The sequence below is a fragment of the Motacilla alba genome, chromosome 8 (assembly GCF_015832195.1).
Source record: "Motacilla alba alba isolate MOTALB_02 chromosome 8, Motacilla_alba_V1.0_pri, whole genome shotgun sequence".
Taxonomy (NCBI): domain Eukaryota; kingdom Metazoa; phylum Chordata; class Aves; order Passeriformes; family Motacillidae; genus Motacilla; species Motacilla alba.
In genome coordinates this window covers 25,672,552-25,918,499 of record NC_052023.1, presented here as the reverse complement: position 1 = coordinate 25,918,499, position 245,948 = coordinate 25,672,552, and the positions used below count along the sequence as shown (strand labels likewise).

General features: G+C 40.4%; 2 protein-coding genes across 4 annotated transcripts; one reads left to right on the top strand and one right to left on the bottom strand.

The window, feature by feature from the left end:
- Window positions 1–2,416: 2,416 nt before the first annotated feature.
- On the bottom strand, window positions 2,417–6,531 carry LOC119703820. Its single transcript, XM_038144214.1, has 2 exons — window positions 5,672–6,531; window positions 2,417–4,396 (listed from the first exon to the last, which is right to left on the bottom strand). Exon 1 carries the CDS (start codon window positions 6,493–6,495, stop codon window positions 5,695–5,697), a length of 801 nt encoding a protein of 266 aa, XP_038000142.1. The 5' UTR covers window positions 6,496–6,531; the 3' UTR covers window positions 2,417–4,396; window positions 5,672–5,694.
- Window positions 6,532–6,584: 53 nt separating this feature from the next.
- On the top strand, window positions 6,585–204,959 carry LOC119703819 (BMP/retinoic acid-inducible neural-specific protein 3). 3 transcript variants are annotated; one of them, XM_038144211.1, is made up of 8 exons: window positions 6,594–6,792; window positions 24,535–24,820; window positions 118,252–118,442; window positions 127,352–127,542; window positions 145,343–145,448; window positions 147,839–148,075; window positions 169,005–169,227; window positions 203,492–204,959. In XM_038144211.1, exons 2-8 carry the CDS (start codon window positions 24,585–24,587, stop codon window positions 204,606–204,608), a joined length of 2,301 nt encoding a protein of 766 aa, XP_038000139.1. In that variant the 5' UTR covers window positions 6,594–6,792; window positions 24,535–24,584; the 3' UTR covers window positions 204,609–204,959. The 3 variants fall into 3 exon arrangements, with proteins under 3 accessions (XP_038000141.1, XP_038000139.1, XP_038000140.1); XM_038144212.1 differs by lacking the exon at window positions 6,594–6,792 and adding an exon at window positions 8,954–9,980; XM_038144213.1 differs by lacking the exon at window positions 24,535–24,820 and having other exon boundaries at window positions 6,585–6,792.
- The last annotated feature ends 40,989 nt before the right edge of the window (window positions 204,960–245,948 follow it).

The window sequence follows — 245,948 nt, the reverse complement described above, 5'->3', positions numbered from 1 at the left end:
TTGCTCAGCTCGTTTCTGTGGGAGATAACCAGATTTATTGAGATAATGCAGCAGATGTTATTCAGGGAATGACTATCAAATGGAACCAATATCTGTAAAATAATCTATTTTCTAAAAGCAAGTTGCATTCTCTACAAGTTTTTCTTCACAGCACAGCCACTTTGCAAAACTCTGCCTTTCTGTTGTGCAATTCCTTGACTCTGCAAAGCATCAGCTGAACTTCACTTGACTCCACCACCCTTCCAAACACTCATTTTTTCCTGAATGTGGGTCTTGTTCTTTTACACGTGCCACAGAAAATTCATTGAGGGGTCTTCTATTAATTTCAGCTCTTTTTCTGTCCTACACCATTAATTCAAATGCATTTCAAATCCAAACTGTAGAGGAAGAGGCTTTTTGTGTTAATACCTTGCCTGGTCTGGAAGGGACTCCTTTCTGACTGCAAAGAGGTAACACAGCACCAGCTGGTAGGATTTTTTTCTAGCTCTCTGTAAACACTGAGGTCACATGGGGCTGAAACCCGACAGAAGGTGCACGACTCCTTTATTTAAACACAAGCACACTAAAATTACACCTCAATTCCTCTACAAATCTGCAGAGGTCAGTGCTTCTCACACTGCTTGTAAAAGTCACTGCTTGTGGCAGAGGGGCCTCCATTCTCTGGCCGTATCCACTACAGCAATACAGATTATACTACTTTCATAGGCTTTCTCAGTAACTGGATCAATTTTTCTAAAGAAAAGCAGGCATTTGATGCACAGGAATCTCCACCACAACAATTCAACATGATTTCAAATGCATCTCCTCCTTTACCTTTTTCTCTACAAACACATCTTGAAATTAACAGAGACTTTTGTGTGATTTTGTTAAGTCCAGTTTGGTGGAAGAAATACCTGAATACATCAGAGGATATTTTAAAAATGGCAAACCCATATTTTTCCCTGCATGGATATTGGTCATTGAAACATGGCCAAGATATGCCTGAGCTCAAAAAAATTAGTAAGAGAGTCAGGAATGTATTGCAGCACGTTGCTGTTGTCATTGTCCCATGGATTTGAAGACAATACCATATAATACCTTCTGAAAGCAGTAGAGAAATACCACCTCTTCAAGGAGGTTATTCTCTCTAGAAAAACTGCTTCAATGACAGCAAGAGCCTGAAAAAAATCCCAGCCTTTAAGTTTGTCCCCTGCTGCCAAAGGACAGGGCAAGTGAATAAGGAAACATGTTTTATATCTTTGGTATTTTGGGGGAAAAAAATAAAAAAATATACAGTATTGGTTCATTTTTCTGTAGGTGAAGTGTTGGGAGATCCTAAAAAACATCTCCTGTGCAAGTGAAGAAAAACTCAGTGGGCATAATTTTATTCAAGTGAATCATATCTCTGATAATTCAAGGTGCCCACCAGGCTGCTCTACCCACTCCTCCTTCCAGCTGGACAGTGCAGAGAAAATAAGATGGAAAACAACTCACAGGTTGAGTTATGGCAGTTTACTAAAACCAAAGGGAATTTTGTGTGCTCTCAATCAAAGATAAAGCCTGAAGATTTTATTCCCTGCTTCCCATCAGCTAGCAAGGTCTGGTCTCTTCCTGGGAAGCAGGACTGCAGCACATGGAGCTGTGAGATACAAAGCTGTGTTTCGTGTCAGGTACATACAGGCAGCATGTGTGCTTGTGATTGTGATATGTGTAGAAACTGATCATGGGACAATTAAAAGATGAATTCCAAAAAAATAACTGAGGGAGTAAAGCATGGAAGAAGGCCTTTGAACTTATCCTTTGTTTGCAATTAACTTTTATAGCATCTAAATTAAAGCTTTAAGGATGTTGCTGCTGGACAGGAACTTTTTGCACGTAGCTAAGCATTAAACAGCTTTGCAATAATAACCTTTTGAAGTATAATTTTAGAATATTGCTTGTAGTAAGGAGCTTTGAAAATATAAGTTTAGAATATATGTAAAGGAAACATGCTTATCTTGACACCTTAGCAAAACAGTAAAAAGCAGCTTGAGAAAGGAAGATTAACATCAACTCAAGGATTGATAGTTTTGACCAAGGGAAGCTGGACATCACTGTTATGAGATTTATAGTCTTTGCAATTAAAAGGCGGGCTCACATCTGGAGTCTGGACTGCACCAGCTGGAAGACCTCTTTCTTCTTTTGGAAGTCGGACCCCACCATCTGGGAATACTCCTTTCTGGGGTACATCCTGAGAAAAACTAACTCACAATAGCGTATAGAATTGTGACGTGAAAATTTGGAATAGAAACTGCTGAAAAAAGCTCATGTGCACCCCTATAAATATCTGTACGCCCCAACCATCGGTGTGCAGTTGGAGGGAAAACTTCCCCCACTGTACCCAGCGCTGTTTTGCTCATACTTTACCACATTAATTAATAAATTGATTGCTGCTTGAATATTGGCCTAGTCAAGCTTCTTATTTATAACAGAGCTGCTGCTCTGGAAGGTAAATGTTGTAAATGACACATCCTCCTCCCCAGTCCTCCATCCCCACTTAGCTTTTGTCTCTGAGCTGATGTCATATGCTCTGGAATGTCCATTTGGTCAGTCTGGGGCAGCTGGCCTGGCATTCCCTGGCAGAGAATGTTGAGAGACAGAGTGGAGCTGTGCCAGCCCTGCCCAGCAGCAGCCAAAGCTGGTGTGTTATCTGCTCCTCTCCAGCTCCCAGGGCCAAGCACAGCACTGAGGGCTGCTCTGGGAGCATGAACCCCAGCCCAGCCAGGCCCACTGCACCAGTGGAGCAGAAACATCTCCTCTGTGACCAGGTGTCTCTGATCTGTGCTAAATATGGCACATTTGTTTCTGTAATGAGCAACTACTGGGCTTGTTTAGATACGCAGGGCAATTTATGGGTGCAAACAGTAGCTAGAAATGAACCTCATGAATATGTGAAGCATTGCTTCCCAAGCAAAATATGAATGCTGGACACAGGCAATTAAGCACTCCCTATGTTTTCTGGATAAATATGCAAATTTGACATTCAAATGAGACTTCTAAAAAAAATTTCACCCAAGTTAAAGCACTAAGAACATAAGCAGTCCAAAGCTTAAGTCTTTTTGCTCCAACTTTAATTGCTTGCCATAATTTCTGTTAAGGGCAAGGCACTTTAGTAGGTTATCATTCTGCTCCTCCCAACTGTTTCAAAAGTCAAGTGTGGTTTCCCCTGACACATCACATAGCGGATGGAATTTTGAGATGGAGAATTTACAGCAGAGTAGCATGCAGGGAATTCATTAAAGCTGGGAGAAGGAAGTCACTGCAAGAAGGTGACAGTATTGTTTGCATAATAGGTTTGCCTGTTGTAAACTAAGGCTAGCTACTGAACTGCCTTAATAAATTACATTCTTCAGTAGTTAAAGAGAAGCACTTAGCAGGTCCTGGAAGAAAGAGGACCAAAAAGTTGATCATACTAAGTAGAAAAAAAAAAATGCTACGGGATAAGCTGTTAAAATGTGTTTACACAGGTATACACTGCTGTTCAATGCAGATTTACAGGACAAAGGACTCTAATGACCCCTAATTCAGGGCCACAAGGCTTTTGGGAAGAGAGAATTTGATGTGCCACTCCTCCCTCACATGATTCTGCTGCAGACAGGGTCCCAGTCTGGATTTAGCATTTTTGGGGTGATGTAAGTTTCTGCCTCGTTTAAGTACAGTTTGTTCCATTGTTTGTGACTTCAGTACTCTGCCCTAAAATGAGATTTTATAATATCATATTTTAGGGCCATAGATTATTAACACCACTGAACAAAAGGCACCATAATCCTCTACAACCCTTTAACTCTGCTTCAGAATGATTTTAGGGGCTCAAGTCAAACTATGGTGGCAATTAGGTCTTGGAGTTGACCAGAGGGAAAGACCTGTGTCGTAATTCCAAAGTAACTTTTTTAACCTTTTGGTAATGGACATAATCTTTTGTGAGCAGCCTGTTCTAGTGGAATGGGGAAAGGGACTGGAATTAGATCATCTTTAAGGTCCCTTCCCAAATGAACGATTCCATAATTCTATGATTCTATGAAGTGAATAATATCAGAATATTCTTATTCTAAAGTGGAAAAGAACCAGAAGAGTTGATACAACCTGAGGAAACCAAGTTGTCCTGCTCTGTAGGTGAAAGGAGGTAGCAGGGAGGGAAAGAGAGCAACATAGTGAAATAAAGACCAGACTATGTCCACTGCATCTCTGGATGCCATGGAATAGAAACTCCACCTTATCATGAAGTGTCTGAGCCAGGGACTAATGAAGTCAATCTCTTTCATTGGGAGGCTGAGGTAGGTCAGACTCAAAATCCTCCTTGGCTGATTTAAGCTCCCTTTGGTGTGAAGGAGCTGCAAAGCAAGTTCAGCCTAGGACACCACTAGAGAGAAGAAGAAACCTGAAGGAAAGAGCAGAAAGGCATTAGCATAGCAGCAAATCTCTTTTTACACATTTTGTGGATCTCAGTCGCACACATGCTATGGCAAGGTCCGGTGGACATTGCAGTACCCAACTCTGCCGTGACGGTGCTGCTGCCCACGGGCTCCCTGGCGCTGCCGATCCATCCCAGGCGCACGCTACGTCTGTCCTTTGTTTTCTGCCAGATTTTATCAGTCTTAGAAAACGGACAGTACCCTTACTAAAGGCCTTGAATGCCAGGTCTATTTGACAGTCATTGCAGGCTTGATGTGCAGCGGTCTTTGTTAAGGAGCGCGCAATATTTACATAAACTGGCTGACCTTTTAAACCTCATTCTGTCAGGAGGAGCTGAAGGGGAGGAGATAAGGGGGCAGAGGAGCCTGTGCTACCTGTTGCTGTAAGAGAAATCATATCCTGAGGCAAAGGGGAGAGAAGGGGGCAGAGGAGCCTTTGCTACCTGTTGCTGTATGAGAAATCATATCCTGAGGCAAAGAGACGTTTGTTTTTATAACTGCGTAAAGAATCGTATCTATATCTACATATTTAACAGCGACTACACTTGAAATGTACACTGAATGATTTTCTTTACAAACCCTACCGTCCTTCCTTCACTCCTTTTCTTACGTCCTCGCTAAAGAAAAAAAATCAATGAAGCCCCAAGCAGCGTAAATCATTGCCAAGATCAGCTCACTCCAAGATTCTTATGCTAAAGAATGATTAGATATGCTGACAGGAGCAAACCAACGTGCTGCCAGAGGAATCTTGGGTTCCTGCGGTTTCCGAATTTTTCCCAGCAGATTCTGGAAACATTAAAACTGCCAGGCTGGCGAACAGACACGAACGCTTCACACTGGTGCTTACAGAGGCAATGAAAGACAAAGAGCTTCTTAATAAAACCCCAGAAATTGCCATCTCTTTTAGAGAGGGCACGGCAGACAGGTGCTGGTGAAACGCTCCATATTGCCTGGCACATCCATCACATAATCTCACGGTTACTGCGCTCACTGATCCTGCTGAGCGTGAGGTGCCACACCGCAGGGATGCCAGAGCTCCGTGCCGGTCTGCACGCCGCTCCCGACACGGACTGCCTTTCAGCTTACCCGTGCTGAGCTCCCAGCCCGACCATACCCAGGGAAAAAGCATTTTTATTAGCCGTGAACGCGTGTCTGTTCACAGCACGGCTGTAGAAGAGGGACCAGGAGAGGGAGGGTGGGGGAACATACATCAAGCTCCATAAATGCTGGACCCCACACACCTTCAAATTCCGCACGCATTCCGCTATGCGAGGAAAGGGTGATTTTTGCACCGAGCCAGGTCATTATTTCCATGCCGAGAGCCTGGAAGCATCGAGAAGCGGGGGAAACGGAGGGGCGATGCTCCGCTTACCCGGGGCAGGAGAGGGACTCGGGTGATGAGGAGGGAAATTTCCGCCCATCCCCTCTCCCCGCAACCGCTCCTGGCCTCGGGTTCGCTCCCAAAATCCGCTTCCCCTCTCAGGGATCTCCGCAGCCCTTCCGCGCCGGGGTCCGGGGAGCAGGGCTGCGCAAAATATGAAATAAAAAGATGAGAAACAAAGGGCTGGCCGAGGGTGGGGACCAGGTATGCTCTTACCCGGTCGGTATCGCCGCCGTGGCTCGCTGGATTGCTGGCGCAGGAGGAGGAGGAGGAGGCGGAGGAGGAGGAGGAGAGGCTGGTGCCGCGCCACCCGCAGCCTGCAGGAGCTGCCCCCGAGCCGAGCCCTGGCCCCGCCGTGCCCCGCACCGGGAGCTGCCCCCGGGAGCCCCAGCGCTCCCCCCAGCTCGGTCCCGGCTCCCCGCGCCCCCTCCGCCCCGAGGGGAGCGTCACCCCCCGGCCGCGGCTGCCGGGATGAGCCCCCGGCGCTCTCCGACCCTCCCGGTTGGCTCCGGCCTCCCGCTCCTCGGTGCGGTCTCGTCTGTGCTCCACCTGCGTGGGCAAAGCCCCTCTCCTCCTACCTGCGGCTGAGATCCCACAATTTGTTATTCTTTTCTCGAGAATCGCTTCCATCACCACCAAAAAAAAAAAAAAAAAACAACCCACATCTACCCCAGCGAATCCCATCCCTCTTCGCAACTCCTCTTGCTATTCGGGTTTGCTTCCCTCTCTCCTCCTCCTCCTCCTTCTCCCCTCCCTCTTTCCCCCCTTTCGGGTTTGGAGCCTGTCTCTGCCCTACACACACACACAGACAGGCACGCAGAGTGTAAATGGGCTGTCACACGCACAGAACCGCTGCTGGTTCCCAAAGTCCCCCCAGCCTGCTCAGCCTTCCTCTAGCTTGAAGCCGCAGATCATGGACTATATGCTCGGAGCCGGGATGCGTTTCATTCACAGCCGCTTCGCCTCCTGCAATTTCACCCGGTGAGTAGGTTTGATTTCGCGTTCAGGTGGCGTGCTTCCAACAGGAAGGGAAAAAAAAAACCCAGCAGGGAAAAATAAAATAATTTTTAAAAAGGAAAAGATAAATTTAAAAAAGTTTTGCTTCCCCTTGTTCCCCAGCGGGCTGGCTCCACTTTCTAAACTCGAAGGAATTAGGAAGCACCAGTTTTCTGCTCACGTTCATTCTCAGCCACCGCGCTGGGCGCTGATTGCAGCGCGCACCGCAGCATCGCTCCCAGAGCCACCGTTCCGCTGCTCATTCATCACATTTTATTCATGTTTCCATCAGGCACGGTACCTGCTCCATTCCCCGGTTAACCCTTGCAGACGGAGCGGCTCCCGTGGGCGCTGGAAGGGCTCAGTGATCCTCCCCGTGCCGGGGGAAGGACGGGATTGCTGCTGGCTGAGACAGCCGGGAGCGTGCCTGAGGAATGGCTGGGAACCTGCGGGGGGAGATCAGCCGCAAAAGTTCATTGCTCTTCCCCATCCCCTGAGGAACTTGCACAGGACTGGGGGTGGGGAAGGATTCTCCAGAAGGGATAGGAAAGGATTTCCAGACCTCAAGCCCTGTCGCATGTGCTGGGAGGTGGCAGTGGCCAGGCGGAGGGGGCCGGGGCTTCTGTCCAGCCGCTGCGGCCGCTCGCTCCTCGCTCTTTCCTCACTTCTCCATCCCATCGCACCTGATTTCATTTATCACTATTTTCGGGCATGCCTGTATTTTTCGCTGGCGAAAACTGGCTCTTGAGGAGCGCAGGAAAACGTATGCCCACCTATGTACCTGCACCTGATGTAGAGGTAGAGCTCTTGGATCAGGTAGGGGCTACTTTGGAAAGAAAAAGAGAGAAGAACCAAGGGAAATAAACACATTACATCTTTAAAAAGGACCAGTGCCTTGAGAGTGCTATTTGTGGTTGATACTTCCAGGATTTCAGTGTCTCTAATTAGCGGCAGAGATCCTCCCACGGTCAGTAGCAGAAGGCAGGGAGGAAACATGCTGTGTCTGACTGGGCTCCGTGTAACTCTGTCATTTGGGTGCAGGATAAGTGTGTGTGTGTGTGTCTGTGTGTGCGCGGTCGTGTCTCCGAAGCAGTACCTGCAGAGATCACCAGGAAGGTGCTCAAGGCTTGCAGGCAGGTAGAGATGCCAGGGAGGAATAACAAGATCTGAATTTATTGCCTGGTGGCATGCAGAAGACGGGAAAGACCAATTCAATGCCGGAGTGTGCCCCCCCCTTGTTCTTCCCTTTTCCCTCCACCTTCCCCCTCCCCGCCCTGCTGCCTCCCCCCTCGGCCGCCAGATTGCTGGCTGATGTCTGGAAAGGAGTAATGAAAAAGCCCCTCAAGCATGGGATCCAAAATCCACCCTTCCACCAGCTCGAAGCCCCCATGCCTACTTATCTCCTTCCAGCTCAGCTCCTTCTCCCGGAGCCTCCAGCAGGTTTTTCCCATTCCCGCTGACTCGCCCCTCCACCTCCTCCTGCCCCGGACCTTTCCAGGAGAGGTGATTAGCCAAATCCCAGACATTTCCCCTGAATTATCCGCCCCTGGCGCTGCTGCTGCCGGGATCCTCCCGCACCCGGCTGCTCAGGAAAGTTTCCGTGCAGTCGTACCCCTCTTCCCTCCCCAGGCAGGGAGTGCGTTTCAAAACCTCTACCTGATTTTTAATCTCTCCCCCCCAACCCCGCCCTGCCCCCTTAAATCTTTAAGAAAGGAAAAAAAAACCCAAAATAAACCAGCAAGTCCTGAGGGATTTATGTTATAGTGGGAATAGCTCAGCCAGTGAGCATCGCCTTGCCGTGCTGCTTAAATGTTACCGCTCTGCAGGAGAGATTTATGTGCCCATCAGCAGAATATTTCCCGGGTTTAAGAGCGCTCGATTTTCCCTCTGCTGACGGGGATGGGAGACGGTAAGACACAGGATGAGGGCAGTGGAGTTGTTTAGCTCACAGGCGCTGTGACGGATGGCAGTAAAACGGTGTCTGGGCAGCAAAAGTGACACAGGTTGGAGCGGGTGGCATTTCTACACTCAGCGGAGGGAGAGGGGATGCACATCAACCCCTTTGCATGCAGCACCGAATAAATCAGTGCAAGTAACGTGGGCTTAATGCAACAAGCGACAGTCAGGCGTGGTAAATAGAGAATATTCCCACTACCCTTGATTTCCAGCATTCCGCACCCCCAGCCCAGCGATGCCTCCTTCTCACACGGGGCTGGATGACTCGGAAAAAACACAGGAATAATGGGCAGCAGCCGGGCGGCTTTTGCTTTGCCGTAGTTGGTTCTTTTGCTTTTTGTACAATACACTGGCGGTGTGGAAATACATCCCGGCCCATTCCTGACAGAACATCCTCCCAAACATTTCTCTTCCCTGTATTTAGATGTCCAGGCTCCCTGCTTGCCCGTGTCTGGCTTCACTGCCAAGGATCTGGCTTCACTGCCTCCATCTCCCCTGAAGCTGTGTGGATCTGGGACTCCCTTTTGGCCGGCAGTTGATGTCCCGATTTCCCATGCTGGCGGTGGCAGACGGACATCCAGGGAGGTGGCCCTGGCAGAGGGAACACCTCTAAGGACGCGTGTCAGCGTCCAGCCTCCCTTCTCAGCCTCCCGGGCTTCATCTGCCCCGCTCCTCTGTGTGTCCTCGGGGCAGGTCCCGGGGGAAGGAAGGGCCGGGGGGCTTGGTGACAAGGCGGAGGTCGGGGGGAACACGCCGCCCTCCCCGGCAGCAGGAGGGGCTGCTCCGGCTCCGGGCGGAGCGAGCAGCGGCAGCCGGGCGGCAGCGCCTGTCCCGCTGCGGGACCCTCGGCTGGCCTCTCCCCATCCTCAGCGGCCGAGGGCAGCTCGTTTTGTGGGGGGAAAGAGAAAACACCCCCCTGCAGGGAGCGGTGCGTGCCCCGCAGCCGCCAGCCCGTGCGGGGCCGCCCGCAGAGGGAGCGGAGGCTTCGCCGCAAAGGGTTAACGCGGGGCTGCAGGGTGCTCCGGGCTGGAGTCCTGTGTGCGCCTCCGAGATGCACCAGCCAATCCTAGGGACAGCAGCCTGAACTAGATGTAGCGTGCTGTAAGGAGGGAGGTGAAGAAAATAGGGTGTAAACTGTCACCGCACATCGCCAGGCGGACCTGCTTCTCGGGCTACGATTTCTTAGAGACTTAGAGAGCACCATGCATTTAAAAAAGGTAAGGGCTTTGTTACCCACAGTCTATATTGTGATTCACTGCCGGATTCGAGTGCATTTTCCACGTAGCTTTCATTTAGTGATAAATTGTGTAGCGCAGAGTGAGGAGAGAGTGGAATGTGGCATGATTTACTGTTCGGGAGCCGTTTTGAAAGACTACGTCAGCTTCGAGTTGTAATGATTTCGTGTAGAGATTAAGCAAGTGAATGCATGTGAAGTAAAGTGAATTCATGACTGGCAGAAAAATGTAATGCGTGTGATAAGAGAAGGCTGTTCTGTTGTAGCAGCAAAATCAGTTACGGATCCATATGAAATGAAGGCTAGTGTGAGATAGACTTGATTTTGAGAAAATGTAAAGTAATTCAGATTCATGTAGCTGACAAGCAAGTCAGTAAAAAAAAACCAAAAACCAAAATAGCTTCATTCCTAGAAAAAATCCCCATGTTTATTAAATACAACATCACAAAAGAATGCTATAAAAAGGAGTGAAGTCAGAGCCTAACAGAGTCTGTATGTGCAGAGATGAGTGACTCTGACACATTAAGTGTACAGAGATAAAGCTAGAGTGGCCCTGCTAACATTTACAGGATATAAGAAATAACTTCAGAGGAGCAATCCGTTTAGATATCAGACTTCACAGACTGCTGTCATTGCTCAACTCCATCCCTACAAGGAGTTACTCATTTTAAATAGGTGCTCTATCAGCTTTACCACAAGACCAGCTTTGGGAACAGAAACATTTGACTGGATCTCCTCCTCTCTGTATCTAAGCATAGCAACAGACCCTCGGTCTCAGATGCTGTTGCAGTGCTAATCAGCAGAGTTCCATCCAGAAACTACCTACAAATTCTTGCCTCCGAGCATTTTTCTCTCCAAGACGTGTATAATTTAAGCAGGGGAGGAATTAAAAAAAGATCTGTGATATTTTCTGTAAGCTGATCCACCTCCAGTGAGAGCGAACCTCCCCAACAGATGCTGAGTTCACTGGAGTTGTGTTTGGGGCGCTTGTTCATGAAATGCTGAAACCCTGTGAGTGAAAATGATAACTAAGAAACATGAAAACAAGCAGCTGAATGTTTTTGCAGAGCTCAGTGCAGAAGGCAGCATTTGTACAACAAGCCAACAAAACAACTTGAGAATCTTCAAGTGATGCAATCCTCCCGTCTCATCCTTTCCTATTTTTTCTACTACTCTCTGAATGCCTTTGTGAAGAATTAATTACAGAAGTCAATTCATTGTTCACACCAACGTGTCCAAAAATTTACTTTTTAGTCGCACGGATTGCAGTGACTTGTCACTCCTCTCAGCCCCAGATAATGAAGTATGGGACTAAAATATTTTTACTTCATTTGTATTAATTCAAAATCATATCTGACTGGGATCAGTCTAAGTAATTTCTTGCTTGAGATGCAACACCCGCTGAAAACAAAAGGAAGATATTTTTACCAGCAAGCTTCTTCTTCAGCAGTTTCTGAAAATCTAAATGGAAAATTGGACGATCAAACCATTTACCTAAGTTTTCCTTAGAAGAAAAAGAGTGGTGGAAGGTCTTAGGTGATAATTTCTGGAAACATTGTTTTCTATCTCTCAGGCATACCTACTGCAGCTCTTAATCCTCCCAAAGCTTCACCTCTCCTCAAAACCAGAAATAAACTTTTTTTTTACTCTCCTGAAACACTAGTAACCTCATAGGGGAGCAAAAATCAGCAGAAATACACTTTGACAAACAGAGCCCAAGTGCTCTTTGAAAAAGGTTGCTCTGAAGCCACTGTCCTGTTAGAGCTGCAGGTAGTACTACAGCCAGTCATTTCATGGGGAAGTAATCCAACCTCTTCCTAATCTCATCCTATGTCAGCATAAGAGAGCATTTTTTAAAAATAAATTTGTGACTACATTCTCTTCATATCATTGTTTTCCTTTTGCTCAATATATGTGTGTTCAGTGAGGGCCTAAACTTGGACACTTCATGGAGATCAGAACGTCCCCATTAACTTCAATAAAAGCAAGATCAATTTCCAAGCCAGTATTTTGGAACCCAAATGGACTTCAGATTTAGAAGGGGAAAAAGTGAGCGTCACGAAGTTACATGCTGCATACTGAGCAGTGGGAGGCTTTGCACATTTATTAAATATTATCAAATTATCAAATATTATTAAAATACTAAAGACCTAAGAATTTGTGACCTGATCTTACATTGCGCTAGGCCTCAGTACTTTTTCATCATTGATAAACCAACATTTTCTGTCTGAAGTTGAGGAAGCCCCACTGAGCTGCAGGTAATCAGCACCTTGTGACTGGAGTCATCATCCTGCTGAAAACTGTAGCGTGAATAAATTTGGTCTTCTAGCTTTGAAGTTACTAATTTATATGTACCACGGTTTGTGTGCATTCACAAATATAGTTTATACATAGACATAAATATGCATGATATGCACTACACATCCCTCCACACCCATGGTCTGTATAATCACTTTTTTGCCCTGGCTCATTCCATGGGAATGATTATTTAGCTCAGTCTGTTTCCTATCTCCCACTGAAAGTCTCCACCTGCTCCGTGTGTCACAAAATAACGTGCTGAGGAGAGGGAAGAAGGACACTCTGCCACATCGGAGCTTTTCAACTTTAACTAATGAGCTTCTCACAAAGGCCACAGATTTTGTTCCACCTTCAGAAGAAGATTGACCAGGCAATATATATTGTTAGCTAAATTAACACTATTAAACTGTAGTGGTTTCTCTCGTAATGAGGTGAGATCGTAAGGCTCGTGTGTCAGATACCTTTACTGTAACAGTTACATTAATGGGGAAAAATTCTGCTGATTTGCAGTAACACCTTCATTGCCACATCCACCAGCACTGATTAATGAGAAAAGTGGTTTGTAAGGCACTTATTATACATTGTCAAGTAAAGGATGTAAATCTGGGGAGTCAGAGCACTGCTCTATATCGTTAATCCCATATTGTTCACGACTCCTGAGAATTCTGTAGGGCTAATTTTGCTCTTTCAGTACTTGTAAATCTACTAGAAATAACAAAAACACCTGGTTAACTGAACATGGACGACCACACTGGAGTCAAATGGGATTGTTAAAATCCATTATTAATGTTACTTCTTAGTATTTTCTTTTTTTCCTTTATTTGAATCTGTTTCTGAGGAGGCTTACCATCACTGGTGAAAAACACTGCTAAATGCTGAAAAACAGTATCATGGATGGAGGCGGCAGCCCAAGTGTATATTTTTATTTCACCTGAAACATTATTGATCCCTATTCAGTAACAACGTGTTGGACAGAGAGAGCACATACATGTTACAACAATTTTAATTTTAATATTGAATAATTCTGTATGGTTTGTACTTAATGAGCCACCCTAAAGGTTAAAACTGCTGTAGTTTAGGGCAGAGATGGTACCCACCTCTTTTTCTCCAGAACATGTAGCTGCTCAGCATTTCTTGGATTAATCCCCTGATTCCTTTAGGTCTGAACCAACATTTCTAAGGAAGATGCTTGTTTAGGTAAAGCAGCACTGTTTATGCAGGTCAAGACTCATCCTGCTGCCAGTCTCTGGAGACTGTGGATTTATTTCACAGAGAGCCATTAGTTGGTGATGTTCTCTTTTTAAGTCACCGCTCCTGTGGGATGTGAATCTGACTCATTGGCTTAAAAAGTAAAAGCTTTAGTAACTACCTAAGTACCCTTTAAGCTCTCTGTTAGCTTGAGTTTATTAGATTGATTCACATTAGTTGAAGACATGGTAGTGGCTTTTTTTTTTATTAAACCACTCTTATTTATAAACCAGCTTAACTTCTTCATGCTTGCTTGTCTTGGCCAGGCAAAGTCTAGAGCATTTTCTCTGTCTTTCTGAAAAAAATAGGCTATAATAAAGAAAACTGATGATCCTCATATTCTGAGATGCTGAAGTGATCTGTAATTCCTCATAAACAGATGTGTGTCTCTCATTCAGCCCTGTGCAGGTACTACTAAAAGTTTCAAGCTCCTCAACATTAGCTTAACAAATAAGTAAAATGGTTTTTACCATTCTACTGGTAAACTTCTACTAAATTCTACTAAATGAGAATGTGTGTTTCTATGAGCTACAACAAGAAACAGTGACAATTTCATACTTAGGTGGTTTCAGACTGGGTCATATCTAAATTAAAACTGTAGAGAGATTGCAATTCCTGCTGCAAACTCAGACTTTCACTCCTTGTAGCATGATGTTCATAAGAAACACATCTTTTAGCAGACAGACTTTTTTTTCCCTCTCTCCGATTTCGCAATTTCTTCTAATCTTGTCAAAAATGAAGTCTTGCAAGGCAGCTTTGGCGCTAGATTTATGTGAGATAGCAGGCTGGCCAGTACACATAACATAATTATTACTTGTACAATCAAGCTTTATCCATCCTGAGCTGCAATTAGCCCCAGACTGGTTTGCTGGAGCTTGAATCTTTGCTCAGTCAGCCATAAAGTGCCTACTCTTGCTATAAAAAATTAATAGCTATAACATGAACATTTAAGAGGATCTGGCTACTGCCCATGCAGTGGCTACAGGCTTGGAACGCTGCAGCAAAGGGACTGTGGAAAAATCCTGCAACAGTTTTCAGCAGGATCAGCTCTAGAAAAAATGGTCTCTTGAAGTTTCTACGAGTCCTGCCTTGGGAGCTGGCACAACAAGTGGTGTAGGTTTGTTGTATTTTTCCCATTAGAATAAATAGGTTGAAGATGAGGAACCTGAAAGGAGCTTTAACCATCAATTTATATCAGCTGAACACCATCTGTGAAATCAGCTGTAAAATATGCTGTGAGATCGGGAGCACTTTTGTCTGAAAGACATAATAAAAGGGCAAAATAAAAACATTACCACTCTATTAGATATCATTGTTAAGAAATAAAATATATAAAATAATCCATTCTTCTTGCAAGGCATCCAGAGAAGTGCATTGAAAGAAAAATTTCATGCCATTAGATCTTTATGGATGTTATTCTTAACTACTGATCTAAGTTGTAACTACTAAATTTCACATGGAGAATAAAATCAAGAAGAGTGTAAATTCTTGACCAGATACAGCCTTAGCCAAAATTAGAGTCAGAGCTTCTAAACTGAGAAAATCATTCTTAGAAATAAGAAAACCCCCAACCACAGTATTTGTGGATTAGGTCAGGTAATATCTGAGGGGATGGCAGTACATGAAACTAGGCTGGATTTTGTGAATGTGTCCCCATTGCTATCAGTACAGTACACTGCTATTTTGGCTCTCTTCTTAAGTCCAGGGAACAGCTATACACCGTTATTTTTTCCCCTCATTATTGTACAAACAATATTAGCACTCCAACAACTTCAAAGAAACTCCTATTTTTGCCTGAGACTGACAAATCCTTTCCTCTCCATCCTTTTTCTGAGCATTTCTTGCAAAATCTCCAGGAACAGAAATTTTAAGCAGGAACAAAAATAGTCAGCCTCTCTGTTTGTGGAATAATCAACTTCCTCTTTATTTTATAACATTTTTGCCATCCAATAATTTGAAAGCATTCTATAAGCATTGCTTGTTTAGGCTTGATAATAGAAACTGTCATTAAAGAAGGAACTTGGCAAGGTTTACACAGCACAATCAAAGTTGTACTTTGAGGTAACTCAGCTCCAAGTACTCTCCTTCCTCTCTGTAACCTGAATCTTCTTCAGCTCAACAATCTGTTGGCGAGCAAAGTTTCCTCCCACTCCATCCCGTTTTAGCCCTTCTGTACTACTAATCAGTTATATTTGGATTTGTCCTCGGGCTTGAAAGCCTGTGGAAGCAAAGCTTTAGTGTACGGTGTGTGAATAGCTGCTTCCTCCTGTTCTAGATGGTAGCAGCTGGAAGAGCCCTGGGTATTGTATTTGCTGGGAATGCCCGACGAAGGCAGGAATGATGCATCTGACTCCATGTTCTCAGAAGGCTAATTTATTGCTTTATAATACTTTATTATATTAAAGAATACTATACTAAACCATACTAAAGAATACAGAAAGGATACTTACTAAAATGCTAAAAAGACAATAATGAAAACTCTTGACTCTTTCCAGAGTCCCAACACAGCTTGGCCCCGATTGGCCAATGAGTGAAAACAACTCATGGCAGAATCCAATGAAACAATCACCTGTGGGTAAACAATCTCCAAACACATTCCAAAGGAGCACAACACAGGAGAAGCAAAGGAGATAAGAATTGTTTCCCTTTTCTCTGAGGCTTCTCAGCTTCCCAGGAGAAAAATCCTGGGCGAAGGGATTTTTTCAAAGAATGTGAATGCCACACCTGGGTTTAAAACCAGTTCCAGGATGGATTAAAAGAGGAAAGGGCTGTTTGTTACTCCAGAATGCTTTGCTGGATACACCCAATTTACATGTGTCTCAGTCTCTTTGTATCCTACTGACACTTGTCAAATTGGGTCAGAAAACTTGTCTGGGGATTGAGAGTTATGAGTAAAAAGGAGATATGCTGCTGGAACTAGTATGTCATGACTTTTCAATGGTCATTTGTTACTTAATTTCAGGGGGTAGTTTTTACAAATGCTGAGAACCAGCTCCATTGCCATTAAAACACACCCAACGTGGGGAGTGGAAAATGCTGGATGATCAGAAGTTAAGCATTCAGTTAAAAAAAAAAATCCAAGTGGAATCAAGGCTTCTAAATACATGTCTCCTGTTGGGATTTTCTTCAAACTTGAAAGCAGTATGCAAAATCGTATGTCACAGCAATACATGTCAGTCTGTGCCTGAGGAAATGCTGGACCAGAACCTCTCCCAAAGCTGTTGTTTTTCTGTAGAACCACTCCCGAACTTATTCAAAGAAAGCTTGCTCTGTTTCCCTTCTAACGCTTTTCCTACCATCACATGATTTAGCCAAAAATTTTTGGACAATCTGGGAGAATGTTTAGCATAACTTGTGTAATGGAAGAGTGGCTTAAGACTGAAATGTCATGCAGAGTTTACATGCAGAGGGATTTTGCACATAGGATAGTCCATGTGCACTTGTGGACTTGCAAAGATTAGGGTTTCATCCCTACAGACTTCAACCCCTACAGATTTTTATGATTGCAGAAGTGCAGTCATCCAGCCTGGAGCAGACTTCAAGCTCGAAGCAGCAGGTTTTCTGTATCTTCTTGTCATCCTGGGTATTGGCCAGAAACCCAGGGCTTCCAGAAATCGGCTTCATTTTAGCTCCCTGTGTGACTGGTACCTGTTGTCTATCTAAGAATTTAGGTGCCAGCCCCCATTTAAAGATGAGGAACTGGGACACGATGAGGACTTGAGTGGATTTCACCAGATCACGTAGTGAAAGGAAAATAGGGAATGACTTTAAACTGAAAGAGAGTAGATTTAGGATTTGGATTGGATATTGAGAAGAAATTGTTCCCTGGGAGGGTGGCACAGGGTGCCCAGAGAAGCTGTGGCTGCCCCTGGATGCCTGGAATTGCCCAAGGCCAGGTTGAACAGGGCTTGGAGCAACCTGGGCTAGTGGAAGGTGTCCCTGCCCATGGCAGGGGTGGCACTGGGTGATCTTTAAGGCCCCTTCCAACCCAAATCATTCTGTGCCTCAATGATTTCTCCCTTTCAATTATTCACCTGCACAGTCCCACCAGCATGACACAAGCTGGAACTGGAGGTCCTGGAGCCCCTGGTCAGCCTGAGGTGGGTGGAGGACCCAGATAAGGTTGGTCAAGGTATTGAGGCCTTTTTGTGCTCTCAGTGCCTTGACAGATAATATCTTCCCCTCAACAGGCTCCTTGCAGAAACAGATTCACTCATTAAGGCAGAAAGACTGCAATGGCATTTTGGGGATGCTGCTTGACATCATCAGCTAAAACACATAAGGATCCATTTGCACAGGAGGATGAACTTAGATTAACAGATTTAAACAGCGCCTGAGGGAATTTATACATCATGATTTGGGCAGCAAAGGAAAAAAATCAGGTCTTTTACAAATATCAGACATTGAAGCAATTACCTCGGCACGCCTGACAGCCAGCAGATACTCATGGGCTGAGGGGCTGGCACTTGCTGCACTGGGAAGTGACAAAAAGCACATGGGGACATCAGCTGAAGGCTCACAGGCACTTGCAGGAGTGAAATTCTGCAGGGACACAGCAAATACCAAGGCAGGCTCTGTGAGCAAGGGCTGTAACACTCAGCAACCAGCAACATTCCAGACAGACCCGAGCACAGCTGCAGAGGTTGGGCTGACATAAATTCTCTCTTCCCATGGATGTGTTTGATGTTTTCTCCTTTTCTCTGAAGGCAGAGAGGAGGAAAAAATAGCAAGATTGTTTAAAAAGAATTAAATCAGACATCTTATTTTTTCTTTATTTCAGCTGTTGAGGACATAGTTACAGGGGTCTTGTCTCCCCTTTGAGAGGGGAGAAGAAAGCTAAAATCTGGCAGTGGATGAAGCTCTGTTTGAATAAAGGAAAGGGGCTGATTTAGGGTGCCTGTCAAAACTGCTACCAGGAACTGATATGAAGACTTATTCTTAAGCCTGGAATTAGTAAAATTCTCAGTAAAATTCTCCTAAGCTTGTTAGACATAGAATTAATTTCTCCTTTCAGATTTTTTTCCAGATGATTGTAGCTCAGAATGAACACCAGAGAACAAGCTGATTCAATCTCCCTTTGGAAAACCATGCTGACAAGTATGACTTGTCTACCTAGGTGACTTCTAATTTTTCTGTAGTGTCCCACACTGTCCTCTGCAGCTCATGAGGTCAGATCTGATGGCAGGGAGGCCTCACCTCTATCCTGGTCCTTCTGAGTAACCTAGGCCACTTGGCATTGGCAGGAGCTGAGCTTTAGGATCCCTTCCAACCCAAAACACAGTGACTCTGTGGTGCAGTGATTCCAATGCCCCAAAAGCCTGTTTCAAAAAACAGAACAAAAGTTCTGTTTCTTTGTTCTGGGTCTCTTGCTCCTGCCCCAGACATCTGGGGGGACTTCAAGCAGAGCTCATCTCTGTCCGACACCTGACTGTGACCACAGGACCGAGCAGCTCACCTCAGCTCACAAGTCCTTTTGCTGTCCTTCAGGAAGTTCAGCTTGGGAGATGTTTCTTCTGTGGATTTGAGTACCTTCTTTTGGAGAACAGAACCTGTGTGGTGGCTAAGCCCAGAGCAGAGCACAGCTGAGACACTTTTTGCTCTCCTCTCTAGCTGATACTGATGGCAGTCCTTTCTGCTCTTTTCTCCCACAGCACACCATCAGCTTCATTTTCATCACAGCTGTTTCATGTACGCTGGGCTGTGTGAGAGTTCCATGGGCAGGTGCTTCCTCAGGTCTCCTTCACTTAAAATTGTTACCATGAGAAAAATGGCTTCTTGAAGAAAGAATAAGAGTCACTGGTGATAACACAGTAGGTCCTGTGGTGCTTTGCAAAGGTGGGCAATGTGATCATCACACTTCAGACAGGGAAGTGAAAGCAGAGACACATGAAGTGATAAACCCAAGGACTTACAGCAGATAAGGGCAATCTCTGAGACACAGACTATTGCTTTATTCTTTATGTAAAATGTCTTTCCATTTTTCAGTGTCAAAATACCTTTGAAAAAAATGGTCTGGACTTATCTTGCCTTCTCTGAGCTTCACGGTTTCCCATCCACCTGCAGTAAATAAAATGTTGTTTTTTGCTCTTGATTCAAAGTTGTAGCATTCCTGAGAATTTTGCGCAATACCTAGAAAACAAAAGGTTTGCTCCATTCCTGTTTTCCATGATGTGCAATCTAAAAGAAATATGAGGGGTACTCTGCTACACCATGTATTGCACTTGATCAAAAGCAGTAACTTAGAAATCCCTAAGGCTTGTAAGTAATGGAGGGATGGAGTACCAAAACCCTCATAAATGGTAAAATTATGACCTTTCTGAAATCCAACTGCCTACAAACAGAATTGGATGTATTCCCCACCATCTGTTATCACATTTTTTCTTTCTATGTTTATTTTTGAAGGATATACAAGTAGTATTTAATATTTTGATTAGTTCAAGGAAAGCCAAGCTTTGTGTTTTGCATAAAAAGCACCATCTTAGATGTGTTAATTTTCTAAATGTTATAGACAGTTATTTTTTACTTTCCTTTGAAAGGACGTATCTGAGAAAAACAGTCTTAAATTTTTATTTCATCATTATGGGAAATTACAGCCAGGAGAATCTCACTTTGGCACAGAGGATTCTCAATTTTCCATGGAGAGCTGGGACATATCAGCATTTTCTTGGAATTCAAGTGAACATAAAAACCAAAGGACTTCAGAGAGACCCTGGTCTTCTTTTTTTTCCACTGACAGAAGCGGATCTCAGACCAAGGTCTCAGATACATCTCTCAGATTCCAGGGTAGAGAGAAATACTGAAAATATAAGAATAATGATATAAGAAACTGATCTTATCAAAAATGTCAATACGTTTGTACAGTCATTTTATTTTGATCCTTGAGAACTGGAGGTAGATGTGGCCCAAAAAAGTTACTGGTGATGCCTAACATCAACTTTGTTAACTGTTACATAAAAGGCTGCTCCACTAGTGAACCAGTAATGACCAATTTAGTAGCTGTATCTCTACTGTAAATTAACATATCTGTATCATACTTGACTCTCACCTCTTGGGAAATAAAAGGTTACATGCACTGAGGTCACCATCTTTTTTTTTTTTTTTTTCTCTTCAGAAATTTTTCCACAATTTCCATTTTTGAAAGGATTTTAAATTACTGATTTTTTTTTCTTTTCTTGAGCATTGCTGTGTGCACATCTGGGCTGGCTCTATATTATTCTGTGTATCTTAGTATACATGGCTTATTAATTAATGTTCTGTAAGCAAGAAAGCTCAACCCACAAATCAAGGAGACACTTCAGTCTGCACTACTTTAGCTCAGTGTCTTAGTGAGTTTGTAAAATACCATATGTAAATATATACAACTTTAATATTTCTTTAAAAATTACCTAAAAAAGAAAGACTGAATTTGGTGGGGCTTGCCCTACAATACGATGACAACAAAAAGACCACAGATGTCCTGGCCTCTTGTTCACAGCTGAAGCTTGATGAAATTTGTCCCAATGGCCAAAATGTTTGCCTTGCACTTGCCAGCTCTACATCCACACATTTAAATACATGGATTTTGCCAGTCTCCAGAACCTTTACATGTTCAAGAGAATTAGGACTTAGCTATGGTATTCCCAGAAGATGCTGAGTCAAATTCCTGCTGCACTAATGCTACTGAGGAGACAATAGATTTCTAACAAAGAAGAATTTAGCCTGTTTGGCTTCTTGAACTCACCTTAACCTCAGAATTTAGAAGGACCAAAAGCTTAGCAGCATTTACAAGTGGTAGCTGGGTGAAACCACAGGGATAACAGAAAATAAATGTGCAGAGCATCTATATCTAAGAATTGTCCTTTAAGCCAGCACTTCAAAGAGACTATTGTTGACATGACAGTTTTTATCACAGAATAAATATTGCATTATTTGCTCTCTGTATAAGGTCTTCTCTACTTGAAAATCTACCAGCTCTGTTACTTAGCAGGCATTTTATTTGCCATGCCCCACCCTTTATCTACCACACATTTAATACAGATTGTTCTTCCCTGCAGTTCTATTGTGGCTTTGTAACTGCAAACTTTGTATGCTCCATATGCCTGCAACAGTCTTTAGAAAATGTTTTCAGGGCATTCACATTAATTGGAGAATTTGAATATTCAAAATTTTAAGATATTTCTGATACTGTAAGCTTTGCAAAAATCCTTTAGCTAGAATTTTCTCAATTATCTTTTAATAGGAAACACACATTTAGATCCCTCTGACAGCTTAACCTCTCCCTTAGCAGTCATCTTTTCAGCCTTCTGGTCCTTGTTAAAGTCTCCTTCTCAGGGGTGTTATGAGGATTATTGCAATGCAGAATGATTTTACAATGACTGGACAACAGAAACAAGTGCATAAATGCAAGTTACAAATGCACACGTGATTTTTCTCTCCTTATTTCTCTCCTGTATATTTATGCTCCTTTGGAATAGACCTCCATAGGTCTTTGAAACAAGGAGATCTTTAAACCAAGATTATTTTCTTCTGTACCTGCACAGGTTCTCTGCAGGTGTTTTGCCAGTGGTTAATTTATGACACACCATGAGGTGCAGCATTAAGCCAAAAATAAACTCCTGGCTCTTCCACTACTCCTTTCCAAGTGCTGATTTAGTCTAGTTTTAGGAAGATGCTACATATACACAGTAATTAATTTTCCAATCCTAATATTATCATTTTGAATTCAAAAGGGACTCAATTAGTCATCATTACAGTTTAACAGCCTGAAACACTTTAGTGTTAATAAGTAACTGAGAAAGTAAACTCCTATCTCTTCTCGTTTAATCAAGTATGGGAATTTTTCAATAGAAAAGTTAGAGATTTTAATACAGCAGTAGGTATGAAAATTGAAATTCTCATGACATTCACTTTCTGTAGCTTCGTATAATGTCAAAAAACTATGCCCACCATCTTCTCTGTCTATGCTAAGGGTGATGGAAGGCAATGAATATGCTGTGCAATACATTTTTCCCTGATTAATGATAAGAAGAGACAAAAGCATTTGCGGATTTTCACTCTGTTGTGATGCAAAGGCTGGTCTGGCCTGTCTGAAAGTGACCGGACTGTTTTCTTCATTTATACTGATTTATTTTTAACAGGAAATGGCAACCAAATGATCATAATGGCTTTTATGGGCCAGTAGAGCAATCTACTGCATTTCAGGTTTGCTTCTAATCTGTGCAGACTTTCTCATACAGTGGGAGCAAGGTTATGCAGTGGTGTAACCTCAAATACATGACTTCAACCTGTGAAGGAAAATAAACAAAACACCACCAGTCTAGGAAGATGATTCTCAAACTACAATATGCAGACTCTTTTTGCATGGAAGTGATGGCTTGGGAGTATAAATAAAAATTTGAGAGGTCTCTGTTGTAAACTCCTGGAATTTAATTTCAAAAGGATTTATAAAATTAATGCAATCTGTGTTTTATGGTCAGAAACTGCATGGCTGTAACTGTTTATGGTTACAATTCAGTGTCTTGGTACATGCTCAGCATGAAATATGAGCAGGGTCTTTCTTTATACATTTATTGTTTGCAGGATCATGTCCAAATCATGTCACAAACAATTACACCACATAAAGCTTGAGTATTTATCTGGTTGTATAGACAGATTATTATATTCTTAGGCTGTAAATTCCTGTTGGTTCACAAGAACCTCTGTGCTCTCCTGGAGGCAGTCAGCTTCCTGCAGACTCTTGAGAATATTAATATCTCACATATATGCACAGACCATATTTATTCAGTGACACAATTTTCATTATAATGGGTGGGGGTGCTGAGTGTTCAATTGCAGGACTGTTCTGTTGGAATTATCCATCTTTTAGGGTTCACTTACAGACCAAATTACTGATGGGAAGGAAAAAATTCCCACCAAGTTCCAAAAACCATAGCAAAGGTGAAAATGTCATGATGAGTGTTGATTTGAGTGAATGTGAATCCTGCATTTTATTCCCTGTAAACTCATCAGCTAGAAAAATTAAAGCTCTCACATTCGTGTATTTTAATTCATTCTGTGCTGTTTCAACTTAGACTGAAAACTGGAACTGATTGCTTCTGTATATTTAGGAACCTATATAACCTTTGTAATCTCTGAAAACCTCATGATCTTGCATAGATGTTTCAATGAAATCTCTGCAGGATATTAGAAACATTAGCCCATTCCACAGGTATGGGTCTGAGAGGTGCAGGGGGAAGCTGTGGCTTGTCTTCACTGAGCTCTTACATGATGCAATCAATACTTGATCTGTGATAGGGCACACAAAAAAATTATTTAGGCACTGTTTAAAAAGTATTTCTAGGTTGATCCTCTCAGTTGCAGCAATTTGGACTGAAAGTAAAATGCTGCTGTTAGGGATACCCAAAATTTCAGCATCTGGAGTTGGTGTAAGTCACTGGAACTCGTCACTGTGGGCAGCTCCAGAGCTCTTGGTCAGGGCAGTCACTCTGTCCAGCAATGCTGGCTTGGACAGAGAATCGTGGCTCTGTTAACCACACTTTGCAGTGAAGACAAACCACAATGCAATTTCCCAAGGACATTAAAAGAGAAAGCAGCCTGGGTCTTCTGATTCTCACCTGTGTTTTCTGTGCAATGTGTGAACTGTGAGCTTACGTACAGACATTGCTGAATGATTTTGTACTGCTGCTAACAGACAAGATTCTGATGTTGCATATTTTTCATTAATGACTAGCATGAATGGGAAAAAAACCTCAACAATCCCTCCCCTGATGATTTGTGAAGGTTTCCCTTCAACAGTAAATATTATCACTGATGATGTTAATGAAGACATTAGTTTCACAGCATTTGAAGTACTGAAACACTCCACTTTTAACTAGCCTAGTGGGGTTTATGCTAATGTAAAATATAATAAAGTAGAGGCCACTATCTCTTTAAGCTGAAAGAAAGGAAACTTGTTTCTACTTCCAAGGGATGCCTAGTGTGTGCTTATCTAATTGACTGTGTATTTTGTCTAGGTGTTGAGGGAAAGCTAAGAGAATGAAGGCTCTAAGTCCCCAGTGGAAGCATGATATGGCGATGCAGTGCTGGTGCTGAATTGCTCTCTCTGATGGCTCTATGGGAGTGGATAGCACTGAGTCTTCATTGCTGGGTTTTAGCAGTTGCTGCTGTCTCGGATCAGCATGCCACAAGCCCCTTCGACTGGCTCCTCTCTGATAAGGGACCCTTCCATCGCTCACAGGAATACACAGATTTTGTGGACAGAAGTCGACAGGGATTTAGCACAAGATACAAGATTTACAGGTATGAAGCAAAGGGAAAGCAATTACAGAGATACCATCCTTAGAAGTTGTAAATTATCAATAAAGGGTTTCCTTTAAGGGAAAGGATCAGTTGTGGGAACAAATCCATAGACATCAAATTCATTGCTGAAATATATGCAAGGCCACTGTGTATTATGGAAATGATGCTTGTGTTGTTTCTGTTTTGTTTGAAGAACTTTTGATAATTGATTATGTTGCTCTGAAAAACTTTGTTGTTTGCTACCTACCTCTACTCTGTCCTAGTGATATGGTCGAAAATGTGCTAGGGGTTCAAACACCACCTTTGGTTGCAGAGGAATCACCTTTGATCATGCATCAATTGCTTTCTGCGTGGCTCATCAAGACTTAAGCTGAGGTTTTAAGAATGACATTGTGGCTCTGCATATACTGGTGACAATACAAAGGAGGGCATTTCAAAAGTGACTCCAAAATGTTTAATGCTGGTTTATGCCATTCAATGTTTATCTATGCCATTGCTTTGAAAAGGGGTGTTTTCTTCCCTGAGGAATCGAGTAACAAGAGCCACTGTGAATTTTAACAGAGGTTGCAGGTTGTTTGGTCATCACAAATCTCAGCATTAGGCTGGCCCAAAGAAAAGAGAAAAACAGGGGTAGACTTTAAAAGTATAGGTCTGCTTGAGGCTTTGGGTTTTGCTGTGGAATTGCTTCAATGATAGGTTTGTAACCTGTAAGTCTCTATTTTGAGGCAGCGCTGGTGAAATATCTCCTCAATCATGTGCAATGGGTGTCCCTCAGTAGCATCCAATATTATCAAGGACATGAGCAGGAAAAGGGTGTTCAGTCTAATATGAGTGACCTAATGGCAAATAGACAGAAGGACAAATGACAGACCTGGAGAGATTAAAGACTGAGAAAATAAATCTATAAGCAGAGAGGCTTTTTTACTTCAAATTGTGATGGATTCCTCCCAACAACCAAAAGCAAGTAGGGCAGCAGGGCAATACAGGGCAGATTTTCATCTCCCCTAATAACTGTCCATATTGGTATGGGAACAGACCATATTGGTATGGGAAGACACACACTGATTTCACTGAAAAGCACAGAAGAGCTTGTGCAAAAAACCTATTTTGGGCCATTATTCCCTAGTCCTTTAGAAGAAGGTAAGAGTGATATATGCCTATATGTGTATTATTTTTAGTTCAGTTTCCAGTAGCCTGTGACAAAAATGCTGGCCTCAGCGTGTAAAGATTTTATTTTTAAGGACTTGGCTTCATTTTCCTTTCCCAAATACATGCAGTAGAGGGCACTCTGTCGCAGGTCAATTTTGCAGTGGGCTCCTTTGCGATATACTGAGAAATTAAACCCATTTTGGAAATAAAGTGTGATTTGGAAATATGCTTGATGAAGTGGCTTGTCTTAACAGAACAGCATTGCCCAATATTTACTGCATTTTAAAAGCCAGCTGTCAGGACCAATAATGTAAAGCCAATAATGCAGAGACTGAGGCAGCATATTTTATTCCCATTATTCCGTATTAGTCAAAACTGAACCAAAATTATCTTGCTAAAGCATGAAAGATGGAATTGTATTTCATTTGAGCTCTTACAATCAGGTCCTTGAGAATTTTTGTCCTCTCAGCCATCATTACAGCAACATTGTTAAGTTTCACAGATCTGTAATCACACTGCTAATATTTATTTGGGTTTGTGCATAGGTTTCAATTGACTTTAATTTACACAATCCCACAGAAAATGTTTCTCAGCTTTAGTTCCATTATCTGCCTATTCCAGGAAGTCAAAAGAGCCACAAGTTGTACTTTTTTGATTCAGCCCTCCAAAACCAAGTCTTATTGTAAAGTCTCCTTGTAAAATATGGTCCCATTAGTGAACAGTGCAGAACACCGTGACCTTGTTAGAAGCCACACACTGTAAATTTAATCCCTGTTGCTTTTCTATGAGCTTTCCCAGGCTATAGGACTTGGAGCCTAATTGTCTGTTCATTCCCTCACCTGTCTTTTACCTAATGGAAATGATCCCTCAGGGACAGGTCCTTATTTGAAGGGAGAGGCGAGGAGGAGGAAAGCTCCTGCCTGCAGGGACTCAGCTGAATTAACCAGGGAGAAAGGTGCTAAGAGAGCCCCTCCAGTCCCTGAGCTCTTCACTTCAGCCCTTGAACCACACACCTGAGACCTGAAATTTAAAGATTAAGGATGAAGGAAAGTCTTCTTCCTTCATTTTAAATCCATGCCAGCTCAAAATCTATGTGGTGAAGGATGAGTGAGATGTGTAGGGTGAGGGACTCCAGGGAATTGTGTCCCATTTGAACTCTTCCTGGCAGGATGTTGGTAGCACAGTGGGGTCAGACAGAAAATGACTGAAGACCCCTTTTCTTTTTTTTTTAATGGCATAAATGTGCCAAGAGGCTGCAGGTTACCTAAAGGAATGTCTCTCTTCTAAAAGGGGCTGGCTCCAGAAGAACCAACAGGGCTTTGAGCTGCAGCAGCTCACCTCCTGTGTCTCCAGGCTGACACATAAGATGACCAACCGTATCTCTCTGCCAAAACCCATCAAGTCCTGCTGCCCATGGGAACCAACTTAGGAAGAACAACCTCACACTGGGACTGTTTGTCTACAACTAGCAGAAATGAAACAGCCTTAATAAAAATAACATAAAGCCAGCCGTGAGTTGCACATATTCCATGTCATAGTTCAAAGTGTGTAGCAGGAGATTTCAGCATGAGACTGCTGTCTGATTTTTGCTTTCCAACAGTGGAACAATTATTCAGTGACTAGAATGATATTTTCATTTCCCCTCCATTTGCAGTCTCAGGAGAGGCAGTAATGATGTGGAAAAAAAAATGATGGAATCCATAATATCACAATATTTTATTTCATTCCCTCATTAAAAACATTCTGTATTTTAATCAAAATCATATTAAAAAAGCAGAGAATACACATTATTCTGCTCTTGGTTATATCAAGTAATGCATTTTTCTGTAAATACCAAAGTTACAGGTACAAAGGCCTTTGTCTTGTACCATTGTGTGACACTGGTTTGAATGGGGTCAAGGTCATACACGGCAGGCCCATGAAAGATACAGAATTATTAAAATCAGATGATAAGACAGAGAAATTGCAAAAGCACCCAGTAGAGAGAATAACAAAGAATATTAAAAAGAGATTTACTTGGAGGATACATTGTCATTATTTTTCAGCTATTGAGTAAAACAATGTTGTGCTAATTCTTCTATTTCTGTCACTTGCGTGGCAGGAGACAGACTGATTTTAAAGTTTAATTTCACATACGGCAATTGTTTTTAATAATACTCAGTAGGCTTACTTTTTTCAGCTCTTATTTTACATAACCTGTTTCCATTTAAAATTCATGTAGTCAAACTTTTAGGCTGAAACAAGAAAATTGATCACTCTGTGGACTGTGCGCTAGCATTTCTGTTTTCATGGAATCAGGGAATGGTTTGTGTTGGAAGGGACCTTAAAGATCACCCAGTTCCCATGGGCAGGGACACCTTCCATAGCCCAGGGTGCTCCAAGCTCCATCCAACCTGGCCTTGGACACTTCCAGGGATCCAGGGGCAGCCACAGCTTCTCTGGGCACCCTGTGCCAGGGCCTGCCCACCCTCCCAGGGAACAATATCCAATCTAAATTTACCCTTTTTCAGCTTAAAGCCAAGCTCCCTGGTTGCATGCCAATAAGGCAAAAAGCAACTGCTTTGTATCCACACCCTGTGGTCACTGTAAACAGGTGTTCATCTGACCATGAATCTGTTATAAATTATTGGGATGAAGCCAAAGATTTGCACCAAGAAACACACTGATTAACTGAGCCCAATTTCTAATAGGAGGTCTTAACTTCAGCATATTTTTTTCAACATAAAAGTTCCATTTTTCTTATCTCCATGTCTGGTTTTTGTAGCATCAAACTATCATGTGATTAAACCAACTAGTGCATCAATTGTGGGAATGTACCAGCAGAAAAATCATCTGCTACCCAAATTTTATTCTATACATTAAGGTTCAGTTATGTTCATGGGCAAACAAGCTGGCTCTCTCCAAGGCAGGAGCATTTAGTGTTACAGGACAGAGCTGAAAGAGACAAATAAATATGAAATAAGTTTTAGTCTGGTATTGCAGAACACTAAATAATATACAACTGATGTTATCAACATTGTTATAAGTTGGAAATTGTGGTCTGGTTGTGTTGATTATGTGATTATTATGGCAGTGTTCTATTCCCTCTAATGCTTCAAAGGAAATACCCTCCTAGAGGAAATTTAAAAATTGTCACAGTTTTTGGTGGTATTCTTCATCACTGATCTATGAAGAAAACCACCAAGAAGGCACCCGGATGGCTGCTGCAAACTTCTAGATTCATGGGAATGCTGTGTCACTATTTCATGGAACGTGGCTCCTGCAGTTAGCATCAATAAGTATTTTGGCAAGGAAAACCAAGTTTATAATTTGTTATTTAATACACAAAAGGAGTGCTGTGCCTCTTATGTAAATCAGCTACCCAGACAAAGGAATTTAAATCCAAACAGAATGAGACAGAGAGGTTACCAGCATGGAAAGAGTGATTGTGAAATTATGCAAAGAACCTACATTGTATCAGAAGAGGTAATTTCTACAGAGATAGGGAAGTATTCAACCTATCAAATAAGGTCTTGAGGAAATCTCCTCAGGGATACTATGGAGTTTTGTTGAAGCAAAATGATTTAAAACCTGAAACAGATGTGAAAAATCAGGGGAAGAAAGAGCCTCACTCTTTCTTTTAAGGTGGAAATGCTTGACGATATTTAGTGGGGGGAAAAAAGAGAGTTGAAAGAGGATACAATTCCTGCCAACAGAATACATACTATAAAGTAAGATGAGCTATCTAAACCAAAAGCCATCACCATCTCAAAACCAAATTGGTATAAACTGGCTATGAATAAATTTCGATTGGTTCTTTAGAAAAGGTTCCTAATCATTGAAGAAATTCTGGGACATACAAAGTCACAGAACCTTCCCAATCATACAAATAGGAGGAAAGGGTTTTATGATGTGATGCAGATAAAGGTGGATGAAGTTTTAGTGACCACTGACATCCTTTGGGGTAACTACGCCTAACAAGTCCCCAATACTACTGTGCAAAAGGTAAAAAAAAGGAATCTCTTGAAGCAGTGAGTTGCCCTTGGCAGCCTGGAATTCATGTAGCTTGAGAAGATTCCCTTAGAGGTTGTTTGAAAAGTGATTGTGTTCATGAACAGCTACAAAAATAGAAGCATTTGAAAAGAATGCTATCAAGTTAAAGATAAGAACACACTGAGATCCTCTCCTGCGTTCTGAATCCTCTGTGACTGAACCCATAGGGCAAAGTGAGCAAGACTCAAGACTGTAACAGGACACTCACTAATATGTTTTTACTCCTGTGTGTCAACCTAAGTAGGGCCAACATAGTTGGTTTTGTAATTTTTTTACTCCCTATCAAAATATTTTAACCAGCAGTTCTTACTAGACTTGACACATGTGACAGACAGTGTTAATAAAGTCCTAGGGGCTTCGGTTTGTGCAGGTGCACAATATGCCCTGGATCACAATTCTCACTCCAGTGTACAGCCTGGAATAACATTTCCTTGTGCTCTTCCTGAGGGCGATTTGAACCGATTAATCTGGAACTTCAAAGTGTGGAGAAGAGCTAACAAAGGTCTTCCAACAGTGGTTTTCAATGCAGGTGTTTTAATGGGAATAACAGGAATAACAGAAATCTCTGCCTTTTCCAGCATCAGTAAATAGCTTCTGGCCTGTGTTGTAATTGGTTCCTTTAGGGAATATTCCATTCAACCTGGTGTATAAAATGTACAGAAATCAGATGAATCATCATTCCCAGAATGTTTACAAAAGGCTACATTGGGGAATGCACTAAGTCCTTTTTGTAATTTCAGGGGCTCACAGGCTGGTAACAGGGAAGAGCAGCTCAAAGAGAGTTTTTGGGATTGTGAGTTGATACATTCCCACTAGAAAAATAATATTTGTAGCCCAGCACATTTTTAAGAATGTCTGGATATGAAAAACATCAATGAGTTTAATTTTGGATCGTGATACAACAGCCTCTCTTATTCTAGCTAGCTGGGCAGAGAAAAACACCAGTAAATAACTAGATGTGGTGAAACTGCTTGAATAAGGGCATATCTGAGAAAAATGAAAGCTTTAGATGACCATATTTCCAGGTCTAGAAATACTGGATAATGTCCTCCAAAACCATTGAGTTTCCATCCCTTTGTTCCAAATGCAAATCCCTTTCACAGCAAAGCATTTTTAGTTTAATTTTAGAGCCCAAAACCATATCAAGTCATGATACTTTACAATTAGCAATTCCTGTTATCAGTATTATATAATATCAATATTATATTAGTTTTTGATTCAGGGGGATTCTCTAGAGGGTATGTGGAAATAAAGGATGAGAAAATTTAACCTGAGAAGCCATGCACACATAACAGAAAAGTTAAGAAGATGTTTTCAGATTAATTATAACCAGAGCCTAGTTTAGTTTAGCCACAATATTGAAGGATTGACAAGTCCCTAGAATGGAGGTTCACAAAGGTGAAGGAGGGTTTGGCTATCTCCAATAGCACTGGGACAATCAGGGGACTCCTAAGATGGATATCAGACACATGAAAGGTGCAGAAGATAAAGACTGGACACTTGTTTAGGTCTGTGCTCACAATCCCAGTTGTGTAAGGGGTCTGCCATGCATGGATAAATGATATTTCTGCAGGCAATAATGAAAGAGCCTGAGATCTTGTGGGTACTTGTGGCCCAAGAAAAGGGCAGACAGAAATGAGGGCTCAGAGATGGACAGGAAGGCAGGCAGGCATTTCTGACTCCCAAAATGACCCTGTCTTTCCAGCTCTCTGACATCTATGAGCCAATGTGGCAGAGAAACCATGTGCTCTGGGGAAAGGAAAGCACTTTTTACTCAAGAACAAAGGAGAAATCAAGTTCATTTTTGAGACTGATCCACAATATCAGCCCACATTTGAAGATCTTGGAAAAAAATCCCTGGAAGTGTCCATGGTCAGGTTGGACAGGGTTTGGAGCAGCCTGGGATTGTGGAAGGTGTCCCTGCCCATGGCAGGGGGTGAAATAAGATGAGCTTTAAGGTCCCCTCCAACCCAAACTGCTTTGTGAGTCTCTGAAAAGCATGACAGCCCCTGATGGCACAGTGTATTTTTAATTGATTCTGGCTTCCTACAGGATCTTGCAGAACATTCAGTGTACCACAAGTTATTGATCAGAGAGCCCAATTCTACAGAACTCAAAGGCCTCGAGGGTGTTTTGCCAGGGACCAGACTCAGACCTACCCCATACCCCCTCACTCCACTCAGTATCACCCTCGTGGGTTTCAGAGGAAGGGTGGAGTTCCTCTTGGTGAGCTGGAGCAGCACTGGGCAGGGTGCTGGGGAGCAGTGCTGGCAGTGCCAGCAGGATTAGGAGTGTTCTCAGGAGTCAGCTTGACAAAAACACGAGTGTGTTTCAGCTTGGCAACAAAGGAGACTATTGATGCCAAGATTGCCTTCTGTATATCTTTTTTTCATAATACACTGCAGGAGTCTGTGTTTTGACAATCTCTCTTTGTATTTCTTCCTATTTGTTCTGTGTATTTAATCAAAGATCCTAAAGAAACTCAAATGGCAAGGAGAAGAGCAAATCTTATTTTTTGTAAACATTATTATAATCTATTTCTAGAATATACTCTCTTTCAAAATCTAATATTTAAGGATAATTATTAGATCAAACCTCCTACTGATATGTTTCCCAAGAACAAAGAACATTTATTTAGAGAATATGGTGTGTCATCATTTCAGTTAGTGAGTTCATGAATCATTTAAGTTGCCCTAAAAAAAATTAGTATAATAGAGGCTGTAACTTAATGGTTTCATGCAATCACTGAAGTAGTGTAAAAGCTGTTTAACACTAATAACAGATACATTCTTTAGTCAGCAGGGTAGTCTGACAGGATTTTGCACATGAAATCAGGTCATTTTCATTAATTCTTTGAAGATGTCTCGTTAGTTTGGTCTTTGTTCTTTCATTGCCCTTCCTTTTCATTTTCATTTCAGTATCCCTGCTGGTACTATCAGTGATGTTCAAGATGTAGAGAATATCAAACGCTGATGACTTTCATAAAGGAGAAAACAATTACCAAGATTTCTTTTAGTTACTGAAGAAAAAAAGGATTTTATTTTTTTTAATTACTTGAATCAAATTCTCTGTGTTTTTGTTTGAGCCCCCATGTCGTTGTTTTCTCTTACTGCTAGGGCAGTAGCTGTCTCCAAACACAATGGCTTTCAGGTTTTTCTTTTTGACCTTATGTTAAGTCTATATGGGTGGCACGTTATACCTTATACAGAGAAAAATGACTGGGTAGCACAGAAACCTTCTCTGTACAAAAAGCCAGTGCTATTGATTGGAGTGTGTGATTCTTTGTATAGAAGGGCATTTGTGCCTTTTCCATGCAAGAAAAAGAACAACTGACACTGAATGTGCTCACTCAAGAATTTTTGTCATTTTCTTCTACTATCATTAAGTTAAGGTTCTGGTCAATATCTCTGAATCCAAATCTTACTTGTCTTCTAGCTCAGATTGATTGATTCTACAGGTTTTCACAGTCATTATGCTGGTTGTGAATTTTTTTTTTGTAGCTACAGGTTCATTCCAGCAGAGACCCTTGTGAAGAAAAGCAATACTTCAAAATAATGTCTTGTTGCTCGATTCTGCCTAGAATCCCAATATGATTGTTATGGATAACAGTGTTCTTAAGGTCATTAATGGCTCTGTATCTCAATTCATCTTCTGATACTCTCAATTTCTACTTTATTTATGCAGCTTGAGAAGAGAAGATATTGTTACTGACCAGACAATTTGATCTATACAGAGCTCTGAAAAATGCACACGCAGAGCCCACCAGCAATTTAGAAGTTGTGTATGCAGGTCTCACATGTATCCATTCTATCCAAGAGACAGAATCTGGCTTTGAGGAGTGAATGCTAATTTCTCGAGGGGAAAGCACATATAGAGGTTTTGACTTATATGAGTAACATAATTTAAAATCAAAACAGAAGAGACACTACCAAATATTCAGAAAGAATGCAGAATCTGAGACCTGAGGAAATGTAATTGATTAATCTAAACTAAATGTTTGTGTTTCAGCTAATTCTGAACTATATTCTTACAGTCCTTAAACTATAGCTAATATAGATTAAATTGGATGCTTTACTAGGAACTCAAATGCAGTATCATCTTTGCTTCCTGATATACATGCTCTAATAATAGAAGGTAAACAAAGACACTGGTTTATTATCAAGTCACATCGAACTGTATTTTATTTAAACTATATATTTAGCCATTTACAAAAAATACTGGCTACAGATAATAATAATAATAATAATAATAATAATAATAATAATAATAATAATAATAATAATAATGAAGGCTAAACCTTACACAGCATAAGCAATCTGAGAACCTGCATTAACAAACAGTATGTGGCCTTTTGTCTACATTTCATGTATTTACTCATGCAAAATAAATTTTAAAAATAATGAATAAGTTCAAGGCATTAAAACAGAATACATAGGATTCAAGCAAACAAGCAAGAGACTGATTATTTTCAGAAATGCTTCAGTTTCAAGACTCTCAGGAACCTCAGGCCTCCCTTGTAGTGGGGAAGCAGGTGGGCTCACAGCCCTGCAGGGTAATTAGTCAAAAGCCTGCTAGCCAAGGGTGTGATGAAGATGAAGGCTGGAGGCAAGTACCTGCACATAACAGGAAGAAAGCTCCTCTTCCTCCTCCTCACCTCCTCTGAATTCGACACGTAGGGCTGGCACCTCCTGCACCGGGCATGAGGCCCTGGAAATAGAAGGCCAGACAACTGATGAGGTGGGCAGAAGTCCTTCTGTGTGGCTTCCTAAAACACCGCCACCTGTACCTAAAAACATCTGGATGACAGCTTTTTGGAACTGGTCCTGTGGGAGCCAACTTGGAAAGATGCCCTCCTGTATCTGCTGCTTGTCTGCAGCTGGGATTTTGTGCACAGAGTGGAGTATGGGGCTGTCTTGGCCACAGCAAGCACGGAGTTGTTGAGTTTAAAATCTCTGGTGGCAGGAGGAAAAATGCCAGCAAAACCTCAGCTCTGGCCATGAGGAGAGCAACCTCAGGCTGATCAGGGGACTCTTGAGCAAGGTCCCCTGGGAAAATGATTTAAAGGTGCTGGAGCCCATCAGCACTGGTCAGTTTTGCTGGTCAGGAATTCCCAAATGCTGGAAATCAGACAAGGCAGAAGACTTGCTTGGCTGAACAGGGATGATCTCTTGGAAATAAGACTAAAAAGGAAGGTGTGGAAGCAGTCAGATGATGTGGGGAGAATACAGAGATGCTGCTTCCCATTGTGGGGAGAAAATCTGTGCAGCCAAAGCTCAGCTGAAGTTAAGGCTGCTGGAACTGTGGAGGAAAATTAAAAGAGTATTTCAAATACAGTAATGGCAAATGGCAGAGTAAAAATAACATTGGGACATGCCAGGATGAGCATGGTCACCTCACAAACTGGGACAAGGACAAGGTGGAGATGTTTAATGCCTTCTTTCCCTCTGTCTTCAACATGGGTGATGGACCCAGAGAGTTTCACTGCTGTGAGCTGGAGGACCCTCTCTGTGAGAATGATCAACTCCCAGTCTATCCTAAACTTGTGAGGGATCTCCTGTTCCTGTTGGATCCCTATGAATCTATGGGGCCTGGTGGGCATCATCCAAGAATCCTCAAAGAGCTGCTGATGTCATTGTAAAACCTCTCATGACGATTTTTGAGCAGTCTTGGGAATCCAGAGAGCTCCCAGCTGCCTGAAATCTGGCAAGTGTTCTGCTGATATTCAAGAAGGACAAGAAGGAGGATCCTGGAAACTACAGGTCTGTCAGGAAGGAGGATCCTGGAAACTACAGGTCTGTCAGCCTCTCTTCAGGGCCTGGTAAAATTATGGAGAAAGAAAATTTTATTCTGGGAGGTATTGAAAAATACCTGGTGGATAAAACAGTCATTGGTCACAGCCAGCACAGTTTCATGAGGGGAAATTCCTGCTTATCAAACCTGATTTCTTTTTATGACAAGGTGACCCACCTGGCTAATCAAGGGAAGCCTGTTGATGTAACCTTTCTGGATTTCAGTAAAGCTTTCCAGACTGTCTCTTCAAGGATCCTTCTGGACAAAATATCTATCCCACAGCTGGATAAACCTATCATGAAATGGGTGAGCATCTGGCTCACAGGCTGGGCACAAAAGGTTATAGTGACTGGGATGACATCAGACTCGTAACCTGCCACTAGTGGGGTTCCACAGGGCTCCATCCTCAGCTCTCCAACGTCTCCACTGACCACCTGGACATAGGACTGGAAAGGACACTCAGCAGATGATACAAAACTGGGAGGAGCTGTTTGATTCCCTCAGAAAGGTCTACAGAAAGTCCTCAACAAATTAGAGAGATGGGCAATCACCAAACACATGGACTTTAACAGGGAAGGTGCTGCCCCTGGGACAGGGCTGCCTTGGCTCTATGGGTGGACTGGGGAGCAAGAGGCTGGAGAGCAGCTGTGGGAAGGGCCCTGGGGGTGCTGTCCATGGCCAGCTGGATCTGAGTCAGCAGAGCCCTGGCAGCCAGGAGGGACATCCCTGTCCTGGGGACACCAGGCCCAGCACAGCCAGGCAGGGGATTGTCCCGCTCTGCTCTTGGGGGGCCTCACCTCGAGTGCTGGGGACAGTTTTGGGTGCCACAACATAAAAAAGATACTGAACTACATAGAGAGCATCCAAAGGAGGAGTTCTGTTGAGGGCAAGCCTTATGAGGATCACTGAGGGCAGCTGGTTGGTTCACCTGGAGGAGACTGACGGGAGACCTCACCGCAGTTACAACTTCCTTGTGAGGGGAAGAGGGAGATGGACACTGATCCTTGTCTCTCATTACCAGGGACAAGACTCATGGGAGTGGCCTGAAGTTGTGTCAGGGGAGGTTTAGGTTGTATATTAGGATATAGCTCAGAGGGTGGTGAGCACTGAACAATCTCCTCACGGAATGGGCATGGCCCCAAGGCTGCCAGATCTCCAGGAGCGTTTGGACAATGCTCTCAGGGACAGAGTGGGATTGTTGGGGTGTCCTGTGCAGGGCCCAGAGCTGGACTCAAAGATCCTCGTGGGTCCCTTCCAAACTGGCAGATTCTGTGTTTCTGTAATGATACTTTTGGTTGCAAATCACCAGGCTTGATAAATTAGAATAAGTGGAAAACGTAGAACCCAAATATTGGTGATTACTGTGAGAATGAATCAGTGTGAACATGAATGCATGTGTTTTTATATATTCATGAGTATACATTTCTGTACACGTATATGTATGTGTGTGCATGTGTGTGAATATAGAGATATGTGGAAATATACATGCCTAAATATAAAGAGAGATATAGAGGAGTAAAATAAATTAGTTTAATGATTCACCTTTTTGCAGAGAGAAGGATGCTGTTGATTAGAAAGAAAAGCTTATATCCTCTGCAGTCTGGTGTCTGAATAGGAGCCTTTGGCCAAGGCACTTATGAAGTTTGCTATGGACATTTGCTCATGAATCAGACACCAGAAAATCTTTGTAACCCTGGCAATGCCAAAAGATCTTTCCTGATTAGATCCTTGTATTAAAATGCCTATGGCAGAAACATTCTGTCACATCTTGCTGCATTTTCTCATGCTTTTGGTCAACTCTAGAATATGCCTTAAACTTATCCATTAAATTTTAGCTGTGGCTACAATAGAAGACTTCTGAGAATCTGTAACTTATACACATTACCATGAAACTTCTTTTTCCTTTTCATTACCATGAAACTTATTTTTCATACAGGGGCTACTATGACTTTGCTCTATTTTTTTCTCTGTCTTTGCATATGATTCTAGACACAGTTAGTGAAATTAGCCTTGACAAGGTACAATAAAAATTAGGTACGTACGTGACTACAGAAGCTCTTCATTTAAATCTCAGCTTTCCATAGATTCCTTCTGTGATAATGTCATGGGAAATTCATGTGCTACAGATTTTCCACCTGTACCTTCATTTCTAGGTCCACCATGTGCTCATGTGTAGATGGTGCTAAGAGCTGTCAATATGTGTTTGATAAATATTACAGGTGCTGCACAACTCCAAAATTTCAAAGAATCTGAAGGGAGTTGTTGTTGAGCTCTGTGCCTAGGACTGCTTTGTTCCTTAGATACCTTTGCCTTTACACTTTACACTTTTTTTTTTTAAATTTGGTTTTGTTTTTTGTTGTTTTGTTTTGTTTCAGGTCTTGTGTAGTGTCTGGGAGGTATTTTTACTGTAGTTGCCTTTGAAATTTGATATTCCTTTAAGTGGAACTATTTCTTCTGTGGTTGACTTCAAAGGCACAGCTGTTTATTCAAGATTCTGCCTGATGAAGTAATGGTTATATCTATTTTTACTGCTGACTCCTTGGCCTGGATGAGCACAAATGTGTGCTTGTTTACACGTTCTGAAGTAACAGTTCTGTGTGACTTGGGTATGTGTTTCCTTGGCACCCAAACCATGAAGGAGTCTTAGAAATCAATGTAATACGTCAAACTCCCTGACACTTGTTCTTTCAGAGAGACAAAAACAATCAAAAACACTAAATAAACAACCAAACTGTTCAATTTTTTTTTTAAGCGATGGTCATGTTCCCATTCTATGAGATTGGTAAAATGGGAATCACTTAAAAAGGAATTTTAAACATAGTGATTAATGGAAATTTAGATATAATTAACAAGAACTTTTAAACTTAAAAGGTTGTGAAATAGGACATTAACATAAAAGAAAAAGAATTGTACTTCTCTTTTAAAAATGTCTTCATGTATCAATTCTATGTTTGTGGGAAGACAAAATTAGATATACAATGTATAAGTCGTACTTATTTCACTCTATTTCTCTTGTCTTCATAGTTAAACAATGAGAATTCCAAATCATCAGTGGGTTTGCAAGATGTTATATGGTTGTTGACAGCAATAAAACAGTATTTGTGTAGTATTTAAACTAAAACAAAGTGATTGGCAAGTTTCTTCACCACAAAAGCAGAGGTCATGGGACACCTGTTTCTATCTCAGCTGAAATCTTTTGAAATTCCTACGTAAGGCTGAGTTATCATTCCCCTTTCCCTCAGAAGAATTAGTTCTGTCATGGCGACCAGACAAAAACAGAGGTAAAGGTCAGTTTAGTTAAGTAAATTTGGTAATATTTCCAAATTTAGGGAACAGAATTGTTGAGAGAGGGTAGAGTGGAAGAGAGAAAGGTCCACCTTCACATTACCAAACATATTTATGGCTGACAGCTCTGTCTGAACAGCAGGTACCTGAAATGAAGTGGCTTTATCCTTGTCAAATATGGATTTCCCAGCTGTGAACAAAGCTTGTGCTTTGCTTCTCTGTTGTCATGTGAGATCATCCTGAAACATGCTAACAAATCAGTAATTTCAGAATTTGCTGGCCTGGCAAGAAAACATCCCTTAAAGCCAGTAAGCAAAGGAAGATGATGGTGACAATCCCACGAGTGGAAAGGCCACTGGAGTGATTGCCTGCTCACACTACCTGTTGAGTGCAGGGAGAGCAAAGTCAAAGGGCAAATCCAGGAACCCAGCTGTTCTTGGAGTGCCAGAATGAATACAGATGGCTTTTTCACAACTTCCTGTCCCCTGGCTGATGGCTGATTTTCTGACTGCAGCTTATCTTGCAGTCAAGGCATTTATAAGAGAGTCATGTTTTGGCACTCATGTTAAACTCTGCAGAGATATTTTTGAGTGTGCCTTTGTGGTAAGACCATTTTGCCTACTATGATGTATTTTCATCAAATGTGAAAATAGCTTTAAAGTGATTTGTCTAGAAATGGGTGAAATTTGTTGGAGGATGTACAGTAAGTTAGATATACTCATCTGCCTGTAAAACCCTGTATCTGTAACACCCACTACCACAATGCTGAACCATGACTGCCACTTTTAAGAAAGCAGGTTAAATAAAACCTAGAATCAGACTACATGGGAAAGATGGTATTCTTGACTGGTAAGGACCACTAATGCCACTGACTTGAAAAATAACAGAATGATAAATCACAAAATTGTTTGGGTTGGAAGAATGGTAAATTCTATCCCATTCCACCCCCTGCCACAGTCAGGGACACCTTCCACTAGCCCAGATTGCTCCAAGCCCCATCCAGTCTGGCCTTGGACACTTCCAGGGATCCAGGGGCAGCCACAGCTTCTCTGGGCACCCTGTGGCAGAGGTTTCTCCCTCTAGTTATTTCTCATGGGACCCCACCTGGCACTACCCTCTGGGGTCCTCAGCATCAGAAAGACATGGACCTGCTAAAGCTGCTCCAGAGGAGGCCACAAAGATGCTCCGGAGGCTGGAGCCCTTCTGCTCCGGAGCCAGGCTGGGAGAGCTGGGGGTGTTAATCCTTCAGAAGAGAAGGCTCCAGGGAAAACTTAAAGCACCTTCAAGTGCCTAAAGGGGCTCCAGGATGGCTGGAAAGGGATTTGGGACACAGGTCTGGACTGGCAGGACAATGGGGAATGGCTTCCCACTGCCAGAGGGCAGGGTTAGATGGGATATAGGGAAGAAATTGTTTCCTATAAGGCCTTGGCACAGGTAGACCAGAGAAGCTCTAGCTGCCCCATCCCTGGAAATGTCCAAGGTTAGGTTGAACAGAGCTTGGAGCAGCCTGGGGACAGTGGAAGGTATCCCTGCTCATGGCAGAGGGTTGGAAGTGGGTGAGCTTTAAAGATTTTCCAACCCAACACATCCTGTGATTTTTATGATTCTCAGAAAGAATGCAAGAAGCTAGGCGGCTTTCATTATTCAGGAAATCAGGCAATATCACCAGTTTTCCTCTGCGTATTTACTACTACTCAATATAGTTCTCCACAGTTTATCATTTCATGAGATATATCACTGAATATGTCACCTGTTCGGTCTTAGCAAAATGTTCTGGAAGGTGCCCTACAACACATAACTCAGAACCAAAACAGTCCCTCTGTTTTCTGCTTGCTGAATTAAATTATCCTGCCACAAGGTTTGGTAATCCCTTTTAGTCAGTGCTGAAAAGTAAGAAAGGAGTGAAATGAATGACTTCACATTACAAATGCCCCAGGCAAAGACACTTGTGTTATTTACCCTTTGGCTGTTACCAAAAAATCAGGAATCATTCTATCTCCGTAACAACATTATGCAAAAACAACATGATCTGTGAATTAGTCTTGTGGGGTATTAAACTCTCTGTCTCAGATGAAGTAATCCACTTCTAGTTAAAGCAGGGGGGCTGAACTGACAACCTACAGAAATTTCTGGGTCTAGACTAGCATGAAATGGTATGTTGATCTTCATTGTAAGTTGACAGGCATACAGAGGGAAATATATAAAAGTATAAATGTGTCCACTGTGGACTTGATGCTGAGACTAATCCAGCAAAAGGATTAGGATTTGGGATTTATTTAACTCCTTTCTAATATAAAGAGTGATGATGTTTTTCTCACTGATAGCAAATGGTAGAGTTTGGAACAGTACTATGGAGATTTAATTCCCATGCTGTGAAATGAGGAGCAGTCATGCTCCTCACAGGCAGAAGGCAGAAGCCTTCACAACCAGGGTGTTCAAGGACTGTACATTTACTTTTTATGAGCTCAGCTATTACTAAGTGCAGTAGAGAAATGTTGGGGTGCTGGAGAGTAGGAAGGCCCTGCAGAGGGACCCAAACAGGCTGGATTGAAGGGCCAACACCAGTGGTGTGAGGGTCACTTTGTGCACAATAACCCCTGCAGCTCCAGGCTGGGACAGAGTGACTGAAAGTCCCCGTCGGGAAAGGCCCTGGGGGTCCTGGTGCCAGAGGCTGGACAGGAGCCCAGGTGTGCCCAGGTGGAGCAGAGGCCAGTGGCCCCTGGGCTGTGCCAGCCCTGTGTGGGCACAGGCCCAGGGCAGTGGCTGTGCCCTGGGCTGGCACTGCTGAGGGACCTCGAGTGCTGTGTCCAGTTCTGGCCCTCGTGGCCAGAGAGACCTTGAGGGGCTGGAGCGTGTCCAGGGAAGGGAACGGGGCTGGGGAAGGGTCTGGAGCACCAGGAGGGGCTGAGGGAGCTGGAAAGGGGCTCAGCCTGGAGAGAAGGAGACTCAGGGGGGACCTTGTGGCTCTGCACAACTCCCTGACAGGAGGGGACAGCCAGGGGAGTCGGGCTCTGCTCCCAGGAACAGGGACAGGAGGAGGGGGAACAGCCTCAGGCTGGGCCAGGGGAGGCTCAGGTTGGATATCAGGGAAAATTACTGAAATGGTAGTCAAGCTCTGGCACAGGCTGCTCAGGGCAATAGTGGAGTGCCCACCCCTGGAGGTGCTCACAGGGTGTGTAGATGCGGCACTGGAGGACATGGTGTAGAGGTGAACGTGGTGCTGAGTTGATGATTGGACTTGACGGCCTGAGAAGCCTTTTCCACCGTTAGCAATTTTATGATTATATGGTTTCTCTTGGGTATTTCCAGGTTGGTTAAACACCTTTTTCATACCAAATAAAATTTTAAAGCATTATTTTCACTGCAGTCGTTTAGATAATTGTTTACTGAAAAGAAATACAACTTTGAGAATATGTTTGAATACGTGTGTGCAGATTTTGGAACCAGTCTTGAGCCAGAGAGGATGTCAGACACACACACTGTGCTCCCTCTGAAGCAGTTTATGGTAATTTCTGTTTTCAGCCATTTTCAAAATGCTGATAAGCTTAAATGAACATATTAAATTTCTGGAAGAAAACAATTGTCCATTATAAGCACCTCCTTTTTGTCATTTTTTCCTAATGTGCTCATGTCATGCTGTGTAAGTTTTGTCAGGGTGGTGGTATTTAAGAAAGGATTAGGTTTGTTCTGTGTCTCTTTCCACTCTGGTGCCAGGTGTATTCGATGGTATAAGATGATTTTTTAAATTTCAGATCTGGCAAAGCACAGAGTAACATATTGCTTGCTATCTGTGAAGCAAATGGAGTTCACCTTTGCCATTTTACTGCAGTGCTTGTTCCTACTTTTCTTTTTTAATTATGTTTTATTTTATTTTTCCCCTGTGTTATGGCCATCCCACAGTTGCAGTTTGCAATGGGAAAAGTGATTGAATATTACAGGATGGAAACTGTTCAGTTCTGCTTTTACTGAACTGGAGAAGTTAGTCAGATGTGTCAGATGAATAGCATAAATTCTGATTTTCCAGTTTTGCATTTAACTGGTTTTGTAGGATGGGTACCACTCAAGTGTGAAATATTCTTGTATTTCACTGCTAAAGCACATGGCATTTTACATTTGCACATGCTTTGGTTTCATGGTAAAGTACTAATAAAGGTAGGGGAACAAAGCTGGCTATGGTTTTTGTATTTGTCACTAATAGAAAGTGGCCCATGTCATTTCTCCTATATGCTAAGCCACCTCTTGCTGTCAATATAGACACAATTCACCAATCAGCAGCAATAAAAGCTCTTTAATTGCATATTTTTGTTGCAAATATTTCTAAGTAGGCATGTCCAAAGTACAAAAAGCATAATTAAAATCTATAATTCAACTATCTGGGTCCATTGATAGAAATACAGCCACATTTTAAATGAGCCTTAACAGTTTAATAGCTCTGTGCTTCAAAGAAAAGTGGATTAATACAAATAGCCTGCAAGGAAAGATAAAGGTTCAGATCTCAGCAATCTGTAAAACTTTGCATTTCTATGGAATCCAATTTCAGGCTGCACAAATAAAGTTAAGAGGATGAGTAAACTTACTGCATAGCATATTTTGTTACCCTAACTATTGTTGCTCATTGAATTAAATTTGATCATTCTGCTGAAGTTCCATTTTTGCTTCATATTCCTCATGATACAGATATGTTCTGTCTTTGATGTTCTCTAAATGTCATTGAGGCTAATGCCACATCAATTAAATATGCTGTTTGAGTACATTTTTTTTTTCCACTAGTCAATCACTGACATTTCCTATACAGCTTAGCATTAGCACTCAGAAACGGATTTTCAAAAGAACCTCAGATTTTCAAAAGACTTCAGACCTCGGTGTGACATTTGTTTATTTAGGTACCTAAGGAGGGTAATTGCTGGGCTGAAGAAGATGGCTTACCAGGTTCAGATTAACTAGGATGGTTCTACTGTCATTGGTGGAAAATTGTGTGAACAGTTGACATGTTTAACAAGATTTTACCTCCCAGTTTGGTTTAGGAGGTTCAGATCCTGATTGCAAAAACTTTGGTATAGAGAATGAAAGAGGAACAAAATAAATAATGCTGTGAGGGTGTAACACTAAAAGAAAAAAATCTCAGTCTGACAGGAGGAATGCTTGAGGATTTTGTGAATTAGAGGAGTTGAATACACTGGACTGAATTACTTACAGGAGGTGGTAAAGTACTGTGGATTTGATGATTAAGGAGCAAGAAAGGAGTTTGCAGAGCAACAGCAGTGATACAGGGCAGTGAAATTCCAAGGTTCTTAAAAAGAAATGAGGGAAAATTTACATAATAGATCTAATTGAATTCAAAAGGTTTCTTGCTGTATTTTTTTTTTTTTTTTTGCATAATATGAAGTGCATTGGTTCAACTTAATTTTATATAGTTTATGTCTTCTTGCCTTAAGTAAATTATGCCACCAGTTTGTGGCACTGGATGACACTATATCTCTCACCTAAACCCAAATGATTTTCTTGTGTAATTTACTAAAATGTTACTTTCTGTGTTGCCATTAACCAACTTTTGCTGTAGAATTAGGAGATACCGTTCCCCTCCAGCCTTCTTAGGGCTCTGAACCCTTGGTGTTGGCTTCTGACAGTGGCACTGACAGTGATGCACTTGGCTTACTTGCAAAGAGATTTCTTCACCCATGTCAGATGTGGAAGAAAGCAGAATTCCTATTCATCCTGGCCTCTAATGGCATACCCTACCTTTGAGCAGCTGGAATTGCAAATTACCTGTTCTTCAAAGATATAAACTTATAAGTTTATATCTCTAGGTTTTTTGTTTTTTTATTGTATTACATACTACCTATTATAGGTATTACAATTTGTACTCATTTTATTTAAAAAACCCCAATCCAACAACAAATGCACTTCAGTTGTATGGTGACGAGTTTATTTCCTTTCTTTTGGGAGCTGTTCTTTTTCTCAAACATTCTGCACTGGTCAAGAAATATTTTGGAGAGAAGAAAAACATTTTGGCTGAAATTTTACTGTTATCTACTTACCAAACCTATGTTTCCTTTACTTCCATGTTATAGGTGGATCTCATGAAAAATGTATCTATTGGAAGGGTTGTAAAGCATTGGAACAGGCCACCCAGGGAAGTGGTGGAGTCACCATTCCTGGGAGGGTTCAAAAAACATTAGATGTGGCACTTAGAGACATGGTTTAGTGCTGGGCCTGTCAGTGTTATACTAATGGTTGGAGTTATTGATTTTAGAGGGCTTTTCCAACCTTAATTATTCCATGATTCTACGATTCTATATTTTAGAATCTGTGCTCTGTAATGCATCCCATATCAAAGGGGTAGGGAGCATTCTGCATGAACAGTGCAGCAGAGCAAAGGCAGGAGAAAGTCATGCACCTTTTACTTTACTTTCTATTTTTTAGAAGAAATCACCACGTGGAAAAGAGAGATTAAACCCCCCAAGAAAAATGACAGCTAAAAGACAGTGTAACAATCTTTCCTATATATGTTAGTGAATATGTGCTCAGATAGGGATTGTTTAAGCTTTGAGTTTTGCCAGATGGGCTCTAGAGCTGGATTCAGGTGTGTTAGTTGTAGAGGGGACTGTGGATAGCCTGATTGGAGGTCTCACAGTAAAATTCCCTCATATGGTATATTTCTCTTCTTCTGATTGGATGTAATTGTCACTAAAAAGTCAATCTCTGTTCTTATATTGACTGAAAATGAGCTGAGCTATTTCTTACTTAGATTAGAGATGCATTGCAGCACAGCTAAATAACTAGGTGCAAAAATGGCAAATTTGTGGGCTCCTGACACTGGAGCATGAGCAGATCCAAGGAAACCTGTCCTCCTCTGCACAGGATGTGTCTTGAGAGGCCAATATGGGCCATAAAGAAAGGGCTCTGCCAACAAGCCATGCCTCATTAGCTGAGACCAATCTTAAAAGATCAATCTTGAGCTTTCTTAAAGTGAATTTTGCAGGTCAGATCTTTTGGGAAGAACAGAACCGAGGTGTCCCAGACTTGTGCTAAGAAAGTGTGAGGACAAACAGTAGTTTTGTTTGATTTGTGTGAGATTGGTGCTGTGCTGGGGACTAACCACGTCAAACAGAAATGTTGGTCAATTCAATCAAGCTTTAGAGGTGCAAATTTATTTTTTCAAGATAAAATTGATCTTGAAAAATATGTTTTTTCAGTGTTTTTTCACTGTTTATTGACAGGCTTTCACGGTTTTCTCTGTGAGAAGCATACTGACATCTTCCTAATCACAATATTCTATAATGTACTTGTTCTGAAATTCATTTGCTAGTTTGAATGTATACATGTGTGTGTATCTGCATACACATACATACAATTTTCCATCATCCTCCCTTCACAGGATGCTTTAGGTGGGCTTTGAGAGCATCCTGTCTTCATATTTACTGTTATTGTGTCTTGGGGAGATGTAAGAAAGCTCTGGATTTCTCTGAAATTAGCTGAATACCCAAAATATTCCTGAATACCCTTTGTAGTAAGCATGTATGCAAGTATTAACATCATGGTTGTGTGTGCAGAGGGTTTTGAAGAAAACCAATTTTGAGGGTTGTTTGACATGAACTTCGACTAATGGCTTCATGCAATCACTATGATAACATCAACAGCCAGATGAAATGTTGGAACCCTGGTTGCTGAGAATTTTAGACTTTCTGTGCTGACAGGCACTGACCCCCCAAGAGAACACTGCATTGACCTGAGGCCGTAGGGAAGGCTTCCAAAATGGAATGCTATTTGGGATTATAATTGAATGATAATTGGGATTATAATTGAATGATAATTGGGATTATGGGTGTGTAGTTTGAATAGAAGTGTGTAATATCACATGGTGGAAAACTTGGAGTTTAAGGTTTTAGAATATAGTAATATCTATAAAGCAAAATGGAGGTTTTAGGGCAGAGGCTGGTCCTTCCTCTTGACCTTTTTCTTCACCTTCTTCTCCATGGGTTTGGGTGGTTTTGTGTAATTGGATTAAAAAGTCCACATTGTGGGCCATGGGTGATTGATTATTGGGTTAAAAGTAAAAATAATTTAGGTGCCATTTCTTAATTGGACAGTTTATCCTTAAAAGGCCTTGTAGAGAGAGAGATGGGGCTCCATTTTTAGTTTGTTAGAGTGAAGTGCTGTAGAACTCAGGATTTGTGAGACTGTAAGATAGATAAGAACTAATAAACATCTGAAAAAAACATCTCCAAACAATGAATTGTGAGCTTACTCATCTGCTTCATCTGTTTGCTTCAAAAAAGACATGTAGGTTGGAAATATATGGTGTCATATCAGAGGCAGGAGCTCAGATGTTCCCCTTATCTAAAGAGTGCATGATCAGTCTGTGGATATTTGCATGTTCATCTGTCCTCAGCCTCCAAAACTGATTTGAAAATCGTAGTGAGTCATTAGCCAGAGTAAAGAGCTCTTCAACATTAATTCATAAATACCCTCAGGTACTCTAAAGCATTTCCTCTAAAAAACTGAAGTAACAACTTGTGCCAATGTCACAGCTTTGCTGAACTGCTTTAGGTACTGTCAGGACTGACATTTCCTTTGGAGATCTGGAAAACAGAATCAGCTCCCTGACTGCCATCTCTCCCTTTATGGAACAGGCCAAAATGCTGGGGATGATCTATTTCAGAATGTCAAATATTCAGTGCTGGTAATTCCAACAGTTATAGAGCTTTCCTCCATGTCTTTTTGCCATTTAAAAAGAAAGCAATACTGACAAAATGCTGAAATAAACGTATTAACATCTCTATTTATTTTGTTAGGTTAACTTCAAGTAAGAAGTTGAGATGGATAACACGCAGTGAGAAATAGTTACAGAAAATCCCAGAGAAACCAAGTTTATTAAAATTTTCTTTCTTCCAAACAGTCAAGCTGATGAATGCCAAACACTGCATTATGCAATGGTTTTAGTTCTACCTGAAAGGAAAGGGAATATCACTGTATAGCCACAACTTCAGAAGTGATGCTGCTGTAACCTGTTATCCTCCCCCAAATCCCTAGATATAGATTCTTCCCTGTAACCATCTGGATGCAGCTTCCTGGAGGTTTTTCTAAAACACACTTTCACCTAACAGTTGAATTTAAATATAGCCTCTCTGTTGCAGGCTGGAGGGTTAAGTGTCATTTCAGTGTAACAGTCAGCATATGGTGCCTGGCGCAGGGAGAAAGAAAATTGAAGTCGAAGCCAAGCTGTCAGGAAGCTGCTGCATGTCTCTAAGATAAACTGCAGACTTTCTGCAGTGCTTCGGGGCTCCTTTCTGATATTTATATCTGTGTTTGACACTTTTGGAGTGGTCACAAGGTGTCCTTGGAGGGCAAAGAAAAGAATATTCAAAATTTCTGGTGTGCTGGCATATGTAATCAAAAAGCAGTTGAGACAATGACTGCAATTAGTGAGCAGCTCTTTTAAACTGCAAACTTGGATGAAGAGAGAGTGTTTTGAGCAGAGGGACTCCTCTGAGCAAGGCTCATAGGTGTGCTTGCCCATCTGGCCTCCAGATTTCACAAACCTCTTTGGAACAACAGGTGAAAGGCCAGGTTAGACCCAAGGCAGCCTTTGGGTTTTCCATCTATCTTCCCTTCTAAGGAAATCTTTTTTTCCCTATTTGCTTCTTATCACTTTGGTTTACTTAAGAAAACTGGCTTTTAGTGGAGAGAGTAAATCCAACAGAAGGGGATGCTGCTCTTGTAAGGGAAAGAGCATTGCCAGGATTTAGTAAATCATTACAGCATCCCTACAACTTCTCTCTTGTGTAGACGGGATGGAAGAGGTTGCCCAGAAATTCTGTGGCAGCTGCCTCATCCCTGGAAGTGTCCAAGGCCAGGTTGGATGGGGCATGAAGAAATCTGGTCTAGTGGAAGGGGCAGGGGGTGGAACTGGATGAGCTTTGAGATGCCTTCCAATCTAAACCACTCTCTTCACAGGATTTAATTCTGAAACCACACGAAAATTTTCTCAAAATAATTTCATTTAGGCAATCATTTGAAACATGACTTGTTGAGAGTTAAATATTTCTGTGTGAACTACACGTAACTCTCTCCTATATTTTTTTCCATTGCTTTTCCTGGTAGTTTTGGGAATTATCTAATTCACTATAAAAATATCAAAAAGTGTGAACTTAATATGGCTTAATGACTAGCAAAAGCATATGTGTATATGAAAGATGTTTTGAGATTCTGTAGAGGTTTAGATTGTGAGAAGTAGTCACAATCCTGATCAAAAAGTAATTACAATCCTAATTTCAGCTACCCTCCAGAGAGACTAGTATTCCAAAAGTTTGCGTCAGTTTAGATTTTCATTTTTAAAAACTCCTTTAGTTTGATTTAAGAATTAAAAAGCTCACACCAAGCAAACCAAATTATTTGTGTTGCTGGGATATTAACGCACTTTTTCTGACCATTATTGCATGAGTCAGTAATCAGCATTACTCAGTGCTGTATTCATCCCTGTTGTTCCTGGGAATGAGGTAATTATGGTGATACTTGGGAGTAAAAAAAGGTGATTATGTAGGTCACTTGTGACTGAACTGATCTATTCTAATCTGGTCTCACGAATTTGCTAGACTTCCTTCCTTCCTTCCTTCCTTCCTTCCTTCCTTCCTTCCTTCCTTCCTTCCTTCCTTCCTTCCTTCCTTCCTTCCTTCCTTCCTTCCTTCCTTCCTTCTCTTCTCTTCTCTTCTCTTCTCTTCTCTTCTCTTCTCTTCTCTTCTCTTCTCTTCTCTTCTCTTCTCTTCTCTTCTCTTCTCTTCTCTTCTCTTCTCTTCTCTTCTCTTCTCTTCTCTTCCTTCTCCTCCCAGAGGGGAATAAGAAAAGAGAGTACAGACCTTGTGCTTTAGGAGAAGAGCCTTTGGGTTATTCAGGGAACTGGACAGCTTTTTGGAAGACAAAGGAGCTCTGGGAAGTTGGCAAGGCTGAGAAAAGAGAATCCTGTAAGCATCCTCTAGGCTCTGTCACAAAAAGGAGTGGATGTATCAGGGGACCAGCTTGGGTAAGCAGAGCTTTGGGGCAAACAGGCACTGTACAGGAGGTGGGAACAGGGACAAGCTGCCAGTGAGAAACTGGAAAACTTCCTTGAACATGCAACAATAGTGTTAGGAAAATGAAAGATGAGGTGGAATAGACTTGCAAGGGACAACAAGGGGGACAAAAAGAGTTCATACAGTTATGTAAGCAACAAAATGCTGCACAGAGCAAATTTGGAGTCACTGCTGTATGGGACAAGTGATTTAAAAACAGAGCCATGGTAAGGCAGAGATGGCCAGAAGTATTCCTGGTTTTATTTGTGGGGTGTTTTTTTTCCTTCCTTCCCATCTGTTGTTATCAGCAAGTTTTTCTCTGCCCCTAAACTGAGTGAAGAGGTACAAAGGGGAGAAGACCTACCAAGAGAGAATGAGGGTTGAGTGAGGAATTACATGAGAAAAACTGGATCATGTGACCCCATGGGACCTAGCATGCCTCCAAGGGTGCTGAAAGGGCTGGATGGTGTCCTTGCAAGGCCCCTTTGTGCTGCTCTTGAAAGATCATAGAGACTGAGGAAGTTCCATAATGAATAGAGAAATTAAAGTTGAACTCAGCTTCTAAAATGGCCAAAAAGAATAGCCTAAGAACACACTTGGTTGTGATCAATGGGAAAAGCGTGGATTGAGACCTCTAGGAGCACATTTCTGGGGACATGATGGCCACATAAAGTGGCTGACAACAATGTGGATTGACCAAGGTTAAATCATGTGTGACCCACCTGATCACCTTGAGGGCACTGACTGTCCCATACCCCCACTGTAGTGAGGCTTTGGACAGTCTCACAATGTGCTTGTGTTCAACTTTTGATGTTGCAGCCCAGGTGGGAGGACAATCACATGGGCAACAAACACAGCTGGACTGCTTTCAGATGGTCTGGGGGGGGTGAGGGGCCTCATCCTGTTACACTCTGCTTAATAATGGGCTCTCAGTATTCCTCCTGTAAACTGAAACAACAGAGGTTCAGATCACATGTGGGGAGGAGCTTTTTCTCCATGAGGACAGTTAATAACTGAAGAGGTTACCCAAAGAGATGGTGCAGTCTCCATCTTTGTCTGATTTCGGCAGGAGGTTGGACCAGTGACCTTCTGAGGTCCCTTAAGCCTGTGATTCTGTGACCCTTATAACATTGCTGAGCTAGTGAGATGGCACTGACTGCCATTACAAGTGTTCAGAGAATATTTTTCTCTCAAATATCAGCTTTTCAGTAAGACGGAAAACCTCAGCTGCTCCTTGTGTGGCTTGCCCTCCAGACTCTTCACCATCTCCATGTCCCTCCATGGCAGCCTCTAACAGCTCAAGGTCTTTCCTGCAGTGTTTGATGATTGCAGTGTAGTGCTGTGATGGCAGCTGCACTCAGGGAGCACACTGAGGGTGAGGTGAGCACGCTGAATCCTTCAGAAAGATCCACTACACTGTTTTCAACAGAAAACACTTTCACTTTTGGATAAACATGGAGGAACTTCTTCTCTAACCTCTCCCAAACCACAGTGAACACCACTTCTGTCTTTACAAAACCACAACTTTTCATGAAAGAAGGAAAAATGAAACTCTGTGAGGAAGACACACATTCTGTCTACACTTCTAACTGATGAAAAGCATTTTCCCATTGAAAAGAGTTTAAAAGCAGAAAAATCCTTGTCCAGCTACATTGTTCATTTCTTGCAGAGAAAGGATTCTCCACTGTATTATCTTCAGGATATTCCATTGTGTTTTCTTTATGTATGGCTCAAACATATCTGCTTTATGAGATGAAAAAAATAGTCAGTGGTATATGTATGTATTCTGGGAGATTTAGCTCTGTGGGTTTAAAAGAGTAGGCTCAGGTCTTTCTGCATTAAGTTCTAGAAAAATGCTGATTTATACAGCTCATTAAGGGTCTCAGAACAAACTTCTAACTGAGAAAAATATGGGTGACTAAGCTTTTATACCTTTGTTTGAAACACATTCAGAGTCCAGGGTTTAGAGTGCTTTCTGCAACTGAGAAAACTTCTGCCCAAATCCCTTTTTCCTTATAGATTCATTGTGTGACCATGCACAAATCCTTTAGCCTGCTTTGCCACAGATAAAACCAATTTCCTGCCTCACAGGAATCTGTCAGAAGGAATAAATGTAAATGTGCCCAGGTACTGTGGCAAGGGTAGGGGGTGTGGAAATTAACTGAGCACCACTTTTGCTCAATCTGAACTTGTTTGACCTCTCTCATTTAAAATTTAACTTTATGTATAGGTTTAAGGGGATTGTTTCCTGCATGTGCGTATGTGTGTCTTCTCATCTGAATCATCTAGAAATGAAAAACATAGTAGGAGGCAGTAATAGAGATTATAAATTGAGCTTATGATGAACAAGTTGCACTTTTGTTAGCACAGAGGGATGAATTTCTCTTTTTCAAAACCATAATCTTGCACGATTTAGTCCTTGGTTTTACAGCACTGTTGGGATTTTCAGTGTACTGTAGTGCCTTATGTGTATTGCAGGTGTGATTTCTACTCAAGGTGTTCTTTGCTCTTTGTAGAGGGAAAAGCAAAGTGATGGATGAAAGATTTAAGGACAAATTGTCCAATCCTCTCACCCACCAAGAAGGAGGATCTGGCTTCCATGTGATGGCTTTGTGAGATGTGAGCTGCAGATGTGTTTCTAAAACAGCTCCACACAGATCTCTTGATCATGCTCTTGGAGCAGACCATGGTGAAGTACAGGGTCAGAGGGCAAAAAAAGCCTGATTAAAGTTTTCTCTGGACTAAAAGGGAGAAGAAGGAAGGTTTATCTCAAAAACTGGAAGCTTAAAGGAACAAAGGATTACTATGGACTATCCAATAAATATTAGTTTTCAATGTCACCTGGCTACAGAAGAATTTGTAGACATTTCTTGGACTCCATCACTATATTCAATGCCTTTTAGCTGCAAGTAAGATTTAGATTCAGAGTGCTTAATTTATGATTGGATGAACTTCAAGAGAGAGCCTGCTGTTCAGCCATGGTTCCTGGGATAACACCATTCACTCGCAGGAGAAGGAGGAATCTTTAATACACAAATTGTGGGGCACCACTCATTGCCCTGCACTGAACTAGGTCAGATCAGATGCATTCCACAGTTCCTCTTGACCTTAAAACATATGGATATCAGAATCTCTGAAAAACAGTGGTGCTCCTTACTCACAGATCATCACCCTGTCACTAGAAATGAGGGGACAGTCTGTGCAATGAGAGCAGCTGCTGCACTTTCCACATCCCACAATGGAGCATCTTAATGCTGCACTTACCTTCCCTCCACTATTCCACTGCATTCCTCACTGAAAGCACCACACAGGGATTATCTGATTCTCACTTTTCCCCCCATTAATCGTTTGAGACACCTGGGGGCTGTCATCATGTGTTTTTATTTTGGTGTTAAAACATGGGAGTCAACAAATATGTATAAAGCACTGCAGGCAAGACAAATTTTAACAATTCACATCCAGTTCTTTCACTGTGTTCACCTTTTGAAAAGCTGCTTGTTAGACCCAGACAAGGTGATGACAACTGTCATAAAGTCACTCCAGGAAAGTTTCTCTCATTGATCTACTTGGACAAACATCAAGGATCAAGATTTTGCAACAATCTTAATCTTTTGTTAAGATTTGACCTCTTAACAATCTTGGAGACAGTCAGTGAAAGGGAAAAATTGTGAATAAGAGGTAAGACACAAATGTAGTTCTTCAGGAAGGTGGAGAAGATTGGCAAGTGGCTTTTGTAATCGCCATCAAAATTTGACTGTTTCTTCAGCAAACCTAGTAAATGTGAAGAAATGGATCTGGGGAAGAAATATTCTCCCATGTTAAAAATAGACTTCAAATACTGGAGTGAACAGTTTAAATATAAAAATGTTTGTGACCGAAAAATCTATTGAGGGATTATGCAGTTCAACTGAGGGTCTTCATTGCATTTTAAAGTGTTGAATTTTGACATTTTCACCTCATTACTCGCACCATTTTCCAGATGATTTAGGAATATGCCGAACAAGAGAGATCCATGTGGGACACAATAATCTTCTCCCTTGTGCACAACCCATCATTCCCATCCCCTATATTTGTTTCCTATCTTTTAGCAATCCACTGGAGGATCTTTTCTCTTGTCCCATTGCACCACAGCTTCTTTAGGAGATTTTGGCTGGGAAACTTCTCTAATGCCTTTAGAAAGCTGAATGCTCTAAGATGAAAGTGAAGCTATTTCTGTTTGGATAGAGGGAGGAACACCCTCCCTCTGGTAATCCCCTCCAGAAGAGCTGTAATGGGACCAAGCACAGCCAGCGTCATTACTACAGCAAAATCATCAAAGCCTGCCCATTTTTCCCTCCATACTGCAGTGGTATCCTGGGACAAACCCTGCCACAGGCAGAGCAACTATTTGTGCCTCACCAGAGACATTTTGCCTAACACTCCCTTGTGCTGTTGATCAGACCCTGCTCCTATTTTCCCAGTGCCTTTCATCACAGCTCACATCCTGAGCAGTAATAAACCTTCACCCCCTGAACCCACACAACCCAAATTCCTGGGTTTAAATCCTGAACCAAACCGAAGAGTCAGAGCTAGGTGAGCACGTGTCCTCATGGCCCCCTCTGATCACATCTGTCTCATTTAATCTGTAGCTGTACAAGATTTAACCTGTAAATAAAAAGTGAAAATTGAATTTCTATTGTTACTCAGTAGGCAGGCCAGGTTGCCTGTGGGCTTAGTAACAGATGTGTAGTAAAAGAGGCCTCAGTACCTTTCCAGTGTCATTTATGGTGCACAGAAATCCACACGACCCTTGGAATGCTGACAGTGGTACCAACTGTGAGCAGAGAAAGAAATCAAAAATGCTTACGTGTAAGGTGGGGTGTCTTTCTTCCCCAGGAAATTTCCTGCTAGCAGTCTTGGGTAATACAAAGAAAACTACACTGAACAACTACAAGAAGGTCTAGTGGAAAACACTGAAATATTTTCGTGTGCCCCTTGATCCTTGTTAAAAGCTGGTATGTGGGTTTTCCATAACATTGTGATAAAATTGCATTATGACAGTTTATGCCGGCTGAGTTATTCTCATGTTTTTATGTGATAGATTTAGAAATCTCTTTTCAAAATGAGTCAACTAAGCCCCAATTTTGATGTGAAATTTTTCCTGGAGTGGTCATGCATTTTTTCCAAAGCAAAGCATTTGCTTGTGTTATATCAAAATGTCAGTTAGTTTTTATTTTGCATGTTATTCTCAGTCAGGATATCATTCATATGGTACACAATGATCTCGCTGGATAGAAATGTGTTCCATCTCCTGGATTTGTAAATGAAAGCTGTAGTTTGGCACAAGCTGTGCCAAAATTCATGTTGTTGCTGTCTTGTGCCTTTTTCTGCCTCCAAGGGGATAATTGTGGCATTAAGTTAGTCCTGTATTTAAGATATCATAGAGGCAGGAGAGAAGACAAGGGTAAAGAAGGGTTAAGAAAATGTGACCCAGCAATTTCTTGGGAAATTAATATTTCATCTGAAAAGCAGCAGTGCTCTCCCAAGTTGAAGAATGTGATATGTCCTTTGGGAGCGGCCCTTTGATATTTTCTATTATCTGTTAGCTTTCCAAAACTGATTAAATTATTCTTGAAGTGTTCAAGGGCATATTGGATGGGACCCCAACAAGCTGGCCTCGTGGAACATGTCCCCACCCATGGTAGGGGCTGGAACTGGAAGGTCTTTAAGGTCTCTTCCTCCCCAAACAGTTGCTGCTTAGATTCTGCAATATGATCCTGTACAGTAATATGTTTGCATAGCACTGGGGCACAGAATCAATGACAAAAACCATAAGGAAGACAAGAAAATGAGCATGGAAAATGCTGCATAAACTTCCCACGCGCATCAAGGTGCAGTTCCACCTGTCTATCAGCCTTCTGCCCTTCTTGCTTCAATGGGGAAGCAGTGCCAAATTCATGAGATCATTCCACACACTTCTAGTGTGAGTCATAGAATTCCTCTTGCAGAATCATAGAATCCTCTTGCAGAATCATAGAATCCTCTTGTAGAATCATAGGATGGTTTGGGTTGGAAGGGACCTTAAGCCCATCCTCTTCTAACCCCCTAATACCTTCTACCAGACCAGGGTGCTCTAAGCCCCATCCTCGAACACTTCCAGGATTCCAAATCCTTCACTAAAAGCAGAAGGCATGATGTCTAAAAGTACAAGAGATAATGCACAACTAGATCCACAGAATATGCTGCGACAAGACAGTAAAAGGAGAAATATCTGTGTGAATATTTCTATGAGAAACCATGACAGCTGTTTCTAACATAAACCTGACAAGGCTGTGAATGTTCATATTCTGATTCTTAAGCTGGTAGCCAACGGGGGCAATGAAGAAATTTGCTTCCATGGTAAAGCACTGCACAATTAAACCTTCTCGGTTGAGTGCTGAATGCCTTCAGCTTCCAGGGAAGCTGAATACCTCACAGGCTTGCATTCCCTGCCAGATGCTTTGTAGATGTTAATCCACCCATCTGTGAACCATCCACTCTACCCCAGCTGGAGGTGGGATGCAGAAAACACAGGGAAAATAGCCTGTTAAACCACTGCCATTTCTGATACTTGCACTGAATGTGTGGCAGGACAGATCAAGGAAATGCATTTAAGAGAGAAACATGTAATTAATTTCTATTTTTTTTCCTCCTAATATTAATATTGTAAATTTAATGTCTATTTATTGATTTTATTTAGCTCATTTAGAACTTTTGAAAGTGACAGACTACTTAAAAATCATTCTAAATCATCAAAAGAGCAAGCTTGGCAACACATGCAGACTCTCTCCTCTAGATCCAGTTGCTATGTTTCAAGGGCATTGCTGAGAGAGGTGCTGAGGGGAATGGGAGAAGAGAGTACAAGGGAAGAGTATACAGTCAACCTCAATTCCCAAAAGGCTTTTTGTCCTGGTAAGAAGCCCAGCCAGATGTAATCCAGGGCTCTTACTGAAAAACAGAAAGCAAAGAGTCAAAAACAAAAAAGGATTTTATTTCTTAGCCAGCTTGTGTTGGGTTTCAAGTTGCAGCCTGGGTTTAAAGTTTAGCTCCAGCAGGAGAAAAGCAAATCAAGGCTCTAAACAGCTGCCAATTTTCAGTAGAATATTTCACAGATAAAATATTTTAATTTTGAATCATCATCAACTTCCAACATTTCATAAGTATTGAACTTTACTCAGACTATTTACAACACATCTGCAGGTGTGTTAAAGGAGCCCTTGACCTGGGAGGAATTAATATATCACTAAAGCATGTGATTTCCACTGTTCAACTGGTAATATTTATATTTATATTCTCCCAAAACCAGCTTTTACGATACTTTTCATCTTTCCTTTCACTCTCTCTTTTCCTCATAAGCTTTAGAATTTGATATCTGTCCTCCTCTAGCTAAACCTAATGTTTTATCTGGGTGTTGAGATGAAAACATACAGATTTTAAATAGAAGAAAAGTTGTTTACAGGTGTTAGATTTCCCTTGCTTTCCAATCTGTGCTGCAAAAAGCAATGAAGCTTAGTCAAAGTATAAAACACCATTTGCCTAGGACATCTCACCTCCATTTAAAGTAGTTTTGCACCTGCCAATGAGGTTATGATTGAAAGCATATTCAAATTGCCTTTTGCAGAGTACTGTCACAGCTCACTAATAATTGTCCCCAGTCAAGCAAGGAAATTCGTAGGATGTTTTCCTTTTTTCTTTCCAGTGGAAATTGAGAAATGGTGTAATAGGTTTTATACTTTCATGTCTGTAAGTCTTGCATCTCTCATCACCGCTGTAAATAAATTCATTATTTTTCCATTAGTTTTCCATTTATTGCCCCTTCTGAGAATTACACAACACACATGTGCCTCCAGGAGTTTGTTGAATTCTTATCAGATATCAGGTGAAGTTGCTGCTCTACCCTTTCTCTCTGGGAGCTCTGAGCCAGGCCCTTTGGAAGACAGCAGGAGGAAAACACTCCTGTAATGCTCACACGTGGGACACAGTAAAGAGAAAGAGGAGCCTTAGCCCTGAGCAGAGCCATAACTAAAAAATCTCATTCCTTTGGTTTCCTTCCAAACAATGCTGGGCTAAAGGAAAGATCTGTCATCTTGCAGAGCTGACCCCACAGTGGGAAGGGAAGAAAAGTGGTGTATAACCTTGTCGCATAAAAAATTGGTCTCATAAGTGAAAACAAGTTCTATGTGTTTTTGATAGGCTGGAGAGCCTTTGGGTAATTATCAATATCTTTCCATGAAAAATGGAAATAAACAAACTGATGAATAAGGACATTTGCAGTAGAGGAATTTGAACGGGTTTAAATTTCTTATCTTCATGGCAGATGATTCCTTTTCTTTACCCTAAACATGCATACTTTATTTTTTTTAATCTGACCAGCTCTTTTTTTCCTTTTTCTAGCCCCTGGTAAACACAATTGTGAGCCCATAAAATCCCTCTCTCTTTATCTGTTATGGGGATGCAGCAGTAGTTTGCAGCAGCTCCACACATTTTCAAGTCAGTAAAAGTGACACTTGTTCTAATGTAATAAGCTTAGAAACTGCATTTATTTAAGCAGTTAATGACTCTTGCTACAGTAAGTTTTCATTAGCTTGTTTTTTTATTTTCATTCTGTTTTCAAGTCCCCTCATTGTGCAAGGAATGATGAAGTTTGGTACCATGGCAGAGGCTTTTGATTTGCTTGCAAGCAGCAGCAGCAGTTCTTTGAATGGCCTCAAGCTGCACCAGAAAGGTTTAGATTGGCTGTTAGGGGGGGGAAAAAATATCACAGAAAGGGTTGTAAGGCATTAAAGGTTTCACCAGCTTTAGTGATTCCTTCTGGAGGGGGCTGACAGCTGGTCTGTGAGGCAAAAGTTTGAGCTAGCAGGGGAAGATATTGAAAAGGGAAGGAAGGAAGGAAGTGTCGGAAGGAAGTGTCGGAAGGAAGGAAGGAAGGAAGGAAGGAAGGAAGGAAGGAAGGAAGGAAGGAAGGAAGGAAGGAAGGAAGGAAGGAAGGAAGGAAGGAAGGAAGGAAGGAAGGAAGGAAGGAAGGATTTGCAGTCAGAAAAACAAAACTAATATGTGCCTTCTGGGTTTTTGTAAATGCTTCCCAAATATGTTCATGCAGATTGCTCTGCCCCAATAAATATGATGAGCTTTTTATTGTGACCAATGATTTAATCGAAGGCTTTGTCAAGAAACATGCTTGGTGAAGGAATGTATGAAAGAGGAGAAGTAGCAGCAATTAAAAAAAGCCTTTGATATATTGCCCAGTGTGTCGTTTCTGTCCATCTTGACTATGACAATTCCTTGCCTCTATGATTCCATGACTGTCCAATTCTCTGAATCTTCTGCACCATATTGCCTTTTCCAAAATCCCATGAGTATGTCTGAGGTTAGCCAGGCACATCCAACATTAAGAACCTCCTATATCCATGTAAAGGCACTTGTTTTGCAGTTCCTTGGGAGATGATATCAGCCTGCAATATTCAAGGACTTTGCCCATTGAAGCATAACACTTCTTCTCATCCAAAAGTTGTTACACTGCAAATAAATTGGGGTTTTTTAACTCTTTGTTACTTAAATTGCTTTAGCTGGGGTTATTACACGTGCCTGAGTTGTCTTATGCAGAGGCTTTTTTTGTGACCCTCCTTTTCAGTCATCTTCCTTAGACCTGACATGGCCTAACACCTTCCCTACTAACTGTTCTCATCACCTGGGTACCTCTGGCTTGAGGGCTAGTTCATCACCAGTAATTAAAGCAAAGAAATGAAATCCGGGAAATATATAAATAGAGAGATGTGTAACAACAGTAATAATCTGTATGAGATGTAGAATTCAGTTGACTGTAGCTCAGCTGCCTCTAAATCAGCCTTGGCAGAAGACTTAACCTGCTTTTTCCTATGTACACTGCTGAAAACTCAACAATCATATAAGGATTTTATTTTCTAGGCAGGTAGAGCTTTAGTTGCTGCTTTTCTATATAAAATCTTGTATGCTGGAGGGCATCCTGACAGTTCAAAGCAGGGCATTCTTTATTAAATACTCTCTACTTTGGAAGTGTCCTCCAAGCCACTTGGATTTTGTGTCTTTCAGAAGTATTTATGCATTTTTCTGTGCCTTTGTGGGATTAGATTGCAGGATAGAAATATGTCAGATAAGACTTTTTAAAATGTTTCTTTAGCTGTCAGGTGTCAAAGTAGGTATTTGTTTAGGAAATAGGTAATGAACAGTGGACATAATAAAAAGTCTAAGCCTGTTTTCAGCAAGTATGGCCAGGAACCATAGAAATCCTGTTAGAAAAAGCAATGTGAGCTGCACTGCAAGGTCTCACTTCCAGTTTTAGCCATACTGTGTTTTCTCATTAAAACAAGGAGCAAGAAGTAGGTTGTGAATCAGCGGCAGCGTTTCCTAAATTGACCTCGCCTTTGGTGCCAGTAATAGAACTGGGTCTTTATGAGTGTTCATGCCTCTTAACATGCCCAGCTGGGCCATGTCTTTATAGGCACTTATGCTATTTGCATCACAGTGGCAGGACAGATGAAAAAAGTCCTGGGGCCATGCAGCTGCCATTTCTTTAAACTACCACCACTCCAGCACGTTTAAGGCTTTAAACAAAATGTGTTTTAATGGGTTCCCTCTGTGTTCAGACTAAAAAAAAAAATATAAGCTGACACGCTGGACTTGAGTGCAAAAGACTCCAGTGTGCTTGCTGGGATGGAAGAATCTGGAATATAAGACATGAAGGAAACATTTGAGCACCTGGGCAGTCCCATCTGCTGCTCCTGGGAAGAGTGAGCAGTGTGGATAACTCCCTTCTCCCACATGCCAGCAGGGAGGATTCTCCTGGGAATGCAGAGGAAGGACTTACTGCTTTTCTTGGTGAGAAAGTGCTGTTCTCCAGTGGACTAGAGGCTCTGAGGAGAACTGTTATCTGAGACACCAGGAACTGAAAATAATTCAGCAAGCCACTCAATGTAGGTTTATGAATAAAGCCACCAATAATCCAAATTGCAGAAGATAGGGTAAAAATCAGTAGCACTAATAGTAATGCTGTAATAGTTGTCAACTCTACAGATATTTCTTATAATATAAGAGAGAAAAAAGTGTTTCTATAGTTGGAAAAGATCTATCTATAGAAATAATCACACATGACTGGAAGATATATGACCCATAATCTGTCTGAGTGTCTTGGCCACAGGGTTCCTTTAACACTGCTCGACCCAAAAGGCACAGAAATGTTAAAGGAAAGGGATGGGAGCTCCAAAGCCTGGCTCCCTTTCCATTAATGACATTTATTTTCCCTTCAGCTCTACACTGAGAAGCTGCTCTTTGGTCCTTTTCCCATGCCTGACTGGGCTGCCATGAACTGAAAAAACATTTTCATATTTCATTTCAGCAGTAGTTTCACTCCAGTGGTGGATGAAGTGATTCAGCCACAGGGCCTATATACACCTCAAACTTATTCTAAGACTTTAATGCTATTTTGTATTTTAAAAGCCACTACAGAAATGAAAATTGTTTTTCTGTATTAATCAAAGTCAAAATATTTGCTTATTTTAGTTGCTTTATTCTCAGTTGAGAAAACACAAACAGTGTAAATTTTAAATAGTATCCTTCCTGAACCAAAACCATGGTGTCTTTATCAAGGTGTTCTGTTTTTCTTGTTGGCTCTTTTCCTCACTTTTCAATGTACCATCCCATAATAACATCATCACTGTCTGTGTTAGTTATTAAATTGCCTTGAGCCAAGACCAGGCAATAAGTAAAGGATGGCTTCCTCTGCTTCTAGTAACTAGAGAATCAGAAAAAAAAATGCTGCTTATGTTAAGAAATAATAAAAATTATTTTACTTTCTAGTATAGATTAATTGAAAAAATACTACATAAGAAGGTTATAAGGTTAAATTGTACCCAGTACAGAAAGGGAAAAGAAGTCCCTTGATATTTCATATTAAAAGAACAGAATAAGATTTGGTTTTTATTTTCCTTTTATTATCAACACAGATACCAAAGTCCATAGCTCCCAGAAGTACATTGGTACATGAAGTGTCTTGTCACTGTAGCATTTCCAGTGTGTGCAGCATATCTCACAACTCAGGTTAAAGAGGACCACAGGAAGCAAGAAATGCATGCATGGCAGCCAATAATCTGCCCTGGAATGTGGGCTGTGCTTGTGAGAGTATTTTGGACTCATCACCTTCCTGAGGGGATTCTCAGAATTAATTTTTGGGATTCTAAAATATTTCAGTTAACATGGGATTTATCTTTAGGCAAATGAAGTAACTTTGGCTTATTGGCTAAAATTATTTTGATGAGACTGAATGAATTGAAATATTGAAGAAATGTGCACAGCAATGTCCTTTATTTTATTAAAGTTGTGTATAGGTTTTGTAAGTTCAGTCTTGCAATGTTGTTTTATTTTAAGAAGATAATGCCTATATATCTGTGCACGTGGATTTTATCTTAAAACTGCTTTTTATTTACTTGCATTGAAGAAAAAAAGATAGGAAACACATCTTTTTCCTCTCTACAATTCCAGTAAAATCACCAGATATTATATTGGACAGTGCAAATGACATTGTATTCTGCTGTAGGACAAGTTGTAGCTGTGACAAACCCATACGATTGCAGGGACAGCTCTTTATAATGGAAATTTCTTTAGGTATGAGGAGGTTACAGAAAAGTTCGATATACAGCCACAATATACAATCCAAAATGTGTTCCAGGTAGTATAAAACAAAGAGATTACTGAAGAGTGGACGATGGGGATGTGAAATGCAGCCCTGGAAGGGCTGTTTCATGTTTTTTTCATTTTAGTTGCATTATGTGTTTCTTCATCCTCTGTTAGATCTCTGTTATTTTAATGGTTTAGTTTTCTCTCCCTTCAGTAACTAACGGGTGATATTATAGAACTGGAGTATTTAACAGGAAAAAAGCAAAGGTTTAATATTATTTTAAAAGTGCAGATAAAAGAAAACAATTTGTTTAGTGACAATAGAAATTCAAAGGATTCTTGTTTTGGTGTTTGTTGTTATACAGATTTTCTCACTTGGAAAGAGAATTACCATTTAGAAAAAGAACATGAAAAAAAAAGTCAGCAAAAGTCAGTGTTATTGAAAATTATATTTTAATTGTATTCTCTTTAATGAAGCAATTTTCATTTTCAGAAAAGAAATTTTGTTCTTTGAAAAATAATCTTTGCTATCCAATATTGGCAGTGTTGCAAAACAACTTTTGGATGTGGGATAATTTTTGGGGCTACATCATTGGATACAAATGTCTTTCCACAGTTTGCATGTCCTTAATAATAAACTACAGAAATTTAAAGATATTCTGAAACCATAGCAGATACCCTCCTATACAGCACATAATGTAGCCTGAAATTTATCCAGAATAAAGGACATCTCCTTGTCTCAGTGCTGAAAAGCTTTGAAAATTATATGGGATATACCTTTGGAAGTGAAGAGCCTGTGTTGATATTTTTTGGACTAATTACAGTAATATATTTAGATTTAGATTAGATATCTTAGAAATCTTTGCCTGTGAGGGTGGGCAGGCCCTGGCACAGGGTGCCCAGAGAAGCTGTGGCTGCCCCTGGATCCCTGGCAGTGTCCAAGGCCAGGCTGGATGGGGCTTGGAGCAGCCTGGGCTAGTGGAAGGTGTCCCTGCCCATGGCAGGGGGTGGCACTGGATGGGCTTTGAGGTCCTTCCAGTCCAAACCATTTTGTGGGTCTGTGGTTCTGTATCTCTGTTCTTGGGCCTTCAGGCACAGGAGAATACACCAAAGATGGAAATATGTTTGGAAATGCAGTGTGGTTTCGGGGGAAGAAGGGTGGGAGGTGGTGACATTTCAGTTCCTCTGGTGCCAGAGATCTGAATCCCTCTCTGTCTGTGCTGCCCCACCCCATCACAGAGCCATGCCTGGTTCTGTGGTGAAGAGGTGTGAAAAGCAGGTGTGGTGCTCTGCAGCAGAAACTCTTTTGTCACAAGCTGTTAGCTCCCGTAGCACTCTGCATTCAGGTGATGTTTGATGGACTCTCTAGGGCTGGGTTCAGCTTCTGGAAGCTGCATTGCAGCAGCACCTGAGTGCCTCAGTCTGGGCATTTTCCCTGAGTGAATTGTGTGTGCAGGGTTTTGCAGGGAACAGAATAAAGTCAGAAATGTTTTTATCAGTAAAACCTTTGGTGACAAATATTCTTTTCTTTTAAAATGTTTTTTCTTTTCTTCTAAAATGCTGTGCCTTGGTCAGGGAGAACCATCTGATTAATTTTGGATGGTTTTCTTCCCTCCTGTTTCTGGATTGCTGTCTGAAGCCTCCAGAGTGGTGATCAGTCCTGGCACTGAGATTTCTGCCTGTGCAGCTCATCTCTGTGCACTGAGGTGGAAACACAAACTTTAGAGGGGTGCTCATTAATGCAGAAATCCTTCTTAAATGCACTTAAATTGTCCATGAGACAAACATAGTACTTACCATATTGTGACAAGGCTTTATTTCTGTACTTTGTGGTTGGCTCTATTAAACTCCAACATTTCTTGACTTATTTTTTTATATATTTGAAACTTTCTTATAAACTTCTCTGCATAGTGTTGGTTACAAATTTGTTTGGTCTGCCTTTAGATATGTTTGGCACATTTTGGATATTTTATTTGAAGATTCTAAAGATTCTAAATTCTAAATATTAATTATGAGTTAATGCTAAAGAATTTTTCCTCATTATTTTTGAGATAGAGTTAAATATTTGCTTTCACTAGAGTCTGCCATGTTTTATTTTGAAGATCCAGAGTCCTTACAGCCATATCAGGATTCTAGTCAAGAAAAATTAAAACTGATGTTATTTTTTTTGAAAGACTATTATTAATTAAGTTTCCTAACAAGAGCTAGGACTCGGTGTATTGATGTATAACTGTGGAACTGGTAAAATTAAAGTCAGGAAGCGACAGGTGGAAAACAATGCATAAATTAATTTTTAATTTCTGTCTTACCTTTTCCAGTTGCTTTGAGTTTTGTGTATTTTAAAAGTTGGAGGGCCTGATATTATTTATTAATTTCTTAAATCTTTGGCTGGTCATTAGGAGCAGGAGTTTAGTCCTTTGGGGTCATTCAGAGGAAGATCAACAGAGCTCAGTCTCAGGCAGGCTTGGGCTCAAGCAACTGCTCAGGCTCCTGCTGAAAGACATCATTAATTTTTGGGATGAATTGGAACATTGCAGGGGTTCTGGCTTTTTTGGCAACTGCAACTAACATCCCTTTCTAAATCTGAACAGTATCACGGCGTGTGCTTGCACAGGCTGGACTGACAGGGCATTTCTTAATGGTGAAATAATAAACAATGAAAAGTCAGCCTGTAGCAGACTGTCCAGACAAGAGGAAATGGCCTTAAGTTGTGTCAAAGGAGGTTTAGATCAGATATTAGGAAAAATTTCCTCCCAGAGAGGGTGGCCAGGCATTGCCATGGGGTGCCCAGGGCAGGGGTGCCTTGAAGGGTTCAAAAATTGTGTTTGTGACACTTGAGGACATGGTTTAGTGGTGAACATGGTGGTGGTGCTGGGTTGATTTTCCAACCTTAACAATTCTGCAATTCTGTGAAATGCAAGCATAAGAAAGAGAAAAAGAGTTGAGCTACTTTCAGGGTTTAAAGCAGCGCCCAATCTACTTGTACTATAAAGTGATAAAAAGGGTGATTTTCAGCAAGCTGACATTAGTCTCATGTAATTTATATTCATTTTCTGTTTCTGCACATACTTTGCTTGTGCTCCAGAAAACAAACGAGTTTTTCACAGGCAGCATTGATGGCAGGGTTTTATTTCAAGAACAGGTCCTATGCTAGCTCCTTATCACTTTTTAAGATAATCTCTGTTTTGATAAATGAATAAACACTGAAATCCCCAGTAGGTAACTTCCATCTGTTTGAGGGAGGCATTGCAGGTTCACCATGTCTCTCTTTTCTGTACTATTTCCAGTACTTACCATGAACAATTTTAATTATTTCTAGCAATATATGTTCTCTGGACATTTATTGCTGTTAAACAATTTTTAGAGGACATTCATATCATTTTGCTTTCAGCCTGCATGAACAGTAAATATCCTTAGCAGAGCTGAAGTTCTCTCAATCCCTTTTTTCCCTTAAATATTTTTTCCTAGAGCAGCTGATCTGCTCTTACAGCATCATTATTTTTATAAATTCAGCTCATAGGTGTCTAGTTCCAAACACTGCAAGGGTTTTGTTGACCACCCTCTGTTGCAAATAATTATTCTGTTTTATGGACTCATTTAGAAAGGCTTTCTTGCTTTATATACACTTTTCACTTGATATAATTTAAATTATTGTGATGATGTCTCTGGGTCTTCTTGAGAACCAGATTTGATAACCTGAAACACAGTGAGTTACTTAAGCATGGCCCACTGAATTATTTTACACACTTGTGTGTAAAATATAATATCATATAATGTAGAGTAATGTAATATAATATAATAATTTTATATAATATTTTAATTGTATACATATCATGACTGGAAATCTGTCTGGAAAAATTGCTTTCCTTCACAGCCCGACAATAATTCAAGAATCAAAGCAGATAAATCTGTTTTCCCCACCCTTGGTGGTTTTCACCACCCAGGTGAATAAAGTTCTGAGCAATCTGCTCTGACCTCAGAGCTGCTCCTGCTTTGGGCAGGAGTTGGACTAGAGATGTCCTGAGATTCCTGTGATCCTACTGACACAATCAGCATCTCTTCAGAACAAAATGGTGTGGATTTGGTTTTGGTTTGTTTTTTGCTTTTTTTTCTCAGGAAAAAAAATGAAGCCACAAATGCTCTGCAAGAGTTTAACACTGGAGTTATTTAATTATTTCCACTTTTTTTTTTCTTTTTTTTTTTTTTCTTCAAGAATTTTTTTCCCCCCCAGTTTTCGTAGACTGCATATCAGGGGCTTAATTTTCTTCAGGTTTTTCCTTCAGTCTTTCATTCATGGATTATCCACAGTGCCAGTCATACCTGTAAAGGAAGGTGTGATGGATTTAGCATTAAGTTTTCATTACAAATGTGGTGGCAAATGTGTAATGTCTTGATGGCCTTCCCTTAGGTTTTCATTCTCAAAATTGTTCCCAAGTCATGCAAAATCCTCCCGTTTAAAAAATTTTATATTGCACAGAGAAATGTAAAGGGACCTCATGGCAAAAATAAAAGAAATGATTGTGAAAATCAGTGTAAAGCCAGTGTTGCCATTTGCTGGACCTGTGTTTGCTCAGAGGTTGTGTCCTCAGCAGGTGCCTCAGACAGGGAACTCTCAGGTGGCCTGGGTAAGCTTCAGGATCTCTTCTTCTGTAACTTCTCCACCCACAGGTCATTTGGAAGTAGGATTCAGAATTAATGTATAAAATAGTTTTCTGCTTTACAAGATTCATGAGTTTTGTACTGTGGTAATCAATTTTTTTTCCCCTTTAATAGAATTTATTTTTCAAATTTGTGTCTTCTATTTTATGCTGATTATTTTGGCCATATCCTTTTTCCATCTGATATTTTGAGTGTCTGTTTTTTCAGGTTCTCTCAATTCCCTTCTCAGAAGTGGGTGTGAAGGGTCTGAGCACATGGCAGCAATGTGGTGCCCCACTCTCAGCATCCCTGTTTTGGAATGGTGCCTTTACATCATATTTATCTGCATGAATTTTAAAGGAATCTATCTTCAGTAAAACACATTTGCAGCTGTGACGTTGCCGTTTCAAGGTTTTTATGAAAAGGAAACACCTCTTTGAGGAAAATTGCTGTTTCTCAAGTGTCTCTACCATCTTCAATGCTCAAAGCAAGCCCAGCGTGGAATTTTGGGTCACAAAGCAAGCTCCACCAGGGGATGATTTGCTTCCCAGCACGTAGTTTGATTAGACTGCTTCAGTTTTGTGTTTGATTGATTCTTTTCACAACTGCAATAGGGAGGACAACTACAATTTATTTACACCTGGCTGAAAAAAAAGTGGAACTCGGATTTAAAGTATGAAAGGTCTGAGCTTGGGAAAAGTCACTGTTCCAGTGCCTGGCCACCCTCTGGGGAAAGAACCTTTTCCTGATACCCACCTAAGCCTCCCCTGACACAGCTCCAAGCCCTTGTGCAGAGTTTTAAAGTTTTCCATTTGGGTATTTATTCCAGCATACGTTTCCCATTTCAATGGTTTCAGAGTTGTGATGTTGTAAAAATTAGATTATAACAAAATCCAAACATTCAATGTACCATGAGACATGAATCACAGTATCATTAAGGTTGGAAAAGAGCTCTAAGTTCATCTAGTCCAACCTTTGGCTGATCACCAGAGTCATGCTATGAGATAGATTAAATAAAACTCAATAAGAGACAGATAAAAGATTGTAAAGATCTTGGATAGCAAAGCTGATTAGGTTTTCACATAACAAAAATACACCAAATGAAGTAATGTATTTAATTTAATGAAAGTGAGGCTACAACCATTAGGAGACTGGGCTTGTAGTTTTGAGCTTATCTTTGCTTCTTAATATACTTCTAGTTGTCATGAGAGAGGCTTTACCCACCATCCCCTGCTCAGCTGCAGCAGGTAAATACTGTTTTATTACCCCTTAAATTAAAAAATTGTAAATTTGGATCTGTATTTTACCAAAGCTGATTTCATATTCAGGACTTTTTTTTTTTTTTTTAACAGTCAAATTTATGCACTTTCTACTTTCTGAGGATTTAAATATAATGAGTTTTAGAATCTCTTATTATAAATACAACAAATTATTCACAGGATAATGGATGGAGAGTGATGAATTACCATAACATAAATCTTAAGCATTCACTCATGGTGGGAAATAACAGAGGAATGGCAAGGCTGATTTATTACTTGCTGGTGTATCTATTCCTGCTTGTGAGTGTTAAAATTACAGTACATAGAAAAATTTAATTAAAGTTATTAAAATGAGAAAACTATTTTCTGGTTCCTATTCCATAGCTGTAAAAGTTTTTCATTTGCTCATAAATTTAGGGATAAGTGTAACATTCATCAAAGTGTAAAGAACAATGTTAGACATAGAGCTTATTGTAAATCTCATATTTCATCAACAGAAAGGATAATATGTGTCAGAGAGTGCAAGAACTCTGGGCTTTAGAAAGCCTAGCACAGAAAGAAATCATATTTCATAACTATCTGAGATCCTCATACAGACAAAACACATTAAATCCATTTGAATGTCAAAATAATACATATAATATTGGCACGATGATTTTATTTCCTATTTGAGCCATGACTCTTCAGTACATTGGAGAAGTATCCTTGGGATAAATTTCAGAACTTTCGCTACTGTGTTGTAAATTCTCCCAAAAAGCAAGAAAAATCAGCAGTGTTTACTAGGAGGGGAAAATATATCTTTTATTTGATGCTCCAGCATGATCCACATCTAGAGGAGGAAAGACACTTACAACAAAATCTTTCCAAATCTACCACAATCACTTTTCTATCAAAGAGATCGTGGGGGAAAAAAAGAGTTAAGAAATGGCTTTCTCCTTTCTTGATGGGTTTTTATTCTCTGACACTTTATTTTATTGATTTCTAACCTTCGAGCAATTTGAATGAGCTTTGCAGCGAAGCGATATGGAATCTCTCTGGAAACAGCAATGAGTTTTACTCAGGGAAGGGAAATATAATAGGCAATTAGATCAGTTTTCCAAGTCTGAAGAAAAAGCCAGCCCAGTTAAGGTTTATCTTCTCAGACAGCGCCCAACTCTGATTGGTTATCCAGAGTTAAACTTCAGCCCAGATTTAGGGAATATTTTGCCACCTCAAGAATGTTCAGCTCTACTTAAGAGCTGGAGCTTTGTTCTCAGAGAGGGAATTTTTCTGCTGAGCCAAGGACATAAAGCAGAGTTTAAATTCAGAGCATTCTTAGGGCTGCCTGTACTCCTGGAAAGATTTATTAGCTTGTAGTACCAGCAGATAGTGAGCCAGGCTGCATTGGCAGAGTTCCGTGGGGAAATGCAACCGATGGACAGCCTGCAGAGGGGGAAAGTCATGGAAAGCCTGACAAATCCAGGCAAGACCAGTGAGCTGAACAGATGAAACAAGATCCTAACGAGGGATCAAAAGGCTCTGTGAGCTCATACCTAAAGGAAGGCGCTTGAGCAATTTCCTATATTTCCTGGGAATGTGTGTTCCCGTGGTGTCTGCCCCTTTACAGCTCATGAGAGATCAAGGTGGTTTCCTTAAAGATGTCATTTTATCAGAGTAGAAGAGGAGCATTTGAATCCATCTGGTAATGTCCCTTGAATCAATATACTCTGTTTTTTCCTTCTTATTTCCTTTTAGATGTTTCCTATAGTTCAACCTTCTAAAAAGTCTTTTGCTTTACACCAAAGGCTCTCCTTGTGTTCAGGGAAGAAAAATTCTTCAGAGTGGGGTAAAGAGGTGTAGCTCACATAGGCAGCCAAGAGGAAAAGGGGGAGAAAATCATGTGGGTCTACAAGAGCAGGAAAAATATATGGAAAGCCTTTTGATTGACCCACAGCATTTCTCATCTGTTGAAGTGATGGTTTTGTACAGACAGCACAGCTGTGAGAGCTGCCAAAAAACTTCTAATACGTTGGGAGGGAACATTGACCTGTGTAGAGAAAATATATGTATACTTACTTGTATATATAAAAATACATATATTTAAGTAATAAAACAGGAAGTTAAAAGGAAGTTGGAAAAAGACACATTTATCATCCCTGTTTCTTAGATGGCTGCAATGAAGCACAAAGGTCACATAAAAACTCTCTGGAGATTAAAATACTGAGCTGTCATAGGCCATATATTGAACTTATACTTTACTACCATGATACCTCTTCAATTCAATGAGGATATTTAGAGCCTTTAAAGCAGTGGCAGGAGCACACACTGGACAGGGAATCCCATGAACCTCTCCAAGTAAGATGCATATCCCTGTTTTCAGTGGTGCACTGTGCCTTGCAGGCAACCACCTGATTTAAATATGTTCATTTGAGGAGTATGCAAACAGCCTATTTAAATTCACAAAAGTCTCTGCAGTTTTGCAGGCCATAAAAGCAGTTTTATTTAAGGATAGTTTTGCATCATTGCTTGCTAGGAATAATTCTTACCTGAATATTTGGGCGCTTCTACATCATTATGTGCTTGAGGAAAATGGTTAGTTTAGAGCAGTAAGGTAACAGAAATGGAAATAAACTTGGATATGTAGGAATGCTGACCAAGCTTTAGCTCAGTAAGAATACCTAAATTAAATTCTGATAGTTCAAGTTGCACACAAATGGTTCATTACTAATACAGAGATTAACAATTTTTTTTCTTCTTTCCACAAGAAGAATTCAAAAAATCTGAGCTAAAATAACAACAAGATCAGCAATCCAAGCCCTTAGGTAAGTCAGAGTTGCATGAGTTCACACAAATCTGCAATTAAAGGTGAAAGAGAGAAATCATTCTTTTTGGTGTCATTTCTGTTTCATCAGATTTGCCATTTTCCAAGGATAATGAGGGATGGACATGCTTTCTTAATAGTTCTGAATTAAACACCTGAAAAGGCAAGCAGAAAATGAGTCACACTGCTTTGTCAGATAACTGGAGCTTAAATGGTGAATTCACACAGTCATAAAATAATCGGGGATAAAATATTCATACACAACCCTTTGGGACAAAAGTTACCTTAAAAACAAAATTATTGATGCATCCAAATTTCCAAACCACTAATGATACCTTCAAGAACAACACAGAAAAGCTGTAATTTTCACAGAAATCTTCCCAAAATGAATAATTATTTTCATTTCAGCATCACTTGTATTTTAGTATTGACCTATTAAAGAAATTGCAAAATAAACCAGTTTTAGACAAGCTACTGTTTGGTTTAACTTTCTGTTAGAGGTCGTGATCAGGGCCGCAGTAATTCAGAAGTAAATCATGAACTTCCAGAGGGTATGATGACTTGGAAGTGTTCTGTGCTATAGCATTAATATGCAAATAAAATTATTTGTGAACATGTGGCAGTAGAGAACTCCAAGGGCATTGACAGGATGTGCAGACCAGCAGTTAGAAAAGCAAAAATCTCGGCTCAAACTGACATTGGCCAGAGATGCTAAAAAACTACAAGAAAAGGTCTATCGAGTATTGAAACAGTAAGAAGAAACAGAAGAAAAATAGGAGCCCACAGTTTACCAGGAGAAGTGACACCAACAAAGCTGAAAAGATGGAGGTTCTCAACACATCCTTCACCTGTTGGACCCCAGTTTTTGGGAACACCAATCCAGGTTCATGCAAATGGACCCACCGCCAGTGAAAGAAGAGTTGTATGTGAGCTATTAGAGGAGCTTGACCCTTACAAATCCTGAGGATGCTAAAAAGAGTTGGCTGGTGTAATTGTGAGGCTGCACCCCATAATCTTTGAGGAGTTGTGGAGGTCAGGGGATGTCCCAGAAGACTGGAAGGAAGTTAATGTCCCCCCTGTCTACAAGATGGGCTTAAAGGAGGATTGAGGAAATTACACATCCATCAGTCTTCCTTTATGCCCTGGGGAAGTTAAGGAAAACCTTCACAGGTCAAGACAACTCAGTTTACTCATGAAAAAGCCAAAGGTTGTGCATGCAAGCAATGAAACAACAAGATTTTATTCTCTACTTCCCATCAGCAGCATGCATCCATAATTCTTCTTTTTTTCTGTGTACCATCCCAGAAATTTCTGCTAAGAGCTAGATTCTGATACCCAATTTATATTTATTTCATAGGTGTCTCTCCCACCTACAAATACATATGTTATTGAAATCAAAATTCAACTGAGACAAGTGGTGTGTTATATATTTGATGGCAGTGAAAAAAAAAAAAATCAGGAAGTGTCTACCAGCTTTCTTCAGAGACTTAAGCCTGTGATATCAACACTGTTTTTATCACATATCCTAACACAACCCCATAAAAGCTATAACAAAGAAAATTAACTCCATCCCAGCCAAACTCAGTACAGAGACACGTGTCTCTTACAATGGTGAAAGAGCTATGGAAAACTTGTCCTTTCTCTTTGAAGCATCCAGTTGGATGCCTTATGAAGACTATCTAATTCAAAATATATGTAGTATAGACCAGCATCTGTTTCTCCTTTAAACAGACATATATTGAGTGTGCTCGTGGTTGCATAAGGCTTCAGGAGAAGTGAGGAAGATCAATACATGGATTTGTGTGGGAAAACTGTCCTGGTTTGGATTACAAGCAAGCTGAAGGTATTGACAACATATAAAAAAGTAAATATGGTATAGACTGGACACCATTTGCTTTCCAAGAGTAAGATTCCTAGAATCTATATGGATTCCAGACTTGCTCAAATTACTTTCATTTGGAGCTGTTTTCACTCTAGAAAGGAAATATTTGTTTTTAGGTGCATTCCTCAGCATTTTAGGATTGGTTTTAGAAGACCACTGTCATCTTGCAGGGTTGAACTCAGCTCCCTCATCTGTCCATGGAGGTGGTGGCGTCACCATCCCTGGATGTGTTTAAAAAAAGACTGGATGTGGCACTTGGTGCCATGATCTAGTTGAAGTGTTAGAACATGGGTTGGACTCAATGATCTTAAAGGTCTCTTCCAACCTAGAAATTCTGTGATTCGGTGATACTGTGATTCCTGATGGCATGGCTGTGGTGTAGTAGTGGGTCCTTGGGGCTGCTCAGCTGTAGCTGTGGTCTTACACTGCTAAACTGCTGGGGTCAGCTAATGAAGTATGTTTTGTTTTGATTGCCATTGTCATCCCCTTGAGAGGGAAAGAACCAGTGCTGGAATACTCTGCTGAATTACCTGGAGTCTGCTTGTTCTCAGTAGTGATTCACACTGGGGTTTTTATAATCTCTTCACAAATTTTCCTTGTGGGAGAAAAGTGGCTGAGAGAAGCTCTTCAGTGAGACCATGCTGATTAATGTCCTCCTAGACAGTTTTGTCCTATTGTCCAAATTTTCTTTTAGCAGCACACCTGATTCCAGCAGAGCCAGGCTTCAAACTGAGGCTGGGACCATGAACACTTGATTATGCTGCACTTTTTGGTACAGCCCAGTCTGTTCTCTTGCCTTGGGGGCTGAGGGGTGCTGCTAGTGTGTCTGAAGTACCTAATCATGCTTTGCAAAATCATTGGCAATGAGTTCCTAATTAATGACTGACCCAGCTGCAACTTAGGAAACACGTAAGATTGGACATATCTTAAGAGCTGCTGCTGATGTCACAAGGTTGGGTACATCAATATGTTGGTACCATCAGGATTTATATTGTTTGTGCCAGAAGGACATTTCCAGATTGAAAATAGTCCAAATGGTAATGAATTGGAGGCAGCAGATTTCATTCATTCCAAGAAGAAAAAAAAAAAAAATGTAACTGATGGGATGGACAAGGATTACTTTCATGAAATAATCCTTTCTTGCTTCTTTGCTAGAGAAAACTTGCCTGAAAGCTTGAGAAACAGATAAAGTTAAAGGATCTCCCCAGGTTTTGATTGTACTTATTATTGAATGACTTTTTAGTAGGTTTTGTGACTCTGCTCAGACACAGAGCTGCTGTGTGCTTTACTGGTGACAATCCAGTAAAGATTTACACTACTGCAAGCTCAGAACCCAATTATTGCAATCATTTTTTGCTCGATTACTGGTGAGGATTACTAACTGAGTCAGAGTTAGTTCCAAAGACAGTGATATGATTCCATGCATTTTTACAGGTTATTCAGCCCAGTTTGTGTGCTTCAGGGCTGGCATTCATCAGTTTAAACTGCTGGTTTTGGTTGTGAGAACTATGGGAGGTTTTGTTTAGGAATTTCCACATCTTTACCTCGTGATCCTGTATCAATAACTGAACATACACGATAAAAAGTCTGTGCTTTGTGAGCTCACCAATTTGGAAGTAGATGTACCTTGAAATCCAAAAAAATCATCTTGCTCTGCTTCTAAAAAGTATCCACCATGATTTTCCAACTTACCACCTCATTAATTTTATAGTTTCTTTGGTTTTTTTTCTGATTTCCTTGCAGGTTTGATGATTTTAGAGAGTGATGCTTAACAAATAATTTTGTATTTGTTGTTGTTCAGCATCTCAAGAACAAGTACCTTATTAAGAGGGAGAAATATTAGTTCAGGTCTGTATATAGATGTGTCTATTTTGTATTCTCGTTTGAATTCTGAAGGTGGGACTTTAACAACAAATTCTTCTGAAAAGCAAAGGAAAATCCTGTAAAAGCAACAGGGTTTTCAAGAATAGCATATCTTTCTCCATTAAAGCATGTCAAGTCTTATCTCAAGTGTATTTCTGAGTTTGCCACTTTCCATTCTTGTTCTAGTGTCGCTGAATTAACCTTCTATACACAGTATGATCTCAGAATCAAAAAAGTTGTTAAGACCTTGAAGGTAAAACTCTAAAGATGTCATATGTCTTCAGAGAATTACTTGTCTGAATGAAGCTGTCTTCCTTTCTCTCTTTTAAAGAGAGGGAAAAGTACATTGTAAAAATACTGAGCTTCATAGTTGTGAATCCTGTCATTGTTCCATGCAGAAACCAACTGATCAGCTATCCTGGAAAAGAGGTTGTTCTCACATTAGCAGAAGCCTCCTGTTTCGGGCTGAGCCTATATTCACTGACACTTGGCGTTACCTTAACAACTACTAGTCTTGTTTTTCATATTTTTGCCTTATGAAGGGGTACAAAAATGAAGAATTAGTCCCCAAAATGTGCCCTCTAGCATTTTCTCTGCAGCTACTGCTACTATCCCAACTTAAGTATTCTTAAGGAATGCCTAGCTAGACCTCTGAGTAGTTTAAATCTAAGTGTTCTGTTGATGACAGAAATTAAAAGTGTGCCCGTTCCTGCAGCATCTCTCAGTCTTTGAGGCAGACAGCCTTGTATTACTTTGGCAAATAGGGTACTACTAGGAAGGGGGACTGGCACTATCATACTTGATATATATGAAATTGTTTATTGCTAAAACTAGCTAAAGCCCCCCAAAGTATAAAGACAAAATGACTCCATCTCATAAGGCAACAAGGAATATAAAAGGTCTGGTTCTTGAGATGGTTGAGGAAACACAGATAAGTCCCTTTTTTTCTTTTAAATTAATATTTGAAGTCTGCATTGGCAGGAACTCTTTGACAGAATTGACACCTTTGGAATTTCATCACTTTGATTTCTATCACTTCATTCCAATTCATTCAATTCATTCCAATTTCCCTTCCACTGTGAAACAAGAACTCCAACACTAAGTGCCACTAATGTGATTGTCCTGTTGGGTCACTAAGTCCCAAAATCTGGGCTGAACAAAAGTTATTCTAAAGCTTGGGTTTTTCACAGGGGAGGAGCTCTGGCAGAAGAGATAAGATCCCTGACAGGAACCAACCCTATGGAAGGCTGCACAAAGGCAAATAATTTGAAGATTTTCCCCTTTGTATTAATATTTTCTTAATAGTATTTCCTGGAGATCATAGATTTCAAAATCTGATGCAAGGCTATTGAAATAAAGAAAAAATGTATGTAATACTTTTCTGTAAATTGCCAGCTAGAAAGAAAATGTCTGCCTACATGAAAAAGGGACACACAATTAATTAATTAAGTCCCATAATTCACAAAGACTGAAGGGTAGTGAAAACACAAATTTAGAACAAGTTTCATTTGAATAGACGTCTCAATGCCCAAGTTTGCTGTTGCTGCTACACTGTGATTAAATATCAGCTGTGTAGAATTAAAAGACTATCAAAAGGTGTCAGAAGTGCTATCACGTCTCCTGGGGAATGGATGTCTTACAGTTTTGGGCCTTTCTGAGCAGATGTCTAACAAAGTGATCCCAATATTGACTGCTCCAGCTAAGGCAAATATTTGCAGAACTCTGAATCAGAAAGGAAGGATTACAGGTTTTCGTGCCCTGTGATGTGCTCAGGTGATGACACATGCAGCAACAACCTCTTTTTCTCTGTATTTTGTCATCCTTGAATTCCTACAGTGAGTCAATAGCATTTATCACATCTTTTTTCTTGACCTGGGCACCTCTATTCCAGTATTTGGTCTGTCTCCAAAACACACAACTCACTTCTTGCTGCTGAAGGTTACTTTTGTAAAAAATCAATTTATATGTTGAGATATTGTGTCCATAATAAAGGTTGGTCACAGGAATGGGAAAAATTCAACTGAGGTTTAAAGCTGGCTAAAGCACAATCCATATTCCTGAGAAGTGATATTGTTGAGCATTCCCTTGCAGTCCAAAGAAAAATCTGTGATGCTGGGCATTCCTACACCTGTGGGCACGGCACAGAAATTTGGCACGAAGCTGAAAGGTGCAGCTGAGCCTTAGGGGTGGGTTCAGAGCAAGGTCAGGCCACAGTGTCTTCCAGAGCTCCTTTTCCAATGCACATAAGCCCAGGGCTGCACTCAGCTGAGGGGCTTTGAGCAGTGGCTCCTTGCCAGTTTATTCTGCTTAACTAAATTCTTTTTCAGCTGACTTTCTTCTTCTGCCAGAAATGGTAGAAGGGAATTGAAACAGAACAGAAAAGAAGCTGATCCCGAATATTGCGGTTTATTTTATTATTGTGGTTGATTGAAAGAGACAGAAAGCTTCAGTTTGGTTTCATTCTCCCTACAGCACACACCCGCCCCACACCCCCAGTCCAAAACACTCTTTTATTATTTACAAGTGATGCACATCATAATTATCAGTTTATTTGTTAGAGACTTGACCTAGTTGAGTTGAAAAGCTGTTTTCACTTTCACAGACAAGCAGCACCACCCTGGAATGCTTATGGAAAAATCTGGTGTATAGAAATGTTCTCACTGTAAACATTTTTCTATAAGAAACAACCAGATCAAAACTGTGGGCTTCCAAAAGATAAAACAGGCCTTCAGCTGTTTCAATGTAGGTGTTGTAGATCTGTCTGGCTACTTTTTGATGCAGGACTAAAACCACATTTACAGGAATCCTCATTATATGGTCTAATGTGCATGGTGGGGCTCAGATGAAGGTAGGGCTTCAACACCTTGGAGGTCTTTTCTGGCCTTAATGATTTCCTGAAGTATAGAAATGAAGCAGTTATTTCTTGGAGTCAAAAATTAAAATATGGTGGCAGTATTTTTACTGCTGTTGAATAGAATATTCCCTCCCTCCTGTGAGGTGCAGCATTACTGAGCGTGCATTTTCAAAATGCAAATGCCATGAACACCGACTGAGCTGCTGCTTTTGACAGGATAAAAGCATCTCCCCCCATTTAAAATTGATCACCACACGCCTAAGAGTACATAGATACAAATCCATGGCTTAGGATACAAGCAGACAGCGTTCCTCCAAAGGGAGGATTCCATAAGTTCAAAGCTTTGTCCAGCTGGCTGAACCAAGAACAGCTTTCTTTCCCTCATTGCTGTGTGCCATGTTTTATTCAAGTCACACTGGCACAGAACTTTCACAGCATTCCCTTGTTGTCTGAGATAATTTACTTTCAGCTTGATCTTGAGTAACTGGCCAGAGCTGGTTCTGTTCATCTGTGAAACAGAAGGTGTTACATCAGTGCTAGAAGTGCTTCTGGAATGCAAACACTGTGGAAATACCACCAGAAATATGCATGCATGAGAGTATTAGCGCTCTAATTTTCAGCTGCTGAAGAATCCCACGTGAGCTTTTCAGGTTTTTTGAGCAAGGGGAAGTTCTGCTTGCTTCCTAGCAAGTTCCCAGGTGCGTACAAATGAGACAGGGTTAAATTATATTGGAGAATATATAAGTTGTCACTGTTTTACAGTGAAGGAAAATTAAAATTGTAACTGTTCAGCATAGCCTATGTGGAATTGGCTGGTGACATAGCTTTGTGGTCTCCTTGCTTAAGGCAGTAGGACTCTGCCCAATGTGTTGTTTGTTAAACCATGTGCTTGGTTTTGATTTTCTTTCTGTTACTCTTTAAGCACAAACATGTACTTTATTTACCTCAAGGGGTACAATGAAAATTCCCCAACAGTCCTTTTAATTTAATGTGATAAGAGAGGAATGAAAAGACAGACTTATGATGCCAAATTTCTGCTGTGGATTTTGTCCTTTTTCTTTTCCTCTAGTAACTGAGAGAGAGAGAAGGTTTAGTTTAAATATTAGGAAGAAATCCTTCCCTGTGAGGGTGGGCAGGCCCTGGCACAGGGTGCCCAGAGAAGCTGTGGCTGCCCCTGGATCCCTGGCAGTGCCCAAGGCCAGGTTTGACAGGGCTCGGAGCACCCTGGGCTGTGCAAGGTGTCCCTGCCCATGGCAGAGGTGGCACTGGATGGGGTTTGAGGTCCCTCCCATCCCAAACCCTTCTGTGATTCTATGGCACTGATGTTAATAATTAAATTTCACTTCCTTCCTTCCTCACTGCCCACATCTCAACTTATTATATTTCTCAGCACAAAAATTTGCTACCTCTTCTTCTTCTTTCTCATTTTAATCTGCTTTGGGTCTTATCATCAGAGCCTTCATCTCCAGTGGCTCATCTTAGATTGGGGCTTTCTTTGCATTTTGCTTCTGCCTTTGTTTCTCATAACGGAAGATTTGGGGTTGTATTCATGAAAATGTTCCTGGCAGTGGGGGGCACAAGCTGAATTTCATTAGGGAGAGAAACTGGAACCTATTTTTTTAATTTGTGCAGAGAGGTTTGATACAGTTCTATGTAATCTGTGTTGGAAAAGAGGGAAATGAGCCCCTGCTGATTTTATAAAGTTATATCCAAACTGCAGTTCAAAAGGAGAAAAAACTTCCTGTAACTAAAGCAAGAGAGTTTCAGGTGTAAAACAACTTTCAGTGATGCAACTTGAAATAAATTCTACCACATTAAAAATAAACCAAACAAACAACTCTTATTTGTTTTCTCAGAACTGTCAAATTTTGAACCAGATATTTCATTGTCAAATGCTAGTGGAAGCTCTTGAATGGGAGAAGGAGGGGTAAGAGGTTCAGAGACCCTACGATCAGGTTTCCAATTAATCCTGCTAAAGTTTGTTTTGGAACTAGTTGCATTCCCTGGATGATCCTTGTGGACTGCCAGGTGGTTTCCAGTCTCTTTTTAGAGAACATTTAGAAGAGTGGAGCCTGGTCCTGCTGGTGCAGTTTGCAAATATTGTTCTGGTGATGGCATTTCTGCCTCGAGTAGCGGTGTGCTGATAGCAAACCCTGACCCACACATCAGGGACAGAAACCTCACCTGCATCCCTGCCCAGTCTCTGGATTTTTGGGATACTAACATTTGCAATTAACAAAAAAAGAATGCAACTTTACTCCTCAGACATGACAGAGCTTTAAAAAAAACCCCTTCCACTTCTGCACACAAATGTAAATCTCAGCCATAACCTGGCCTGGCTTGGTGTAAGAATGGGGCTGTTTCACAGCTGGTTTTCTTCTAAACCTTTCCACTGAGTTGATCCCCACAGTTACATCTTAGAAGGAACTGCCAAAGAAAAAGGCCTCAGCAATCATCCCAGATGATTTATGGGATGTTCAAATCCAACACATCTCATTCACATTACGCCTTGATGCAGATCTGTCTAAGCAGAGTGTGTGCAAGCAAATTCATTCACATGCACTGCAATAAGGCTTCATATCCCTCCAGGAGCTTTGAAAATATGAGGGATACTTATCCCATTTTTATTCAGTGATCCATCCATTCTCGAAGCAAAAGATATTATATTTCATGGCTTCAGCCACAAGGACCTCCAGCCTTGCTGAGGAATTTTCTGAACCACTGACTCTAATTTCCATGTTCTGGGGAGAACAGTAGAATGCATTAGATTAATATCTGAACTTAGTAAAGAATTTGATATCATAGTTCACAAGAATTATTCATGAAAATAATCTATCTTGGCTTGACTATGATCCTTTGGAGGAATTAATACTTTAAAATGCTTAAACGTGATTGTCTATGAGGATGTAGCTGACCTAGGGAGCAATCATATCAACCTCAGCCCACCGAATAAAAATAAAAATAATGTCATTTATGTAGTCCCTTATCCTACTCAAGGGAGGAAGTTTAGAGTCAGTAAAGTGTTTGAAAAGTGCTTTGCTACAAGTGACTGGGATATTTTGGCTGACATTCTGCTTTTCAACAGTAACCATTTTAGGCTTCCTTGCATATAAATACACCCTGGTTTATTTTCCCTAAGAGGCCTCTGGGTGCATTTCACCAATTAAAAGAATATTTTATAAACCATTAATGATACTCTGCCAACAACTGGCGGCACTTACTCAAAGCCCAGATAAATTAAAGCTGCTGTGGTGCCACAAGTGAAGAGCAAACCCCATCCAGACCTTTTTATAAGACTTTGTCCCTTCATTACCATTTAGAGAAAGAGAGACCAGCAGATGCCATTCTGATGGGCACTGATAAGTGCTTGGGTGAAATACAAATGCCATGGAAGTGTCAGATGGTTCATTTTTGTAGAACAGAAAGAAGCAAGAATAGACTTAGGTACTCCATTTGCTCTGACCTTGAAGTACAAAGGTTATGACCATTGAGGATGATTTCTTTTAACCTAGTTGCTAGCTTTTAGGTCTTTTAGCTTTTGGCCATAGTGACGGAGAGAAAAGCATTCACAGCCACAAATTTAATCATTTTCAGGACCTTGCGTTTGCCAAGAATTTCCTAGTCCCAGAGTCACCTTTTCCCAAAATTCTCTATAGCCCATGTACAAGCTGGAGAATTCTGATCTTGGAACTTAAAATTTAGGCTGAGCGTGAATTTGCCTTTTCCTGGGGCAGTGGAGTTTGAGGCTTTCTAGGCTGTTTTAGTGATCGAGATAAATTTTGTGCAGCTTGTGCCTTGAAAATGATAGGAACTATCAATTTAATGAGTAGTTGCACTTGCTAAAGTGCTTTGCTCAATTTTTTGGTGCATGTGCCATGATCAAGTACAGCATCAGGGCCACTAAACTGTATCTTTATACTTTAATTGCATGCCCACATGTGTGATTGACTAAAAAATTGATAAATTGGACCTCACAGAAAACAAATAGCTTTTAAAAAATTGCCCTAGATCAGATTTTCTGTTTGTTGCCTTATTTCCCCTGCAGCAAAACTCTGTGCAGCCCTGACAGCGAGGATACAAGGTCAGTGGAGATGCTGACATTTAATGCCTGTAGTAAACATTTCAGCATACAGAAAGCAATTATTTACAGCTTAAGCAGTGAGAAATTACAAAGCTTCTCTTTAGACCTTGTGGCTCCTTGGCTGGTATTTGCAGAGGTGATGTATACACAAAAGGATTTCTTTACTGCTGTATTTTCCTTACTGTATTGTCTCTAGATGTTATTGTGCTGAGCTTTCTGAAGGCTAATAGCTCACAGAACACAATAAAAAGTGGTTATTTAGCAACACTTCCATGGGTATAATACTTTTCTTTTTTACCCTCTAATGCACCTTTTTAATAACTTCCAGCTGAAAATACTGCCCTTATTTCCTAAGAGCTCTTCGCCTTTACTAAATCACCAGCAGGTATTGTTGTTTTTACAAACCTCTTCACAAAAACAGCCTGTAAAATATTATTATTTCAAGTAGCAGTTCACAGGAACAGAGCAGTTCCTTGTACTGAGCAGGAAAAGTCATGTATTAGAATGCAAACTTCTTATTCTTCTAAATAGCAAGGTTTTTTAGAAGCTTACATAGTTTCTGTGGGTTTTTTTCCTGACACTGTAGTAATATATTATAATACCTGCTGTGTCATTTGTCATTCCCAATCAGAAATTATAATGCACTTAAGTAATAGATTCTTTATAAAACCTGAGTTTAAAAATAATTTTCTATACAAAACCAAATTATTATTGTTTATTCTGCCTTGCTGTTGTTGCGTATTTTAATTCGTGATATCAAGGCAGGTAATATAGATGAGTAAAATGTGAATTTAAATCTGCAGCAGACTGTACAAGGAAAAAAACACAAATAAATGACAACAGAAACAAAAAGTTGAGCACAGCAGGGATGTTGTGTGGTTATATTGTCTGAGAACCAGGCAGCTTGATACAGGTCGTTAAAATACAAGAAAACAGGGATTAAGGGAACTAAAACTTTTTCTAGGTAAGAATATGGCATATTAAAAAGCCGGGAAGGATTAGGAAAGCCAGGAAATGTGTGGCTCTCTTAAACACTCCATGTTAAGTTCTCATTCTAAATTTGGGGGTTGTTTAGCGTTGTGGCTGTTGGACCTTTGCTGGCCACTCTCAACAGGATGTGAGAATGAGATGAAAAAGCTCATGGGCTGACATACAGACAGGGAGACCACATACCAGGCAACAGGTTAAGTAAGGGAAATTAATTTAGTTAATTGCCAATGAAAATAGGGTAGAAAAGTGGAAACCAGAGACAAGAACTCTGAAACAGTTTTCTGAGAACATTTTACTTTTTTTTTGAAAAAAATATGTGAACAATTCTTGCGTGTGGTCTGTTCCATTCCTTTTTTCTTTTCTCTCTGTTAAACAATTTCATCATCCAAAAAAAACGCCTCTAACAGTTCCTTTCTTTCCAATTCTTGAAAATTCTTGAGCAACCACAGCTGTTGTCCTTTCCCTTTCGGGAAACAAGAGTTATATCACCCTTCAGCTTGAAGCAACACAATCTGGAAGTCCAGAAAAAAGCTGAACTGCCCTTGGTGGCTGTACTTGGAATCAGCCTTGGCTTCCCTAGGGTGGTTGCTACAAATGGCCAACTTGGGCCTTCAGTTAGCACAAGAGATGCACAGGACAGGCAATTTAGGCGAGGAGATAAAATATGGGAGCTCATGTAAAGATTTTGTGAGCAACTTTTAGTCAAGGTGCCTGGCTCAGTGATGCTCGTGTAGTTTGCACTGCTCCTCCAGGAGTTATGAGCTTCTTCTTCATATTTATTTGTATGTGGAGTTATAAATTTCTGATCTTATTTCTTGCTTGTGGGATATATTTTCTCCCTGTGCATTCTTATTCATGCAGGCTTTCATTTGATCCTGCTAGAAGACTCTTTCCTCCTTTTCATGTGCTCAAAAATTGTAGCCACAGCAGTTTCCGCAGTCGTGGAATTATGCAGCTGCTTAACACTGCTGTCTTCCTTGTTGTGCCCATTCTCCTTCTGTAATCCCAGGGACAGGAATTATGGCACTGGAGCCTCTTGGATCACCAGGGTTAACACAAGCACAGTTTGCACTCCCTGCAGTCAGAGATCCAAAGGCAAAAGGGTGCCCTGGAGCCGGCCGTGCTCCTGTCTCGTGGGGCTGCAGCTCTGCGCCTGATGGACAGAAACCATCCTTCATGCTGCATTTTGAGCTTCATGGAACTGCAGTATTCTCAACTGCCACCTAAAAAATCCAACCAACAAATTGAGCAAATTATTTCCACTGCATTTAATTATTCATAAGCATTCCTAGAAAGTTGTCTGAAAACGCATCCAGCGTGACCTATGGATTGCTTTTCATTTTCTTGCTGTTGCGGACACTTCACTGTGCCATCCTCCCTTCAGCTGGCTGAAAATAATGGAAATAATGCTTTCAGATAAATAAAGATGCAATATCACCCTCCACCCCTTCCCTCCTGCCCTTGCTTTTCTCCTTTTGAGAAGGTGAGCTGATCTGATCAAGGTCAAGGTCACGCACTGGGAAATACAAAATGCAGGTGCTGGGAGTTGTCCAGGAGTCTGGAAACATTTATTTGTAGCTCAGAAAAATTGTTCATTTAGTCCTCAGACTATTGAGCTCTCTGGCTCCTGACATTTTCAAATGACAATAGTAAAAATGAATGTGGTGAGTGGAGTTGTAGCTGCTGGTTTATGTACTGCTTGAGCAGGGGTTAATGAACCTTTTATACATTGTGAGGTTACAAAGCAAAGGAAAGGCTTGTGGGGGTGGAGAAACCCTGAATAACATCAACATCATAAATAAATTCCTGGAGTAGGATTGGTTCTATCTTCTGAGCTGAATGTGATAGCATAGTACACTTCCTCCAATGTTAGGAGAAGGGTGAGGCACACCCAAAACAGGATTAAAGGATGCTAAGAAAAGGCAAAAGTTGAGCAGGACTTGCTTCAACTTTCCTGTAGTAAACCTGAAAGAAAACCTTTGACAAAAATCCATGCCCAGTCCCACCACAAGAAGTACCAGTCTTATTAAAAAATCTACAGCATTAGGAAATAAAAAATTACTAGGATGATAAAAGGAAGAAAAGATCCTGGGAGAAAGATTCTCCACTAGTTGTCATACTGATTTTTTTTTTACCCCATGTAACCAACACCACGAGCTTCAGAGCACCTGGTGCACCGGTGACATAGACACCTCTTGTAAACAAAAAGTTGTTTCATGAGATTTAAATCGACTTGGAATTAAAAAAGTGTGTTAATCCTAAACAGTTCAATGTCAGGATAAATTCAGGGTCAATATTGGTAATGCAAAGGATAAACAATAATAATAAATGAATGAGTAGTAAAAGTACACCCCTAATTTCCTGGTACTCTCCTACAACTGATCCAAGGAGCTTTAATCTGGCACAAACAGACAGAAATATGCTCCTGTCCCTCAGCAAAAAGTGAAATAGCACCTAGAGAAAGGAATGAGTTCTTGGGAGGAAAGTGCAGCCAAAGTCATAAATAGTAACATTGTGATTGCTGGATCTGGAGAATAAAAATAAGCCCCTGCAATAAAAAACATATTCAAGAGAGCAAATCAGAAAATAGATTTTAGGGGTTTATCCTGAATTTTTATATAAAATTTTCAAAAATCTTAAAATAGAAAATACTTAAAACTTCAACGAAAAATTGAGCAAATGAAAGGGGAACTCTGCAGGCTTATACGTATGAAGAGTCAGAGAAATAGCATTATTTAAATCATTCTATAATTCCACACTTACAAGGGTGTGGGGGGTTCTTCTTTAAAAACAAGGGTAAAATAATGCATTTATAGAAAAAAATGGTATTGTGGCTATGGTAAACACAGATCAATCAAAGCTTACATGTTCTATTTGTTAGACATATTGAAAAAATAGTCCATAGTACTCAAACTGCAAAAAAAGCCCAAAATAAAAACCTTTTCTTTAACTTGTATGCATTTAATCCTTGCTTTTAATCTCTCTAGATTTTTTTTCAGTTCATAAAATCTGTTGCACCTTGCACACAGGTGACTGAACAATTATTTGTATGTCTAAGCTCCTATAAAGAAGCTTGTAAAAGAACTGAAAAATAAGTATTTATGCACCAAGGGAAACAGAGTGGTAATCAGAGAAAAGTGACTTTATATTATATGCAGTCTGTATGGGTTGTAAAGGGATTTCAGTGTTTTACTCTAAAAAGCAGAGATAAATGATGATCTTTTCTAAATATCAGAAAACATATGTTTTTAGTTTCTTTGTGAAAAATCCCCTGAAAAAAAAATCAGGAGGTGCCACTTTCCTGCATTGTCACTAACATTGTAAATGATGAAAGTGGTTTCTTAGGGGAAACACTGAGACTTTTTGCCAATGAAATCCCAGTCTGTTGAAATTCTGTAGGAATATTGGGCTTCAGGATGCAGGGGAGGTCCTCTTCCTCCTTGGTGGCCACCCTGCTGGCTCAGCACCTATTCCAGGGGTGCAGAAGCACTTGCACAACTGGGCACAAAACCTCCCACACTTCTTTTTAAGTCCTTTCCCACCATTTCCCCATGTTGGTTTTACCCCCAGTTCATATTCTCTCCTTCTCTGTCCTGGCCTGCCCCCAAATAGATCACTTGTCCCTGGTTTCTTTCTCCCTAGAGAAGTCATTTTTCCTTTATCAGCACACAAATTTAGAATGCTTGACAGCATTTCCAGGGTAAACCTGGCATTGCTGACACAGTTCCCTGGGTGCTGCTGGCCTTTCAGACTGTCACCACGAAAAGTCCCCAGTGCTGCCTTCCAAATATTTCTAAAAAGTGCCTTTCTCTCCCACGAATCCCATTAAACTCCTGAAAATCTGGCCATTCCTGACAGCAGTGTCTGTAATTTTGTTTTCTTATCACTGTGCTCATTGTTACATCCATCAATTTCTCATGTCATTCCCAGTGGTTTCCCAGGGTCTGTTCACTTCTCAGGTCAGGGATTAGTCCTTTACCTCTGTGCCCAATTCTCTAGACTCTTTGAAAACCTCAAGTTAAAAGAGCCATAAAATTGGAAGAAAATTTGAAAATTAAAATTATTATTAAAATCTACTATTCTTTTTTTCTTTATTGCATAGTATTACACTTACCAAAATATTTAATAAGTCTAATTTGGTAATAAAGTTACCTGAAAATGCTTTGATAAGTCCAGTTTGATTTTCATCCTTGTTACATCCCCATGCTACACAAAACCTCGGAACAAAGTGCTACACCAGGAGGCTGGGAAAAACATCTCTCCTAAGGATATAACCAAAAAGTTACCAAAAAATTAATTAATCCAGTAAAATATTGACCATATTTTATGTAATTGCCATCATAGACAATCCATACATGACAAACTGATTTAAAATTGGAAAAAGCCCTCCACGTGTGCTCTACATCCCAGCTGACACAGCAACAATACCAAACTACATTGTTAGACCCTGCAGCTAAGTGTGATATTCCGGTGGTTCTACAAAAGCCACACACTTTGGCACAGCAGAAAAAAACTGGACACATGGCTCCCCACACTTTGTTCCGTCACATCAATGCCAAAGAGCCAACGACCTCAATGTGACCAAACACCCCATCAAAAGGACTCAAATGTACCGGCTGCAACCTCACAGGCACTGCACAATCGATAATTTGAAACCCACATATCTGACCTTCAGGATGAACCCAGAAAGACAACATCTTTGAGCTTCTTGACACTGAATTCCCACAAGGACAGCGCTGGATTAATGAGCACTCTATGCCCCGTGCCTTGTCACCTCTCAGCAGCAGTGGCTGAGCCATTAGCTTGCAAAACGTTCCCTGTCATGCCAGCAATCTATAGATGCTGTCCTTTGACCTCAGAGAAACCTGTGTGCGCTGATCATCCCATCAGGAACAGGTGCTGAGCCAGGAGTTTAATGCTATCACCTCCATCCTGTACAGAGAGGCATCCCCTCACCTTGGTGCACGCTGCCAGGCTGCACATCAGTGTCCCTTGGCGTTAAAATGTCCCTGACACCCCCACAGACCCAGCATGGAGGTTTTGCAGTGAGCTCTGTTGTATTTGCAGGGATGCCCCAACAGGCAGGAATGATGAATCTGACTCCATGTTCTCAGAAGGCTAATTTGTTACTTTATAATATTATATTATATTATATTATATTATATTAAAGAATACTATATTAAACTATACTAAGGAATACAGAAAGGATACTTACTGAATGCTGAAAAGATAATAATGAAAACTCGTGACTCTCTCCAGAGTCCTGGCACAGCTTGACCCTGATTGGCCAAAGAGTCAAAACAGCTCACAGCAGAATCCAATGGAACAATCACCTGTGGGTAAACAATCTCCAAACACATTCCACATGAGCACAACACTTGAGAAGCAAATGAGATAAGAATTGTTTTCCTTTTCTCTGAGGCTTCTCAGCTTCCCAGGAGAAAAATCCTGGGCGAAGGGATTTTTTCAGAGAATGTGAATGCTACAGAGCTCCTAACCAGGACTTCACAAATGCCTGGTATGTGGGTGAACACTGCAAATATTCAACCTCCACAGAAGGTTTTGCCTTGAATTTTCCCCAGCAAGCTAGGGAAACTGGAATATTGGTCTCTTGTTTTCTTAGGCTGTCAGATCAACAGGCATGAGCTGCACTGACAAACCTTGGGATTCGGCTGGTGTCTATCTGGGGCCCTGTACCTTGATGCACAAACAGCAAGAAAAGTCTCACAAGAGCTGCTTTTAACAATATTGTAACAAATAAAAGCTGTTGTACTCAACACCATAGAAAGGAGGTCTGGACTTTCGAAAAGCTCCAGATCTGGGTTCTGCTCAGGTGCCTTCAGCCTGGCAGTAAGCTCAGAAGGAATGAAATGCCAAATCCCTAATGTGAGAAATATGTGGTTACCACATGAATGCTGTCCAGATGGTGACCATCCCTCTGCCTGTGCTTTAGCCAATTTGTATCTGTGTATACAGCCTTGACAGCTATTAGGTTCTCTTAGTTTTAACACAGGTTTTGGAATGTATTTAATTTTCATACTAAGAGACCCAAATTGCTGATGTGGGATGGAATCCAAAATGCACTGAACTGAGCAAGGAGAAAAAAAAAATCACAGCCTGACTACATCTTGGAACTGGTAATTAGTGATTGAAACTTTTCTACAGCTGGCATCACACTCTTTAAAAAATGTAGTGGAGTGTTGAAAGGGAAGACATGGACAGAGCTGCATTGCCATGTGTGTGATTAGTCTCCATTTATTGTCTTTGCTTGTTGGGACTAAACATGATTGAATGTGAGGTGGAAGGGATTCTGCTAGGATAGTCTGGTTCAGACAGCTCATCACAGCAGGCAGTTGAACGTCAATATACTGTGTAAATAAACACCTTTGTAAATGGAAAACAACCACATTTCCAGTCTTTTTGTACTCCAGGGCCTCAGCTGACAGGCTGCACTTTTGCTTCCTTGACATGGAGTAATTATTGCACTGCAGCTATACTCCTCCTAACCAGGATGGTGCTTTTAAAAGGTGCCCAGTACTGCAGAATCTCTGTTTGCACAGCCCCAGGAGCCAATAAAGGCTGCTCACAGTAATTTACAGCATTTTTTTGTATTATCAAGTTGAAATATAGAGTCACAGAATCATATAATCACAAACTGGTTTGGCTGGAGGGGACTTTAAAGCCCATCCAGGGCCACCTCCTGCCATGGGCAGGGTCACCTTCCACTATCCCAGGACCTTCACAGGGAAGAATTTCTTCCTTGGAGCCTTCTCTTGTCCAAGCTGAACATCCCCAACTCAGCCTGTCTCCATAGCAGAAGTGTTCCAGCCTCTCCTGTATGAAATAAAATAACATAAATTATTTTATTTTTTAATGCTTGTGCACAGCATATCCTGGTTCAAAGCATTACACTATATTGCAGGCTAACAGGCAAAGCTCCCCACATTTCTTGGCCAAGTGGTGTAAATCAGTTCTCTGAGTCACTGGGTGAGCTGGCACTTGGAGGATTTGGGTCTCTCAGGCCAGGCCAGGCTTGGTTTAGTTTTCTATATAAAATCCATTTCAATTAAAAGCCTTGCTGACAGTAGCACCATTATTCAATCTGGGAAGAGTCATTCCACGCTGATAAAATTGGATTTCTTTGTTGCAGTCTTTCAGACTCTATCCCCACAATGTGTAGCAATTTTGCACAGAAAAAAAAAAAAAAAAAAAAAAAAAAAAAAAAAAAAAAGAAAAAAAAAAGAGATTTAATCCACAGCAGTTATTGCAATTACAAACAGTGTTCACAAAACTGAACAGAATTCATAATTCTCCCAAGCATCACAGAGCCATTCAGCCACAGCACAGCTGGGGAAGAGAGTGCTGAAGAAGCTGAACAAAATAACTGATTGGGGTGATCACCATGGGAGTGTTTCAATGCTGGCACCCAGCAGAAATCACCCACTTCCACCCCCTCGGGGATGGCTGGGAAGTCACAGCACAAATCACTCAGCTCTGCCTGGGGAGGCCCAGGAGCTGGAAGGGGAGAGTCTGAGAGGAGAGGCTAATGTGTCCTCTGGAGCCTGGAAAGCTGAAAATGGTGCCACAGTCTGTGCCAGAGCTAAAGGAATACAGATGGGAGAGTGGCAGATTTGGGCATTTGACTAAATCTTGTAGCTTTTTGTGGCTATTCCTGGAATACTGACCTCATCACTTTAAGTATGTACTCTGCAATAGCACAGAATCATGGAATGCTTTGGGTTAGAAGGGACTGTACAGCCCACCCAGTGCCACCTCTGCCATGGGCAGGGACACCTTCCACCAGCCCAGGCTGCTCCAAGCCCTGTCCAACCTGGCCTTGGGCACTGCCAGGGATCCAGGGGCAGCCACAGCTTCTCTGGGCACCCTGTGCCAGGACCTGCCCACCTTCCCAGGGAAGGATATTTTCCTACTACCCAGCCTAAAACTGCCTCTTCCAGCTCAAAGCCATTCCCTCTTGTCCTGGCTCCAAGCCCTTGCCCAAAGCTCTCCAGCTCTCCTGTCAGGCACTGTGAGGACTCAAGAGCTTTACCCCAAAATCCTCTCTCCTTCAAGCTGCACAGTCACAACTCTCCCAGCCTTTTCTGGTGGGAGAGGTGCTCCATCCTTTCACAACCATTTCACACCCTTGCTAGCAGGGTTTGTTTTACCCCTGTGCACGAAGAACCTCCTTTGCTTCAAGGAAACCAGAATCAAAACACTCTTCTAAGCACAAAATAGGCATTCATTGGGATTTCTCTTGCCTAACTGGTCCTTAGGAGGGCAAGGTGGGAGCAAACAGGCCCTGCTGATGCAGGGCAACAAACTCTGTGGGATGAGTTACCTTATAAATTCCATTTTTGAAGAATTTTTCACTCCTTCCATACATGAAACAGTAAGCAGGAGCTGTGAGGAAATGTATATAACTTCTGAGAATACCAGTTGCATGCTGCTTTCTAAAGCAAGTCATTGAAACACCATGAGGATTAGTATGCAATGTGCAGAAGATGTTGAAGAGGAAGATATCTGCTTATTAATTATTGGAATTATATTAATAAATATTCTAGGAAGTTATGTGTATAAATATCAATCAGTGTTTTTATTTAATAGGATTATTTCTCTTTCTCTCATAACCTTATCTGGAAATGCAAACTGACAGAATAGAAAAGGAAAAGACCAATTAGATGGGGGAAAAAAAATGCATTGCCATCCAAACAGTGAGTTCCTGTAATTTCTTAGCCTTCATTAAGAATCTCCTCAGCTCACCTCCTCTCCCTGCTACTCCCACAAGTTCAGTTTAAGCTTTTTCAGAGTAGCAGAAGTTATTTGAGCTCTGATTGATCAGCAACAAACAGAAAAACAGGTCAGAACCTTGAGTACCTCTGAACCATACACTTCACATAAGCACAACAGTGCTACCAAAAATAAATTTTTTTGGGATCATAGCAGACATCTAAAAGATTTCTGTTTCTCTGAAGAGTTACAGAGACTTGAGCTCTTATTCCAAACGTTTCAAACATTTGAAGGACTCTGAAAGCAGCCATTCTTCTCTAAAATAAAAACTTGCACAGGAATGATGCTGGGATGATTTTCCCCTTTGTTATAGCTGTGCCACAGCCCTGGCTGAACATGAGCATACATGTGCACACACAGCATCTGTGTCACAGAGCCCCCAGCCTGCTGTGCAAGAGCCTTCATCTCTCAACACAAGTACTTGAAAGTGCTTTTCTGAACACTTTTGCTACTTTGGGTCTTTTTTAGCTTACTGCAAAACTTGTTAGCATTGGTATTGAGTCTAGTGAGGCTAGAAACCACCTCCCAGGGTTCTCTTGGATATATGGGGGATTAGGATCTGATGGATTCAGCTGTCTGCTTTGATCAGGGTTCTCACACTGAAGTTGAGCTGTTTGGGTTCAATGTCACAAAACCAGAGGTTCTGTTTTTCCCCACAGACATTGTGGAAACCTCAGAGCTACAAGAAAAATACCCCCCCGGACAGCTCACCAAACATGCTCTCCAAACACGCAGGGCATATTTGTGTTCTCTAATCTTAGAACACACTTCTGCTGCTTTCATTATTAGTTTTCATATCAACTTTAGCAATGGTGGAATTATCAGATGCTCTTCCCAGCCATAGTGGTGTTGAAAAGAAGGAAAGAAAGAAGAATGAGAGAAAAAAACCCTTTTTGGAAAGAGATATTTAATTGACTCTGTCCTCCATCTATGACTATAATATGCGTATTTACCTTCCACATGCATAACACTAGGAGTGAAAAATGGAAGTCTGTTGATAGTGGCACTTTCACCATCCTAAAGGTGACCTAAAGGAAAAAATAAGCCCCTGCTAGGAGGGATTTTCAGACAGGTACAGGACACCTGGGTCCACATCTGTGTCTGCCAGTGGTCCCCTGAATAGTCATGGTCACTTCCCTTCTGAGTATCTCACCTTTTATAAAAAGTGAGGTGCTGGTGTCACAAATACTAAATTGATTTCCCAAATAAAAATAGAAGCAGTTAAGGATGCAGGAGGAAGGTCAGGATTGATGCTCACATTTGTGCTGAGGAGTTGTCTCATACAATGCTCACTGATTTCTTAGGAACTGGTATCCGGTACAACATTCCCAAAAAATAAACTTTAAACTTGTCAGCACCTCGACACTGCAGAAGGAGAGTGATGTAATTATAAGAACATAATTTTTATGAAAGGATATATCTCACCTGATGTATCCAGCGTAGTTTCAAAAGCACCAGCTTTTCTGCTTCAGTGTGTCAGCATTTCCATTGAAACCCTCATTTTAACGGGAATGCTGCTCATCTGCAAAAAGTGTATTCTAAGCAGAAAAAGGGAATCCAGGATCAAATACGAGCGCACCACCACTTAAAGGAGTAGTAATGATTTTAAAGAGAGTCACTTGCCTCTTTTTGAAAACACAACCATCAACAATTTCAAGTTTAATTTTTGAAGATTTGTTAAATCTTGGCTGGAATTCTAGACAGTCCACAAACCTCTTTTTAGAGAAATATCTGCTACCAGGGGAAGGAATGGGCTTGGGAAAAAGATTTATTAGACCTGTTCAATGTTGTTAACACAAATCAGGAAACAGTGACAGTCTGAAAATGCAGGATTTCCAGAGGGGGGTAAAAAATCCCCAAAATACAACCTAGTAAAAAGAATGAAGATAATTGGCTCTGATCTTAAGATGCCACTGGGAATTTCCAAAGAGGTCCCAGGAGATAAAGGAACACTGATCTTCAAAGGAAGTGCACACAGGGCTGTTACAAATTATGTAAGGTCTGATAAGGAAGTTACATGGTCTGATAAGGCAATTATCTGGAAAAATACCATCCTTAAATCCAAAGCAATCCAGAAAGGCACTCACAGGCAGAATTGGCAGTGTGCTTTGGCCCATCTCCATGTGCTCCTAAGCAGGATGGGAGGAGGAGAGGGAGCTTGGTTCTGATTCAGGCATGTAGGACTGTATAGACAGTACAGATTAATTCATTGCACCATCACCTCGTGATTTCCAGTGTGTGACTGCCCTAGAAAGTGTGAATTTTGCAGTTGTACGTGATGGGCTTAGCTCTGAACTCTCACATATTTGAGTGCTGGAGAGTCATGATGGCATGGAAGGCCAGAGGAGTTCAGAGCTGAGGCAGCATCTCCAGCTGCACCTTGGTGTCACTGGGTCTGTGTGATCCCGACCTCTGCGGGCTCCATCTCTGGCCATGAAGCCAAAAATCACCTCCTGCACAGAATGTAAATGCTTCAGACCCATCCCAGCTTGTTTCTCAGCACGAGCTTGCTCATACCTTAGCTATGCACTTCCAAAATATATTTTCCCTTTGCTACAGCCACCCAAGAACAAGGGCTATGATTGCAAATTTAGTGGTTTCTTTAGCAGGAACTTTTCTCTAAAATGTACCGGTTAAGCATCTTTCCTGTGATTTGTAGCAGCTGTTGTGTCTCCATGCCAACTGATGGGGAAATGGGGGAAGGACAGGCTCAAAGTCATCTCTGAGCTCTGCAATATCTTATGAAGAAAAGCTCATGATTATAATGAGAAAAGTAATTCCTCACCATGAAAGCTGACGGAGAGCAAATGGAGAAAAGTAAGACTTTCAAGTAAAGAAAACCTGAGTAGAATTATCACCCTACATGAAAAAGGTGGAATTGCTTTGGAGATGAGACCTTCCTCTTGCCTCCTGAGATCAGCTCCTGGGAAGGGCTGAGAATTGGCTATTGTGAGTAATCTTTGTGCCAGTGCTTGTGGGGTGACAAAAGGCATGAGGATTTAAAGCAAATTTCCTTGCTTGATAAATCCAAGCCTTTTACCTGAGGAGAACAGTTAATTTTTGTCAGAAGTATGTGTGTAATTGCCTCAGTGCTGAGCCAGGTGGGAACTGAGGCAATAACACTCGGGTCCTAATGGTGAGAGAGAGCAAGAAACTCTTCAATGTCTCCATGAATGCGCAACTATTTCAGAAATGCAATAAATAAAACTCAAGTTCCCTGCCAAACCAGAAGTATGGTGACAAGATAGACAAAGAGAGCAAAACAAACCTGGGGGAGGACGAGCTCACATTGAAGCAATGACACAGTTGCTGCACATGCAGCAATCTCAGCACATTCTCAGCTCTGTCACCGTTGTTATCCCAGACAATGCATTTAAGTATTTGCTGCAATGCTATTTAGCAGATGATAATGAAATAGCAGGCAAATGTACACGAAAGAAGATGGAAATATCCTGTGCCTCCTCACAGGGAAGCTGTCAAGCATAGAAACAGGGAAATGACACTCGGAGCACTTGGAGGAAGGCGAATGCTCTCCGCTGCTTTCTGCTGTAAATTGGGCACTGGGGAGAAAGGACAGAAGTTCCAGTGAAGTGTAACAGAGGGTAACATTTGCCACCATGTGTCACCACTGCACTCAGGGAATGCAGAGGCACGAACTGCAAGAGGCACCAGTTTTAGAAATTTTTCTGCAGCCACTTTCTACTGCAGAGCAAAATAATAATAAATAGGAAAAGGTTGAAGGCAAAGAATGATGGTTCTCTCATTTCAGCTTCAAACAAACCTAGTTGTGTATCTTCCTCTTCACTCCTCTCTGTAGCCTCTGCACAAGGTCTGGAAGACTGAGTAAATGTAAAATATTTTTGTGGACAAATCTACTGACAAAGGACAGGGTTTGAATTTCTAATCTTAGTAACAGGCATGAAGGTAATTGGTCATATCAAATACTTACTGAAAGAATTGCCTACACCAATGGATTTTTGCTACATTAAAGTTGTCCTGAATTTTTTTATTCACTCCCTAAATTGAGTTTACAGAATAATGAAATAGATGTGCACACAGAACATGCAGGCAATGTAATTGTGAAGTGGACACAATCGAGTGAACTTCACCATAGCTTACGAGTTACCTCAGCTTTGCAATTTGAGGTTAATGTGACTGATGGCAGTTTGAAGGGTTTTCTTTTTCTCCTTCTCAATGTCAAAATATGTCCAGTATAATTTTATCCATTTTACATGAAATTGGATGTTCCTTTCCTTTACCATTCAGAAACTGTTGGACATCTTTAACTCAGAAATTGTGAGTCAACAGCTTTGTTAAGTTCTTCCCTCAAAGCAAAACTCTTGTGATGCTCTGTGTATTTAAAAAATTGGTTGCTCCATATAAAATGGAAATAGGCAAAGGCAACTTTTTCTGGCTGGTAGGTTTTCTCATTGTCAGGGAGTTCCAGAGGACGTTTTGACCAAACCCTTCTCACTTTTATCTACTTACCGTACTGTTTAAGAAGAGGTGTGAGTAGTACTGAGAAATCCTTCCAACCACCCACAGTTCAGATGACAATGAAGAAACGTCCAGATTAACTGGCAATGACCTTTCTGAGTCAACATTCCTGCACTTTGAAATCCGAGCATTTCTAGTTCTGCCTTTTTGCCTTTGATTCTGACCTGGTACAGCTGGAACTAAATATAGATGTGAAAGGTAAAACCCATGATCACTGCACTTCAAATGTGCCTTTCAACTTGCTTGCTAGGGGCCTTACAAATTGTGTCATACACCAGTAGTCAGTGGGCAATAATCACCTCTCCTGGGATTAATTTGTGATAAGGACACTTTCATTTGGGAATGTGTTTTATTTAACACCATCACCCTTCTTTTTCAGAGACAATTTCCTATCAATCATTCACATATCTTGTAGATGCATATTTTATCACTTTATGCTAGTGGCACAATGTTTGTAAAATATATTATTATTATTATTATTATTATTATTATTATTATTATTATTATGACAGTAACATCTTTTACTTTCACCTATTAGTACTTATTTTACTTATTAATAGCATAAATTTCAGTTGCAACTCACTGTGGTGTCTAATTCTATACAATAAACCTTGCTAATAAAATAGCTGAAGGTACTGGGACACTGCTAAAATATAAATAACAAAGAAGAGCAAATCATATCTGAAACCAACAAGGCTGACATATTCAGAGGGTAATTAAAAAGTCATTAGTTAAAGTTATCTGAGGTTTTGATTGATAAAGTAAAAATTTAACATTTGTGTACTGAAAATTGATTAACAAACAGATACACAATTTTCATCATAGAAAATCAAGCTGTTGGTTAAAACTGAATTTCTTATGTACTTCAGATTTAAAAAAAAAAAGATCATCTACTATACTCTAACAGGAAAAACTGGAGGCACATCCAGTAATGAATGGGGTATGGCTTTGGCTCTTGTCCAGTTATCCATAAATTCTCATGGATCAACAGGAATAGACAAGTGAGCCAAACCCAATGAAGCTAATTTTAGCTGGCTGAAACCAGCACCATCTGGACTTCTGGCCTTGCTAACTTTCTATTGATCCAATCCTTCCAGAATGATTGGATGCCAGACGTATAAGGAAGCTTTCCAGGTTCGTGGTGTGCAATGGGAAGGTTCTGGTATCATCATCTCCTTTGAGGGTTTCAGATGCTGTAACTTTTATTTTTTTTTTAATTGAACAACCTTATTTTTTTTTTGTGTATAGCAGGTAAACATTAGTATCCATTTCGTTGCACAATTCCAGAAAATAAGTATGTCAATTCAAATTGTTTTCTCTCTGAAGCCACAGAAACAGTTTGAAGTGGACAGATGAGCACGTTTCCCATGTGGTTCAGCTCATCTATACATCTGCTTGCTTATCCCACTTATGTTAATCCAATCAGAGGAGATTCATGCAGCGATCCCAATTAACTGGCACTCTGGGTGTGGTGTCAAGTAGATACAATGAATTATCCCCAGTACGAAATACAAGGGAAATATTCTCACTGCATTCAAACACTGAATAAACGACACAGATAATCTGCTACTGGTCATGCTGTGAACAAAAAGAGTTCGAATTGATCAGACATTGATTGCAATAATTTACTCAAACACATAGTTTTAAATCAGTTTCAAGACAGCGGGCTAAAATAACCAGTTAGAATTTTGGTGGCTCGTGGATTTATTTTCTGTCTCTTCATTTACTTCAGTGGGCTTTGTATTGAGCTCTCACAGAGCAGACTTACATTGGATATCACAAACCTTAGGGCCCACTTTACCATTTTTAATAATGGTAATTATTGTGCTAGCATTTGATATGAAAAATAATTTGCATCTACTAACTTCTTTTCTCTGTTAAAATCTCTAAATATAGTAAACATGATGCTCTAACCCCTTGAGACTTTTAGCTTTTGTGACAGGCCTTGGTTTTAATTTACTTACAGAGCAGTAGGATTGTCAGCAGAGCTCACTAATGGCATTATTTTTCCTAAGTGTAGGTATTTTAGTGTATCATTAAATTACATCTCTTACACATGCTACATAAACCCCAAATATAGATATACACTTATTTAGACCTACCACAAATTAATAAATAGGTCCTTTTGGATTTTTTTTTTATTGTGACTGTGTCCATTCAGGATGAGAACATTTCAGCTGCCGTTTTATCATCAGTATCAGAGGGGCTGGAATCCTAAGGCTCAAAATATTCTTGCACAACATCAGTGTCCTGAGTGTGTTTATTAGATACTTGATAAACCCAGAAAGTTGCTTTTCTTTGATGTTGGTATAAACACCAACTTCTGCCTCATTATTGAGGACACCTCCCAGGGCAAGGCCTCCAGTGGCTCATGGCAAATTTGCATAACTCCAGCAGGTGCAGAACAAACATTCTTCACTCCTCATTCCCCTGCCACTTCTGAACTAATCATTGTTTACCTCATTAGTTGTGCCTCCAAACTTGTATTTAGAAGAATTCTGCTTTATTGGAGCTGTTGAGAGGATTTTGAAGGCTCATCCCTGTAAAGATACCCTGGGGAGAAGTTAGATATTTAAATGTCTGGGTATAGATTAAAACAAAGGTGAGCATTTACAATTTTTTAAACCTATTTTTGATTGTCTTTAATCAATTAAGTCAGAAGCCAGGTGGGAGATGGAAAGGTGAAAGAGAACTGACACTTTGCATATTTACTCCTTACTGAAGCAGATGCTGAATTTAGAAGACCAGATTCTACCTTAAATTAAAACTACTCTATCTTTAATTTTAATTGTTCTCTTTGGCACATTTTAAATGCTTAGGATTTCCAGAGGGGTGAATTTCTATGGAATGCTTCTACTCTTTGATTTATCTTGATTAAGGTAAGATATGGGCAAACTAATCCCCCTCAGGTAATAGCAAGTTTATTGTTTTACGATCCTTTGCACAGGTCTGCCATGCTGCCTATTCTTCCATTACTTCTGTTTGTGTTATATAGAAAGAAAAATGAAAAGCCAACTCATCCATCCATCTCCATCCATCCATCCATCCATCCATCCATCCATCCCCATCTGCACCTTCCCCAAAATGTCCAAGGCATGTGTAAGTGATGTGTCCTACTTGCCTGTGAAACTAAATACACTTGAATCTTGTCAGCTTTGCTTATTGGCACATTTTTGAGTAGTTATTGATACATAGATCATCCTGTGGTGCCATGGTTATGACTTTGCTAAGAAACTGTGCTGGCAGGGCCATATTCCTGTCTCGTTCTCAGAGTGCAGCTCAGAGGCCCAAGTACATCTGCACAGAGATACAAATAATTACACTGGAGCATCCCAGGGAGAACGGAAAAAAATGCCTTTTAGGGGCAGCAGGGATTGCTTGGAGCTTGGGAGGCTCCGTTGCTGCATGGAGGTGAAATAAGGTCCTTTAAAATCACAAGGGAAAAGGAACCTCTACGCTACAGAGATCAAAGGGCATCCCCACTAAAATTATTTTTGCAGAAAGAATGTAATGCTGGAAAATCCATTTAAAATCCCATCCCATTGTGCTTTCCATAATACTTTACAGTATTATGACTCCTACAAATGTCTCAATACTTATCTTTTTCCAGCTGGAAAACTGAGGCTGGAAGGGGCTGTTCTCTGTGTTTAAACAAGTACAATTGTCAATGGCCATATGAGACTCTTAAAACACATTTTGCTCTTAAAATCCCTAAAGCTGCTTCCCAAACAACATAAGGTCAGGTGCATACTGATTACTCGCCTAGTTTGTATCCTGGATCACTTGCTAGAAAAAAAAAAATAAAATTTATTCTGATACAGTGTAAATGTGTAAGGACATAAAGTACCTACAGAGGGTAGGTTTAGGTCCCCATAAAAATGAGATCAGAGCTCAAACAGAGCTGCCAGCTCTTGTCCACTATACAAAACCATTTGCATTCCAGCTGTTGGCTGAGCAAATACAGTAGAAAAAAAATATTTTGATTAAAAAAGCCTGAAGATTATTTAAAGTGAATAGAATCTTAAAATAGCATTTCAGTCCCACTTTCCCAAGATGTTATCATCAAAGGCAGGGTGTCCCTGGAATCTTCAGCACATCTCTGGAGGTTTCACATTTCCTCTTGTACAGCTCACTGGTAGGCCTTGTAAATGTTTACTGGGAGATCAATCCCCTCTGCTTCCGGCGTGGTGGGAATCCTGCTAGGAATCACAGCACTCCCAAAATGGCAGCAGAGCTCTGGGAAGGCTCTACCCCTCACCTGGGCGTTGCTGCTGCTTATCCATTCCCCATTTGTGCTCTCTCCTGGCAGCACATTCCAGCTGAGTCCGTGTCCCCCCTGGAAGAGCTGCTTGTCCCCACGTCCAGCTGCCAGGGCAGTGACCATCCCTGAGCTCAGGCACAGCTGAAAACGCTACAAAATGCAGTTTATAAAAGACCAATGGAAAGCCTGGAAATGCTGTTTCCCGATAAACAGCTCTCCAGTTTGAAAGAGACATTTTTCCTTCTCTTTTCCTCCCCTCTGAGGACATCAGCTTCCAAAGAGTCACCTGTTCTCAGCTCGTTCACCCGAAATAATCCTCTATAAGGATTAATCCTTATGGGTTTTATAATAAGGCTTTATTTTCAGGAGTTGCACAATTGCTATGAGCTGCCAGAGAGCACTTTAGTCTGCAGCAGCGATGTAAACAAAATTAGCACTTTGCATGGTCATGCAGTCACTGAACAATGGAGTAGAAGATGCAACAACATAATGCAAGTGAGAGCTGAAGGAGAAAAACACTTCATGTTTTCATTACAAAATTAAGTTTTGTACTGTGTGGTTTCCCTCAAATCCCACAAAAATGTTGTTGGCTGTGTGTCCCTGCTGTCATGGGCAGGACTGACTGCTCCTCTCCCTGCAGCCTCAAACACAAAGAATCCCATGGTGTCAGGGACGAGCAGTACTTTCTTTGCAAGCACTGCTGTTTGTATGGATATACGTGATTTCTTCCCCTCCTCTTCTTGGGTGTGGGATGAAATGATAAATCAGAATCTTAATAATAACTGAAAGGGTTCAAATGAGCCTAGAACTTAATAGTAATAAGAAGTTATACATATCTGCGCTTTTTCTTATTTTTAATCCCATGAGGATAAAACTTTACATTATAAAACTTTCAATTGCCCAACTTCCCTGTAATTAAAATGACATCTCCTTGGTGTCTCTGAGTCAAAATATGTCAGCTTTAGAAAAATACCAACCTAAATAAAATTATAGTTGATTAAAAGATAATCTTGAAATAATTTTAAAATCACTGAAACAAAACATTTTATCTAAGCGCTGTAAATCTACTGAAATGTTGAAACAGGCAGCTTCTACTGCATATTTGACATTTTCAGTGAAAATAACATTCTTGACTACAGCTCTACTCTGGCATTTTGGAATAATTCCCCTTGCATCCTGTGCCATCCACGACATGACTGATCCTTTATGAAACATAGCAATTATAATCAGCACTTAATAATTTCTTTTATTTCATGTTCTTGTATCAACTTGTAGCAAACCCGCCTTGCACAAAATATAATTAAACCCAATTCTTTTGCTGACAGTCCCTTATTTTCCTATGTTCCTCTGCTTTTCAGCAGCTATTGAGTTGAGATAGCACAATAACTGTGAATATTATTAATTTGTGGATTGAGACTCACCAACAGACCAAGACTTTCCTATGCCAAGTGTGTACAGGCACTGGGACACAGCTCCTGTTCAGCCTTCTTTGCCCCACATAAAGTTTGTTTTTCCTAAGTGAGCAATTGTTCACCTCCTGTTTCTGAATAACACTCCATATGTTATGGGAAGCCTTGTGCTCTCCAAGAAGATCCAACTGTGCAACCTTTCCTACTAAGGAATTTCTTATACCTTTTCAATCTGCTTGTTGTTTTGAAAATGATTTAAACAGTTATTTTATTTTACTTTTTATTTTATTTTACTTTCTATTTTATTTTATTTTTTCCTTTATTATATTTTAACTTTATTTCTTTGGGGGCTATGATTGGGATCTTAGCAGCCCTCTGAAAAGTGACGTAGTTATTTTATTGTCACACGTGAGTCCTTGTTGTTTTATGCTAGAATTTTTAGAGATTGCAGATTTGGATTTCCAAAAATAATTAGGTGGACTTTTTGGAAATGTATTGTATTTTACCATGTTTCTACTCGCTTAATTATTTATTTTCATAGAATCATATAATGGGGAAGATCTCCAAGATCACTGAGTCCAACCTTTGACCAAATCCCATTATGCCCAGTAAACCACATCTCTTAGCACCATTTCCAGTCATTTTTTTCAGCACTTCCAGGGCTGGTGACTCCACCACTGCCGGTGCAGCCTGTTCCAACACCTTTCCCTTAGTGAAAATATTTTTCCTGATAACCTGGATCTCCCCTGATACAACCTGAGGCAGTTTCTCCTTGCCCTATTACTAATTGCCTGGGAAAAAAGGCTGACCTCCACATGTTTTGGCATTTTCTTTTTTTTTTTAGCCTAGTGCCTTACTTTATATCACGTGCCAGATTCTCAATTTTCAACTGCTTCTCTGGTTTCCCAAAACCTTCCAAAGTACTTGTCAGGGCTGTCAGTTTAATATTGTCTGGGTATTTTATGCATATACTTTCTATCATTCTACTCAACAATAAGAATTTTTAAGAAGAGCAGGTTGAGGGTAATCTCTGTCGGATCCTTCCTAATTTGATAACGCACCAGGAACAACGAACCCTTTGCAAAGCTGGGTCTGCTACCTTCAGCCAAATTACTGTAGTCACTCTTTCTGTGCTGAAATACACAAACTTCATCATTTGTTGGGACTGTAAATGGACACTTACAGATCAAATTCTATCCTGAGGGATCAAGCTGATCCACAGCACAGAGATTTTCCTGATGATTTCTGAGTTTCTGTGAAAGAGCGGATGATTGTAGCAGACTGCAGTGAGGTCTTCGATTATTTGATGCAACAATTTTCTCTCACTATGTGAGTTGCAAAAGTGCAATTTGTGTATGCAGAATGCTGCAAAAATTCCACTAGAAAACCCAAATTTGCATGGTTAATATTTTATATTTTTATGTTATTTTTGCATAGGCAAAGGTGTACTAAACTGTTAACCAGAAAATAGATTAAAAATTACAGTGCAAGTGGAAAGTATTTGATTTATAACAACTTTTAACTTTTCCTTGGTTCAGTAAATTAATTTTAATGTGACACGGATAGAAGAAGTGGAGGATATTTTTTTCCTGTAATTTCCTTCAATTTCAGAAATTTCATTAGTTATCACAAGATGCAGCAATACCACATAGAACAGCTTACAACAAAATCAACCATTTTAATAACAAAAAGGGCTCGGATTGCTGCAACTCTTTTCATTTCGTTTCAAGGAAAAATCAGAGAGGAAATGAAATCACCTGCTGTCCCAATTAGCATTTAAATGGTCCCTATTTGGCAGCGAATTTCGTGTGCTTATTTAAGTTAAAGAGGTGAAGAAAGCGTTTGTTCTTATCTGTGCAGCTGTTGCTGGGTCAAGTTTTCTCTTGAAAGGGTGTAGGGATTCGAGGCTATGTCAGAATTGTTGGATCCAAGACCGCTAGCTAATTCTTCATATCCAGGGCATTTTTGGTGTTAGTTAGATTCTGTGTTTTCCTTTTGCTCTAATTTCCCTGGGAAAAAAAAAAAAAAATAAAAAAAAAAAAAAAAAAAAAAGGCTCAGGATTGCTCCCAGAGAGGTAACAGTATACATAAATATACATATAAATATATATATAAAACAGGGTTCTATCAATGTAACATGTCTCACTTCCATGAGCAGATCAGATGAAGCCCAGTTCTCTTGTGTGGGTTATTAATTTCTTCTGGAAACCTGCTTTTTCTATTTTTTCTGCTGTGGTTTCAGTGGGTTGAGACCACCATTGGTGCAGACCACCCCTGGGCATGGATGGGCCTTGAGGGAGAGGAAGAATTATCAGCACTCTGAGGTTGATGCCTAAAGAGGCTGGACAGAGTTAAAGAATAAAGCAGGGATTTATTAAAAGACCTCAGTGGATCCACCTTGGGCAGCACAAGAGCCCAGCCAGGGCTGCATCCAAGATGAATGACTGATTGTGAGTTTTCACACTTTTATCAGTTTTGGTCCATTTCCATATTGGGGTTCATTGTCCAATTCCAGCTCCAGGTTATGCAGTCCCATCCTCCCAGCCTGCTCTCCTCAATTCACTGTTGTTTGCACTTTCTGGGCCTGGAGCTGCAATGGTGTCCCTGGTTATTGGGCTGGAAAAGGATTGTTCTGTGTGACTGAGCTGTGAGGAGAACCTGCCAACACTTTATATGAAGTTCAGAGTTATATATTAATGCAGTAGAGAATCTGGGAAATATGAAAGCTCAAACTTAAGGCATCACGGTGACCCCAGGGGCAAGGGGAGTCCAACCTCAACCACACACAAGTGTCAGGTTTAGGATGAGCAGAAAGCAGAGTAATGAAGAGGGTAGTTCCATTCTGTGCATCTGAGCAGCTGTTTGAAGCTTGTGGCAAAGTGTTTGAGCTCCTGCCAGAAAATCAAAAGGAGAGGTATTCCTCAAATTTATTTGAGATATCAAAATCAAGATATTCCTCAAATCATAGGAATATTTGCCTCTACCTCTTCTTGTATGAAGTAGTTCACACACAAACAAAGCCACAAACCCACAACCTCCCTCTCCCCCCATACCATCACTGTCAGGCAGGAAAAGTACAGCAAAGAGTCTGATGTCAGGGAAATTTCTGTTTCTGTGCTGTTTGGAGAGTCACTAAATTTCTGCTCTTTTACCTGATATCACCTGGTCCTAGGTTGAAGGGGGAGGGAAGTTGTTCAGCAGATGTGGCACAGCAGCTCTCTGAGCTGGTGTGAAGCACATCAAGGATCAGCACAGGCTGTGCCACCCTTGGTCCAGCTCAGAGCACATGAATGTCCCTACACACCTTGGTGGCTGTGGGTTTCTCACTCCTACAGGACAACTCAAGGCACCAGCAGCACAAAGTGAGCATTTATCTCTGTAAAAGGAGATTTCCAACCATCCTGTCTCTTTTTCCCACTGCTTACATGCTGTGAGACAGGAAGAGCAGACCCTGGTGTTACGCAGTTTGTGCCTTGTTTTCAGTGAGACTGATTATGAATATGCTGTTTAGCTTGCTCCTGCAATATGTTGATATATTTCCCCCAGAAAATGAAGCTGGGGGTCCCTTCACACTGGTCACTGCCAAGTATCAGATGGCAAAAATGCCTGTTTTCTTGCACCTTGAACTGTATTCAAGCTGGCAGTTCAAAGGGCAAGATTTTGTAACTGCTCACAGGACTCTGTGTCAGCAGATTTGTCTTGTGCACTACCATTGCCCATGAGTATGATATAAATGACCTCATTTATTCTCACACCTTTCATTTAATGGAACATATTCTTATTACCCATAAAATACTGGACTATATTTAACACTTCATCTCCATTCAGGGAAAGCAAGACACACTGCAGAGGTACACTGGTGTTTTTCCCTGGCAGCATTGCAGAGCTGGTGAGTGCTGCAACCAAACAAAAATCATCTTGGCTGAGACATTAAGAGCAAATGTTAAATTTATTCTGGCCAAAACTGAATCCCTGGTAATTGCTCAGCATTGTTCCTTACCCAAAAAAACTTGGAGAATAAACACCATCACGTCTGTTGGGCATATGGGTTGGGAAGTCAGTTAATCTGGGGTTTATTTCTAGATCTGGAGAGCCATGTTTCATTCTGTTTCTTTCTAAGCAAGCTTCCTAGGAAAAACCTGCAATGTTCATGCAGGCCTTCATAATCCTGAGCCTGAGGCAGAACAGCAGCCAGGACAATGTGGTCCAAAGCACAGTTGCTATATTATGACTAATAATCGGAAATTATTGGCTAATCAACCTCAAACTGAAATATACCTACAAGATAAGTAATAATCTTTACACTAACTTTAGTTACATTATTGTGCCTGTTCTTTATTTCACCCAGCCTGCATGTCTTACACTGCTCCCAAAGATGTTAACACTCATGTTCCATGAAAATAAATGGAAAAGGCAGAGTAACCCTGCCCATAGCTAAATGTTTGGGAGGATGTGTTATGTAATGCTCCTCTCGGCTGTAAAAGATGCCCCTGGTCTGCAGTTCTTGTCCCAGCCTCTGGGTGCCCAAAGTCTCAGTCCCTCCCACTCTGTGTCAGGACTTGTGGTTTTATACCTAAAATCTACAGTGTAGATGATAATTACATGGCATTATCAATACTATTTTATCTCCCTCTGGTGTTTATATCCCATTTGAAATTTTCCAAAATCACTTTTATTTTTCTCTCTAAGACCTCTTCTACAAAGGTGCTGGGAGTGATAATGAAATGAATTCAGAGGCACAGAAATGTTATAGTAATGCATTTTCAATACATATATTTTACAATAGTAGATATGTACAGCTTCATGCTATTTACAGCTTCTTTCAAAAGCTCATATTTGGACTCTGTAGAGGGGTTAAGTATCTTTCTCAGAATTTTTAATGTAGGTTGAGCTTCAGAGCATGTCTAGTTGCATACAAAAAGTTAACTCTCTAATGGATGTGTTAGAGTTTACATTACCAGCTGGCCTATCCACTTTTGTACGATTCCCAGAGACCTGAAGGGTTTTTTTCCCTGTTTCTTTCCCCACTCTGTGTAATTTCCACATCCCTACCATTCAGGAAGGACTGAAAGATGGACCAGAGGGCCTGCAGAGGTTGGGGCTCTGTGAACCTCATGGATTCCACAAAGTGGAGTGCCAGGTCCTGCACCTGGATCAGGGCAATCCCAAAATACCAAGAGGGTGGGCAGAGAGGGACTGAGAGCAGCCCTGGGAGAAGGACTTGGAGGTGCTGGGTGAGGAAAAACTCCCTGTGAGCTGGCTCTGAGTGCTCCCAGCCTGAAAACCAACAGAGTCCAGGGCTCATCCAAAGCACTGGGACCACCAAGTCGAGGAAGGGGATTCTCCTCCTCTGCTCTGCTCTTGTGAAACCTCACCCAGAGCTCTGTGTCCAGTCCTGAAGTCCTCAATGTAAGAAGGACGTGGAAATGCTGGAATGAGTCCTGAGGAGGCCATGAAGTTGCTGAGGGCTCTGGAGCACCTCTCCTATGGAGCCAGGCTGGGAGAGCTGGGAATGGTCAGCCTGGTGAGGAGAAGGTTGTGTGGAGACCTCACAGAACCTTCCAGGGTCTGCAGGGGCTCCAGGGAACTGGAGAGGGACAACTCCTCAGGAACTGGAGAGACAGGACAAGGGGAATGGTTTCAAACTGACCGAGAGCAAGTTCAGATTAGATATTAGGAAGAAATCCTTCCCTGTGAGGGTGGGCAGGCCCTGGCACAGGGTGCCCAGAGAAGCTGTGGCTGCCCCTGGATCCCTGGCAGTGCCCAAGGCCAGGCTGGATGGGGCTTGGAGCACCCTCGGCTGGTGGGAGATATCCCTGCCCATGGCAGGGGGTGGTACTGGATGGGCTTTGAGGTCCCTCCCATCCCAAACCATTCTGGGATTCTGTGATTCTAAAAAGTAAGATAAATGCAGGCTTTATTCTTTCACAAAACACATTTAATGCTTCACTGTTTCTGTTGCAGAAATTAATAACTGCACTCTCATCCAAGGCTTTGATTCAGTTAAGAGCATTAGGAAGCTCTGTGTTTATAATCTGGAATTATATTGACAATTTTCTTGCCCAGATTCTCTGTTAACCTCACCAGTGCAATTCCACTGCTTCCCTCTTTAGAGATAGTTACAATTTAGTCCACTGGAAAAAAGAAGAACACCAGCACCATTTTTAATAAACTAACATTCCAAATTTAGTTTGGAATTAATACGAATAGTCTTTCCTTCAAGAGAAGCATCCTTTGCTGCGGGAGAAACATTTTCATATGCTGAATAAGAATTCTTGACTTAATTTTTTTGTGAGCACCTAGAGATCTGAGCATTTCCTGCTACCAGTGCAACAACACTTGCATAGGAGGAGAATATTTAGATTCAAAGAAGATCATCTGCACATTCCCCCAAGAGCTAAGCCAAAACAAACAAACAAAACACCAAAGTATTTTCAGGAAATATTTGGGTTTACCTCCTACTCCTTTCAACAATTTGAGTTGCTACAGACAACAATAGTGCAGATGTTATATTTCACAATATCAAGACAGCATTTATGCATGTGTTTGTGAGATTTACACTTGTGTGAAGCCAGACTCATCCCAGAGGGTTGGTAGAAACAACTGCCTTTATAAATTTAAGTGCAGGTTAAGTAACTGTCATCCATCAGTGCTGTAAATAGCACTGCTGGCATCAAACTGGAGACAAAAAGCCTCTACTTTGGAAGGGTAAACTTATAAATTGAATAGAAAATTAGCCAAATATTCCACACTGTAGAAGGTTAAGTTTATACAACATTCCTTCTGGAAAAGGAGCAATTCTGGATTTTATATACAGCTTCATAAATAAGGTTTTGGATCAGTATTTCTTTGAGAATATATTAGAGACTATCTATTTTTGTTTGAAGCCAACAATTTAGGTGCCTTTTCCCTCTTGCAGGCAGTCAGGAGTAACATCAGCTCTTGCTTTGGATAGAAGGCAGTTTGGTCTCTGTGGCACCAGGCACAAGCCAAGCCTGAGCATCAGTAACATCCCAGAAACAAGCAAGCAAACAGCTTCCAAAGGCTTTAAGGACTCATTTTTCCTGCCACACCATCCAGGTCATAAAGGTGTTTGTTTTTTTTTTTGTTTGGCTCTGGGTACGGGGTAGAAGGAGGTCATGGCTGCTCACAGCACTGCCAGAATTCTTAGCCTGACTGTGCCTCATTTTTCAAATGAGAGCTAAGGTGAGCAAGAGCACTCCCCTGAAACTTTAAATCATTCATCACGGTGTGGGTCTGTCTGTAGGCCTCTCCGTTGCCCAGTGCTGCAGATCAATTTGAAGTTCTGAAACAGAAGTTGTAAAAATGGTAATAAAAGACATTTCAAAGACTTTGAGACTATGAGTTGTATCACATAATGATGAAGAATTTTAGCAGTTTGTGTTTCCCCTGTGATTCATCTGCAAGTATCCATCAACACTGAATCTATGAATCTTCTGCTCTCTTTTATTTTCTCCAACAGATCTTTATGCTGATTCATTCTCCATAAACTGTATTTTCATGTGTTGATTTATGCACCAAAACACTTCCACAGATTCAAATTTCTTCCTTATCTCTACAAGAAACATGGTTCAATTCTCTTTGTTTTCAGTCAGGACAAAAAGAGACTGAAGAAGAACATGATTTTCATGCTGATTTTGAAGCAGTATAAGGTGTAGCCAAATCCCTAAAGTCCAGCCCCCATGAGAGTTCCAGAGACTTTTTAGTTTCATTTTCTCTAGGACCCAGAATATTTTTTTTCCTGTACAATTAACTACAGTCACAGGACCATAATATCAATTGGCTCTTAAGGTTAGGCAAGAAGACTGCAAACAGACCTTTTTGCTTTTCTTTCTAATAACTCTTCTCCTTATTGCGTCAAAAAACTCTTTTCAAGGGCAGTCTTCTCCATTTCAAAAGTTAACTGCTGTTTTAGCTATAGGTAAGATACCTTTTTCTCTGAAAGTGAAACAGTCTTTTACCCATTTACAAAGTATAAATCCATACCTTTTCCTCATATTGAATTTTAGGCAACACTGGCTTTCATAACAGTCACAAATAAAATGATAAAAAAAAAGCAAGAATCTTCCAGTCAGAGGAATTTTTGGATTTCATTTGTCTTCTGCCAGTCTAAACAACTGCACCATTTTATCAAATCTGTTACGTGTTTAGCTAATAAATGATTCCTATCAGATGTGAACTGGGAAAAAAGAATGCTTTGAGCTTGCCAGTACAAGATGTTGGAAACGCTCTTGATACTGCCAAGGGGAGAAGGAACAGTTTTCCAATCCCTCCAGGATGTATGACAAACCATGAAATCAATACTTTTTGCAGGGAAAAATAAATATATAAACCAGTGAGAACGGATTATTGTAATTATTTGGGTGGACAACTGCTTTTGCCTCCAAATATGTCACCATCTTACCTGCAGGCTGTAAACCCAAGTTGTCATTATAATTTTTACAGGATCCCAGACTGGCTGGGGTTGGAAGGGGCCTCTGGAGATCACCCAGTCCCTGGGTCAGGGGGTCACCAGAGTAGTGGCACAGGGTCACACCCAGGCAGGTTTGGAGTGTCAGCAGAGAAGGAAAATCCACAGCCCCTCTGGGCAGCCTGAAAAGAAGGTTTTCCTCATATTTGGGTGGAGCTTTCTGTGTTTCACTTTGTGCTCATTGCCCCTTGTCCTGTCTCTGGGCACCACTGAAGGGTGTGGCCCCGTCCTCTTGGCATTCCCCTCTGAGTATAGGGCACTTCCATGCTTAAAAGCACCAATGGAAAATGTACTGGTTTTGCCCAACAGATCTGCTCTTTGGACTAAATCCAGATTTCTAGTTATTGGGAATGACTTTTACTTCTTAAGGATCAGGCCCCTTCTGTATGTCCACACATTGCATGCGCTTACAGGTACCTACAGGCCAGAGCACACCTAAGAAAACGAACCCCAGAAATAGAAAAGAGGTGCAAAATCTGTTTCCTGCTTACTCAGCCTGTAGGAAACACCTCCCAAGCATCCCACTCATTTTCCATTTCAGATGTAGCAGAGGCAAGGGTTGGTTTTACTGGGAATTCTCCCTTTCCCCTCTGCTCCCTGACACCACTATCACATGCAGAGCAATCATTTGCTTGGAATTTAACCCTTGTCTTACAAGCCTGTGCAAACTGGTGAGATCTTACAAGGTAATTCACCAGTTCCTCACTCTTAGATGACTCATACAAACACATTTCAGTTCTGAAGTGTTTTCACTCCTTCTGTACTTGCTGTTTATCCCTTGTGTTATTTGCAACATGCTCCTGGTAAGTGCATTTCTGCTTTATTCTGTGCTGCTTGGTGATTGAGCTGCCTCTGAGGCAGGAGGTAAATTGGATTTAGTCATTAGGAGCAACAAAATACCTTTATATGAATATAGGGCCAGCTAAATATGTGGATGGTGAGTTCCTGAATGAATGTTCACAAAGGTGTTGGGAAGTTAATCACGAACTCTGGGTAAAAGGCAAACAACACCACAGGACAAGATACAGAAATAATTCCCCCTTAGATTTCATCAGAGGAGGAAGTTTTTCAGTACAGATGTTATAGAGGCTAAATATCAACCAGACATGCACAAAAAGAAAGCCACATTCCTCCCTCTTGTGTCCCTTTTGATGTTCATGACAGGTGAGGAGTTTGAAATCATTGATGTGCCAGTAGCTGACTCAGTAATCTGACTATCAGGAGTCATAAAAAAGAAATATATCTGAGTACATTCTAGGTATAATGTATGTCCTTTTTATTAAAATTCATTAATACATTTGCACGTATTTCATATGCATAATGCAAGAAGATACTGCAGCTGATACTGATGAATTCTAGTTCTGGAAGTACAATTTCAAATGCTAGGAAGCTGATAAGGCAAAAAAGGCATAGAAAGGAAAAAAAATACTAGGATAAAAAGATATTAGGATAAAAAGAAATCCTACTGATAGTGCTTATTCACTGCAAAGTAAAAAGCAATAATATGGAAAAAAATGCATATGTTCAGTCAACCTTTCTGTTTTGACCTTGCCAAAGTGTCAGACAATTACAAGCATGAAGTTGATGAAGAAATACTTTCCATTTCATCGAGGGCAAATATGTTTAAAAGGAGCTTATTATTTCTTGAATTTTTTATTTCTGATCAGCATGTATAGATAATTGAAAATGTTAAGGGACACAGATGAGACGTGTTCTCTACTATCTGCTTCTTTTCCTCCAGGGAGGTTGTTCTCTTTGCTTTGCTCATATTGCAATGTTTTTCTCTATTGTCATGTCTCTATACAAAGGTGGAGAATTTTAGGAGGCTGCTCAGCCACAATGTAACTAATTCCCTTCTTTTTCACCTTGGATAGAAAAATCAACCATAACAAGCATTTAGTAAAGATTTTGGCAGATTGTCCATTGTTTAACTGATTGTAATAAGCATTGAAAGTTCTATGACCTGTGCTGGTAAGAATTGTTTCACTTGCCAATCTGTGAATAACATAGTCTTGGATATTATCTGATTTTAGATCTGTCCACATCTGGGTGAACTCTCCCTTTAATAGTCAATTTATATTTTTTTCCTAGCAAATATTTTATGTACTTCCTGTTTTGGAACTGCTAGCAGCTAGAAGCTTAATATAAAATGAAACTGCTTTCATCTCATCTTGGCCTTATTCAAACCATGGCCTCAGACATTAGAAATCCTGAGGCTTTTCAAGAAGGTAGGAGGAGAAAAACACCATTTATTCTCTCAATGAGCTGTTCTGCCAACAGCAGAACTTGCAGCTGCTGGGGAAAACATTGGATTCAGGCTGCCACTGTCATTCCAGCCCATCCAAAGCAGTCATGTTCTCACCATCCAAGAGTGAAAGTGCCTCATTTAGAAGACATTAAGAGAAAGGAAGGCAGAAGAGTTCTTTTGTATTAGAAATTGTATGAAGTTCATTTTCCAAGAGTGTTCTCCATATTATGCCACAATATTATTCAATAGCATTTATGCTTACCAGTAGTAATATTGATTTATAAAACACAACAAATAACTTCAAATGAGGCCTAACATTGTTAATTTTGCCCGGGCTCTCTTTTGTGAGTAGTTGACCTTAGGTAGTCAGGAAGGATCCATCACACTCACAGTAAATCTCTTTATAGGCTGATTCAGTCACTGCAATGGAAGAGATTATATTCCCATTTAAAATCTGCTCACACTACTATTTTGGAGTACAAAGAGAGCATTTTAAAAATTTCCTTTATCTACTTGTTTTATAGAGAGCTTTCCATAGCTCCCCATGCCATGAGATTGAAAATGTATTGAAACGAATACAGTGATAGAAGGAAGTGTATAATTAATGTACACATTTGGAAAAAAAGCTGTGGCCTGAAACTCAAGAGAGACATTGACAGCCCTAGGATTCCTTTCAGATCCACTTGCAATTTAAGCTTCTTTGAAGAGAAAAACTTGTCCAAAACTTGCATGATGCTTTACTAACAGGTCTTTCCTGTCAGAACACTAATGGTTTCCTGAGATTAAACATCTCTCTCAATGTCATTAATAAAAGAAATAGCATTGAAATGACAACTGCATTTTAGAGTGTGCTTCTTCTCATCCCACACTGACTCTCTGGCTGGTCATTCTTCATGGGAGCTCCAGGGCTCCCATGGACACAGCAGCCAAGCAGCCAGGGATCAGATTTGGGGCAGCACATGCAAATCCATGGCTCTAATATCTGGAGAGAATGCTGCCCATGGCCTGGGGCACTACTTATGATAATAACATGATTCCATGATAGGCTTCATCCTAGGAGCCAGACTGACTGATTTCCTCTCTCTCGTGCAAGCCTGGGAACTCTGAGCCATCATCCTTCTCCACAGCAGGCTTTTCCTGGAGCACTAAAGAGCTCCATGCAGTGAGTCACGCTGGAAATAGATGGGCAGCACATCCACCTGCCACTCTCTCCTTGAGAACACCGTGGAAGCTGCTGGGCTGGGCTCTTACAGAGCAGAAGAAGAGGAAGAGTGGGAAAGTACAAGCTTCTCATAGCTGCAGTGCTGGTTCTCAGTGGAAAATCAGTTTTCTCGAGCAGCAGCCAGCATTGATGCCGTGCTGTTCCATGGGAGGTGTTCTCCTGATGGATGGAACTCAGTGGCTCTGGAAAGCAGCACTTTCTCTGCTCAGAGTAAGATTATTAACTCTGATATCCTTGGGCTTTTAAAGAAGGTAGGAGGAGAAAACCACCATCTATTCTCTCAATGAGCTGTTCTGCCAACAGCAGAACTTGCAGCTGCTGGGGAAAACATTGGATTCAGGCTGCCACTGTCATTCCAGCCCATCCAAAGCAGTCATGTTCTCACCATCCAGCAGTGAAGGTGCCATGCTATTCCATGGGAGGTGTTCTCCTGATAGAGGGAACTCAGTGGCTCTGTAAAGCAGCATTTTCTCTGCTCAGAGTAAGATTATGAGCTCCATCAGACCTGCTGGTCTGCCTTTGGCAATGGGCAGGAGCTTGATTTCCAAAGGGAAATAATGCACACTGGGAACAAAACAAAATGTTTGGGGCTGGAGAGTTTGTGTTAGAGGGACTACAAGACAAACAGGTAAAAAAAGGGGTGACAAGAGAGGGTTGCAAAGTGAAATTAAGATTAAAACCAGAAATTATATATGGACACATTTGGAAAAATGCTATATAGATAGACATTTTTATGTGTCATATAAAAAGGAAGATAAGGATATGATTTTACTCAGAGTGACATAGCTAAAAAGGGAAATCAGCTCTAATTTTAGGAGCTACTAGTGACCCAGAAAGCATTTGTGAAAACCTCCTCGCTCAATGTGCTAGAAATAATGCACCATAACCCCTCACCCTGAACTTCATCCCAGCTTTTACCCTGCTCCTACACTTTACTCTCATAAACCCAGCTCCCCCTGAAATCTGAAATGTTTCCTCAGCTCTGAAAGCTGCTCATCACTTCTCTCTTGTCCAAATCCAGGTATCCCTGCTCCTGCAGACAGGAGGACACTTTTAGTGTCCTGCATCCCTATTTTATCTTCAGACATGAACCCTCTTCTTGTCACTCCCAGAAAGTTTAGGTCTTCATCTCTCCATATTCCAAAATACAAATTTAAGAAAGACCTCAGCAAAACAGAAAAGCTGTTTTCTAAAATCTCTAAAAGCTTCAGCTCTGTCTGGGGCACAGTTATAAAGCTGTCATCCTTTTAAAAGGGCTCCATCTTCCATATTCTACTCCCCCAGATTCCTCAGCAGTGAGTTTCAAAGGATGATTACTTGCAGCACTAATAAATGTTCCCATTGATACATTCTGAACCAAAAAAAACCAAAAAAAAACCAAAAAGACAAAACTTTTACAAAAGCATTTGCCTACTTCCTCTCTAAACCTACAGAAGAAAAAAAAATCCTTCTGTAGCAAAAACTGTGGGAGGAACTCAAATTTGTTTAAGCCAAGCAAATTCCTCTCAGTGCCAGAATAACCCAGTCCCTGGATTCAGTAAATAAAGGATTTGCAGTAGGTCAGGGCAACCTCAACTTGGAAATTCTTCTGAATTTGTCATGGATGTTGCCATAGTTTCCAGTTTAACTCTTCCAAGAAAGGATTTGGTGCTTATGGAGAAGGGCTGTGAGACATAATTTCTGAGCCCACTGTTGACAGAGAGACACCAAGGATGGCAATGGGCTCAGCCCAAGGTTAAGAGGGGATTCAGGCAAGAGCTGTAATTACATGCACAGAATGTATCTAATATTTAGAAAAAAATTCAGTTGCCCAGCATGCATTAAGAGCTCTAAAAATTGGAAACTGGAATTGGCAATGTTCAAACTGAAAATAGAATGCGCCCTCTGTAGTTAAATGCCACACCAGATTGCAGAGGATTTCTGAGAAATCCTCAGAATTTAAGTCAAGATGAGATGTTTTTCTGGGGGACAGTTTCTACCCAGTCCCAAAGGTGTGACAGCAAGGGGCATTTGCTGAGGTTCACTAAAAAGGGGGCAGGTTGAGGGGATTAGGGTGGTCTTCTCTGTCCTTAAATATTCACAATGAAAATCATTGGTGATTTTCATTGTGAATATGATGAAATGAAATGTGAAAATGATTGGTGAATCAATGAAGATCAAGGGTGGCAGCAAACTGCCTTTTATAAGGATTGTATCTTTTCTGTTAATATTGTGTTTGAACCTCAGCTCATATAGCGAGCTTAGAACAAAAGGTTTCCTCAAGGCACAAAATAAATATTTTACAACATAAAACTTGTAATATTTTCTTGGTGTCAAAGCAAGTCTGTCTTGCTGGTCTGTTCAGGAACTACAGTTAGCCAATATTTTCGGATGTATTCAAGTGAAAAATATGACCAGAAAGCAGAGAATTTAAACAACAAAAAAAAAGGAAGTTTTTTTTTGAAATTGATTTATTTTTTGGTGGTTTGGTTTGTTTTTCACTTGAAAATTAAATTTAGAGTGTAGAGTAATTAACTTTTTTTAGTGTCTGCATTAATGTGATCGCTATACACAATGAGGATTTTTTCACTTTACAGGCAAAAAATATTTGTGTGTAATTTTTTTCATTTCCCTCTACTCATATACAGTAGTTCCATAAAAGCTGCAAATAGAACTTACAGATTTTCTAGTTTCCTAACAGGAAAGGAAAGTTGTGAGAGAAAACTTCAAGACCTGACAGCTAAGATGGAAAATCCCTAATCAGAAAGCAATTCTCAAATACTAATTTAGCACACTGGTGATGTGTAGAGTCTTTAAGAACTATGGGGTCTTGTTTAACCTCATGCCCTTGACTGGTAAATCACATTAAATTTCAGTTATGTTACAGAAATCTCTCCCTACCATCATTCTCCACATTTGTTTCTGATTAAAAAATGGCATCTGCCAGAATTCTGAGAAAAAAAGGCAGTTTGGATCCAGAAGAGAAAGAGGAGGATGCTGGAAAGCAGAAGAGCTTCACAAAAAGCACAAATGTATTTATCTGGGTTCTGCTGCTAACTGTGGACTTAAAAGTATCAAAAAATCCCACTGTTCAGTATGTGTCACACAGCCCTAGTCATTCAGCTGCTGACAGCCTTTGGTTTCTGCCATCCCTCAAATATTCTTTTTTTTGCTGCATCTTTGATTCCTGTTTCTGTGTTAATTTTGGACGTGAGAGTTTCTCTCTGTTTACCTGGAGCCTTCATCAGGATCTTGCAAGGTCACTAAGCTCTCTGCTTTTCCAGTCTCATCTAAGAGGAATCCTAATTGATGTGGTTGTACAAAAGACTGAACAAAGTGGTGGCTGAGGTGCCTTGCACTTAATTCCCAGAGTCTGTAACCAAAACTGCCATTGCTGCATCTGGGAGAAGCCAAGTTACTGCCTGTCCTGTCTAGATTTGAGGACAATGAATCCTTGTCACTAATAGCTCTATCTGGTATCTTAATTGGCAAGTAAATTAATAAAAGATGTGTTTATTGCTGTGCAATGAGCTTGTTTGTTTTCCCTGCTGTCATTGATTTACTTTGGAGGGGGGAAGGAGGCGAGTCTTTGAATTCACTTGCATCCCTCTTACTATCATCACTTTTTAGGAATCAGTTTTTCTGTCTGTGTATTTTCTCAAAATGGAGGCCAGAAGTATAGAAAACTGTGTTAGAAAATAATAATAAAAGAAACAGTATTTCTTTTATCCAATTTATCTAGTTCTGTATCTAAGTGGCTTGACATCAAAAGGACATGGACTATTTCTTGTTGTGATTTTAAAATTTACCTTGTTCAAACAAAAATGCCAGTTGCATCAGGTCCATAACTGGGGAAATCATTGCTTTCATTTCAGTTTCTACCAAATCGGGTTGTTTTAGAGCTATATTCACATCAGAGGCCACACAAAACCATCGGGAGCAGCGGCAACCTAAGTGGCTTCGTTTTTATTTATTTCTTTCCCAACAATTATTTTATTATGGAGTACTTTCCCCACTTCTAATAAATAACCCTCGTTGCTTGTCCTGTCTATAACACATGACAGAGTATCACTGTCAAGGCCCCTTGTAATTCCCAGCGAGTCGCCCCCAGCTACTCAGCAGAGCAGAGTCGTTTGCAAATGAAGGACATTTGTCTGAATGACACATTTCTGAATGAGAACTGCTTTGTTTTTGCAGAGAGTTTGGCCGCTGGAAAGTAAACAATCTTGCTGTGGAAAGAAGAAATTTCCTTGGCTCCCCACTGCCACTCGCCCCCGAGTTCTTCCGCAACATCAGGCTGCTGGGACGGCGCCCGACCCTTCAACAGATCACAGAAAACCTGATCAAGAAATATGGGACACATTTCCTGCTCTCAGCTACCCTGGGAGGTAGGGTTAATTCCTGGGAATGTTGGGGGTGAGCTTGGTGGGAGTAGACCAAGAGTGCTGGTGACAACTCTTCCTCCTCCGAGCGATTAGGGTGGGCAACGCTCGCTGTGGGAGCAGGTGTTGTCCACAGGTCTTGGGACTCCTCTTTATTGATGCTGGGTATAGAATTTTGTTCACAAGAAGAGAAGAAATCTGGTTGCTAAGATGGAGGTGCTTTACCTGAGCTTTTTCTGTGCTGCCCAATGTCTTTTGGGGGTCTTTCTCTGCACTGAGGTCATTTAGGAGAGTGACTTTTTTTCTTTTTCTGTAAGTGGTCCTTGTAACAATTAGCATAATAACAGCTAACAGAAATATCTGGGTCCATTGCAGTCCTGCAGAAATGGAGCCAGAAAACCAGTACCAAGTATTTCCAACAAATCTTTTAATTTATGAGACTTTTAAGCTACTTTGTACGTTGGAAAATCCCTATATTGTCACTCTGCCCTTTTTAGAATTAGTCTTCACTTAACCAGTGGGACTGCATTTTCAAAATGGGATGATGAGGCTCTGCCATGTCATTCCCATTAACTTAATGGAATCTGCATCTTTCAGTCCCCCCAGACTAATCTGGAAAGGGTAGCCCCATGGATAATTGGGATCCAGTCACCAGATGGATTGAAGAAATCCAGTGAAGAGGCCTAATGTTCAAAGGAGAGCATAAATTGTTCCGAATGAAAGATAATTAGTACCTGTGATTACCCATCTAGGCATTACACAATGAACTGACATTTTAGAAATGCAGCTCTATCCCATCGTGGGTGATAATATTAAAGATAATTCTGGTGATTGAGTGTCCCTCCAGCAGGACAGGCTTGTCGAAATCCTTTATTCACCTGAGGAATGGTTCTTTTTAATACATTTCATAACTGAATCCTAGCCATTTGTAAAGGAAATGAGAGCTCTCCTAGTCTCTCTTGGCTGAGAGCTGAAATCTGTAACAACCCAAATGGCTCACAGAGGCTTCCTTTTGAAGGAGACCATCCTAGAAGCAAGAGGAATTTCTGTCCTTCTCCAGTTATTTTAAAAATTAAAGAGCTAATTTCTATCATTATTTTGGGAACTAGTACCTCTGCGGCATTACTGTTAGAATTTGAAGAACAATTTTTGTGTGTTGACCAGCAATTTGTGACAAAAATCCCTGAATTTCTTTTAATTACTTTGAATATTTTTGCATGCAAATATATACATTTTATAAATGACTGATTTCTTGAGTATAGAACACATGGCACATTTCAGTGGGAAAACTAAATGCTGAAGCGAAAGAAAATGTTTCTTAAAATATAAAGCATAAAAATTAAAGCTTTGGCTGCAGCATGCATCCCACTTCGAGGATCATCCAATGGTAAAAATTATTTTTCAGTATTGCTACCTATCTGCTAACTATTAACTAATGTAAATAGCAGTAGCTCCTCAGCCATGTGATGAAATTCATTGTCAAGGTGAAATTGGATCTAGCAGCTCCAGGAAAACAGTCTGACATGACCACAGCTGATCTCTACATTCAAAGCAGCAGCATCACACTGATCACCACGGAGCCACGGAGGTGACGACCTTCAGGAGGTCTGGATCTAAGTTAAACTAAAACTTAATGGTATTTCCTTTCAGGACATTTGAAAATTCTAGCTTAGGCCTTCAATGTTCTCCCCAAAGCCTCAGGATTTGCCGCAGGGGAGCTGAGGCAGGGTACCATTTTCTCACCTCAGAAAGGCTCTAAAATGCAGTAGCTGCCTCAGCCTTGCCCAAATTTTCACTCAGAGGGAGACAGTGTTGACTCCTGGGCTCTGTCACTGCTTAATGAAGTCAAAGGGAGTTTTCATATTAACTTGGGGTTTGATTTAGGTCCCTGGTCTCAATTTTTAGGCACGATTTGAGGCACACCTGCTGCCTTCCATTATCACTGGATGGGTGCTGAATACTTTGAAAAATTGGTTCAATTACAATAATTACAGGGAATTAGTAATTTCTAAGAAAGCTTTCATGAGGTAGCTAATAAACCCATACTTTCCTGGATGTGTTAGTTCTCATTTTCAGGCTGGATTGAATGGGGATTCCCACAGATGCTTGTCCACATTTGATTAACACATAATTGGATTTTTTATTATTTTAATAATGTATTAGTACTTTCCCTTTAATTACAAGTTGTTTTATTGTGAAAGCTTGTCACTTATGTAGCTTGTTAAAAGCAGAAGACCAAACGGAGTGTGCACAGTACTTTTATTTAATGAATCCCCAATCATCTGTATTCATGGACAGAAAGGAAAACTTGGCAAATGAACGATGCTGTGATAAGATTTGTGTGCCTCTGTGACCATTTGGTTTCCATAAAGATCCCTTTTTGAGCATAAAGGGAACTCTTGCACATGGTTGTTTGTGAAACATTCCCTAGTCTTTATTCACAAACACAGAAATACACTCCTCAAGGGCATCCAGAAATGAGAACCAAGGGAAAAAAGTCCTATATTTCTTGCTGCCACAAGATAATGTGGAAAGTGACATTTCTCACTGCTTTTATTTCTTATGGAAATTTTATCTCCTTGTGCCATAAGCCCAAAGTCCATAATGAGCTGCATGATCCAAGGACCTTGTGCGACCCAGCGGACTGAGCACTCACTATGACTTTCCCTCCTTTTTGCATTTATACTTTTCTTTTATACTTTTTTGTTTCGCTTTTATACTTCCCTCTTCTGCCTGTCCACAACATCACGCAATGATGGTGGAGTTTGCTGGAGCTGCTCTTTAATGGCTTGCAAAAAAACAGATGGGAGCTTTGGAGCTGGAGGGTGGTGGGAAGCCTGGGCTACCGCTGCGGGATGGATGTAGGAGGACAAAACCGAATCCTTCCTGCTTTAAAGACATTCCCTTTAATGCTGTTCCTGCAGAAAAAGCCATTTTGCAAAGCCATAGAGTTGGTGATGAGGATAATTAGCGCACCACAATGACAGGCTCTTGTTCCAGGCATCTGGGTGAAGTGAGGCTGATTTGGGTGCTTTGCAAGATGAAGACAGCAGGGCTTTGCAAGGAAGTGCTCCTTGCACCTGGAAACTGCTCTGAATAAACAAATTTGCAGGACAATCCCCAAAGCTTCTTGTGAAACCAGAACCTCGTTAGGCAACTGCCTAAGTGGTCACCTGAAACGTTCCAGGTCGATTTATTTTTACTGCTATTGTCAGTCATCTTTGCTCAAGGTGTTCATTACCAGACCATCAATCCATTCAGCTCTCCGGGTCAGGAAATAGCCCTTGATGTTGTTGAAGGCTTGGGGAATCGGAAGGAAAAGAGGTAGTTTTGTCTTTAAAGCAGACAGTCTTAACAGGTGCGGGCAGATCAGCTCGACCCCAGCCTCTCTCTGCGCGGATTACAGCCCTGCGACAGTGATGGCTACACCTTTACTCTTCCAGCTTTTCTGCCCCTCATCAATATTCCCCCGGGGCTGCGAATTATTCTGCCTGCAGAGACGGGGGGAAATTGTCAGGGGTGTAAAACATTGAATCTCAATGGATTCTGAAGGATTTATTAGCGCTTGCACTAACTGCTGATACGACCTTTGCTTTCCATAACACGCTCTCAAGGTAAGATACAAACTCTTGGCAAATAAGGGAAGGAGGGGACAGTCTCAAATGACTGATGTGAGGAAGAAACATGAAAATTTTGCATCAGATTTGCAAACACCAGTCGCACCCCCCGTCTGGGTATGTAAATTCCCCAGAATTTAAGATTATGGAAGCTAAGGGGAAGGGAAAAAAAAAAAAAAAGCACAAAACACATTAACTTTCTTTCTCTCCCGTTTACTTAATGAAGAAAAAATTTAAATCCTTAAACAGATGGTCTGTATAGAATTAACGTGCACTGTTATTCACTTGAACCATGAAAATGATACCACATCTGGCCTGACATTAATTTATATAGTTTTTGAGCCTGTGCATTTCCATCAGCATCTGCTTTAGTTTGGGAAAATGACCTGGTAAAACCCTAATGGTACATTTGGTGATCCAGACAAGAATAGATTTTCCACTAGCTGGTAGTAGCTGGTGTATTTATTTAGGTGTAGTTATTTAGGTAGTAGCTGAGGTATTTAATTTGATCAGAAACCTTGGAGGAGTTCATAGACCAAAGGCCTTTATTCCTGTGTGGGATACATTTATGTGTATGAAGAGAGGGCTCTCAGTAGGCATCTGTGGGTTATGCTAGGCTATAGCTACCTTGGAGTGTTGTCCTTTTATTCCTGTTTCCTCTCTTTCTGACATGAAGTGATGGGAACTGCTTGGATCACTGCCTTTTCCTACCACTTCCCAGTCTACAGATGAAAATATGAAACACCAAGGCCTTTATAATCCCTTTATTGTTCCAAAGATGTGGGTACAGGCAAACAATCTCTCAACAACTGATGATGAAAATAGCACTAAGCATTTAAATCATATGAATATGTATTGTTATGTATTAAAAAAAAATTACTCATTCTATAGATGGTTATATTTAGTTACAGTTGTTACAGCATTATTCCAATTCCACCATATTGATGGAGAGTTACCTTTTTAATTTAAATAATTCCTTAATATGTTCTTAAGATGAACACAAAATTAATTTCTAATTTCTGAATGCCACTTACCAACTGTTATTTAGGAGCCTTTCATCTAAACGGTCACAGACAGGTTGTAAATCTGGGTAAATTTATATATATATTTTATTTTATTTTAACAGCATGTGTTGTTGGGACCTAGTAGAATTTATAAATATATGCCATGGACAATATGTTCCTATAAACCTAGCAAGAATTAAAAATTGAAGTTAAGTTATAAGCTTGCATCTTCCAGGACTGGTGGGGACAGGACTGGACACTGTGGCAAGGTCAGTGAAGAGTGTGAACATCAGTCCCCTGTCCCTGCAGTGGCATTCTGTCAGGGACAGCCCCCACATGGCAATAAAACATCCCTGTAGTGACTGAGAGCTTCTTGAACCACCCAACTGGGCTATGTGGAATTGTTTTGTGAGCATAACTGAGTGTTTCCGTGCTACTTCCTTTAAACCTGAGAAAGTGAAGTTTACTGTCTCTTGAATTTTGGGAAGGAGAGCAAATGCAGATTTCAGAGCTTGTGAAAAGCACAGCTGGGAGGATTTGATGCTGAATAATCATGTTTTATAAATGTTCACTGTCATTACTCCTTTTCAATTCTTAAAATTCATAACCTTGTTTTCTAAATCACACTTGTTTTTAGCTGATGCTTGGATGTCTTCTTAGCCTGTTTTATGGTAGCAGACAGTAACCAGTGAAAAACAAGATTCCTCCACGTTTTCAATGTGACACAAGAGTCTCTTTTGGCATGGGCCTAATTTTCTCCAAATGAACTTAAAGCTCAGATTGTCATCCCTGAATCTGAGTTGGGAGTGTTACTTCCCAAACCCTGGAGTTCTGGGTGCTGAAGGGAGCCCTTTCACAGTTCTGCAGGGACAGGGGACCCTAAGCATCAATGTAGGGGGGAGTCCAGTTTTTCTAGAAGAGCTCAATCAGCTCTGACAGATGAAAAACTCTGTGAAAAGTCTTTTGGGCAGCAAATATTTTTGAGCTGCCCCTGATGGCACCTGCTGGTAGCACAGTGCCTGGGAATGCCAGTGATGAGCCAGGATGTGTGATAGAGACACCTCTTGTGTGAGATGCCATGAAAGCATTCAAAGTCATTTCAGTCTGGTTACATAGAATGAAAACCCAAATATATCTGTCAGGGCGTGGGGATGATGCCTTGTGAAGGCTGGCCTAGAACAGAGGCTGGACAGAGTTAAAGAATAAAGCAGGGATTTATTAAAAGGCCTCAATGGATCCACCTTGGGCAGCACAAGAGCCCAGCCAGGGCTGCACCCAAGATGAACCAAATTGGTCACAAAATGCACGACCGCTCACGGGGTCTCTCACTTTGATCAGTTCTGCTCCATTTGCATCTTGGAGTTAATTGTCCAATTCCAGCTTTAGGTTACAAAGTCCCATCCTGCTTGTTTTTCTCTCTTCATTCCTCCATTGTTTATGCTCTTGGGCCTGAGATTTGGATCATTTGTCCTTGGTCCCCAGCTAGAGAAGGAATTGTTTTGTCTCCCTACTCTGTGCAGAGAGCTCACCATCCCCTCATATGAAGCTCAGACCCACACACTAAAGCAGCACAGAATCTGAAAAACATAAAAGCTAAAACCTGAGGCATCAGGGACAGAGCCTGCAGGGCTGGGGGTGCCAGGGGATCCTGCCTGCCAGAACACACCCAGCAGCCACTGCCATGGAAAGCGTAGGGTCAAGCAGGATGAGGCAAATAGGATGATGTGATAACTCTGATGTGGTCCAAACATTCTTTTCCTGAGATGTTCTCATCAAAGTAAAGCATCACAACACACAACCCTGTCCTTTTTCAAGGTTTGTTTGTTTGTTTTTGAAATGGTAGTTTTTGTTGCAGTTCTGCTGTGGCCTCCTGGAGAACAGGGAACAGGAAAATGCCTGAGATTTTTTTTTTTAATGTGAATAAAACTCAACAAACTCTTCTTAAATAATAATATAATTTGTGATAATGAAACACAAAGAACCTCAAAAATTATTTTTTAATCTTTCTCAGAGATTTCTGCAGCTTTAAGTCCTTGTTTTCTTTGCCCTTACAATTCATTATATTTTCAGTGGAAAAATGGTTGACCTTGCAAAAGCCACTTTAATCTAAATGAACTACCTCAGACCTCTGGAAAAGGGGAAAACATGGAAAGAAAACTCCTAGTGAAATTTTACATTTAATCTGTGCAGCCTGAACTGGTTGCTGGCACAATATTCACCCTCTGAGTTCTGCTGTTGTCTTCTCTGACATAAAGAACCATAGAACCATGGTCTGACTCTGACCACAGAACCATGGCATGGTCTGGGCTGGAAGGCATCCTTGGAATGGGTTGCTCCAAGCCTCATCCAGCCTCGTCTTGGACACTTCCAGGGATCCAGGGGCACCCACAGCTGCTCTGGGCATCCTGTGCCAGGGCCTTCCCACCCTCAAAGGGAAGGATGCCTTCCTAAAATCTGTTTTAAACCATGTCTTTGCAGCTCCACAAACAGCTGCACAAAGCCCACGACCCCTGGCTCAAACCTCAGCCCACTCCATTGCTTTTGATCCCAGAAACATCTTTTGTTGTGGTCGCAGTCACATGGCAGGTTGTGACGAGTCAGGTTTTATTGCATGGGCATTTTGAATGCCAGCAAAGCTGGAACCCACAGCAGGTTCTGATGGCCGATTTCTCTCAGGGGACAGCTCATTAGAATTTGCTGTGCTTTCCCAGTTCCCTCCTCACAGCAGCTGTGAGCCTTTGTCCGCATATTACAGCAGAAAGATTAAATAATTGGGTGGGGAAATCCTGGTACTTAAGGAGGCTGTGTTAATTCCTGGTTCTTTGGAGCTTCAGGCAATTAATCCCTGCATTGATGACTTCATGCACAAAATAATGACCCATTAGGAAACTGTAGGAGGAGAAGCATAAATGAAGTGGTGGAAACTGAGGTAAGCTCCAGCTGGAGCAGCCACCTGTCCCTCCCAGGACTAAAGGAATATTCTGGACAAGCCCTGCAGGTCTAATTAGATAAAAAGCTCCAGTATAATATCAGTTTTGCCTGTGTAAGGTCTGAAGGGCTTGTCTGTCCTCTGAATTTCTGAGAGATCGGGGAACACATAATGTACATTGGGGAGCAAGGAGTGTGCTTGTGTTAACCAAAGACAAATTTTGCGAGTCAAAATTTGCCAGCAGATGTGATCTCCTGCACAGAGGCACACATTCCTCACTTAGCATTGCTCACCACCAAGATTAGCTCCCTTTGAAGATGATGTCATGTTTTCAGCCTAGATTTTTATCCTACAGCTATTACTTTTTGGCACATAATCCCATCTGAAGCTGGCATCCTCTGCACGGGCACAGTGCCACTGCAGCAGATGGGTGAGCAGTGAAAGTAGCACAAGTGGCAAGTCAGACCTTAGCAGGGGAACTTCCTTTCCAAGAACTAGGAAAAGGCACTCAGTGGAGTTGTTCAGCACCTAAAATCCAGGTTTAATGACATTATTAATCAATTGTTGAGCTACATGCTGAAGGATGCAGGTTACCAAACACATGCTCAGAGAGTGAGGGAATTTACTTCTGTCCAATTTATTTCGGATATAAATTGCACAGAAGAAAACACTGGGTCCAGAAATTACTTTTCCAATTTGTTTTGTGATGTAAAGAGTTTTGCCTAAACACTTTACTAAATGAATGAATTCTTACTTAGCCTGAAACACAGGAGAATATATCCACGAACTACATGATAAATATGGAAAATTTGACAATATCAGTAGGTGTGTTCTGAAAATGTTCCTAAGAACTCACTCAGTTAAGCAAGTCAGATTTTTGGGTTTCAATAATCTTACAGAAATTAAAATTTCTGAATTCAACAGTATTTATCCACATCTCTACAAAGAGATTGGAAGTGAGAAATCCACAACACAAGATGCTGGAGCTTCTATTTTCTTTTGAAAAACACCAACTTTCTGAAACCCCCACATTTTTCAGTTACTGAAGTTTGGTTCAAGGCAACTGCTCTATCAGATTTCAGTCACTGCTGAATTGATTAGAAAGCACATGGTTGCTCATAACAAGGTGTAACAAGGCGCCTTTCTTCTAAAATCAGCTATGAGAGAAGGAAACAAACAAACACCTCAAGTATCGCAGTGTTTTCATTTTCTTTTATGCCAACATAGAACACTACAGAATGACAGTTATTAAGTGACCTTGGAAATAAACATATTTTGTATGTTCTTCAAGTTGAATCTCTATAAAATCTCTCTGCACTGCTGCACATTGCTGATGCCTGCTGGGGCTTCTCTTTCCCTGCCCAGGAGAGGAGTCGCTCACAATTTTTGTGGACAAACGGAAGCTGAGCAAGAGGTCAGAAGGGAGCGACCCCAGTGCCAACAGCTCTGTGGTGACCCTGGAGACCCTGCACCAGCTGGCAGCCTCCTACTTCATCGACAGGGACAGCACCCTGCGCCGGCTGCACCACATCCAGATCGCCTCCACCGCCATCAAGGTAGGGACAGCTCCAGGACACACCTCCAGGGGAGATCCCAGCTTCACCAGCTCCTCAGGAAGTGTGGTTTGACTGGTAATTGTTAGCAAAATAATCCCTTTTACTCTCTTAATTTTGCCCAAATCAAAGTGTTTGATTTATAAGGAAGGTGTTGGCATGGCAGAGGGTCTAAATATGTGATAGAGATATTAGTGATGAATGATACACAATTTGGTTGGTACAGAAGTGTTTATAGAACAGTTTGGTCTGTGGGACAACCTCATGAATATGTGTGATCAGTAACTCCATTTACAGACAGATTTATATTTCTCCTTCTCTCCTTCTCTCCTTCTCTCCTTCTCTCCTTCTCTCCTTCTCTCCTTCTCTCCTTCTCTCCTTCTCTCCTTCTCTCCTTCTCTCCTTCTCTCCTTCTCTCCTTCTCTCCTTCTCTCCTTCTCTCCTTCTCTCTTTCCTTTTCACTTTCTTTCTCTTTCTTTTTCTTTCTTTCATTATTGTACTCCTGTGCTTGAATTCCTTTTCTTTTAAAATGACCTTTAGAACAGCTTGGAGCTCTTGGCTCTACAGTTTTATGGAGATGTATCATTTTCTGTTAGGAACGAGTTTTAGCACAGTTTGTCAGTCAAAGCACCCTCTGTGCTGACTGCTGCAGCTCACTCCCAGCACTGGAGGATGTTTGGCCAAGATCACTGTCCCAGGTAGGACACAAAGCAACAACTGTCCTCCTGAGGAGATCTCCAGTCTTATGTTACTCCTTTGAAATATCCTCTCCCAGTTTATTTCCAGCTTTGAAGGGCAAACAAAATTGTAACTTGCAGTGGAATGTGCAGTAATTATGAAGCTCTTGATGTAAGATGTGATTTAGGATCCTTTCTGCTCATTGGATCCTTCCTCTGGTAACCAAGATCTTCATTGAAGACACCTGAAACCAGATACAATTCCCAACTGCCTTAGCTGTTACTCAAGCAAATATAAATTTACTTCCATGGAAGTGCCTTTACTGGGAGAAGGCTACAACCAGAATTTGTGGCTCCATGGCACATGTTCAGTTTGGCTGCTGGTCTCCGGAGGATATTCCCAAAGTCCCATCCATCCTGGAATGGTGCCATGGCAGCTCAGCTCAGCCCAGCTCAGGGCTGGTCCTCTGCTGGTGCCAGAGTTGAGCTGAGAGTGCAGCACAACAAACCCAGGGTTTGGTTGAGGCTGCCCATCTCATCACCTGGTCTTGGAGGAAAGACTGGATTGGGAGGTTGTGGCAAGGTGGGATTGGAGTCTTCTCCCATGCAGCTACTGATGGACAAGGGGAAATAGCCTCAGGTTGTTCCAGGGTAAGTTCAGGATGGATTTTAGGAACACTTCCTTCCCTTAAGACGTGTTGAGGCATTGAAGAGGCTCTCCAGGGCAGTGGTGGAGTCCCTGTTCTTGGAGGTGTTCAAGAAGTGAGTGGATGAAATGTGGATTAATTGACAGAGTGGTTTGAAGGTTGATGTTCTTAGAGGTCTTTCAACCTTAGTGGTTGAATTCTATGATTCTTGCTGCACACCATGGTATCACCCATCCCTCAGATGTGACTCACCTTCACAACCTGACTGTTTGTTAAGTGGATGTACAGCAACCCTTAAAACCAGGCCCCTTCCACATGCAAAATGTCCTTCTGTGTGAAGATAATTGGTGGCTGCAACCAGTGGTTGCACCAGAACACAGAAATGTAGAGACAAAACACTGCCTGAAAGAAATCTGCCCTTTCTGGACACTGAAATACTTTTAGGAGAATTTGTGTTACAATGCAAAATTCAACCCTGCTCACCTATAATTTACAGAGTGAACCTTCTGCATGTCCAAAGATTTCTACAACCACTACAAATGAAAGATTTCTCTCTAGCCTCCTGCTGAGGTGGATGCAAACCAAGTGTTAGTCCACCAGAAAATCTGATCTGGTTAATTGGTGGCAGGAGCCTCCAGGAAATGGTTCTCACATCAGATGCACCAGTGCTGATAAATGAAACCCTGGCTTCTCTCACCGCTTTCATTGAGAGGCTGGGAACATTTGCAAGACAAATTTCTACTGTCAGAACACTTAATTGAACAAAAAACCTGTTTCTGTTGAAATGCAGGAGCAAAAAAACAGCCAAGGAAGGCTTTTTTTTTTTTTGTTCTATATGCACAGGTTTTTGAAAGACTGCTGTTTTTAAATTGGAAAACCATCAAGTAAAGTTTTAGATCCAGGGTGTAAGTAGCACATTTGAAGATTATTCATTAATCTTCAATCAGATGTACACTGACATCTGAGTTAGAGTACTTTCCATGCAGCTGCTGAGCCAGATCTCTGTCCCAGCTCGAGGGCTGCCTTGGGAGGAGTGACACCCTGAAGGATCTGGGGACCAGGGTGGCCATCAGAGCCTCCCCTCCTGTGCTGCTGCAGGGAGGAGTGACCCCAGTGCTTGTTACACCATAGGTTCCTGAGCAGCTTTCAAAGTCCCAGTGTCGCCAAAACTGTGGGAAAAACAAAACCTCTGCAACATCCCTTTTAGAGTTAGAGAATTAAGGCATCACTTCATTCTGGACAGGATTTTGTTCCGGCCAGGATGTGGAACAGAAATAATTTCATTCACGTATTGCAGAGTAAATAATTCCATCACACATGGTTCTTTACTAGACTTTTCACATACTTATACAGATAAACCCAGAGAAATTCATTGTTTGATGTTCGTTGGTCCCAAATGACACAATTCTCAATATTTGGGTTCCTGTGGGTATTGATCCCTTTGCCTTCTATGCTAATTAGATCCTCATGTGCTGCTCCCAGGCTGCAGAAGTAAAATCATCAGGCCTCGCCCAGGCAACTGAGTCTTTTGAAAAGAAACTTTAATTCCTTTCCCCTGGGCAAAGACAAACAATTCCCTGGACCAAAGTTGGTAAAAAATTTTAAAAGTTGTATCATTTCCAGCACCAGCACTTCCTCTGTCTGGTGTGCTCACCACAGCTCTGCTCAAAGCCTTCCTCTTTTGGAGGGATTTGCCAAAGGAGCCCAAGGAAAGGTCTCACAGCTTGGTATAACTGCATCAAAGAAATCCAAGATAAAGGTATTGCAACAGGTTGAGAGATCCTTAGAATTCTGAAGTAATATTAGAAGTTTTCCCAGCAATCATTTTTGATTGCTGAGTAGTTAGCAGCAACAACAACAAAAAAATCATGGTCAGGACCTAGTTAGTATTTGATACTGTTTTTTTAATTAATTTTGGATGGCTTTTTCATATGCAGTATTTTAGGCTCTACTATACTAATAAGAGTTGTTTATATTTTAGAGCTGAGAGTATCAAAAATGTTTAACTCATGGTCTTACTAGGAAGAACATAACTACCTTGTTGGGAAAGCATATCTGAACAAACCAACCAAACAAAAACACAATATGGAACAGAAAAGACTTAAAACACAAATCAGAAGCCCCAGCATTTGTGGTTAAATCACAACACTCTGGTGCACAAATGAAATCTGCCACTCAAGGTCCTGGAATTTGAGGGTTCTAAATGAACAGGAGCAATTTGCTTAGCTATTTGACTTATTGTTTGTCACATTTCCTGTGACTATGGGCAGTCTGAAACTGCAGCAGGAGCTAGGAAAAAATAGCACAACTGCTTGCACACCTACATGTTTTGTGATTGCAGTGCTCAGAGACTGCTCTCTTGACGGCTGGGATACCTCTAAAACATTATTTGAGAAGAGAGATTACAAATACAATTTCTTTCCTCCAAAACCACACAACCCCCCACAAACAAAGCCAATATGTGTTCCTTTTTTATCCCCCAAATTGGTATAAGCATCCCTTTTGAGGTTGGACCTCATCACTCTCACACTGCTTTTTCTTTCTATTTCTATGGGAAAAAATTGCATATTTTCTCCTAAAAAAAGAGATAATTTTTATCCACATGTGATGTATCTTCTAAACAAATGACTACATTAATTCTGTGTCCTTTCTTGTAATTTTTTTGTTTCACCTGGTACTTGTGACATAATTATCCTTAAAAGTAGGATTGAGGCTGCTGCTGATGGAGGGTTTGCATTAATCATGCAAACAATCCACTGTATATTCCACACTACAAGAGGTAACATCATCCCGTGGCAACATTTTCTGACTGGAAATCAAAATGTCCATGGGAAGAGCCCATAGCTTGTATCAATATTTAATATATTTCAAAGTCCATGACACATACATTCTTTCAATATGATTTTAGCACATGCATTTCAGTGCAAGCGCTGAGGCTCATGTGCTAAATCAACAGTTTGGAGCCTCCAGGGCCTCTCTGGAAGCTCACCAGGTGCCTGAGGGCTGTGTCTCATTTGCATAACATTTACATGAACATACAGCCTGTTGTGTTTGAAATATGACACGTCCAACATCACTTCCTTGGCACGCTCATTTTAGAGGCATTTTCCTACCAAAACCTCTCTTCAGCTGCACGGATGGCTGTTGGTTCTCCTTATTAACAACCTATTAGGCTGATGGGGCTCTTGTCTAATAAAACCCTGCCCAGCTGTGGGAGCAGAATGCAAATAAAGGCAGCAGAATGCAGATGATAAAGGCAACAGAATACAGATGAAGGGTTGTTTTACAGATGATAAAGGCAGCATTTTTCCCCACGTCCTGTCACTGCCTGCTGGCAGAATGACCCTGCTGAGCTGGCCTGGGTGGTGTGGCCACGTTCCTACCAGCACATTAGAGACTTTGTGGTTGTGGGTGGGTGGCAGAGGGCTGTGCCACCAACATCTGGATTTCTGTACATCTGGGTTTCACTCTGCTTCCTGGGCCACAGCTCTGGGACACAGCAGTGTGCTCCTCTCCGATGACCGTGATTCCAGTTTGCTACCAGCTGTAATTCCAGCACTGTCCCTAACAAACTTCTGCAATGAGTCCAAACAGTTGTGCAGAACCTAAACATAAAAACATAAAAACCACCTTGGCTGCACGGTAAATTAAATATTACTGAATAGTCTCACTGCGTTCTGCAAAATTATAAACACAGTTATGTCAGAGCATTGCCATTAATGAAGTCAGGCTGTTCCATAGGTGTCTCTTGGAGGATATGGTCTTCCATCCCAGAATACATCTCCTTCTGTGGGAGCTGGGCCAGGTGAGTACAGCAGAGGTGTCATTGTAGAGTCCAAACAGTTCTGGGACAGCCACAGTGCAACAAAGGAACAGGAGGCAACAGCAGAACAGATGCATAAATTGAATTTTCCACCAGCTATTTACAGCTATTTACAGCCCATTTATTCCATCTGAGTGAGAAAGAATAAACATCCTTGAGAACGTGCCCTGTAATTCCAATTAAATTTTATTGTGCAATTTGCTTTTTTACTTTCCCCAAACCACTTTTTTTTCCCCTTTGCTATGAGAGATTTAGGCATTTGGTTTTATCTGAGAAGTTTAGATTACAAAGAACAGGGCTCTATTGTGGTGGTAAGTATCTCTGATTATCTAACATTAACCCGTGAATGACTCATGGTGAGCTGTTAGAAAGGAAACTTAAGTGTAATGAAATTAATTTCTCACTCAAAACTCAGACTGAAATACAGACTTTTTTTTTTTTTTTTTTTTGTCTGAAAAAGCTTGCTTGGTTCAATTTTTTTTTCCTTTATACCTCCTATTTGCATCTGTTTTTCTGTGAATTCAAGTAATTGCCGTAATCAGAAGTAGAAATGCTGAAGTACTCTAAAGCCTTTAGCTTTTGTCAGATTTCTGGCAAATTCTAAATCTCAACAGTTTGCACAGTTTTGTATAAACAGCCAGATTTTGGGAAGCTTTTGAAATCCAGATCTTGAACCCTTCTTGCCCTCACTTTATCCATTCAGTTTGTGGGTAGAATTTAAGACTGTACAGCTGTCAAACCTTGTAAAGGACCAAACACCGGGAAAAAATTTGCCCAGCAACAGCTCTAAAGTATAAAATCACAGTTGGAAACGTTGTTTTGGAAAGTCCTGTGATAGCAGGTTTTTATTGACTTCATTAAAGAAATGAAATATAAATGAAAATTAAATTGCAACAATCCACAAAATGAAGAGCCAGGAATTATTTCTCCCTATAAAAAATTTGGGGTTTCCCCATTGTGTAGCTTTGGTGACCTGGCTTAGGAATGTCAAGGAAAAGCCACAGGACAGATTTCCAAGGACAGCTGTTGTTCATGACCATTATGAAATGCCAAGTTCTCCACTACCCTGGGAGATCAGACTGTCTTCATACATGACCAAAGCTTGACATTTTTCCAAGGGGGAGTTAAAAGTTAGGAAATATACAGGAATTGTGGTTTTGAATGTTTTTCTTCCTTGAAATTTCTGTGAAGATTGAATACTTTTGCAGGTGTCTTTAGAAATCTCACTCAATATTAAGTACTTCACAAACACAGCTTGCTGTTAATATGGCTAGGTATGAACTTTAAATTTAAATTTGAGTCATTATTTTATCTTACCAGAAGGAATGGGACCTGCAATTAGACTTTGGGCATCACCCAAAGATAGCTGAGAAGTCTCTGTGCCATCTACTACTGCAAAGGATGAGATTTGTGTTTGTGTCACTAGAAAAATGCATCCTACCTGGATGCACTCTGACCCTGGGAACAGCACAGCAGCCTTTGCCACTGCATTCCCAGAGGAGCAGCTTTCTCCTCCCTGCATTCCTAGAGGAACACCAGGCCCATCTCCAGCAGCCCTGGAGCTTCAGAGGAAAACTCCAGCCTTGTGCAGGATCCCTGCTCCAGCAGAACCACAGCTGGCCCTGCAGGAGGGCTGCAGCCACCATGGAATGGCACTGCTGCCACCACCCTGACACACAGGGGGGGTCAGCTCCTCTTCTGACTCTGGCCGTGTTGGTTTTTTTGTACTATTGCATTTGAATTTTTATTTTTCCTTGCACAGAACTGTTATTCCTACTCCCATGTCTTTGCCTGGGAGCCCTTTAATTTCAAAATTATAATAATTCATAGAGAGGGGTTTACATTTTCCATTTCAGGGGAGGCTCCTGCCTTCCTTAACAAACACCTGGCTCTTCAAACCAAGACACTGAGACACACTTTGCAGGAGAATGTGCAGAAGAGTCATGAGTGCAAGGAGTTACCATCTCCAGCTCGTTGGCAACTCTGCATGAGATGCTTTCAGAACAATAAAATAGCACATAATAGAGATGCTTGGATAAGCATTTTGGAAAGATTTTGTGTAACTATTCTCCACTTAATAAAAAAACCCCAAACAACAGAATAGGATAGAATACATTATGGGATAGAACAAAACAAATTGAAAGGCTTTTCTATTAGTTCTGAGTTTAGACAAGAGAGACGAGTAAAAAAAAACCAAAAAACAGGGAGATAAAGACTGCCAAACCTTGAGCAGGCTATAAATATATATATATGTAAACGAGAAACCTTAGCACTCACAGAACACTTGCCATCACAGTTGTCAAAAACCTATAAACAATTCACACTACAGTTCCTTAAATGTTCCATACTCTCTCTTTTTTTTTTTTTTTTAATCCTCCTTTAAAAAAGTGAAACTAAAGTAAATAAACCCAGAAGATGGAGAAGGGTTTTAGTATTGAGAGCTCCACAGTGAACATATTGAACAGTGCAGTTAGACAGAGCATTCCAGCAGGAATTTGGAGGCACTCAGGTTTGTACAGATTTCAATTTGATCTTTATTCTGACTGGCTTGTGTATGGGTTGGGAAACTTCAGCACTCTGCCTGTCCTCCACCCTCTAATTGGCAGCTACTGCTTGCCAGCAGGTCAGAGAATGTCAAGCAAGGACTATAAAATTCACAGAACATTTCCCTGCCTCTGAGCTCCCAGAAATAGGAGATCTCATGTATCAACAGCTTGTACGAGCACAGAGGTCAGATTAGGAAGAATATCTCAGACCAATAAGAGACTGCATCAGAACAAATCAGCTTAGACAATAATAAAATAATAAAAGTTGTCAGTTTCCATATTATTTTTCTGAGAGAATTTTGGGCTATAATACATTTTTGCATGTTTTGTTATTATGGTTTATGATTCAATCTGCAATCATCCCCTTAGATCTATTCTTTTAGTGTAAAAAATTACCCCTGGTGTGGGAATCAGCTGACTGGCACTGAGAGTTATATCGTTGCTGTCTTCTGCTCTTCACTGTTATTTTTACCTTGTAAACCTTCTCACGGAGCTCCAGCAGAATTTGCATGTCTGACAGCAAAACTATAATTTAATCTCTTACAAGATAATGCGCATAACGCCTCTACATGCTGAAGCAGAGCTGGGTTTAAGGAAGGTTTCATTATTCATCCAGGAGACTTTCTACACTACGGAGTGATCATTATTTTCAGATCTTTAATGCCTGAAAGGTTGGAAGCTGCTCTGCAGGCTTTGTAGCAGAATCCAGTGAGCAAAATAAAAAAAATGGCTCTAATTTTTTATGGTGAGGTTCTGGCCTTATGGAAGGAAGTTGCTGCTCATTCATGTTGGTATCACTGAGATCAGGGTTTCCACAAGCCAGCCTCAACTACCATCTTCCCAATTAATCAAACTGTCTCCATCATCTCTCCCCTACAGCCCAATTTAACCCTTTAATTCCCAGGGAATAGCTAATGCATTTCATGGGCTTTGGGTATTCTTCCTTTGAATTTTATTAAAAGTAATATGAAAAGTAATCATAAAAAGGCCCTTTTTTGTCACGATTATAATAGTTCATAGATTTCCAACATTTATAACAATTCCACCAAATGGAGGATATGGGTGTCTCCCAAATAATATGTAAATTTACAAGGAAATTTAATTTTATCTGCTCCAAGTGTATCTAGAGTCTGGCAAATGAAAAATCATTCCATGTTTTTTCATCAGCTTTTCATGAAATTCTTAATGTGTAAAGTTAGGTGGTGATAAAACCTTGATGATAATAGGGAAAATGGGAAGAGGACCATTAAAATCTTTTTCCTGTCATGTTTTAGTCTGCTTAAGTAGAGTTTGTTCTTACTCCAAATCCCTGTTTTGAAACACAACATTCAGAAGAATACTGAGCCATAATAAAATAAATAGCCCGTGTTCCTTCAGGCATTAAAAACAAAATGTGTTGGTCTGCTATTCTTACTCTGGTATTGGTTTACACTGGGGAGGATCTGTCCTTCCTTGATGCAGATATCCCAGACTGAGAAGTCTGTAGTGTGTGACCTGAGAGTTCTACCCTGATACCATTGTGGAATGGCTTAGAAATGATTGTGCATACATACAAGATAAACATTCTGATAGCAAAAAGGCAGAAAGAAAATATACATATATTGTATATTTGTATATGACATATATGACAATATATGACTTTAATCCAGATATGTACATGTGCAGGACCTTTAACTGAGAAAACAACTCTTGTCAAGAGGCTTTTCACCTACAGTACTGTGAAAGGAGCTGGGTATCCAGGAATGTCCTGCCTCACATGGTCACCTGCATAGAAACAAAGCAAAACCTGCAGGTGTTTGAGTTGTGAGCAAAGTCCTTTTACTTCCCCAGGGTTCCACAGTCCTGATAATAACTGCTGCTTTCTTTTCATAGTTTCTTCTTTTCCCTTCTGAACTTCCCACCTTCCCTAGGTTCTTGTGCTCATAGGAACTCTGGCTCTCTCTTTTTCTGGTTTTTGATGGAAGAAATGCACCTGCCCTTATGATACATCATTCTTTGCCCTTGTCATTGGCTCATCTATGTGAGGACAAGAAAAGAATGAATAAAACCCCTTGGATAAGATCCTATATTCTAAATATTTTTTCCTACCCATAGTAGGACACATTCATGTATGTTTTAATGAACAGGTCTTGGTATTTGATAGATCTTTCTTTTCCCATGAACCAGGATGATGTGAAGGATTTTCCAGCTGGGCTCAGCAGTCGGTCTGGGTAACATTGCCCTCAGAGCCTAATTCTAAGAGCAGTTTTCTGTACGTTGAAATATCTCTTCTAGTTTTGTTCATGAAATAACAATATTCAGAGTCACTGGGTTCTGTGACAGAACTTTCCATAGGAATGAAGCAGCCATATGAAATGAAGTTTAAAGCTTCAGTATTAAGTTGCTTTTCTTCTGTACCACAAATTTAGCAAAGCTAAATTCCCTTTAGCTTGAACAACTGATAGGGATTTAATGATTAAATTATAGATCAGTTGTAGCTGCCTGGTCTGTAGTAGCTCTGCAAAGATGCAGGAAAACACACTAAAAACCAAGTTGCATAAAACCAAGAGTTCAGCAAAACTCTAAATTGAGAGTTGGCCATACCAATGAGACAGAAAGGGCAAATGTGTTACAATCATTTACCAGAGGGAATAAATGGGTGGGAAGTAATGAGGATATAACCTAAAAATAAATCCCTGCTCTCATCTCTGTGAGCCAGGCACCCCTGTTATGGACACTAATGTGATTCCTTGTGAGAGCTTGGGATGACAACCCCAGGAGGGGGAGTTTGATGGCAAAATAAAATGGACATGAGAAATGTCCTGCTGCAGATGTGACTGCCAGGGAGGGGCAGGGTGTGCTGAGCTGGAGTGCCACGGGCAGCACAAATAACTCAGGAGTTTCTGGGCAGCAAACCTAACACCTGGAAACAGCCTAAATTAGTGAATTGTCAGAGATGTTGCTGAAAAGAATATTGCAGCCAAGTGTTAGAATTGCACGGAAATGTATAATCAAAGGTAAAATGCTTTAGATTTTCTCTATGGAAAATTAAATTCTTAATTAACCTGCCCTTATAATTTTGACTTTTAAGCTTCAAGACTTTAAATGACTTTCCTGTTCTTTTTAGAATCTAATGTTAACCCATCACATTTTTTCTTTGGCACAAGTTTGGGGTTTTTTAAATGTTATTTTTCTCTTCAAAATAGTGTATACACAATTTTAAAAACTGATCACATTAAAGGTATAATGTTCTCAAATGATCCAAAGATAATTTTTATATTTACCAAGAGGATCTTTTTCCTGACACCTCAAAAAGAAAATGAACATTTTAACTTTTCATCCTGATTTAGGAAGGACTATATTTTTCATTCACACTTTCTCAACCTAAAAAAAAAAAAAAATTCCATTCACCTGCAGTATTATTATGACTAATAATATCTGTGAGTCTTATAAATAGGCAAATCATTCTGTCTTCTTGAAACTAATTGGGACACAGTGAAAAATCCCAGTGGCCTCAGCATTGCCTGTTGGAACTGGTCCATGAAAATACAAATCCTGTACCCAAAACTCTTGGGAAGTCCTTGCATGGGATTTTGCAGTTGGGTTGAATATAAGAAGACATTTAACCTGTACAGTATGAGACCCCAAAATTCTTTGGAGCTTTTTGTCCTCTGTATAGTAATGCAGTCATGTTTGGAAAAGGGTGTAAAGTTGGGAAATGGGTTTTTCCTAAGCAGGCATCTTTGCTTCTGCTTTCTGCAGATACCTTGAGATTTTTATGAAAGTGAAATATTATTTTAATTTGTGTCTGCGCTGTTCTCCCTGTTTCTAATTTTATCTTTTAAAGCAAATATATAGATTTCATTTGCTGTTTGTTGCTCAGCTGTCTCTTTAGGCAATAAAAGCTGAGAAAAAATAATATTAGTGTTAATTTACGTAAGATATGGGCAAGCAGAAGTAGCTAAATGGAGACTGAAACAAAATCCTCTGTTTTTATTAAATTTTTGCTAACTCTATTATTTCTCTGTAAGAGAACTTCACTGTCATCTCTTCAAGATTAATTAAAAGAGATAACCTGTTCTTCTGGAGATAAAGCCTGTCCTTATTCTCTGTATGAGGCTGATGCACCTTTGATTTCTGAAAGTGCAGGAAATAAAGGCTCTGGCAGGGCTGCCCTGACTGGTTTTCCAGCAGCCTCATTTCCTGCAAACTTCCCTGTTGCAATCCAGAAGGTTGCACGGGAATGTGGCATCTGACAGGCAGGGGACTGAAAATGTCCTTGAAAAGGGAAAATTGTGCCTGTGATGCCAGAGCTGTCAGTGCTGCCAGACTTGTTCCAGTATTCTTGTGGATTCTCCTGGAGCTCACAGACAATATATTGCTCCCTGAGATAGTGGGGAATAGACTTGAGCAGAAAGGGGATTGTTCCCTATCAGACAGACCTGAACAGCCTTAAAAAATCATAGTATTTTCAGCAGTTGAACAGAGCAGAATTCAAATAGTGTGAGCTCATCTCCAGTTCCTGAAATATTCTGATTTCTGAGGTATTTAATGCTTTATGTAAGAAGAATGCTTTTCAATTTCCTTGTTATTTTAAGGTAACAATCTGGTTCACAGTAAATTCCTGGGAGTGCAGAAACAAAGCAGTGCGAATGGAAGGATTAGACTGATCTCTTGGGAAGCTTTAGTGCTGCATTCAGTAAAATTCAAAGTCATCTCCTTGCCCAGAAACTTGAAAGAAGTCCCTATTTCCCTTCTAATGAAGTTAATGGAAATTTTGCAATTATCTCCTTTGCAGGAAGATCAAGTTTACTGTTCCTCTTCCTTTTTACAGATGACAGAAAAATATGATGGGAGTGTTTCCAGGTCTCCCGAGTTAGGGGGCTCTTCAAATTAAAGTGTCAACCCTATGCTGCTGGAAAATCTGTTCAAAATATGTCATGCCTTTGAGGTATTGTTTTAGATTCCTGGCAATTAAAAAAATCATATTGAAAACATGAATCCAACCTCTGACATTGTGAATGCCTCTGCTTTGTCTGCACCTCCTTCAGAAATGTTCATCTAGCCCCTAGCTGAGAAGTATCAGTGCTTGGAACACTCAGAAAATTTGATTTATTTTAATTGCACCCTCATTAGCAGGAGTTTTTTTAATATGTTCAATGACAAAAATAGGGCAGTGGAGCAGCCACTATTGTGTGGCAAAGGGAGGTGCTGGAATAAAGGTGCTTCTGTGAAAAACTGTCAAGCCTGGGGGAAAAGAAAGAAAAGAGTTGGCAGGAGATGTACATCTAAACAGAAAGTACATTTAGTGCCTATTTATTTGATCAGCTCTTTTTTTAAGGCGAAATGAGCATGGACTGCAGGATGGGCAGGGACTTCAGGGGGTGGGAGCATGGGCTGCAGGAGAAGGCCTGAAGGCGAGGTTGGTAGGAGAGTCATGGACTCAGGACCATCATGGTTGGAAAAGACCTTGAGGATCACCAGCCTCAGCCATCAGGCCAGCACCACCATTGTGTTATTCAGGAGAATCCCAGTTTCTCCCCATTCCAGATTTTTGCCCCATCTTCTGTCGGCGCAGCCGCTCGGAGCAGACCTTGCTCCCTCATGCAGATATGAGGAGTTTGCTCTGCATCCTTATTTGAATGTTCGAAGCATTAAAGAGGTTTATGTGAATGTGAGCACAGCTGCCTATTCTGCAGTGACCAGCATTGCCTCATCCTCCTTTGTGCTGGCTCAGTTCTCATCCTTAGAAGCCAAACCCATTTTTAGGGAGTCCTGCTGAAGAGGACAGTCCTTTATGCAAGGCACACACCACCTCTGCATGGGCACTTCGTTAGGAATATTAGCTACATGTGCTTAAAAGGACTCACCAGGAGCAAAATCTCTGCAGAAATGTATTTTCCCTTTTATTAGGAAAGTCTTCTGTTGGCTTAATTATCATGGACAAAAAAAGCAGGCTGTTTCCGAGGGAAATACTACCCACTGATATCACAAGAATTCAGCCCTGCTTAAGTGCTAGGAGGTATGTTCTCAGTGCACTTATAATCGGGTCATTATCACCATGGTTATGCGATTTAACTGACTGAAAACTGTAGGCATTTGTCTCATTAATGCCAAATGTGAGAGTTTATTTCTGGGAACTGAAAACTCTGCTGCCCAGGGACACCTGTTCTGTGATAATCTCTGAAAACAAGGCACTGGAGAACATCCTGCCTGCTTCGTGTCAGATGATTTCACAGGTGTTTTTTTACTGGTTCTTAGGGGGTTTTGGTTGTTTAATAACTTTGTTCTGTGGTGCTTTGCTTTGTGAGTTAATGTTCTTTGTGGGCTGTAGGTCATGCAAAACAAACATTGGTTCTGGTGCTCTTTGCACAATGTCAGTCACTTCTGGACCCTGCTACATCCCAGCATAATCTGAATTTCTATTTTATTACCTGTCCCTCTCCCTTTTTTTGTCCATCTTTTTTTCTTACACATTCTGACAGAACAGTTTTCAGCTGTGATCTTGGGACTGGACATAGTCACACTTCTCTGATAGGAAGATAATTAAAGACGTGCCATTGCCTTTCCAATGTCATTCCTATTGTTGCTGAAACAAAAAAATGTAAAATCATCAGCAACACTTGGCTCAAAACAGAATTAATGTATTTTTATCCTTTCAAAATTTTTTTTTCTTCTTCCCCAGTCTACCTTTTTATCACCAAAGTTACCCCACAAGGTCCAAGAGCAGGTTGGATGGAGCTTGGATTAACTCAGTCTAGTGGAAGTGTCCCTGTGGCAGGGGTTGGAACTAGATATTCTCTAAAGCCCCTTCCAACCCAAACCAGTCTGTACCTGCGTAATTTAGGAAAATCAAATTCTTTCCTCTGGTCTGAAAATTTGATAGAGATTTGAGGCTTTCATTTATTAATCACTCACAATTTTTTTCTGATTTACAATCTTTGTGGAGTAGGATTTGTGTAGAGTATACAAAAATATATGTAACTGCATAGCTCTGACCTTTGACTAGAATTGTCATCCATCAAAAGTTGAAGGTTGGATGACTTTTATATTCTTTAGCATTTCTTTTTAACATACTGAGACTATTCATTTTGAATTCTTGTTGCAATGTATTTTCTATGCAGGAGATAAGAGTACCAGAGCAAGGCAGCTGACAGAGGGTGTGAGGGTACCTAGAAAAGTAAAAAGATGAATAATGTAAATATATAGATTGGAATGAAAAATGAACATTTAGAAAAGGTCCTTATGTATTGACTTATTTATAGAGCATTGTCTATTATTATTATTACTATTATTATTATTATTATTACAATTTTTAATTACTTCACAGCAATGATTGTCTGTAATTCATATCAAAACTGCTCTATATAATTTTCTTCTGAATCAATGTATTTATAAATGTTATCACTGAAAACAGTGGCAGTCTCTACCCATGTCTGGCATAATTCAGATAAGAGTGAAGCAATATGAACAAAAAAGGGCACAATAACTACAAAGCTGCTTTCCACCCTTCCTTATTTTGTGATTTCAGGGGGCATAAAAGAGTAATAGGAATGGATAGGAATTGCAATATTTGCTTTATAGTTTTTTACATTCCATATAACTTTATGAAGCTGCATTGCCTTACAGAGAAATGCTTGAAAACCATAATAATGATGTGAAACAAAAACAACATTAAAATAAATGGATCTTTTAATAAAGACTTGCATAGATGAATGCTGAGCATAATATGCTAGAGTAGGGATAAAATTCATCAGAACATTTACCTGTCTTTTTTTTTTGTCTTCTGGCTATTTCTCTTATTTAATCTAGGTAACATTCTTTGTTATTGTATAAAGAGATTAGGATTCTATATATGGACTGGGGGTACTTCCAAAAAAATCATGTTTTAGAATGGAATTTTAGACTACCTGTTGGCAGAGGACTGAAGGATCAAATCACAGTTGTCATTCCAGCCATGTCCAAACCAAACCTTATCCCCCTGCAAGAGTCTTTGTGCTGATTCAGGATGATTAAGCAAAAACCATGGCAAATCTGCTGCTGTCATAAATATTAAAGATTGCCAAATATGTGCAGAGAAGACACAACGTGGCTCGATCCCTTTTTCTCATGCGTCTCAAGCTCTGCTCACAGGTTTGGTGTAGGCCAGCTCTGTGTCCTCTCCATGGGCTATCCACCCTCAGGAACTCCACCTCAAAGCGATGGAAAGGTGCCAGGAGCTTGGAATGACAGGAAACCTCACATGTTCTTTGCAAAAAGGCAAGAAGAATGTGAAATCTCAGAAGAACACCAGAAGAACATCAACTCAGAAGGTTTCAAGAGCATCATGGCCCAGCTGCAGCCACCCACAGGTTGTGGGTGAGCCAGGGAACCCCCAGCAACATGAAAAATCAGGGTTTATATCAGCAAACCTTCATATTCCCGTCAAATCAGACAGCTCAAAGAGCCCTCTCCCTTCTGTTCTTTACAATTCACACTGGTTGTGTGGTTGCACGGCTGGCACTTGCTCAGTGCACGTCTGCATTTTGGAAATCTGCTCCCTCACCCTGTAATTTAGGCTGATTCTCCAGGAGATCCAGAGCTGAATATGATACCTGAGGTAAAAGAAAATAGAAGCGGTTGTGTTCAAAACTGGGGCAGATACAAAATAAGAGTAAATCCGGCCACAATTTCTGAAACAGTCAAAGGAAGAGAAGCAGGAAATTCCAGGAGTGTGGCTGAGAACAGTTAGGGAGGTGCATGACAGAGGGATTGGCTGTACTTCTCATTTTAGAAAGAAATTGTTGACAGTTAATAATTATATATAATATTCCAGGAAGCATGTAAATTACTAACTTAAAAAAAAATTATTTATTTAAATGTGTTCACTCACCAAGTTGCAGCAGGGACAGACATTTGGATTGGATATTAGGAAAAATTTATTCACTGAAAGAATGGCCTGTCCCTGGTACAGGTTGCCCCCAGGAGTGTGGTGGAAGCACCATTCCTAGAAATGTTCAAAAACCATGATGTGGTGCTTAGGACATGGGTTAACGTTCGGACTTGAAGGTGTGAAAGGGCTTTTCCAACCCTAATGATGTTTGATATGAATAACTGCTCCCTCCCAAATAAAAACCTTCACTGTTAAGCCAGAGCTCTGCTTGTGGAGGTCCTGTTTTGACACATGTAGCTTTATTTTGGTTCTGTGGCTATGGATTTGGTGATTACAACAGACAGAATACCCAAAATTTTGTGCCTAAACTTATCTTAGCCCCTTCCCTTATGAAAAAAACAAACATCCCACCACTACCACCATTATAAATACAGCTCATAAGGGGTTTTTAATTCCAAATCCTGATCTTCTTCACTGGAAAAGTCAGAGCTTTTTCCACGACTTCAAGCAGAACTTGTCACGTGCACAGCTTTCAGGAGGGGAAAATCACAGTCCTCATTTTTATAAACTTAGTATTTATATTTTATTTTAGTATTTTATAAATGGAGTATTTAGCAAACGGAGTATAATTATTATATGTTATATAATGAATATATATATAATTAATATATATAATATTATGATTATATATTTTATAAACTGAGTATCTAGCAAACTGAGTATAATTATTATATGTTATATAATTAATATATCTGATTAATATATATAATATTATGATTATATGTTTTATAAACTGAGTATTTAGCAAACTGAGTATAATTATTATATGTTATATAATTAATATATATAATATATTTATATATAATATTATGATTATATATTTTACAAACTGAGTATTTAGCAAACCCATTGTAATTCCCACAGCTGTGAAAAATAAATTGTCTTTAGACTGTTGGTGTGGCATCACACACCTCCAGCATTACACTACTGTAGTATTTGTGCAGTATTGTCATGGTGAGGTGTTTGTAAGGATTCTCTGTGGTACAAACAGCACTCCCTGCTGCTGAAACATTTGCACTCATCACTTTTGGCAATTAAATTGTTATTTATTAGTTATGTATATTCAGATATTCTTCATTATGTCACCATAATCAAGTCTGACATGTATTTCTGGCTGAAATAGGGGGAAACTTCATGAAAGAATCTTCTGAACTCCTCAGAGTTTGGATATTTCAGTGAGTGCTTCTCCTTCCCACCAGGTGACAGAGACACGGACGGGTCCCCTCGGCTGCAGTAACTATGACAACCTAGATTCTGTCAGCTCTGTTCTGGTTCAGAGTCCTGAAAATAAGATTCAGTTGCAAGGTATGTGGGTGCAATTTCATTAATTTGTTTTTGGAACGGGGTGACATTTATCATGCTATTTGTTTTTTTCTTTCTTCCACCTCATAAAAGGTCATTTTCCTAATTTTTGTGTGCAATGGGTGCATTCCAGCCAAAGGGAAGGAAATGTCAGTACCTCGTGGTGCCTTTCAAATGGAAACTATTTCTGCACCCATCAGAAAATAATTTGAATCGCCCTGTTAACATTTTGCATCCCTGTTTAGCATCCACTGGCACACCTCTTAAACAGCCTGAATTCCCAGGGATTCCACCAAGCTGGGGGTGACATTTGGTGTGCTCAGCCTGCTTTGCACATACTGAGCAGTAGCTGACACCCCCTGCACTTGTTGCACCAAAATTGCACCAGAAAAACGGGACATACATTTTCAAATACTCTAAAGCAGGAGGAGTCAAAGGGCTCCTCCTCTTGGGAATTTAAAAAAAAACAGACTTGGAAGGTTAAAATCTCGCTCATTAGGAAAACAGCAGTAATTGTGTTAAAATAAAAATGAAAAATAGAAAGAAGCAGAAAGAGGAAGCAAAAGGAAGAAGAGAGTCATCATTTCTAAATAATATTTTTTTTTTCAAAATTCCAGCAGAAGCGTTTCCCGACCTGCATATTAGGACATAAAAATTCTTGAAAAATCCCCCTTTATGGTAATAGGCCATTAAAAATCTTTATTTTCAGTTACAAAAATAAAGCATGAGCAAATTATGACTATGAAAACACCCATTAATTCTCAAGAATTAAATTCTCTTTATTGTGTGTATTTGTGCACACCTCTGACTCTCTGCCATTAGAGAACAATACAATTCTTAATTTGCACTTGAAGGTAGATATACAATTATTTCCAAGATTTAAAGTTTTCTGTATGAGTTTGTAAATCACTCAGACAAACAGTGTGAGGTTGTTGGTGATATTAGGAACAGCTCCCAGGGGTGATGATCCCTGTGGTCCCTTCAGTCTCAGAATATCCTTCCTTAAAATATCCATATGTGTTTTCTCCCTTTCCTTTCTTCCCAGAATCAATTAAATCCGTAAAAAAATTATTTCCCAGAGAGAATTCTTGTTTACAAAAAACTTGTCATTTCCAGTGGGATGCCATGAATATTTCCAGAAAATATAATTTTTTGACAATTTCCAGCATATTCATGACACTTGTCAGTTAAAATTTGGAAAATAATCTTTGCATCTCTCAGACTGTGGTTTGTTGTCGTGTGGAGAAAAAAATGTATTATCAGAACTGTGTAAACTGTTTAATGGAAGAATTGAACTGGGCTTCTTTTTCCTTTCACAGCCTCTCTGGTTGAAAAAAAGAATGTTTTTTCACAAGAGAGCAGCAGAGTTTTCCAAATTTTGACATGAGACAGAAGGAAGCACAGCCAGCTCAGGTTTCAGCAGTTGTGATACGAGTTCTGAAAGGGTTCTGAAATTCCTGTTATAGCTATAGTTTTGTATATACCTAAAAATAAAGGATAAATCTCTGTGAAATCATCCAAGTGCCTCTGGAGAAGAAACATATCACATAATACCCAATTCATACGATGAGAAATTTCTTGGAACACATGTAGCAGGAGTTTTTTGAAGCCCCACAGGAGCTGGACTTTGCACCCTTTCCATGCTAAAACTCAAGTAGATTTAAGAATGAATTGTCTTACTCAAGGTTTTGTAGCCCTACCCTTCACAGCCAATCGACTGTCCCACAGCAATTTGCTACCGATGCTAGAAAAGCAATCAGCCAAATTTTATTTTTCAAAGATTTCTTCCATCCCAATTTCGCCCTTCCTTCTTAGTTGTCCCCTAGAGAATCACAGGAGATAATGAGTTATTTAGACAAGCCACATCTTGTTGTGCCAAAGGAAAGATGGAAAACAAGCCCAATTTTGGATGGAATTGTTTGCACCTCTTTTCCTGATTACGCTGTCTCTTTACTCTGTCTCTCAGGGCTGCTTTCCCTTCATCAGCATTTTCAGAATCTGCATTATTGCTGGCACCAGGATTATAATTCAGCTGTGTGATTTCCTGCTGCAAGGCTCCGGCTGCTGTTCACTCAGCAAGGAGAAGCTGATGTTACCCAATCCCCCTAGAAAGATTTAAACAATAAACTCTCTGTCTGAGGAATGCAGGTTACTCATTAGTGGATGGATGTTCCATGCTGAGTGGGAAACATGAGGAATATGTCTGAAAATAATTATTAAGAAAGGAAATACATGGCATAGTACAAATGATGGACAGATGTGCAAATGGTCCTAAAAACTCCATATATTTTTATTTTTCATAACTGTTTGTTTACTACATGAGCTGGGGAAGCTGCTCAGCTCCAGAACCTCCTTTGTTTTTAACACCAAAATATTTCCTCCATTTCCTCCAGGTCTTCAAGTCATCCTTCCTGAGTACCTGCAGGAGCACTTTGTGCAGGCAGCTCTGAGCTACATCGCCTGCAATTCCGAGGGGGAGTTCATCTGCAAGGACAATGACTGCTGGTGTCAGTGTGGCCCCAAATTCCCCGAGTGCAACTGTCCCTACATGGACATTCAAGCCATGGAAGAGAACCTGCTCCGCATAAGTGAGACCTGGAATGCATACAACAGTGAATTTGAAGAATCTGGTGAGGTTTTTTTTTTTTTTTTTAATTTTTTTCCCCCTTTTTTGGCTGTATCTCATAGAATGGTTTGGGTTCCAACTGGCTCCATCCATGTTTTTACACCTCGCTCGTGCCACATTAGTTTTTCCTTAAAGCATCAAGGTTTGTTTCATGTTAGAACCCTAATTACTAAGAATTTTAGACTTCCTATGCTGACAAAAAATAACCCCCAAGAAAACACTACATTTAACCTAAGACCTAGAAGAAAACTTCCAAAATTAAATAATAGAACAAAAATTTTAAGTGTATGGTTTAAATAGAATATATAATATCGCATAGTAAAAAACCTTAGAGCTAAAGTTTTAGAATATAGCAATATATATAACAAGACAGACGTTTTAAAACAGTAACTAGTGTATAGTTTAAATAGAAGTATATAATATCACATAGTAAAAAACCCTAGAGTTTAAAGTTTTAGAATATAGTAATATACATAACAAGATAGAAGGTTTAAAACAGTAAACTAATCCTTCTTCTTCACCTTCTTCTTCATGAATTTAAGTAGTATTGTATAATTAAATAAAAAAATCCACATTACAAACCACTAGTAATTAGTTATTGAGTTAAAAGTAAAAATAATTTGTGTCATTTTTTAATTAAACAGTTTATCGTTAAAAAACCTTATAAAAATACAACTCAATTTTTAGTTTATTAAAATAAAATACTATAGAACTCACAGCTTGTGAAACTATAATATAAATAAAAACTGATAAACATCTAAATCCAAACAAAAAATACCATCTCTCGAATTTAATCGTAACCTTAACAAAAACAAAACAAAACAAAACAAACAAACAAATCCAAAAATCTACAGTTTCATACATCATTTCACCTGTCCTGATCATCAGAACTTCCTGTCTCACAGAGAATGGGAGCTACAGGTAAAATCAGCTTCTGAACAACTGTTTTCACAACCCACTTGTTCAGTGCTACCAGAAACAGCTGTCTAGCCAGATGGTGGGAAAAGTAAGGAGAGCTCAGCAGACCTGGGAAAAATTGTTGAGGAAAAAAAAAAAAAAGAATTGAGGGAGATAAGGAAAAGTCAGAAAAAAAGAAAAAAATCCCAGGTTCTAACGAGTTGCGTTGGAGAAAGAGAACAAATCAGTAGAAGAGAAAAGGAGGAAGATGACACTGTGGTCAAGGGAAGAGTAGAATAAATATCAAGAGTAGAATAAATATCAGTAAAAGAGTGTGAATGAACAGCACTCTGGATACACCCATTTTTATATTTCTTGTTTTATTGTAAAAGACTGATTCCTCAGCTGAAGAGAACTGCTCATTTCAAGAGACCCTGTATCAGTTAAAATGTCATTTGTTGCAACTTTTAACCTGATGCTGTTTTTTATCTGAGTCTGTTTAGAAGATCCTAGGCCCTTTTTCTATTCCCATTCTCACTTTCAGCAATAGTACACGAGAATTTACAATATTTCTCCTTGGAGGACCACAGACATCTCTGAATGTAGAAGCAGGAATTGATGTGTTGGTTTTGTGCACATTTGGGTGCATTTTCCCAATTACTATTTGGACACTTTTAAATATTTGTGGAGCCATGCTATCATTTACTACTTTGCAAACTAGGGCAAAAATACTGACTCTTCAGAGGGGCACATATTTTGCCATATTTTGTCTGAATTAGCTGTGACACTGTTCAGTGCCTCAAAAATGTCCTTTGCAGGCACCTACTTAACAGCATTTTAGTCAAGCTGGAAGAGTACACACATCTGGGTCTGTGAAGGGTTCTTACAGCAAGCTGTATAATGGACATCAAGTTAATTATGAGTTTGAATCATTGTCAGCTACATTTCTAGTCCTGTGCTCAGGTCTGTGACACGAATGTCAGGGGAAAATTGGTAAGACTTAAATTCTGGGCTTTTAAAAGACTCTTTAGCTCTGCTGGGTGAATCACTAAAATGCCAACTTCACATATATCTGTCAATTTGGTAATTGCTAGTAGGTGTGGTTACTAAGAAGTGTGAAATTTAGGTTCTTAACATCATTAAGACATATGCCATGCTCCTCTCTTTAGCCCTGAAATATTTAAACCATTTTTAATCTAATAAATATACCGAGCCTGACTTCCACAACTCAGAGGTAGCTTCTAATATTTCTGCTTTTATCTCATCAAGTGTTTTGCATCAAGGTTTTCGTGGGAAGATGAGATAGGTAACCTTGTATGGGTCTGCTCTTGGAAAAAAAGTTGGCATGGGAATTTTTGATTGATAACTTAGTCATTGAGCAGCTAACCTCATATAAATCATATATTACCACTGAGCAGCTCTTCCAGGGCTGTCACACATGATCTGCAAGCATTTCCAGCCACACTGATTTATATATATATACATTTATAACCATTGAGACATATTCTGAAACATTTGGAGCTTGAGCAATATTTCCATAATGAAAAGTTATTAACAAATATCAGTGTGATCTGACCCATGTTAATAGCACGTTCTGGGAACAAAAGTGACCTTTATTAAGGAAAACTAGAAAGCTGCTAAGTCTTTGTCTAAATCAGTGGAAGTCAGCTTCTGAGATAACAGTGTGTTGCTTTATTCTAATCTGTTTATAATAAAAAAATAGATTCACTAGAAAGGAGGCCAGATGATGTAGTAATTTCAGTCTGAGCAGCAAGGGGCAAAATAATCCAGAGCAATCACTGCAAGCCCAAAAAAGCTACTATTAATGGAAGAGGAATTAATAAACTAATGAATTCCCAAACTGTGAACTCCAGAGTCAACTAAAGGTAAATAGAAGAGAATTAATTTTTTACCTTTTCTGCTTCCAAACCCTTTTCTTAGTTTGGATGTTACAAACCAGTCTTCTGACTCCAGAAACAACTCTTGTCCCCTAATACTGACATGTAAGACTTACTGGGTTCACTCGAGGCCATTCACTGTGGGCAGGATTTAGTTTAAAGAGGAAGAAGTAAATATTCTACTTAAGAGGGTTTGTTTATTCTCTGAGTTATCTCTCCTCCTGTCTGTTCAAGATAAAACAACTGAGGAATGTTTTTTTTTTTTCGAAGAAAGGATGAGAGGGCTGGGGTTGTTCACCCTGGAGAACAGAAGGCTCAGGGACAATATATGAATACCTGAGGGGAGGGTGCCAAGAGGACAGAGCAAAGCTCTTTTCAGTGGTGCCCAGCCACAGGAGAAGGGGAAATGGGCAGAAACTGGAAGACAGGAGGTTCCCTCCGATCACCAGGAAACAGTTTTTCACTGAGGGTGACCTAGTGCTGGCACAGGGAGGTTGTGGAGCCTTCATTCTTGGGCTTCTCCGAAGGTTGACTGCCCACAGTCCTGGGCAGCTGTGTCTAGGTGGCCTTGCCTCAGCAGGGGTTTGGACCAGGGGTTCTTCCCCATCTCAACCATTATTTGATCAAAGAATTGTCCTGATTTCCACACAGGAAGACTCTGGTCTGCAACCTGGGCCTGCTGGTAGTGACAATTCTCCTCGAGCCCCTCTGGCTGTTGCAGGTTACATGACCAAACATCCCAGGTCAGAAAGTGCTGTTTATCCTTATGTGCAGACTGCATTTCACTCAGGCTCTTCTGGCACTTTTTAACTACTCAAATCCCATTTTGGAAGATGTGCAGCAGTATGTTATTTATCTCTCAGTAAATTTGGCTGCCTTTTTCATTTCTCTAGCTGCCCTCCAGCAATAAATATTTGATCACTATTAGCTCAATGAGCTTTGTATAACCTCTTAGTGTCAGGTTATGTACCAAGATCTTAAAAAAATTACAAGAGCTTTCTTCAAATTGTTTACCCTGAACCATCTGCTTATCCTTTATCAGATCTTGTGGCCTCCAGACTCTACTACTACCCAAGAAAATGAGCAGCTGTTTCCTTACCAAAAATCCATATGAAAGCTGTTCAACCTTTATTAACAAATTTCATTAGCTTCTTGAGGTGTTTGGCTGAATTACTGTGTAAGCAAAGTGCTCCCTGAGACCATCATTCCGAGAAGCTGTGTTCTTACCACTAACACTAAAAATACCTAATGGAATCAAGCAGGGCTCCATTTACCTTTCCTGATGTGCATGAAAGTAGCCTTCCACTGGATTTTGTAGCCTGGAAGGACAACTGAAAACAACAAACAAACTGGTGATGCATTTTGACCTGCTGCTTTCACAGGTCACTCGGTTTCTCTGAGATTCCAGGCTGTGGAGTCCACCCACGTTAGATTAAAGCTGTGTAATCTCCTCGAGTGTCCCTGCAGCCCTCCTCACCTTTTCAGCGCTCAACTGTTCTTTAATATTGCCAATTTTCTTGTTCCCCTTCTGCCCCAATACAGGAGCACCTTCTTGTCCAGGTGTTTCTCCTACCTCACCTCAGTGAACTCCACCTTTCTATTTCAGGAAAAAGGTTTGACCTAAGCACTTGGATGCAATTTGTTTTCCCCATTAAAGAGTGTCAAATATTCCTTGAAAAAAATTCTCACCTTTTGGAAGTAGGTGGGACTTCCACAGTTTATGGTTGGAGCAGTGCTGAGGGCGGTGCAGATAAAAAATTTGCTGTGTTACACATCACTGGTTTGGGAAGATTTTGAGAGTGTTAAAGAGTTAATATACAATGTTAAAGACTTTATATACAAAGAAACTAATTCTGACACACAACACTGAATGACAATTTAGCATGTTCCAGTGATCATGATCCACTGGTCTAAAACACAGGAAAGTCAAGAAGACCCCCAAAACCACCCACAGGCTCTGGATTCTGACAACAAGGATAAGAACATGATCACACATTGCCTGCACCATAATCTTGGTGTGGTTGGCTGTGAATATCTTTGGAAATCTGAACACTCCATTTAAACAATTTAAATGACAGCAATTTTCTTTTAAGGTGATCTGGTTGTTGACATTGAAAAAAAAATTGTAGCAGTCCCTGTAGTGTAATTTCATCTTTCAGAATTAAAAAGACTATCAAAATAAATAAGGACGTGGATGATTATCTTGCTCAAAAAATAGAAAATGGCAAAATTCTGTTTTCATTATTTATTTTTTTTAGCACTAGCTTTTATGAGACCTCCTGGAAATATGAAAATAAAATCTTCCATCAAGCCTTTATTTTCACATATCTGGCATGCAATGGCAGCTTGTTGCCTTCTCTCTGCATATTTCACAATATGCTGAGCAGTGGAATTTTTTCCCCCCTTGAAGGCGACAAAATCCCTTTTGGAATATTTCCTTGGAAAGCATAGGATCAGGAGATGTACAATAAATATTATGATACATAATTTCAACGTAGCTTTGAAACAACAAACTCATTCTTTTACACATTTCATTTAAATACAGACTGGACAGGAATTTGCCTGTCACAGCTGGGCTCAAAGGTGATTCAGTGAAGCACTGAAATATGTGCCTGTGTGAATCATTTGAAGTGTTTGAGGAAGTGAAGATAACATTTTTTAAACAATCTGTAGTCCATTAACTTCGGGGATTTGACTTAAATGTCCAGAAGAAGCTTTAGAGGAGCAGAGCCCCTGAAGGGTTTGACCACAGAACACAAACACCACTCGCTCCAACAGACGCGTTGGACACAGACAGAATTAATCAAAAGTCACCTTGCAAATATTTTGAAGTGCATCTGTCTACAGCTTTAAATGACAAACAACTTCTCAAAATGTCGAGTTTGGTTTTTTTTCAGTCACTTCTGTATCTGCTTTACAGAGATAATTCAAAAGGTAAATTTCAGTATCACAGAAAGCGCAAGTGATGAAAGTGCAGCCAAAGTAAATTGATATTAACTTTCACATTAATATTTGCTGAAACTATTTTTCATTGTCCATCCATCCACCATCACTGCTTTGATTGCAAATACTAACAGAAATGAATTGCTGGTGCAAGCTATTCTTAAATCCCTGGTTTCATTGGATTTGGATTTCATGTCTAATGCATTCCATAATTCCCTAATAACTCTGGGATGTCTTGCTATTGAGCATTGGTTACCCTTTATATGTACAGACTTAAAATTATCAGAAAAAATGCACAGTTGGGAAAGGTTCACCTGAAAATGAGGTCTGAACCTCAGTTAATACATAGCACTGCATAGATATTAACAAGGTTTTTTTGTTTGCTCAGCAGAGATTGCTTTGGGGACTTTGGAGTCCTGTTCCTCAGTTCAATTATATTTTTCCTTTTCTTTACAGTGATTGAATTAATGATCCCAAAATCTGTTGTATAAAAGAATTGGATTTAAAGGGTTGGAGAAAGTGGACTCTAATAGAGGAGATGATAAGCTTATTACTGAATTAAAAATCAGTAATACTGAAGATGAGGAAGTCCAACCATTTCATTATTTTTTGGGGGGATAGCATTTGCATCTTATATAATTACTTTTATGCAAAACCTACAGAAAGCAATAGGAAAGATCATCTCCAGCATTCCATAATCTGCAGTGAGATTTAGAGAATTATCCATTTAATGATGCCATGAATTTATATCTCCATTTTCAAAACTGCACATTGTGGAAAATCACCATATTTTGCTGATGCACTTTCCTAACTCTCACTTCTCCTTCAGCTCATATTTTCCCAAATCAGGTAAGCCCATGCTGTAAAATACCAACTTTGGAGCAAGAAAGGCTCTTTCCACTAAGCACTGGTTTAGGAAAGCCAAGCACGACAGAAAATTGACCAACCCTTTGTGGTCACACTCTGTATAAAACAGGACCCTGCCTCACTCCTGGCTTCAAAGCTTTCCACTTGTGGAGTTTTCTGATCCCTGTTTCCACAGTGAAAGTTGTTTCCAACAGCCAGGCTGCAAACTGTTGTAAAACACAGCAAAATCAAAGCTGGAAATGAACATTGCAGGTGCTCAGGGGAGAATTCCTTACGCTCCCTGCCAGCCTTGTGTGTTTGTTACAGATGGACAGCACTGCCTTTGTGATTGCCGAGGCTGTAAAGAAGCTGCAAAATAGGAATTCAGAGATTGTCCCAACATCAGAGACAGTCCAACAGTCAATCAATACACCCAGCCATAGCAAATGGTCATATTTGATCTCAAAATCTACACAAATCTCTTAGTACTTCTTAGAGAAGAGAATTATAGTCATAATTCTTGCATGCAGATACTCCTAGATGCTGAGCACATAGTAATAAAGAGTGATACATCTGTTGAGTTACTTTTTCATCCATTTTTTTTGTAGCAATCAAAAAATAACAGATACAGCTGGACTTACTTAATTTGCTAAAAATAGATTGATGCTTTGAGAAAGCAGGTGCAAAGCCAGGCAGTTAAACGAAATAAAAAGTTATATCTTTAACTTAGATTTGAATAGACTAAATTTCAAGCTAGAAAAGAAGTAATGTAAATAAATTGGAATAGACTGTCCAGGGCTGAAGACAGAAACCTTCTGTGATGCACAGAATACATTATGAACAGAGCCAGAGACGAATTCAAATCTTCAAAATCAAATGTGAATCACAACATAAAGACACAGGGGTCAAGAAATCTGCACCATCAGATAAGTACTAACTTTTTCACCATTTCATACACCATTGTTCTGGAATCATCTTAATTATGGATTATATTAATATTTCCTGGCAGTGCATTGATGAATGCAACCAGTGGAGCAGTCTTCTCCTCCTCTTCATCAGACAAGCATTTTAAACTGTTGCTGTCATGTTCTCCCTGATGGACAACTCCAGAAAAGCTGCAGCAAATCTGCATTCAGCCTGTGAAATTTAATCTTTAAAATCCCTCTATCTAGTCAGAAAAATCAAGTGTAATTTTGTTTGCCACCTCTATAAGGCTCAGATTTTTGCTATTCCTGTGGCACAAATCCTTTCTTAAAACTGCTTTAGCAGAAGAGGACACTGTGGGATTCCTTTTTATTGCTTTTCTCTGCATCCAAATCAAAGTCACCTGGCTGACAAGTAAAAAAGGTAATTCTTCCCAGCAGCCAAGCTTGTGGATTGACATCATGGAGACACTGACCTGGGTCCCAGCCTTCTTCCTTCTTACCAGCAGTGATAATGACAACCCTAAGAGCTAAAAAATGCCCTCAAAATACAGTGATGTTGTCTTAAAAAATTTCAGGCTGTCATTTAATCTGTAGCTAAAAATTATCTTGGCATTTATAGTGTTTGCTATGGCTCTTCTGCTACAGGTGGAGAGAAAAAAAACACCCCCTGCCCCCCCAAAAAAGCCCAGAAAAGCTCCCCCCCAAAAAAAGCCAACAAAAATCCCTCAAAGAGAAACTACATTCTAAGACAGACATTTTAAAACATGTACCAAATGTCTCATTTCTACCTGTTTCAAATTACTAAAAGGAAGTAAAAGGGCAGAAGGTAACTGCAGGCATAATTTGGAAATGTCAGTTTAAACAGAGATGTTGTGTTGTACACTCTGATCAGAAGAAACTTATTGCATTTACAATGGAAAAAAGATGCCCAGACTGATTTTCAGGCTCAGTGTTGAGATTTCAAATCCTAAATAACGTCACAAGATGACAAGGTTTCCCTTGGCATCACAGACAGTCTATAAATTCACAAGCCCACTCCATCATTTACAGTGAAGGCAGTTTGCACTGGAAGTCCTCTCTTAGCCCAGTGACACATTCCTGCTTTTCCAGCTGCAGTGATTCAATTAAAATGCAGGTAAAATGAGACTAAAAATGAAATCTGGAATTCAAACTGAATGCTGGAGGATTTCTTCAATTTATGGACGCCACAAATCTAAACTTGCTGTCTGGAAAGCTTTGTTTTGGTGGGTTTGGGGCAAGGTTCCTTGCACAGAGCCCATCCCACCTGGGTCACTGTGCACAGTCTATCTCTCTCTGCTGACCAGGACAGACCCACTGCCATGCAAAGTGAGTCCCATTTGAAATCCTAATTGAAAGACTCCTTGTGAACAGTCTGAACTGACTCGCTGGCAGCTGAAGGTGCTTTTTAATCACTGAGAATAAAGACTTCAATCAATATGGTTCAAACTATTTGCCCCTGAGCAGTGGAGCGGTGGTTTGCTTTCAACCACTGCTTACAGCCTCAGGCTCAGGGCCAGGGAAACTTAGCCCCATGAGTTCTTAATACAATTATTGTTTTCTCCATTATCTTGCAGGGGTGTTAATTTGCCTCCCAGTAATTAACTTCCCTCTGTGGTTGTCAGGAAGTTTAATCAATAACACGAGCAGATACGACCAAGCTGCTGTTCCTTCCGTGGCCAACGCTCCCCTCCCAGCTCCTCCACCCCTGTGGAGGTGTCACTGTTTGAATCAGATGAACAGGTGGGATGTGCAGAATGTCTTTGGAGGGTCAGTGTCTAAATTGTTCCTGCCCTACTTCAGAAATGATGGTACAGCTGATTTAATTGCCCCTGATCCAAAACTAAAAGCATTATACAACTCCTGCTGCACCTGGCAAATCAACTTATTAAAGTTTTACGTGGCACTGCACTCTGAGATGCTTCAAACACTGCGATGACATTGTAATAAGAGGAGGAGCAGAAGGCTTGATCTAATATAATTCTACTTATGTCCACCATGTACAGGACATAATGTAATTCCCTTCAAAGCTAGTGACAAAATCCCCTCGTTCTTGGTGGGATTCCAATCTGCCTTGGCAGCTTTGGGCTTTCTTTATTAAGAGTGGTGTCACTCTGTGGCCTCTCTTTTCTTCTAGGGCAGCGTTGTCTGTTCTGATTCATAGCTTCTTAAATCTTCTCCTGGAACAGCTTAACACTGCTTATTTACTTCAATGTGTTTTCCAAGAACATTTTTCAGTTTCACTCATTCTCTTCCCTCCTTTATCCTCCCATGAATCATTACATGTTTATTTACTCTATCCGGTTTTCAAACTGTCGGAGTTGCCAGCATGTTCAACTGAGGTAAATTTTGGACTGACAGAGGCTATATCTGTATCTGCCCATAAGGAATATGTCTTATGCATTAAATGAATTTATAGTTATGTAGAAAGATAATAAAGGACTTTGGGACATCCATGTTGCAGGACTACTTCTAGACCACAATGAAGTCATAAAAATGTTTACCAAAAAAATCCAAAATAACCCATAGATAAAGTTTTGAGACATTTTCCTTGAAAGCTTACTGTGACTTCCAGTCCAAGCATCCCTTTGAATGGCAGGGACAGAAACATTTTAAGTAGTAATGAACCAAAATCAAACCTGACAGGAGGAAGGAAATGCCCTTCAAATGCTGGGACTTGCAGAGACAGCTGTGGAGCCTGGCTTTTTGGTTTCTGAAAAGGGAATTTGCTGTCAAGGTCATATTTAGATTGCAATAAGAAACATGTTGCTTCATTGTAGGAAATATGAGCCCTTCCAGCTCATAGCAGAGTCCAGGCAAGGTCATCTCCTGCCCTGCAGAACTTCTGAATTAATCCACAATTTATAGGATGATATTCTGGTTTCACTATTGATTTGGACTGAAAATATTTCACCTTTATGTGGCACCAGGAGACTTTCCAGGCTTGCAAGAGGAGGATTTTTGGTTTTGTGTTCCTATGACAGGCTGACATTACTAGCATTAACTCTACAACATATACATATACATGTACATGTGTGTTTGTATATTTAAACACATATCTAACATCTCTCACAGAACCACAGAGTCATTAAGGCTGGAAAAGACCTTTAATATGATCAAGCCCAACCATCAACCAGCACCACCACCCTGTTGTCCAAACATTTTTAAAACACTTCTAGGGTTGGTGAGTCCACCACTGCCCTGGGCAGCCTGTTCCATACTTGACAACCCTTTCCAGGAAGAAATTTTCCTTAATATCCAATCTAAAGCTTCCCTGCTGCAGCCTGAGGCCATTTCCTCTCATCACTTCTAACATTTACATGAGGTTCCTCAGATTTATGTATATAAATGACTGACCAGAGGATCTCTGTTCCCCACCAATTCCACCTCCACGTTGACACTTAACCCTGTTCTTTCCTTCTTGCAGAGCACAGGGGTGAGAGGAGCTGTCCTTGCAGCATTCCTCACTTCAAAAAGAAATCAACCAAACCACTCCCCCACCCCTCCAAATCTACCCCACTGCTAGAATCATCCTCATTTGCTTTCCTGAGGTTTTTGTAGCAGCTGGATTGCTCCACTTCAATGAATGTGTCCAAAAGGAAGTGGACCTCCTTTCCTCCTTGAAAAACAGAGACCATGTCTTGCAGAAAACACACATTTCCTCCCTTCCCTTTGTCCTTCAGAAAGTTTAAAGGAGAAATCCTTTGCTTTGGAGAAGGAAATATTTTAATTATCAGGAGAGCTGGCTGATTTAGCCTAAATTGGAGGGAGAAGGGGAAGGAAAATTCAGATTTACTGTCTCTTCTCTGAAGAAATAAGGTTGTTTCCAGCTGCAGTCTTCTGCTTCTTTGAATTGGATTATTTTCAAACATATATTTCTTGGAACACAGCTGCTATTCTTTGACAAATTGAGTAATGCATCACAAAGAACTAAAATTCATGGCAACATAAAACCAAATATATGTTCATTTTTAGCACTTTGTTTTCTCCAGGCTTCTGCATCATGGTGGGATATTTTAAAAAACATCTATCTTTTATAAATCTCTTTAATAACATCTACACAATATTGAGGCAGCACTTTAATGAACAGCAATCACATCCAACCATTTGAAATGTGGGTCCCATGGTTTATATCCTCTCAGAATTCCAGCTTTGCATTTTCAGGTCTTGATTTGCAGCTGACAATGGTATTTGACTCGCCATCATATTTATTGCCCTGATTAAAATTAAAAAAAACCATTGTTATTGAATAGGATTGATAAGATGGTGGTTTGCAACAGGTTTGCACAAACAATACAGTAAAATATGTGATAAAATGGGGATTATGAGATCTTTCCTTCCAGAACTCTCTCCCCTTACATGAATTGCAGCTCCCACTGAGGGCTCCAAGGAGGGTGCAGTTGCCTGGAGCAATAGGCAAAATTATTTTTATTATTTGTAATAAATGGCAACAATTAAATTTGGGGTCTGTTGTGCTGACTGCCCTATAAAGATATCATAAGAGCCAGGCCTCCCTGAAGAGCTTGCAGTCTAAACAGAAAAGTCTGTTCAAGTGTAGCAGAAATTAAGATTTATGTACAGGATGCTACAAAATATAGAGACAGCTACTTTGAATAAACCAACCAGGAATAATCTTTCAGTAACTGCAAAATTATGGGGGGGGGGGGGGGGTGTTTGGATTTTTTGTTTGGTTTTGGGGTTTTTTTTGTTTGGTTTTGGGGTTTTTTGTTTGGTTGTTTTTGTTTATTTGTTTGGTTTTTGTTTGCTTTTTGTTGGGCTTTTTGTTTGTTTTTGGTCTGTATTTTTTAGGAATGCAGTAAAGCACTTAACCTTCGTTTTGAAATGTTTATTCATTTTTAAAATATTTTACTTCATAACTTTGATGTTATAATGTGAAACTTGACATAATGACAAACACTTGAAACTTAACATAACAACAACAACATTAAGTTGACATAACAAAAAAATTTCTATTCCATCAAGGTGAGGGTGATTCAAAGCAAAGCAAAAGAGGAAAAGTTTGCAATATTCCTTTTAGAGGATTTCAGAGGAATTAGAGGCATTTGGAACATTTTAAAAAAAATTCTAAAATTCGAAGATAACTTTGGAATGCTAAAAATCCTTTCACCATTTTTTTTCCTCGCACAGTTCTACTCAAGAGCCCTCTTGGTGGTGACATGAGTAACTTTAGCAGCTTTCCTTGGCTGTTGTGTGTGATGAACTGGCAGTCTTCTTTCCAACTCCTAACCTGGAAGAAAACCCAGCCAGTATTTATATTAAATAATCATCTTCTCTACAGCACCAGCAGACAACCAGCCCTGCAATGGACATGCAGCAGGGCTGGCTGACTTTGCTGCTCTGTGTCACCTTTTCTGTAGAGAAATAAACTTCTGGAGTTACTAGAGATATTTCTGAAGTTTTTTTTTCAAGGAGAGCTTCTGGTCTGAATATTCTTGTATTCTTGTTGGTTCTGATTGTCACTGCTTTCCCTTATGCAATATTATCTGTTCATTTTGGCTTGTTGTTTGAAGAAATTGTGCCAAAGGAAGGCTGAAGTCCTATTAAAACCAGGTGTAGGCAAATGATTAGCAGAGCCAAAGAGACAGGTTACTTTGAAGGAAAAACACAACAGGAATGAACCAAAACTGCAGCTGATTTTTTTTTTTTTAATTTAATGTAAAGTTTGGAGTTCCTTAAGTAGAATTTTGTCTGTTGGGCAGTAATCTGGAAAGGCATTATTACAGGCACATGCCTCTGGAATATCATCTCATGGATGGGATGAGGCTCAGAGGGGGAATGGCACAGCTGGAATGCATCAGGAGTCACACAGGGCTCAGGCCTGGGAAGAAAAGGGAAAAATCCTATCTGAAAACTGGAGGCAAGTTCAATACAGCCAGGGTCTATCCTAGATACAGCCTGGGTCTGTCCCAGGACTTGTTCTCTTTACTTTCTTCAGCAATGACTTGGAGACCTCTCAAGTTTGCAGATGTTGCCAGTTTGAAGGAGTAAGACAGAAATCTTCAAGGTCAGGGGGACCTGGACAAGCTGGTGGATCAGGACAACAGGGGCCTGGTGAAGTTCAACAAGGCAAAAAGAAAAATCCTGCTCTGGACAGGCAGAGCATCCATCAGCTGGGGCTGGAGCTGCCTGGCCAGGAGCAGCCCTGCAGGAAGATTTTTGGGGCAGAGGATGAGGTGGCCTGACAGTACCAAGGCCACATGATGGGAGCTACCAAGGAGGGACCAGGAGATCAAGGAGGGACCAGGAGACCAAGGAGGGGATTAGCCTTGGTGCTTTTCAGACCACATTCAGATGCTGGATCCAGTTTGGGGCTCCACAGTGCAGGAAAGACATCAGGAAGCTGGAGTGTGGTCAGGGATGTCCTCGGAGAGGTGGGGGCTGGAGAAGCTGCCCTGAGAGGAGAGGCCCAGGAAGGGTTGGTGAGCCTTGGGCACGGAGACCTCAGAGATCACAGAGCAGCCACCTTGTCTGCAGGGAGGGGAAAGAGAGCCAGGCTCTGTGTGGGGAGAGACAACAGGCATCAAGTGAAACGAGAGAGATTCACGCTGGGGATATGGAGAAATTTATTCCTCATGAGGGCACTTGAGCCTTGACTGCAGCAGATTCCAATTCCTGACTGGACCAAGCCCTGAGAAAGTTAATCTGGTGGCAGAGTTGACATGCTTGAAGCACAAGAGCATCTCTCCTTGGACTACAGACTGCCTAAGGAAGTAACAAGTCTGACTTAACATCTGATCCCAGAACTCTGGTTTAAGAGGCGAGCTGGCTTCCTACAGTAGCAGTGCTTTGTACGGAGGAGTGATCATTTGCAATTCTCATCGTGAGCGTGAGAAACGAGGAAATGCAGTGGGGAACAAGAAGTCACTTGAGCTAATTTTGAAGCTGTCTGGAGCACTCTGGCTTGGAGCAGCACATCAGTGGATATCATTGCTTGCTCAGACCTCAGACACATCACACCCTCACGTGTTAAAAACCACTTGGTTTTTGTAAATTTGCCTTAATCCCACCGTAACATTTTGTCAGAGCCAAAGCAGAACAGTTTTGGCGTGATGTATGACTCACTTCTAGACTGTGATGGCAGAATTTTGATACCTCCAGAGCAAGTTAAAGAACTTGACTAAAAAAGAGGATGTGTGTACAAATGACTGATGTACAGATTTTTTAAGGGAGAAAAATGTTTCCTTAGAGCCTCATTTAGAGAAATGACAAAACAGCCCATTACGATTGCTCTCTAATGGTAGATTTTGACATGATAATGTCAAAAAGGGGTTTTCTCCTATATACACATTTTTTACTGAACTTTGTTAAATGAAAAAACCTCTAAAATCTAAATCCTTATTAATATTAGAAAATAAAAAGGCTATATAAAATTGTGAATAGTATGTTTCAGTCAACAAAACATTCTTACATTTTTTCAGTTATTGTCACGCTACTTTTGCCCAGAAAACACAATTGCTTTTTTAGGGTCTGAATATTGTTAAAAAAATTAAAATTGATTTTGGGTAGATGATATAATCCACAATTAGACAGGGTTATATATTTACTGAAGCACTATGCTTTAATTTCCAATGCTAAAAGTTTTGTTTCCATAAAATTGTATTATTTCATTTGGGGTAAAATGGCTCATCAGAAAATATGACACTAAATTACACAACAGAATAATGCTTGATGGAATGTCATCTCCCCAGAAACTGCCATTTCTGGAGACTGACAGAAGGTGGCTGAAATTTCTTGTGGTTTATTTTGCTATGAAACAATTTTTTCCTTAGCATATCACCAAATGCAGATTTTTTTCAAAGTGTGCTTTATGTTTTCTTAAATTGTATGTAGATTTTCACCTCAATTATTGTCACATGTATGTTGTCATCGATTTCAGCCATAATAAGAACCAGCAGGGGAAAAAAAAACAAAACCAACAAAACAAACCAACCAGTATTCTCTTTCCTTTCATAGAAATCCATGTCAAATTCGAATTTTCCTATTTACTTAGGAGTTCTGGTGTTCCATAAGCACATCTCTGAGATCTCCCTACACACGAGCCATGGCTTAAATGAGCTGTTTTATCCCCCTGCTCCTGCTGCCCTGACTGCAGAGGCTCAGGCTCTTCGCTCCTTGGTGCAGAGCATGTCTGGGCTGTGAGGAGGAAATTGCTCCAACGTCCTTAGTCCTGAGCTAATCCCTGTTACACTGGCTGAGGAAACACTGCCTGTATGATTTAAAAGGAAATTTCAGGAATGGCAGTTTCAAAGCTCAGTCCTGGACTTGCCCTGTTTGCTCTAAAGGAAATAGGAGACAAAAGTGCAGTGGTAAAATTTGGTTTTGTATTTCCAGCATGACATTGCTGTCAGATGGCAGCCTGCGGCACCTTTAATCACCTGGTGTTCTGAATTCCCAAGCAGGTATAAATCCATTGACTTCCAAGGATCCCTCCACAAGGGAGCTTAGGAAATAAACTAACCCAAGACATTTTGGCAGCCAGGAGAAGTGCCACAAACAAAAGCAGAAGTGTGCTGTGTCGGTGGGACAGTCTTGTACAGGCCGTGTCGCAAAATACCAGGGAAAATCAAAATATTCACAGCAGAGAGATCAGGGCTCCTGTTCTCTTCCAACAGAGAGCAGGTGCAGGAATCTGAAATGCAAGGAACTCTCAGAACTTTGGGCCTCTAAGCCAAAGCTTTAGAATTAAATACAGGATTTGATCTGAGACCTTGGAAAAGGCTTCCAAACCTAGGTGCTGGAAGCGAGAATGTGGATTTATAGTTTAAAGGAGAGACATGTTGAGCTAAGTAAAAGAAAGTTTAGAGTTTTAGAGTTTAAGATATAGAAATAAAAGTAGTTACAGAGGTAAACAAGGAGTTCAGAATGTAGTACTGTAGGTTTGTGTGTCATAATATAATTATCTATGAAAGCTTACACTGTAACATAAATCCGTAAGAGGAAATATTTAAAGATTAAATTCAAAACATAAATATCCTTGTTAGCAATGTTTTAGTAGTCAACAAATCCTTAAAAAGTCCTGTAACTAGGAGTCTTGTGACCTTCCGTACCATGCTGTAATGATGTGAGTTGAACTTACCCTTCCTACTAATGTAGAAAATAAGAAAATAAACCTCATCATCAAAAACAACTCAGAAGCCCCATCTCTAACACACACAAAACTCCTTCAAAAATCCACAAAAGCAGGCACCTTTTTCCCTTGTAGCAGAGCAAGGGAAGGCTTCCTGGATTTTTCTGGCCTTTGCCAGCTCTGTCTGCAGAGTGGTAACCACTGCACCCAGCACTGAGCCCTGCTCTGACACCAAATAACACTGGGGATCCAATTTACATCTCTGCAGCTCTAGGTATTTCTCACAGCCTAAATATGTCTGATATTCACCTGATTTCAGCAGGAATGTTTGCTCCCATTATGATATTTCTCATTTATTCTTTCCCTCTGAAATATGGGATGCCATTTCCATCTCCAGACACTGTTGACACAAGGAAGATTTACTTGGCAGTGAGAAGTGAAAAGAGACACAACCAGCCAGAAAATGAACCTGCTTGACCCACCACTGCATATAATATTTTACTTTTTTTACCTTATTTGCAGTTAGTTAAGAATATATAAAATAATATTGCATGTACTACCCACGTGAAAGTAAAAGAGGAAGTGCTGCAATCAGATTTTATGTGGTATCAAGAATCATGGTCTGGTTTTTGGGGTTGTCCTGTGCAGGGCCAGGGGTTGGACTCAATGATCCTTGTGGGTCCTTCCCAGCTCAGGATGTTCTCTGATTTTATGAATTAAAGTATCAATTTCTATGGCCCCTGGGACTGTAATACTGGCTGTTAATCCTCAGGAATGGCTGGCACTGTGTGTTGATTAGAGTGTAATAGTTTAATCATCTCTCAGTGTTAGGAGTTCGTGTTGTAGTTTCACAGATCATGAAATGTGTCTGTTTAAGATATGGCCACATTATCTTCTCTTCTATTTTTTTTCTTTTTTTCTTTTTTTTTTTTTTTTTTTTATGCAGCAGGCACTGTGTAACCATGCTCACTTTATCTCTGTCTCTCCTTCACCTGCATTATGGAGCTCATTAGCAGGATCAGACAGGGCACAAGGGTAGTCAAAGATGATGTTTATTACAGGGAGAAAAAACCATTTTCTGATTGGAAATGCTGTTGCATTGCAAGTTGAGGAGTGTAAACCTTCCTTATCGCTTCTAAACACTGCATGGAGCAGTTGTTAGCTGTAGAGATTAGTGCCATCGAGCAGAGGACAGCAAAGTGACAACGCTCCTTAAATACGTGGTTAGAGCACTGTGAGGGCTGAAAAGGCATCGTCTGAGCCTGTTGTTTCCTGGGGGAGTTGCCTTTGTTTTGGCTTCATGAAGCTGCTTTTAAGGAGCTTTACCAGTGCCTCAGAGGAGCAGGAGGGAAAAGAGGCCCTAGGAATTAAACAGGTAATCAGGAATGTAGCTTTGGGATCTCATCCCCCCCAAAGGTGTCAGAGTGTATATATATATATATATATATATATATATATATATATAGTATATATGTATATATAGTTCAGTCCTCTAAATCTGGTAGAATTTATGTGGTTTTTACAAGCTGCAGATCTGTGCTTTGTAAAGGACTTACTTTGTATCAGCTCAGCTAACCTTATTTCCTATTACTTTTTTTTTTTTTAATGACAATTTTTAATATTTTGAAGTCTTTAGACTTGGCAGGCTTTACCAAGCCAATGGGACAAGGCGGACATAACCTTCTGTCACACCTTCTGTGCAGACCTGCGAGGGACTGAGGGCTGGGAAGGGCAGTGTGAGGATGTCACTGAGCTCAGGAAGAAACAGAACTCTCTGACAGTGTCTTTGAGCTGCCAGTGAGTCAGGCATTCCTTTATTCTGGCCAGGATGTGCATTGGAAATCATTCCAACTACACATGTCAATTACGAGACTTTGCACATTCTGTACACTTATAGAAAACAAAGAATTCTTTGGTTCTGTGTTGCACAATTCTTTTCATTAGTTAGTGTTTGATCTTCTATTGGGTATTGATCCCTTTGCCTTTCATGCTCATTTGGTCCAGCTCTGTGGTTCCCTTAGCGTTTTTCTCTCAGAGAAGGTGTCTCCAAGTCTGCCAGGCAGATTGTCACCAGAATAATGTCTGAATAATGTCTCATTACCTCCTCCATATCTTCTAGATTCCAAACTTGTAAATTTTAAAATCCCACACCTTCAAAAGTCCTTTTTTTTTTTTTTTTTGTTGAAACTTATCGGGCCCTGCCCAGCCAGACCCAAAACCTTGGTGGTTTAAAGATTAAACCAACAACAGAGCCCAGCTCCCCTCCCCCTTGGCAAAGGGGAGCAAATCCATGACTAAAGTTGCCCAAAACTAAAAAGAATGTTATGGCATTTCCAACAAGGAATCAGAGGTTGGTAAAGTTGGACTGGGCTCTGAGAAACCTAATCTAGAGAAGGTACCTGCTCATTGCACTGGGGGTTGGACTATAAATGTCCCTTCTGACCCAAATTATTCTCTAATTCTAAGGAAGGAATAATTATCACTTGGGAAGGAGAAAATAGAACTGTCTATCCCAAAACTACACTAAGAGTCACAGAGATGCTCATGTGGTAATGTGGAATTTATTAAATATTCCCATTAATTCAAATTGTTAGCTGTACACCCAGGAATGAACATTCTTGCTGGACAGAGGATAAAAACCAACTTAGACACAATTGAGGGAGGGAAAAAGCAAAAGATAAATGGCTCCAAATAATTGATAAGATAAAGAAACAGTTCTTTTCCCTCATGCCCTAAGGAGAGCACAGGGGCTGTGCAAAAACAAAGGCATGAGGGCAAAATGAACAACACATTCCCAGAGGAATTATTAAAAACACTTTGTTAAACACTTTGTTACATTTGCCCCTTGATTTTAATTTTCTACCTTCAAGAAGACCTTTCAATGTGTTTTGTTTTGTTATGAGTCTTCAGCCATCACAGAAAATACTCTGCTGAAGTGGGACTGTTGTATTCCATCACTGCCCTGTGTCCTCCAGGACGTGGTCAAGGGTAACTACAGCTTAATTGCAGAAGATCTTTTTTTCTCCATCCATAAAAAAGAAAATATTTTTTCCTGCTTTGTGTAAAAATGTTAAAAAACCTAAACTAAATGTAAACCAAAAGACTTAATAACAGGGATGTTAATGGAGTATTCTTTGATGTGAGTGGACGTTTTCCCCAATCTTCCATGAGCAACCTAAAATGACACCAATGTTAAATATTAAGATTTATTATTAAATAAATAATAAAGGCTACTTCAGGCAGCGGGATCTTTGCTTTCACATAGTCTGCTGAAATGTAAACTATCCAAAAGGAGCATCTGGCAGGGTGAAAGCCAAACTGTGGGATGAGTGACTTCATTGCAGGAACAAGCTGAAAGAAAAAAAAGGATTGTGAAGGGTGGGAGGATAGCAGCAGGCAGAAGGGCAGGCAGGGAAGCATACTGATATACAAAAACAAGAAAGAAAAAGGATAAACATGTGCGTTCAAGTGTGCTACTCACTCTCACATATTTCCCCAGTATCTGGAGCCCTTTTAATGAAAGTTTATTTAGGTTCAGAAGTTATAAATAATTCTACTTAGGCAAATAGACTCCCCGATTCATAAAACTCTGTTAATAAGATTCTGTTTACATATCATGTGTGGACTGAGCCACCAGAACAAGTCACAAAGCATGGCATGTTCACAGTAACAATGTGACCTTGTGATTGAAGAACTCCTTTCCGCCACTTTAGAGACAAAAAAGAAGTTATGGGAACATTTTTGAAGTGTCATAAAATTTTGAAGTACCATAAAATGCTTTGAAAGGCTCCATTTTAATTGTAAATACTTATGAAAGTCTAATTTAATGGCTTGTGTCGGGTGAAATAACATATATATATAAGAGCAATGGCCTGTAAAATCACATTTACTTGCATGTCCTAAGTATTGGAATATACTTCTTTTAAGACAGTTTCTGATGTTCTTCAAATGAGTCAATAAACATTGATCATTAAATGCACATTTGCTTTCAGATCCCAGATTTGAAGGTAAGAAACTCTGATTCTTATTTAATCTTCATATTTCCCAGGTTGAGAAATAAGGACAAAGCTTGTATTTGCTTTAATAGTAATTTTAAAATTATATAAATATCGAATTTTGCTGGCTTTATTCTAATATTACCAAAAAAATGTAGTCACCTTTCTAGTTTGAAAGAGTTAAATGCTCAATTTTAAAATTTCAAAAAGCTGAGTTTATGAAAATCGGTTCAAGAAAAAAACAAATTAGAAGTTAATTTCTGCTGCAAGAATAACCACAGCCTCATAATTAAAGACTATTAATGATTATTATTTTTTTCAGACGAATTCAAATTATTTATGAAGAGGCTGCCTATGAATTATTTCCTGAACACATCTGCTGTGATGCATTTGTGGACAATGGATTCTAATTTCCAGCGCCGCTACGAGCAGCTGGAGAGCAGCATGAAGCAACTCTTCCTCAAGGCCCAGAGAACGGTGCACAAACTCTTCAGCCTCAGCAAGAGGTGCCACAAACAGCCCCTCATCCGCATGCCAAGGCAGAGGTAAGGGTCTTGTTTGAAAAGCCAGGTGTCTGCTGAGGAAGGCAGGAGCCTCCCCTGAAATGGAAAATGTGAATCCCCTCCCTCTGAATTATTATAATTTTGAAATTAAAGGGCTCCCAGGCAAGGGTATGGGAATAGGAATATCAGTTCTTTACCAGGAAAACTAAAAATGCAAATGCAATAGCACAAACAAACAAAAAAAACCCCAAAAAACAATCCACTGTCAGAGTCAGAACATGCCCTGACCCCCTGTGTGTCAGGGTGGTGGCACAGTCCCACTCCATGGTGGCTGCAGCCCTCCTGCAGTGCCAGCTGTGGTTCTGCTGGAGCAGGGATCCTGCACAAGGCTGGAGTTTTCCTCTGCAGCTCCAGTGCTGCTGGAGATGGGCCTGGTGTTCCTCTGGCAATGCAGGGGGAAGAAAGCTGCTCCTCTGGGAATGCAGTGGGCAAAGGCTGCAGTGCTGTTCCCAGGCTCAGATTGGATCCAGGTAGGAATGCTTGGCTCCTGCCCTGGGCAGAGCATCTCCCCATGGGATGATGGAATGTTATCAGCCATGCAGGGACACTCGCTGGCCATGAACAGAAGAGAATTAATAATTAATGGCCCATGAACAGAAGAGATCTCCTGGAGAGAGGATTGGCTGTGGGAGAGATAAAGAAAACTGCCCAATGAACAGAAGGTAACAGCCTTGCCTTTAATAGATGGGAATGGAATACACTCCCAGCTCAACCTGAGACAGTAAGGAACAATCAGTGAAATCCTGAGAAATCCAAACATGGCACTAAAATCTCCTCAGGGCCATGGATGTGGGAATGGTACAGGCACAAGGTACAGTCCTTGTGTTAGTAGGGGTTGAATAGTCCCAGCTTGCAATATCACTTTGTTTCTGTTTTCCTAAATACAATGGGAAAGGTCAGAATAAATCCTGATTTGTTTGTGACTGTGTAGGATAGGAGGCAACTTAGAAGTGACACAAGCACAGATCCATCACCCCATTTGGTTTGCCGCTCTTTTACAGAGCCATGTTTTCCCCGGCACTTGGCCAGGTGTAACAGTGCCAAAGAGTTGTGTACAGAATTCTGAATAACTGCTCTGGAGCAGGCACAACTGTTTTAGGAACTTTTCAGGTCATTATACAATGTATACTACACACAATTGATTTCTCGTCTCGTTTGTCAAATATGAATTAGATTACAAAGGGTGCCTGAGGAAGAAAATAGAAGAGTTTCAGTCCTTCCTAGAAACAGAGAGAGATCCTGAAAGCCAGCTAATCAAATCTGCATTAGCATAAAGTGGGTATGCTTGATTCCTGGCCGAAAATTACTTTGTTGAAATTAGTGCAATGACACTGCAGTAAATCTGAAATGAATGAGCTTTTAAGGACATTGTTCTTCTGAGCACAAGCATTGTGGGATAGTCCAGTGACTCCTGCATTTAGCACGTTTCTCCATTGATTTTAAAGAAATCTAGTTTAGGTTCAGTGTTCCAGAACTGCCAGGGATACTTTACACTCCCCTGCTTTCCACTCTGCTGTTGCAAGCTCAAGCACCATCAATTCCTCTTTGCCTTTCAGTGGCACTCCCCCTTCTTTCAGGGGGCTGTGCTTGTGGCTTTCATGCTCCCTTTCTTCTACATATTGTGCTTTGTGCTGTGATCTGGTAGTTGAAACCAAAAATTCACTTGTGGGGTCATTTCATGATTAGAAAACCTTCTGCCAAGAGAGGTTATATAATCACTGCAGAGCCTCCTATCCTCTCGGGTGTGTCTTGGCCGTGACCTGAATGAGCATCCTGCAAAGAGATAATTCACCATGAATGACTTCTGCAGGAGCCCAGAGCTTCTTAAAACACAAGAAACAGTCCAGACTCACTTTTGCCCCCACCAAAACTGAACATAATAGATTTCAAATAATTTAAAATAATCAGCTCTTCTAAAATAACCTCTGTAGGGCTTTGGAGCAACTTCTGGTTGCCAGAGATAATGGCAGTGATAAAGATGAAGTGAGATATGTAAAGTTGCAAGGATGGATCAAAACACAGCTTTCTTGTTATATAAAGGATTTTTTATTTCAATGCAGAACTTGCAACCTCACAATTTATTTTTTAATATAAAGATGTGGCACTGTGCCAAAAAAGATATGGACAGGCAGGGAAAGGTCCAGACAAAGGCCAGAAAGAGGATCCCAAAACAGGAAGCTGCTCCATTAGGAAAGGATGAAAGATTTGTGTTTGCCTGGCTGTGAGAAAAGAATGCTGAGGAGAGCCCTCATTTCCACGTTCCACTATTTAAAGGAGGACAGGAAGAAGATGGAGACTCCCTTTTTACAAGGAGTCACATGGAAAAGACGAGAGGAAATAGGTGCGAGGTACTGCTGGGGAGATTCTGAGTGGACACAAGAGGAAAACGTTTCACAGTGAGAGCAGTCAGTCACTGGAATGGCTTCTCCAGCGGTGAACTCCCCAGTGCTGGACAATTTTAAGATGCAGCTGGACAGGCTGCTGGGCCATCTTTTCAAGGCCATGCTTTTGCCAAAAATGTTGGACCAAATGACCCTTGAGATTCCCTCCAACCTGAAGGTATTCCATGATTCCATGATTCTATGACAGTAAATGTTACCAGCAATGAGTCTGCCTGTTCTGCAAGGAGTTGCACCAAACTTTGACAGCAGTTTGATTTTGCAGTGTATCTCAAACTCAGAAATACCATCACTTACTTTTGAGTTAATTATGTCTCATTTTAGGGACTACTCTGAATTTTTTTCTTGTCACTACAGAGGGAGATAGGGCGTATGATGTAGTGATGAGCAACAGATGACTCAAATACCAGTGTTAAAGCAGGCTTGGGAATACTTTGCCAGTGGGATAGGTTTGCTAAAAGAGTCAGTTTTTAAAGGTTGGATTCCATCTGACTATCTGGGAAAATTGCCTTCTGACATCCAGGCTTTTATGGCTGATAAGTAGAGCTTTAAAATAAGAAGTGAGGGGAAAAGGTCAAAAGAAACCGCTTTAATGTCCAAGCCCATTTAAAAAAAAAAAATCTGGTAGATCAAGATAAAGTATTGGATAAAGGAATATCAGTGGTGAAAAGACCAATAGTGAGAAAGAAAACAGGAGCTTGACAGAATAGTTTTCAGATATTCCTCATGATGAGAATATGCCTAATCCAGATGAAATACTGAATTTTTGATAGCTGCCAGCAGGTAAGTGAATGTCAGTGTAGAGCCCGAGTAATGCCATGGAGAAGCAGGAACCATTTCAGCAGACAGTGAAGGGAATAAGAGAACCAAACCCCAGTACAATTGTGTGTGTGTGTGTGTGTGTGTGTGTGTGTGCTCAAGAGAAGATAGAAATAAAAGCAGAAAAAACATCTTTGTGATCTTTAAGGTCCCTTCCTGCCTAAGCCAGTATATGACTCTGTGTGCCATGCACAGTCTAGGCTTCAAACAAACAAGAAGGGCAATTGGAACAAAATGCCATTTTTTTCCAGGCCTTTCTAAACAATTCCTTCAGGTTACTGTTTGGGCTCTGCTACTGGGAGAATTTTATTTTGGAAAGAGAAAATAGATTGAGTTAATGAAGATATAAATACTATTTTCAATAGTTTTGGGCACGTGTCTTCTCAGATCCAGATTAAAGAGGTATTGCTTCAACTTTTAATAAAGGTCATGGTGTTGGCAGTGAGTAAAACCAGCTCTGCTAATGTTTAATTTTACACTGAATTTCACTAATCAATAGAATATATGTATAAAGGATTTTCAAAGGGATATCTCGAGTGAGGGTTGGTTTTTCATGAAACGGGGAGGTATGTCCTCAAAGTTTAATGTAATTCATGAAAACTTTCTCTGAGACTGGAGTTTTATAGGGATTTATCTATGCAGTCTGCCAGAAATCATTTGGTCACGCCTGAAGGAGCTCCTGCATACGGTCAAGGTTATCATTAATTACTGAAAAAAAATCATCTCTTTTCTCTGGCTACAAAATTTCTTTCCTGAACATGAAACAAATTGTTGCCTGATTGTTTTAAATGGGACTTAATTAATGAGTTACACAGAATTGCTTGCAATTTCTTTCATATTTCCTGAAGACCAAGGCACTTAGTAATCATAATACTAAATTACATTAATATTTTAATTCTTCTAATCCTGAAACCAAAATACCATTGAATCCTCTTCTAACATCATTGTTCACAGCAAAAAAAGACTCAATTACCTTGCAGGTTAAAGAAACTAAATTTCCATGTCTCGTTTTTGGACACAGTTTATATTCTTCAGCTAGAATAGAGTACAAATAGTTTTCTTTCAGTTTGCACTCAGGGTCAGAACAATTTACTGCAGCACTTTTGTGTACAGTGGGGGTGGGCCCAGGATTACAACTTTTATTTTATTCTGTTCACTGCAAATCTTTTCAAGTTCCAGATGTTCTGCCCAGCTTTTAAGCTTGCTTTCATTAACATGAAACAGGCATTTGGTCCTTTTCCTGAAAGTCAGATCATGCCAAGGTACATCAAACACCCTTAGATTTCCATTGTGACACTGCTGAGTGTAACTTTTAAAATTCACCTCAATTAATCAATCAATCTGCAATCAGTGGAGTATTTACTGGTTGTCTGAGTTCAGCAAAAAAATACCAACTAAAATTCAAAGCCAACAAAGAGCAGAGAAATTTCTGCGTAGGTAATCTGCTCCCATGTTGTGTATAAAGGGTGGGATAATAAAACATTCCATTTCAAGAGATAAAGAGAAAAACAAGATTAAAATCAATGCACTCTGAAAAAGAAATATGTTCTGCAGAGTGGTACGACCAGGTGAGCTTCTGCCTCCATGAATTTCAGGCTCTGCTGCTTCAAGAGGCTGAAGAGATTATTTCCAGTGTGTTCTCATTGCCTTGACACATCAGCCTTAAAAAACAGGGAGTATTCTTGTGTTTTCTTGGGGCAGCAGTTGCTATCCTACTTGATGGCCAGCTCCTGCTGCAGCCTTTGTGCAGGAATGTGGTTGAGAGATGGCACAGCACATTTTGCTTTGCAGGAATGTGGTTGAGAGATGGCACAGCACATTTTGCTTTGCAGGAATCAGCAGGAGGTGTAAATCACAGATGGGAGGGCTGTTGAACAGCACGAGGAGCACAGCACATTTGGTAAGCAGGAATCAAGCTGAGGTGTAAAACCGGCGTGTGCCCTGAGCTCATCTGGTGATTTCTGGGTTAGCCCACGAGTTGTGAGGAGCAGTGGTTAATCTTTGGAGAGGATTTGTCGTGGAGCGCATCCACCCTGAGAAAAGGACTAAACTGGGCATTTAGTCCAAGCTCTGGATTCCAGCAGCATCTTCCTCAAATGAGGTCAGAAAGTGATGTCCTACTTACTGGGTGAGGGCAAGTTTCCTCACAGGCTTAGGCTGAGCCTGCTGGCTCATACCCCCACTGGAGGATGACATCTGTGAGCCATCTCTCACTCTAACATCACCTTCAGGCTGAACCTTTTCATTTGAACCTTTTCATTTGTCAAAGAAAACATAAGTGGAGGGAAATAGTAAATATCAATTGTACTGCACAGGGCCCCTGCAGCTCCCATATGGCCAGGGGAAGAGGTGAAGCAGCAAGCTAAGGTGTGGTTATACAATTGGCACTGTGTTCTGGGGAGGGAAAATGGGTTTTCTTTCTGTTTTGGTGGACACAGCAGTAAGGTTTAATTTCAAATGCAATGACTGTGCTGAGAAACTGAAAATCCCAGGAGCAGAAGCCCTTATTCTACCCTTGAGCTGCTGTCAGTGAAACCCCTGATGTGAACCAGAGCTAGGGGTGTGCTGGCACTCACATGCACCCAAATTATGGAACCAAAGTGAGAGGACTGGAATCTCTGTGCTTGGGAGCACTAAAAGAAATATTAACTGTCTGGATGGAGGAGGAGAACATTCCCTTTCCCAAATACTTTTCAAGAAAGACAGCAATGATTTCCTCTGATTTGCTTTGATGTCCAACCACTACTGAAAGAGATGGAAGAGAGGGGAAGCTTTCATTTCTTCCTTCAGAAGTGCCAGTTTATAACTTGGTTTCATTCCTTTTGTGTCATTCAAATGGGTTCCTTCACTAATCATCCTTTTAAGTGAGTACACTCAGTACAGGACATTATTGTAGGTATGAACCTTATCTGTATGCACTTTAAATAATTTCATAATGAAAAAGCATCACTTAAGGTCTAATTTAATCAGCACCATCTGTGATTTAATAAAGATATAAACAAAAATATTAAAAGGAGAGAGGTAATGTAAATACAGTAATAAGTCAGTGGGAAAAAAAAATTGCATCTTCCTTGCATAATAACTAAATGGAAACCTGGTGCAATAAGCTGCAAATGAAGATTATCAGCATCTCAAGCAAATAAGAATTTCAATCTTAGGACACCAAGGTATGGCATGTGCACACAAAAGCATGGAGTTTTGAATAGAATGTTAGTATTTGAATTTTTGAAAAGACTGGATGCTTAATATTACCATATAATTTAAAGTGAAGGTGATATTTATATCAATAGTTCAGACACTTTACAAAAGGATCTTATTCTGGTAACAGAAACTGAAGACAAATACACAAATACAGATTAAACTTCTTAATAACTTAAAAAATATTTTATCATATAAAACCCCCTATTTCTGGAAGGAAAGTAATTCTTGGCAGCCTTATGTTTGAAGCATGTCCTTATCTCTATGCAAGTTAATTTTTGAAGAAGCATACTATGAAGGTTATGTAGACTTAGAAGGAGTTCATCACTAGAGGCAGTGAATGGTTACACCAAACAGAAAAGTTTCAGAAAGAATTCTGCTTTTTTAAATAAGATTTTTTTTCTGGAATTTCCCACAAAATGTGCCATAAGCATATACGAAAGAAGGAAGAACCATGAATTTACATTTTCTTGTTTCTCTATTATTTTTGATTTTCACTTAGCAAAATGTTCACATGCCTTAGAAGCATAACAAGGTCTGAATACTCTAAAAACTCTTCAGAGAAGGGGATTTGTGTCTTGGTCTTCCCTTGAGTCCGTAGGCAGAAAAACAGATTTAAAATAGATGACTTTTTTACAGCATCTGTGAACACAGTCCATCAGAACACTGAGGCCTGGAAACTTGTTTCCTTCAGAACTCTCCAGAATGAAATACATAAGAAATAAAGGGGATAGTGCAGGTTAATCCAATTCCCTCAGGATGTAATGCAGGATTAGTTCCTTACATCCCAAAGTTGTTTATCAGCTACTTTAGATTGCTTTGCTATAAGTGTAATTGATTCATGGGCACAACATTACTAAGGAATAAAATATTCCACCAAGGAAGCCACAGAGTTCAAGATATGAAAGTTTCTCCCTGCATCGCACAGAGACTTTTCTTCTTAAAGAGCATTTGTGGCACTGGATGTTAGGGGGAAAAAAAATCTAATTATCCATCACTTAACAGGCTGCTGGAATGAACGTGAGCAGTGAGTTTAGAGAAAAATGATGTTTTAGAAAGGCAGTGTAAGAGAGCAAAAGCTCCTCTGGATGGACTGGGTCTAATATAAATGATTCTTCTGAACATGTGGCACTAAATAAACAGTATTTTGTCTCCTTTCAGAGCATCTTCTTTAATAGAGGACAAGGCTCACAGAGATTTTTCTAAACAAAAGTGGTTCCAAGAAAAGTGCATTGTCATTATTAGTATATTTAAAAAAAAGAAAACAAGAGAATATTTTTATTTTATCTGCTCCAATTGAGATATTGCATTTTGGAGTCAAAAATGGATTTACAAATTTTAATGTAAAGGAATGCCTGTCCAGTGGAAGTTTAGATTGGATGTGACACACCAAGTGCGCCTCTGAAAGTCACATGCCACAGACAAGGAAGGTGATAAGATGAAGTGTGAGAGATAAAAGGAAGGTCAGCATGGTAGTGGCTGCTTTACTAACCTGAATACTAAGTCTGCATCTCTTCTCAAAGGAAATAAAATGATCTGCTTCGAGGTGATACCTTTAATTGGACTGGGGATTAGAGTTATTTAAAACTAACGTGACTTGCATAAAAAGATGATCTGGGGCCCTGCAAATAATAGGTGTGATAACAAGGAGAAGCTGAGATAAACTCTTGTGTACAGATGTGTTTTCAGACATGGTTTAGGAGCTGTACATGCACAGGGCCCCTGTCCTTGGAGCACCTTTCCTCTCAAGGAGGTCTGGGGTTCTAGTGGAGCAGCACTTTATTGCACATTCATAGAGGCTGCTCTTGACCACCTGCTACCCAGGAAAATTTTTCCAACTGCTCCTCAGCTCCACTTTTGGTATTTTTGATGAATAGCAGTATTAGAATGAAGTGATTTCAGCATGTCAGACAGTGAAATGAGTAGAGGGTTTATATTAATGTCACAGGGCAGGAAGATTCCTGCTTTGGAAACACCATATGTGCCACATACTCACATTTCCACACCAAGGTTTTGTCCTTTTCAACTACAAACAGCTTACCAGTGCTACTGTCCCCTAAAAGCAGTGTTCTGGCAATCATAGTTCACATTTTGTCACGGGATGTTAAAAAAAAGAAAATCATCTTAGTAAGATTCACCTGACACGAAAGGTATTACACCAATGCAGGAAGATATAGGATTTAATGCTATTGAAGAAATGATACTGAATTAATATTGCAGGGTGTTGAGTTACACCTTGTTCTGAGACTTGCAATACTAAAATATGATTACTGAACCACTGGCCACATGGCAAACAGCCCGTACTTTAAAAGGACGTAACAGATGTGACTTGTTACCACAAGTCCACACATTAGCTGTGACTGCTGGATATTCAAACAGCATTTCAAAGGAGTCACTATTCAGAGGTGCAACAGCAGAACGTGACTCAAGGAATCATCTGTTCAAGGAGAGTGACTTCCTTGTGGGCTCACTTCTGTGAGAGACAGGTTGATAGGAACAGAAATCACACACTCTGTTGGAACATGAATTTCCTCAATACAGTCCAGTTCTGAGAAAGTGGAAAGCTGGGCTCAGTTTCCTCTTCTCCCTCATGAACCAGTTGCTAGAGTGTTCATTTATTTCAGATCTGCTGACACTAATTTGCTACCACTTCAAATTGCCTCTGTCCCTTCCATCTGACAAAACATCTCTGTTTCTAACCCAAAGGTCCAAACTTTCTTTTTTTTCCCCAGGCACATTTTGTAATTCAATTGATCCAACCTACCTGAAAATTTGAAAAAAAAATTGAACACAAGGTGCTTAAATTAACATTTTATTTTTATAGATATGTGGTGTTAAAAAAATAAAGAAAAACATGGCTTAAGAGAAAGCTGCTAAAGAGTTTCAGCTATAAAATATTCAGCACATTTAATACCCAGTGTAGATGCACAGTACTGAAGATCTTGCTTCTGGCCTTTTGGCTTTTACTGTGACCAAACTGCTGTAAAGGACTTTTCCTCAGGCCAGATTTAAAGACATCTTAATCACCTATCCACATGAATCACTCGCAGAGACAAGATCAGAGCCAGCACTGCGGTGACTCACAAGGCTTGGAAGTCTGCACTTTAAAATAATTACTTGACATGTGGATAGATGCTGGCACACATTTCTGGGCTTGGCAGCTCCTGTTTGCCCCTGGCCTGGCGACCATCTGTGTTTGCAGCCATGACATGTGACACGGTGGCCACGAGCCTCTCTGGACAGCGCCCCACCACCTTCAGCATAATGAACTCTGCAAGAGCAGCTGGGGGTCAGGGAGGGACACCAGAGGGAGATATTGGATCTTGGAGCACCCTGGGCTTCAGGCAGTCCCAAGTCCAGAAGGTTGTAGCATTGTCCAGATTCGCTGTATCATAACAGCATATTTGAACAGGAGGTTATAAAATCTACCATAAGGAAATATCTTTTATCAGCTATGAGTTATTAAGTGAGACGTGTAAACTAAGTAAAAATGAGCTTTTTGTTCAGCATCACCACAATATGGGAAATATCTCAAGCTGTTGCAGAGCATCGAAAGGAAGGCATGAGGATGGTGAAGGGCCTGGAGGTGAAGCTGTGTGAGGAGCAGCTGAGGGCACTTGGTCTGTTCAGCCTGGGGAAGAGGAGATGAGGGGAGACCTCAGTGCAGTCACAGCTTCCTTGTGAACGAGACAGGAGGGACAGGAGCCGCTCTGTGACCTGGGACAGGACCCAGGGAAAGGCTGGAGCTGTGCCAGGGCAGGGTTAGGCTGGAGATCAGGGAAAGGTTCTTCCCCAGAGGGTGCTGGGCACTGCCCAGAGATATTGGAAAGGAATTGTTCTCTGTGAGGGTGGGCAGGCCCTGGCACAGGGTGCCCAGAGAAGCTGTGGCTGCCCCTGGATCCCTGGCAGTGTCCAAGGCCAGGTTGGACAGGGCTTGGAGCAGTCTGGACCAGTGGAAGGTGTCCCTGTCCATGGCAGGGGTGGCACTGGATAAAGTTTGAAGTTCCTTCCAGTCCAAACCATTCCCTGAGTTTATGAGAAGATTTATGCATAGTTTAATATGACTGATTCCTGCTAGGCTGTTTTTCCATTTGCAACACAAAGAAAGAAATAACTCATATATGTCAGCTTCATAATTATCAAAACTTAAAAACTCTTTCTTATTTAGAATCTATTATGTCTTCTATAAACTGAAATTTTGTTAATTTTTGGTGCAATATATTCTCTTAATTCTCTCACATGATCTCGATAAGAACAAAATAAGTGGATAGAAAGAATTTGAAGGGTAATGTGTCAGGAAACATTCAATTTTTCTGAGGTTGAGATGTTAGATAAGAATTCAGTTTGTGCATAATTACTATGAACACTTTCAAGTATAATTTATGAACAAAAACATTAGAAAAAAATTATATAGAAGAGTAGTTATTTTTTTTAGAAACATAAAAAAGCCTCTGAAAAATTAAAATTAAAATTGAGAATTCATTACTGGTGTCTCATGTATGTAGGTACATCCCAATTGCACATTCCTTCCCTTGTTTTGGAAGGAATTTATCCCCAAAGAGAGGAGCCAGGCAGACAGCCCAGGAGCATCCAGCCCTCTGTGCTCCTGAAGGGACAGGAATCAGCAGCAGGTCCAGGCTTGCACTGCCTTGCCAGCAAATGTCACCTTTCCCTGGGAAGGATCCCAGCTGGAGGGGTGAAAACAAGTCCCTGATAAACAATAAACCCAGAGTTGTTTTATTCTCTGCTGGCTGTGGTGTGACTTGTGCTGTGTGCACAGGTGTCACCCAGGGAAAAGCTTTGCTCTTGAGGGATTCACCTCATGCTCTGTGTTGCCAGAACATTGATCTTCCTGACAGGGTTCTTACAAACTCAGTGTAGCCCCAACTGCACCCAGGGATTCTGACAAACAGGAATCCCTCAGTCCTGGGTTGTTTGGGTAAGAAAGGACCTAAAGCTCTTCCAGATCCATGCCCTGCCGTGGGAAGAGGATACCTTCCACCAGACCAGGTTGCTCCAAGCACCTTCCAGCTTCATCCTCCCTGTCCTTTGTTATTGTACAAGAGGCACAGACCTACACTGATGCAAATTTCCCATGTTTTTATCCTTTTGGAGAAGTGCCACAAATATACTTCAGAAAATGAACATAAAGCTCTGTGTTATCAGTAATATTCTTTTTAAAAAACCCTGAATTTTAGAGTAATTTTCAGGCAAGGAACAAAAAAGCTTCAGGCTGAGAAGATGCAGATGAATTTTATTACACCAGCAAGTGAAGGAGATCAGGGCCTTAAAACAACCTTTGAAATGAAGAAGAGATAGCCTTGCTATCAAGTTCCTGCCTCAACATTACATCCTGACCAGTGTTTTGGAATTAAACAGTTATCTCCTTATCCTAAACCTCCACAATCAGCAATGACAAAGAGAAAATCAAATGTCCAAGACATCTGAGTCCCATGGCTTCAACCCACATCTCTGCAGGAAATGGCAGGAAGGGGCTTTTTCCACAGGGCATCAGAATTCATGTGAGGAACTCACGGAAATCTCATCCTGAGATCCCATGTGATCTATCCCAGGCAGGCAATGCTGACTCAGAACATATAGTCTGTTTACCCCTGCTTTTGGACTCTGGGACACATTAATGAGATACAATCAGTGCAATAGTTAAAAATGGATAAGCACAGACCATTGCAGAATTCTCCTCAAGCAGCAGATGACACAGCACAGCTGCAGAAGGCATTAATTCCAATTAATTTGTAAGGAATTTATGCCAGTCAGAATTATATCAGACCTCTAGAAACTGATCTTTGAAATGATGGGTGATGGTGAGTGTAAAATAAAGGACTTACCCGTTGCAAGGAGCAGAACTAATGGCACTCCAGACAAAAAGGGACACTTGCTAATTTTCTAACATAGTTATATTGTATTATCTTTAATTGACTTATCTCAACTGTTGAGGTATTGAAGTAAGAAGATGACCCAAACCAAACTAAAGCCTTCTCTGAATTCCACCCAGAATCACCTTCTCTTTGCAATGAATCTATTTGCTTAAAACTCAAGAAATTATAAATGTAATTACAACCTCTACAGAAAGGCAAGCTTTTTTTTCCCTCATTGTGAAGCTGCCACCATATTTAACACAAAATTTATTTTCTCCAGGTTTTTGTTATAAAAATCACAAAGTCTTAAATTCTTTTATTATTTTCCTACATGTCTTTTTTAGTAATTTAGATTCTTAGATCATTAGTTCCTGCCCTACCCGAATGACAGGAAAAACTTCAACATGCCTCAAACCTCTCCTTTTACAGTAAAGTACAGCAAACATCAGCATTTGTTGCATTAATTGAAATTAATGTACACCTTTGTGTTAAAAAAAAAAAAAGTTTGGAATGAATTTAACTTTTTGAAAGGCATTTCCTTTTAAAAAGCAATTAGAAATCTCTATCAACATGGGTTAGACTTTGTTATATTTCTTTGTTATATTTAATTATATTTCCATTCCTTATTTTGGGTTAGACTTTGTTATATTTCTTTGTTATATTTAATTATATTTCCATTCCTTATTTTAAACAGAGATATTTCCAACAGGATCTGATATTAGGATCATTTCCCTAAACTTTTATTAATTTGTTGTGGTTTTTTTTTTTTTAAATCTTCCAAATTTAAGACACTGTTTGTTGATGGTTAAGATGAAATCCTAAACAATTCTTTAATTGGCCTTAGAAGAGCCCAAAGGCATCGTGTCCTTGAAACTGTGCATATATTTTTCCGCAGATTTTTGAACAAAGCTGCCTTAATTTTGGGAAAAATTAGGAACAATAACTGATGATTTTTTTAATGTAAGTTGATAGCTTACCATCTGTGTAGATTGCTTCATCAGTGCATTATCTGCAGCAAGCACTACTGGGTTGGATCATTCCTGGAGTGATGGCTGAGATAGAGTATAAATATAAACCAGACAGTTGGCAAATGTGGCCAAGATGGGAGCAAGGCACTGGGAAATGGAGAGCTGAGCTGCTGACGGGGCTGGCCCAGCCTTCCTTGACAAAACTTCAGTTAAATAAGCTCTGAGCAGAGACCAATGTAGCAAATCCCAGGCCAGCATGCAGACTTTCTATTTCATCAGTTTAGCCCTCGATACCTCTCAAAACCCTTGAGCAGCAGTTTCTGTCTTGCTGAGTCCAGCCCATGGTTTAATGAGTCTTGCCACTGGTGTTGGTTGTTGGACATTAAGTGATTTTTTATTTCTTCTGCTGACCATCTGCTGCATATTCCAACTTACTCCTCTATGTATATTCACATTTGGATATAACATCAACTGTGGGGGAGAAAAAACATTTTACTTGTGGATTAAGTGATGAGCAAAAGTCCATAAAAGCCAGAATCCTCAGCTTGAAATGACAGAAGTAGAGAAACAGGTTTCCAGCCATGAATATTTAAAAGGAAGTCTATACAGAATTTCTGCATCTGGGTTTCCAAGTGTTGCTGCAACTTAGGGTTGGATTAACTTCAAAGACAAAAATAGACCCTCTGTCTGTGAAAGGCAGAATTTCTCTGCACTGAATAGAGATTAGTGTCCTGACACAGAGCAGTGAAGCTTTATAAAGAGGGTTTCTACATGAGGCACCTGTGAATCTTGGCTAATAATGACTCCAGAGCCTGTTTCTTCTTTTTTATCTGAATAGCAGACAGACATCTGGTTATAGAGCTCTATAGAGAAATTCAGATGAATGGTGCCACGCATTTGTGAAATCCATGACATTGCAAGGCTCACGATCTATGGGATCACACATCTCACTCGAACTTTCAAATTTGTTTCACAAAAAACTTATTTAATCTATTTCACCTTTGAAGTTTGCAAGAGCATTCACTATGTTCTTGTTACCCATTTCACTTTTCTTGATAGTGAAATGGAACTGATATCCTGTGTCTATGAAATTCAAAAAATTTGCATGCAATTCCTGGTTTAAATATATAACCCTCATAGTAAACAAAACCAGTAGTTCCTTTGCAGATCATAATCCCTAATAATTGATATAAAATATACAACACTGCACACACAAAAGCATATTCATGTTTACCTGTGATAAAAGAACATTCGAAGAACTGTTTCTTTAACAAAAGTATGCAATTTTCCTTGAGAATTGTCAAGTAAAAACTTCTTGAGCATACAAGTTACGTTGCACAGAAGTTTTCCTCTTAAAAAAAATTATATATGTATATATTATATATATATAATATATATATATATAAATGGTTTCTCAAATCCATCCTCAGGAGCTTTATAAAACTGTTCTGACTTGTGATTTCTGCTTTTACTCTCTGCAGAGCTTCATTGTAGGGGGTACATCACAGATTGATCCCTCCGAGTCACAGAACTTGCCACACTTTGGAAAAAAAGGCTGGTTCCCATCATTTCCAAGGGTCTGAACTGAGGTATTGCCTTGATGACTTAGTAGAAAATTGGATTTGCAACTATCAGATAAAAAGGAGTAACCAGATAAAAACCAGAAACCAGTTGTTTCCTCTCTTCCTGACCTTGTCATATAGAATCCTGGAATCATGGAATGGTTTGGGTTGCAAGGGACCTTAAAGCCCATCCAGTCCCACCCCTGCCATGGGCAGGGATATCTCCCACTAGCCCAGGTTGCTCCAAGCCCATCCAACCCGGCCTTGGCACTTCCAGGGATCCAGGGGCAGCCACAGCTTCTCTGGGCACCCTGTGCCAGGGCCTCCCCACCCTCCCAGGGAAGGATTTTTTCCTAATGCCTAGTCTAATTCATATCCTTTTTTTTCTTAAGAGCTAAATTCAGCCGCTTGCTCACCATTCAAATCCAACCATCCCATCAACGCTTTCGGCTCCAGGAAAGAAGTGAGCAGTTCCAAGTATCGCTTCTTTTCACTCTTAGGTCTGCAAGCTCCCACAGGCCCTAAGAAGAATTTAATGTCTTTATTGGCAATATCAGTCTAGCATGAATTCATGCCTGTGGACCCCAAATGATCTCATCTCTTGTACCCATAATGATGTGGGTTTGCCATTTGTGCTCAGTAGCCTCATGAAAAGTGCATATCTGAAATCAGTTCAGATAACCCATAAAGAAACAGAATTATTGAACTGCTTTTGGGTTTTTCTTAAGTGTTTAACGTGTTATATTCAGGTCTGGAGGCTGTCACAGTGCTGAGGTTTCATTTGCTCACCTAGAGTTTTTGGCTGCTCTGCATATGTTGTTGACATCAGAAGGTGCTGAATTACCATTTCCACTGGAGGAAAGGGAAAGATTGAGTGCTTAATTTCTTGAGAAGATAGCTTTTAAAATGCAGTTAGGGTGTGCAACTGCCAGCACTGAGGCACCTGAATGGCAGCAACACTTTGCATACCTTTAAGCTGTAAAGTAAAACTGAGTGTGATTAATGGGATGGCTTTGCACATAACAGCACAGCTGGGGATTATGTTATTTTATATTCATCTTCCAAACTCCCATAAAAGTGGATTATTGTAGCATAGCACTTGTGAATAGCTACATGATGACTGGAGTCTTAACAGCTCCCGTGTTCTTACAAAAGGAAATGTACTGCCTAGAAGCTCAGTCCTCCTCTGTGGAGTTCACCCTTCAAGGAGGATGAGGAATATAAAAAAGCTGGAAGGCTGTTTGGGGGACGTTGGGGTCATCATAAAAATATTGGAAGAGGTGTAAATACTTGGCTGAGCATGAAGAGATATTTGCTGAGCTCCTGTGGCCCAGGTGGGCTGTGCAGGGCTGATGGGCACGGCTGGGGCTGGGGGCAGCTGGGGTTGGGCACAGGTGACCTGAGCACCAGAGTTACAGCTGTCACTGAGCCCCAAAGCCAGGATAAGAGTGGGAAAAAGGTTTTTGAGCCTAAAGATTTGCCCCAGAGTGTCCTGGTAGTGCATCATCCATGTTGGGAGCTGTACACATGCACCCAGATGACCTGAGGAGAAACAGAGAGGTTAGAGGTACAGAAGATATATAGATATAGAGGAGAAATGTATTAATAGAGATGTGAACAGCTCTGCATAAAAGGGTGTTTGACTTATGGTTCTCATTGCCCACTAATTACAAGATAAAAATTTGCAGCCATCTAAACTCTGCTGAAACCCAGCTGGAATTGGAATTGCTGCCATGTGTCATGTGAAAACCTTATCACAAGGTTATCACAAAGGAAGATTTTTTTAATGGGCTCTTGGCATCAGCTGGAAGATGCCCACTGATCTCATGGCAAAAGAATCAGGGTTCTCCCTTATGGTGACTCTCTAAATTAAAATGGTTTTTTGTAAAAAATCAATTTTTCCTTGAGTCACAGTCTTTGATCCTATTACTTGTGAGCAGTTAAGTCAAAAGAAGAGAAATATCTTATTGCATAAGTTTTTCCCCATTCCTTTTTGCTGTTATTTGTGAGAAAATATAAATGCATCAGTAATTAAATATTAATACTTTAATTTAATTAATTTTAACTGTATCCATACCTAAAAGGATTCAGGTTGATTCTGCAGCAAGAGTGGTATTGATCTGCAGAAAATCTTGCTCTCAGTCTGCTGATATCAAAGAGATACAGTACAAAGAATATTAACCATAAATAATTAAAAAAAACCCAAAGTTCCTTTTCACAAATAAAATTTAATGAGTAGGATTCTAGCTATAAAAAATTACTTTTAATAGAAGAATAATAGTCATTAATTCCACTTTTCTGTGCTCTGTGTTGTTCAGAATGTATGTTAAGGACCAGACCAGCTGCTGCCATGACCTCACTAGCAACTTACCTGTAATAATATTTATTCTGTCATGGATATGTTACACTTTTAGTGAATGAATAAAAGAAAATATTAACTGTATTTTAACACCCCCTCCCCCCAATTTTCAGTGGAAAATCTCCTTTTATTCATCTGTTTATTTGTAAGCATACATTTTTTTTTTACGAGGCAATGATGGTGAACTTAACTAAAGCTAAACACTGAACTATTTTCCATACATTACTGCAGTGCCACTTCTGTGCTCCTTAAGTTCTTAAAAGGATAGATCCCACTAGGAGAAGCATAAATTTAATAAGGAATACTTAGCAGGTCAGCGAGAAATGAATAATAACAAGTGATATTGCTTTGCCTCAAAACAAGTAGGAATAATGCAAATAGACCAACCTTAGCAAAACCCTTTGAATGATAAATAATGTAAATACATATGAACATATTGTGGTCTATGGTAAAAACATATTCTGATTCTTCATGCTTTTAAAAACATGTTGAAATAATAGTTGAAGGTTTATTCAGGAATCTTTGGGTTTTTTAAAAAATAAAAAATGCAAAAAAAATATTCAAAGAGAAAATAGTTCTGTAAATGCTGAAACTATCAAGCCCTGTTTCCCTAAAATTAGCCTCTCATTGCTGAATTCCCATCTGAATCTATGGATTATCTGGGCTCACATTGCAAATTAACAGTTTCTCCATTCTATGGACTATCTTAGTATTTTGAAAAAACATGCAGAAACTGAATGCTCTTGATAATTCTGATGCTTTCCAGATTTTTTAGATATTACCTGAACACTTCCAGATCTTGTTGGCAGAAACAGCATAGGAATGGGAGGTAGCACTGACAGACAGTGCTACTAAATAAATCTTCTTCCCCTCAGAATCCAAGTGGGAACACATGCAACATTAAACCAAAACAAGCCAAACAAGGGTTCCTTTGGGGTCCCAAACAAGAACACTTAAATGGCAGTGAGATTATTGGAAGTCTCAGAACCAGAAACCAGGAGATACTCAGTGAGTATCTCCTTTGTATCTACACATTTAACAGCTTTGTGTTCATGTATGACCACATTTTTTTTTCCCTAAAATTCCCTCAGTTTCAAATAATTTATGAACTTGCTGTTTTTTCCATTTTCTTGAGAATATCTCTTAATTATCAGCACCATCCTCACGGATGGATTGTCTCATGCATATTTTCCAGCTTTTGAAGAACACCAAGGAGGTGTGAGTTTGATGAGCAGTTATGTGTAGATTTAAGAGTAAACAGAAAGAGCAAATGTATCTCCACGTGGGTCCAGAGTAACTGGAACAGTGCTACAGCAAAACTACTCATCTCTACAAATTCCTGGGAATTGGAAGGAGGGATTCATCAAAATCAGGCACATAAGCTGTTAATCGGGACTGCAAAAGACCACTTGAATAAGCTTAAAAAACCATCCCATCCAAGAAAATAAACTGTAAGTTTGAAGAAACAGATGAAACTGACAAAGTGCCTCACAAAGAAGAGCATGTAGGAGCAGAATCTTAAACATATTTTTCCTTTAATATTTGTATTAAATACCCATCAGGGTAGGGTTTGGCAAGTCAAAAATGCGAGACTCATTTTGCCTATCTATAGTAAGTTCTCCAAAGTAACAAAACAGAAGTTGCCCCCAGTACATACCTAGTGATCTTGTGGAAAATTTCAAATTTAGCAACAGATGGCAGGAAATGGAATTCGCTGTCTTATCAGGACAATAAAGCTGAAAACAGTTGGGTTGAACTTGTTACAAAGGGAAAAAAATCTAGCAAAAGAAAACAGGACAGACACTCTAGTTCACATTTATAGATTCTATTAAGGACAATCTGTTTTTAATTGGAGAGGGCTCCCTGAGCCTGAAAATGTAGTGCCTAAGAAAGTATTTGCAAGTTATTGTCATGCAGAACGTGAGTGCTGCTCATGCACTAAATTAAATTCACTGCTCAGTGACTCCACTCCTGTAGCAGCAAACCAGGAGAATCATGAGTGGTGTCTGGAACAGCATCTTCTCCAATTCCTTACCTTGTACTGGAGCCTGAGGAGAGAAATTGATTTTTTTTGTACAGCTCAGCTCAGTCACTGCTGCTCAAAGGCTCTGAAAATGTCACACACAGGTGACTGGTGCCTTCAACGTGGCTCAGCACACACTGGAGGGGGCAGAAAGTCTCTGGCAACTGAATGGAGACGTGGGAAATTCCTGAGACATTTTCAGTGTAAGAGAATGAAGAGACAAATAAATAAGAGATGGGGGGTATCTGCATAGAACACAGGGATAGCCTAGTTTTAGGGGTCAGCCCAAATGATTGCACTTCTAAGCTCTGCAGGATTTCTCTTCTCTTTGGTTTTGTTGCTGTTTTAGGGTTGGTATTTGATGAGGAAAGGAAAAAGAAAAAGAAAAAGAAAAAGAAAAAGAAAAAGAAAAAGAAAAAGAAAAAGAAAAAGAAAAAGAAAAAGAAAAAGAAAAAGAAAAAGAAAAAGAAAAAGGGGAAGGAGAAGGAGAAGGAGAAGGAGAAGGAGAAGGAGAAGGAGAAGGAGAAGGAGAAGGAGAAGGAGAAGGAGAAGGAGAAGGAGAAGGAGAAGGAGAAGGAGAAGGGGAAGGGGAAGGGAAAATGAAAGGAAAGGAAAGGAAAGGAAAGGAAAGGAAAGGAAAGGAAAGGAAAGGAAAGGAAAGGAAAGGAAAGGAAAGGAAAGGAAAGGAAAGGAAAGGAAAGGAAAGGAAAGGAAAGGCGTAATGAAGTTCTAGTTCTGAATTCACTGTGATGTGACCTCATATGACCCTTTTGGGTCTCTTTGTTCTTGTCATGGTGTCCTTTGTGGGCAGAAATTCTCATCCATCAATCACTTCTGAGAAATATCTCTGCTCAGGGAGGAAAAGCATTGCAGCTATGAATCAGCCACTGGCAAAAGAAGGAAAAGTCATGTTTTGTCCATTGCCTTCTATCTGATGTGGGGACAACATGCTGCTTCCACCCTCCTGCCAAATAAGAGAGCTGCTCCCTAACTGCTCTGGGTCTGGAACTAGCATAAGGCAATTCCCAGCACAATGTATGTTATGTATTTTTCTCAATATTTGCTGAGTTTGCCTTGAAAAAAGTTTGGAGACCATCTTTCATGTATTAGTAATGAATCTCCCGGTGATGTTTAGAGGAAAACCTGGTCAGTGTTATGTGTTCATAATTAGCAGTTTGTTTATGGAAGATATTGCCCCTCTGTGCTCCAAAGAGATTGTATATAAAGAAAAGTAAACAAATGGATATTTTTAAAAAACAAAACAAACAACCCCCCCAAGCAGAAATTAAAATTAGTCAAGAAGGAAGTTAAAAAAAAACCCCTTTCCAATATTGAAACAAACACATTTTTACTGCAGAATAGTGTGAGAGTTGAGAAAGGTTATTTTTCTTTTGGCTGCCATAATGCTTAAGCCAGGTTTCTGCAGCAGGTTTTTGCACTTTTGGTCATCTCCTCTTCACTTCGGGTCCCTTTTGTCTGAAGTCCAGTGGTTCTGTCTCTAAGCTGAAGTCCCTGACTCCAAGTCATGATTCATGCTTCAGGAAAGGCCGCAGGAATTATCTCTGCAGGGTCTCCTGGCAGAATTCAGCCAAGCTTACAGCTCCCCTCCTTCTGTTCCTGTACGTGAGGACTGGGCTTGACTTCAGGATTACCTGGAGGATCAACACCAAGATTTGGGGGTGGGGCATTATGCCTTGGCACTACAGATGTTGTTCTGCACTCCATCTAATGGGTTTATGTTTATGGGTTTGTGTTTCACATGCTAAACAGCATTACCTGAAAACCATAAAAGATGAAAATATAAACTGCATTAAAGAGATCAAAGTTTAAAAGGTCTGTGAAACAACCTCAACAACCATGCTCAACTTCAGCAGAATATTTTAACTAGAAGAATCAAATTGCAGATCAATAGGAAAACAATGACTCCCTTGGCAAGACAATGAGGCTTTCTCCCACAGCAACCCTATCTTCCTCTTTATAATGGTTATTTTTACCCTAATATCATCCTCAGCTGAAGATGGGAAATGACTGAGATCCTCAAGCAGCAGGATTTAGTAGGATGCATTAAAGACTATACCAGGACAATTCAAATTTTCTCCTCCATCACAATCGTTTCATGCTGGCAAACTAAATGGTCTTTGAGTACCCAACAAACCTTTATTTCTGGAGCTGAGGGTAGAGATATTCAAGAGTTCAAGTGCCCATTTGTGGATGGGGAGTCTATGCAGCAATTCAGTCCTGTGTGACAAAATAATAATTGAATGTGTTTCCATAGAAACTAAAAACAGCCAGTGAAAACTGCTGTAGAGTATTAAAAGAGTTCAGTCAAGTTTTATTTGAGTAAATAAGGATCACTGGCAATATATGGCTGGTTACAAGGACAGGTGGTACTCTTAGAATTACTTTTAAAATTACATCACTGAGCAGGAGCTCCTGTGGTTTCTCACAGAGCTACAGGCTGGTATTAAAAATATTAGGACTATGTAAGTGATTGATCAGGAATGCTCTCAAGTTAAAGGGGTCCTTTTTACTACGGCCATAATTTTTTTTGGAGCAAGCCCATAGTGAGGTGAATTAGATAGATTAAGGGAGTAATAGGCATTCAGATAATAGTAATGCTTGACTAGTAATTGCTATATTGCAATAAACAGCACTGATTGTAAAACTCCTGCCAGATGTAAAGCCAATGTTAATTTGTTCTCCTTGTATTATGGACAGATTGGGGTTTGGAGGAGTCTTTGACTCTTAAGATTAAACTTCAAAACCCAAGAAAGGATTTGAGCAGAGCCAATTTTTCTCTGACTTGCTGGGCATGTCGATCCTGGCTGTAAACAGCCTTGTGAAAAGCACTGGGTTATGGGTGGACTTGGGCTCCTCAGTCCTTTTGCCACTGGAGATGGATGGTGTGGCAGAGGCAGTGTAATTACTCACCAAGGTGAGAGTGTTTGTGCTGCAGCCCTGTTTACCTGCCTGTGACAAACCCTCTTACCTTTGCTGTCCATCAGGAGCACCACAGCTTGGGAAGAGGGAAAAGTCATCAGTGAAAGTGCAGGCTGAAAGAGATCCCACCACAATCTGCAAACTGCCCTGTAATGTAAATGCTAGGCCACCTCATCCACTAGCATCCATGTAAAAGTTACTTCCAAACTCCATGTGTGGGACAAACAGGAGAAATCATGGCTGATATGTTTGCCTGAGGGCATCAGTGCTATTTTTGTGGCTGTTCCTTGTTATTCAGTGGTACTCACTGTGCACAGCAGGAAATCTTCTGCATGACAGAGGGGCTGTTAAAGATCCAGACTTGTATTTCAGCTCGTGGCTCTGCAGGTATCCCCTCCAGTCCTCCCCATCCCTCACTGCAGCTCTAAAACCCCTGTGAGCACATCCTACAGCCCATTTCTATTTATTTGGTCTGGTTTGCATTTAGATTGGGATCTCCTCAAGGCAAAGGCTCTTGAGGCAAGTTGGTTTTTTCAATATGGATCATGTCTTCAGGCTTTTGTTGTCACCTCTACTATAAATCCAATAGAGGGTGCAATATCATTTGCAATATCAAGAATGGGTGGAATCCTTTTGGGGACATTTTGGTAGTGCTTTTACCCCAGTAATTAAACATTTAAAGGCTAACACTATAACATCCTCTTTATTTCATGACCTCATTCACAATCTTAAAATTCAACCAGCCTTCATGAGCTTCAAGAGTTTAAAGTGCAAAGATACTGAGCTACAGGTGGTGTGGAATTCTGTACAAAATGGCAAAGAAAATGAGCTCTTTGCCATTTCACTGTCCTCAGTAAAAAATTCAATTTTATCTCTTCATCATTCATTTCCATTAATTAGTATCACCACCATTCCCCTCATGCCATCATGGCCCTTGTTCCCTTGGTTTATTTAGAGCCCCTGAGTGTGTGTTTGAGAGGACTTCTTTTTCAGGGGATTTTTGGAGCTTTGCTTTTTGATTTTCCCCAGGTGGAAGCATCTGGTCTTTCTGGAAGGGACAAATAAACCTTTCTGAGACTGCCTAGGGTATTGAGGAGGAATGTTTTGTGTATGTATATATATGTGTGTGTGTGTGTATTTTATATATATATATATAAAATACACACACTCTCTCTCTCTCTCTCTCTCTCTCTCTCTCTCTCTCTCTATATATATATATATATTTATATAAATCATACTAGAAACCTTGTTAATGATAAAATTCCTCCAGAGCCCTTAGTGTCCCACTGTGATTACAATCCAAGATTCTTGGAATGACTCTGTTAAGAATGCTAAATATGCCTTAAAACCCATGCCTTTGTAGGCTCTGAAATGTTATATATCACTTGTCAGAAAAACAGATTCTCTAACAGATCTTTTTTCTTCTGCAAGGAAATCTTGTCTGCTCCAATCCACTTTTGGTTATTGATGTGAACACTTAGGAATTCTTTGAGAAAGACAAGGTCCTTAAATTATTCCTTCTGTAGCAGCCTGTTAGTTTTAAAAAGGAGGAATTTAAAGAGGACCAACATGTTGGGTGTTTTGTTAGCTTTTTGTTGTTGTTTTGGATGGGTTTGTGTGTGTGTTTAATTATATTCCCTTAAATAAAAATGTCAAGATATCAAGGAAGCTGATCTGCATGGGGAGATTTTTCCTTCCACTCTTGAATATTATGGCATTTAAAGGCATACAATACCAATAGGGGATTGGATCCCATGTAGGAAAATGGGGATGGAGATCACCCATGTAGGAAAATAGCATTTCAGGAGTAACACGACCATGTTACTTTGCAGTAAGAGTTGTCACTGCTTCAGGGTGTGATGCAGAGTTCCTCTAGTGGTACAGATCACAATTCCATATGTCCCAAGGTGGGACTTTGGCCCCTCACTCTGTTATCTACACTAATTTTTCTATTATGCAGATTAACGTGTAGAAATCTGCTCTTTTTTTACCCTTTCTGTCACCCATTTTAAATTGCATTTCAGGCTGTGGGTTTGATTGCTTCAGGAAGGCAAAAATGTTCTAGGAGATACAATCACTTGATAATTGTCATAAGCATTATTGCAAGTCTGTCTCCTAACTGATATTATAGACATGCAACATTTGGCCATTTATTTTAATACTTCCTCTGTTTATGACTGTTACACAAGTGACACGTTATTACAAGCATTATACATTTTTAAGTGAAGTGAAATATGTGTTGTGTTTTCAAACAGAAGGATCCAACTTTTCTAGACAGCCTTTAATTTTCCTTCAGAAATTTAAGGGTGTCCTTGCAATTTATTTGAACATACCATGGCAGAAAACCAAACCTCTCTTCTGCAATGTGTTTTGTGCCCGTATTAAAATTGTATGGGTTTGCTCAAAATTATAGTTATTTTCAGTTATTACAAAATTAGAGAAAAAAAAGCACACTGATCTCACAATCTTATTTTGGTTTATTTTGTTTAATAACATGACAAGCGAGGTATGAAGACAGAACTGAGTTTTGTATTCTTTAATTAAGACCATTACTCTTGTCTGGGAGATTCTTGCTTTACTGTAATCCTTCTGGTTCTGCACAATGGAAGAAAATGACAGATTGTTGCTGTTTATATTACAGTAGCTTTTAGGGATAACTACATTTATAATCCAAATAGGAAACAGCAGGGAAAAAATAAGGATCATTATCAAAAGAAAGAGCAAGTGACTGGTCCATGGCCATCATTGCAAAGAAATAAGCCAGAGATAAAAGCAGATTTTCCTCAACTCCACATTTATAGCTGCCACAATGTTTGCAGAAACAGATTTTCATTTATTTATTAGTTTGTTTCTTTTGTTTTTATTTGGTTTCAGTTATTTGTATCTGGGAATAAGGATGCCTAAAATAGGGCTAATGGTTCTGTCTCAAAATCAATAGGAAAATGAGAAGATGTTATGGTTTGTATCAGCTTCACAGATGTAATCATGGACTTGCCTCTCTGCTACTGGCTGTTAATGAGGCTCTGCTTTTACCTGGAATAATGAGCTTTAATTCTAGAAAGTCTGGAATTGATGGCTGCTTTTTCTGGTGCTAAATCTCTTTTCATATCCAGATTTACCCCTTACCATGATTAAAACCTCGGATGCTTTTGTCATCAGTGGGGTTTTTGTGGGTCTGTTACGGCTCAGTAACCCTACCAATTGCCCTTTTGCTTGATTTTTGATAATCCTACAATATATTGAAAGGCTTTAGCTCAGAATTTATCTCCAGTCTCTGAACTTTCTATTTTACTCCTGTTTTGAAGAAAATACTCCAAAAATGTGGATGCTGCTTCCTCCTATCTGAAGTTAAAACACGCAGCATTCTGTTCTCATCTTCAATAGATTTTTGTGATCTGCTGCATTATATACAAAGAGCTTTCAGTCAAGGCTACTTTTTTATTAATTTTAGAATTTCTACTGCCTACTAGAGCTGCTGGTACCTCTTGTTATTGCTGCCAGTACAGCTCACACAAACAACTTAGACTATTATTGTGCATTTGGCCTCAAGATCTTGACAAGGGAATTCAGTTGGTCTTAGTAGCTGCTACTGGCTCCCTCCCTCCTGGAGATAAAATACTGAAATTAGGTTTATGCCAGCTATATATACATATTAAAATTCAAAGAAACCCCTGAATTAGCTACATTTACACTTTCATCTTAAATTATTCAGTGAAAGGAGTTTTCATTTCAAAATGCTATTTAATTTTTCTCCTTTTTCCAAGTTGGGATGTTCCTTCACTTCTTTCTTTTTTACCACTACCTTATGGTCTGCTGAACACAGAGCAAAGAGCTGCCCTTGCTCTACATTAATGTGAGCATCTTTTGGGGCTAATAAATCCAGCTGGGAGGGAAAGTCTGGCAGAAAAGCAGGGAAAATACACTGGGCAACATCAATACAGATGGAGACATGAATGGATTTATGTGAAATATGCAGAGAGAATTTTAAAGAAGGCCTGTAGTGAGGGGATAAAGGACAGCGGTTCTAAAATAAGAGAAGGTGGATTTAGACTGGACATAAAAAAAAAATCCTTTTAGGATGAGGATGATGAGGCCCTGGCACAGGGTGCCCAGAGAAGCTGTGGCTGTCCCTGGATCCCTGGAAGTGTCCAAGGCCAGGCTGGATGGGATTTGGAGCACCCTGGGCTAGTGGAAGGTGTCCCTGCCCATGGCATGAGGATTGGGCTGGATTATCTGAAAGGTCCCTTCCAACCTAAACTGTTCCAGGATTGTCTACAGAAATGCACACAGCATTATCACACCCTCATCTCACCTCTCCCTGTAAAAGTGAAGGCATTTCAGTGTTTGCTTTCAGTTTGTTCAATATCGTGATGTTTCCCCAGTTTTTCCTTCACGCACAAGAAAAAGATGATTACACTGCAGTAAATTTGGCTGTTACTTTTGTAGTGCCTTAAAGGGGTTTATTAACCTGAGTGTCACAGAGGAATCTCGTTAAAACTTATAATAACTCCATAATTCTTTTTTATTACATTAATACTTTAAGATACATCAGGAAAATTCCACCAAAAATTCCACAAAATGAGTGGCTAGTCTGTGAGCCAAGGTCAGATTTTCACAGCTCTAACACTGCAAACAGAAGCACACACAGACATTGACACCCAACAGGTGAGTGGCTCCAAGAAGCACACAGTGGTTGGCTGGTTTGGAGGTTTTCGGCTGGAGTATTTTGGTGGGGTTTTGTGCATCTGTGTGGTAAATTTCTTTCTCCTTTACATGGAAACTCTTAATTTTCCTAACAGCTCTGATTCCTTTCGTTCTACAATTGACTCCATTAATTAATTTTCTGTGTATTTCCTTTGTCCCTGCTGCACTTTGGATCATTATTTAGTAAAAGCTTTCAAAGCTTGTCTCTGATTTGTCTCCCTTTACATAAATATTTCTTGCTACAAAGCAGTTTGATTCCCAATTAAAAACACCACAATGGTCATTATGATTAGAGCTGTGTCAAAAGAGTTCTGGATATATCATCTTAATTTCTTTTTTCTTAATAATTATTCTTTTGGGGGTGTGTGTGGCAGAAATATTTCATATTAGAAAAAATTTCACTATGAGAATTAAAAGGGTGTAACATCAATGTAGTTAAAACTACAAAGCTTTGTAAATCAATTCATAACAGACCAGGTAGAAACATCCTCTGAAATATTACATGTTTTAGTGCAAAAATGTTGTTTAGCTTGAAATATTCTAAAACCCATGGCAGTTTTTCTGTATGAGATGCAAAAGGTTTCAACCACTTAATGTAGGGACTTAATTCCTCTACTTCTCATTATATAAAGACTATGTGGAATTTAAAAGGAAGAACATGTATTATTGATTTTGCACCAGCCCTGAGGGGCCCAGGCAACAGCTGCAGAATGGTGGCACGAGGGCTAGGGGATCTGGAAAGACTCTCCTCAAATGTGATTAACAGGGAAAACAAGGTATTTTGGCTCCATAATTCAAAGTAGATTCAGTTTAGATTGTGTACAGCCCCAGCAACAGAATCCAGCAGCATGCTCCAGGTTCATCCAGTCACCACGGAGTATCCTCACACTGAGACAGATTTCTTTAGTTACTGCATCCACTTCAGTGCTGGAAGCAGTTTCAGCATATGGAGACAACATTCCATTAAAATTCCATAGCTAATTAATATCCTTTCTGTGTGTGCTAGCAGGCAGCCCTTAGGTAGAGGTTTCTCTTTCCTTTACATTAATTTGGAAAAGTATCATAGTCCTTCCCTACTTTACACTACTCTTTGTGTTCACCATGGCCCTCATAACCCAGACCTTTGGGTCAGCCTAAAAGTTCCTGGCTCAGGTAGAGCAGCAGTGAAATTGTGAGATGTGAACTCAGAGCAGCTGCACTGCTCCTCTTTGCCATCCTTGGGAGTGGGATTTGCAGTGTCACCAAGAGTCTCACTGACACACCTGTAACGTGAGCCACAGGAAAATGATTTCAGGCACATTTATATCAGTGGTGGGTAACTTTGTGAGGCTGAATAAACTGAAAACATTCAATCTTCTAATGACAGAGGGATTGAGGCCACCCTCAGCAGGTTTGCAGGTGACACCAAGCTGAGGGTGCAGTGACACCCCTAAAGGACAGGCTGACATCCAGAGGGACCTGGACCAGCTCCAGAAGGGGCCCATGGGAACCCCAGCAGGTTTACCAAGGGCTGCTCAGGGCAAGCCCTGGGGTCAGCCCAGGCTGGGAGGAGCAGATGGAGCAGCCCTGGGAGAAGGACTTGGGGGTGCTGGGGGTGAGAGCTGGAGCTGCCCCAGCCCTGAACCCCCTGCCCTGGGCTGAGCCCCAGCCTGGGCAGCAGGGGAGGGGGATTCTGCCCCTGTGCCCCTGAGCTCAGCTGAGACCCCACCTGCAGAGCTGCCCCAGCACAGGGAGGAGCTGGAGCTGCTGGAGAGAGTCCAGGGGAGGCACCAGGATGGTCAGAGGGATGGAGCAGCTCTGCTGGGAGGAAAGGATGGCAGAGCTGGGATTGTGCAGCCTGGAGAGAAGCTTTGGGGTGACCTCAGCTTTGGGGTGCCTGAAGAGACCCCAAAGGAAAGAAAGAGGGAGACTGTTTGCAAGGGATGGAGTGACAGGACAAGAGGGAATGGCTTCCCACTGCCAGAGGACAGGCTAGATTAAATATTAGGAAGGAATTCTTTGTGAGGGTGGGCAGGCCCTGGCACAGGGTGCCCAGAGAAGCTGTGGCTGCCCCTGGATCCCTGGCAGTGTCCAAGGCCAGGCTGGATGGAGTTTAGAGCAACCTGGGCTAGTGGAAGGTGTCCCTGCCCATGGCATGGGGACTGGGTGGGCTTTAAGATCACTCCCAACCCAACCCAAACCACTGTGTGGTTCTGGGATTCTGTGATCACTCACTGCTGTCCTGGCTACTGTGCAGTTGGCAGTTTTACCCTGATTCCTAAAAGAAAACAACATTCTCATAAAAGACCATTATCAAATTAAGCAGCCATTACTGTTGTTTTGAATCACAGCACAGAAACAAAGCACTTGGAGTCTGATTTGTCCTTCCCAAGATGTAAATCCACCTGATCCAGAGCAGGATGTTGTAGAGATGGCTGTAAGTGCATTTGGTGCTGATGTTGCTGTCTCACAGATTTATACTGGACTTGGCCTCCAAAGAAGGGGAAAGTAGGTAATGGGTATTTTACTGCCTCTCCTCTTCTTGTTAAATTGTCTTCATTTTTTTACTTAGCATCTGCCTCACTGAGTACTCATCATCTGCTACTGAGCCATCTGATGTACAACAGATGTTAAGCACTTAGTGAGGCAGAGAAGGAGGTAAAAGTGTCATATCATGATTAAATACTTGCTCCAGCTATTCTATAGGGTGACCATAGTGCTTTGTTCTTACATTTAATGTTACAGTGTACTGAACAGGAATAGGCATGTGGTTTGGATTAAGCTTGCAACTGCTCTAGTAAAAAATAATCCTGTTTTTAAGTAAAGTTTCTTTTTTCATAGTAAGAAAAAGAATTGCAAAATATTTTAAATGCACGTCAGAATTATGATTTATGTCTGTCATTAAGATTCTCATCAGAAACTTGGCTGGTGTTAATTGCTGCATTAACTTCCCTAGGATTATCATATTTTTTACCATGCTTGTGCAAAAGTGAGATTATCTGGCAGGCTTTCTTTCCCCTGCAAGCATTCCAGCTGAAAGCTGGTGCAGTTTATGGGGAGGCAGATTTAACCACAGGATTCTCTTCATCCTGCAGCAGTAGCCTGAGCTTGTAGCAGAGTAGGAAATGAGTAGAAGTTGGAGCTGAAGTTGTCACTGAAGCAGAATTGGTTAACAATCTGCTTCCAAGGAAATTTTAAGAACTGAGAAAATTTGTGGAATGTTGTCAGGTACCTCCAGATATTTTCATGTTGACATATTTGATCAGACAAAGAAGGAATAAGGAGGGAGGAGTTAGTCTTCCTATTATTATTAATAAGAAGGGAGGAATTGTTCTTTCCTGAGAGGTGTGACTTGTGTGAGCAGGAGCTCTTTGCAGTCAACGGTGAGATTCAAACCACAGAATAATGGAAACCCAGTTTGGGGGTCTTAACTAAAAGGCAGGAGTTTGGGATTTGGAAGGGTTACTTGGCTTGGTGTTCATAAGTCAGAGCAGTGGTTCTCTTCTTTTAGAGACAACAGGTTTTCTACTAACAGGACAATCAATATTCATGTTTGCATAGAAATTCTGTCCAGATTAAGCACTTATTTTGTACTTTTGAGCTGGCTTTAAAACATTTAAAACATTAACATCATATCAATGATTTGATATTAATAAACAAAGGAAGTTTAAAAAAATTCCAAACAATTTCCAGGAAGGTGAAATTCATTATATAATTTGACAAGTATCCTGTATTCACAAAGTATCATATTTAATTAAACTAAAAACTTACTTCTACAGTAAAGTTGTGATTTCAAGTGTGTCAATGACCAGAAATAGCTTTTGATGATAAATTATCACATAATTTTGCAGGATGAGGAAGACACAGGTATTTCAAGCATTCCATTTTTATTTGAAGCTCGGTGGAGTGACTAGGACTATTCTTGCTGTGTTCATTACCTTTGGAAGCTGCTTCTACACCCCAGTGTTTGGAAAATTAACTCATCAGGCCAGCATGTGTAATTTCCCAAATCAAAATTTTTTTTTTTTTTTTTTTTTTGTTAAAAGAATAATTGAAGAGCTCTTTCAAGCCTTGCTCAGGGCACCTGTGGTCATGTTGCTTTCTCCAGTTGGTTCTGAGTGATGAAGTTCTGCAGTGGTCTGCCCAGGGAGGTGGTGGAGTCACCATTCCTGGATGTGTTTAAGAAAAGCCTGTATGTGGCACTGGGTGCCAGGGTTTAGTTGAGGTGTTGGGGCTGGGTTGGGCTCAGTGATCTGGAATGTCTCTTCCAACCCACTCATTCTGTAAATTCTGTAAATTCAGGGAGGCTTCATCCATTTCCTTTTATCTTATGGTGTGTAAAGATTCTGACAGTGCCCCTCTCACTGTCCTCTGCTCTCACCCCTGCCCTGGAGATCCTGGCCAGTGCATTGCTTGTTCAGTAGTGAAGTTTTAGTTCTGTAGGCTTCTTTTTTGGGGGGGGGGGTGCAAGTTTTCCCCTTCTACCTGATTTCTCCAAGGAGTCTCTGTCCATCCACCACACCTCTGTGATGTTGGGGAAGTCACAGTACTGGAAGTGTGTCCAAATCTGCCTGTTTCCCACACACATCCATGTCCAGGCACACAGAAGGGCCCCTAGGTGCACCACTTTCTGCACAGAATGAATCACAGAACGCTTTGAGTTGGAAAGGACCTTGAAGATCATCCAGTTCCAACTGGATCATGCTGTTCCGAACCACACAAAAAAGCCTCTCTCCCTGGATGCTTTATTCCCAGCCCCCATTTGAGCTCCAGCCCTGAGCCAGCAATGCTTGAAGCCCTCGTCACAGGGTTAGCAAGTGTGGAACCTGAGCTGTCACCTCTCACCTTCTCCGGAGCCCCGTCTGTCCCCAGCTGCCACCGTCCCAGGGGGGCTGTGGCAGCCTCAGCTGCACCAGCTGTTCAGCCAGGTGGTGACCTGCAGGACACATCTGCTTCCAATCAAACCTTTCCCTTGGCTGCAGCGTCCAGAATTTATCTGATCTTGAATTTCTAGCAGAAAAAGAAGGATTTTGTAATGACGTGCCAGTGTGAATTTACCCAATTAAGGGCGAATGGCTTAAATAAAGTAGGTATTGCCCACATTTTATGTACTTTTCCATAATTTACTTAATTTGCTTCACTGAAAGCAATAAATTTACAGAGTAACAGTATTCCTTAATGACTAATTTTAAAACAAGCAGTTAAATAAGGAAGTAGTTTTAATTTTTTTAACAGACTGTATTTGTTAAATAATCAAAGACAAGTATAAGCAGATTCTTCTTGAAATCTCTCTGTTTAAAATCAGATAAAGAGAAATCAAAGTAAGGCAACAATATTAGAATGTTATTGTTTTGAACTTCATTGGAATAAGGAGATAACCTCCTTCCCTCTAAAGTTGTTGACCTCTTTGCAACTGCTAATCAGCAAAGACATAGCAGTTGAAATAAGCTAGATAATACTAAGTTACAAACAATATAACTGAGTTATAGAAAGAAACTTACTTAATTTTGCAGCATGTAATTTCATGCAGATCTTTAAATTGCTGCTTGTATTCCCTAACAAAATAGAAGGAGGAAGGTAGGTTCATTAAAATATAAGGAGAACAAAAAAGAAGTGGCTTTAAAAATTTTACTTCTCATGATCATTGAAATAGTAAATTGCATCATTAATAAAGAAAAAAACCCAACGTTTTATACACCATGTGGTTGGAATACCTGGAATGTGGTTGGGTCACCCAGAATATTTTTGCTTAATGCTGACTTTCAAATAAGCACCAAGAAGAATAATGATAAGGTTTGTTCATGTTGTGCATGTTATTATATTTACTTATGCTTCTAGAAATACCTAGAGCTGTAGGCATATAAACCCCCAGCCATGAACAGCAAAGATTCCTGCCCTAAAAAAGGGAAAAAATTAGAAAGATTAAAAAAAAGTCACCAGAATATTTTTTTTACTGAACTTTATTTTCATGCTTCTTAAATATCAGAATTGAGATGCCATGGATTTCTCCTTGAGGCAAATACAGATGTGACTTAAGTCAGTCAAGAATAAATGAGGGTCTTGCATTTTCTCTCCAAAACAATGTAATGAAAGGGGAGGAAACTGTACAACCATCATCATTCATGTGCCAACAACAGATCTGATTGCGGCAGACAAAACAAGTTATTTAAACTGTGCATTGCTGGGAATAATAGGAGTGGAAAAATGCAGAGAAAATAATTTTTCTTACTATTGTCACATAGCTCTCCTCTTCCCACTGTTATTCTTCTAGTGGCTGTGCCTCATCAGCCTAAACTGTTGGTTGCAGTATGTTTTCCCAGTGTGATGTAAGACATTAACTGTTCCTCCTAGTGAAACCAAAATGAGATGACAAGAAGAACATTAAAGTGATCTTTTAATTTTGTCCCCAAAGATGAAAAGTAAACACAACATGTTCATGCTTAGCTTCCTGTAGAGATTATGTAGTGCTGGAAGTTCCCTAAAGAATCTCTTTGGGTTGGGAGTGGGGACCTATTGCTATTCTAGGAAAGAATTTTGGCTCACTGTCTATAAATCAATGCAGCTCCAGCTAGTAAAAAAAAAAATCTTCATGATAGAATAGAGGGACAGCAGAGTTGTAGACACTTAGCTACACACTAAACTCTTTTGTCAAGTAGAACCACAAAAATAATCTCAACTGCATAGGGTTTCAAGATGTTAATCTGAAGATAGTCACAGAAAATGGTTCTTTGTCAGGCTTCCTTGAAAGGGACACAGAGAAAGCAAATACCTGAACTAACTGTTCTTGTCATGCCTGTGGGTATCGAAACAGGCGGACCCTCGTGGCGGGGGGAAGTGATGAGGAGGACTCCATCTTATCAGAAGGCTAATTAAATACTTTATCATACGATATTATTCTATACTATATTATGCTATGTTACATTACATCTAAGCTGAATCTGCCAAGCTCTCCACTCTGCACACTCTGCTCAGAATCTCGTGCCTGTCAGCCGGCAGTCCTGGCACACGCTCACACTCTTGGCCCTGACAGGCCAAGGAAACAAAACACCATCACTTTGGGTAAACAATCTCCATGTTGCATTCTACTTGGGCACAAACACAGGCACAGCGAATGAGATAAGAATTGTGTTTTCTTTCTCTGAGGTTCAGAGAATGTGAAACCCAGAAACATTCTTGGGAAGAATTGTGCCTTGCTTTTCTCTGTGAGAAGTGTGTCGACATGGGTTTATAAGGAAACTTTTCTTTTGTGATTTTGCATTGTTAAGAGGAAATTTATACCTGTATCTATCTGACAGCAGACGCTATCGTGCCTTAACCTGACACTAAAACCAGCTTTATTTTCCTCTTTCTGATAAAACATAACAAATTTGCTGTGTGCAGGCCTCTCTTCGTTAAAAACAACCTCTTTTCACGCTGCAGGTCTTCCAACTACTGGCTGAACCGCATCCAGTCATTCCTGTACTGCAACGAGAACGGGCTGCTGGGCAGCTTTTCTGAGGAGACCCACACGTGCACGTGCCCCAACGACCAGGTGGCGTGCCACGGCTCCCTGCCCTGCACGCTGGGCGACGGCCCCGCCTGCCTGAGCTGCGCCCCCGACAACCGCACGCGCTGCGGGAGCTGCAACGCCGGCTACATGCTGAGCCAGGGGCTCTGCAAGCCCGAGGTGGCCGACTCCACCGAGCACTACATCGGCTTCGAGACCGACCTGCAGGACCTGGAGATGAAGTATTTGCTGCAGAAGACGGACCGGAGGATCGAGGTGCACGCCATCTTCATCAGCAACGACATGCGCCTCAACAGCTGGTTCGACCCCTCGTGGCGCAAGCGGATGCTCCTGACTCTTAAGAGCAACAAGTACAAGTCCAGCCTGGTCCATATGATACTGGGCCTCTCTCTGCAAATTTGCCTGACTAAGAACAGCACCTTAGAGCCCGTCCTTGCTGTTTATATCAACCCTTTTGGGGGCAGCCACTCTGAGAGCTGGTTTATGCCTGTGAATGAAAATAATTTCCCAGACTGGGAGCGGACTAAACTGGACTTACCCCTTCAGTGCTATAACTGGACGCTGACTCTGGGCAACAAGTGGAAGACATTTTTTGAAACTGTGCACATCTATTTGAGGAGTCGAATAAAGTCGAACGGCCCAAATGGCAACGAGAGCATCTACTACGAACCCCTGGAATTTATTGATCCCTCAAGAAACCTGGGCTACATGAAAATCAACAACATCCAAGTGTTTGGCTACAGCATGCACTTCGACCCAGAAGCAATTCGAGACTTGATTTTGCAGCTGGACTACCCCTACACTCAGGGCTCACAGGACTCAGCACTTTTGCAGCTGTTGGAGATTCGGGATCGTGTAAATAAACTCTCTCCACCCGGCCAACGTCGTCTGGACCTCTTCTCTTGCTTGCTCCGTCATAGACTCAAACTGTCTACCAGTGAAGTGGTGAGGATCCAATCTGCTTTGCAGGCCTTTAATGCCAAATTGCCAAACACAGTGGATTATGACACAACCAAATTATGTAGTTAACCATAAATGTGAAGCACAACACAAAACTTTGAAGGAGTTTTTACAGTGCTTTTGTGGAACAGTTTATGTTTGGAAGAGTAAATTTAAATTGTCTTTTCAATATCTGTCTTATATCAGTCAATACTGTTGGATGGCAATTTACACACATGAACTTGCTGACAATGAATATATTATACCTGCAGTTTTGGTTTATGAATGAAATAAATACTGACACCAGTCTAGAAGACATTCTACTTTTTACAATAAATTTCATTTGTAATTTTATATGTTCCGTGGCAATGCTTTTGTGCATTACATCCTCTAGAGGGAACATAGAAGGAGACCAATAAAATTTTGTAGCTGAACAGTTATTACAAAGAAATGCTGTGGGATTCTTTTTTCTTACACAAAAGTAGTAACTTTGATACACTTTTGTGTGTGTTGAACTCAGAGGGGTAGGCAAAGAGAAGAGATTGGCTCCAGATTTTAAGAGAAACTGTCAAAAAGACAAAGCCATAGGATATTTTAATTTTAGGATGCGGATCTAGGAGGTCATGCCAGGCTGAAGTGACAACTCTAGCGATGCTCCATCTGAGCCTTGTCCTTTCCAAGGTGCTCAGTGTGACACCAGGGTGATCCCAGGGAGTGTTTTAGGATGGGCAGGAGGTTGGAGCTGTGGGATGCACATTAGCTCTACAGGAGACAGGTGAGACGCTGTCTGCAAATGACCAAAATGCTTCTCAATGCCCCTGATCCTTTGCTTTGCATATTTACCAAAATAATCAAGCATATGTATACATTGTCTCCTCCCAAATGCACACACTATAATATTCATAATATTCAGAATTCTCTGTTTTGGACTGATTACCCAAGTACAGCCATGCTGCTTAGATTCAAATTAATGTTAAAAATTTCCCTGCCAATGCAGCTGTTTAGTAGATGGGTGTTTTTTCTTTTGAGTGCAAGAATTTTCAGGTTTTTTTAAAAAATCCCCTTTTACAGATACAAGAAATCCAGTTTATAAACAGTGCAAGTCATTAATTAAACATTATCAATTACTGAAATTAATTAAATGTGAGTGTCTGTGGATCAGAATTAGATTCTTTGCTATTTGACACATCCCAGCAGAAAAAAAGGACATCTGAGACAGCAGAACCTGGGACTCACAAGAAGCTTTTGCTGCCTCTTGCAAGAGAACAGAACAAATGGCTGGATTGTCAGAAGTGCCCATTAGTAAATGCAGGGTAAAATGAAGGAAATTGATACAAAATGGCTTAGCAGTATCTCCTTGCATTCATTCTGAATCTGTGTCACAGATTTAAAAGTCAATTTGTATTTTTTAAATGGGAAAGAATTACATAAAGAACGGGCAAGCACAGAAAGCAAAATCCCCATTTCATTCGTACACAATTTTAATTCAGCTGGACACAAATGAAATTCACTTTGTTCATTTCAATTTGTTGTATTACAGTGTCATTCGAATTTAGCCTAAGCTAAGACACACTCCTCACTTCCAGCAAGATCCCAGCAGCACAGGGGAGAAAACACCTTGTAAGTGAATACAGACAAGCTAAAATACAAGGGCAGAAACTCTTCAGAAAGCCCACAGCCAAGGGAAATCTTTTCCTTAGTGATTCCTGTCTCTCCTGGAGTACTGTTTCACTGCCACCCATTTGGAAAATTTCTCAGACCTTCTATACTAAGAAGTCACTCACAACTAAAATTAGCAATTATTTTTCCCCTTGGTTTTTTTTTTTTTTTTGTTTGTTTGTATTTTTTGTTTTGTTTTTGTTTTTTGTTTTTGTTTTGGTTTGGTTTTGGTTTTTTTGTTTTTGTTTTTTTTGTGGGGTGGGATTTGTTCTTTTGGTTTGGTTTGGTTTGGTTTTTTTTGTTGTTGCTGGAGGAATTCCTGTTTGTCTTCAGCTTACAGCTTTCTTTTGCTGATAAATGATGTATCTCAGCCCCTCTTCAATGTGTCCAGATTTTGGCTTGCTCTTGCATTGTAAGATCTCCCCAGTTAAAATTCTCAGTATGCCTGTTTTCATCTTCAAGTCTTTCTTTTGCTCTTTTGTTATGTCTTTGACAACTATTATAACTTGCAAAATTAGATAGTTGGATTTTACTACTCAGTACCTTGTGCAGTCTTTTCAAACAAGTGAATTCTCCTTCTTAAGAATTTTCCCCCATGACTATTTGTTCTTTCTTGGCTGAATTGGGTTTTTTTGTTTTTACATATCTTTCTCTGCTAAAATTTAAAGTTCTTCACTGTGCAGAAAGATATCTGTAATTGAAGATACAGATCAGAAGACGCCCCAAAAGTGGGCCATAATTTAATTATTACACAATACATTCATTGTGTTGGACTGGAGTAGTGGATAGCTCCTGTCATTACTCACCAGCTTTGTGCCAGATTTCCTAGCTCATGGATTAGTTTTGGATTTTGGAACCTGTAGGCTCATGGAACTGGATTCTATAAAGATAAATATAATAGGGAAAAAAACCCCTGCCACTATATAGTGAAGGAAAAAAACAAAACAAATCACAGTTTTATCTGGTTCTCAAACAGGAGACAATAATATTTCCCTTTTGACATTTTTTTCCAATTGGAAACTTTCTGTGTTCTCGAAAAAGAAGTTCAGGATGTCTTTTCAGAAAAAGATGAGTCTGGATGAGTCAAATCAGCAAACAACTTGATCCATAAGAAAGTTTTGTAATAAGATATGAACCCAAGGGTGGAGAAGAAAGAGCTGTGGCTTCATCCATGTGGACTCATTTCCATCTGGGCGTCGCAGATATTTGGAGTGATCAGATCCTGGTGCTTTCTGCTCACATTCACCAATGCTGTTATTTCCTGCCATCATAAACTGAAAAACAAAAAAACCCAAAAAACAACAAAGCAAGGAAAAGATGGTAATACAGAGTCACAGAATCATGGAAATCCAGACTTGTTTGGGAATACAGAGGCTGAATTGAATCATATTCAAACATAGCGAACATGAATGTACTCTCATTCCTCTCATTGCTTGCTGAAAAAAAATATAGGCAGGAAGAAAATGAGTTCATATTCCAGTGGCTGAAGGTAGAGAGAGGTGTAGTCACATTTCAGGGTGTTTCTGCCCAAAATTTGAGGGAGAGCCTTTGTTTCCAAAGGTATGCATATGCTGACTGCGTTTCTTGTGAAAGTGCTTATCTGGCAGACACCTCAAGTCAGCAAAGAGACAAAAGCCAAAAAAAGTCATTTTTGCCAGGCTGAGTAAGCAGCTTGTGCAGGAAGGAGGATTGAGAAGGCAGGAGGGGGCTACAACTGCCTGAAGGTCTTTTCTCTGAAAATACAGCACGTTTTCCAGGGACAAAAAAAATGTCACGATGAAAAGGGATATGGGGAAGGATCAGTGTTTCACAATGCATCAGCCATCATTTCTTTGGTAGGTGGGGGACAGAATCTGAGCTGACGTGCCACCCTTGGGAAGGGGATCACCCTCTGAATGCTGCAGCCAGGGATCCTTCCAAGGTGGTTGGGGTGCAAGGAGGAAGCCAGGGAAAAGCAGAGAGAGCAAAGGAACCAAGGTCTCCTTTGAGTAGGCTTTTAAGCAAGCAAGAGAACCTGTATGCCTCATTACAGCTAAAAGCAGAGGCCAAATCTCCCTGGGTGTGGATGAGGTTTGGAAACAAGGAATGTTGTGGCTACATTTTAGTGAGAGTCAGAGCTGGGAGATCTCAACACCAGAGTAAGGGCAGTGTTAATGCTGATGTGCAGGACACTCATGGGGGCTGAGCAGGGCAGTTTGTGGGACTGCAGGACTGACTTTGGGGTCTAAACACTCAGCTTCATTCTCTAAGCACCAAATCTACTCCAGAAGTAGCACATACCCAACACTTCCTGCATACACAGATCACCAGTGAAGCAACCCACAGCCCTGGGTCACAGTGGATAAAATGTCAACTTATCCACAGGGCGGAGAAGTGTGTGGATTTCTGACATTAATTTTCACAAATTTGGCAGCATGGCCACACCAGAGATGCCACTGCTCTGGGAGTGAGTGCATGTGGGAGAGCTGGGCCATAAATTCCTTTTTTCCCTGCCAAGCCAACAACAGCAAGGTGTGAATTATGACCAAAGAAACAGTTTTACCTCCCAGAAATAGTGAAATCTTCCTCCCCTGCAGATTTCTCCTTGGATGATAATGTGCATCTAAAAATACCAGTGTTTCTTGTCAACATACTCGCATTTTCCTCTGGTTTAGGGAACATTCAGTGCCACGTGCAGATATGAAAGGGAAACACAAGAAATGCCAATGTTAGCAACAATAGGTGGTGCAGGATTGCCCACCCTCTGGTCACACCTGCACCAGGCATTGTTTGCCTGCCTATGATCTGCTCTCAGCACACAGCAGACAGAAAAGAGCTTAAAACCACCTGGGAGGCAGAGATAGCTTTGCTCTGAAAACAATGCTCCCCTAAGAGGGACTACTCCAGAGCGTGACCACCTTTCAACACATTCCAAGAGCTTTCTCTTTTCAGAAAAAAAGGCTTTTTGCCAATTCTCAGCTGACAGGGAAGAGAGAAGAGGAGGAGTAAAACAAAGTGAGGTGTGTACATATCAAACCACAATTCTTCGGTGAGGAGAGAGGGGAGAACAAAGAGTCTTTGAAGAGCTTTGGGATCCCATCACAGCTGTGTAACTCACTCCAAAAACATCTAGGTACCACAGGGATAACAGAAAACCAAAAATGAAAAGACCATGTACAATTGCTGGGCATGAGTGTGACAGAAGAAAATCAACCATCACTAGTTTTGAACACACGAATTTTCATCTTGCATCTTTCCCTCACTCTCAGCAGAGAAGAAACTTTAAGCATTAAACAGGAATAGGGGAATGACAAAAGATAATTCACAGTGTAAATGTGTAGAGCTTCTTTTATGTGCCCTTTACATTGGGGTGCCTCATGTTCCCCTCAGTTATTCCGTTTACCAGGTGTGTATTAAGGCATCACAACAGGAGAGAACTTTATGGTTGTGTAAGATCTCCAAATAATTTTAAATAACCCTATGTCTTACATATCATTATGAATTTTCCAGCTGAGTCCTTCCTTAGCATCAAACAAACCAAACCAAACCAAACCAACCCCCCCATCCCCAAAATAATATAGATGATTTCTACAAGATTAGACAGTAATTCTACCATGTATCAGCTCTATGAAATTTTTAATTTTATTTTTTTTAAACTGGTTTTGTACCACTGTCTTTCTATGAATTTAATTCCTCTCTTCCTGTCCAGTGTTTAAGATTTCCCTCCCAAAATCTGAATTTCTGAAGGGACTAGTTTGACAGCCTGAGATGTGAAAGTTCTTGTTTAACAGCAGGACATCAGAGAGCATCACAGCTGCCTTTTTAATATTTAGATGCATAAAGTTAAGATGAGGACTGTGCTGCTAAGCATTTTAAAAATGCTGACTTGTCATCACAAAACAGAAAATGGAAATTCTTAGCTATGAATTTTATCTGGACTCCAAACATTAAAGCCTCGAGTCAATCAGAATTTAGTCATGTAAAAGTACCAAGCATTTATTTTCATACATTATTTCTCAGCTTTAACAGACTCAGAGAGCAAAATGAACACACGAACTGACTGAGATTGAAAACATTGGTGCTATTTCTAATATGCCTTTGGTAGAATGGAATACATTGATGACAATTTTCCCCCCCTTCATTGGAAAGGCAATATTCTGTCATATTCTCTTAAAATAAATTGGAGTGACTACATTCCTCCACTTCAACCCAGATATATATGAATTTTCTGGCTTGAATATTTACTAAAGCAGCTGGATTCTATGCACACACAGCCATTGAAGTGCCTGGTTACTTTTTTCCTTAAGAGATAACTTTTAATGTCATTGATAGAGTTGGGAAAAGCTATTCCCTAAAGAACTGGGACACTCTGGCCAGTAATCCCCCTGCAAGTGCAGATATCTGACCTTCAGGTTAATAGATGTCATTTCCACCTGAGCACTCGGGGAGCAGGCAATTCCTGAGCAGGTGAAGTTGCTCTGTAAGCAAGGCCTTTGTCACACTGCTGAAGGTGACAGACACTTCTGGTGGCTGAATCCATCCCTGCCCACATGGAGGCATCCAGCTGGTAAAACCTGCAGCATTTGTGATGAAGGCTTTCAGACGGGAGCCTCTTCTGTTTGCAATAAAGCTCTGAAGGGCAATTTGGACATCTCATTAGTCCATTAGTCCATCAGCAATCCACAGGTCCAAGGTTCCTAGCCTAGATTAAATGTGTAATGATGGGCAATGTGAATAATCAGCCCAGAACTACTAAAGCCTTTATTGAGAATTCTATTGAGCCTAGGCCCATTTTCTATAGAAGAAACTGCAATTTATGTAAGAGACAAAGAGTAAGAAATAAAAAAAATGAAAAAAAGAGAAGTACCACCAGTCCTAGATATAGAAAAAGCAGTTATTAAAATAATAATTAAAAAAAGGTCAGAAGTGATTAAGGCCCACATTTAGCCACTGCATAGAATTGTGGAATCCCACAATGGTTTGAGTTGGAACGACTTTCCTGATCATCCAGTGCCACCCCTGCCATGGGGTCTTCCACTATCCCAGTTTGCCCCAAGCCCTGTCCAACCTGGCCTTGGACTCTTCCAGGGATCCAGGGGCAGCCACAGCTTCTCTGGGCACCCTGTGCCAGGGCCTGCCCACCCTCACAGGGAACAATTCCTTCCCAATATGTTATCTAAACCTGCCCTCTGGCAGTTTGAAGCCATTCCCTTGTCCTGTCTCTCCAGTTCCTGAGTTGTCCCTCTCCAGTTCCCTGGAGCCCCTGCAGACCCTGGAATTGCTGTGAGGTCTCCACACAACCTTCTCCTCTCCAGGCTGACCATTCCCAGCTCTCCCAGCCTGGCTCCATAGGAGAGGTGCTCCAGAGCCCTCAGCAACTTCATGGCCTCCCCTGGACTTGCTCCAACATTTCCATGTCCTTATGTTGGAGACACCAGGGCTGGACGCAGAGCTCCAGGGGCTCCCAGCAGAGCAGAGCAGAGGGAATGTGCTGAGGGTGCCTTGGTCCCACTGCCTGTGGGAGAGACCTGTGCAGAAAGGTTCCTTAACACACCGAAATTCAGCAGCCACATGTGGAGGCTGCAGCACAGTCACACCTCAAGGAAATATTTTTTAACACATTAGGAGAAAATGCAAAATCTCCTTATGAAATATGATGTTTGGATTTATAACTGAGTTTCCCCTGGTAAGTTCTGGGAAATTTCCCTAAATCAAATTAAACGCAGGGAGCTCAGCTGCCCTCATAAATCACCTGTCTAAACTAGGAATGCTTCAAGTGATGCACGTCCAACTCAGGAAGCGTGACAATAAATTTGGTGACATAAAATGAGCCTGTTAGGCCTGGATAAAACTGTGAATAGGCAGTTTTTATGCCTTTCTTAGACAACTACAAATGAGGCTTGTTTTTGTAAAATGCTGGATATAGTGTCCACATGTGTAGCTTCGGCCCTGTTGGATCTTATTCACAGCAATGAAAAGCTTTCTGCTCAAAGAATTTTGGAGAATGTGAATCTGAAAATGTTCAAATGAATATCAAGTCCTGGATATCTCCTTCTCCAGTGTCTGTGCTATCAGGTAGGGGGAGGGAGCTAAACAGGAATGCAGTGGGAGTATCACAAAGGTGAGAATGGGTTTGGAGCATCTCTCTGATGAGGACAGACTGTGGGAGATGGGTCAGATTCATTTGGAGAAGGTATAGAGGGGATTTAATCAGTTTATAAAAATATCCTGAGGGCAGGTGCTGAGGGGATGGTGCCAAACTCTGTTCAGAGATGCCCAGTGACAGGACAAGAGGTGATGGCCATGAACTAGCCAAGCCCAACAAGTTCTACCTCAGCATGAGGAGCTTCTTTCCATGGAGGGTAGCAGAGCACTGGAACAGCTTCCCAGGGAAGGGTTGGAGTCTCCCACTCTGGTAACATCCCAAACCCACCTGGATGTGACTCTGTGTCTCCAGGTGACTCTGCCTTGGCAAGGGGTGGGACAGAGGATCTCCAGAACTCCCTCCCAACCCTAAGGACTCTGTGGTTCTGTGGATGAAGCCCTTTCAGCTTGGGAAATTTATTGCGGGGATAAGAACAAGACCTTCTTGCTCCTTACAAAATGTCACTAATTCACAGTTCTAAGACTGTGCAAGAGTTAAAGGATGAGAGACAGGCTGGGGGAGCTGGGGCTGTGAGAGGGCTCCAGAGAGACCCCAGAACCCCTCCCAGAGCTCAAAGAACCCCTCCAAAGGACTTCATTGCTCACACGTCTCCTCAGGAAAGGGTCAGGAAAAAACAGCCCGTTATTGTTCAAAAATCTTGTTGTAGACAATGATGAAACACATACCAAAGCAAAGAATTAGTTATTAGCATGATCAAAATCTTACCAGAAAAATCAGAGAATTAATATTGGATCAGATCAAATTATTAGAATAAAAATAAAGAGTAGAATACTGTTACACAAAAGATAACAACAACAGTTGGAACCCTAGCTGCTGAAAATTTTAGACTTTCTGTGCTGACAAGCACTGACCCCCAAGAGAACCCTGCATTTAACCTGCAACCATAGAGAAAGCTTCCAAATTTAAATAATAAAACTAAGATTATGAGTGCATAGTTTAAATAAAAATGTGTAATATCACATAGTAGAAAACTTAAAGTTTTAAAATATAATAATATCTACAAAACAAAATAAAAATTTTAGAACAAAAACGAAATCTTCTTCACAAGTTTAAATTGTATTATATAATTAAATGAAAAATCCACATTACAAACCACAAGTAGTTAATTATTAAGTTAAAAATAAAAATAATTTCAGTAAAATTTCTTAATTAAACAGTTTTTCCTTAAAAAACTTTATTAAAAAATACAACTCCATTTTCAGTTTATTAAAATAAAATACTATAAACCTCACAATTTATAAAAACTATAAAATAAATAAAAAACTAATAAACATCTAAACCCAAAGAAAAAAAATACCATATCGCACTTTTAATCCCAACCCTAAAAAAAAACTAAAACTCCACAACCAACAACAACATGCCTAATAATATCAATAACAACAACAATAATAATAATATAAAAATAATAAAAATAAAATAATAATAATTATTTTTATTATTAAGAATAATATTAATAGTAGTAGTAGTAAATAGCAGCAGTAATGATAATATTTAAAGCCATTCCGTGGCTTCAGGCAATAGTTTGTGGTGGGAGGAACACCAAGTTATCAGCATCCCATTTCCTTTGCTGGAGAAACAGGTTGTGATTTTCCACACATTCCCCACCCCCAGGGACAGACTCGGTATTTTCACATGTTTTCCAACTATTTTATCCACTTTTATCTTCCTTCATTGGTGTGAAGGTCCCTACCGTAAATGGATTCACTGCATGTGGTGTGTTTTGCATAAATTAAATATTTGGGATTTGTTCTCTTTGTTACCTCTAAATTGATTTTGTCCAGCTCCAGTTGGCACACACAGCACAACATAAAACAGCTATATCTGACTGACATGCTAATAAGAAGAAATAAATAATATACTGTAACAGGACTTTCAATGCTACCCTGTTAACCCCAGAGGACACATTAAAAGCTCAGCACACAGTTTCAGGGGTTTTTTTTGGTTTTTTTTTTGTTTTTTTTTCTGATGGCCAAGCTTCCATTTAGAAGGATGTTGGCTTGCCTTTGTTTTCATTTCCAGAGTGCTTCATTAGGCTTACAAATGTTTAATTAAGTTTTATTAAATGCATTAAGCTGAGAGTAAGGAGCTGCACTTTGCACGCTGGGTGGAATGGACTCAGTGGAAAAAAACCCATTATCAAGAGTGATCAAGATTGATCTGTGCATGCTTTGGCCAATTTGTAGCTAGAGGGAGGCTGATTTTTACTTGCTGTTTATTTAAGGGAATGAATCATACAAGTAAAAATAAATCATTGTTTTGATTAGCCATTTTTTCCCTCTTTTTTTTTTTCTTTCTTTTATTATTTTTTTTAAATTTCCTTGTAGGAAATGTCTATTTTCCCTGTTAGAGACAGGCTGCACTGACTCCTTTAGAAAGTTCTGTTGTTTTGCCAGCTCAGGGATTTTACTGTAAGGCTGATGGCACCAGATTTGTTTTAAAGTCCAGGTCCTGGAAAGCTGTCATGGAGTGAGTCTTCATTATGTGCACACAAAAAACTTGATATCCTCAAGGCTAGAAATAATTGGTGATATAATGGGAATATTGTGGGGAATAGCTTTCCAGGTGGCATGTCCCATACCAGGCTTGAGATGAAAGAAAGATCCAAAGATTTTTAAGATGCCAAAGCCATCTGATACATAAAAGTTTCTGATAAATAAAACCTCCAGTTTCTGTGGCTGATAAAAATCATCTCACTGTCCTTGCCCTGGGTAAAACTGACATCTGTGGGTGAAAGTCCTTGCCTGGAAGAATTAAAAACAATATACTAACTTAAACAAACACTAAATTACAATGCAATCTCGTGCTTTTTAAGATTCCAAGATTGTTGTTTCAAGCCAGATTGTTGTTTTTCTTATCATTCTTATTATGTGTAATTTATGCTAATACATATTCCTGATTACTGGTGGGTTTTTTTACTTGGAAGCTTACAACTAATCAAAGAGCTATTGCTATCCTTGGCTGAACTTTAATTTTTGAACTCAAAAAGCTGTATCTGCTACAACATCTTGGCTTCTTGAGAAGATGCTTGTTTTGGAAAAGAGTAAACTCTTCACTCAACATAGCCACCATTTTTGTCTTAGTTCATATGCACTCTGTGCTAATTGGAACAGAAGCTTAATTTGAATTAATTATTGTATCAACTGAGCACTGAATCTGCACCAAACAGAACAACTATTTGATTTGTTAATGAAACTCTACCATATCCCTGCTTTGAAAATAAACTAAGAGTAAGGAAGGAATTGGGAAAAACAGCCCTGAAATATCCAAGGGAGAGCAGAAGGGGACAAGGTGCTCCAGATTCCCCTGCAGGGTTTGGGGAGACCCCAGTGGGGCAGACACCTGCAGTGAAAGCCTCAAGTTCTATCAGGAAGGGTCAGGATGGAGCTCAGGGAAAGGTTCTTCCCCAGAGGGTGCTGGGCACTGCCCAGGCTCCCCAGGGATGGGCACAGCCCCAAGGCTGCCAGAGCTACAGGAGAGTTTGGACAATGCTCCCAGGGATACACAGGGTGGCATTGTTGGGGTGTCTGGGCAAGGACAGGAGCTGGATCCGTGATCCCTGTGGATCTCTTCCAGCTCAGGATATTCTGTGAAAACTACAATCAATCAGCTTGCTTTGCCAGAAAGCTTAATTCTAGTCATAGAATAATCCAATAATCATGGAATCATTTATGTTGGGAAATGCTCATCCCTGAAATCTTCACCTCAAACACGCCTGGGACAGCACTGACACTGCTCAGTGGCACAGCTCTCCCGGTGGCAGAGAAGGGAAGGGTGAACCAGAGAGAAGGGAAGGGTGAACCAGGTGAAATAGCCCAGTGGCTGCTCAGAACCTCCTCACAAGGCCTGCTCTTCATGGCCCAGACTGGGACATATTTGAGAGGAATGATGGATTTGTCTTCACAAACAAGCTGTGGGTCTGCTGGTGGATAAAACCAGCGCTGAGAGATAAAAGAAACAATGGGAAGGATTCCACTGATTGATGAATGGAAAAAGATATTTGCCTTTACAAACAAACTGTACGTTTGCTGATAAATGAAATTGGATATTGAAAGATGAAAGAAACAATGGGGAAAACCCCTAAATTCCGTACGATTTAAAAATCAAAAATGAGAGTTATACATTAGAGGGAAATCTTTGGTCTCAGGCATTCCAGGAAGTCTGTACCTCTCAAGTACCTCAGCCAGTGGGGAAAGAGAGAGGGAAATGTGGGAAATTAGAATAAAAAGGAGTCCGTGTCCTCCAAAAATTTGAAAGACCCCAGGGGAAGTCCCCATGACCTCTCCCTTTATTCAAATAAAGTAAAAGAACTCCTCTGTCTCCTTTCTAGACATAAACCTCTGGTGTTTGTGGGTTAATTTTCCTGACACATTCACAGAACCTCAGGGCAGAGCTCTCATGAGCACTTGGCATTCTGTTGAACCCTGTGCTGAAGCAGTTGCTTACATGGCTTTTAACCATCACTGCTAAGAAGTTGTACTCAGAGTAGGGGTGGGCTGACAAGAGCTAAATAAGAACCTGGGCAGAGCTCAGCTCTCACCCCCTCCCCTGACATCACAGGGACTCAATTTAACCGCTTATGTGACACATGCATTTGTGTATCAAGACTGCAAAGCCCATTTGTCATGTAGAACATATTTCTTTTTGGTTTCTAGATGCCACAGCTGGCTTGTAACAACTCTACAGTCAGTGATACAGGCTTTGGGGGTCTTTTGCATTGTGCTTCTGGGCTTATAAACATTTCTGCAGCATGACATTGTTTGGAAACACAAAAACCTGTGTTACACAGTGCACCCCCACCCAAAAATTCGAGAATGACATAATTTGCAAGTTACATAAGGCAGGAGATATATGGGTTTTATACATAAAATATATATGTCTCCTATCCTGTCCATCCTACAATTATGAAGGCATTTCCAGGTAGCTGGCACTAGAGCTAAACACCAAGTACTAAATTATTACTTCTTCATCCTTGTTGGAGTTTTCTCATTCTTAGATGAACATTTTTAACTCCCAAAACACTTGGGATCTTAGCCTTAGGACTATGAACACCCAGGAATAAACTGGAAGTTTCCATCAGGTTCCAAGTTGTGCTGAAGGTGTGTGAGAGAGCCAGAATGGACTGGAGACAGCTCTGCTTGTGAATGTTGCTCTTTTTGAGGCTGCTGCAACTGGAACAAGCACACAGAACTCCTCAGCTGCAGCTGAAGGCTGGGGGATCCGCACACCAGCACTTCCAGGCTTTCACAGGCCCTGAATTCTAATTCCAAGGAAGAGCCTCTCACTTTCCTCTTCCTCTGTGAATCACTGAGCTCCATTTGAGCCTGCAAGTCTTGCTTGAAAGAATCTGCATTAATTACTACTCATCAGCCTTAAATATGGTGACAGCTCCTGTTGGCAGCACTGTTTATTTTGTGACCACCTTTTCAGCTCTGCTGTCAAATTAAGTTTTTTTCCTCCTTCCCAAGAAAACAACCTTTCTCTGTGACCAGCTGCTGAGAACAAACCTCCTCTCCCTCCCCTCCCCAGTCCTGAACACGCCATCCTTATTTCCTTGCCAATGAAATTCTGTCCTTATAAATAGGGGCCAGGCTGGAGTTACAGATATCAAATTTTAGGCTGCTCAAAGGAGAGAAGGTCTATATTGCTTCTCTGGTTTTCAGCTCGATAGATACTGTAATCCACCTGTCAAAATGTTCTTAATTTCCTGTGACTGTCTGTGGTTTCCCTCTCTCTACAGAAATATTTCTGGTTGCAAAGATTTGTTTGGAACTCTCTCTACCAACCTACTCCCTGTGAAAATCCTTTCTGAGGGAGATGCTATTTAGTAATTTTTTTATTATTTCTTTAGTAACTGAAGTCTGTGAAAAGAGAGCTTGGAAAGCTATAAAACAAATAGTTTTTTACCATCCCTTTCTCATTGAAAAAAAAACAAACAAACAAACAAAAAACTATCCCAATTTTCAAATAATAACACCCAAAACTCTATCAATATAGCTGAAGAAGAGTAATTATTGCCCGAGGGGGAAAAACCAAAACAAAACCCCAATCCCTGAATAAACACCTCTGAAAAAGAAGAAACAAAGATTGTTAGAGAATTAAAAGGTTTCAGAATCTGAACAGTAGAACCCACAACCATAAACACAATTTAGTAGAAATTGCTTCACTTACACAATAAAACCTGAGGTATTAAGTGAGAGAAGATTTGGGGGATAAATGTGAGGAAGTGTTGGAAGGAAGGAAGGAAGGAAGGAAGGAAGGAAGGAAGGAAGGAAGGAAGGAAGGAAGGAAGGAAGGAAGGAAGGAAGGAAGGAAGGAAGGAAGGAAGGAAGGAAGGAAGGAAGGAAGGAAGGAAGGAAGGAAGGAAGGAAGGAAGGAAGGAAGGAAGGAAGTGTAGGAAAGAAGGAAGGAAGGAAGGAAGGAAGGAAGGAAGGAAGGAAGGAAGGAAGGAAGGAAGGAAGGAAGGAAGGAAGGAAGGAAGGAAGGAAGGAAGGAAGGAAGGAAGGAAGGAATCAGAGAAAGCTCTTTTAAAGCAAACAGGGCATATTAATTTTCTCCTCCTCTACTCATCTGCATGTGTACAATCACAGATGTGGGAAAACAACAGGATCATTTTTTACATTTTGAAACCTTAAGCCTCTGTCCTAAACATCCTGTGCAAGTAAGAATAACCCAGGAGGACTTCCAGAGACTCAAACTGTTTTGATGGCTACATTTAATTTCCTAAATAATGATGCGAGTTACAGACCAATCCCACTGTCAAGAGCAACTGGGACAAGGAAGGATACTTATATGAGACCAATTACCCTTTTTTTTTCCCTTTTGCTGGCTGTAATGTCCTGCAGTCATAGAACATCATTTGACACATTTAAGTTTCTATCAGTTTCTGCACTTGCTTCACATTTTCAGCTACTCTATCCCTTGTTTTTGTCCTAAAAATGCTTCACATAGAAGCATGAGCAGGAAAGACCCCATGTGTCATTTCTTGGCAGCAAAACCAGAAAAGAAAACCCATTCACAGAGAGCAACAACAAAGCGGCATAAGACACCTTTACTCTGAAGTACTTTTGTTTTAATGTGCTTCTTTTGAGAAAACTGAGAATTTAATTTGGGCTTTACTACGATGCTGCATCATTAACTTCCAAACACCTCTAGAGCTTTTTCATTTCCCTGACTCTATTCTTAAACCTGGAATTAGACTGCCTTAGCCTTGAGTTCAGGTGCAGTGAGTACTTTGGTCTCACACAAATATTCTACTTCTCTTCCTTTAGATAAATGTAATATTTTTCATTCTCTCTTCTTTTTTTTTAATTTTTTTTTATTTCTTAACTGTCTGAGATTAAATCATCTGTGCTAATTCTTATTGTCCTATCTGAACAATTAGCAGAGGACTGAAGGAAGATGCCATTCTACAGCTATGTGAATAACAGAGATGGTTAACTAAGAACAGAAATAAATTTTAAGGATGCCTTCAATTCTTTTTCATTCTAATTTGGAGAAGACTTTACACCTTAAAAGTCCTAACCCCTTACATAATTTTGTGAAATCTAGCTTTTGCTGGGAGACGTTTGGTTTTCATTTCATCTTCTCCGCCACCAGTTGTTTTTACCAGTCCTATTACAAGGACCTCATAAAACTTTCAGTAAGAAAGGCTGTCAAAACAGACAGAACTCCATGAGATATTTAGCTTTCAATGAATTGGATTTTTCTACTGCAAACCACTTTTTTTCCTGACTGGCCTTGGTGAATGATAACAACTGTGATGGGTCTCTTATGTGGGAAGATTTAGGAGAGTGTATCTGTCACATGTATATTCACCTCAGTAACTCCTTGTTCTTGTAGTAACAAGATCTTTCTGATTCTCTCACCAGCCTCTACATCATCACCTGAAATGGAAGCTGGGTGTCAATGCCAAACTCGAATCAATAAAGAGCTGAAGTACCTGTAGTGGTGCCAGAGGTAATGTTTCAATTAATCTTTCAGAATTAATGGCTGCTTCATTTCCAGGAAGTCCAGAGGGGTACGTAATGGACCTATTTTGTGCTATTTAAATAGGGTGAGAAAAACACTGCTTCTCCAATTTGAATTCCACAGCTGCAGGAGGATTTGGGTACAACAAACACCACCCTAAGCCAGTTTGATGATGGGAAGAGCAGTGAAAAGAGCGGTCCCTCTTTATTCTCTTTTGCAACCAGGCAGAAAAGCAAAGGAAAATATTGTGCCTTCACTGTGGTACCACCAGCAGCACAAAACTTTCCTGCAAATTCAGCCTAAAAGCAGTCACTGCCCCTGGTGAGTGGTGGATTTGTTGGAATTCTCCAGCTGATCTGCTCTGAAGGTCAGGAATATTTGGAGTGGCAATTACCATCCAAATCAATTGGAGAGAGGGAGAATTGTTGAAAACTTCTGGATATGTCCAAGTCCATGATGGTGTCTGCAAAAGCCTGGGCCCTGTGAGCTCTGTAATAGAAGCTATAATCAAATCATGGAATTCTGGAATGGTTTGGGTTGGAGGAGACCTTAAAGCTCATCCAGTGCCACCCTCTGCCATGAGCAGGGACACCTCCCACCAGCCCAGTGTGCTCCAAGCCCCTTCCAGCTCTGGCCTCCCTGTCCTGCAGTTGTTTTTGTAGGAGTCAGGAGATTCTAAAGGGGCTGTAGAGGATGGAGAGGGAGCTTTTCTTCCAGCAGATTTGAAAGCACTGCTATTACTTGGTGATTTCTTCCTTTGTGAACACAGGAATGCAATGATTGTTTGCCTGATGCCTGATTGTGGTTTTGTCACTACAGGACTCTCACTTGCCAACAACTAAGAAAGTATCTCATTAACTCATTTTTTTTTCCTGTGCTAATAAACATATTTGAGTCTCTCTGCTGTCCTGTTATGCCAAATAGCAGGAGGGCTCCTCGTTACCTCATTCATTGTTTAGTAACAAAGCCTTGCAGGAGTCCAAATGAGTGGCTGAGTGTCACAAGTGTCCCCGTTGTTCCAGCACAGCCCTTTGTCGCAGCGAAACACTCCACGTGCTGCCTGCAAGCAGCACACTGGGACTGCCACTGTGCTATTCAGTCCTGGCAGCTGCTGGAGCTCAGAAATTCAATACAACCCATTGTAAAGTCACCACAAAGGAGGCAAATGGATCTGGAGTAGAGGAACTTCTCTGCAATTTCATATTGATTCATAATGAAGGTTGTTCGTTAACATCAGAACGCTGCACATTTCTTTAAGTATTTAGAGTTCATTTTTTGAGAGCCTGTGTATTTCTGAAGAAGTCACAAGTGATTTCAGTGCTGCAGCATCCCTCAGAGTTTCTTAGCCTTTCGTTGCTCTGGGCCTAAAGCCATTACAAACAAAATGGTTGTTTTCTCAGATATTTATATTCAAAAAAAGAAAAAAAATAAACCCCAGGGAAATTATTTGATATAATCTGAAAAAAATCCAAAAAACATTCAAAAGGTAACAGAATCCACCACTGTAAGAATAGCACATAGGCAGAACATTCTTGTGGAGATGAATTTCCCTTCTAAAGCTTTTTGGAGTAGATACAAAGCCTTGCATGCCAGTGGTTGATGGGGAATCATGCAGAAGATACACAGACATTTGTTAAGAGAATTATTTTGCATGAAGCATTTCCCTGGGCACAGGAAGCTTTTTTAAGGACCAAACCTAACCCAAGGTTTGCTTTCAGGACCACGGACTTCTAGAGCAGCTCTGGGCCACCACATTTTCCAGCTAACAACCTCAGGGTCTCTGTCAGAAGTAAGTAATCAACTGCATTTTTGAAGTGGTGACATGCTTGTGAGCAGAGAGACATTTATACAAACAATAGTTCATGAAAGCTGGTTTGGAATGAGGGAGTGATTTTATTTTTTGGGTTTTTTTTAAAGATCTGTTGAACTACTGTGGATGCTTTTCTAAAGCTCTGTGCAGTTATGTGCAGTTACTGCCAACTTCTGTTCAAGGCACTGGTGTTTGTGGACATTCTGAATGAATTTATGAATTCTGTACATGGAGTGCCTGAGCTCAGACTCATCCTAACAGGAATCTGAGTAGAGTTAGGAGCAAGCTCAGATATTTAATTAGTAATAAGGAATAGTATTTGAAAATAGGAAAAAATGTCTATCATTGCTTGTGGTCCAGATTGAGAATTTTGTGCATTTCTGAGGTAGTCTTATATATTTTTCTAATTTAACCGTAGCAAAATTTGGCAAACCATTCAGGAAAAAAAAAATGTTGGGACTAGCAAAATTGCTATGTCTAGAAGACATTTTACTTTTGTTTCTCCTACCAATCAGGGTGAGACACAACCCTAAGCCTACCCTAATGATCACTAGAAAACCCCCAAACAATTACAGGACGCCACCAGTTTTATTACAGAGTATTAAAAATACATCTGGAACTTCCTAGGGTGTTAAATAGTCGCTCAGCACCTTTCCCTGTCTGTCTCCACGGGACACAGAGTTTTTATCTCTTTTTGTACCCAACTGATGAAAGTATCTCATGAATGATTAACAGAAAGCACTTGCAGGACATGGAAGATTTGAAATGAAATCAATCAATTGGTACCTGCAATTCCTGTTATTAACTTTCAGAATCCAGTGAGGGGAGCAAGAATGATCTGCATGTTCCTCACCCAATGCCAGTGTTTGTACAACCTAGGCTGGAACTCAGCTCAGTCCCACAACAGCTTCACACTCAGAATCCCCATCAGGCCAGCAGAGTTTCTTCACTTTTCTGCTGCTGCCATTGATGCCAGAATGTGGCCACAAGCACTAGTAGAAAACTCAGTTATGAGGTAGCTCTGCTGTAGTTTGCAGCCTACAAGGCAATAAATGTTTCCTCCAGAACACCTTATAAATTCTAACTCTCACAAGTAACAACGTTATCACTGCTCGATGAGGGAAGGCTAATAAATTTTAACAATAACCAAAGCAAAAAATGTTGCCCTAAAACACAAGCAAATGAACTGTTTCAACAGAGCTGGGTGAAAAACAAGAAAACATTTAGAAGGATAAAGGATGACAGTGCAGTACTTAAAAATTTGGGTTACTTTAACCCTTCAAGAAGTGCCAATTTTATGACGATAGAAACCCATCAGATTCCATCATCCACATGCAAATGCAGTACTGAATAAAAATGTTTTCAGTTAAATACCAAGGATACTTAATCACAGGTAAAAGGGAAAGATTTGGTGATTTGAAAGCTTAAGAATAATTTGGTGATTCAAAATCCCTAAATATACACAGTACCCCATGCTACATTAAACCAAACCCACTGCAATGTACCCCCACTGCCAAAAAAATGAATTATTGAGACCTCTTGGGAGAGATAAGGCTTATCCAAAATCTGCCGACAAACGTGCATTAACTGTCCCACAGAGTCTGCTATTGCCAACAGGGCATGGCACTATTCCAATGAAATGCATGAAGGGGTAAACAATACTTTTTTTTTGCTCGTTGTATGTTGTCTCTAAAGATCTATCTCCATGCCGGTCCATTTTTGTGCATTGTAGAAGGTCATGAAGCCCAGCACATCCAGAGTGACAGAAAATGGGGCTGCTGGAACACCAATTATCCCATTTTCTTCCAGCAAGGCAGCACTGACTATCCAAATGCAGTTGCTGGCAGAGGTTGGTCAGTCTGCTTTGCTCTCACAGAACTTCAGCGCCTGAAGCCTCCTGTATAATTCATTCCAGTGCTTCCCAACTCTTACATTAACTAACCCAACATGGTTTTAATATCAAGTTGAGTCACAAAAAGATTGTGGTTTAAGCCACAGGTTTCTGCTTTCTTCCCAATGGACAGGAAAGTGGAGCATTTCCTTTTCCTTTAGAGTTTGTTACAGAGACGATGGTTTTCCTTCCAGAGTAAATATGCAGGGGAAAGTTACAGAGAATTAATGATCTCGTAGTCCCTCTAAGGACTTTGAAATAATCCAGGTAGCTCTCACTAAATTAATTATTGGATTTTCTCTAATTAAAAATTGTTCATAAGAAATGGCTCCCAGCAACAGAAGGGAACCTTGACATGCCTGGAGAAAAACTGTGCCTGTACCTTCAGTGTTTGATCACCAAAGAATAGTCAGAGGAACATTTAAAAGGCCTCGCAAAAGCCAAAACAAAGGCGCTCTGCAGGTGTAATAAATTCATTGATCACAGTTAGTCAAGGCAGATTTCCTTAACTTATGACTAAAAATGTGCTTTTTTTCTCACACTGCAAGATGTGAAATGATTTGCACCTAGTGCAGGCTACGACTCCTCTTTTGTCTAAGCCCCGTTGCCTGTTTCACTGCTCCTAGCATGATTTCTTTAGGAATTCTTGATTTTGTGTGTGGTCAGCTTTAGCTGAGTCCCTTAGCAAGGAAGAAGGGGGCAGAGTGGGAAAGAGGAGGCTGAAGTGGTGCCAAGGCTGCCAGAGCTTCAGGAGGGTTTGGACAATGCTCCCAGGGACGCCCAGGGTGGGATTGTTGGGGTGTCTGGGCAGGGAGTGGGGTTGGTCTCCATCATCCTGGTGGGTCCCTTCCAGCTTGGAATATTGTGTGATTCTATCCTATGATTCTAAAACGTTTCTTTAGTTCAGGTTGTGGAAGGAGTGCTGTGGTGCAACTCTCTGGAGTTGCAACTACTCAAACTGTGGGCAGAGTGAGTGCTCTGCTCCCACCAAAAAATGGGAATCTGCTCTCAGCTGTGCTGTTCACCTGAAACAAGGCTAGAGCAGCATGGCTCTGGGAGTGGAATGATGTCTGCATTTGGCTGCTCTAACTTGGAGAGAAGATTAAATATGCAGATAAAGATGGAACCAATGTTGGCTGCTGGTTTCCCTGTAGTAGCCAAAATAGATAGATTTATTTGAATTGAGGGGGTGCATTGCCTTTTTATGTAAATGTACATACTTCTGACATTAAAAAAATAGGAGAAATTTACACTAATAACACTTTTAATTATTCCATGTTCACTGTTAATTGAAGTACTTGGTGTAAGTGCTGTATAATTGACAAAAGCTCATTTATTTTCCTTTAGCTATGCAACCTTTCCTCTAATACATGAAAAAAAGATGACTAAAAAGAGACCAAAAAAGTAATGAAGTCAAAGAATTACATTTCTTCTTCAGTTTCAGGAGAGTTAAATTTTCTTCTGGATGTTTGAAACAGACAACTTTCAGGCTAAGAGTAGTGATTGAATTTCTATCATTGGGTGTGAAAAGGAAGGAAAGGAGCCAAAAATACTAAAAAAAAGAGTTTGCCAAGTCTTCTGAAGACGTGAGGCACAGCTACAATTTAGATCAGTCATGAGCATTGTTCTGGCTGAATATGCCCCAATTTAAGTTTATTACCCAGCTCAATCAGAGCAGACCTTTGTGAATCAGCACAAGTTTACAGAAACATTACCAGCACAAAAGTAAACCCTCACTGATACTCCATTCCTCCCTGTAAGGAAAATGGTGGTGATTTTTCTTCATACAAGTAATTTGATCTTCTAAAAATATAACATTGGTAATCATAAGGTATTTTTTCCTGCCAATTCTCTGAATAAATATGCATATTAAATGTGTTTATTAACAGTTTAGATGAAAAAATAAATTTCTCAGTCTCCAGTACTACCCTACTACTCTACATTGAGTTATTGGAGTAGGGTTAGAAAATGTGTTAATCTCTGCTTGATGGTTCAAATTCTTCCTAAATTATTTCTGTCTAAAAAACATTGTAAGACTTGGTCAAAGTAAACATCAAATTAACAGAGGTTTTGACTTCCCTAAAAGTTGGTGGCTACCAGTTCTAATCGGGAGCTTCCACAGTTCCATGTGAACAAAAGTTCTCTGTTTACTACAGAAATAAAAAATTCATGTTAAAAATCCCCATTGAAATCCCCTTTGAAGGCAAATGTATATTTGCTGGAAATCTCTCTCCTCTTCTAAAAAGAGTCTGATGAAAAAATATCTGAATGCTATGAGAAGATATTCCTGCAGAACTGAAAGATGTAATTTTTTTGTGCACCATCAAATTGCCAAAAGCTGTCATTGGAGGAAAATATTATTTTAACAAGTGGCATTTCATTTTCAACTGATTTAAGCAATGGCTTTAGAAAAATGTTTAGGAAAGTACTGTGAACTTGCATATACATTTTATATTCCATCATGATTGTTCAGCAAGTAGCAAGATAGTAAAAATGATATATCAGAATAATGTAGTAACAGTGCTGGAATGAATGGTTCAGACTGTGACATATTGAATATATTGTGTATTTCAGATGAACATAGATACAAAAAGATGCTCTTGTCAGTGCAGGAGCAATTTTTTGCTATTTGAAAAATATATATATTGACTCTTTATATTGTACTTTGCCATTAAGTCCCAGCATGCACAGATACTATATTATCACATACTGTAAAAAAATTTTAAAAAATAGTTAAATTACAGAACACTACAAAAAGTACCCTATTTTCAACCAAAACTTATTCAAAGCTGCCTAGCCATGGGAGTTTCATTTTGCAAAAGACTATTTTAGCAAGATCTTTCATCTGATCTGGAGTAATTTATTTTCCAGTGAGAATTTGGAGGCAATTACATCCTGAGCAGTGTCTGTAATTCCTATGCACAAATGATCTACAGGAGCTGCTGAGTTTTGTGTGCTGGAATTCAATCTGCCTCAGGGCATTGTTTTGCAGAGCTGCTGCTCTATGTTGTGGGTTAGACACATCCCCAAATATATGAAAATACATTCAGAACTTTTAGGCTTTCTTGGTTAAAAGAGAACCTTTCAGCTTTATTAAACGGAGCACATCTAGATTAACAAGTGGCACAGGTATTATGCTTTAGGCCTGATTGAAAATACTTCCAAGTCAATAGGAGTCATTTCATTGACTGTAAGTGGGGTTGTAACACCCACCAGGCAAAAGTAATGGACCTTGAATTGAATATGCTCATTGTTTCTTTTTTTTTATCACTACATAACTTTCACTCACTGTATTTTTCTGTTCATTTCCCTGTGTCCCATCATTGCATCCTGACTCTTCTGTTTGCCTTCCATTCCTCAAGGTTTCATTAGGATTTTTGTTGATGCATGACTAGTACATATTTTTTTCCCCATTATTTTTATTTTTCTTCCCTTTATAAATAATGTCCTATGATTTATGAGTAACTCAAGGAAAGAAAACTTCAAACTCTTGCTTTCCTGGTTTAGAAGCCTGATAAGGGTAAAGAAAGAATATTGGAGGCTGCATAATAGCTAACAGAAACTTGTTGTGAACTGAAAAATGTTTAAAATATCACAGAAACACAGAATATCCTGAGTTTTAAGGAAGCCACCAGGATCATCAAGTCTAACTCCTGCCCCTGCACAGACACCTCAACAATTCCACCCTGTGCCTGACAGTGTTGTCCTTTCCAACCTGGGAATGTCATTAAATCTCTATTTATAATATCTAATCTCATAATATCTATTAATTATCTATTACCTATTAATTATCTATGAGATGTAATTATTTATTAACTGACTCAGTGCAAAGTTATCATGTTAAGAAAGGAAACCAATGGCAGAACATTTAACTACAGAATAAAATTTAAAATTATTCTAGTAATGAAGATTAAGATTTTAAAATTTTTACATGCTTTTTCTTTCTTTAGGCCTTTATGTTGAAGGGGTCATTCAATCAGCAGCAGCAGCAGTAATTTGTGACCAAGGAATTGTTCAGAGATGGGCTGGGATGCCCCACACTCCCAGTATTTGTGTTGGCTCTTGGTGCTTCTTTGCAGCCTCCTTGTTGTGGCAACAGATCTCTGTTCAATGAGTGAGTGGTTTCTATTTGTTTGGGTTTTTTTTTTTATTTGGTACCTTTAAAATCAGTGGAAAGGGCTTGTGCTAACACTGCCAAATACCAGAAAGGCTTTAGAGGTTCTGGATTCTCCTTGAGGGTCCAGTTCTTACAGGTTCTGCCGGAGTTGTGTTTCTGCTGGGGAACTGAGCTCTGCTGGATTCAGACTCTCCTGCCTGTTTTCCATTTCACACAGCACTGCTGTCTGACAGCTTTAGCCCAGAGCCTGGTTCAGTGCTGTGTTTTGGGTCTAGGATCAGAGCAGTGTTATCCCACACTGACGGTTTGGTTGCTCCTGAGCAGGGCTTACACTGGCTCAAGGAGTTTTTGCCTTCTCCTGCTGCTCTGCCAGCAAGTTGGCTGCAGGTCCATGAGAAGCTGGGAGGGGACAGAGGCAGGACAGCTGATCCTCCAGCCAGAGGGTTATTCCATACTGGGCGACATCCTGGATGAACAATAAAAGGGGGGAGCTGCAGCCACTGCTCAGCTGGGCATGGGGCAGTGGGTAGTGAGGGACTGTACTGTCAGAACTCAGAATGTCCCGCAGACATTCTCGGATGTTCCAGACCCAGGTCAGAAGCATCTGAGACCCTGGCATGCAGCCAGAGACCCCTGTGGCTTTGAATCTGACCCATAGAACAGTTTACCAACTTTGCAGGAAGAACAAGAAGTCACAAAAGTTTAGGTATTGCAGTAGCAGCAGTCACGAAGTGAAAGGAAGGATTTTTGAGTGCTGTACAAGGGGGTTTTAAGCCTTGTACACAGGGGTCCAAGTTTTGTACATGGGGGTCAGGAGTTTTAAAATAGAGGGATTTGAGTGTGCCCTGTCCTCTTTCTTTCTCCTTCCTAGCCTCCATGTCTTTGGTGATGTTGGCACTCACAGATTGGTTTAGAGTAGAAAGTCACCATTCAATATAGATAGTAGGTATTGGGGAAAAGTATAAACATGTAACACGTAATGTGTGATATAAAAGATGGCATCAGCCCCCTGGGAGAGCAGTGTGCCTTTGTCTGACCTGCTGAACGGGCCACAGCAGCTCAGGAGAAGAATCTTTTAGATAACCAACAATAAACTGCCTTGAGAATGGACAACAGAGGACTACTGAGTCTTTCTTTGAAGGCACGGGTTGGAGGAGGGATTTTTCCATCTTTTGGGGTCACCCCAATCCAGGGGTGAGACCTGACACTGTACTGTGCAGCATTTTGGGTATTCTGTTTTCATTTCTTTTTTCGTTGTCATTATTGCCCCTTTGTTTTCTTTCAAACCATCATTTTCTCAACCCAGGAGTTTTTTTCTGCTTCTCTCCCTGATCCTATTGAAGTGGGAATGAGTGAATGGCAGTAATGTTTAGCTGCCTGCCAGGTAAAACACCCAATATGAGGCATGAAGCATTGAGATAATGATAAATCTGACCACAGCATGCTAGAAAAAAACCACATTTTTATAATAATTCATGATATTATTTTAATAGTTGCTGGTCACAATCTTCATTTATTTGATCTCAGACTTGCTGGGCTCATTCCCAGCGTTGTGGTATGTAGCACCTCACCTCCTGTGAATGATCCCTGTTGTGTTGTTTGGCATCTCTGGGGGCTGGATGAAAGTTGTTATCTTTGTGTACTGTGTAACACTGGCTCATGATATGATAAAATTACTGGTTGTGACACTAATCTGGTATTTGTACTCAGCATTACCATCAGCTCTGCGGTTCAGGAAATATCTCTTGGAAACTATGAGTTTCTCTCTTTATCTTTTCTCCTCAGTGCCAATCCATGGGGGAATCAAGGGAGGACACTTCCTTTACTCTCCCACCTTTCCCTTCTGCTCCAAACCAGCTACAATGGCTCTTGAGAATTTTGGATATACTTGGGATGTTGAACCAGCACATTCCTATTGCTTTGCTTCCTGATTCTGTACACCTGATCCTCATCCTTCAGTGAACTGTGGACAGGCAAAAAGATTTCACCTATAATCCCTGTGGGACAACAGGGCCAGCAGCCTGCAATTATCATTTGGAACCAAGGTAGGGAACCAAGCAGCTGGGATCACCTTCTAGGGAATGGGGCAATGACAAAGTGATTGGAAAAAGAGCACAAGCCACAACTTCTGGAGGTGACTTCTGTCAGCTGTGAAGGAAGTCCTTTTCCTTTTCCTTTTCCTTTTCCTTTTCCTTTTCCTTTTCCTTTTCCTTTTCCTTTTCCTTTTCCTTTTCCTTTTCCTTTTCCTTTTCCTTTTCCTTTTCTTCCTTTTCCTTTTCCTTTTCCTTTTCCTTTTCCTTTTCCTTTTCCTTTTCCTTTTCCTTTTCCTTTTCCTCCTTTTCCTTTTCCTCCTTTTCCTTTTCCTTCCCCTCTTCCCTTCCCCTTCCCCTCTTCCCCTTCCTCTTTTCCCCTTCCTCTTCCTTTTCCTCTAAACCTCCTTGATCTCAGCCCAGGAGTTTTACCTTTTTTCTGATTCTCTCCCTGACCCCACTGAGGGAATGAATAAACAAATGAATGAACAGCTCTGTGGGGTTTAGCTGCCTGCAGGTTAAACCACCACATGAAATATTGGGGTTTTTTTTTGTAGGAGCAATGCCTTTGGCTTGTTGCAACATTTAATGTTTATGTAACAAGAGTGTACAGCCCTTATTCAGAATGATCAACAAATAAATGTTTAAAATGCCAGGAAGTTTTTGAGGTTAAACATTTGAGTTTAATTCCTGACTTCATACTTCTTCTGCTAAGAGGAGCTTGAAGCTCTCTGTTATACAAAACTTCACTTTCTCAGTTCCTCTCATTGTAGTGCCAGTCTGCTTTTTTTTTTTTTTTTTCCTTTCAAAATCAGGATATTCATGACAACCATGCCAAACAAACTCTGAATCAAATTTCCTTATAGGTGAAAAAATAATAACAAAAAAAAATTCTTGCCTGGATCACTGTTTAACAGTGATAGCACTTTCCTTGATATATATGTACAATTGCATTTTCTAATGCAGGACCAGGCAAATATTGATCTCTTACCCTAAATAAAATTCAATTATATTTTCATCAAATGGAGCACCTAGAAACTAAGAAACTGCATTAAATTGGTCAACCATTAACAATTCACCCTTTCCCAGCTACATTCTTTATTTCTACTGTTATTTTCTACCAAAGATGCACTTGACAAGGAAATGATTTTTCACTCTCTTGTTTGACATACTTATGCTGGGAAAACCTTCAAACATAGCTCAAGCCAGAAAGGCACTGGGGAATATTCCCTGAGCAAAGCACAACTGGAAAGAAAATTAATAACCTTTCTCTAGATGAATGCAAAAGAGGACAAGAATTAAATATTTTTCAGTGAAACAGCTATAAAGGAGTGATGCACTGCTTTTCTGCTATTCAAGGACCTTTAAATAGCCAATTTATTTATTGCTCAGCAAAAGCCAAAGTAAGTAGCTCACTGCCTTGAAAACAAAACTTCACATGCACTGGCACAAACTGAAATTCCCTAACAACCTCAGCCTCTGCTTCCAGTTGAAACAAAGTGCCAATCGACTTAAAAAGCAAATAAAAAATGCTCTTACCCCTATGTTCAGTATAAGAAGGAGCAATATTTTACAAGGTCTGTTAAAGTAGCTCCTGGTTCCTGGTGCAATATTTCTGACATCTGTTATTTCAATGTGATGTTTCCATTGGCACTCTAGCCCTTCAGCCAGCCATGAAAAACTGAAAAATGACTTTGTGCAATCGAAATGACAAATACAGATCTACAGGATCAGCCTTCAGCAAGAGTCAATGATCATAAATCCCATGTTTCCATTGTTTTCTTGAAAAATTTATGATGTAGTTTGGCTTGCTTTTCAAATGAATGCTGAACACATCGTCAGCAGAAGGATTCCAGAGCTCTGTGAGCAATAACCCCTGGGTTTTTTTAGATCCTGAAGATTTGTCCCAGTGGGAAGGTTTGGAGCTTTACAGAAGTGTGTTGGACAGCAATTTATTACTTTATTTAGGCTTTCTATTATGTTTTTAGTGGGGTTTAGTTATTTATGATTTATTCTATACTTCTGGAAACAAACTTCTAGAAGAGGCTGCTGAACCAGAGCCGTGTAATTCAACCCAGTGTGGAGGTTTTAAATCACCAATATTCTATGATTTTTACACAACAAGAAGCAGAAAGGAAATATGAACATGAAAGTAAGATAGGAGTTTCCTTTGACAGGAAGAGGGGAAAAAAAACCCCAGGAATATTTCTAGATTTCATTTCTCGTCTCTTCCATACTCATATTCATAATCCATGTAAACCGAATTTTTGATTTCCCTATGGATGAAATAGAAACAATGAAATTTCCTCTGTCCCTACTGTGGAAGGGAGGGAGGGAGGGAGGGAGGAAGGAAGGAAGGAAGGAAGGAAGGAAGGAAGGAAGGAAGGAAGGAAGGAAGGAAGGAAGGAAGGAAGGAAGGAAGGAAGGAAGGAAGGAAGGAAGGAAGGAAGGAAGGAAGGAAGGAAGGAAGGAAGGAAGGAAGGAAGGAAGGAAGTGTCGGAAGGAAGGAAGGAAGTGTCGGAAGGAAGGAAGGAAGGAAGGAAGGAAGGAAGGAAGGAAGGAAGGAAGGAAGGAAGGAAGGAAGGAAGGAAGGAAGGAAGGAAGGAAGGAAGTGTCGGAAGGAAGGAAGTGTCGGAAGGAAGGAAGGAAGGAAGGAAGGAAGGAAGGAAGGAAGGAAGGAAGGAAGGAAGGAAGGAAGGAAGGAAGGAAGGAAGGAAGGAAGGAAGGAAGGAAGGAAGGAAGGATGGATGGATTTTGGGTGTCTTCACTAACCCTCCACTTCTCCTCCTTTGCAGTGACACAGGGAACTCCTTTATCCCATCTGCCTCCTCTGATATCACACATGAGACAAAAGGGAGCTTGGAGGAATTTGCAAGATACTCAATGGATTTTTATTTAAGACAAAGCTGGTCATGACCTTCTCTTTTTGTGTTTTTAGAGTAAAAGCAACATGCCATTGAAGAGTAATTTTAACAAATTAAAGAAACACATGAAAACAAGGCATTTCATGGAGCTGTTTTCTGTGGTAGCTATTCACACAGAGCTCATCATTCAGGATGGAGCTAAGGACATAAGGAAAATGTTCAGATCCATATTTAGAAAGGTTCAGCAATCTTGACCATGGCAGATGAGGACACATTTTTAACCTTATCAGTGTCAGTCTTTTGCTGTGAAAGGCCTGTACTGCTTAACTTGACATCTTGCATTATATGATGGGCCATTTGCCAAATTTCTGATGATCTGTTCCCTCTTACACAGCTTCTGAGTTTGAAAAAGGAATAGGAAAATTATTTCCATTTCTTAATGAGGAAATTATAACTGTAAACAAAACTGACCAGCTTAGAATAAAATTGTGGAGTAAAACCCATGCCTTTTTCCTAGGGTTCCTAGGTTTCCTAGGGGGTTAGAGAAGCACTAATTCTGCTCTTCCTACCTCCTTTAATACTGGAATTTTTAAATGGTAGACACTACTAAGAGTAATGTGTACATGGAAGGTAGTTTCACTTCATGATAAACACCCAAAATAATAAGATCAAAAATGTTATACAAATGACAACAGTAATAAAACAACTTAATTCCCACTGTGAACTGGTAGGGCCTTTAAAAACTTTTTTGAATCTTGGCAGATGCAATTCTATCCCTCTCTCAAAAGCATTGAAAAAAAAAATACACTGCTTAAAACTTTTGGTGATTTGTATGAGCAAGAAAAATGCAGAAATATTGTTGTTCAGAAATGTGTAGGCAGAAAAGTTATCATCCTGGTAGCTGGAGAGTTGGATTTGCTGAGGGCTCTGAAATCCTGCTAAGCTTATTTCTTGTCAAGAAAGAATATTAAAACCAAAAGAAGGATCAGTCACTGTGCTGGAGAAAATATTGGTCCTCAGCAGCAGCAGAAAGTAAAGAACACACCAGTGAAGCACTGAAAGAAAATTTACAAGTAGGGAAAAAAACTTATCTAAGAAAGTCACACCAAAAACTGAACAGCAACTACAGTAATTAGAAAACATTTTCAACCATGCTCGCTCTGCAAATGCATTGTGTCAAGATATATCCTGGAAATGAGTTGTCTGATCAAGGCTAGAACCCCCAAATTCCTAGGAATTCTCTGTTTGAAGAGGGAGGATGAAGCAGTAGGCACAGATCTCGTAAAAACAGGAATTATTTTTTGAGTGACTTGGCACCACTTTTAAGCATATTATAAATTAAATCCACTTATGTCTGTATAAGTCACTTGTTTAATGAATGTCAAGTGTAATGGGGCATTTGGGTTTGGTGCAACTTGTTTTATATTAACAAAGTGCCAACATGCTTGTTTTGTATTAAAAAAGTGCCAACAAGCAACAAACAGACTAAATTTAGAAGGAATAGATTTTCTTCTAGGGCAACAAATACTGTGTGATGCTTGAACATGGAAAATGTAAAAAAATAACACATTCAGATTATTGAAACTTTCACGCTCACACATCTCTCTGTGGCCTGTGAATTCTAAATCCAGAATGCAATTTTTCAGCTGGTTATCTCTTTAGGCACCTAAAATGAAGTTTAATCCTTTTTACTTCACTTTGCATTGCATCAGTTTCATGGGAATGAATGTGGAAGTATGAAACCTAGAAGGGGTTCTACACGAAGTCCTTCAGAAGCTTTCCCATTATGGGACAGGATGGCTAAATACAATTTTTATTTTCATTTTTTTTCCTTTTCTAACATTTAATAGTATGTAGTAAGTATGGAATGCATTATATTACATAGCTATATTTTTTTCCCCATCTATTCTTGCAAATGTAATTTAGAAATACCTTTATAAGTTTTCTTCATTTAATTCAATGTAAATTAGAAATGCAAACAATTATCCTAAGGCTTACAGTTGACATAAATATTTAATTTAACCCTTATTTTTTAACTCACTGGTGCATACCACCAGACAGGATTTTACATAACAGCTGATGGGACCTTTCATTCCCCCACTGACCTGTAAACCTAAAATAATCTATTTTCATGCCATAAGCAGATATTCCCTGAGTCTGTGCGTGCAGACCACTTGTCCCAGTGACCAGCTAGAGGCGGGCACATTTGGGGGGCCCTCCACTGCCTCATGGCAGGAGATATGCTGAGATATTCCTGAATTAAACAGGACCAAGCTGCATATCAGGGCTGGTGGGGAATAACCAGAGAAAGTTGATTCTGGTGGTGTCATTAGAACTCACAAAAGAGCTCGCAAGGTCGTAGCTCTATTAAAAAAAATTATACAGCAAACAACTAAAGCAATTGGAGACAGGGTGATCAGAGCAGCGCAGAGGAAAAGCTGCCTACATCAAATAGTGCTGGTCTTTGATATCAAACCCTCTGAACAGACTTTAATTAGGTGCTGAGATTGAAATCTGTGCCCTTTGAAGGGCTGGTGGTGACACGTTCACAGCTGTTTGTGTGGAGCACACATGGACACGCAGACTGGTGGCCAGAGAGGCCATGGGAATAGCTGCTAATTAAGCCTTTGGTTACCAGCTCCAAGTATGGAATATGGCTGTCAGCTTTCTAAATAAATGGGACTTTATGTCCCAATCCCACCGGTGCTTCTGAACTGGGATGATTCAAATTAAGTTGGACACCCAGTAGGGGAAGGAGCAGACAAGGAAGATGGAGAGAGACTTTTAACAAGGGCTTGGAGTGACAGGAGCAGGGGGAATGGCTTTAAGCTGAAGGAGGACCAGGGATAAATGGGATTTTGAGAAGGAATTGTTCCCTATGAGGGTGGTGAGGTCCTGGCCCAGGGTGCCCAGAGAAGCTGTGGCTGCCCCTGGATCCCTGGCAGTGTCCAAGGCCAGGCTGGAGGGGCATGGAGCGGCCTGGGCTAGTGGAAGGTGTCCCTGCCCATGGCAGGGAGTGGCATTGGATGAGATTTAAAGTTCCTTTCAACCTAAAGCAGTCTGGAATTCTGTGATTTATGTCCAGATCCCACTGGTGCTCCTGAGAGGGGCTGAGCTGAAGGCAGGCTGGGATTTTGCCTGTAGATCCAGCTCTGTGATCCAGCTGAGCAGAGCTGTGGAGTCTCAGGTCCCTGAAAGTTGCCTTTGGCTATAGCAGCCTATTTCTTCCAGTAATCTGGGGGAAAAATAAAAAGCCCTGTGAATAGGGCAGGCTTCACAAGGAAACATCCTTCCTTGACAGGGCCAGCCATTTGTTCTCAGCCTCATGGCCCTTTTGGTCAGCAGGGCTCTGTCATTCTCAAGGCCTTACAAGGCAAATTGAACTTTCCCTTCATTTCCGCCAATTTTACTACGTCTGAGTAGCTCATGGAATTAACTTTCTCTTTTCCCTGATGGCACTAACCAGAAGACTATTCTCCTGTTGGATGGATCCTGTCAGATGTAGCAATATATTGCCCACAGCAAATACTGCAAGACTTATTAACAGTAAACATTTCAAGCCTGGTAAGATCTTCACACTAAGGTGGGAATCATTTTTAGTGGATGCTGTGAAAATATAAAATAGGATTTCACAGAATCACAGAATCATTAAGGTTGGGAAAGCCTTCCCAGACCATCAAGTCCAAGCTGTGACCAATTCCACCTTGTCACCCAGACCAGAGCCCTGAGTGCCACGTCCAGACCATCCTTGGACACCTGCAGGAGTGGGGATGTCACCAAATATACTGACTTTTAGAATTTCCCTTTAGATTTTCCTCTGTGCTTCCTTTCTAGACTATTTATCCAGTCAAAAATAATATTTCTATTTGAAAATGAAAGTAATTTTGATTACTTATATTGTACCTGATATTCTACCTGATAAACCTCCAGAGGGTCCCTCTCAATGGATTTGCTTCCTTGTAACTGATTCCAGGCACAATTTTCAAATTCTCTTCTATAACAAACACAACTCTTAGGAGCACTTGAACATCATGACATCTTCCTTAAGATGACAATATAGCCAAAGAAGGGAAAATGTGCCTTGTAGACTGCAGCCTACATGGTTTCCATAGAAGATATTTGAAAGATTTGAATTTGCTTCTGGATGGTATTATACCCAAATCAGGTACATATGATTATTATCATTTTAAACAATACTGAGAGTAAAGATTAAGTTAAATTTGCAGGTGATTTCTGCAGTCTGACAAAGGGATTGCCAGTGCTCTGTGCAGCAGAGAGCTGTCTGATCTGACAGGATAGATTTCATCTGGCAGATTTATTCGTCAGGAGAAGGCTCCATGCTTGGCACATTTAGAATCACACCAAGTTCTTACCCTCTGCCACAGCCCACAAAAGCACTTCACAATTACTCTGGGTTAAAATAATCTGTATTCTGTTCCCAGTACTGTAAAATGGGCCAGTCCTTGAACAAGTGCTGCGCTGGAATTAACTTATAACAATCATTGTAGTCTTGCCCTCGTGGCAAACAGAAGCTACCACTTAAATACATCACACAAAAGGCAAAGTCTAAGGTTCCAAAGATCTAAAACCATTAATGGGAGAAACAGAAAATTATTCCCAATTTTAAATATCCAGGAACTGCATTCTTGTTGTAGGAACAGGAGAAAGACAGGTTTCCCCACAGAGTAAACCAGAGCAGGTTTAACTTTAATTTTGACATGCTGGCTTTCTTAACTGAGCTTTCTAAAGCAGTCTAAAACTTGGCAACATGAAAGTCTACTCCAAACCATCCTGGTATAGAGCACTAGACAAATGGTTTAAAGAGCACACAAGAAAATCTTCTCCCTGAGGTTGAGGATGTGCATCAGTAACTCTCAGCTTTAGCCTTCTGTTCTCCAGCCAAAGCTAGTGCTAGAGAATTAAAATACTGCAGTATTGCAAAGAACACTCCCAGGACTACGTATCATTTTTATTTGCATTTCTTGCAGCCTTCTGGCAGCTTATCATCCCCCTGGACACAAGGCCAGTAACCTTAATGAAATACCAGGAGATATACACAATTCTAGCACTCCTAGTTTAATAAAAAAATGCTTTAAACTTCTTAGTACAGAGCATATTATTGGCTGTTTGTTACAAATTCCACTTGGGAGAGCAGCTGGTGCATCAGTGAACCCAGTGCCCTTGACTTTATGTGCTGCCTATTATTTTGGGAAGCAACTCTGAGATACAAATAAATAGCAGACACTTTTTTGGAAATACTACCAGGATGAATAATCATTTACTGAGTCTCAACAGTTATACAAACATCTCACATGTATTGCTCAAAGCATTCCCCCCACCTTCTGTAAACACAGACAGGAAATCACAAATCATATTTGCTAGGTCATACCAACTTTGGTGTGTGCAGCTTGCTTGGGGGAGCAGAGCCTGTTGCAGATACTCTGCCTGGGATTCTGAGCTGCCAAAGGGAGTGGGACGGGTGTGGAGTGAAGGGAGATGCTGCAGGAAAAAGCTGGGGAAAACAACCTCAGATGTAGGAATGCTGTTCCTTCAGTCTCTCAGCACTGTCTGAGTTTCTCAGTCTTCACTCCAGCTCTGGGCTCTTCCTCACACCCTCAAAGTGCTCAGAAAGGTTAGAATTCATTCCAGCAGTGACCACAAACACAGCATCAGGGGTGGGAAGAGTGAGAGGCTCAGAGCCTAAATAAATTGGAAGGGAACAGACAGAGGAATGACAAGGGAAAAACATGAGACCATGGAAATATTTCCCTATTAATTATGCCACAGTCCACTGGAGCTACTGTGCATGTTGCACAGAGAGGTGTCATTTGTTGCCTTGTTCTTCTAAGTTCTTCTAAGCCTTCTGATGTTTACATTCTTGTAATGAACTTTCTCACATGCTTTTATTATTGTTTTACATTCTTTTCTGGAGGAGGAGAAATTTGATGGGCTGTTGGTTTGTCCAGTGTCATTGGAGAGGTGGCACTGTCATCCTCCAATCCACTGTCACTTTCGGAAATCTATAAATGTTGGAGTCAGAAATTAAACTTCCCTTCTTTTACCTTGGAGGTTCCAGTGTCCACGTCGTTTTATTTCCTGTCCTACAGTGACAGTCATTGATGCTGCTCTTCATTTCTTTGCTTAGCAGTTTGTCTTGGAGGCTGTGGGCAGCTGCAGCAGCCCCATGGCCTGAGCAAACACATCACAAACCCTCTGCCTTACACACCACAAGCCTTTAGTGTCTGATGGAGCACAAGAAGTTCCCATGAGCTGCTTCTGAGTTATTACAATTTTGTAGCTGAACGTTTCCAATAAACGATTCTCTAACTTCATGGAAAAAAGATCTCATCTTTCTTAAATGAGCTCTTCCTTCATCATGAACCATTTCCCAAGCTCTGTTCCTGATGCCCTGCAAGTCACAGCCAGCATGCCAGTGACACAGCCTCATTCTTTTGATGAAGTCTTTCAATAATCACCTTTGCCAGTAGGCACTTCCCCCCCCCCCACAGATACTCCGTTCTTTCATTATTTTCTGGATTGGGACCAGATTCTTTGTCAGCCAGGGTTTTCCAGGATCTCATCAATAAAACTCTGAATTAGCAGACATGATTCCAAAGGAGGTGTTTGATACTATCATTCTTCCAAGAGCATTTCCATACCCTTCCCTAACAAATTTCAAGAGGCATTTTATGATACATTGTCCTTTGTTGGCAAAACAAAGTGAAACTCTACAGATTTTAATCCACACAGAGAAATTTAAATTCCATTTTTCATTTTATACCCTTTTGCATGGAAATTATTTTCTTTTACAAGGGTAATGCACATTTTAAGCACTTGGCACTGAATTTAGAAAGGCCTTGGAAAAGAAAAGCATGCTTTTATAAAACTTACAACAACCCTTAGAAAAAATGAAAATAAAAAATGGATTTTTTGAATGATGAATTATTTCTAGGGAAGGCTAAGAAGCTGATTTGTTATTCAGAATGAGTGACCTGCTGCACTTCTTCCCAGTGAGCATGGAAAAAAAAAATATAATTGGGCTTCCTAACAATGGCATTCAGCATCAATATACAGTTAGAGGCTTCATTACTGAAACTCTGGACAGAAGTGACTTGGTAGAAGTCTATCAGCATAGTCCCCTTCTGCACAGCATTTTGAAGTTAACTGCTAAAGAACAGAACGATTCAGTGCATAAAAACATCTATTAAGGCTGTACAGTACTTGAATGAAGATGTGTTTACAGAGGCGCTCCTCAGAACAAGGAATATTTCCCTTTGTTCACAGTTCAGAACACAGAGTCTCTGCATTCCTGCCCCATCTCCCAGCCCTTAACTTTACAGCAGTCAAATGAGATTTTCCTCTCATGTCCTTGACTCTGCAGTCTGCTTAGAACTCGGCCTTCAAAGTGCACCTGTGAATCTCAGTGTTTAGAGGAATATGTAACTGCTGGCTTTAGCACTTAGCCTCGTTCATAAAATACACAGTCTATAACCTATCCTGCAATTTAAATGCAAATAATATTTAAACAAGGCTAATCTGGTGAGCTTTTGTGTGTAGAGTGATATATGGGATGGAGATGTTTGAGGTGCAATAGTTTACTGCTCTGAATTCCTTTTCACATCAATCATCTCTCCACATGCATCAACAATTAAAATGGTTCATGGCTGCAGGGACTATGACAAACTAACATCATCATTTAAATGCCCATGATAGCACCTTTGAGCATAAGAAGCTGATAGGAAATGATAAAATGTTAATTATAAGTTGTAAGCAAGACCAAGTACCTCTATTCATCAGTGACCTGCTGATTATAAATAGGGCTTGTTTGTACAGCCACCATACATATAGAAAAATGTGCTCTGGTGGGGGCTGGTCTCATTTAATCTTTTCTGTATAAATCAGCCATGGCCAGCTCTGCCTGTTGCCAGGGGAAACACATTTTTACTTCACTTTCCCATCTTATCACCAGGGTATAATGGAGTAACTGTCCCTCCACCCAGAGAAGATATCAAGAAGTTAATCACAAAAGTCGGATTTTTCATCTTCCCTAAAAGGGGCTTGCAATGGGTGTGTCACAATCAGCCATCCCTCTCCAGACTCTTCCTGCTCCTGTCCAGGCAAAGGGACTGCTGACACTCATTTTTCCATCTTCCAGATGGCTCCTTAGCTTTGCAGTGTCAATTTAAATTGATGCTGACACAACCCAAAGAGAGTAATTTTTTTTTCTCTGTCCTGCAATCAGGGTAGTGATTCTGAATTGTGTTTAAAATGATTCTCCACTTTCCTCTTCCTTGGCTGTAAACCAGTTCTCACTGAGACCATGTTCTAAAAAATATCATGAGTCACTTAGATGGTCTGTTTTATTTGAGCTGTAGAAATGAGCTGCAAAACTGTAGCAGGAATTAGAGAGCTAGAAACATATTTTTCTTAGAATGTAGACCTAGAATGGATTTTTTTTTAAAGTAAAAAAGTAGGCTTGACTGTAAACATGTTTATACCTTTATTCTATAAATATAAACTCATTTGCCACAGGACTATTTTTCTAGTGCATAATTCCCTGTGCATTTATATAAAAATGATATTAAATCTATATAACAAGGTGACCCCTTTTTTAATCCCAAGAAACACCTGAATATAGTAATATTCTATAGCCTGGCATTATTAAGTCCTATTTTTAAACCTTTGTAACCACCAGTTTTAAAAAAAAATTAAACTGGCCCTTGCCTCACCATAGTTCCTTGTTAAAAAAGGCACATTTCTGCCTATAATCATTTCCATTTTCCTTTTTTCTGCCTTTTTTTTTTGTTCTACAACCACTTTCCGAGAAGCTAATCAATACCTGGAATATTTGCACTTCCAGGCTGCCAAATCCAAGAACTGTGGGTTACCTGTGAAACTTGGAGCAAAACCATGACCCAATACAGAGCAGCAGGAGTTTTCAGGCTTACATCCTTACGTTTGTAACCAAGACAAAGGCAGTGGGAGTTTGGAGAAGAGCAGTGAACAAGCAAGAAAAGTCACTCTACAACAAAGCACCGTGTCAGGCCAATATGAAAAGGAAAAGGGAGGTCAAAATGAGATGGAGAGAAAGCATTCCTTTGCTCCAGTCTCAAACTTGTAAAAAAAAAAAAAGGCAAAAAGAATAGCAAGTCTGAAAATGAAATGTATCTGGTGGTTATAGAGATTTTTTTAAATAATATCTCCAAAGTTTAGTACTTTTATTCAGGAATATATTAAAAAATAAAGCTACATTTTAAATACTGCCAAGATTTTCAGCTGAAGTGTTTTGAGGTCGCTGTTTCAAGGCCTCTGAGCTGTTTGGCTATTGAATTCTTTAGTGAAGAAAGCTAAAATGCTATGGTGGATTCTTGTTCCTTCATTGCTGCTTCTTCCTTGTTAGCCTGACTTACAAACCTGATAACAGTATTCAAAATATCTGTACAATCCATCATCATCTCAGCTCTGCACAGACCTGTTCTAAAATATAAAGGGAAAAGTAACTCCCACAAGTCCTAGCTCCTAATTTTTGAACTAACTGAGAGAACCTGAGTTTCCTGATGTGGACTCAAACGCAGGAAGGTTGTATAAAAATGTAAAAGCTTTGCAAACAGAATAAATTTGATCACAGAAAGATGTTGGGCCATGTAATTGTTCAGTGTCCAGCCAATGCTTTTGGATAACAATGCACTGGGCTTGGACATGGAATTTGATATTGTTTAGGCTGGTGAGACAAATCAGCCATTGAATAAAAACTACTCAGAGTAAGTCCATAGCAAGAATTCACTGGTCCCCTTGGAGTAGAAGGAAAAGCAGAAAGTGTGAGAGAATCTGGATCTCTTTGGAATCATGAATCTGACCCCGTGTCATTGGCCATTTTTCCTGGAACATTCAGTTTGGAGAATATTTCTGAACACATTACATGAACCACTCTGCCTTTTGTTAATAAAAAATTAGATTTGTTGCTGTTACAGGTGAGTTGAAAATGTAGAAATGGATAGCTTAAAATGCAATTAAAGCACAGCAGGTGTTTGGCTTGTTTGTTTGTTTGTTTGTTATGGTGTTTTTAAGCATTCTGAAGTCAAAGAGGATCATGTGGATTCTGTTTGGATAAGATTACCATGCAGAGCAGCAGCTTTTTCTTTCTTTGTTTTAGTTTTTGGAATTTTTTTTTGTATTTTTTTCATTTCTGTGTGTGTGTGTGTGGTGTTTTTGTTTGTTTGTTTTGTTGTTCTTGTTTTTGTTTATTTGTTTTGTTGATATTGTTTTGGTTTGTTTGTTTTGTTTACAACTTCTGCAACAGAGATAAGCACACGTGTAATGAGACTTCTGAAGAGACTTGGAAGAATTGTATTTTCCCCTGAGTAACCTTTTATGACAGTCACAATATGTTGTTCCCACTGTTACATTAAGTTAATGATAAAGAAAACAAATTCAGAAAAAACATTAAACAAAATCAATAGGCATATCAATTATTTACATTCTAATGGGGGAAAATTCTCTTTGAACTGAGCAGGATCTATGGCAGAAATATAAAAATCAATAGGCTGAAGTCATAAGGGAGAGCTGCTGTTTGCAGCCTGCTGAATACGTAGGAGCTCTCCAGAAAAATGAATGAATTCTACAAACTAAAATCCAGAGGTGGTGGCCATGATCCACGAGCAATCCTGGGATTTGTTCTTGTGATCACAAGGTTTGAACATGAAAGGATGTGTCTGCTGTAATTCAATACCACCTGCTCTGGTGGAAGGTGTCCCTGCTCCTGGCAGGAAATGGGACATGGATGATATTTAAGACACCTTCCAACCCATTCCATGATTCTATGAATTCTGGCAAAAAGCAGTAACTGAGTAAATTCTTTCCCTTCCCCCCAGCAAATGTGTTCTTTTTGATCTGCCCTGCCCCAATGGCCCCACTATTAATTGTAAGCCAGCTTGAAGTTTTCTTCACAAGGACACAAAGGTTTTTTCACTTGGGGCTAATGTCTCTTGATTTGGGCACCTGCAGATATTGTTATTCCATGATTTCATCTTCCTTCAAAGCTGATGAACCAACTTACTTGGGATTTTGCCACTTACTGGCTTCTTCCATCATTTTTCTTCCCAAGCCATCAATGTCTTAAGAACATCTGTTTTGGCACATTTCAGTGATCTGGAGCTACAGAGGTGTTGATAATGAGGGAGATGTCCCCTGACATCATTCCAGCAAGCCAGGGATGCCAAACTGATGGAAGGGCTTTGGATTAGCACAATATCAGAAAGGTGGAATTGCTGAAACATGAAATTGTACCCCACTGGCACAAGGGCTGATCTGGTAGGGCAGATGTAGCCTCACCTCTCTCCCTGAGTGCCACAGTGATGTCTTTGACCTAAAGAATTCTTTTGCCATGACAGCAGGTCACCAGAAGGAAGGAGAGATGCACAAAAGCTTTAAATAAGTCTTATGTGACTCTCTGCTTTTAACTAATGTTACAACAGGGCATCACTGATTCATAACCTTGGGTTTCCTGCACTAATTATTTCTATAAATGCTCTTTAATTTTTTTTTTTTTTATCCATGCCATCTTTCACATTGCCTCTGTGTGTGGTTGGGAGGGGTGAAAAAATACTTGATTTTTACCTGTCCCTCCCAGGATTTTTCAGTAACGCTGAGAATTTGTCCACAATTTACTGAGCAGTGAACATAACTAACGTTTCTCATATTCATCTACATCCACCTGTTAAAATTATTCAGAAAGAAGCAAACAAATCAGCAATTTCATTTTTAGTTCTGTAATTTTTCAAAATAACTCTTAAAAAGGGTAGAGTTCTAATGAAAGCTATCTGCTTAGCTCTAATCCTGGATCCTTCTTTGGGTTCTACTGCCATTCTGCTGTCCCACCATTTAATTTATATGACACAATGATCCATCAGTGACATTCCACGAGACTTTCAGTGAAAAACTGAGTGTTGGAATGGGAAGGCTGCGTGTTTTGGAAACAAAATGTGATTGTCAGGGCTTGAGATTGAAGGCTAATCACCGAAAACATAAATACAGGGAGGATCAGAGGTGCAATGGCAGGCAGGGCAACCCTAAAAACTTAATCAGTGCAAATAGATACCTGCTTTTCTCCACTCCTCAGCAGCTACCTGAGGACAGGGCTGCTCTTGGCACTGCTGGGAAGCACACCAGGATGAGCCAGGCAAAGAGACCCCCAGGATGTGCAGCAGACACAAAGGGGTTATTGACAGCAGGGTTCAATATGGGAAGGAGTCCTTCTCAGAGGGGAGTCTGGGTGTGCCTGGATCCAGTACCAGTCCAAGGCTTGGGCAGTGGCTGTGCAGGTGTAATTGAGCCTTTATGTGACTTTGTCCCCCAGGATTAAGGATGGCAAATCAAATATGTTTATATAAATAAAATAAATGGTTTATTTAGATTAATGATGATAATTACAATGATTAGACTACAGATCTTAATCAGAATTATTTACTGCACAGTATAGGCAGCTCTGACTACTTCTGTAGTGCACTATTTGTTGAAGCAATGATAGTAAATCCGGCAGAATCATTTCTCAGTGGAGATTGATGTCACTCACCCATCCCAATGACTGTGGGCAAATCTCTTCAGCCCAGCCTTGAGGAGTGACCTTGAGGAGTGTCCCCACTCCAGGGAAGAATCTCCACACACATGCCAAGAAAGAGATGAAGATCCCTCCTCTAAACATTGGGACTGGGTTTTTACAGTATAAAGTACTGGACTGTCAGTCAGATGCCCCCAGGCTGTGCCAGCTCAGCAGCTTTAGATCAGTTGTCAGCGCTATAATTTGTTGGTTCCTCTGTCAGGGACTCAGGAAACATTGCTCTTCCATGGTGTTTAGCTTCAGGATGGATGAGTCAGGCTGGTCTCAGCATCCTTCAACCCCAAAAGTGATCCCCATCTCCAAGCAGGGATTTATCTGGGCTGTGTTGGC

Coding starts and splice junctions, on each gene's coding strand:
- LOC119703820 (XM_038144214.1), bottom strand. CDS start 6,495: ATGGGATTCGCTGGGGTAGATGTGGGTTGTTTTTTTTTTTTTTTTTTG.
- LOC119703819 (XM_038144211.1), top strand. CDS start 24,585: ATGATATGGCGATGCAGTGCTGGTGCTGAATTGCTCTCTCTGATGGCT. Junction 24,821..118,251: donor ACAAGATACAAGATTTACAG/GTATGAAGCAAA, acceptor TTGTTTTTGCAG/AGAGTTTGGCCGCTGGAAAG. Junction 145,449..147,838: donor AAATAAGATTCAGTTGCAAG/GTATGTGGGTGC, acceptor CATTTCCTCCAG/GTCTTCAAGTCATCCTTCCT.